This window comes from Thermobia domestica, chromosome 18 (assembly GCF_964235325.1).
Source record: "Thermobia domestica chromosome 18, izTheDome1.hap1.1, whole genome shotgun sequence".
Lineage (NCBI taxonomy): Eukaryota > Metazoa > Arthropoda > Insecta > Zygentoma > Lepismatidae > Thermobia > Thermobia domestica.
In genome coordinates, this window is record NC_137471.1 from 16,849,784 (window position 1) to 17,134,459 (window position 284,676).

A 284,676-nucleotide genomic window follows, 5' to 3' on the forward strand; every position below is an offset into this window, starting at 1 on the left:
GGTGCATGGGTTTATCGATTCAATTAGAGCTCATGCTAAATGGGTTTTGTAATGAATAAACAGCATGTACCTAATTTTATCGGGGTTCTCCACTTTCTCCATTCTACCATTTAGTTCATTCCCATCACCATGTTTCTTATCCTCTGAGCACAACTGTGAGACGTTAAAATAAAAAATTAAAAGAGTGAAAACAATCTTTTTAACATCCGTTTGGATCTTATTGTTGCAAAGTAGTAGTTCTGCATAATTCTTTATGTTGTAGTAGTGAATACACGCATTTGTAATTAATTAACTTCTACTGACATTTCTACGACACCACCTCTATGAAGGTATAAAGTTTTGTGGGTATGCGTTCTAGGTTTGATCATGATATGTCATTGGGGCCTTTTGAAGGAAATCAAATACCCAGGAAGATAGATCATATCCCAGTAGATACCAGAAATCAGTAACAAATCAATAGTTCGCGTCACGAAGCAGAATTAATGAGTGCTTGCAGTCATCCTGTTGGTAATAATTTATTCTGATAAATGATCCGAGCGTTTTTTCTGATCTGGACGTTGATGTTTAGAAACGGATAATTTGGGAGTTTATGTCATTTTTATTATGTACAAATGTTGTATAAACAGTCGACTCATTTGAACTAAACGTGAATACTTGGTTTTCATTCTTCATTCGAGTTTTCAGCATACTTTGTGTTATTTTAAAAATAATATATTTCTTCTTTCACATAGTTCGAATAAAATAAGTTTTTACCATCCTTAGACTTTTAAACATGTGATCTTTACGATTTCCACAAGTTTGATCATAGGCATCGACTTTTATTTATTTATTTTTTTCAATGGGTGCTCACGCTCGGGCACTTCTAAAATAAATCACATCTGGAGTTTCGTAAGTTTTTTAACAAATCCAACACTTCAGTGATTTTCAAATTAAAGACTACGGAGTACTAATAGTCATGAACAATCATCAGGGAAGCATAGGCTACTGTAATGAAATGAAAGGCTAAGGATTTTTAATTTTATTTTAATTTCTTTATTGACTTATGTGTGTATTTTTACATCGATCACCTAATCTTTGTATTGAACAAAATTCTAACAACACTGATATTTTGTTCTTGTATTTACAAATGTGCTTAACAATATTGGCCAAAGGAAGAGACACAGAAATCCAATGTGTGCTAAGCACCCATTAAAAATTTCCAATGGGTGCTTGAGTCCCGGAATTGATTCATAAATTTGATTTCGCGCACGAGAGCTGAAGGACAGATATTTTCAGCAAATCATTAAAATTCTGAATATTGTGTCCAATTTTGGTATTAGTAAATGGCATTCTGTAAATACAGTAAATGGTTATTCTATTTTTTAATTATTATTCATTGCTTTAAAATTAATATAAAACACTCATAGAAGAAATAATACTAACATCACAATGTTTTAAAGTAATTTTCCTTGTGACTCCATGAACTGATATGTTTAACCGTAGTTTTATTGGGTTCGACCCTCAAGTATTTAAAAAAAGAAGAAGAAAATAAAGTAAAGAATGAAAGAAGAAAGCGCAATAAACATAATCACATATTTGCCATTGACGTGAACGTATTAATAGTTCATTTCAATAGTGTAATGATAGACTTTTTAGTGTGTAAATGCTCGATCGTTTTCAAAAAGTATAGCGTATACGCAAGACTACGTGGTGTATACGCACTCCAATATACACACATTCTTTCGTAAATTTAAGTTGAGTATACGCTGGACTATGAAAATATTAGGTAAGTATACGCCGTATACACCCCATTGTGCCCCTGGTTCATTTTCAAAATTATTCGTAATATTTAAAACAACACGCTCAAGTGTTATGACAAAATCTGCCTTTTCTCATGAGATATTTGTACTGCTTGTCATGAAAGAAACCAAGCAATGTGTTCCATTCTTTCACTCGGTTGGCCTAACATATCTACTTTTTCTCCTGGGATGTTGTTTCTCATGCTTTGTATATTCTTTTTCGAGATTAATGAATCGGATGTCAAGAAACTCATTCCTTGACCGCCAAGAAGTCCCAACCTCACACCAGTGACGACGCTAGAGTGAGACAAGGTGAACAGGCACCTCCCTGGTGGCATTTTTCGCCCTCTCGCCGATTGCTCACCCCCAGACATGTTTATATAAAACTATTATTCGGTACACAAATAAAATAGCTGCCCCTCCAAGAAGTTTCTCCTCCTCCGCTTGTCTCCCTCTCGTATGAAATTAAAGCTAGCTCGTCACTGTCTCACACCATTAGGCACGGGCGTCATTTCAGACTTCGCTTGAGGATGGCAAGAACACCACCAACATAAGACTTTCACGTTTTGCACTAGTATATCAGTAGACAATCTATTAAAGTATATGTATTCCTCAAACTCTTGGAGGGTGCAATTGCTCCCTCCTGTCCCCCCCTAAATGATGCCCCTGTCATTAGGTCTTTTCTTTTTGATCTTTATGAAAGACATTGTGTATCTGATTTGAACTAAATATCTGAAAATTAGTAGAGCCTGCCTATTCTGCCTGTGGCCTCGGAAATTATGCGAACTATACTTCGGCCAAACCCCCGTCGCCCTCTGACGGAGGAAACCCTCCCTTTGCTTAGGGAAAAGAAGTGAATGACCTCAGCTGTGTTGCCAATTTGTCATTCAGTCGTTTGATCTTAACGAGTGAAGATCATAGGCTACTTAGAGTGGCTAATAAGACAGACCACAGCGAAGCCGCCCTCTAACGGAGGAAACCCTCCCTTTGCTTAGGGAAAAGAAGTGAATGACCTCAGCTGTGTTGCCAATTTGTCATTCAGTCGTTTGATCTTAACGAGTGAAGATCATAGGCTACTTAGAGTGGCTAATAAGACAGACCACAGCGAAGCCGCCCTCTAACGGAGGAAACCCTCCCTTTGCTTAGGGAAAAGAAGTGAATGACCTCAGCTGTGTTGCCAATTTGTCATTCAGTCGTTTGATCTTAACGAGTGAAGATCATAGGCTACTTAGAGTGGCTAATAAGACAGACCACAGCGAAGCCGCCCTCTAACGGAGGAAACCCTCCCTTTGCTTAGGGAAAAGAAGTGAATGACCTCAGCTGTGTTGCCAATTTGTCATTCAGTCGTTTGATCTTAACGAGTGAAGATCATAGGCTACTTAGAGTGGCTAATAAGACAGACCACAGCGAAGCCGCCCTCTAACGGAGGAAACCCTCCCTTTGCTTAGGGAAAAGAAGTGAATGACCTCAGCTGTGTTGCCAATTTGTCATTCAGTCGCTTGATCTTCATGAGTGAAGATCATAAGCTACTTAGAGTGGCTAGTAAGACAGACCACAGCGAAATTCGTGAAATAATTCATTGTGGAAACGCTTCCGCATCTAACAATTGAAAGATCTCGGCCGCAACAACTTTGGAAATATATTCATGCGCGGGTGCTTTTAAGATTGGCATAAGCGATTCTAAGAAGATCCCAACTTTGAAGTCTTTTTTTTTCTCGAGACCCATGTACGAATAATTTTCGAAATACCTTCATTGATTCTGCATTCTCAAATTAGTACTGGGTACGTTTAAAAATAGCTTCATTCAATTAGCATTACCAAATTAATATTGGGTACGTTTAAGAACAACTTTATTGCACTCAGCATCCTCAAATTGGTATTAATACGAGAGCAAGTCAAAAATTATATACACTTTTGTCATAACTTTTCTTACATTGCGCAACTTGTCTTCTGTGCTCGCATATTTTATTGTTATACTGTTATGGTAATGCTGTGAACTCCATTTTTCTTCCTTCTGTTGCAGATATATCATGGCTCCTCCATTAGAAGTTTGCACCAAAGAGGAACAACGGGCAGTGATCCGGAGGGTGTCAAAGGGTCAGACATTCATTGCAGACTATCTTTCCAACATGGGAGAAGTGCACTATCCCGAAAAACTGTGTTTTTGTGGCTCGAGAAGTTTAAAAGTGGTCGAACAAGTGTAACGCATGAAGAGGGAGCAGAACGGCCATCAACCTCTACTACAGAAAACAACATTCAGCAAGCTCGAGAGATGGTTCTGGTAAATAGGCGAATCACTATCGATGACGTAGCAGCTGCTTTGAACATCAGTCATGGCTCTGCCCATCAAATCATCCATGACGAGCTCGGTTTTCATAAAGTCTGTGCACGGTGAGTACCAACAAAGCTTACTGCAGAACGGAAGCTCACTCGTGTTAGGGTCTGTCAACGCTTACTCACTCACTTCAACAACAAAGGTGATGCATTTTTAAGCAGAATAATCACCGGCGATGAAACATGTGTTCATCACTATGAGCCAGAATCAACGCGCCAGAGTATGCAGTGGAAACATACTGGATCTCAGACGAAGAAAAAAAATTCAAAGACTGAAACATCCGCAGGAAAGGTAACGTTAACTGTGTTTTGGGACTCACAGAGGCTCATATTGGGACAGTTCATGGACAAGAGAAAGACAATCAACAGTGTGAGTTATAGTGAAATGATGGAAAAGAACAAAAGCCGGAAAATCACAACAAACGCCGAGGTTTTTTGTTGAAGAAAGTTTTGTTGTTGCGTAACAATGCATGACCACACACGGCTCATCACGCTATTGAAACCATCAACAAGTTGAAATTTGAGTTATTGGAATAACCTCCCTACGGCCCACACCTAGCTCCATCTGACTTTCCCTTGTTTGGGCCACCCAAAGATGCTTTGCGTGGTCGCCGATTTGCCTCAGATTTAGACGTGCAAAATGCGCTGCAAAAGTGGCTTCACGACCAACCGAAAACCTTTTATTTGGAAGGAATACGTAAACTCGTTGAACGTTGGGCCAAGTGCATTGATAAGGAGGGAGATTACGTAGAAAAATGATGTGCATAGTTTAACCCCAGCTTTATGTGAATAAACTGTAGAATGAAAAGTGTAGATACTTTTTGAATTGCGCTAGTACGTTTAAAAAGAGTTTCATTGGATTTAGGATCCTAAAAGTAGTGTAGAAGGGATCATTAAAAATTTACCTAACTATGGGATTTTTTAATTAGTGTTATGAATGCTAGCTTCTTTTACAAATTTTAACATTATTATGATACCACCTAGGTACGTAATGTAATCCTCTTAATATGGAATTGCTTTATTTTGCTTTACATTACTGTTCGTTATTTTACCCAGTCTAATGTTTCGTAAGAAATAAATATATTACTAGAACAAAATTACAGAAAACTCATTTGTACGCTGATATCAAAATCTGAAAGATAAAAGTACATTTGTAAAATGGTTCTATTTTTTCATAGAATGAACCAGGAGTAATTGGTGGCACGGAGTATTGTACTTTAATACACTGTACTTAGCGTAGAGTGCATTAATGGACTTTAATGTACACCAATGTATATGTACTTCGTTTTAATCGCTTTCTATTATAGGTTACTTATTGGCTAAAAGCAATTTTCCATTAACACCTTTTAGCAGAAGAAATGGATACGACTGTACTGAAGGGCTTATAACACGATGTATTAAGTACTACAATTTGTATTTCAATGTCATCTGACGTAATGCTCGATTGAATAAGATATGATGGGTACAGGCTTAAAATGATCAAAGCTAAAAATCTGACAAATTAGCGAAACTCAGCTGATAATACAGCATATGGGATAGTTTGGCCGCGTGCTAACAGCACATGTAAAACCCGAATACAGCTCTCTGTATAGAAACAACTAAAGATATTGTATAAGGGTGGAAAGTTATCAAAGTCTGGACAGGAAGAATCGTATTGGTGTATGTTGTGTCATTGAATTTAAGAATCACAGGTAACTAATATATCTGCATTATTTTTCAGGTTACTAGAAAGGCTTGAATTTCTGAAAGCAACTGCTCAGTTACTTGTCACTATACATTCTTGCTTACTTGTATTACTACTACATTGTGTTAACCCTTAACGCACCAAGCCTAAATCTTCAACATTGTTTACCAAGCTGAGGTCTTCTAGGGACCCCAAGTATTATTTTAATTTCTCAACTTCTTATTTTTTTTTTTTTTTTTGCACTTTTTTCATGAACGTATCATTGATCTAATTATGTAGCGGATATCCCAAAAGGATGCGAAGCACATATAAAAATCGAGAATACATTGGTTCTTATAGTTGCAGCAGTATCACCAAATATCATTCTCTCGGGTCCCTAGAGGACTTCGCTTGGTGTGTTAAGGATTAATATACCACCCTTAGTATTTCACTATTACTGTCAACAAATAATATGACAATACTTACTTAGCCAATGTATGCAGTGCAGTGAAGGAATGTACTATACATTTGCATTCAGCATTGCTTATTTACATTGTCATGTTACACTTTTCTCTTTATTGTCCTGTTTACTTTTCGTACATCATAGGAAAAAATGATTATAGTTTATGTACGCAGGTTTTGTGGTAATATAATAATCTCACTATTAATGTGGCTATAATATTCCCCGTATAGTTACAGTTTCATGACAAGGTTAAATAAATGCTCAGACGTTACAAGCAATTTACATCACGTCTAATAAATGCTACGAGTCTTCAACTTTAAAAACGTTATCCCACAAACTTTTGGCTTTGTGACTATGTTCTTTCTTCCCCCTGCACCCTTCATATTGTGGAAGAACTCGATTTTCGAGAATAATAATTTGTATATTTTAGATTTATTGTTATGTTTATGTCTCGAAATCGTTAAGTAAGGTTATGGGAATTTAATGTTGAATATGTAAAGTTAATGCAAGCTGCACAATCTCGCTAATAGTTGTGTCAGCAATTCATTGTAAACAGTTGTGTATAAGAATGTCATCGTAACGTGTCTGGCAATGTAGGAAGGAAATGTTGACAATGTGTCTTTCCTCACATTAGCCAGATTCTAGAAATTGTACAAAACGTGAATTTGTGGGATTTTATGAATTTCATGAGATTACGGATGTACGGAGAATTGCTTAGAATCGGGAAGTCAGAACGTGTCGAGGGTTGCAGTTTTGAGTTTTGACACATGGAAGGAATTTGTCTCTCCATGTGAAAACGGTGTCGCACGTGCCACAGCAGACGGAAAAGCAGACGATGGTAGTTGGACCCCGCCAAAAAAAACCACAGGACGAGAAGGTTTTGGGATGAGTTCTAGAGGAGAGTTCGAGAGGATCAGTTCCTGAGTTCTGGATGATTAGTTCTGAGAGTTCCGAGATTGTTCTTCGACTTTGAAGATACTTGGGTTCGAGTCTGGAGAACCAAGTTACATTTAATTATCCACCAGATGATAGGAGAAAACAGGACGTTGTACTTCAACATATTCTAACGACGCAGAACTTCGAGGGAGATTTACATTGAGAGGCCCATTCCTCAATGCCCACTTTCATCGTCCAACAACAAGGAGTGTCAGCTTAAGGAGCAGAGTTCAACACCAGAACGACGTGGGACAGCAACAGGTTTATCCAGGTATGTGTGACTCCGAGTCAGAATTCAAAGCTCAATACTTGATCGTACTATACCTTACTGGCAAATGACTCCGAATATCCGTTATAGCAAACATTCAGAAATCTCACAGTTCATTCATCAGATTTCAGAAATACAGTGTTTTATGTTAAATGAAGTGGACGTATATTTATTTGTTTAATCTCCATATGAAAACCTCTTGCAAGTTAAGTTATAATTTACCCACTCATTCTAGATGGTGAGTGGAAGGCGCCTAGTAGCACTCATCTTTGCATCCCCAAATAGGCACTGAGTGGCTAGGTTGTCATGGTGGTGAGATGCTGGTCTTAAGATCTTTTAGATCAAAGGTACGATTCCAGTAGTTATTTAGAGCATGTTGGAGACGCTGGTGGCTTACGCCTTAGTAGCGGTCCTAGTAGAGTTAAATAATAGTGAGGTTAAAGTAAAGTAAATTTAAATCCCTCCCTGCCCACCCATGGTGAATTATGTGCGTTTAGTGGATTTAAACAGTAGTAAAGTTAAAAAAAAATCCCTCCCGACCCGCCCATTTATGGTGAATAATGTTAAAATTAGTAACTAATATAATTGTTAATGAAACCCACCCATCCCACCCTCGCTTCGATTCAGCTTAACTGTAAAACAAGTGCGACGACTGAGTTCAATTCTCGATTGAACAACAGAAATGTGTATCAGTTATATTAAACAAAGGATTACGTTTACTAAACATAGTAATTAAATGATAGTTTGTGTTATAATATTAAGGATAATAAAAGTAACAAATACAGTAATAATATTACGAGTTTACAACAATAATATTAAGAGAAAAGAAAGTGAAATAATTTCGTTGTATTTATGTTCTGGACACACAGAACAGATGCATGTATCAGGCAGGTTGTGTTGAACGGAGGACGAGAGTTGCTCAAGCGATTAAGCACGAGTGTAGCCGAGTTGACACGAAGGTACAAGGTTACGTTGAGAGCCGCACGGAAAATTTGCTCCGTGTTGAAGCAGGCAGAATAACAGAGACGAAACAGTTGTTGTACAATACATTAAATATAACTCACATTAATCCTGGGATTAGACTATTGATTATTCAATTAGTAGTAAATAGTAAATAGTTATTACAATGTTGTCCCTAAAGAACAATCATAGGGTGCACTATCCTGTTCTTAAAGACAATGGAAAACCTGCGACGATGTTTAGTAAATCTAGGTACTATTCATTAGATTTAGGAGTTTTAAGATACTTTGCGGAATATTTTCCGACATATAACGTAACGAAAGAACAGACGTTTAGAGAGAACGTTCTGGGTCGCAGATACAAAAACTATTATATGATTGAATTCTCTGAGAAGAATTTCAGCGTTGATGATTTAGTAGAGTTGGGATTCAGGAGACATTTCTTGTCCGTAATTACTGGTATTTCAGAGACAAACACATTAATACGCAACGCTATATTTTTCGCAATTAAAGATGAGCAACTAAAATACAAAGTATGTGCGTTATTTACTAGCAGTGCTAGTCAAGAGCTAGTGAATACATGGCTTGATCGTTTTAGAAATAGATTTGACTGCACTCAGGCAGTAAAAATTTCAGAGTTTGTTAGTACTATAGCGTTATACGAGAAAAAAGCAAAGATCATAGTGGCAAGCGATAAATCGTTGCTCGATTTAGTAGCTTTTGCGTTGTTCTTTAAACAACGAACACCTTGGTTATTAGCCTAGAGATGGTCAAGAAAGTGGAAGAGTTTTGTATAGATATTAGTATTATTATTGGTTAGTACAGGTATTATTATTATTGGTTAGATATATGTATAGGATAAGGATATATTATTAGTAAATTATTATGATTTAGTATTTAGTAATGATAGTAATTTAATTAGAAGATATTTTGTGTTAGTAATATAGGACGTAAATATATGGGTAGTTATAGTATTATTATTATTGGAAGAAAATCTGACTATCAATTGGTGTTATTGTACTATGTCTTTATGGCATATAGTTTTAATATAATTTTAAATAGTGACGTAGAATAAAAATAGGAAAAGACTATGGAGAAGAAAAGCAAAACAAAAAGAAAATGAAACATGAATGATTTTGTGTGATTAGTTTTGCAGTAGGATTTTAGATGTAAGAGAAGGCAAGAATGAAAAAAAGAAAAAACAAAAATGAATGATGCAATTGAAATAGAGTTAGTCTAGACGTAAGTTAAAATTAAGAAACCCTGTTAATTAGGCCAAACCTTTCATTAGGGGAAACTCTAATCAGGAAGGAAATCCCATTCTCTTCGAGTTAAAGTGGGTGCTTACCACACTTCGATGAGAATATTTTATTTATAATGCAACATAAGTCTTCCGTGATTGTTGAAAAGAGACACAGGAGTTGACTCGTACATCACGTGAAAGCCGTGCAAATTTTTTTTGGTGGAGATATCCTTCATTTTTAGCTAATCCCTTAGCGTAAGATTAAAATTAAGATAGAAATAATTAGTTAATAAATCATTTGATATTCTAGGGAATTCTAGGATAGTCAGAAGAGAGAGAGATGTTAGTAGAGCATCTAATAGTAGAGATAGAATATAATTATATTCTTCTAGTATAAAAGTAAAAATAGTCTAGATTAATCGATTCAGTTGTATTAGTCAGGAAGAAAGAGGAAAAGAGAGTTGGATTTAGGAATGCGAGTATTGAGAAGAAGGAAATTTTAGTGGAAGATAAATTTAGAATGTAAGTAATTATAGACGTAAGACGTAAAAGAAATAACCATCAGTAGATCTATAACATAGACTATAATTAATAATAAAAGGTGGAGAGAGAGAAGAAGATAGAAATAATAATTAATAGTAAATAATGTTAATTAAATAAATAAGAGTAAGAAGAGAGAAGTAAATATTGAAGTTTATAGATTTAAGCATGCATCGACGAGTAGATATATAGATAATTATGTATGCATATATGAGCGCTAGGAGTACTCCATGAGAATATAAGAAATAGTTATATAAATATAGAATATATATGAATAAAGCGCAAGAAAAGAAGAAAATGGAGAAATGTTATCGGGGACATGCAGAGGATTTTTCCTGCAGACGAGAAGCCCTGAACTGATATAGAACTTTTGGAGTTGGAAATAAGAAGTAGTTTTAGACTTTCTTCGATAGTAGTCCTTCTCACACGCTATAGGCCCTGTCGGCAAGTGTTAAAATAATATAATAATTTAATAATTTAATATAGAGATAGGTATAGAATAATAAGTTAAGAAGATTAATAATAGAAATAATAATAATAATAATAAAATAAGATGATGTTTAACCTAGTGTAATTGTTGCGGAATGGCCATCCTAAACAATGAAAGTAGGTAAATAAATAAATAAATAATAATTAAATAAATAGTCTATGGTTATGTTCTAAAAGAATAATAGTCACGTCTTTGATATTGAAAAAAAAAGAGAGAGAATCACGTCACGTTAATTTTATTAAATTTAGGTATGGAGAAGAATTAAATTTTTAAATTTTTGAAAACCCGTCAGATTTTGTAAAACCATGTATATAGATAGTTATAAATATGCTAACTGTAGCCAATTGTTGATTGAGATGATACGGCAAGTCAGGCTGCCGTATTTAACGACCAAAGCCTTCAGGATTTTTTGGAAATGGAAAATCCATCATTTTTCTGAATCACAATCAATTTTTGTATGCAGTTAACGAGTCTTAGGGTTAATAATAATTATAGGTTAAGGACAAGGAAATAGTTGTAGTATTTAAATATATATATATTCGCGTGTAAATTTTGTACTTACCCATATAGTTAATCCAGTAAATAGTTCATTGTGTAATCCTGTGTAATGTCCACATAAAGTTATGATATCCATTAGAGTAAAGATCACATAGTAATCAATAACTTTTCACTTGTAAATATTTAATCACTTTATAATATTTTAATTTTTAATATATCACATTTTTGAATATTTTAATCATGAACGGATATGCCAGATTGGTAGAGTAATGGTCGAGTACTAGCATGAATTTTGAATGTCGGTAACACTACTGTAGTGCAAGAGATCCCGCACGCAATCCCACGAATAGAGGTCACGCATTGGAACATTTTAGTGAATTCCAATAAACATTCGACGTAGCTAAAACATTCACGTACATCGTGTGACATAGTGGTTTTGTAAAATAAAGTGTTTTAAAACTAATAGTGTAATAATTGCGACGCAATATTGGAACTTGATGTTATCCAGTCAACGGTGACGCGTGAATAGAAGGCAGGAAGTTGAATTAACCTTGACAAAGCTTGATTGAAAAACTGTTGAGCTTGCAGTTACTAGGTAGCATGAAGTGTCAGGATTTCCAATGCCCTGCTGCAGGATTTTCTTTCTGTTCAGATTAAATATCAGTGAATAAAATTTTTCATGAAAATAAAACATTAATATTTTCAAGTTTTATAGTGCAAATGTGAATATGTTAATTACATATGTTCTAAATAACTATGTTACAAGTTTTGATTTTACAGTTCCATCCATAGAGAGGTGGAAAGAGACGAAGTTAAAACATTACTGATACGGCCAATAACTTCATTGGTTGGCAAGTATGGACATTCAGAGTAATGGAAGTTTTGGTTATTTGATACTGTAAAAGCGTTGTCGCTAAGAGGAGATAACTCAAGAGTACTTGCAAATGTATGTATGCACAATCAATCTTGACAAAATGTGATGTGCAAGTAGTTCAGCAAAAACTCGCTAGATGTCGCGAGGATATACTTTGCGACATTACATTTTGAAATGTCGTATTTTATAATGTTAGAAAGTAATACAAAGATTAAAAATTCGAATATATATATTTTTAAATAAATGTTAGGTGAAGGAAGATTAATTAATATTTATATAATTATGTTGAATAATAATACATATCTTATTTCGTTTCAAGTTGATATTTATCTTTAATATGGTGTCAGTATATATTATGTACAGGGTGTTTATAGAAAATCGCCCTCTTACGATGTCGAATTTGGTTTGCGGAGCAACCAAGTTTTTAAGGGGGGACATGTGGAAGAACTCGATTTTCGAGAATAATAATTTGTATATTTTAGATTTATTGTTATGTTTATGTCTCGAAATCGTTAAGTAAGGTTATGGGAATTTAATGTTGAATATGTAAAGTTAATGCAAGCTGCACAATCTCGCTAATAGTTGTGTCAGCAATTCATTGTAAACAGTTGTGTATAAGAATGTCATCGTAACGTGTCTGGCAATGTAGGAAGGAAATGTTGACAATGTGTCTTTCCTCACATTAGCCAGATTCTAGAAATTGTACAAAACGTGAATTTGTGGGATTTTATGAATTTCATGAGATTACGGATGTACGGAGAATTGCTTAGAATCGGGAAGTCAGAACGTGTCGAGGGTTGCAGTTTTGAGTTTTGACACATGGAAGGAATTTGTCTCTCCATGTGAAAACGGTGTCGCACGTGCCACAGCAGACGGAAAAGCAGACGATGGTAGTTGGACCCCGCCAAAAAAAACCACAGGACGAGAAGGTTTTGGGATGAGTTCTAGAGGAGAGTTCGAGAGGATCAGTTCCTGAGTTCTGGATGATTAGTTCTGAGAGTTCCGAGATTGTTCTTCGACTTTGAAGATACTTGGGTTCGAGTCTGGAGAACCAAGTTACATTTAATTATCCACCAGATGATAGGAGAAAACAGGACGTTGTACTTCAACATATTCTAACGACGCAGAACTTCGAGGGAGATTTACATTGAGAGGCCCATTCCTCAATGCCCACTTTCATCGTCCAACAACAAGGAGTGTCAGCTTAAGGAGCAGAGTTCAACACCAGAACGACGTGGGACAGCAACAGGTTTATCCAGGTATGTGTGACTCCGAGTCAGAATTCAAAGCTCAATACTTGATCGTACTATACCTTACTGGCAAATGACTCCGAATATCCGTTATAGCAAACATTCAGAAATCTCACAGTTCATTCATCAGATTTCAGAAATACAGTGTTTTATGTTAAATGAAGTGGACGTATATTTATTTGTTTAATCTCCATATGAAAACCTCTTGCAAGTTAAGTTATAATTTACCCACTCATTCTAGATGGTGAGTGGAAGGCGCCTAGTAGCACTCATCTTTGCATCCCCAAATAGGCACTGAGTGGCTAGGTTGTCAATATATATCTCTGACAAAGTTCCAAATATAATTTTCATTTCCACAAGAACAATCATACCAGGATAAGGCATTTGTCAAGTAGTAGTATCTACCGTAAGTAGTAGTTCTTTGTTAATAGTTTCTACTAAAACTGTAACGGTAAGATTTCACAGATGTCCACTGAAGTAACAGCTATTTATTGAATATTTCGATAAAAGGAGTATAACAAAAAAAGAGCAGTAATCCACGTAACCAAAAGTCTTTTTAAAAGTTTTTCAAAAACAAACAGTCACAAGATACTATCTACCAAAAGTCACCAATCACCCCACGACTTTCGAAATGAAGCAAATCATGACATACTTAATATCGGGTAGGGCCTCCTTTGGCCTGGATCATAGCGTGCATCCTCTGACGAAGGCTTTCCATCAGCTGCTAATAGGTATCAAATGGGATGGAAGCCCACTCCTCCTGCAAGCCAGTTCCAAGTGCGGCAGCTGAATTTGGACAAGTTGGTCTGGACCTTAAACGCCGCTCCAATTCGTCCTAAAGATGTTCCATGGCTAAGAAATCAGGCGATTGAGCAGGCCACTGGAGTCGCTGCACATTGTTTTCGTCATACCACGACATAACATTGTCCTATTCATCATCCTGATAGTAACATTGGTCCATTCCAAAGAATTTCCACAATGTGGGAAGCACTGAATTGTCTAGATAATATATACTCGTCATGTTACCAGGCACAACAAGTTGCCTCGGATATTGTGTGCCAAACCAACAAAATGTACCCTACACTATTACACCACCGCCGCAACCAAATGTTGCTGTTGGCAGAATGCAGTCTCGTAAGAATTGTTCCCCGGGTTGTCGACACACCCACACCCGACCATCTGACATGAGATAACCACTATAGATTTCAATAGACTGTGTGTGTCGAAAGCCATACGTCACATGACCCCTTTCCCGTATATTCTTCTTGCGCTAATTCCAACATGGCGGATTTTCAGATGTTCCCCATGATTCACATTATGCCTATTCAGTGGAGCTCTACATGCATTTCTCATCCAGCACTTGACCTCAATGCCTCAACTCGTTTCAAAATAAACATGGCATTCCTAGACATTTTCTACGTTTTGTCCTAGCATTTTATCCTCAATTTATCTCCTACCCTGTATACGTGTGCCACTAAACACCCTCTTTTTCTCTGTTACTTTTGGTGCTGATTCCAGTGCTAGCAATTATTTTCAGCAATTCAATTCTCAAAATCTGAAGGATCCCTTCTGAGTTGAAATATATTGTTTTAGTACCGAATCCATATAAAAGTTGTTTGTCTCCTCTTATGATCGTTTTCACCGGAAGTAATAGTAAATACCGTATTTACTATTCCCGTTTGTAATAGAGGAGTAAATTAATCTATATTAGAAAACTATTTCTCACTATTATTCACGAATTTTCCTCATACTATCTGTAATTATTCCTATGTCATCAAACTTCCTTTCAGACAGTTACCTAATTAACGCATAATGAATATCAGCAAAAACAGCAAATGAATAAAGAATATTTACTGTTTATGTTTTCTACAGTCACTAATTCACAAAATAATATCAGGTTATGTACGATGATCTAAAGTTGTGTACTCGTTTGCCAGCGTTTTGGGTACTTATCGTATATTAATTGTTACATACAATACGCAGTGTTAAACATCTTTATCAGTGTTTTCGAAGATATATATTAACTGTCACATATATAATAGAAACCTTCAAGAGTAACATGAACAAGAAAGATTGCTCCCACTGCCCCATGATTTGTAAAAATAATCGAAAACGATCAACATTAGTTGAGAAACAAGAACTATAGTGCTTCGCATTTTATATCCACTGCTTTATATTATAATAATTTTATGAAGCTCTTGTTATTATTTGGAGCGTTCAGAGTATAAGGCAATCAAGCCGTAAAGTTGTTAGGAAAATGAACATAAATTTTGTACTGTAAGTTTAATTACGTGGGAAATTTAAATTTGTACGAGATGCTTAATTATATGCAAAAACCTATTTTTTTTTCCTTTTAGGTTGGTCTACTTTACCTCGATTTGAGACTTGCAAATTTCATCCCATTTTTCATTGAAAAGTATCTCTAATTCAACGAGGAAATAATTATATATAGTATGATGATTAAATTGAAATTCATCGTAATTAGGCTCATGAGAAACACTTTACCATTGTATGTCGTAAAGATGAGATCCAACGGTATTCTAACAGAGCGGTATTTGAGATATTGACTGTAGAAATTCAAACTCCGATTAATGATAATTTCACAACCTTGTTTCTTACAAGTGTAAACTCTGTAGTCAATGGAGAGGAGCGCGTGGGTCATGGGCCTGAGTTGATGACGATACGTTTTATGGGTCAGTGAGTCACGGTTGGTGATGGGTCATGGTGGGTAGTGTGTTAGAGTGGGTCACTGTGGGTCGTGCGTAAAGGTTTCATTGACCTTCGCCATCTCTGTAGTGTATTCTTAATGAATGTAATTTTTCTTAGTATGGATTGTTACATGGGCGTATCTTCATGCACCATGCATGACATTACTTGTCCTTTCATCTTTTTCCGTTTCCTGTATTGAAAGTATTTCTTGCGAAATATTCCAAATGCTATAAAAATCCAGACTGGATCTTTTCAAACAGAAATATTTATAGACTTCATAAATGCCTTTAAATTAGAAACCAGCAAATTGTTTAGTACGATTTTAAAAAAATCATAGATTCTCTGTCTGCTTGGGTGGAAAACCGCATTTTAAAGTTCGTCTGCAAAGAATTAAATCCCTCGCAAAAATCAAGTCAACTATAGTTATTTCATTTGCTTTTCTAAAATAACAAATTGTGGTACTAAACCATTTACACAAGTAGAATGATATAATCTCATAATTTAGTTGTGATATCTTACCTTTAAGTATTCAATTTACGTAGCGTCTGATAGCTTATAAGGTCACTATAATTTGGATCTGTCTGCTTTTCCTTTTCGATATAAGCCATTCAGGTGGAAATATACTTTTTCCTCGAAATATTGCACTAACGATTTCTCAGTGATGCATCTATTCATTATTCTATTTTTTTTAAGGTAATTGTCTAAAACGTAAGAAAAGTATGGGATTGTTTCAATCACTGATAATCTGCCTCTATTTTGGATCAGCTGTGACTTTAACCCCGCTACAATTGAAAGAGATTGGAAGATTCATTGTACAAACGACACAAGTTTATTCTGAATTATTATGCATTATCAATACTGAGTCACGAAATCTACTTCTGCAAGATATTGTCCAGATTGTGACTACTTTGACACCAAATCCATCATTTAAAATTAACATGGAAGGAATGTCCAACGAACAGCTTCAAATTGTGTGGCAAAAGAGCTACCAGTGCTCAAATGCTGTAATATTGATCAACGATATCCATATTTTAAAACGGTTTATGCAGAACAATTTATCAGAAGATTTGAGTTGTGAAAATCAGAATTATGTTTTATTCCAAACAGATTACTTCTTCGCGGAACAGTTTACGAATGCTAATTTCCACAAACACGGGCGACATTTATACATTATAAATATTGAAGATGTAACGAGAAATGACAATATTACTTTATCAAAATATTTATCAATTGAAAAGTGGTCAGAGTCAATAATAGGATCACCATCTCAAGAGGTTCATTGCAGACAAGTTTCTCCGGGTTATGAAAGTCCAAAGGAACTAAAAATTAGTCTGTTCAACTATCCTCCCTTTACATTAATATCAAATGACTCATCAGGAAAACTGGAATATAGTGGATTCGAATTCCATATCCTGAAAGAAGTTACAAAGTTGTTGAATAGCACTATCTTTGTAATTGGTATACGAAATAGTGGACGGTGGGTACGCGTACTTCATGATGTTATTGAAAACAAAGCAGATATAGGGATTTGTGGACTTTTTGTTAGCCCTAATTTCTACTCACTGGTTTCATATAGTACACCATACACGCGTATTGAAATAGCTTTTCTAGTCCCTAAACCAAAGCCTTTGCATTCCTTGATGGCCATTGCTTTTCCTCTTCACAACAATGTCTGGCTAATAACAATCATTTTATTTTCCTTCTGTGCGTTATGTTTATGTATTCTTACACGACTGCGTCAAATAATTCCACCTACTATTACGCAATTACCTTACAGAAGTCTGGGTAGATGTTTCTTATATCTCGTAGATAGTATTACACTACATGGCACTCCAGAACCAGTATACTCTTCGATTCGTTTTCATTTAATAGCAACTGTGTTATTTCTTTACCTGATAAATATGTTCTACTGTAACAAACTTATTTCTTATCTTACGTTGCCAATATTTTCGTCTCCTATTGAGACACTTAAGGATCTTGCTGAGAGTGGTCTTTCCTGGACATCTAGTAACAATTTCACTGTAAATGTCCTCGAAAAATCTCAAGATATACATCCAAAATTCAAAAAACTTGTAAGTAATTTTCACCCGTTCACTACAATCCAAGATACGAACCAACGACTACTTAGTAGTAAGTATGGCGTTATAACAGAAGATGTAGGTAGAAGTTACATGGCAGATGTGGAGTATTTGACAGAGGAATGTTGGGTATCATTGATTTTAGTTAAGGAACCAGTTTCTACACTTAATGTTGGGATGGCATTGAAGCTAAGATCGTCATTAAAAAGAAAAGTTGATAAGATATTGGGGAAGATGATCCAAGCAGGTCTCATCACGAAATGGCAGTGGGAGGTGGTGAAGAACATCAAAGAACGAAAACGATCAAATGTGTCCCAGTATAGACCAGAAATCAATAACAGTCCAGTAGTTCTTACTTTGCATTCATTGATATCAACTTTCCTCTTACTTATAACAGGATACATATTTTCAATAATATCTTTTAGCCTTGAATTATTTGTTACCTCCAATTTGAGGTGTTTCTCTTGTATTCAGTTGAAAAGAGTAAGTCCTTAATAAGATCAGCATATGTGTTGCCCTCCACAGTGGTAGGATTGGAAATACATTACAATCGTATGCTTGTATGCATAGATCGCTCTTAGGTATACTTCTATACAAAGTGTGATACGTAATTCCCCGAGCTGATTTTTTTTACCGCTTTCCTACCAATGCTATTTGTGCGGCGATGATTGAATTACGTAGTACTAAGCCTACTTAACAAGAGAGCAAATTGACGTTACTGTAGTTGCAGTAGTTTGAATTAGAAGATGTGTCATTCGTTAGTCTGTGTTAAAGTGTGAAATGAATAAGAAAGCCAAACAACGTGTAACGATTAGAGTCTGCTATAAAACCGATATGTCTGCAAGGCACACACTAGAAATGATTCACAAGTTTATGGTAATACACTCATAAGCCGAACAACCGTTTTGAGTAACAGAAATGGTTTCGACAGGATATTGAGTCCATGAAGAACAAAGAACGCGTTTTCCTAATGCAAACCAGAATTTAATCAAGTTGACCGAAGGACGTTTAACAATAAAACGCATATGTGAGGTCTGACAGACTCTACATAAAGTATTAAAGTACCTTATGATGTAATTAGCACGTATAACTTCCACAATGTTTGTGACATCCAATATCTAAATGTACTTTGGCATTGTATATTATTTTAACATTGTTTTAGTAGCAATTTCCATGACTTGTGTTTTAGTACTCCAATTGCTTATACCTGGGGTCGCTCAGATTCCAACTGGGAACTACACATCAACTACAAGTCAGACTAATCTTCTCTACTGTTAACAAATCTAGCCTTATACTTTTGTATAGATACTTAGTTTAATGGGGCTAGTTTCATATATAGTACTAACAAAATTCCCAGACCAAGATTCTTATCTATCGAATGATATAGAAAATACTTGTCCTTGGCTGTAAAATGTATTAGGTCTACATGATGTTTGTCATCTTTCTTTCTGTGACATTTCTGCTGTCCTGCTCTACTGTGCATCTCCGAAACTATGAACTTATTTATAAACCTTTTCGTTAAGATATTTATAAAATCCTTGACACAGAAAAGTTTATTATTATATTGTAAAGCGTGAGTATATATATTTTTTTCGAAGCTGGCGTTCTGGATGAGTTCTGTGATGATCCATCTTTCGGATGAGAAGGAAACTGTAACAAAGAAATTGGGGACCATCTAATGTGGACGTAATATAGTAATTGGAAAACTCATCCCTAAATATCACCTTCGATAAAATTTTCAGCAGCGACCCTTCAACTTATCATCTTGGATAATATTTTCAGCAGCGTTCCTTCAGTTTATCACCTTCGATAATATTTTCAGCAGCGTTCCTTCAGCTTATCATTTTCGGTAATATTTTCAACAGCGTTCCTTCAGCTTATCACCTTCGATAATATTTTCAGCAGAGTTCCTTCAGCTTATCACCTTCGATAATATTTTCAGCAGCGTTCCTTCAGCTTATCATTTTCGATAATATTTTTAATAGCGTTCCTTCAGCTTATCACCTTCGATAATTTTTCAACAGCATTCCTTCAGCTTATCACCTTCGATAATATTTTCAGCAGAGTTCCTTCAGCTTATCATTTTCGATCATATTTTCAACAGCGTTCCTTCAGCTTATCACCTTCGATAATATTTTCAACAGCGTTCCTTCAGCTGAACCTAATTTCAGTTAAAACGACACATCTCAACAAACCTCAAATATCAAGAAAAATAAAGTTTAATAAAGAACGATAAGTTTAGTCATCAGTATTTGGGTTCAAGGACGATCCCACTTTAGTAAGTTACATTCCAAAGAATAATCAGGCTAATATCCTACTCCCTATTATGCACCACAATGAAGCCATACAGCAACATTTTCTCAAAAGAAAAGGCCAGAAATAATATGTTAGTACAACCAAACTAGATTGGAGCTGATGGCTTGGATAAAATGGTAAGAAATTTTACATATAAGCTGGAAACTCGTCTTTGGCCATTCGCACTTTGTTTGAATGTAATGGGTGTGTCTTCACTGACGAGGAAACCGATTCAAATGTGACACGAAACTGTAGACAAGTTTATGTGCGAACGAAGTTTTTTTTTTTTGTACAATTAAACCCATTAAAGGGAAAAATCCTCTATCTCAACCGTTCCGGAGATATAGAGAAATAAGGGGAAGACTGGTGCTCCGATATTGTTCGAATTTCTAGATAGGTAACCATAGTGCAAGCAAAGGAGACTTCTAAAAATAAAGAATTCGTTCATCCACAAAACTTTAATAATACATGAGGGTTACAAAACCGAAGAGTTCATATAAATTCTAGGGGTAGAAGGTTGTGGAGGATTAAGGCCTAATTAACGGAGTTAAATTGTAGCCTGAAATAGGCGTGTAAGGTGTCTACGTATAAGTTTTTTGGTACGCTGAATCAAATAAGAGCATCGTCAGGTCAAATAAGATTAAAAATGTAAAAAATGGTGGCCGTCCGAACTTTCCATTGACTTAGTGTTTAAACATGATATCGTTTCACAAGGTATGTTCTTACGTACGACGGTACATGAGGAACTACTTTTGTTTGTGACGTCAATGTTGTTTACATGCAACAATTTTGTGATATACAGTGTATCAGGCGTACAGGTTTACATTATTTAAGTGAAAGATACTATTTTTGTTAATTGATTCACATTTTGCGTTTTAATATATGTCACACATCTACAAATTGTCGTACTAACGTTTGCAACAGTATGTGTTTATGTTTCATATCATTTGATTTGTTTTTCTATAGCGCTCTTGCAAAGAATACACAACCTTGTATTTTTGTGCACATAATATCATCTCAGATCCTTTAGCAATATAATTAATACATTTTCATATCACTTTTCTCATTTTCTACGAACTGAAGACATGATATGTTAGCAAGCAATATCATACAATTTTGTTCTTCGTGTTAATGGCGTTTGTTATTCCTCATAACCCTTCTTTTCCGGCCCCGGGTAAAAGCTACGACACTTACCTCAACATTTAACACCACTTTTATTCGTTCTGGTGCATCTTTCTTAGCGTTCAAATGCAATCTTCAAAACATATTCAGTCGCAACACAGCAGAAAATCCATAAAATATCAGAGCACTAGCTTTCCCCTTACCCCACTATATCTCCGGGACGATTGAGATCGAAGGTTTTTCCCTCTACTGGAATTCATTGTTCACAAAAACACTTCGATTGCCCATAAACTCGTCCACAATTTCGTGTCACACTTGAATCAGTTTCCTTGTGAGTGGATTCATTGTGTTTGTGAAGCTAAATCATCTCTACTGTACTACAGTAATGAGCAAACAAGTACATTTTTGAATATGTTAGCAACGCAGTTGAATAGGCCAAATATGAAGAATCGAGTACAAAACTTTTGTCTCCCGAAATCAACTGTAGAAGCTAACTTATGCTGTGATGTGATTCTTTCTCATTGTCCTGAAGACCTAACAACAATAAGAAATTAAAAGAGATGCTTTCTTTGTTTATGTGGTGAGCATTCTAAAGAAATTTATTTTGAACTGAATTTAAGTGAAAATTTAAAATTTGGAAGTTCGTATTCGCATATTCATAATGAGATCAACAAAGATATTGTTTTTTGCAATGTACTGCTACATTTACAAGATAATAACCATAGTGAGATCAATGGGCCGTCGTGAATCAGTGGAAGAACTCTCAATCCTGGTGCATGAGGTTCTCGATTCGATCAGAGCTCATGCTAAATGGGTTTTTTAATGGATAAACACCATGTACCTAATTTTCTCGGGGTTCTCCACTTTCTCCATTCTACCATTTCGTTCATTACCATCACCATCTTCCTTATCCTCAGAGCAGAATTGTGAGACGTTAAAATAAAAAATTAAAAGAGTGAAAACAATCTTTTTAACATCCGTTTGGATCTTATTGTTGCAAAGTAGTAGTTCTGCATAATTCTTTATGTTGTAGTAGTGAATACACGCATTTGTAATTAATTAACTTCTACTGACATTTCTACGACACCACCTCTATGAAGGTATAAAGTTTTCTGGGTATGTGTTGTAGATTTGATCATGAAATGTCATTGGGGCCTTTTGAAGGAAATCAAATACCCAGGAAGGTAAATTATATCCCAGTAGAAACCAGAAATCAGTAATAAATCAATAGTTCGCGTCAGAAAGCAGAAGCAATGAGTGCAGGCAGTCATCCTGTTGGTAATAATTTATTCTGATAAATGATCCGAGCATTTTTTCTTATCTGGACGTTGATGTTTAGAAACGGATAATGTGGGAGTTTGTCATTTTCATTATGTACAAATGTATAAACAGTCTACTGATTTCAACTAAATGTGAATGCTTGTGTTTCATTCTTTATTCGAGATTTCAGCATACTATGTGTTATTAAAAAGATATTTCTTCTTTCACATAGTTCGAATAAAATAAGTTTTTACCATACTTAGACTTTTAGAAATATGATGTTTACGATTTCCACAAGTTTGATCATAGCCACCGACTTTTATTTTATTTTTTTTTTTCAATGGGTGCTCACGCTCTGGCACTTCTAAAATAAATCACATCTGGAATTTTGTATTTTTTTTAACAGATCCAACACATCAGTGATTTTCAAATTAAGGGCTACGGAGTTCTGATAGTCATGAACAATCATCAAGGAAGCATAGGCTACTGTAATGAAATGAAAGGCTAAAGATATTTAAAATTTTATTTTAATTTCTTTATTTACTTATATGTGTATTTTTACATCGAACACCTAATCTTTGCATTGAACAAAATTCTAGCAACACTGATATTTTGTTTTTGTATCTGCAAATGTGCTTAACAATATTGGCCAAAGAAAGAGACACAGAAATCCAATGCGTACTAAGCACCCATTAAAAATTTTCAATAGGAGCTTGAGTCCTGGAATTGATTCATAAATTTGATTTCGCCCGCCAGAGCTGAAGGAAACATATTTTCAGCAAATCATTAAAATTCTGAGCATTGTGTCCAATTTTGGTATTAGCAAATGACATTTTGTAAATACAGTAAAAGGTTATTCTATTTTTTTACTATTATTCATCGCTTTAAAATTAATATAAAACACTCACAGAAGAAATAAGACTATCATCACAATGTGCTAAAGTAATTTTCCTCGTGACTCCATGAACTGATATGTTTAACAGTAGTTTTATTGGGTTCGGCCATCAAGTATTTAAAAGAAGAAGAAGAAGAAGAAAATAAAGTAAAGAAATGAAATTTGTAAGTTTAACGTCCCAAGGTTATGCCGGTTAGGCTAAAGGAGACGGTGATAATGAGAAATGAGTGAAATGGTGGAATGAAGAAAGTGGAAGGAAACGGGAGAACCCCGATAAAACCCACGAGCACGGTGTTTGTCCACCACAAAGTTCACACGGCGCTAGCTGGGATCGAACCAGGGACCCCAAGCACCGGAGGTAAACGCTCTACCACTGAGCCACCGCGCCCCCAAAATAAAGTAAAGAATGAAAGAAGAAAGCGCAATAAGCATACTCACATATTTTCCATTGACGTGAACGTATTAATAGTTCATTTCAATGGTGTAATGCTAGACTTTTTGGTGGGTATATGCTCGATCGTTTTCAAAATTATAGCGTATACGCAAGACTACGTGGCGTATACGCACTCCAATATACGCTCATTCTTTCGTAAATTTAAGATGAGTATACGCTGGACTATGAAAATATTAGGTAAGTATACGCCGTATACTGCCGTATACACCCCATTGTGCCCGTGGTTCATTTTCAAAATTATTCGTAATATTTAAAACAACACGCTCAAGTGTTATGACAAAATCTGCCTTTTCTCATGAGATATTTGTACTGCTTGTCATGAAAGAAACCAAGCAATGTGTTCCATTCTTTCACTCGGTTGCCTAACATATCTACTTTTTCTCCTGGGATGTTGTTTCTCATGCTTTGTATATTCTTTTTCGAGATTAATGAATCGGATGTCAAGAAACTCATTCCTTGACCGCCAAGAAGTCCCAACCTCACACCAGTGACGACGCTAGAGTGAGGCAAGGTGAACAGGCACCTCCCTGATGGCATTTTTCGCCCTCTCGCCGATTGCTCTCCCCCAGACATGTTTATATAAAACTATTATTCGGTACACAAATAAAATAGTTGCCCCTCCAAGAAGTTTCTTCTCCTCCGTTTGTCTCCCTCTCGTATGAAATTAAAGCTAGCTCGTCACTGTCTCACACCATTAGGCAGGGACGTTATTTCAGACTTCGCTTGAGGGGGACAAGAGCACCGCCGACATAAGACTTTCACGTTTTGCACTAGTATATTAGTAGACAATCTATTAAAGTATATGTATTCCTCAAACTCTTGGAGGGGGCAATTGCTCCCTCCTGTCCCCCCCTAAATGATGCCCCTGTCATTAGGTCTTTTCTTTTTGATCTTTATGAAAGACATTGTGTATCTGATTTGAACTAAATATCTGAAAATTAGTAGAGCCTGCCTATTCTGCCTGTGGCCTCGGAAATTATGCGAACTATACTTCGGCCAAACCCCCGCCGCCCTCTGACGGAGGAAACCCTCTCTTTGCTTAGCGGAAAGAAGTGAATGACCTCAGCTGTGTTGCCAATTTGCCAAAAAAAGTTCAAAGACTGAAACATCCGCAGGAAAGGTAACGTTAAATGTGTTTTGGGACTCACAGGGGCTCATATTGGCAAAGTTCATGGAGAAGAGAAAGACGATCAACAGTGTGAGTTATACTGAAATGTTGGAAAAGAAAAAAGCCGGCAATTCGCAACTAACGCCGAGGTTTTTTGTCGAAGAAAGTTTTGTTGTTGCATGACAATGCACGACCACACATGGCTCATCACATTATTGAAACCATCAACAAGCTGAAATTGGAGTTATTGGAATACCCTCCCTACGGTCCACACCTAGCTCCATCTGACTTTCACTTGCTTGGGCCACTCAAGGATGCTTTGCGTGGTCGCCGATTTCCCTCAGATTTAGACGTGCAAAATGCGGTGCAAAAGTGGCTTCACGACCAACCGAAAACCAGTTATTTGGAAGGAATACGTAAGTACGTTGACCGTTGGGCAAATCGCATTGATAAGGAGGGAGATTACGTAGAAAAATGATGTACATAGTATAACCCTAGCTTCATGTAAATAAACTGTAGAATGAAAAGTGTAGAAAATTTTTGAATTGCCCTCGTACGTTTGAAAATAGTTTCATTGGATTCAGGATCCTAAAAGTAGTGTACAAAGGATAATTAAAAATATGCCTAACTATGGGATTTTTTAATTAGTGTTATGAACGCTAGTTTCTTTTTCAAATTTTAACATTATAATGATACTACCTAGGTATGTAATGTAATCCTCTTAACATGGAATTACTTTATTTTACTTCACTTTATTTGTTTTTTTTTTTTTTTTACCCAGTCTAATGTTTTGTAAGAAATAAATATATTATTAGAACAAAATTACAGAAAACTCATTTGTACGCTGATAACAAAATCTGAAAGATAAAAGTACACTTGTAAAATGGTTCTATTTTTCCATAGAATCAAGCAGGAGTAATTGGTGGCACAGAGTAATGTACTTTAATACAGTGTACTTTGTGTAGAGTGCATTAATGGATTTTAATGTACTTTAATGTACATGTACTTTGTTTTAATAGCTTTGAAGGTCGTATATTATAGGTTACTTATTGGTTAAAAGCAATTTTCCATTAACACTTTTTAGCAGAAGAAATAGATACGACTGTACTGAAGGGCTTGTAACACGATGTATTGGGTATTACAAATTGTATTTCAATGTCAACTGACGTAATGCTCGATTGAATAAGTATTGAAGAGTACAGGGCTAAAATGATCTAAGTTAAAAATCATACAAATTAGCGAAACTTAGCTGACGAATACAGCATATGGGATAGTTTGCCCGCGTGCTAACAGCACACGTAAAAATCGAATACAGTGCTTTGTGTAGAAACGGCTAAAGATATTGTATAAGGGTAGAAAGCTATCAAAGTCCGGACAGGAAGTACCACATCGGTGTATGTTTTGTCATTGAATTTAAGAATCACAGGAAACTAATATATCTACATTATTTTTCAGGTTACTAGAAAGGCTAGAATTTCTTAAAACAACTCCTCACTTACTGTTCACTATATATTCTTGCTTACTTGTATTACTACTACATTGTGTTAACCCTTAACGCACCAAGCCTAAATCTTCAACATTGTTTACCAAGCTAGGATCTTCTAGGGACTCCAAGTATTATTTTGATTTCTCAACTTGTTATTATTATTATTATTATTATTATTATTATTATTATTATTATTATTATTATTATTATTATTATTATTATTATTTGCACTTTTTTCATGAACGTATCATTGATCTAATTATCTAGCAGATATCCCAAAAGGATGCGGAGCACATATAAAAATCGAGAATAAATTGGTTCTTATAGTTGCAGCAGTATCACCAAATATCATTCTCTCGGGTCCCTAGAGGACTTCACTTAGTGTGTTGAGGGTTAATATAGCACCCTTAGTATTTCACTATTACTGTCAACAAATAATATGACAATACTTACTTAGCCAATGTATGCAGTGTAATGAAGGAATGTACAATACATTTGCATTCAACATTGCTTATTTACGTTGTCATGTTACATTTTCCCCTCAATTGTTCTGCTTACTTTTCGTACATCATAGGAAAAAAATGATTATAGTTTATGTACGCAGGTTTTGTGGTAATATAATAATCCCACTATAAATGTGGCTATAATATTCCCCGTATAGTTACAGTTTTATGACAAGGCTAAATAAATGCACAGACGTTACAAGCAATTTACATTATCAGCAATTTGAATGCTGTGAGTCTTCAAACTTTGAAAACGTTCTCCCACAAACTTTTGGCTTTGTGACTATGTTCTTTCTTCCCCCTGTACCCTTCATATATATCTTTGACAAAGTTCCAAATATAATTTTCATTTCCACAAGAACAGTCATACCAGGATAAGGCATTTGTCAACTTAAGTAAAAACTGTTTATTGCAAGTTTCCACAAGAGAGATCACACAAAAGATTGAGTAGTATCTACCGTAAGTAGTAGTTCTTTGTTAATAGTTTCTACTAAAACTGTAACGGTAAAATTTCACAGATGTCCACTGAAGTAACAGCTATTTATTGAATATTTCGATAAAAGGAGTCATAACAAAAAAAGAGTAGTAATCCATGTAACCAAGAGTTTTTTGTGAAAGTTTTTCAAAAACAAACAGTCACAAGATACTATCTACCAAAAGTCACCAGTCACCCCACAACTTTCGAAATGTAGCAAAGCGTGACATACTTAATATCGGGTAGGGCCTCCTTTGGCCTGGATCATAGCATGTATCCTCTGAGGAAGGCTTTCCACCAGCTGCTAATAGGTATCAAATGGGATGGAAGCCCACTCCTCCTGCAAGGCAGTTCCAAGTGCGGCAGCTGAATTTGGACAAGTTGGTCTGCACCTTAAACGCCGCTCCAATTCGTCCTACAGATGTTCCATGGCTACAAATCAGGCGATTGAGCAGGCCACTGGAGTCGTTGCACATTGTTCTCGTCATACCACGACATAACATTGCCCCATTCATCATCCTGATAGTGACATTGGTCCATTCCAAAGAATTTCCACAATGTGGGAAGCACTGAATTGTCCAGATAATATATACTCGTCATGTTACCAGGCACAACAAGTAGGCCTCGGATATTGTGTGCCGAACCAACAAAATGTACCCTACACTATTACACCACCGCCGCAACAAAATGTTGCTGTTGGCAGAATGCAGTCTCGTAAGAATTGTTCCCTGGGTTTTCGACACACCCACACTCAACCATCTGACATGAAATAACCACTATAGATTTCAATAGACTGTGTGTGTCAAAAGCCATATGTCACATGACCCCTTTCCCATATATTCTTCTTGCGCTAATTCCAACATGGCGGATTTTCAGATGTTCCCCATGATTCACATTATGCCTATTCAGTGGAGCTCTACATGCATTTCTCATCCAGCACTTGACCTCAATGCCTCAACTCGTTCCAAAGTAACATGGCATTTCTAGACATTTTCTACGTTTTGTCCTAGCATTTTATCCTCAATTTATCTCCCACCCTGTATACGTGTGCCACTAAACACCGTCTTTTTCTCTGTTTCTTTTGGTGATGAATCCAGTGCTAGCAATTATTTTCAGCAATTCAATTCGCAAAATCGGAAGGAACCCTTCTGAGTTGAAATATATTGTTTTAGTACTGAATCCACATTAAAGGTATTTGTCTCCTCTTTTGACCGTTTTCACCGGAAGTAATAGTAGATACCGTATTTACTATTCCCGTTTGTAATAGAAGAGTAAATTAATCTATATTAGAAACCTATTTCTCACTATTATTCACGAATTTTCCTCATACTATCTGTAATTATTACTATGTCATCAAACTTCCTTTCAGACAGTTACCTAATTAACGCATAATGAATATCAACAAAAACAGAAAAAGAGTAAAGAACATTTACTGTTTATGTTTTCTACAGTCGCTAATTCACAAAATAATATTAGGTTATGTATGATGATCTATAGTTATGTACTCGTTTGCCAGCGTTTTGGGTACTTATCGTATATTAATTGTCACATACAATACGCAGTGTTAAACATCTTTATCAGTGTTTTTGAAGAAATCTTATATATTAATTGTCACATATATAATAGAAACCTTGAAGAGTAACATCAGCAAGAAAGATTGCTCCCACTGTTCCACGATTTATAAAAATAATCCAAAACGATCAATGTTAGTTGAGAAACAAAACTATAGTGCTTCGCATTTTATATCCACTGCTTTATATTATAATAATTTGCTGAAGCTTTTGTTATTATATAGAGCGTTCAGAGTATAAGGCAATCAAGCCGTAAAGTTGTTAGGAAAATGAACATAAATTTTGTACTGTAAGTTTAATTACGTGGGAAATATAAATTTGTACGGGAAGTTTAATTATATGGAAAAAACTTTTTTTATTTTTTTTTCTTTACGTTGGTCTACTTTACCTTGATTTGAAACTTGCAAATTTCACCCTATTTTTCATTTAAAAGAATCTCTAATTCAACAAGGAAATAATTATATACAGTATGATAATTAAATTGAAATTCATCTTAATTAGGCTCATGACAAACACTTTACCATTGTATGTTGTAAAGGTGAGATCCAACGGTATTGTGACAAAGCGGTACTTGAGAGATTGGTTGTATAAATTCTAACTCCGATTAGTGACAATTTCACAACCTTGTTTTTTACAAGTGTAAAGTCTGTAGTCAATGGAGAGGAGCGTGTGGATCATGGGCCAGAGTTAACGACGATGGGTTTTGGTGGGTCACTGGGTCACGGTTGGTGGTGGGTCATGGTGGGTAGTGTGTTAGAGTGGGTCACTGTGGGTCGTTGTAAAGTTTTCATTGACCTTCGCCATCTCTGTAGTGTCATGCACCATGCATGACATTACTTGTCCTTTCATCATTTTCGGTTTCCTGTATTGTAAATTTCTTGCGAAATATTCCAAATGCTATAAAAATCCAGAGTGGAACATATAACTTGAATGTTACAAATTATTTCAAGAATAATGTTATATATCTTTTCAAAGAGAAATATTTATAGACTTCATAAATGCCTTGAAAACAGAAACCAGCAAATTGTTTAGTACGATTTTTTTTAAACAAAACATCATAGAATCTCAGCCTGCTTGGGGGAAAATAGTATTTTAAAGTTCGTCTGCAAAGAATTAAATCCCTCGCAAAAATCAAGTCAATTATAGTTATTTCATTTGCTTTTTTAAAATATCAAATTGTGGTACTAAACCATTTACTCAAGTAGAATGATATAATATAATAATTTAGTTGTAATGTCTTATCTTTAAGTATTCAATTCATGTAGCGTCTGATAGCTTATAAGGTCACTAAAATTTGGACCTGTCTGAATTACCTATTCGATATAAGCCAGTCAGGTGGAAATATACGTTTTCTTTAAATATTGCATTAACGATTTCTCAGTAATGCATCTATTCATTTTTCTTTTTTTTTAGGTAATTGTCTAAAACGTAAGAAAAGTATGGGATTGTTTCAATCAGTGACAATCTGCCTCTATTTTGGATCAGCTGTGACTTTAACCCCGCTACAATTGAAAGAGATTGGAAGATTCATTGTACAAACGACACAAGTTTATTCTGAATTATTATGCATTATCAATACTGAGTCACGAAATCTACTTTTGCAAGATATTGTCCAGATTGTGACTACTTTGACACCAAATCCATCATTTAAAATTAACATGGAAGGAATGTCCAACGAACAGCTTCAAATTGTGTGGGAAAAGAGCTACCAGTGCTCAAATGCTGTAATATTGATCAACGATATCCATATTTTAAAACGGTTTATGCAGAACAATTTATCAGAAGATTTGAGTTGTGAAAATCAGAATTATGTTTTATTCCAAACAGATTACTTCTTCGCGGAACAGTTTACGAATGCTAATTTCCACAATCACGGGCGACATTTATACATTATAAATATTCAAGATGTAACGGGAAAAGATAACATTACTTTATCAAACTATTTATCAATTGGAAAGTGGTCAGAGTCAATAATAGGATCACCATCTCAAGAGGTTCATTGCAGACAAGTTTCTCCGGATCATGAAAGTCCCCAAGAACTAAAAATAAGTCTGTTCAACTATCCTCCCTTTACATTAATATGAAATGACTCATCAGGAAAACTGGAATACGGTGGATTCGAATTCCATGTCCTGAAAGAAGTTGCAAAGTTGTTGAATAGCACTATCTTTGTAACTGGTATACGAAATAGTGGACGGTGGGTACGCGTACTTCATGATGTAATTGAAAACAAAGCAGATATAGGGATTTGTGGACTTTTTGTTAGCTCTAATTTCTTCTCACGGGTTTCATATACTACACCATACACGCGTACTGAAATAGCTTTTCTAGTCCCTAAACCAAAGCCTTTGCATTCCTTGATGTCGATTGCTTTCCCTCTTGAGAACAATGTCTGGCTAATAACAATCATTTTATTTTCCTTCTGTGCGCTATGTGTATGTATTCTTACACGACTGCGTCAAACAATTCCACCTACTATTACGCAATTACCTTACAGAAGTCTGGGTAGAAGTTTCTTATACCTCGCAGATAGCATTACACTACATGGCATTCCAGATCCAGTATATTCTTCCATTCGTCTTCATTTAATAGCAACTGTGTTATTTCTTTACCTGATAAATATGTTCTACTGTAACAAACTTATTTCTTATCTTACGTTGCCAATATTTTCGTCTTCTATTGAGACACTTAATGATCTGGCTGAGAGTGATCTTGCGTGGACATCTAGTAGCAATTTCACTGTAAACGTCCTCGAAAAATCTCAAGATACACATCCAAAATTCAAAAAACTGATAAGTAATTTTCATCCGTTCACTACAATCCAGGATACGAACCAACGACTACTTAGTAGTAAGTATAGCGTTATAACAGAAGATGTAGGTAGAAGTTACATGGCAGATGTGGAGTATTTGACAGAGGAATGTTGGGTATCATTGATGTTAGTTAAGGAACCAGTTTCTACATTTAATGTTGGGATGGCATTGAAGCTAAGATCGCCATTAAAAAGAAAAGTTGATAAGATATTGGGACACATGATCCAAGCAGGTCTCATCACGAAATGGCAGTGGGAGGTGGTGAAGAAGATCAAAGAACGAAAACGTTCAACTGTGTCCCAGTATAGACCAGAAATCAATAGCAGTCCAGTAATTCTTACTTTGCATTCATTGATATCAACTTTCCTCTTACTTATAACAGGATACATATTTTCAATAATATCTTTTAGCCTTGAATTATTTGCTATCTCCACTTTTAGGTGTTCTTCTTGTACTCAGTTGAAAAGAGTAAGTTCTTAATAAGATCAGAACAACAGACTCCTGTTTGGCAATTTACGCCTCTGCCAGGTTATACAGTTACATCTGATTATAATGGCATGTTAATGCAACCATATACCAAAAATAAGATCCATGAGGTAATACTCAGTTTTCAGCGTTACAGAACTCCTGGTATTGATGGATTAGTAGCAGAATTTTATCAAAAGGTGTTTCCTATTATAGCATATGAGTTTACTACTATTGTCCATGAAATATTGCATCATGGTGTAATTAGTGAATCCTTTGCTACATGTGTCATTATATTAGTACCAAAGTTACCAAAACCTACTTGTCTTAAGCATTATAGAGCGTTAACTATGTTAAATGTTGACTATAAAATAGTAGCAAAATGCTTTTTCAATAGGTTAAAAACAGTGCTCTCAAGCATCCTACACCCGAGGCAAGCAGGATTTCTAGAAGGTAATAAACTTCTTGATGTATTGATGGATCTTCGCTATGCAGTGGCATATTTTGATTACAACAAATGTAAAGGTGGTTTTCTATCTATAGATTTAAGGACAGCATTTGATTTGGTTTGACAGCATGGGTATTTATATCAAGTAATGGAAAAATTTGGATTTCATCCTGTTGTAATTAATCAAGTGAAAATTTTGTATATGTTTGCGACATCTAAAATTCAGGTGAATGGTTATTTAACACCGTTTGTAACAATCAAGAGATCTATTAGACAAGGGTGTCCGCTTTCTATGTCTCTTTTGAATATTTACATTTCACCATTGATTTGTGAATTATACGCTATGCAAATAGGTATTTCCTTTCCTGATCTCCATCTTACAGTGCGTTCCTATGCTGATGATCTTTCTGTTTTAGTACGAGATGAAGCTCAACTTAATCAAGTTATTCATTTCATACAAAATATTGGGCAATCTAGTGGAGCATGCATAAATTTTCAGAAAACAAAATTGCTTGCATTTGGTACTTGGGATTTTCAGATGATTACTTTTCCTATTCTCCATGTTGATAAGATAAAGATATTAGGTGTCTATTTTTATTGCACGGTCCAACAAATGATTTTAGAAAATTGGGTGAAAGATCTAGCCCTCCACAAGGTGAAAGATTTATGTCAATCGTGGAAATTTCGTGGCTACTGTCTTGAACAAAGAATTTGGATTGTTAATACATATATTACATCTTACCTTTGGTATTTAAGTCCTGTTTTACCGTTGCAAAGTCGAATTGCCCGCTCTATGCAAGCTGCAGTTTATTGGTTTGTTTGGAGAGGTAACATTTTTAAAACACCCATGTATGTTCTTACTCAATCTAAATATGCTGGAGGTCTCAATATGGTGGATATATATTGCAAAAGCACTGTTTTATTTTTGATTAATTGGATGTACAAGTTACAATTAAATACATCCAGTTTTGCTAAAATCTGGGGTCTCTATTGGGTACTGACCACGGCGGTCACTCCTCCTCTTAATATGTCGATTCTTTCAAACATTGTAAAATATTTGTATGAAGTACTCTTGAATTCTAGTCACATAGTTCTAGACTTAGATATTCCCAAACGTTAGAATATTAAAATCTTGTACAGCTCGTATCAGTGTAAACATGTTACTATTAAACGGAAAGACAACTTTCCCAACTATAATTGGGATATGATCTGGAAAAATATCAATAACACAGTCCTAAATATCAATCATAGCTCTGTATGGTACCGAATTGTACATGATGTCATACCAACTAATATAAAGTGACAGAAAATTAAGCTGATGTCTATCGGAACATGTTCGCATTGTAATAGAGAAGATACTTTACAACATCGGCTTTCAACTTGTGATTTGGTGTACGACATATGGTTGACGTTCGCACGTATCATGTGTATTCTAGTTCGTTGCGGGATCCAGGATATTTCCCCGCTAATGATTTTATTTCTTGCTTTTTCATATTATCCTCATTACAAATAAAATAGTGTAATCTGATTGTGTGGTGTAACTGTGGAATATTTGATTCAAAGTCAAACGCCAACCCTTGTAGAGTACTATTTTCACCTCTTGAAAGAACGATGGAAGATAACTGAAAATATCAAACGGATACAGCTCTCGAATCATTTAGCTGTTGTTGATGAAAAATTAACAATGATGTATTCATAATTTTTGCATTACTAATGATTTCTTTAATGTTTCTGCTGTTTGTGATTTGATTCCTTGTTATTTGTTTATAATACAGTATATGTTATCCTTTTTGAAAAAAAAAGTTATGTATTTCAATGTATAATACTTTCCTGCATCTAAATAAAAAATGTGAAAAAAGTTAGTTAAAGCAAAAAAAGTGGGCTAGCTCTGTATGCTAGTAACGAATATCTCTTTTGGCGTGAGCTCAAACTCGGCCCTAGGATGTTTTTTTTTTTTTTACTTTTTTATAACACTTTCTAAATTTAAATAAGATGAAAATAATACTCAAAAAAGTGATTTACTTACTTTTGTGCAAATAAGTAGTAGTAGTAGTAGTAGGGACGATTTAGAAGCCCCGCAGGGCTCGGTTTGTTCCCCTTGTACTCCATGATATAAATTTTGTGACTAAATTAAAACAGCTGGCTAGATTAGCGCGCGAAAAAAACGTACTTGCGGGAGCATTACTCTCCCAAACGGGTCGTATGAAGGATTTGGCGCTGTTACACCAGACATGCTCGACAGGGTCTATGTGAAATTGATTATCGTTTCGACGTGTTAGGAGTGTGAATAGTTTTACCTGTCCAAATGAGGCGGAATATTCCGTAGTTTAAGAAACTTTTCAGCGTCCCAAATTACGTCTAAGACGGACGCATTATTTGGCCAAACACTTGCAAAATTTCGACCCAGGATGTGTACCTATGTAAGTCAACTATTTTATCTTGACTCGATTTACACTCATGTCCAAAATGAATGTCACATATATATAACTGTCTTCTTGTAAGAATACTGATTTTGCAGGGTACTTTTAACACTGAAATTAAGTGTATAATCGGGAAATGTATATTTGTGGTAAATTTCAGAGGAAAAGAATTATAAATAGGAAAATTAGAATGAGTAAAACAAAATGTTGCTAAATGAACAAGGAAGTTTTATTTTCATTTTATTGCTTTTATTTACCGCTATTTTGACATGAAATTTGCAACATACATGTCTTTGCCGATTATACACATGCTAACATTGTAATAAATACCTTGCAAATTCGTGATCAAGTTATATTCCTACAACAACATAATATTTATAGACATGCGACAATAATTTTGGACATGGGTGTACATCGGACGTTGGTGTGAAACGAAAGGCGAAGAAGAAACGGGAGGAGGTTTCTAACTTTCGTTCTATTCTCATGTCATAAAGACCCTTTTTTTTTCTTTTACAGTTTTTCTTTCCTTTTTCCTCTTTTTCTTAAAGTGAAAGCTAATAGAAGAGCCACATTGTTCAGCAACTTTTTCAGTTTTAAAATATAAATCCTGGTGTTATAAATAGCCTACTATGTTTATATAAATTATAAAGTATAAATACAATGAAATTAAATGAAAGCAATGAAATGAAATTTTTAAGTTTTACGCCCCGCGACTATGAGGGGCTAGACTAAAAGAGATGGTAATGAGAAATGAAGGAAGTGGAACCTACGCACACGGTGTTTGTTCACCAAAAAGTTCACTTGGCGCAAGCAGGGATTGAACCAAGAACACCATGCACTGGACGAACGCTCTACCAATGAGCCAGCGCAGTTCGTGTTAACATGTTTAAATTTAAATCTTAATATATAGCTGAATTTGTAAATAATTTATTTAACAATAAAGCTTGGATAACTGACAAGGTAATATTGGTGTTTTGGTATGTAAGTTTTTTTATAAGATACTATAATGGTATTTTTGTATTAATAATAGAAAGAGATACGACTTTACAGAAACTCTCAAACCCACAAACTTATGAGCCAGACAGACTCAGTGACAGATACAATGATCCAGAGTCTACGAAACATTGACACACATATGACAGTGTGTTTCAGGGTGATAAATAAAGGAAGCATAATTTACACTTCTTTTTTCTCTCATTTTCTGTGTTGTTGTTAAGTATCTCAAAACATTAATGTATGCCAATTTATAAGCGCTTGAGACCAACAAGAAAAGCAAGAGAATTTTCCTTTTTATGACGTCGAAGTTTAATCAAACGTCTGTAAAACTTGTGTAGAATATAAATATTCTGCACAGTCGAACTAGTTAAATTTATTGCTAACTTTTTTTTGTGCTGCCTACATTCAAACTATGTTATTATTTTATATATGGAATAAACTGGAAGTTTTATACCCCACCTACTTCTGACTTGAGACCCTGGACAAAAAATGTCAGTTAGGATCTTGAAGAGATGAACATTTCATGGTACAATATACAGGGTGGTCCAAAAGTAGGTATACACCACTGCAATGATGACTTATAACATTCTAGTTTATGGGTTGATTTGCTTCGGCTCTTCCGAGATTAAGAAGAACAAATAATAAAGAAACTAAGTCTACCTGATGGATAACAATAAGAAATTATATAAAATGCAATAAGCTGATCAGTACAGTACTTTATACCTACTTTTGGGCCACACTGTATATTAGGAACTTGCTAATCGTATTATTATTATTATTATTATTATTATTATTATTATTATTATTATTATTATTATTATTATTATTATTATTATTATTATTATTATTATTATTATTATGGCCTTTGAGCAGGCCCTGGGACTAATGAGGATTTTCTTTCAATTTTAGATTTGGACCTGGAAATGTTTCTTCCATGTTTCTCGATCTTCAGCTTATTCTTTTAACTCCCAATATTTTCTCCTATCTTTCAAATCGTCGATGAGCTGTGTTCTTCTTCCTATTCCTTGCTTCCTTTCAATCTTTTCTTGACGATGTGAAGTAGGCAATTTCTTCTCAAGATGTGTCCAATCAAATTATCCTTTCTATGAAGGATGGTGGCTAGAAGTGTTCTCTTTCCTTCTATTCGTTTTAACACATCTTCGTTTGTTGCTTTCTCTATCCATTTTATCTTTTCCATCTTCCTCCAACACCACATTTTGAAGTTCTCCAAATATTTCTTCTCTAACTTCCGTAATGTCCAAGTCTCTGACTATACGGCCCAATACTTCATATATAGCACTTGACCAACTTCTTCCTAAGTCTAATATTGAGCCTACTAGTTAGGAGTGATCTTTTCTTGTTGAATGCTTCTTTAGCTATAGTAATTCTTGACCTGATCTCTGTAGGTTTTATTTTCGAAATAATGCTGCTAATGTACGACAGATAAGGGGTGACCTGTTAGTCCCCCGCATGTAACCAAATTTGATTGAAATTGAAGCCTCATCGTCGTTTGATTGCATTTGATCGCCAGACGTACTGACGTAGCCTACTACAAGTAATTCTGTAGGGTGGACCTACAGGTTAACCTGCCAGCCTCCCCATAGAACCAAATTTGATTGCAATACGTCAGATCGTTTCATCGTCGTTTAATCGCGTTTGATCGACAAGAATTACCTACTGATCGCCACACGTATTCTGGAGGCTATAGCTCTTAATAATGCGCTACCTTCTTATTTTCATATATATAATCACAAATTACTATAATTATTGAATTCATGTAATACAATATGTTATGTTCGTTAAGTATTCTATTCAAAATGAACAATAGTTTCACTAAAACTAACGTGTTCGATACTGGTTTAATTCTTGGTTTAGTACTTTTTAATCTCAAGATTTGACAGTACTGGACTTTTGTTAAGTTCACGCTGTTGCATTATCACTGAATGTCTTGCTGTTGCAGTTAATACCTAGGCCTAATAGTTGAACGAACCTGTCTACACATGAACATTACATTTTTAAGTGTTAATATATTATTCATATTAATACAATGAGTGAGTGAAGTTACAATAAAATAAAACTTCCAAAATTAATGGCTCCCAGATAAATAATTTAGCAAATGAATAAAAAATATATATATTCATTCTGTATGCAAATAGCTACAAAATAATTCGCATTTATGTTTGGGCTCCAAATAGTTCAATTCCGCTACTTTTAAAGCACAGCCACGCTACTTTTCAATCTGCAAATCTGGCAACTCTGCTCCGCGACATTACATTTTCTATCCCAGTTTATCTAGAAGTGGAAGTGACGTTTGAGTATGACGTCACAGCACAATGCATCTATTAAGCTTAGTAGTGAATGTACTAAGTATATGCAGAATACAGATGCTAATGCATTTTTGTTCACGATATATAGTACGAAACCTTCCCATGGATGGGTCCGAACAGATTTACTTCACACTTAGACCTATATCATACGGACTTTTGAGGGGGTGTCGGTTTTTGTTATTTTCCAGACTTGACAACGCAATGCCATGACGTCATATTATTACGTCACTTCCGCTTGTTGACAAACTGGGATAGAAAATGTAATGTCATACGTATTCCAGGAGCGTGTTCGGTAGTGTTCGTAGTTTTCGTAGGTAAATTTAGCAGAAAGGGAAAAAGAGAATTTTTCGATAAAACGTGAAAAATCCAGGGAAATTCTTGTGCTGACTAAATGACCAACATAAATGCTTAAATTTTTCTTTACTCTTCAGAAATGAACCAACACAACAGCAGTAGTGTGTGTATGTGTGTTCAAAGTAGCATAATTTTCACCCATTATTGACAGAGTGTATTTGTGGCGGCTAGGCTAAATGAGACTGTCAAGATGAGAAATGAATGCAATGGAATGAATAAACCGGAAGAAGATGGGAAAAGCCCATGAAAACCCGCCAAAACTGAGTTTGTCCATCACAAAGTCCACTTGGCGCAAACTGGGATCGAACAGGGGCTCCACGCACCCAGAGGCGGATCCAGGATGAACTTCTCGGGGGGGGCGGTGGGTTGTAATACTGCTACTTAGAGCTACTTTTAAGAACTCCAAACTCTGGGATGGATTTCATTTACACAGTGGCGAAGTGTACTATGAGGCTCTGAGGCCGGGCCTACCTTGTTTTCAACCGTATATTTTCTTTATCTTTGCTTTCTTTTAAAATAAAGTCAATATTTCAACATTTCGGTTTTTCTGTAACAAAATAATAGGTTGGAAACACTTGGAGTCCCTTCCGTCTGACAAGGAATATCACCGAATTGTCCGGCTCCGATTTCAATGTTTTCTTTTTCTGATAGAGGATATGTATGTATTATTTGTTATGACAGAAATTTTGCCATGGTGCATGTTTTCTATTTTTCTATAGTTTTTAAGAGTTGTGATGTGGTTATTAGAGATTACTGCAGAAGTCCCTTACTACCCTTTGTAAACGGAATGTTAATGAAAAAACAACCATGTAGATACATATAATGCCTAGGGGGTAGTTGTACGGTGGGTATGACCTTGACTGAAGCCATCTTGAAATCCTCCATTTTTAATTAAAGTGGTTTCGAAAAATGAAAACCATAGCATGTGACACCTCATTTTAATAGTATATTTTCCCCAAAAGCCAATAGTATGCTTATTTTTGTTCTATAGTTAACTAGTATGAATTTAGGACTGTTTCTAATGTGCAGCAAATGTCCATTATTCGATCTTTCAAACTGTCAACATTCCTAATTTTCACCGCATGTTTTAAGATTCCAACTGGCACTTTGCAATTGTTGCCATGACTTATGTTTTCTAAAATTTATTACATCTTTTAAGAGTTGCGATTTGTCAGTTCGTGAATAGTGTTGGGATAAGCATCCAGCAATCTTTCTGAATGTTTAAGACTTGCAATGTAATTATTTATTTTAAACCAGAATACATGAGGAACCTATGGACCTATGGATGTAAAGAAATACAAATGAAATTAAAAGAAATTGCTGTTATACGAACACAAAATTATCAAGAAATGCAGCCTACAGGGTGCGCAAACGACAAACAATAAAATATTTTTAATAAATACAACTTTAAAGAAACAGCAGCAGTGATAGAAAATATCAAAGAGGCATAATATGACTGTTCCCAACACACTGTACGATGAACATAGTATGAAAATAGGTAACTTGTTTATAAAGAGGTGTAACTTAATCGCGTTCCCGATTAATACTGATTATAAATCTTACAAACATGAACCATCGACAACAATCACTAGAAAACGAATGACTTTTTTGTTTGACTAGCTAAAAATTGCCATAGAAAATAAACAAATATACAGTAAAGAAACAAATACAAAACAAAACAAAAATTATTGATTTACACAACAATCATATTTCGTTTTCCTTTTTGAAGTGAATTTTCATTTGATTTCTCGTCTCATCTACTATCCATTACAAGCTACGTCTTACCTGTAGCTTACCTACGTATTACCTGCAAAGTTAGAGTTCTTTCGTTGTGCGATGATTCACGTCAGTAAACGAGTTTTTGAACGGCAGGTATAGGAAATGAATAATTACATGGCATAGGAAATAAATAATTACATGGCAAGTCTTCAAAATTCAGAAAGATTGCTGGATGCTTATCCCAACACTATTCATGAACTGACAAATCGCAGCTCTTAAAAAATGTAATAAATTTAGAAAACAGGAGCCATGGTAACAATTGCAAACATGCGGTGAAAATTAGGAATGTTGCCAATTTGAAAGATAGAATAATGGACGTTTGGTGCACATTAGAAACAGTTCTAAATTCATACTGGTTAACTATAGAACAAACATAAGCATACTATTGGCTTTTGAGGAAAATTTACTATTAAAATGAGGTGTCACATGCTATGGTTTTCATTTTTCAAAAACACTTTAATTAAAAATGGCGTATTTTAAGATGGCTGCCGTCAAGGGTACCCTTACCGTATCACTTCCCTTTAGGCATAATATGTATTACCGAAGCATTTATTCACTTATTATCATTAATACGCGGGTTAGAAGCGGAGGTAAGGGACTTACGCACATGTAAGTATAACAATTAATATGCCTGTAACTTTTCCCCAAATAGACCTATCTTAAAACTTACTTCACCATTGTCTTCCTGATTAAATTCTAGCTCGAAATTATGTATATTACCGTATTCCTATTTCAAAAACTTGACAAAATGGCGGATTTCAAGATGGCTATCGTCAAGGTAATACCTACCATACGATTTCCCCCTAGGCCTTATATGCATCTACATGGTTGTTCTTTCATTAACACTCCGTTTACAAAGGGTAGTAAGGGACTGCTGCAGTAATCTCTAATAACCACATCACAACTCTTAAAAATTATTAAAAAATAGGAAACATGCACCATGGCAAAAATTTCTGTCATAACAAATAATACATACATGTCCTCTATCAGCCCAAAAAAAAAAAAGTTTCATTGAAATCGGAGCCGGACAATTGGGTGATGTCCCTTGTGAGGCTCACCAGCTCGCTAGACAGGTTTACGGTATATGCTGGTCAGTGAGCGAAGCTACAGGGTGGCGCGTATTGTATCTACCAACTTCAAATGAAAATACAAAGGTGTGTTATGCAAGTTTTAATGCAAAACTGTTATGGAATATAAGTATATGGACTGGCAATTTGTACACTGTACAACACTTGTCGAAGGAGCTCACTAAACTTTAAAAATAACGTCCTGTAAATGTCCGCCTTTTTCCTGGATGCACTGCTGCAGGCGACGTGGGAAGGCATTCATCACACGCATTAACGTATACTGTGGAATGGAACTTATCACATGACGAATGGCAGTCTTCAGTTCGTCAATTGTCTTCACGCGATTGGCAAAGACCCTTTCCTTAACATATCCCCAGAGGAAGTAATCAGGAGCTGTTAAATCTGGGGAACGGGATGGCCATGAGACATCGCCAAATCGGGATATCACGCGGTTTGGAAATGTTTCTCTGAGTATAGACATACTTTGGCGTGCCGTGTGTGCCGTAGCACCGTCTTGCTGGAAATAAACGTTATTGATCACACCCCTTTCCTGCAATTCCGGAATGAGAAACGTCTGTAACATATGGCAGTAGCGGTCGGAATTTACAGTTGTTGCATGTCCGGCGTCATCCTCAAAAAAATAGGGACCAATAATGCCACACATTCCAACTGCACACCATACCACAACTTTTGGGCTACCTTGAGGCTTTTCATGTAATGAACGAGGATTCTCCTGAGACCAATACCGGAAGTTTTGCTTATTAACATACCCAGTCAGGTGGAAGATTGCTTCATCGGACATCAAAAGTTGTTGGAGGAACAGTGGATCTCGGTTAATCAACTCAAGAATGTTCTGGCAGTTATTGAGTCTGTTTTCCTTATCAATGGCTCTCAACTCTTGTACCACCTGCAGTTTATACGGATGGAACTTCAAATCACCCAGCAAACGACCCAATGAACGTCGTGTCAAATGTAATGTTCGTGCATGTCGCCGTGCTGAACGTTTGGGACTGCGTTCCATCGCTACGCGCACTCGTTCCAAGTTTACATTTGTTCGAACACTTCGTCCACGACCTGGTGATTTCCGGTTCACAACACTACCTGTGGCCCGCCACTGTCTCACCCATCTCAGAATACTGTGTCTCTCGGGTATAGCAACATGGCGATCATCACTGTTTCGTCGCAGTGCCCGCTGAGCCTCACTGACAGAACCGGTTCGGATAAAGGCTTCCACCGCCGCAATTCGCGTCTGCACAGACCACCGCTCCATGGTAAACTAATTGCCAGAGGCCCTGCTATTCAGTGCCGTAAGCATGCGCAGCATTCGTACGCGCATTTGATCAGGGTTGCCAACTGCAACTGGTAGATACAATACGCGCCACCCTGTATTATCTCTGGGGATTGCACACATTGTTGGGAAGGTGCGAAGACTCGCCTCTGGGAGTTCAGTTTTAGGGTTGAAGGCATCTTTCAATGCTAATATGTTATAAAATGATTTCCTTATAGAGTAAAGAATACTTAATAACACAGAGTAAAGAGTTTCTGTGTAGAATTATGTATTTCTATTACTGATAACTTGTTTAATTTAGATATATACTCTCAGGAATTATTCAGAGTAGCCGTTTGTCCCCTCATGGGGCCTGGTCCATAATAGCTTGTAGATTGTAAGTCTGATTCATTAAACATATGTATAAGTTTATCAAACGCTACCGTACAGAATAAAATAATTATACTGTGTATGAGTGTAATTTTAGTTGAGTTTTCCATTTCATAGAATCAGTGGAGTATTTTCGATTTTGTTTCGCGGGACTTTGTTTGTTTCGGGAGGGACTTTGCTAACTTTACTCCTGGCAAAGTTAAAATTCTGCAATATATATAAAACAATAAAGAGCTGCGATAAAATTTCGGTGAGTGCTTAAGCCCGGAAGCCACCCCTTTAAATATACCACTGCATAGAATACAATATTAAATATCTCGCGTTGATTCATATGAAGTTCCTTCTAAGCATTAACATTTCTAGTAAAGTCATTATCACGTGATGCATTAATTAAATACAGTACTATACTTAATTTAAAGTGGACGATGGAAGTAACAAAAGCTTATCCATGAAATTTGACAGTAAATGTAAGACTGTACTTACTTTTCCCTCTCTCCATTTTCAAATAGGCTGGAAATGAAAACAGCAACTGAGTAGGAAATTCCTCACATCTCCCCTGCAAATCCCAGATAGAAGAAAATATGAACTGCACTTCAGAATATTTGTAGTGGCGCTAAATGGGAATATTCCATTAATATATATTGAGTGATTTCCTTATGTAAATGTTTGGAATAATAATAATAATAATAATAATAATAATAATAATAATAATAATAATAATAATAATAATAATAATAATACTTTACGTCTACTTTTCCTAATATGTCCATTCTTTCTTGTTAAAGTAAACAAAAACAACAGAAACTATTATTTATACATGCACATAAATTCAATTGTAAACAGTGTTGAAAATACAGCTAAGAAAGTTCTTTAAAATAAATAGATTTGGTATTTTTGTTTGTTTGTTTGTTTGTTCAACTCAATAAGGAAAATAGAATTCTCATTGTAATTTTAAACATTTTATGATACATTAAATGTTATTTGTGTTGAGTGCCAGGAGTGTGGATAGAGGTTCATTCGCGATAATAGAAGTCCACTCTACCATATGAAACTATTATTTCCCGCCAGTAAAATTATTGTGTAAAAGGGTGAAGTTTTTTTTCTACACGCTGCAGGTTAAGATGAATTTCGAGGACATGCGCCTTACGTAAGTATTTATTTTTATACTAATAGCATCAGTACACTGTTTGTAATTGGGAATAGCCTAGCATTAGTTTGTTTGTGGTTTGACTCTTGGCAACTGATCAGCAAATTGGTAGCCACGCTGAAAACTTCTCTGCAATATATACGTTACATTGGGCGGGTGTAATGTTTTGATATGTGAAAATTTCTTTCCATTCTAGTTTTGAAAACAATGTGTATGCTTTCACATGAGAAAGATGATATATACAGGATAGGGTTCAGGGTTGTGCAATTGGGGCGAACCGTCAGCCTCAGTTTGAGGCTCAGTGCCAAAGGTGACTAAGTGCCAATAAGATAGTGTTAAGTAAATTTTATTTATAACCAAATATAGAATGTGTACATCTAAACCCTAGTGATGTGAGGTGGAAAGTTTTCCATTTCGGAATTTTTTCCGTTCTAAAAGAATATCAGTAATCAAATAACAATTCCTCAGCAATCATAAAATTGGTTGAATTCATGTACAGAAATGTTAAAAAGTGAAAGATCGTTTAAAGAATCTGAAAATTTTCATGGCTCAAACAATTTTCAGTACTATGTAGGAACAAGTTAAACAATTTTTGAAATCGAAATATTTTCTGTTGTGTATGTAAAAATTGAAGAACGTTCTTTTAGTCGGAAATTTTTCATCATTTTGAAGCAAAAAGTAAAACAACCTTTTGTGAATCGGGAAGTTTTATTGCTCTGTAGAAACAAGTGAAAGGAATTTTCATAGATCGGAAAATTTTCATCACGATGTAGAAACAAATGGAAAAAAATTTTCATAAGCCGAACAATTTTGGATATTATGTATAGTTATGTTAGGTGGAAATTTTCCACTATATTTAACTGCACATTCAGCTACAAAATTGAATTTCTGTAGAGGAAAGTTAGTCAGCAACAAATTATAATTTTCCAATTAGCTTTCGGGAACCGGAAAATTTTCTAATATTTCAATTTGGGAAGTAAAAATATACAGTGTTTCTCTCTCTCTCTCTTCATCTGCGAGCTCCTTCGTTGCTAAGCGGTTAGCATACGCGCCTTTGGCATGGAAGACCTGGCTTCGATTCGCAACGGAAGCTCATGTACTTCGGATTCCACGTTAATCAGTTGGTCTCGTCTTATATAGTCTCACTGCTGGAAAGGAGGATAAACTCAAAATCAACTCAATTCAACTTTTCTCTCTTCTCTCTCTCTCTGTGTGTGTGTGTGTGTGTGTGTGTGTGAATGTGTGTGTGTTTAGCCGTAAAATTTTCCGGAAAATTTTCATCACTGCTAAACTTATTTCACTACATAGTTCAGAGATACCTAGTACAAACAGTGGCGAAGAGTGGTAAGAGGCCCTGAGGCCCGGCCTACCCATTTACTTTCAGAAATTATAATTTATAATTTATTCATTTTCCTTGCACAGACTGCGTGATATTTTTTTAAGTTGAAAAAAAATATTATTCGATAAAGAAATCGTGGTTAGCACCTCTGCTGGGATGCTCACCAAGCAGTGTCTCAGGCAGCAGTAGAGCTACCGCGAAGTTACTCAGAATATCCCGCGAGAAAACGTGTTGGTAATAACCTGCGAAAGAGACCGGCCTACGCTTATCGACTTTCGTTTCTACATAAAGCCTTTTTCTCGAGACCTTCGATTTCGATTCGATATGTCAAACAATTAAAGAGCGAGAGATCTTGGGCCCTATTCCGCAGTAACTTTGCTTAATTTTTCGGACTTTACCACAACGCAAAAGCTGGAACAAGCAATTCTAAAGGTGTTACGCTTATTATCACAAATTAATTCCCTTTTGTTTCTTTGCTTTACGCAAACCCGTACGAAATCAGATTCGCTGTGTTCAGTAGAATTGAGTGTGTGTTTTTGAGATATTGTGAGTGACTTTCTTTCTTTCTTTTTTCTTTACATTTGCAAAAGTGAATGAGAGAAAATGCCAGTAAGTGGAAAATATAAACATAATATAATTCCTATTAAAGAATTCTCTATATCAGTGGTCTTTTGAAAATTAATGTGTTATTAGGGAACGAAGATCAACGCCTGTGATGAAAATAGAACAGAGGGCAAGAGAGATCTGCATTCATTGGTACAAAACATTATTTGGAGTTGTTGACATATAAAGAGCAGAATATGAAAAAGAAATATTTAAGTCTGATTCTATTTTTAAAGGGGAATCAAGTGACATACTAAATGGCTTGATTAAATGCTTGCCATACTTCTCATACTTCACACCATAAAAGAAAAAAAACATACCAAAGAAGTCCTGGCTTGGAGAAGCCACTTTTGTTGTACTTCATTCTGTACAAATTTAAGATTTTATTCTCGTGTCCACTGACTATAGCATTTCACTATTTTTCCTAGAAACCAAATAATTAGACTCATCAATCCTACAGATTTTCTTACATTCCAAATAAATATGCTATAATTTATTACTATTCATGTTATGCGCAACGGTTATCCATTTTATAGAAAAATAAATTGTTTACCTGTACATCCAAGAACTTGTGGTAATGGCATTCCGATGAGCAGTCTAGTAAATCTGTTATAGTTTACTTTTACCGTAAACTATAACAATATAGTTTCATATGTTCGTATATACATAAAAGCGTAGATTTTATATTAAGATGTAACACTGAGAAACTTATGGGTTATTTTCGGGAGGAAGTATTGTGGTCCGCATATTCTTAATCTGCACCCACTGGTGAACACTAGTGCTGCTGACAATGTTTACGATTTAGTATTACACTACCGGTATTTAGGCTTGCTTCTCAGGCTACAAAATTTCCATTTATTGCAAGTAAATTGGGTTCAGATGACAGTTATGACGTTGATTAGACATGCAGAGCAGAAACACGTAATATACATGTTCATTCATTCATTCATTCATAAAGAACCAAGTGAATAATTGTATTGGTGAAGTAGGCCTATCTGCGTTGAACGTGTAGTCAATTTCTATAGTATGTTTCTTCGTAAAATTAATAAAATTTAATTTCACTTAGATTAGGGAAAAACTTACGAACTATTGCAGATGATTGTTGAGGTTGCGTGATGAATTTAATGATGACAGAGACTGTTAAGAATAAGCGAATATGCCTTGTTTACATACTTGCCGGATGTTAGAAATAGGGGCGGATCCAGGACCGACTTCTGGGCGGGGGCGGTGTTTTGTCATATTGCTACTTTTAAGGGCTTCAAACTTTGGGATGGGTTTTATTTATATATATAAAATAAGAAAGTTTCCTCTTCTGGGGGGGGCGATCGCCCCCCCTGGATCCGCCTCTGGTTAGAAACAGGAAGTTTGGTAGTTCAAATTAAGTATAGAATGTATAATGGATATACAGTATATAATAGTAATAAAAGTGGGCTTCTAAATTTAAATTAGAAATTTAGAAAATGAAATAGTACAAAATTTAATAATAAAGTGCATATATATTGAAGTATATTAGAATAGTAATAGTTATCCTAGAGGGCGCTATGACATCCGGTGCAGTGAAAATGAAGTAAAAAGTAAAGTAAGTTCGTTTATGTAAGGCAGTACCAGAAAATTAGAAATTATCGCCAGAAAAAGGCAATTGGACCACGAACCTTAAGAAAAAATAATTTAGAACAATCTTACTGTTAGGATCTTTTGGAAATCTGGCTACTTGCCAATTACGTTAGTGAGACATAAAAACTTGAACACTAATTTCCATGGGAATTCGTAAGTTAGTAGCCATCTTGTTATGAATTTGTGACTTTGAGTAAAAATAACTTTGTGACTAAAAACTTTTAGTAGTGATGGAGAATTTGCAGAAGAAAGCTAGATTCTTAATCATGAGCAACTAAATTCTTTCAGTTTGCACTAAATCCTAGGTAGCCCTATGGGGGAAAATTAACTTTATCGCTGACAGGTCTATAAATATTCATAAGTATCCTTTGAACATCGTCATCCATTTTATCAATCTTAGATATGGAATACGCTGTCGAATATTAATAGGAAAAATTATGAAGCAACCCATTACATTAGCTATATGCTATAATAGGGTAGGGCTCTGAATGCTGCTGATCCTAATAATAATTGTTAACAGGGATAGTAATTGTCTCATATGCTATTTCAGTCTAGGTAATGATTTTTATACTTCATTCACGGTAAATACCTAACACAAATGCAATAATTTGAATGGGCTAAGTACCAGAAGTACTTTAAGAATATGTTTAGGTTAAGTTAGAGTACGTTAGCTAGGTTAGGGTTTTTTATTAGTTAGTAAGATATAATTGATTTAAATGTGTTGAAATGTAATAAATGCATTTGGTAAGGTGTAATGATAATATTAAGTTGAATATTGAAATATGATGATATGTTTAAATATGAGAACCGTATGTCAACTGAGAGCTATTTACTGAAAACAATAATTTTAAATTTTGAATACTGAGAAATAATAATGGGCCTTATGCAGAGTCGTTTTGACGTCTGATTAACACCTTACTACGAGGTTGACTAACAGATGGTTATCAAAATTGTATTCAGAGTCTCTGATTAGGACGTAGTATTGGACGAAATTAATTGCACGTGACTAATTAATCCAGGTCAGATACTAATCTTTTACCCACGGTTTAGCGTGCGACACAACATTTCGTATTTCGTAATCCATGTGTTTTCTTTTTTACAGACTACGCATGCGCTCGTCTACTTTTCCGTAGTTGGCACATTTATTTTACTCACCGATGCATTTGGGTTCTACAAGTTAATTATACCCAAATCATCATTTTTCTTGTACTAAAAGTAGACTGAATACCAAAAAGTGCACCTTCCTTAGTAAAGAGTTTGTATTCTTACTAACTAGTCAGTGACTAAACTTCGATTAACGAATTCTTTCTGAATACCGCCCAATATGTTTTAAGTATTGTGAAAAGCATGACAAATGAATGCGTCATAATGAAGAAATCTGTAAATTGGTATTACTGTGAACATTTATTCTGAAACTTAATGTTGATATGATCTATATGGTCAAAATATACTAAATATCTCAAAGGAAGGATACCTAGACTGACCAAAGCGATAAATGCTGTAATTTTACAACTAACTACTTAAATGATTAGAAATATATTTAACAGCTACAATTTATTGTAAGATCTTATATACAGTGAGATACACCAATGAACTATCCATATAAGTTCAGCATCAGAGAATAAAAATAAAAAATGTAATTTAATCCAATGTTCTCGGGATTGCTGCCAAAGTGAGTGTTGCTGTGCTGAGCTTTCGTCACACTCACTCTGGCAGCAATCCCGAGAACATTGGATTAATAGTAGACGCCAGCAAAGCTTCAAGATCATATTTAAAAATGTAATTGTTTAATTGTTCAGATAATAATTGTTTGTTGTCCAAATTACGATCTCCCTCTTGAATTTAAGGACACTGTTATGAATATTCTTTTAAAAGTTCTTCCTTTGTTCCACTGTGGATGTCTGAGTTTTAGTTGTTTGTTAACAAAAGAAATAAATGTTTTACTAAAAATTCGAAATTCACTGTTTCATTGGTATAAAAAAGTAATATTTAAGTTAAATAGTACGGTAGTTCATGAGATGACTGGACACAGGCCTAAAGATTTATCAGACTGCTCATCGGAATGCCATTACCACAAGTTCTTGGATGCACAGGCAAACAACTTATGTTTTCTTTAAAATGGATAACCGTTGCGCATAACATTAATAGTAATAAATTATAGCATACTTATTTGGAATGTAAGAAAATCTGTAGAATTGATTAGTCTAATTATTTGGTTTCAAAAAAATAGTGAAATGCTATAGCCAGTGGACACGAGAATAAACCTTGAATTTGTACAAAATGAAGTACAACAAAAGTGGCTTCTTCAAGCCAGGATTTCTTTGGTGTTTCCTGTGATTAAATAGAACAGAGGGCAACAGAGTTCTGCATTAATTGGTACAAAACATTACTTGGAGTTGTTGAGATATAAAGAGCAGAATATGAAAAAAATATTCAAGTCTAATTCTGTTTTTAAAGGGTAATCAAGTTACATACTAAATGGCTTGATTAAATGCTTGTCATGTGTTTTGAACACTATAATTAAAGACGAAATTTTACAAGCAGAGTTTGTTTCAATACAAGTAGCATGTTTCTTGTGAAGCGCAGAAATTGTAATTATCCATCTTCCCCACCCGATCACACCGAATTGAAACAACTATATTGCATTACGGCGAATTAAGATCAGCTGTGAGTCACACACCTGAATTTCATTATGAAAATTGAGATCCGGATCGAATAAGAGCTGTCGATGGTCTACAATTATGTTAAATTAATGTGAATTTTTCTTCTTGTGTTTCTGTAGTAAAATGTTTATGTCTATAAATAATCTGTTTCATATTTTGCAAAAGAAAATATAGTTCCGATATGACACGCTTAGCTACAAAGGAGTCATGCAAACAGTGACTGCGTTCAGAAAAAGCTATGTGATTTCTTAATATATTAGTTCGTTGTTGTTTGGTGATAAGAAAAAGCAAACCTTAAAAGCCACTCTCCTACGAAATTTTGGATACACTTGAAGTTCAGATGGAAACGAGTTTTTATGATTAGTCCTCTTTGGAATCGTAGAATTACTTGACTAGACAGTTTCAGGATTACAATAGTGATTTCCTTGGGAAGAAACTAGAGAATGTTCTTAAACTGTATCCCACTTTCAACGATAATCAGCTGCGGAATGAACTGAGAAACATCTTTTACCACGAAAATCAGTATCTTAGACTTATTAATCTACTTCAATACATCTCATCAAACGTCCTGGAAGAAGTGTAACTAGAAGGTCTTCGTGTGTTATATGTGTGCTTAAGTTTTTCAGTTACTACAACACTATGTGAGACAAGCACATGGGTGCCCTGAAGAAAATAAACATTCCGGAGGAATATAATGTGTAATGACAGACTTAGTGCTAGAACGGTTCATTTAAGATTATTGAGCCATTCAAACGCAAACTCTGTTGAATAATTTTTCCATTTATTTATCTCTGTTGTCCTGATAACTAAGATCCCAAAATCCTATTATTTAAAACATATAAAACATATGAATATCTTTTTATATCGATATTATAATTAACATTTTTCTTCTTCGAATTACATAATCAGCCTAATACATATTTTAAAATATCTTACGCCCTAATAAAATAAGGATTTACAAGTAGTAAAAATATACAAATATACAACGTACTGTTGTATATTATGGCGCTCGACGGACTTTTCCTTTTTATTTATTTACTCAATAAAAAGAAAAAGAATTCTGGACCGTTTACCTTTACATGTTAATCATTCGAGTTTTCGAATGCACCTCGTACACTTGAAAATTACAATTCATATAAATATACATGTATATCATATTTAATTTTATAACATTATTATATTTATTATAAATTTTATCATAATCTTCATTTATTATACGTTTCAACGACGATATGGCACATTCGAAATTTGATTTCCAAGTTATTTGATTTTTTCGGGTCCATTAAATGCTTGTTACAATTTAATAATTATTTACTTAGGCATCATGAAGAAGGTTTTGAAAAAGATGTATGTGATATTCATATAGTTGTTCTTTGAACGTAAAATGATCGGATATAAGATATAGTTAAACAAAATATAGATTAAGATTGAAATATGATAATAATCAGAACATAACATAATAATTAACGTCTTAACATCATAAAAAAAAGAAAAACAAACGAAATCATAATGATATTTCAAGTGAAATAAAGCAAAAATCAATTGAGTATGGTTTCCTCAGAAGCCGTAACTTTAATTTAAGTTACATGACCAACGCATTCATTTAAGTTGCATTGAAAGTCGTAAACAGAAATACAGCATTGTACATTATTTACTTCTACAGTTCTTCGTTTCTTACTTGGAGAATTTTCGCAATCTATGAGATTTCTACGAAGTCCCCATCGAACGAAATTAGATCTAATGCTTACATGCTTCTTAGGTGTACGTAATCGTACTACACTAGGATTAGGTTGATTTACACAATCACTATTACTATTACTACTAAGGTTAGGTTCGATTATCTTACCGGTAAAATTAGGTTCGGTTCTCATTCGTTTTACTGGTGGCGAGATGTCGTGTCTGTACCTATTCTTTCTACAATATTCACGGTATTCTGTCATACCGTAGTTTCTATTCCTATTGTAATTAGGTTCGGTTACATTACCGTTACTCGTTAATTTAACATCATCTTGTACATTGAGATCTCACTTTAATCTCACATGAATGTATCGAATTTGGTTTCGATTAAGGTTCGTTTGTTCAGGTTATTACTGTATTGTACGATCGATGGATTTTCAAAATTTTGCAATATCACACTTGGATGATGGAAACCAACGCACTGCATCACGTTCTGTGAAAGCATCATCGGATTTCTACTAACATCATTTTGGTCTTTTCGTTGAATGTACAATTTGACAGATTCAACTCAATCGGCCAATCACTACGAACGTTGGTGGGAACACACGTCTTCTTTCTGAATTTCACAGATACAGGAATCAACTTTCTTCTTGCTACTAATGTCATGTACATACCAATAAATGATTCTATTATCATCACTTCATCTTCAGGGTTAACATCATGACATGATACTGTAAATTCAAGTAGTCAATAGCATTCACCAGACGAAAAGGATCGTAACTTTTCACACTTTGATGCATACCAAAATTATCATTACCCGCAGCATCCATAAGACAATCAAAAACATTCGACTGAAAAGAAAAGTTAGGATAGTCTGTTCCAACCAATACGGCAGTATGCTTTTGTGAAGACTCAGTAAATTTCACTAATGTAAATCCAAAACTTGCGTTCTCCGTTGTTTCTATAATGTCCACAGAGTCTTGAACTTCGTTGAATCTCTGTACTATCTTGCCCATTTCTTCATCATAACGCTCGAACCTAGCTGTAACTTGCTGATTCATTTGACTTAATTGTTGTTATATTTGGTCCCATTTCCCGTCGTCACATTGCTGCATTTGCTCTAACTTTTCATCAAAATGTTGAGCTTGATCCTTAAGCCTGTCTCAGACGGGACTGAAGTAAGGGTGCGATTCATGATCTAAAACTCACGACCTTACTTAACGATCGTGTGAGAGGTAACTTGCTCTTAGGTCAGGTTGAAATTTTCTGCTGTCTTTATTTGGATCCTTACTTGGAAAAAATAGAAGCAGTTTCTATTTTCTTCTAGACTTCCATACAACTACCAATCAGAAAAGAGGCGACATTCAAACTTTATTTCTCGCTGTAATTTCAAAACAATGTTGCCTGGACAAGAGAAACAATAATAATATTAATAGAATCATATGAAAAATATGAATTTTTAGATAATGTGAAGCACGATTTATATTATTTTTAAAAAAACTGCAAGAATAAAGACCTTAGAGAAGGTATGCAGTAAAGTAAATAATGTCCGCCCGAACACGACAGGTGTGAACATATATAATTACATCTTTTAAAAGAAAAAAAGATAGGTTATTTAAGTATGTTGTGCAACTCATATACCAAAAAAAGTAACATGTTTTAAAAAAGCGTGAAGGTTTACTTTTGGCGCACCACTCGAAATAACTGTTCAAAAATTAGGATTCCTTTACTAATTTCCTTCTTATTGTTTTCTAAATGATTTGTGCTGGCCGACATGAAAATATTCACATGGCATAGTTAAAATTCAAGGGGGTATCATAAGCAATTGTTGAAAAATTATACTTCTTTTACTATTTGCCTATAAATACAGCGTCCGGATGCATGCATAAAAACTACAGCCCAAAAAACACAAAACCTGCACTAGGTCGCCACTAAAAAGCACGAATGCTATATAACCGAAGCTGGAGGGCCCGTGTTAGCGAGGGAGTGCGTCAGTGAAGGCGGGTATCCGGATAAGCGAGGGTAGTGGTAACGAATGGGTTTTGGCAATGATACGAGTTTCAATAGCATTTGTCATGGTTTCATACTAGTAGCGTTTCACTTGTATACAAAATACAACTTCTGTACAGTTGTGCAGAAATTCACCGCCGGTAGAAAATATTTTCTATACAGACATCTTTCATATGAACTCACGTATTTTATCCGTCGTAAAGCATTTGTAATAATTTTACACTAGTAATTGTATAAACATAAAATTCAGGTGTGGTACGGGAGAAGTAAACCAGCACCAGAAACAGAAACAATGAAAGTTAATTGTCATCAATGTTGTGTGGCCTTCGTGCAATTTTAGGGAACAGTTCTACAGTGCTGGCACAATACAGAAAGTCCGGGTGTAGTGCATGAGAGGATCTCCCGGCGCGGGATAAGTTTATAGGTTATGTGTGCATTTTTTTTTTTTTTTTTTGTGGGTAGTGAGCTGAGCGTATACACTCAGTATCTATACTAGAAAATTGCTCTTTCTTTATTTTAGCTTTCCGCGCCTGATAACTGTCCTCATTTACATATCTGGACAAGTCATTTGATTGAGACAACAACGGAGCAAATATTACTGCTACAGCTATTTCATCTTCGGATGAACTCATATTCTGAAATAGGTAAATAATAATATTTACGACAGTTGATTGCCCTGTGCGTAACACATTCTTCAAATGTTTTAGTCTGTTTTACATCACCTAAGGATAAAAGAAATTGTATGGAAGTTTGAGTTAAAAGTTGTAGCCTGGATTGAGGCCTTAGTTCAGATCCGTGTGAGACGGGCTTTAATCTGTTGATTCATCTTTTGGTATAATTTCTCAAACTGTTCATCACTTCGTAAAGCTCGTTCCTTAATTTGCTCCGTTATTCTAATTAAAACATCCGTCATTTTTTCTGGAAGACTCATATCAGTATGTATATTTTGGTTATCCGTATCACTCATGATATTTATAATTTATATATTATCTTGCAACTTCTTAAAATAGTACAATTAATATCAAGCTCAATGTTGTTCGTTTTTACTTTACTTCTAAACGATACAACCACTCCCGTCGTTTTGGCACCAATTTAGAACGGTTTAATTAAGATTATTGAGCCATCAAAACGCAAACTCCGTTGAACAATTTTTCCATTTATTTATCTCTGTTGTCCTAACAACTAAGATCCCAAAATCCTATTATTTAAAACATAAAAAACATATGAATATCTTTTTATATCGATATATTGTAATTAACATTTTTCTTTTTCTTATTCGAATTACATAATCAGCCTAGCACATATTTTAAAATATCATACGCCCTAATAAAATAAGGATTTACAAGTAGTAAAAATATACAAATATACAACGTATTGCTGTAGTGCGTTAGCTTCAATCGCTACAGAAATGAACTCTGAAGCATATTAGCCAAGAATACGGCTTTCAAGATGAAAATAATAGAAATACAATGCTTAAAATATCGTCCATATTCTAAACGAGCTCAAAAAACATGTATCTTATTTTCTAGACAGTTGACATTTTTCCTTATTGCTTGAATATAACATGTAAAGTTTTGTTAAGATAAACAACTATTTGTGTTTTATTGTTTTGTACTATATTAAGTTCATTTTTTGTTTAAAAATTTCTAAGAATGAATGTTAATTTACATTTCAAAATTCTGTTGCGAGAATTTAAGAAAATAAAATCACATTATACCCTTCCAATGCAACATATATGTCACACCCCGCATCTTGAAACTTACTCACGAGAACTTCCTACAACTTCACAAAATCATCATACATTGGCTTCGCATTCAGTGTTTTTTTTTTTTTTTTTTTTTTTTTAGAAACAAATGTTCCGGGGAGGCACACTTCATATTCCAGGGGACACTGCTGGTTCTTTCTATTAATTATTATATACGTATTATTTTGGTCTCCTCCAGGGGGCACTCTCAGAGCTCCGTGGAGGGGCAGTGCCCCTAAAAACATGTCTGAGAGAAACATTGTTCACATTGCGCGCTGAAACAGGCAACACAATCCGAGATAAAAAAAAAATATTCATGAGCGTTTCCGTTTTTTTATAGCTAAAGAACCTTATCACATACCTTTTCTCATAGCAATTGGACATTCAACAAACTAGAAAAAATTTAAAAAAAGGGGGGGAATGTTCTCAGTCGAGTGCAATTTTATTAAGAAAACCTACGAACACTGGTGTGGTATTTCCATTTTCAACACTTGGTAAGGGGGGAGCTCGACAGTGGCCGTTAAGACGAGTGCCTCGTGTGTGGTGATGCTCTGTGAGGAAGAGAGTTGAGAGGGATCTCCTATACACCTACGCTACTTACACTTTCTCTTACATTTACACATACATACATCTCCTTCTTTTTTCTACTCTTTGTTCTTTTTTTATTTTACACTTCCATTTCCGCTAACTTTTGCCCTGTAAAATTTGGCTTTCAGCCATCTTTCACTGTCTGAACTTCTTTCCCGATTTTGACCTTTTCATCACTTTGACCTTTTCCTGATTTTGTCATTTCTCCCCAATTGTATCCTGTATTTTATTCAATTTTGTTTCTAAATCATAAATCCTCCATGTGCGGTACACATTTGAAAATTTTGCAATCCTAGCACACATGTCTAGTGAGCAGGTGCACCTCCCTATTTGACCGGTAATGGTCTACGACAAGACAAGGTGGCAAACTTAGAGGTGCAGATTATGAACACGGGGACATTTTAGTAGAATCTGTACTAAAAAGTGTTACTTAGGAGAAGATGAAGGGGTAGAATATGTAAGTCATTTATAATCGTAGATACAGCCTGAGAATAATATTCATTTTAGTGGAACTTCCTATGATATGGTTTTTAGGCTAAAGAAAAAAAAAAGAACGAACAGCATGAAAGAAAACTGCTTAATTATTATCAAGGTTAAAAGTGGATCTGAAAAGGTAGGGGGATGATATATAGAAGCATGACGTCACGCCGTCCACCGGCCCTATCTTTGCAAATTATAATTCCTTAGAAACTGGGGGTACGCCGTACGTGTTTTTGGGAGCTGGAGAGACGACGTCCCTCCGCACATTTACCCCTGATTTTTATACAATATCGTAGAAATTAAAAACGGGGACAACTTTATGACACGATTGTTGACATCTTTCCTTGGTAATAGTATCTTAATGCCTTCTAAGCTTTTCTGTTTGCGCACGGCGATGCTCCAATTGAGGCACGTAAAATTCAGGTGTGCAACCTAGAAAAATAAATGCTGTTCGAAAGTTAATAGTTCTACACTGGTTATCTCGTAATATCTTCTGTACTATTTTATTGACGCATGCCTAGCAAGTCCTACAGCTTAATAATACGCCTCTGGTACTGGTTTACTTTTGTCGCACCACTAGAAAGAGTTGGAACACTATAGTTCTTTCACTAATTTCCTTTTTATTGTCCCCAGTGAATTTTTAGTAGACGGGGGCCGGAAGTACGTAAAATATAGAAAAATTACGAGAGAAATTGAAGATGCAAATGCTTAGACCTAACATAACCTAAACTAATTTAAAGTAAACTAACTAACCTAATATTAATAGAAATAAGGAAAATTGTATATATGTATTTTTTTTTCGAAAATTATGCCGGACTACTACGCTAATATAATCTAACATGAAGTAACCTAACCTAATGTAATCCAATGTGACAGAAACTACCGAAATCCTAACATTTTTTAGAAAAAATAGCTGGAGCCTTTCTGCTAAACTTTGTCCCCTAAAAGGTTACCGCTTGGGCCACATAAAAATATCTCACATGACTTTGATAAAATTAAAGGGAGCCACCAAAAATAATCATTGAAAATGTATATTGTTTTACGATTTCCGTATAAATACGGCTTCCGGGTGTATAACATAAAAATTACAGGACAAAAAGTACAAACCGAACTGTGTTAAATGGCCACTAGAAATCACGAATGCTATTTAAGCGAGTTAGTGTAGGGCGAAGCAAGTGGGTGCGTCCGAAGGCAGTAAGAGCGCGTCAGTGACGGTGGGTATACACATGCAAAATTACTGAAAACAACTAATGTTGGTAATAAAGTTTCAGTGACACTTGTCGTGGTTTCATACTAGTAGCGTTAGACTTGTAAACATAAAATACAGCTTCCATGCACTGTGGAGTAATACACCGTTGCTGGAAAACAGTGTATAATGTGATCATCTTTCATAAGTACTCGTTTATTTTATCCGTTGTAAAGCGCTTGTAATGATTTTACACTAGTGACCACGGTTTAAAGTGAAGGGGAACGCCAGCGGACGGCTGGATGTCATGGTTCCCCTAAATTCTCAGATCCACTTTTACCCCTGCTAGTAACCGTAGATTAACCCGCTAGTAACCAGAATCAAATTTTAAATGCTGGTGTATTACTTTGTATTTAATTCTAACACGTCCAGAAATTTGTTCTCTATAGATTTGTCTTTCCATGCAAAATATTGAAATTTACCTCTGAATCCTCCGGAAGTGGCGCCAAAAGAAAATCAGCACCGTGCTTCTAAACGTTTCTTCCGTAAGCAATATACGTACAAACTTCTCTTAAATAACGTGTACCAACTGTGGAACTTAACCCCTTTTAAAAGTTATTTTCCTAATTACGTCAATTTCTCGTCCGCCTGGTTTTCGACAAAAAGCGTAATAACAGCTAGGAAAATTAAAAATCATCAATTGTTTAGGACTTCTTTAAAAGGGCATAATAGAGTAGGTAGGGTAGCGTAGACTAAGGTAGGGTTAGCTTGCAACGAGATAATACAAATCTATATTTCTATATTATTAAATAATATTATCGGCAAGACTTTTATAAGATACTAGAAGCGTACACTTCTTTTATTCTGAAAGATGATTACAAGTATCCACTACATCACAAACTATTTGTTGAATATATATATCTTCGTGTCATCAACTATCTATCTTCATAACAATCATACCTTCTTGACAACCTACTATATATCCATGACAACTTAATCAACAACCTTTTTCTTTTTCAATATATATTCCTGCTCACTTATTGCGCCTTTGATCATATTCACAAAACAAGTACAGATTGATAATATTATTACATCATTATGATATTGCGCCTCTGATCATTGATAACATCATTATGATCGTATCTTTATATAATGGGTGATATCAATAAAAATAAGTAACTACTCCTGAGAAGTCCTGCTCGAGAATCGGAGTAACTACACCTGGAGTAATCTCCTCCCTCAATTTCGTATCAATAAAACAAGCCACTACTCAGGTCTAATCTGCTCCAGATTTATGAACGTTTACTCGCGCTTCCTCTGCACGTAGCACTGAGTCGTATCAATAAAAGAAGTGATTACTCATTTCTCCCATTCATCGCGCAGTCATTTCGTTGTTTTTAACCTATGGCGTAGTATCTTAAAAGCCATGAAACGGGCAAGTAGCAACGATAGCTTCAATCAAAATGCATTTGTGGATATTGTAAAAGAGTTTCCAGTGGTACTTTCAAACTCACAGCTACCAGAAAGTAAACGAAGGAAAGCCGAAACTTTGAAGGTAATTACAGTGAAATGCAACGAAATATCAAATACATCTACGGTGAGACACAAATTCAAAAGAGAATCTTTAATATTCGAGCGAGAATAAAACAAAAATAAAAAAGAAGAAAAATAAAAAACGGGAAAGAAGAAAGTAATAATGAAACCATGGAAATGAACCTATTTGAGCTGATGGATGTTGATTGGAATCCAGCAATATCAAGATTAACACGACAAGCGCATATCACGTGTTGTCCAAGGTCTTTGTAGATTGCTTGGCTTCAAGAACGAAATCAGACACTTGGCTCCTTTGTTTTCTTTTTAAAAAAGTCCAGCCACCCACGTCATAAATCACGTCCATCTGATTGCGTTTTCCACACCATACGTGTCCCCTTTCGTCTTGACATAAACAAAATACATTCTCATGTATACACCCTTTCTATCAACGTTGAGTTGAGTTTATTATAAGTTTAACGTCCTTTTCAGTAGCGTGCCTATATGAGACAGAACCCACTGATTAACGTGGAATCCAAACCACATGAGCTACTGCCGGGAATCGAACGCGGGTCTCCTATGCCAAAGGCACGTACACTAACCGCTTAGCCACGAAATAGCTCTTCCTATTAACGTATTACTCTCCAAAATACTAGGTTTCTTTAATGCCACTTGTGTATAGTCAAGTGCTCCGAGCACCCGGAAATGTATATTGTTCTTGCCACTCTGTCTTTGCTGTTTGTATATTACGCACACTTCCGGAAACAATCCATTTTCATAGACAGTACTTTGAGCCACACCAGAATCCCCTGACATTCCGACCTGGAATCCCGGATCACTCACGTAACGCAAAAAGACCAAAGGCACCGATTTCTCTGTAAATTTGGGGAGGGGGGGCATTCAGATGCAGAAAGTATATATATCAGGATTTTAAGACAAATTGCACTCTAATTATGCCAAATATTGTATATTCATAAATACAATAGGGGGCCCACATAAGCTTTGGGGGGCTCGGGCCCGCACAGGACCGGCGCCCTTGAAGAAAACCCGCATCTTTTCATCATTACGTAGTCCACCACCCCGAATTTCGGCTGATTCTCCTTTAAAAATGTGCTAATCACTACATTTTCTTTCATAAACTTATAATGCTTTTTGTAATCTCCATTTCCAACATTTCTATGCAGTTTATAAGTTTTTCTACGTAGTAAAACAATCATATACTCTGCCATATTTCGCACGGAGTCACCTATTTAGCTTGCTCCACAAATTTGGAGAAGTTACTAGCATCTCAGAGGAGTCTTTGATTTTTATTGATATCAAACGCGGAGTAGTTACTCGGCTCGAGAATAGAGGTGTGGTTACTTCAAAAGGGCGGGACTTCTCCGAGGTCAGCCGAGACGACTAGTGCTCAGTTCTCTTTTTATTGATACCAACGCGAGTAACTACTTCAAAATTGGGCGTAATGAGTAACTTCGTTTTATTGATATCACCCAATATGTCGCTCGAACGGGAATTCCGTAACATTAATAATGTGAAGGAAAGAACCATGGATTAAGTATTTTCAAATATTGACCTTTTGAATAGCCCTCGTATGAAATTAAAATTACATTAATAAAAATATTTTTCTTCTCTTTTCCTTATATATATATATATTCATATTACAATATTATATTCTTTTATATATAGTATTAACACTTTCACTACGGGACTTCTAATCTAGAGAGTTCCCAAGAAAACGGGCGTCTTTTATGCTACTTCTGATATAAGTTAAAAATCAAGTATCAACGATAGAAGCATCAGACCCGGAGTCTTGGCACAGAAAGCATCGTATTTCATCTTCGTCGAGCACTTCCATTTTAACTGACTCGAGTTTGTATATAACGCACGCAGTTCTATACGTGATAAGAGTGAGGAGGAGAAACAAAAATACAAGACGATAATATAACACGTGCATACAACTCAATTCAGTTAGTTGTGTTCATTATGTTATTACGCAGCTACTGTCTAGTGTTTCCAAATACCAATTTTTTTCTATTGATCCTTGGACCTTCGTCGATCATCTGGTACATACGGTTGACAGATGACTCTTGCCAGGACATTTAAATTTTAAAGGACAACTTGTGTCAAGGCGTTCATGACAATCGTCACGCCAGTTATTACCCCCTGTCAATACATTATTGACAGCCGTATTGAAAGTGTTAATTATATCATCGTATATCCATATATTAATAACGTCGATTCAAAATAAAAAAAATATATCATCGATGGACACGAAGATATATATATTCGTGTCATCAACTATCTATCTTCATAACAATCATACTTTCTTGACAACCTAATCAACAAACTTTTTCTTTTTCAATATATATTCCTGCTCACTTATTGTGCCTCTGATCATATTCATAAAACAAGTACAGATTGATAATATTATTACATCATTATGATATTGCGCCTCTGATCATTGATAACATCATTATGATGGTATCGTTATAAGCTTAGAGTTATTAAAGTTTGTACCCATTTTGTTAAAATTAATAGAGCTTAATTTCTCGTGTCTGCGTAAGGATACCAACTGGAGCGTTTCAGTACACCTGCAGCCATGTTGAGAATATAAATACTTGTTACTTTCCTTCAACCCAACCATGCGATAATCTTGTGCAAAGTAGTACTCTCCGTTTGTCAAATAGTTCCATGTTTATAACCATTTGTAAAAAAAATAAACAAAACTTCCGCTCTCCTTACAAGGTCATAAATGAGCATATTATTCATTTGGTTCCGATATATTTTCAAAATTTTGCTAGAAACGGACAACCAACTTTGGAACTTAACTCTGTCTTACTCAGAATTATCCTTCTTTCATTTCCCTACTTCAGTTGTAATTGTATTTCTCAAATATTTAATACTTATTAATTTTATGCCTCCTTTATCCTTCACGTGCTAGGTGCTCATTGATGCCGTGTCACTGCACAAAAGCAGCACATACCAACTTTAGGGTTGCAAACGCTCCCATATTCTGGAATAATGATAACAATGTTTCAATATAGTTAAAAACATGTTTCCTTACCTTATCACTGTCAGGACATAAAGACTATAGTGAATAAAACACGGACAGACTTTAAAAGATAAATCAACTTATGCTAGGTGGCCATTAAAAAGCACGAATGTTGCCTAATCGAGTCGAAGCAGAATCGCGCAAGTAGACCTCCACGGCTGTACGTCCGTAAGCACCACGCGTGTCAGCGGTAGTCTGTATATGCATAATTAAGAATAGTGGAAAGACACTTAAGACATGATAACACTTGCCTTGTGTGTGGCACAGTTTCGCGGCACTTCCATTCATCATGTGATTAAATGTTTGATATATCACAATGGTAATTTTCTGTGTGTTTTGATTTATGTGCTCATTCACGAAATATTTCTTTACCTTCTCTGTTTTTCAATATGCCGTCCGTTAGTTGTGCAAAATGAATACAACCAATCCATGTGTATATGTTGCCGTTTATTAAAATCAGAAACTCATCATAATATTATGTTTATATATGTGCATGCATTTTGTTTTTCGTTGTACTCACATCTGGTATCTTACATACCATTTGTGTATTTTTATGTATGATTTAAAAATTCTGTAAACACAGTAAATCTAAAGCTTGTTTTCCTTATGGAGTATTTTGTATTGCGTTTTTCCATTTTGTTAAAAGTATGGGAGATAACTAACCAACTAACTCTATGGCCTATGAAACTCGGAGGTTCAATGCCGCGTTCACAAAAGCTTTCCACTGACTTCTATCATTAGCTAACTGAATCCAGTTTCTATTTTGTATTCCAATCTCTGCGAGATCCATCTTAATATTGTCCTCCTATCTGCGCCTAGGTCTTCTTAATGGTCGTTTTCCGATTGGTCTTCCAGTCAAGACTTTGAAAACGTTTCTACTTTCTTCCATTCTAGCCCACATGAGCCTCCTAGACTTGACGACCCTAACAATGTTGGGTAAACCATATAACTTACGTAGTTCCTCGTTATGAAGTTTTCGCCATTCCCCATTCCCGTTCCTCTTGTGTCCGAATATTCGTCTCAGGATCTTGTTCTCAAATACTTTCAGTCTATGTTCATCCCTCAGAGTAAGTGACCATGTTTCGCAGCCTTAGAGAACAACAGGCATGATTATCGTTTTGTATATGTCAAGCTTCGAATTCCTCGACAGAATTCGCAACGATAATAGATTTTGAATCAGATAATAACACGAATTCCCTGCTTTTAGTCGACATTTAATTTCTTCGTAAATATGATTTTTTTCTGTTAATATTGATCCTAGATACTTGAAAGTATCCACTTTATAAAAAGCATTATTTAATATTTTAACGCATCCATAATTTGCTGTATTACGGTCCCGACGCACTTCCATGTAATTAGTTTTCTCTGCATTTACTTCTAAACCCATGTCCCTGCAAGCGTTTAATAAGATTTCTGCATTTCTTTCTATTGTTCCCCCATCATCCCCTATTAGATTTACATCAGCATATGCCATAACCTGATGAATACCGTTCAACTCTAGGCCCTGGCTGCTATCTTTGATTTTACTTATAGCGTATTCCAGAACAAAGTTAAATAATAATGGCGACAACATCTTCTTGTTTCAAGCCATTTTCGACGTGAAAGCTCGTGGACAAAAATTTTCCTACCCGGGCATTACTTTGGAATTCATTTAAACATATCTTAATTAATCTAATTAGCTTTCTCGGTATTCCAAGTTCTGTAAGAACGTTGTATAATGTTTCTCTCCTAACCGAGTCGTACGCCTTTCTAAAATCAATAAATAATTGATGTACCGGGGTATTGTATTCCCACTTTTTTTCGAGTATTTGGCGAATGGTAAATATTTGGTCGATAGTTGATCTATTTCGTCTGAAAAATCCGCACTGATAATCTCCAATAATTTCGTCTGAGTATGGGGTCAATCTTGCTAATAGAATATTTAAAAGGATTTTATAGGATGTTAACAGACGAGAAATGCCTCGATAATTATTACGGTCAGTTTTGTCGCCTTTCTTGTGAATTGGAACAATGATTGATTTTTTCCACTCTTGTGGCAATTCTTCCTTGTTCCAGATAAGATTTTAAAATATTTTAATTACGTATCAGTCCTCTTGTGAAACAATTCAGATGTTTCCTCCTGTAAGTGTGCAACCCCGTCATACAAAGAATTTAAAATTTCAATGTTTAAATCTCATTCTTCTTTGGAATAAGGACATGTTCTGGTGAACTACAAGATATTCTGTTTTGTATACTCTGTGGTTGACATGTGTGAAGATCTGTACTAGCACTGATCATCTTCTCGTACTACATTATGGCTAAATTGGGAATGGAATTTACCAAGAAGTTGTGGGTGAACTTGCAGCAGATAAAAGACACTCCTTCCTAAAAAGTAGTGCAACTGAATCTGTAAAAATCGCGATGTAGGTGGAAAAATTTAATAATTAATAAACTAGTGCTATCTTATTCACTCGATGTATGAGTGAGCAGTTTTAGTACTGGCGGATGAATACATGCAGTGTCTTGTGCAAGCCATTCTGGTGTGTGTGTTCCTCTCGGCAAACGGAGGATGATAGTACTTGAGCTGCAATAATGATATAAAACAATAAAACAAAATTTAAGTGTGAGTGGTAAAACAACATTCAAAATTGTTTGCAACGTTGCGGTAACCAGTGAATTTTTTTTACCAACATGTGAAATACAAATTAACAGTCCGCACTTCCGCGTCTTCGACCGTAATCATGCGTATCTAATTGTCGTTCGCATTAAAAGTATTTTATTGGGCTAAAAGGACACAATATTAAAACAAAATTTATTTCTTACGTCGCAATGTGTATGAATCAAAAATTTTGTTGTAAAATGTTCATGAAAGTAAAAAGAACAACAAAAGTAATATCATTAAAAGCTCCAAAAATAAATGTTGAAAATAAAAATTATTGTTGTTTAATACAGTGTTTCTCTTCTCTCTATGCATGACTAGTTGTAAGTTGCATGTGTATTAATGTAAAATTTGTGCTTTAATGTGAGTGCCTGAACGAAAAATCAAACAGATATTTCGTATAGTTATTCACATGATGATTCATTATATATTAGCGCTATTCAGAAAACTAGTCATGAAATGATTTGTGGTCTCGGTTCGAATCTCAACACGGTGATATCAAACTTCCGAACATTTCATGAAACGTAATCTGGAATTGAATGCGGGTACTATGATATCTAATCACTAGAAACTGAAACCTGATAATTGATTTCGAACCAACAGTTCCATATGTAAAACTAAAATATTGATTATTATTACAAAAATATCTGTCTGAGCATTAGACAGAACCCAGAAAGTAACGAAAAAGTCAATTTTCCAGGTTACAAAAATGGGGTCCGAACAGGGATGATGATTCTTCCCAAAGAATCCTCAGAACCCTGGAAATTTATGATTTGCAATCTTCTTCAACGTTCTTGAATGGTAAGTCATGACAAACATAACTGATATCGTCGAAACGTGGAGCACGAATTCGGAAAAGGCGAAATTGGCTATTTACGTATACTAAATGGGCTATATAATTTTAAAGTTTATAAGTTTTTTTTCTTTTTCACTTATATTTTTCACTCAACATTATTATTATTTTTTAAACTGCTAAATATTGATCTCTTTATATATACAAACATTATGTGAAGACCGAACTTTGTAGTGGACAAACACTGTGTGCGTGGGTTTTCTCGGGGTTGTCCTTTTTCCTCCCACTTTATTCATTCCACCATTTCATTCATTTCTCATCATCACCGTCTCCTTTAGCCTAACCGGCATAATCGTGGGACGTAAAACTTCAGATTTCATTTCATTTATATGAAGACCTGAAGTAAATTTCGATCTAAGTGCCATTTTCTGAAGTTTCGGGTTATAACCGGACTGATGGTCTATGGGTCAAGCCAGTTTAAGTATATTCGGATCTCAGCAGCAAACCTGTGCGTAGTAGTCCAGATCATTACCAATAGAATGAGTGGCGTGTATGTGCGCAGCACAAATTCTCGAGCAAAAACATCATTAGCTCAAAACTGTTCAAATGACACTTGGATCTTAATTTACTTCATATCTTCATATTACATTATTATATATATAACAATAAACATTAAAAATATAATCAAACATAAACGAAATTACATGAAACAACTTTTTCTTTTTTAAAAAAAAACAAATTACCAATACAACTTGATGTAATAATTCAAAAAATACCATTTTAGTTTGTGCTCAACTGTCCTTAGTACTGCAAACTATACATTTCAATAGAAATACAAAATTAAAATAACTCAATATTATACTTAAAAAATAGACAAAATAATAATAAGTTTGATGACCACTATGCTACATGTGTGTGTATGGTAATGCTTTTCTAGTGCAATCTGATAGTGAAAGATAATGATTATTATAATTGTTATTTACTTTATAGTAATATGTTTCGCAACTTTTCAATTTCTCCTTGTTACATTGAAGCAAACGACTCATTAATCACGAAATAAAGTGATACTTGTGTTAATCTGTCTCAATAGTGTGAGTTCATCGTCTCTGTTAGCAACGAGGTTATACGAGCTCTCAGTAATAAAATATTCTATATATTCACAAATAATTTCAAATGAAGTAACAAAGTTTTGTTTGTGTTAATGTTAGCTACGTGCATTTTAATTTTTTTTATATAATAATGCATATTTTTTATTCTTTCAGAATTGTTCGTTACCCTCAAACAAGGCATTGAAAGTCTCAAGTCTTCAACATAAAGAGTTCTGGCATTACTAAATGGCTGCTAATTATTTGAGCACTGTTTCGTTTAAAGTTAAAATGAATACAGAAAATGTGTCTATTAAAGATTACAAATATAAACTATATAATAATAATCCCAATAAATTGGAATATAAGAATCATCTCTCTACTTCCTCTCTGCCTTATATTCAATGTAAGGAACGGGAACGAAAGGGAAAAGAGGAAACTGATGATATTAAACTGTCCATGTTAAGAGAACCTCTGATACCTAAGTTTAAAACCACTTTGAAGGGTATTGAAGATGATATAGTAACGGATTGGAAACTAAGTTCAAAACCAATATGTTTAGTCAAACGTTTAGCAGAGTCTGATTTATTTCTACATACCAAAGGCTTTTACAGTAACTCGAGACCAAAATTGAGTATTTTCAGGAGAACTACTGACGAGTCAAGGAATCACATATCCGGTATTATTAAGGACCAGACCGAAGACGATATAGTAGCGGATTGGAAACTAAGTTCAAAACCAACATGTTTAGTCAAACGTTTAGCAGAGTCTGATTTATTTCTACATACCAAAGACTTTTACAGTAACTCGAGACCAAAATTGAGTATTTTTAGAAGAACTACTGACGAGTCAAGAAATCACTCGTCTCTGGCATTATTAGCATTATCTGGCATTATTAAGGACCAGACCGAAGAGAACATTCCAGGAAGTAATTATCGAGAAATAAATACCAATTCTGACGAAATCAGGTACGTTTATTTACATGCGTTCATTTCTTCTCAGAGTTATGTTTTATTTTTTCACCATTTGAAGTACTTCGGTAAGTATAATTTCTTTCTTCTACTTCAGTGTGTTTAAGTTTTAAATAGGTGAATAAATTAAAAAAATGACACAACCAAGTGCTTACCTTATGAATTATTCCATAATTAATAACGATTTCTTACACCAAGGTTCACACGATATAAAACAGTTACGTAGATTGCTCAGTGAAATAAGCATGCGAAAAATAAATTTGCCTAATACCTTTATGGTTGGCTTATTAAGTGACTGGTAGAGGTGCCTGTTTCTTCCATGAGAAGAATAAGGTTTCTAGACAATATGATATGATGACAGTTAATGTAGAAAGTATTTCCGGTGATGGAAGTATAATAAAAATTTTGAGAATGAGAAAGATTTGACTTCGAATTGGCTTTGTAAAAGTTATTTAGAAGCTTCGAAGTTTACTTCGGGGCTTTTGTAACTCCGCAAATAAAGATCGAATCAACAACTTATCTGGAAAACAAAGTTACATATTTATAACCAGTGGTTTAAACCCGTCTGAGGTTCTCTAATTCTTCCCCAAATGTAATTGTGGAAAGGATATAAATAAATTGTTGATAGGAACACTCATATACATAAGTCAAAAACAATAATCGAAACAGTGTCGAAATCTACATCAGAGAAGACGTGCTTGATGCCAAGAGCATCGTCGGGTGCATCACCTGTCAAAATATGGACAACATGATCTAAAGTATCTGGAGTAATGTCCATTCCTTGTTCCTTCAAGAATTTGGATTCTTCACAAATTTGCGTACACAGTGGTTGAAAAATTCTGACTTTCAATTGTAATGTATTTTTATACAACGCTATTTAAAACAGTGCTTCCCTGAGAGGGTGTGAAGAGTGAGCATTTGAAATTTACGTTTATCAAGCTTCACAGAAACACGTTGCACTACTAAGTATTAGTCGTTACTGTTCCTTATTAAAGGTTTTTTTTTTTGGGGGGGGGGACAAATGCATCGAATTCTAACATTAATGTCGGTGTTTCTGAAATACAGAAAGTGTAAAAATGTAATATGTAAACAAACTAAAACTTATTTACAGGTAGCCAAGATTATATACATTATTTCACCGTTTCTTACGGTTATCTGATTTGCAAATATTACGAGTAGTGTAATAAAGCGGCGTTAAATTAAATACTGTATAAACTTAAAACCCAAGGAAAATCAGAATATTTGTGCCTGTTTTGACATTAAATTTTACTAAGCGCTCACAGAGAGGAAACGAATTGGCTAATTAGCCGGGAAAGCATTGGGAACCTACTATGACTGTTGATCTGCGCCAATACAGGTACATCCGGGCAATAAGTATTCTTCCAGTGTTGAAGAAAAATAAAAATATCGTGTCAGCATTGCGTCAAGTCTTCCCATACATCAGATATTTGAGTACGATCCTGTGAACGAACACACACCCATCCATTCGTTCCAGAATTTCAGGTCGGTATATTGATAAAACATCGCACTGGGAATCACAAGTTTTGGAGACCCTGAAGGCAGACATAGAGAACAACACTCAAATGTGTGGTGAACTTACGGAACGCTTCCAGATTTCTGAGGAAACAGTAAACTTCACCCACATCGCATTGGGAAGGTGTACAAATTGAACAACTGGGTATTCCATACCTGATCGGATACCAAAATAGGTAACTAATGACAGACTGTTTGTTGTTGCTGTTTCAGCATCAACAATTCGGTATTCCATACCTTATCGGATGCCAAGATAAGAAACTAATAACAAACTGTTTGTTGTTGCTGTTTCAGCACCGCATCACACCATATTTGATCGAATATGCCCACGAGTGATAAAAAATAGTTCCAGTATAACAGTTTTGGTTGTCACCACATGACCTTGTGCCTCACATTTCTTGAGCACGTCTACACGCAAGACCATATTCTGTGTCTGGTAGATCGCCAACTTTACAAGCTCCTACCTGTAGGCCACGTCATAACTGCGAGCCTATGTTTGGCAGCAATTGCAACGAATGCAAGATATGAAGACAGCTTTGATCAATCGCAAAGGAGTTATGAACAAACCGAGACCTCACATAGCAAGGACTACCAGGGACACATGTCAGTGTCTTAACTGGGAGACATTCAACATACTACCGAGTCTAGCGCCATCAAACAACCACCTGTTTCATTCCCTATGCAGCCACCTAGTGGAAAATACTGCGACAATGTGGCATAACTGCAGCACGCACTCAGGGACTTGTTTACGTCCAAGACTGCCGAATTCATCATACGGCTGTACGAACGTTTGCAGAGTGGTGCTGGATGCTGATGAAAATTACTTCAAGACCTAGCATCAAGTACCGTGCACTGTATATTTCTGTTCCAGACGATCTCGGTCGGCAAGAACAACCTTGGTTACGTTGTAACTATTGAAAAAGAGCTGGTTTCATTAGGAACAAAGCTGGTGAAGAAAAGCAATACTGACCTGCTATCATATCCAGAAGTTTTACTGAAAATTAATATAAATTATAACAATATGATTAATAGTAATATATTGAAGATTAGAGAATTCAAGGCAGCATATGAAATCATAGAAGTCACAAAAATCAAATATGACTAACGGACTGGATTAGAAAGTGCGTAAGCTATACGGAGTTCAGGAAAGAGGCATGAAAACAGAAAGCACTCATATAAAACATTAAATATATAAAATTGGGATAGGCAACGTATAGTTTTTGTGGCCATATATAAATATATAGCAATTATATGGAATTATCAATAAGACTTAAATCTCTCGAAATCTTCTCCACAGCTATACCAATGGCGTGCGTGACTTTCAACGGGAGAATCGAATGTAATTCCAGGTGAGGGCCAATATAGTTGGGATCCCACTTTAACTGTAGGTCATTGTCTAGTAGAACCTCGCTGTTCAAAGAGCATTAAACTCAAATTTAATTAAAGGCTTCCAAAGTTAATCGCCACAGAAACAATAGCTCTGATAATTCTATTTAACGACAACACGTCTTAGAGTATAAATATCTATTGTATCCATTACTTCATGTAATGCATCTTTACATTATTCTCTGCTCCTTTCCTATCAAGACTAAAAACTTCTCTTGATACGTTGTTTATGTAATGTATGGCTTTTGTCTATGTAATTGACAATAAAGCTATTAGTTCTTGTCAATAATGAAAAAATACGTTTTTTCGATGAACAAGATAATTTTAGCAAGCACCCAACGCAAAATTAAATACAGTGTAATATAGTTATACGTTTGTTAAATTTATTTCTCATTCAATCAACCTTGGGTTCCTCAGATATATATATATATATATATATATTAAAATTTCGATTGAATCATGTCAGGCTCTACACGGCTCATAGCAATATTCCAGTAGTATAAACCCTCGTACCTTCCTGTATGGTACCTTGCTTCAAATTGAATCAATTTGAGCGATCATTTAAAGCATTGCAGTCAACAAAAGAATCAGTTACTGCATTTTAAGCTTATTCAATTTAAAGAATTTTTGGGGAAATTGACAAAACTTCCTTATCTAAATGGTAAGTGATTTATAAGGATTAGCGAAGAGGAATGAAAGCTTTAGTAGTTACAACTTGGACATTTTTATGCATTATATATATTACCTATACTACTTTCTCACCTCTATGACGTATCCGATCTTGTTTGCCTGCCAAGAATCAAAGGATATTACGATAGTAGTATCTTAAGTTGTAGTTCATAATTACAGAACTTATTGTAATCCGCTGACACATTTCTGTATTTAAAGACTAAGATGCGAAATAACGGATCTTAGTTCAGACATATAATTAACATTCACAACCGTTGAACTAATAAAACATTTAATGAAATATTGATGCAGTCAAATTTATAGACCGCATACTGACACTGTTTTAAAAGAGCTCTCTATTTATTTCTTAAAAGTATAATTCATGTAAGCGATTGCATTGAAATTCGTCGTTTTTTTTAACATCTCATTATTTCTTTGAATCTGTTGTAGGATTCGGAAATATACTACTCTCAGAAATGGAAATACTGTAATTGCCCAAAAGAAAGCACGTTCTTATACAGTTGAGAAACTTCTCACTTGCAACGAGTGCGGTAAAAAGTTTGATCGTAAAACACGTTTGAGGGAACACACATTAATACATACAGGTGAGAAGCCTTATACGTGTAAACAGTGTGGAAAGAGATTCAGTTATAAGTCAGGTTTCAGAAAACACGCATTATCACATGAAGATGTAAAACTTTATAGCTGCCGTGAGTGTGGGAATGGATTTAATCAAAAGTACAGTTTCAAAATACACATGTTAAAACATACTGGTGATAAATCTCATGCGTGTCAAAAGTGTGATAAGAGATTTATTTATAAGTCACAATTGGCAAGCCACATGTTATCTCATACAGGTGAAAAACTTTATACTTGTCAGGAATGTGGTCGGGGATTTAATCGTAAAGGGCGCTTAAGAGACCACATGTTAACACATAGTGATGTGAAACCTTATATTTGTCAGGAATGTGGAAAGGGATATACATTACAATCAAGTTTACAAACACACATGGTGCTACATAAAAGTGACAACCCTAATGTTTGTCATAAATGTGGGAAAAGGTTTTGTCAGAAAGCAGGTTTGAGAGAGCATATGTTAACACATACAGGTGACAAGACATATAGCTGTGATGAATGTAGCAAAGGATTTACTAATAAAAAGGGTTTGAAACAGCATATGTTAATACATGAACATGAAAAATCTCATACGTGTCCAGAGTGCGGGAAGGGATTTAATCAGAAATCTCATTTCAAACTCCATTTGTTAAGGCATACAGGTGAGAAACCTTTTACGTGTCAGGAATGTGGGAAAAGTTATAGTCGAAAAGTAGCTTTAGAAATACATATGAAAACACATTCACGTGTGGAATCATGTTTCTGTCAGCAATGTGGTAAGCAATTTAATCAGAAATTCTATCTAGAATGCCATATGTTAATACATACAGCTGATAAATTTCATACATGTCATGTCTGTGGAAAAGGATTTCGTCGAAAATTTGAGTTAGCTTCACATATGTTAATTCATATTAATGAAAAGCCACATATTTGTTGGCAGTGTGGTAAAGGATTTAAGCATAAAACTTACCTATCATACCATATGATGACACATACAGGCAAAAGACGTTACATTTGTCAGGTGTGTGGCAGAGGATATATTCAAATATCGAATTTTAAAGATCACATAATAAGACATACAGATGTAAAACTCCATTCATGTCTGGACTGTGGTAAAGAGTTTACTGTTTTATCGAGTTTGAAAAGACATGTGCTGACACATGCTAATCAAAAATCTCACTACTTTAATGAGTAAGAAAACGAATTTACTGTTAATCACTTATGACAAATTACATGTTATCATACTGGAGAGTAAGAGCTCTACTTGAAAAAATTTTGAGAATCCTCAATCTTGAATGAAGTTTGACAAATCGAAGAAATATCATTAATGTGGAAAAAGATTTAATAAGAAAAAACAATTGTAAGTTTTTGTGTTTATATACAGATGTGGAAATATATTTTGTATCATTGATTTCAGCAGACACACAAATAAGACTACTTGTTAATCACAGAAGTGTAGTAACGAATTTAATCACAATCCACATTAAAGCACGTTAATATCAATTGACAAATCTTATAAATGTCACCACAGTGGTAAGCAATTTGATACAATAACAGCTTTGGCAAAACATGTCAACATAATAGATTCAGCTAAAAGAAGAATGACTAATTATGCTATCGGCAAAAAGAGTGTGCGTGAAGATCAAACCATGCATGACTGTATACCACGACTAGCTAGCTATTAAGTGAGTGACTGTTCAGATCCATTCGACTTAGTGTACTTCATATCTGCGGTCAGTTGGAAAAAATTATTAATGTTCAGGTTGAAGAGGTAATTAATGTGGAGCTTTTCAAACTGAATAAATCCGCCAGAGGAAATTACGTAAAAGGATAGTGAAAAGGGATGCTTATTCGTCACGCACACGAATTTTTAATGGTTCAAATCTTTAGAGAAAGTCGAAATTCACTGCAGGCGACCGCATCACGGAAGACATTCCACATCAAAAATGGAGTTAAATATTTTGAAAATAAGCGATGCGATTTTACTCGATCGTCGGTTTATAATTTGAGCTATATTTGAAATCATACAAATTGACAGAAAGTTGGTCAAATTTTTAACGCAAAAGTTTTTACATCAAGGAAATGTATTCAAAATTGATGCGAAGAAGTCTGTTTTTCTTGTCACACAAACAAAAGGAAACGGATAAACATTTGCGCTCATACCTCAACAAACGTTGAAAGAGGCTATACTTTAGAGAGAGGGATAATCTGTGACATGGTGGTTTCTCACGTAATATTCTGAAACAAGTGCCATTCAATCCATTGGAAGAGTCCAAGTTTGCTACGCCACAAGAATGCTCTAATAAGCAGATCAAAATTTAAAACAATGATGTTTTTTTTAACGTCCGTGTATTCTGTATTTAGAAGATGGTAATATTCCTATTGTGCACGATAATCTATGGACGATGTAGCATTGGTGCTTTTTCTTCTAGCTACACAGCATATAGCGGGAACACTTTATGCTTCGCAGAAGGCGAAAGGATTTAGCAGGAAATAATATTTATCAAACTATATTTTAAAATGGTCTGATGATAATAAAAGCCTTGAATGTGGCAATAAAATCGATACAAAATCAGAAATGTGAAAGCGTATTTTCACACACGCAAGTTACAACCATCTTAAATGTTAGGACTACGGGAAAGTATTCAAACGATAATCACATTTAGCAACACTCCTGAGACAAACCATATATGTCAACCGCACATGTGTCAGAAAAAGGGAGATAGATTTAAGGATATCTTTAAAGTACATGCTAACAGATAAGGTTAAACGTTTGCGAGGAAATTTATTTGTTAATAAAATTTGAAGGACAAAAGTTATCACATCCAGGTGAAACCTTGACATATGCCAAAAGACGAAGAGGAAAATATTGTGAGATCACGTAAAAAAAAGATGAGGTATTATACTTGCCAATGACAATCTGATAATTTTCGTGGATGAACAAAAGGATTTAGTTTTAAGTCACTATTATGAAACCATGTTTTATCACGTAAGATTAAGCAACCTCATGCAAAGGAAGCAAGTGATACTTGACTTAACGCAAAATCAAGTTTGAAAAGTCATATGGTACCACATTAATATGACAATTATCATGTGTGCTGTAAGTGCTAGAAGGAAACTAATTATAGAGTGACGTTATGAAATTAACATAATTACAAGAGCAGATTAGAACCCTTATGTTTCCGAACTAAGCAATAAGAGTTAGTCGAAAATCAGGTTCAACAATACAAAATATGAAAAACTCAGCTAATGTCACGAATGAGATAAGGGTTTAATGAGAGACTATCTGAGAGCCTAGATACAGAAAAAAGCTCGTATGTGTCATTAGCATGGGGAAACTTTTAGCCGAAAATTATTTTAAAAGTTTTATTGAAAATTTACACACTTTTTTCATTTCTGCAATAGTATTCATAGTAAAATCTTCATAACCCAAAGTTAATAGATGTTCATTGAGACTATAATTATCAAATGAAATTTGGTATATATAATTTGAAACACAAACTGTTCGTACTACATTCTAAATTTGAAATTATATCCAGTACGATGATCTACCAGTCTACTACACTTTTAAAATGTACCAGAATGAATTCTGAAAAAAAAACCTATGGTTAACATGTGGATAGAAGTAAGAAATATAGTCAAGGATTTCTCAAAATGATACGGAACAAGTTCCAGTTAAGGATAGAGCTGCTGCAGACAGCAGACCTATTAATGCGTGGCACTAGGCTGAATATTGAACCGAATCACAGGGAAGAAATTCATTCTTCTTCCTTTTCTCGAAATACTTATGTTTTATTTCAGTCCTTGTACGACCTATCATGTAACCTATGAAGCTCAATAAAAAGTTCCAACTGATCATTTGCTTTTCCTTTAAATGCTTTGATCAGTAAATTCTTAGCATGTTCCTCAGTATATTGGTTAATTCTAACCACGTCGTTGAAATCTGCAAACAATGTTTATAGAATCCTAAATCTTGGTAATTTATGTTGTTTTCTATACACCTGAATTATTATTCGTTTAGTGTTTGAGTTACTAAAGTTAGAATTAACACCAATTTGAGGTGCTTCATTTTTACTATTACTTGAATTCTCCAGACTTTGTAAATTTTCAACTTTATTTGATGATGCTTGGAATCTATGCTATATAGGGTCACTACGAAAGTTTTGAGATGTGAAATAACTTACATACTTAAAATCAATCTAACACTTACATTTTCTCAAAATATTCACCGTTACACTGTACACACTTTTGCATACCCGAAAACCACTTTTGGAAGCAGTGTTGCCAGTCTTTTTCTTCAAGTGTTGAAACTTCATTCTCGTAAGCCCCTACAGCTTCTTCAGGGCTGCAAAATCTCTTCCCACGCATGCGATCTTTGATCCTGGGGGAACAGAAAAAATCACACAAGGCCAGGTCAAAGCTATACGGGGACGAGACATAAGTTTGACCTCCGTAGATTCTAAAAACTGAATTGTGATGGTGGCAGTGTGTGCTGACGCGTTGTCATGATGAAGCAGGATCCCACGCAATCCAGTTCTTGGACGCCGTTCCCGAAGCTTCTGGAACACTTTTGTTAGGCAAACAGTGGTGTACCACTGATCAGTAACGGTCCTTTGTTCTTCAAGTGGAACAGTTGCAACATGGCCAGATTTGGAGAAGAAAGTTGCGACCATCTTCTTCCCCACACTTCGCGGTCGCTTCACTTTCGTGGGTGGATTTTCACCTGGAAAGATCCAACCTATAGACTGGCGTTTATTTTCAGGGTCAAATTGATAGATCCAAGTCTCATCACCAGTAACAATGTCAGAGACGCTTCGAGAATTGCCTCCACCAAATCTTGCAAGCATTCCTTCACACCATTCCATACGCATGCGCTTCTGCTGTTCAGTCAAAGTGTGAGGTACCCAATGAGATGAAACCTTCCTGAGCCGAAGATGATCATGAAGAATTTTTGTTACTGCTGGCGATCCAATGTTCACTGTAGATTCAATGTCCTTGAAAGTTGTTCGAGAATTTTCTCGAATCATTTGTTTCACAGCGACAATGTTTTCATCTGACACAGCTCTTGCCGGACGTCCAGCTCTCTCTTCATCTTTAAGCGATGTCCGGCCTCTTCTGAATTCACCAAACCACCGAAAAATTGTAGCACGGGAAGGAGCAAGGTCCCCAAATGCCCCCTGCAAACGGTCAAGGCTTTGTGTCTCGTTCAAACCACTTTTGAAATCGTAAATGATCATTGCCCGAAAATGTTCCCTTTCGAGCTCCATTCTAGACAGCCGAATACTGCTCACATCAACAAACAAGTGAAGGCGATACGGCCACGCCGATAAGCGATGCGAGTTGAAACTTGCTTCGCTTCTTCGCTCTGGATACCACTACCGAACGCAATTCTTGGAATTCAAATACTGTGCCACAACAATGCGTATCTCAAAACTTTCGTAGCGATCCTCGTAGATGATGCTATGGAACTTGATGATGCATAGTTTGAAAATTACCATTCGAATCTAAATGTAATTTATAGTTTCGTGTTTAGCTAACAAAGCAATCATGTCAAGCAACGTATTTAATTCATCACACATAAGAGTTACTTCAGCACATATTCAAGCTAACGCTGTTTTATTTCTTCTATGGTCAGAACTACAAGCTAAGGCCTTCCAAAGGCCTATTTTCCACTTTAAAAAAATCTAAGCTCATCAAATCAACTGTCATTTTCGAAAGACCTTTTGTTTCCCACATCGTTCATGAAAACACTTTTAAAACCCTGCTCTTATTTATTGAAGCTCTAAATGAATGACGATCCTGTAAAATTGGTAAATTTACTGTAATATGTTTTCCTTAATTTGTAACAAATGAAATCAATTTAAATCTGATTTTTATTTAAGAATTATTGTTTTCTCAAAAACTAACAGGTCATTTTCTTGTATACTAACATTCAGCATGTGAGGTTACGGTATCGCTCTGAAAGCTGGAAAAGAAAAAGAATACCTATCAGCAAAACCTTTACCACAAAGGAAAAGGATCACACTCTATCATAGTATATGGCACAATGAAATATACCATGTTTAGCTATTTTCTAATAAATTGAGTGCAAATTAAATTCTTACATCTAAGTATTCACTAATTTTAGTATGTAGACTCAACATTAAATGGAATATAATAATTATTCCTCCTCAATCAAAAAATTCAAATCACAGCTATAATTAGTTTTTGCAGAGCCATTTAATACCAGCCAGAGATATAACATGAATAAATCGAAACAACGTGATGTGAAAAGTACTTATGGGTCATTTCAGAGAAAACATAACTTCACGTGTCCGCCTTTAGTGTTCCATTTTTATTGAAAAAACAATGCTTTCGTGACATTCTATACAGTAATTGTATTTTTACTTCATAGCCCAATTAATATTATTTTTGAAATAATCATTTTAAGCGTTTTGTTGTTTTTGGAAGTGGCATTTGTATACCTCCGTTACCTGGCCCAATGTCATTTTTGACAACTTCAAGCTGTCTGCTTTCAAATATGAAATAATACATTAATCTAATTTCATGTTTGAAGTGGAAGCAGAATATTCTTGCTGTCTTTGGAGTACTTTTCGTCACAGAAATATGTACACCGTATGAAGTAATATTATATTTAGAGGCGTCCCGCGATTTATCTGTATCCTCCGTTACTAGGAATATCGTGATCAAATACATCAACAGTTGGTAGCCCTGCGCCACCAAATAAAGGCAAATTACGTGCAGTAAACACCTGGTCAGAATGGAGTAAGAGTTCGAGTGAGTTTGCACATATTCATGTATCTCCTCTTGTGCTGTGCATAGGAGAGTTGAGTTGATTTTAAGTTTAACGTCCGTTCAGCAGCGAGGCTATATGAGACGTGGACCTACTGATTAACGTGGAATCCGAACCACATGAGCTCCCGCCGTGAACCGAACCCGGGTCTTCCACGCCAAAGGCGCGTACGCTAACTGTTTAGCCACGAAGGAGCTCTGTGCAGAGGAGATAACCTGATATAGTGTGTTAAATTTTCGAGGACATCCTGATAAATGTGTATCTGCCGTTCCACATAAAAGAGGCGAGTTATATGAACAATGAAAATGAATACAATATGAACAATGTAAATTTAATATCAGTGTAACATTTTTAACATACTTTAAATTCCATCAGTCTTTTATTACGTTTTAATAATAATAAGCGCGGTTTATTTTGAAAAAGTTAACAATTTGTATCCTCTGTATACGTATCTTCCGATACCATTGCTGGGGTAACGGAACATACACTGACGTAACGGAGTATACAAAGATTGATGTGTGAGGTGTGTTCACACTAATTCTTAGTTTAATGTATTTTTCCTACTAAACCCCGATAAGCTTGTTTCATTTTTGAGAATGTTCAACCAAAACCCCTGATTATTTTACGTACAACAAAATATTAGTCAGTGGAAGGAAACAGAAGTATATAGGGTGGTCATGCATCAATGACGCAAAACTTGGGAGGTGAATCTACAGGTAAAAGCAAGCAAAAAATGTCATATGAACATTGGGTGAATACGGCTTCCTTTGGACGCTAGAGGCATCTGAAATGTCGCCTTCCGAGGCGGCAATTTGCAATATCGCAAGAACAGAGAGAAATAGGAATGTCGAACCAAAAGATATCAAAGGAAACCCATCCGAAGAATTTAAATATGCATAAGTGGTGGCGAAACAGTGGCGGCGCCACAGAGCACAAAGAAAGTGAATGAAACGCGGAGAAAAGTGAACAATTTACACTGACAAACTGTAGGAGGGGATATTATATGTAACATGCAGCAACAAATGTTAATGAACAAAGGCAACAATGGCTACGCTGTAGGGACACTATGAGAGGCGGAATGTAGGAATACAGTATCTGTGTAACGGAGAGAAATAGGTATGTCAGGTCAAAGGATATCAAAGGAAACCCCATCCGAAGAATCCAATTATGCACACGTACTGCGGAACAGTGACGGCGCATGGGAGCTACAAAGAAACTGTTAAATACTCTTAGTGATGAAACGTGCAGATCGTACAAAACACATGGAAGATGTGACCCAGTGTACTGTAGAAACAAGAGGTATTGTACTTACCGTGGTCAACATAATGCCGTCCTACAAAAGGTGTTCAATATGTCCTACTTGTTCTTCTGACATATTGCCAACACGTACGATAATTATCGAATCATACGATAATTTTTATTCCTGTACGATGCAGTCGTTCTTTCAGAAAAATGTTCCGGGGGCACTGCTGGTACTATTTTATTTATTATTATATTATAGACGAATTATTTTGGTCTCGTCCGGGGGGCATTTTGAGAGTTCCGCGGGGACTGCCAAAAAATGTGTCTGGAAGAAACACTGATACGATGTACACCTTGTCTCAAAAAGGTTGAGCGCATTCTTTATTGGTGTTTTGAGGCAAAAATTTTCTAAGTCCAGCTTCGGGTATCTTCGGGAAAAAGTAAGCCAGGTTCGAATCTCCAAGCCAGCCTTTGCAATCGGGAAAAAGTTTGCAGATGTGTTTTTCTTCTTTTAAATATAATAAGACTTGTTACCAAGTGTTTAAAAAAGAAACATTGATTGAAATACTTAATGATACAATATTTCGAAACCTTTTATTAATATGAGCACATGCTTGTTTGTCATTTAGCTTTCTATACGCAATGGAACATTTAAATACGTTAAAGAATCTTTCCATATGTAAAAGAATGCTCAAAGTTAAGAAATAGAACATAATTATCGCCTGAGTACTAAAATAAAAGTCAAAGTAGAACAGAAACAGCGTTTGTAATGGATATGAATGTCATAATTATCTTGAGATCCGTTATACATCGCTAGAAGCTTAGTTCTAGAAGTCTTTGTGTTAGCTCATTGGTAAGCTGTCGGATTTCAAATCATAAGGTTGTGAGTTCGAATCCAATCTGGGTCAATACTTTTTTTTAAATTATATTTTCCGCAATGCATGAAAAATTATATAAAATAATTACATTAAAATACATAAGTTGTTTATATATAACATAATAATTGCAGAACATAGTAATTATTATGTTTAAAATATAACATCTGAGATAATTTTCACAGTAGGTCGGTATTATATATGAGGATGTAAATACAAGTCAAGAAACTCGTTCAATAGCAATAAATAAATCATGTAGTGTATTTATTTGCAGCTATTTGTCATATAGAGAGTAATTCTCAACATTCATAATATAGAATGTCATTTATGTTCTTGAAAAGTTATTCGATGCATAAACAGAGGGTATAAACAGAGAATCCAAAGTCGGAACGCTCGCAAAAAAATTCATGAAGCCCAAAGGTCACGTGAGCAGACTGGAATTGTCCTTATGAAGCATGCCACAGAAGAAAGTCTTTACATAGATTTTCAATTCAATTCCTGATATATGCTTTTGCAATGTGGAAGTGGTGATGCCTTGAGTCGCCCTCTCTCGCTCGCTCGCTCGCTCGCTCACTCTCTCTCTATTTATACAGAATATAAAAGTGGATTTATGTGTGTGTTTCAACATAATTCTGATATATCTAGAGCAATTTTAACTATATTTCTTACAGTCTGGAAAAAGAGTACTGTCGGGATACATATCAAAAATGCTAGAAACGGGTCGATATTATTATTGAATCCATAGTTTCGTGGTCGCTTAGGTGAATAGCTCTACTTTCAATTCAAGTCCAATTAAGCTCCCATTAGCACCCAGGGTGGTTACGTAGCGACATAAAGATATCGAAATCAACCGATATTAGAATCGAATCATAAGTTTTCAGCGCCGCTAACAGTGCAGCATTTCCCATTAGTCCACATCAGTCCCATTGCCTAGAGGGCAACATATTTGCAGAGTGCAAATTTTAAAACTTGAATAATATTTTAATTTTTTCCGTATGAAAAAGTTAAAAATCATGAGCAAATATACTATTTCACGAACAATCCTCTTTTACTATTCTAATATGTTTAATAATAGCGTAAGAAATGTAATAGTAATTCAGAACATGTTTCACAGTTGTTATTTTTTCTTACATAGTTGTAGCTGTAGCATGTAGTGAGTGGAATTTAACTGTAATAAATTCACTAATTAACCATATTCGAATTAAGTTTTATTTTTAAGTTCGGAATGAAGGGGCGGAGAAATATGGAGTTATTGGGGGCACCGAGCTTTTCTACATTTTATTTTCAAGATCTCCATTTTTCTTTTGTCATTTGTTCCTAATAAAAAAAAGTTCAGTCACTTTTGGATTGTCATAGGATACTAGGAGTTGGATTTTGGGATGCAGCCTGTGAGATTCTAGAGGAGCTAACTGCTTGAAAAAATATTTTTGAATCATCTGTAACATATGAAATAAGGATATGTATCATAAAAAATTGAAAGTAACTATGTCTGCGTAATCATCACGGTCAAATTGCAAAGTCAAATGAATTGACGTTTGGTATATAATCAGGCTCCAATCCCAACTGGGAAGTTATCATACGCGTGTCACTTTCATTATAATACATATCCTTAGGGGGAGTAGAAGTCCGAATTTTTGCGAAAAATTTAGTATCTCACAAGCCGTTCAACTGAGAGCTGAAATTCAGCATATAACTCTTTATTAAAAATAAAGAGAATATGCTCTGGCATTTTTTAAAATTGTCTTTTATGAGCGGGGGGACGGGGGTGCATTTTCTATATATTGGAAATTGGTAGTGGGTTGATTTGTAAAAATAATCGAAAACGATTGATATTAGTTGAGAAAAAAATTGAGTAATGCAAACTAAAGTTCTTTTTGAATTTTATACCCACTGCTTTCTATTTATAATTGCTGAAGCTGGTGTTTAATATATGGAGCGTTCCGAGCATAAGGCAATCAAGCCATAAAGTTAGAGAAAAATGGCCATAAAATTTGTATTCTAAACTTAATTACATGGGCATTTCCAATTAGTACGGCATGCTTAATTATATAGAAAATTAGTTTCTCTCTCTCTCTTTTTTTTTTTTTACGTTGGTCTATTTTTCCTTGATTCGAAACTTTTAAATTTCACCCTATTTTCTACTGAAATGTGTCTGTAAGGCAACAAAGAAATAATTACATATGACAAATTTAAATTCATTTTAATTCGGAAGATGAGAAACACTTTGCCATTATATATCGTAAAGGTCAGACCCACCAGTATTGTAACAAAGAGGTGCTTGAGCCAATGACGGTAGAAATTCAAACTCCGATAAGTGATAATTTCACAGTCTTGTTTTATTACAAGTGTAATCTCTTTAGTCAATGGAGAGGAGGACGTGGGTCATCGGTCAGAGTTGATGTCGATGGGTTTTGGTGGGTCGGAGTTGGTCGCAATGGTTCAGAGTGGTTCATAGTTGGTGGTGGGTCAGAGTGGATCACGATGGTTGATGGGTCAGAGTGGGCCAATGGGTCATTTGGGTGGTGGGTCATAGTGGTCATGGTGGGTCGTGGATCAAATTTTCATTGACCCACACCATCTCTGGTTAAAATTGTACTAAAGATAAGAGGCACCGAAGATGCATGTTGGCTATTATGCTCAAATTTTGCGCATGGATAGTACTCCACCAGAAAGCAATAAATCTGAAACGGTTCACGGTATGACCTCCTAGAACTCGAGATGTAGAGGTTTGTCTGATTGGCTAAATTAAGACGTCAATGATTTATCCTTCAACAACCAAGCTTTTTATGATCGTTTCCGTGGGGAAGTCAGAAGAACACGTGCCTAGTAATCGTAATATTGATAGTTCGCGTCCACCCCGGGGTATTTGTTTTGTGTTTTCTTGTTTCACCTAAATATAAACAAATCACACATATAGTCATTTTAACATATTTTGGGAGAGTAATTTTGTGGTTCGTTGGCGTTTCATCGCGTCTCTGCCGCTGGTAGTAAAGTTTTCAATATGGAACTTGGGCCATCACGGATCGTCGCTGCGGGGCCACCAATTTCTGGCGAGAGGTTAATAGTTGACCATCTGTAGTCCACCGACGCTTACAGCTTAGGGTAATGAACGATGTCCTTGCCTTGTAGACTTCATGACTACCGACGTCGGCAGTCAACTAGCTTTTAGTATTCCTTTACTAACCATCTATCGTTCATGTTTGTACACGGTGTTGTAATAATAATAATAATAATAATAATAATAATAATTATTATTATTATTATTATTATTATTATTATTATTATTATTATTATTATTATTATTATTATTATTATTATTATTATTATTATTATTATTTGTAGTAACAGTAGTATAATTGATGATAGAATAATTATTGTCTATGTATTGTCTAGGTAGGACCACACAGGATTTGGCTCGTTTTGGTTCGACTTGACTCTAATCCGAGTCGAGTTGGAAGATATTTTTCGCGCCGAGTCCAAGAGTAGACCTCAAAGATGTCTGTTTCGAGTCGAGTCGAGTTTCAAAGAAAAGTCGTTCGTGCCCATCCCTACTAATGAGAGCTTAATCGGAGTTAAGCGAAATTGAAAGTCTCACTATTTATCTAAGCGACCCCGAAAACTATGAATCTAATATCGATCATTTTCTACCAATCTTTTATATGTATCCCCCTCCCATTCACCATAGGTAACCCGACAGCACTCTTTTTGAAACTATAAGAAATGTGGTTAAAATTACTCTAGGCCAGTGGTTCTCAATCTAATTCCTATCACGATCCACTTTTATCACACGCTCTTGCCAGCGACCCTTTTATAATTTGTTTTATAATAAGCTTGTGTGGGATTTTTAACATACCTATTTCTATAATAGAATCCATTTTTTTTGTTTATAGTGAACAGTGCCATGGAAAATCATTGCCCGGGGCGAGAGTATACTACGATGTCACCGTGTATATGAGTGACGTCGACAGACTAGCTACGAAGCGCCACCATTGGCACGAAGCTCAATAACATTTTCAAAATAAACCCTACCTTTCCTTAATTTTGAGCACATTTTATTACGTTTTTCCTTCTATTTTACACATGTGCACATGCACTTTCCTAACTTGAGTAACACACTTCCTCCGAAATATGTGGCCCCTCTTTTCGGCGCCCGGCACTGACAGTGGATATAGTAACTGTAATATCTATATTCCCAACGACGAAGGTGCTGGTTCAAGATGGATGTTAAACTCCTTCATTGAAGAGGCCATTAACGTATCCGATCTAAGCCCACAACTTCTTGACCAAATAATAGAATGATCATGCGACAAGTCTTTGCAACTGGTTTTCTGTAACGAAGACTTGGACAAGTTCTGCCTGATGAGGAGAGAAGAATATCCTGGTCTGGCGATTGCTGCTTTAAAAGTAATAATTCCATTTGCTATATCGTACTTGTGCGAAAGTGTTTTTTTTTTTTTTATGGTAAACATTAAAACAAAGATAAGAAATCGCTTATCAGTTGAAAACGGCTTGATAATATTCGTCATGAAGATTGAACCGGGCATTGCTGCACTAGTGAAATTACACCATGCTTAGGTATCTCATTAGGTTTTAATTTTAATTGTATTTCAATGTGCAGGTTTTGTTTCATGTGTATTTTTCTAGTATTTCTATATACAGTTCTCATTAGTTTTATATCATACCTCTTTGATTTAAATTCATTTTTAAACAACTCTACTAACTAACTAACTCTATGGCCTATGGAACCCGGAGGTTCAATGCCGCGTTCACAAAAGCTCTACACTGACTTCTATCCTTAGCCAATTGGATCCAGTTTCTACTTTGTATTCTTATCTCAGCGAGATCCATCTTAATATTGTCCTCCCATCTGCCCCTAGGTCTTCCTAATGGTCGTTTTCCGTTTGGTCTTCCAGTCAAGACTTTCAAAGCGTTTCTACTTTCTTCCATTCTAGCTACCTGACCTGCCCACCTAAGCCTCCTAGACTTGACGACCCTAACAATGTTGGGTAACCGTATAAATTATGTAGTTCCTCGTTATGAAGTTTCCTCCGCCATTCCCCATTCCCGTTCCTCTTGGGTCCGAATATTCGTCTAAGGATCTTGTTCTCAAATACTTTCAGTCTATGTTCTTCCCTCAGAGTAAGCGACCATGTTTCGCAACCATACAGAACAACAGGCATGATTATCGTTTTGTATATTTTAAGCTTCAAATTTCTCGACAGAATTCGCGACGACAAGAGACTTTGAACCGAATAGTAACACGAATTCTACACCCTTTGAAAATGTTCAGTAGACTTATTTTTTATTGTTCTTTACAGTGTGTATAAAAAATAAAAGTATGCCTATCAGAACAAAATTAAAAATAATATTTAAAAATAATTTCTGGTATTAGATTCTAACTATATTTGTCTCTTCCGCCTATCTTCGCGATCCCCTAGGGGCCGCGACTCCCAGGTTGAGAAACCCTGCTCTAGGCATACATGAGTTATGATGGAACATACATACATACATTTTTATATGTATAAATGCAGATAAGAGAGAGTTGAGAGAGAGCGATTAAGGAATTATCGCTCTCAATCTCTTCCCTTTACTTTTGCGATTCGTGAATTTCTTACGTGACAGTTTGGGGCTAGCTAGTTTTTTGTCTTGAACCACGATCCGATTTTCGATATGCTCTACCTAAATGCTGTAATGCGAATATTGAGAAGTTATCTGCGATGAAAGTAGCTGCAAATAAATATATTACATAACTTATTTATTGCCATTACACGATTTTTTAAATTTGTATTCAATATTCACACATAACACACCGACGTTCTGTGAATACCTCAGATGTTATATTTTAAAGATAAGAATTACTTATGTCGTGAAATGATATGAATATATTATATATATTCAACTAATATATACAACTGATGATATGAAAATATATATACAACTGATGAATTGTAATGTAACTATTTTACATAATTTTCATGCATTGAGGAAAGTAGAATATCATAAAAGAATCTCACCTGAACGGGTATCGAACTCACGATTTAAACGCTCGGTGGTGTACCACTGAGCTAATATGACCGCTTTTCGGAAGCTGCTTCTGAAATATAACTGAGCTCATACGTAAATGCTCTTTTCCGTATGGAAATCACAATGACGAAACGAGAGTGTGAATACATAGTCTCGAAATATTGTATCATTAAGTATTTCAATCAATGTTACTTTTTTCTACACTTAATACCATTTCAACATGTCTTATTATATTTAACAGAAGGAAAAACATATCTGTACATATTTTCCCGATTACTAAGGTTGGCTTTGGAGGTTCGAACCAGCAGCTTTAGTTTACTGTTTTCCGAAGACACCCGAAGTTGGACTTCGAAAGTGTTCGTCTCAAAACAGCTATAATCATATCGCTCAATCTGTTTGGTATATGGTATATGTTTTTATACGTGTAAAGTCAGTATAACAATTCATTCTTTAAACAGCTTTTCGTATGTATTAATATTCCTTTATAAAAACTGTTTTTATTATTATTATTACGGCGCACCATTTTCAGATTTCTTTCGCGAGTCGTTCGCCACCAGCGTTGCCAGACTCACAGCTCGGAATTATTCCAAAACCTGATCGAACTTATGCTAGATTCGGTCAAATTATGCTAGATCCTCATAATTACTAATTCAGGAGTTAAAAAAAAAACAAAGTTGAGATACGATAACGTAACTTAAAATACACAGAGAGCACGAATGCATGGATAGAACTCAATACTTCACGCACCAAAATTTTAACTCAACTAAATTACTGCAGTCGTTGCCAAACTCAATGGCGTATATATCGTATAAATGAATGCAAAGTTTTTGTTTACATATTTTGAAAGAAAATTACTTCGCAGCATAAGCGGAGTTGGGAATCGTCCGCTGGGGGAGGGGGCAGATTTTTGGTCGGTCTCGGAGCTGTCATTTCAGGAATAAATATGATCATGAAGTCAGAAGTAAAGATGGTGAAGTTGTCAAAAAGTTGGGGGGAGAATGGCCCCCATAGCTCCGCCCATGCCTCGGAGTTAAAGGATTAGAAAACCCTGGGTGGAGCCACAAAGAAAAAAGCCCAAAGCCGTTCCGAACTTACTTAGGAAAATAAGACTGCCTGTATGGTTTACCGAGTGTATGAATCAATGGAAGAGGATACATTTCTGCCGTTCTTTTTCTTCCCACGACCAACTTCTCCAGGTTTTACGGCTTTTTGATAACTTACTGAAATTGTGCTAGATTTGGGCAGGATGCTAAAAGCAAGATACTAGGTGCTAGAGACATGCAAATTATGCTAGATCTAGCATCATTATGCTAGATCTGGCAACGCTGTTCCCCACAATAGGCGTGTCGTGCAAGTAACCAATCACACGTCAGATACTAGCTTTTACCTATTGCTTTCTTCTCACAGCTCAGAACATTGGTAACTATGGATAGACGTACAGCAGTAATTACTTTATGGGAGTTGGAAGGTTATTCTGCAACTGCAGCTAGCAGGCGAGTAGGTGTCCCGGCCTCTACAGGAAGGCAATGGATTCGGAAATATGGTGCTACAGGTCAGACTGGTAATTTACGATCTCCTGGTCGTCCGCATGTGTCAACCGAAGCCCAAGATGCGAGATTAGTAAACGAAGCCCGGTTAGACCCACTAAGGACGTCTAGACAGATAAGGGAAGCTTCTCTCTTTCCTGGTAGTAAGCATACACCTCTGCGAAGGCTTCGTCATGCTGGGTTACGTGGCCGTGTTGCTGCCGTGAAGGAAAAACTCTCAGACGACCACAAAATTTACCGTCTCGCGTTTGCACAGGCGAATGTGGGTCTCAATTGGGAAAACGTAGTTTTCTCAGATGAATCCATATTCACAACATCAAAGGAAGGACGCCGTTTTGTGTATCGTCTGAGAGGCACCCGATATGACCATGGATATGTGGCTGCTTGCAATCGCAGTGGCCTATTTTATGTTGGGGTTGGATTTCCAGTCGCGGAGCAGGACAGCTTCATAGAATTGAAGGACATCTGGACAATGCTCAGTACTTAGACATTATCAGTAATATCATGGTGCCATCTGTTTCAGCCTGATGGTGTAATTCAGTTCCAGCAATACCAGTCGCCAATACATAATTCCCGTGTGGTTCAGGAATGGTTCGCAGGGCACCCTGAGATTGATTTAATCGACTGGCCGCCTCGTGGAGCAGACCTCAATCTCATGGAAAATATGTGAGCAGAAGTGAAGCGTACTCTAAGGGAAAGTTGGCCTGAGGCAGATCCACCAAGAACTCAGGATGACCTGTGGCATCTTGTTTCCGAAGCATGGCTGGAGGTAGAGGAAGGAGATAGATTTGTCACCCATGTAATAGATTCCATACCGAGAAGAATGGAGCGTGTAATAAATTCAGAAGGGTCTTGGACACAATATTAATGACCCCGCCTTAACTCCCGAAAACAGCCCTTTTCAGGGCTACCTAAACGCTTCTGAAAATATTTCTAGAAGTAAACCACTCCTTGTATCCGATTTCTGTGCAATCCTACTAACAAAAGAATGATAATTAGCTGTAGGCTTTGAACTCAAGACCTCTTCAGTGGCAAGTCCGTACTCTACCAGTGAGCTAACATGAACACGCAAACCTAACCTGAAGAAACACGACTTTCAATTTCTGGTATTCGATGACAATGATGCTCATATACTTTGCAAATGTTGTATTCAACTTGGGATATTCTGCAACACACACACACACATAAACAAAGCGAAAGAGAGAGAGAGAGAGAGAGAGAGAGAGATGAATACACAAAAGCATATTCAACGTATTCGAATGAGACTCTAAGTAACGACATTCCGTTCTAAAGAGAATTTGTGTTTCTTCCCGTGACGTTAAGGGGATCGGGAAAAGCTATGTGTCTTGAAGCAGGATACGACTTTGGATACTCTGTTTATACACTTTCTATATCCGTAGGAATATACTGTATTTCACGAATATAAATAACATACTGTAATGAGAATATTGAGAAGTTAAATCTGTATGACAAATAGCTGCAAATAAATACACTACACAACTTATTTATTGCTATTAAACGATTTTCCTAACTTGTATTTAACATTCTCATATAAAATAACGACCTACTGTGAAAATTATCTCAGATGTTATATTTTAAACATAATAATTACTATGTTCTGCAATTATTATGTTATATATAAACAACTTATGTATTTTAATGTAATTATTTTATATAATTTTTCATGCATTGCGGAAAATATAATTTTAAAAAAAAGTATTGACCCAGATTGGATTCGAACTCACAACCTTATGATTTGAAATCCAACAGCTTACCAATGAGCTAACACAAGGACTTCTGGAACTAAGCTTCTAGCGATGTATAACGGATCTCAAGATAATTATGACATTCATATCCATTACAAACGCTGTTTCTGTTCTACTTTGACTTTTATTTTAGTACTCAGGCGATAATTATGTTCTATTTCTTAACTTTGAGCATTCTTTTACATATGGAAAGATTCTTTAACGTATTTAAATGCTCCATTACGTATAGAGAGCTAAATGACAAACAAGCATGTGCAAGGTTTCGAAATATTGTATCATTAAGTGTTTCAATCAATGTTGCTTTTTTAAACACTTGGTAACAAGTCTTATTATATTAAAAAGAAGAAAAACACATCTGCAAACTTTTTCCCGATTGCAAAGGCTGGCTTGGAGGTTCGAACCTGGCTTACTTTTTCCCGAAGATACCCGAAGCTGGACTTAGAAAATTTTTGCCTCAAAACACCAATAAAGAATGCGCTCAACCTTTTTGAGACAAGGTGTACAATAAAAGGAAAATATACGATAATTTAACAAATCCTCGTAAGAATTAAAGATAATTCTGGAGTTATTTGAAATTCGAAAACAAAAAATCTTCAATTTGGGAATAATGAGAGGAAAGAAGAAGAGAAGAAAGGAAAGAAGAGGAGAGAGAGAAGAGAGGAAAGAAGAGCTCTTCCAATCAAATGTTGAAAATAGAAAAACAATAAATGACAGAAAATGATAGTAGTGTTAGTGTATTCTGTGTATGTTGCGATGACGCTAATGTCAAAAGCAGTTCAACAAAACAAAAGCGCAAAAATGTAAAACTAATACCTTGTGACGACTGTGAGTCGTGGAATCATTTCAGGTGTGTCAACATGAATGAGGATACATATTATTATTGAGTAAAGCACACGTCAAATGGATTTGTGAACCATGTAAATTAAAACAAAATCTGAATGAGGAGAATATGGTGGAAATGTCTGCGAGTTTAGTAACAGAACCAGAATTAAACTATCTTGCAAAGAAGAAAACAAGAAGCGAGAACGAAAAGAGAAAGGAAGAAAACAAGAAACGATACTGAAGAGAAATCGAAAAGAGAAAGGAAGAAAAGAAGCGATAGTGAAGAGAAGTCAAAAAGAGAAAGGAAGAAATGAAGCGATACTGAAGAAAAGTCGAAAAGAGAAAGGAACAAATGAAGCGATACTGAAAAAGAGAAGGCGAAACGATTAAAGAAGAAAAGAAGCCATACTGAAGAAGAGAAGTCGAAAGGAGAAAGGAAGAAAAAAGCACTACTGAAGAGAAGGTGAAAAAGAAAAGAAGTTATACTTAGAAAGAGAGGAAAGAAAGAATGAAAGAAGTCAAAATGTGATACTAAGGACGAGAAGAAGCATAAGAGACAGAAGAAAGAAAGTAACAATATAGAAACTAATAGTAAGAAAACAAAACCCGATCTGGAAGATAAAATTGAAAAGAAAAGAGAGAGAAAGAAGTCGAAAAGCTATATTAAGGGTGAAAAGAAGAAGTGGGAAGAAGGAAGGTAGTAACAGAAGCTAAAAAGAAGAAAAATGTTGATATTGAAGAAAAGAAGAAGAGAGAAAGAAAAGATAGCAGTTGTGGAAAAGTTGGAAGAGAGGAGAGATGTGAATCAGAAGATGGGATAAAGCGACATGATAAAAATTTAAATGGAAGCATTGTGAAAAAAAACGGAAGAAAAGACAAGAAAAGTTTAGATATTAATAAAGAGAACGATGATCAATTGGGAAAAAAGCTTAAAAGGAATGAGAAGGAAGTCTATAAAGGAGAAATTAATGAAAGTCCGCAATAGGACACATGATGAAGAAATCCCGTTTGTTGTTTTCCGGGAAGAGACCACAAAAGAATATGAGACGATAGAAAAAGATATCGATTTTAATGAGATGAGCCCGAATGAGATTTTGCGGCTTATATTCAAACACAATATTGTTTCATAAAGAATTCAAAAAAGATGTGAGTCTTTGTTTCTCAAAATGTTCATCCTACAGGCATAAGATTGACAAAGTGAAAGAGTCGGAGAACAGTAAAGTTAACATCAGAACAATAGATGAAAAAGATAAACCAAAAGATGAAAAAGATAAACCAGACAATGAAGACATTGATAAGCCAAATATTTTTACTGAGCAAATCGAAAATGAAACAATGATTGTAAATGAGGATATAGAAGTAACACTCTTTGTCAGGAAAATAGAGTAAACAAACGTATGAAAGAGGAGATGAATTATGAGAATGAAGTACCCTTACAGAAGAAATGTGAATTTCAGAAAATGAAGAACATTATACTGAAGAAAAAGGAAAATTTAAAATTGGACAGGGTGACGATATTAACTATAAGGAATCGGAGGAAGAAAGAAAAGTACAGTATCCATCTAAGAAAGAAAACGTCCTGAAGAAAAGTAATTATTGGCAGCGTGAAGGAAAGGAAAATAAAACCTCTGTAAAAGAAAATAAAGGAAGGGGAAATGAAATGTGTGCAAGAATAAAAACGCAAATTCAGAAGAGAGAAAAGAAGGAAACCGCAGTGTTCAGTGTTGAAAGCTGGAAAAAAGCTAAGAAAACTCTCCAACAGCAGAAGTGGAAAAGAAGAGCTAAATCACGAAGTGAAAGACAGAATGAAAGAAGAAAAAGATTAAAATAGAAAGAGAGCTTGAGGAAATGTCAAAGCGAAAGAAAGTTAAAGTTGATGGATAAAGATTGCCTGTACTTCCTATTGTCTTCCGTATTTTATATATTTTCATTAAATCTCGGAAACAACATTGTAACCATTAATGCTCTATTAGAATAATTTAATATATTTCTTGACAACCATTTTGTTTTAGGATTATTTCAAGTATTTATTGATGTAAATTGATTTATGTTACGTGAGGTTTTAATGAATACTCACCTTGCGTTGTGATCGATTGTTTCTTTTACAACAACTCCCATCATTACCGTTAACCTAAAATTTTCCCCATTATACGAAAATGGGCTGGCGTATCCACTGGGCCATAGATGCCCAATTCTCCGTAAATGAAGATCGAATCCCAAGAATAATAGGGTATCCTCAATTCAGACATCGTTGCGCAAACCCTGCAATATCGGTAGCTGAAGTTGTGCGAGTTGTGACTGGTCTGCAAAGATAATGGATCCTTAAAACACCATATGGATTGACGCTTGTCTACCCCTCACAAATAGGGCAACTGATGCTAGTCCGTGCAGGAGTGTTACAAGCGTATACATTGTTGTCTTTGTTCATTAACATTTGTTGCTGTATGTTCCATGTAACATCCCCTCCTACAATATTTCAGTGTAAATTGCCAACTTATCTCCACGTTTCATTCACTTTCTTTGTGCCCCCTGTGGCGCCGCCACTGTTTCGCCATCTCTTATGCATATTAGGTTTCTTCGGATGAAGTTTCCATTGATATCTTTTGACCTGACATTCGTATTTCTCTCCGTTCTTGCGATATTGCAAATTTCCGCCTCAGAAGGTGACATTTCAGATGCCTCTTGCGTCCAAACGAAGCTGCATTCACCCAATGTTCATATGAGATTTTTGCTTGTTTTTACCTGTAGTTTCACCTCCCAAATTTCCGTCATTGATGCATAACCACCCTGGATATATATATATATATATATATATATATATATATATATATATATAAAGAGGATTGAACTATTTGAGGTATAACCTGTTCAGAAAGGATCCATGTGATGCAACTTTCTTTTGGGCGAGAACGGCTTAATTACTGATTCCCAAACATGAATTGATAACAGGTATTCAGTTGTTTGCATCCTGTAAAATTTCATTTGTTGACACAATTCGTCCCGTTGAAGGCAAAAGGTCATGCATAAATTTTACAGAAGCAAATAAAAGTTGCTTCCAACGAGCCCATCTAATCCCTTAAAAAAACGCCCATCATTTGTGGTTCTCAAAGCTAGATGAACTCAATACAGCTATCACGATTTGCCACCAGGTGTAGGCCATCAACGCCGACAAGAAGATATAAAAAATATATTTGTGGAGAAACGGCAACATATTCCCTCATGCCTTGAATGCGACGATTCACCTTTCCGAATATTAGTTTACGACTATTTTCATTACGTACTTATTGGGACAACTCTTTGCATGTGTGTTTCTTTACAGAGAAATGGGTAAAGTTAAGAAGCAAAGTGGCTAAGGAAAAATGTGAAAATATCGAAGAAAGATAAAGAAAGATGAAGAGAGGTATGAAGAAGTGAAAAGGAGAGGAAAAGTTATAAAAAGAGAGTCGAACAAAAGAAAATCAAAACAGCAAATACGAAAATGAGTGATCATGAAAGAGGAGCTTTAAGAAAACAGTGGAGAGAAAGAACAAGAAGATACAAGCAAACCTTGAAAGAAAAGAAAATATTGCTGTGCAATTTTGCTTTAAGTAGTCCTAATCTTTCTCCAAGTCCAAATTTGCAGGATGAACCGGGTTGTTTTCAAGACAACCATGACAATATTGCAGTACGTAATAAAAGCAATGCGAGAAGAGAATTAGGTAGTTTAAAAAAAAAAAAAAAAAGACAGGAACACACAAAAAAGATCAAACATTTAGAACGAAAATTGAAACGGATGCCTAAAGATGTTGAAAAATATCGAAAGCGCTGTTATAGGCTTGAAAGGAAAGGCACAAATAATAGCGACAGGCCAAGGAAAAATATAAAATGTTTGCTGACGTCACAAAAAGTATTTATGACGATTAGGAAGAAATTGTTTGAAGGAATTGTCATGGAGAAGCAAATAAGAGAGAGTTTTGCAGAAGACCTGTCCCGAAAGAGAAGAAAAGATTTTCTATCAAAATTAGCATAGAAAATAATGAAAAAATATAATATCTCTATTACCTGAAATCACTTATGTCGAACAGAGCTATTCGAACGTCTACTCAAGAAATTAAACATATGGTAGAAAGTTTACCTCTGAAGAATAAAAAAAAGGTATCCAGGAATTATTAGAGAATGGTGAGAACACCAGAATGGCTCCTGGGGAAAAGGATACTTTACGCGACATAAAGTTGAAAGACAAAGAGGTTGTTGAATGATACGATGAAACATTTATATGCAAAGTTTAAGAAGCAATACTCCAACTTACATAGGCGGCGCCAGGATTTTGGTAATATGGGTGCAGGCTGGGAAGAGACAACACATCCTAACATTGTTGCCAGAACGCTCTGCACTATTGAGCCTTAAGATTTCAAAAATTATCCCTAAGTTTTACTAAAGAAAAAAATAAAAACTACAAAAACACTGTATAATAGCAAGTAACTTATGAGAGACTTAAGAAGACACTCAAACATAGGAAACAAGAAATATACAAAATAGAAAGGATTGTTGTAGGAAATCTGAAGATCAAAGTTAATATGGGTGTAGCTGCACCCACTATATCGCCGCCTATGCCAACTTAAACATTTTATATACATTATTTTGCATGTCAAGACAATTTTGGATCGTAGTTCTAGTGATGAGAGACACTTGTCTGAATGTGCAAGATGATTCATATTAAAGTCTGTCATTGCTTTATGCTAAATAGTTATTTAAGATCCGAAACATTTATAAATCTTAATCTTGAAACTTTTTGAGAGGAATGTGATGTTTATGCAGTGGCGTATTTACGATTTTGTTTCGGGGGGCTTTGCAACTTTATTCGTGGAAATGTGAAAATTCTGCAAGATATTTCATTTACTTTAATATAGTAAATAAAACATCCGAGAAGGCTTAAGCCCGGAAGCCTCCCTTAAATACGCTACCGTCTTTATGTAATAATTCTTGTTTGTCGTTCCTAACAACAGAATTAATACTCATTTTTCACGTTTAGAAGAAGGTAGTCTGAATTTACCTTGTTGTGAACTGGATTTCATTTAGAAAAGAAGTCCTCGATTAATTATATCAAACACTTTTTATTTTGCGAAAAATTTACAACTATATCGTTAAAAATGAAGTACCTTTACTCTCAGACTATTCCTAAAACTAAAGTTGCGAAATGTAAGTTTATATATTGAATAAACAAACCACAATATACAACTGCTAATCATTATGCACTGCAACAATATACAATTGCCAAACATGAAGTTAGAAGAGCAATTGTTAGCATTAAATCTAATGCCGTGGGCTTTGATGAAATAACCCCATATATGCTTAAAATAGCTTTAGCTGTTATCACATCTCCCTTAACTAACATTGTGAACTACTCTTTATCGAGTGGTAAATTCCCTAATCCCAGGAAACTAGCTAAAATTCTGCCATTACCAAAGAAGCCTTGTATTAAATCAACTAGTGACCTTAGGCCAATAAGTATATTGCCAGTTCTTTCAAAGGTAATTGAAAAGTTAGTGCTTCAGCAAATGATTTCATATATAGACAGCTCTGGCATACTTCCATGCGAACAATCTGGGTTCCGTAAATTTCACAGCACTTCTACTGCTTTGTTAGGTATTGAAGATAATGTGCTTCATGCACTAAATGACAAATATGTGGTCATACTAGTTTTATTAGACCTCTCAAAGGCATTTGACCTTGTCCAGCATGTTGTTCTCTTAGCAAAAATGAAATACTATAACTTTTCAGTAAATACCATAAAATGGTTCGAATCCTATATACATAAAAGAAAACAGCAAGTTACTTTACGTAGTTCCTCTCATTACAAAATCTCTGAAGCTGCTGTTCTTGATAGAGGTGTTCCACATGGCTCAATTTTAGGGCCAGTATTGTTTACCTTATACACTGCAGATCTGGTATCTGTTGTACAGCATTCAAAGATGTAATGTTACGCAGACGACACTCAATTGTTTATAAAAGCCTTGCCTCAGGACTTACCACAAGTTGTTCGACTCCTTAACCAAGATCTTAATGCTATCAGTAACTGGTGTATTGATAACGATTAATCCCTTAAAATGTACTTATACTGTTCCAGGTTCCGCTAATCAACTCAATAAAATTGCTCCTGACAAATTAGAATTACAAATAATGGACTTAAACATTAGCTATTCACCTTGTGTAAAAAGTCTTGGAGTACAAATTTATAAACTTTCTATGAATAATCACGTCTCTACTCAATGTTCAAAAGCTCTAGGAATACTAAGAAAGTTGTACAAAATACGAGACTGTCTGTCCAAAGATACCAAGCTACTCCTGACATGAACGCTGATACTGTCTTTGTTTGATTATTGTGATGTTGTGTATGGCCCACTTCTGACAAAAAGCAAAGCCATCCTGATCCAAAAGGTACAAAATTAATGCATCCGCTTCTGTTACAATGTACGAAAATTCAATCATATTTTGCCTATTCTGAACAGCAATAGCATGCTGACAATGTCCAGTAGATGACATCTGCATTATTGCTCTCTCATTTATAACATTCTTAAAACAACATGTCCCGGGTATTTATACAAGAAACTCACTGCTAGATCAACTATTCACACTCACTTAACACGCAAAACAAATACGTTTGATATTCCACACCATAGACTCAAGCAAACCACTGAGGCATTTTCAATATTAGCACCAAGGTCATAGAATGCTCTACCAAATGTAGTAAAACAAGCTAAAACATTTCATTCCTTCAAGAAAATGTTAGAAATTTATTTACTCAGCCCAAAAAATTTAAGTTCAGGTATCCATGATTTGTATTCTATCACTTGAACCACGTAAATGAAATCCGACTTGACTTGGTACATCTTCTTTATTAAATAATCATGCATTGTAAAAATATTTCATCTGCCTCCCCCCTGCATTGTGAATCACAAGCATTTTGTCTTTATGTTATTGATCGGTTTCATGTTTGTTTTTGTATTTTTTTTATTTTCTTCACTTGTAGACCCTAGTACTTGTGCGTGTGTGTGTGTTTTGTTAAAAGTACCACTTTTTCTTTTCTTTTTTTATCATCTTAATGTATACCTGTATTTTTTTGTTGTATATCACCGTACCTTTTGTACTCAATTGATTGTATCTTTTGTGTAACTCAATGTATTTCCTTGACAAAGGTTAGGTGGCAGAGCAGCAATATGCTGAACCTCGCCCGCTTGAATAAAGCCTTTTTCAATTTCAATTAAGTAATCAATTTGTATACCTCCGTTTCCATTTCGTATACTTCGTTCCTGTTGCAAATTTAAAACTTGTAAAATTAAGAAAAAACGAAGTACCTGAGTGACCACATAGTGTGTGGTAAATGTTAGGCTAAACGGAATATAAAAGTAACATTTTGGGGTCCCTCCGCAACAAAATATTTTCATAGTTTTTTCGGTCTCGAAAAGAACGTTATTTCTGAAATGACCCTTATATAGAAAACGAGGCGCTGGCTATTATAGCAAAATTTACAGCATGAAGATTTGAATCTTTTCCCCTCATGACTCTGCAAGAATCTCTTATATTTGTTATGGTTTTCTCTGAAGACATTCGCCTCTTACGTGTCTAATATGGACTAAGGTAGACCAATGTATACTTGAAAGTTGGAAAGACAATGATCTACCAACTGTAGAATTTTGTACTGGCCCTGACTGTTCATGTTTCACCACAGCTAATAATGAAGACCTTGTTTCGAAGTTTGTAATTTGGAATTAATTGATTTCTCTTTAAGTTAATGCCCTCCTGCAAGTGAGTTAATGTCCTCCGAACGTACGTAGTTTGATGTTAGAAACCCAAATTAATATTTTATTAAAAATGAGTATATTATAATATTTATACTGAAAGTATAGTAAAGCCAAATTTGATAAGTACAACCATATCATCTATGTTTTCCAGGCACTTCTTCTGTCATTTAACCCTTGATTTAAAAGAAAGCCAAAAAATGTGGAAATCAGGCAGATGCTATATTTAAAATCATATTTCACGTATTCGAGTTTTGTATGTGACAGAATCAATTTTCTACTATCGTATTCTAATGCAAGATTAATGCATTGATAATATGTTTCTTGTTTTGTTATTATGATAAACAAAATCCTGTGCGTATGTGATATTCTATTTTTTTCAAAAGAATATCTCCAACATCGAAGGTATTAGATGGATCGCCTAACCACTAGAAGTTCTCATTTCTAAGGAAAGTATACTTATTTGTTACATCCATTCGTTGCACACAAACTTGTCGAGAATTTTGTAGTCCAAGGTAAAAACTAAATTCTGCTTTTTATTAAATTTTCAAATAATCTTATTACTAAAGAAAGAGAGAAAATTTTTTAATAGGTAAGCTCTCAGTTATTCCTGTATTTTTCTTGCTCTAGTTTTCTAGTTATGTCGTTGAATACTACTTTCAAGAGGCTTCTATGGTTATTATATTTTAGAATATTTTGTAATGTTTCATATTTTCTCATTTACTATACATATCAATTTCTTCTAGAGATGTTAAACATAAATACATTGAGTCATAAACATGCTTTGCCTCTTAAATTTTAACACCTGTGTTAGTTGGGAATTGTTTTACTTCATTCGCTACATTCTTTAATGTCAATTAAGGTACTGAGACGTAGTTTAAGGTTTCTGAGAATTTTTATAGTGATGGTTACTCCTTTTTTATTTTTAACTTTTAAATCTTCCTCTGTATGTGATTTCTCACAGTTTTCCTCAAATATTTGGTTTTCTTCTCCGAAGTATTTTCTTTTGTATATTATTTTCATTTATTATTTCTTCTATATTGAATCTAATCAACTATTTTTTTGGCGCAATTTTTCATACTTCTCATTTCTTCTTGCCGTTTTCTAACAGTGGTTATAGTTTCAATGAATATCAAAAATAATCTCCTGTAATCCAGTAAGGACAAATTTACCTTTGATTATATAATGTTAATGTTTTGTTTTTCACAATAGTGTGAATTTTTTTTGTTTTTGTACTTTAGATTTGTAGTGTGATCACTTACACTATTATAATAATTTACTAACTGTACTTCCATAATTAGAACGCGTGAATTTAAAGCTCATATTTGGCGAGTAAAAATCGTGTGAAGTAAGTTTGCTAGTTGAATATTAATAGCTACTGGAATATGAAGTATTTAGCTGTTTGTTCCATTACATAATATAAAAAAAATTATCAACAACAACGCTTTCTTCTTTCCTCTCTACTGGAAAGCAATCTTAAGACACTAGCCGCCTTATGCACAGTCGTTTTGACGTATGATTAACGTCATACTAGAGGCCTGTCTTTTGCACGAAACATATGTTAGTCGAACTCTTTAGTATAGAACTAATCCCGTGTCAGAACGACTCTGCATAAGGCCTTAGAAATCAAAGTAGTTCGTAACAATAAAAAAATTAATCGTTATTTTTTTTTTAAATTAAAAATTTATATTCTATACAATTTCAACCACTTCACGGGCATTCCATGATCATGACAGTAATTTTTAGGTTTACCTCGCAAGTCAATGTTAGTGTCTCCTCTGTCGAAGGGAAAGTCAATTGCTTTAATAGTACTGATTTAATAGCGAATGCGAGCCCTATTGGATTGCGAGTCTAAGCAAGCCTCTGTTGCTAAATGATCACCTTTGCTTGTTTTTCATTTTTTCCTACTCAAGTAACCCAGGTTTCTAAACTGCAAGTGCAAGAAAGACCTTAATCATCACGTGTTCGCTACAAAATCTAATGGAACCTGCGTTTGCGTCTTAACAAATATAGGTTGTAATCAAAACCTGCAAATTGAGCAATTAATTCTTCGTAAATAAGACTATATGGCATCTGAAGCAGTTTGAATCTAATGGAATGAAAAGTTGAACATCCGAAGTGCGCAATGTGTCGTCTAATTATTATTATAAACTGGAAACATGATTTTACTTTTCTCCTTTTACCTACAGATAACAAAAGCGAATATATTTGTTGCATCAAATCAGGAATATTCAAAAGAGAGTGCTAGAGTTTGTACTTCCAACTTCCTCCCCAATCCTGGCATCGAGCAAGAAATCTAAGAACAAACTTTTCAATATTGTTCAGAAAAAAATTATTTTGATGTCTGACGTAAACAACATATATGTGCACTATCAGGAAACATGTATACACTAAATTAATCGAAAATGAGCAAAAAACTATTAATTTTATATTTAGCAATGTTTTGAAAAATGTAGAAAAATGAGTGCGCGACTGATGATAATCACAACACAAAATTCCACAAGGCATAGAATATTTGTTGACCCCACAGTCGAGCAACTCAAAAGCCAGAAAATGTTACCTCATCAACTATTGTCTTGTCCAAGTTTTAGCTGTTTCTTGTCATAACTTGTCAGATTTGCTGCTACTTAATCTAAATGTTGCACGAGTCCAGTATATTTTCAAGTCGGGACAGCAAAAGAGGGTTCCTTCTGAGAAATCAAAATTAAAATACTATTTGTGTAATCACATACAGAATAAACTTAAAAAGTTTACACTTATTACTGGAAATTATTGCTATGACCCATTTCAAACAATTTAATAACACTTTTTCTAATGTACTGAAATTTTCTTATCGATAGTATGAAACGTTGTAAATAGTTGTAATTTTCCATAACAATTCTCCAAGTGGATTTGTATACAACCAAAGGTAGTTTTGCCAAGTTTAACAATATCTCCAAAATAACTTTGAAAACAGCTCTTATTAGTGAAAGAATACATAACGATCGCTTTTTAATGTTACAATGGTCTGTCCAAGCATCTTGATAAAAATTCAGCGTAGCATAACAGAAGTTGCTTCTCTTATGTTTTGGTGAGGTAAGTGTACGGAGGTGCCGGAATCTCTAGCTACGGCTCTGCTTCTAATCAAGACATGCTTGTTTTAATAAACTCAGATTAAATTACACAAGTCCGCGTTTATATGTTCACAAAGTACTGAAAGATGTAGTTTCACTATTTGTCATTGTTTTCTATTGATACACCGGTTTTCAAAAGTTAAACTGTCACGGGGCACACTTGTTTTTTACTTTCTTAAATTATCCTTTTGTTGTTTCGAATGCATTTTCCGAATACACTGGAAACCGATAAATATAGCACCGGAAAATATTGTGTGTATTATTAAAAAAATTAAAAATACGATGCTTTTGCGGATAAAAATTTTTGCAATATTTCTAATCATCCCGCACGACGTGATATATTCATAAACTTTCAGTAGAGATATTAAAATTAACAAGTAACAAAAGTGAAGGTAGCGTTACAACGAATAGTGTAAAACATCCAGAAATTTTACAAAATACTGTATCATGTGAAACAATATGAAAGTTTGAACATTGATTTTTCCTTGGTATGTCTAACGTTAAATAAAATGACTAACTTTCTCATGGTATAAATAACTCTCTAGATACTAAACGTTTTCTTCTTCCCAATTTTTTATTCGTTGCAGACTGAATTTATTCTACGTTTTTGCAGTATGCTACACTGGTATCTTTTGAACAAACTAGATCAATTGTATAACGTCTTAGTTCTCAACCAACCAATCTCTAGTGCAGTGTAGGGTGTCTAACGTTAAAGGATGCGAAAAAATTGGAAATGTGAATGCACTTTTGTTCGTGTACGTACCTTGAAAATACAATGTTATAAGCTAAGTGAAGAAGGTGGCTATGCTCGAACAAGAAGTATGCCTTCATTTCAAGCTCAAGCTTTAAATGGTGTAACCACCATATATCTTCGAAAGCAAAGTATGGACAATGCATTTCGTTATTGCGTTATGCCCTCTAGACATACGACAAAGAGAACTCATTTTGAAGCAAGCATGTAGGTTTCAGGCAACGATAATTGACTACATAGGATGAGGGGGCATAGCACATATGCCAAAGGGTGTAAAAGGGTTAATTTTCTTCAAATACATTCACTATAGGAAAAAATTAATTATAAATAACTATTTATTTTCTATTTTAAGAAACACACATTATCTTGCGTTTATTATAGCATATCATTTAGATACATATGATACATGTATACTCCATGTATAACAGATGGAAGTATACTTTATGTAAGATAGGCATAGTTTCGACGATACTCTCATAACTCACAACGTCGTAAAAAGCACTACCATTCATCTGTTCTCATTCACTTCACAAATACACAATGGAATGAACTGTTCTCAGTGCATGAAAAACTAATAGGAACACAAATGAAAACAAAGAAAACTTAGTTTAAAAAATTAAAAGCATGATTTGGTCTCTTTTTTTTTAAGTTTTTCCACTTAACACTAAAATCTTGAATACATGGAAGGGCCTCTCCCCTTTGATCTCATGCGCCGTCCATGTTGAGCAGATCGGAAGACGCCCCTTGCCCCTTCCGCTGTTCCTCTAGGAACACTTCGACCTCTGCCTACCTGCCCTCTTCCTACAAAAGATAAGAAATAAGTATTAGCAAATCATTGAGATCTCTTCGTTTACAGCTCATAAATTCGCAAACACTGTTCGACGAGTTGTTCAGTTTATTCAGAAACTTCATGAAAATACAGAAATCATCTGACAAACAGGATTACGTAACATTTTGGACCTGTTCGAAATTAGTCCTTACGGTTTAAGGACACTTGCGGTCCTTCATTTAAGAGAGGAGGTGCGCAGGCACACCACCTCATCAATACGAGAAGCACAGTAACAAATATGAAATTATAGCTAATTATGAATACAATATCTAATATGGGTCTGTCAACAAAATAGCCATAAGTTAATAAATGCATACAGAAAGGCGTCTATAACTTGTCCCGGAGATATCACAATTACAGTAAGTAAATGAGAAAGAATGGGCAGATGCCATTACATGCATCTACAACAGAGGAAGATTTTATCTTGCAAAATAGTGGTTGAGTAACCTAGTTACTGCCATCCCCCACAAACAATACAGAACGAATACTTCTGTTGAAGCGTAAACAGATTCAATTCATTAGTGAAATAACACATTCATTATAATAAGGGGATTTAGGATTTAGATTTCTGGGCTTTCGGCATCTAAGGCTATTTAGCCCTTCACGATTTGAGGGATGACGTCCCTCGGCGAGCACACAATCCGGGGAAAGGGAAGGAAGAAAGGATTGGGGAAGGAAGGAAGCAGCCTGGGACCTGTTAGGTACCACCCGGCATTCGCTTGGTGTGAATGAGGAAAACCTCATTCAGGGTGGCTGGCCTGAAAAAGCATGTTACACTTTTTCGACCGTGTGACCCCACTGGGAATCGAACCCGGGACCGTTCGCACCTTCATTATAATAAGTTAAATTTAACGTGCACTGTTTGCTGAAGTCCGATTGTGTACAACGCTACCTATAATGAAAGAACAACTCTGATTTGAATATTGAAGAGAAACATCGGCGACAATAATACGTAAGACTGGACGATAGAGAGGACATCAAATAAATATGTAACTAAAAATTGTTAAGAAATTAGAAAAGTATAACGTTCAGAAAGTGGAACAATCCCTAAAACCATCTGCACTGTGCAAAATGAGCTTTAAATATAATATACTTTAAAATATTTTTCCTGTTCACTTTTTCCATTATTACAGTTCTTATGTAGTTAAGCAGAAAATCGCCAACGTGTTATATCTATCTATACAAACAAATAAATAATTTATTAAAATAAACAATAGATAACGAAGTTGTTGCCCTAAAACTAATAAAAATTATTCCTATTTTTGAACTGACATAATTTTCAATGATTTCTTAAGATCTTTTGCGGTTGTATATACATCTAATGCCCTCTACTCGTTTGTCCAGTCTTAGGTACTGACATCACCTACGTTTTCCTTCACGGTTCAAAATTCTTCTATCGCATAGATAGTGGTACACAGCCTCACATTTCACCAAAACGCACACACAATAATGAACTGAGTCTGTGGCTTTTCCCTTTATCAGCAGTATTTGTTCTAAGCTGTTGGTGTGAGCAGTTCCACGTAGGAATGGAAATAACCGGGTTGCCCAATCATTGTTTTACAAAACAGAATCTTCTTATGCTGACATTCAAATATCCTGCCTGTAATGTCATAGTCAGATAGCGTTACAAAGGCATAGCCTTTTGAAAATGAAGTTTTCCTATTTTTCATTTAATATGCACTGAAAATAATACACGCAGACCGCTGACTAGGTACTAACAAGAACAGTCCATGAATGAACTGAAATAATGTTTCCCAGCAACAGAAATGTTAAGTTGTATTGCTTCACCGCATAAAATTTTATAATACTTGGTGTGTTACTGTGAAGGTGTATCAAAAAGTAAGGTGAACTTTTGGTTCACTAAAGAACATGCAGAGATAAATATTTCAAACTGTATCATGTTGGACATATGGTATCACACCGAACATTCAATACAGAAACCATTGTAGTCCGAACATGTATTCCAATGTGACAACAGATCATCCATGCCCTTCGCAAAGAAATGTTGCTTCAGGTTCCCTAACCGCGTAGCCGTAGCCTGTTGTACAATAGAAGTGTTTCTTTAAGGATCCAAACAAATGGTAGTCGGTAAGGGACTAAATCAGGGTATACGGCGGAAGGTCAAGAATTTCCCAGTTAAAACTCACGATGTGTGTACGAGTCCGTTGGGCTGCATGTGGTCGTTCGTTATCATGCAGTAACAACACACACACTCGTAGTGTGTCTAACCGTTCATGGCTGCTTTCAGTCCTTCATAGTTTGGCAGTAGGTGTCCACAATAATGCTTGTATCCTTTGTCAGAAATTCAACATGAATAACACCGTGACGGTTCCAAAATACAAAGACCATTGTTTTCGTGCAAGATATTGTGATTCTGAATTTCTTGCCCGGCGGTAACGACGGTTATTGTCATGTCATGTTAGGTTTTCTTTCAGGTGTCCATAGGGGTATTGGTGTTTCATCGTCCATTATGATGCGATGAAGGAATGAATTTCCTTCGTTGGCATATCGTGTGAAGTGAGTTGGGGAAATGTCAATTCTAAAGTGTTTTTGGTCCTCATTCAGATGTTTTGGTACCAGCGCACGCGCACTTTTGGTCCTCATTCAGATATTTTGGTACTAGCGCGCGCGCACTTTCCCTGAAGCCAAGTTGGTCATGGACGATACTGCTCACTGAACCATATGAGATTTGTAATGCAGCTGCAATGCCATGTAACCTCACTCTTCTGTCTTCACGAATCATCGATGTCACACATATTCCTGTCGGTGATGGAAATTGCTGGTCTGCTATCATCTGTCACAGTCCTACCAGTTACGAATGCGTTGCATCACACATACACTTGTTTCTGCGACATATCAGATGTTTTCTGACCCTTGGCCCATAAAAAACGAACACAGTGCACCTCATCCTTGGAGTAATGTTCAAATCAATGAGCCAATCTTTAAATTACTCTAGGTAAAAGATGGTTTGACATAGAAGCCTATAATTGTCGTCAGACTTCCCTCCGTATCTGCAACATATCAAAGAAGTAATTAGCTATACCAAAAACTGAGGTTTAGAGACAATTCATTTATTTTTGATACACCTTTGTATATGTTACACTACTAACCTATGCTCATTTATTACTTCAACAATGTCTGAAATTGTGAACTTATTTCTGATATCCCAGAATGCCTTGCCGATTTGATTCGTTACGAAATGGAAGCACTCAACTTATGGTGGAAAGACTACAAGGTGGATGCAAATCGGTGCTAAATTCTTGTCGCTCTAGCGCATGATGTCATCTAGGTCGCAGATGGACTTGCTTGCTCCCTGGTTTCATACGCGAACTTCGCTTGTATTTGTAATGATCTTCAACGGAGCGAAAATTTTAGAACAAACAGTAATTATATAAACGTAATGTAATCAATGATTATGTTAAGTGATTTCAAAGGAAGATATTTACAAGAGCAAAAGAAACAGCAATATCAAACAATTTTGAAGCTTGAACAAACTAATATTGCTCACTTCATTTTTTCTCCTTTTTCTTTCTTTCCTTCTTATCTTTTCATTTTTTCAAAATAAATGAAGTAATACACTAGAATATATAGAGGTCTGAATAGCCTAAAATGCTGTGTGTCGCTAATGCACTTCATGAATATATATTTATGCATGCTCAAGTATATTCTCGTAATACATTTATAGGTTTCGATTTACTATTATTATTATTATTTTGCTTGAAAGAGAATTCTTTACAGATAAATTCTGAAAATATCTCAGGGGCGAATTCATGGTTTCCATAAGCTGAGGAGAACCCACGTATATTTTCGTTATGCTTTGACATTTTTTAAAAGAGGTTGCTCCATGTAAGTTTCATCGGAATCTCAGGGTCGGTAAAAAAATTTATTGAGCAAGGGCGTACGTTTGAGAATGAAGTGTGTATATATATATATACATACGCCACGACAAATTGTATTGTTAAATATTTGTACAAAATAGAACGTTACATATACAGCTTTTCATCGTGTTCTAAAAATATATAGAAATAAAATATGTATATACAAAGCACCTCAAACAAAGAAATTGCAAAAACATCAGCGCTTAACTCATTTTGTAGTTAATTTATCTTCGTAGGACCGAGTAAAGTAGTTGATAACGAGCAGGTAGAATGATTGCACAGCACTTGACAGAATGTTTACAATAAATTCGGGAAACAGTGATAAGCGCAATTAGTACTGTTAAAGGTACTACGATAGTAGACACTGTATTTATTGTATCGTTTTTAGATTGTACAAAAAACTGAAATTATTAGGTTAGTGTTCCATGATTATGTCCCGTGGACTAATGGAGACAAACTATAAATTCCAAGTGAATGATTATGTAAGAATTTTGTGGAATGAGAATGTGGGAGTGCCCCCAGAAACTCTCAGACACGATGTTGTCCACCATAAACTCACTTGATCAGGTAGCGAATCAGTACCTCTTGCACCAAAGGTGAGCGTTCTGCCACTGAGCCACCGTGATTGTTCGAGAATCTACCATATTTTTATATTTACTGCAGTCATTCTTAATTTTGTAATTCTGAAGGGGCACCTAAATATGTATAAATAATTATCCAAAGTTATGATTAAAATGAACAAAATTTTCAAAATCAGAGTGTAAAAATGCTCCGACAATGACGCCATGACATAGGAGATGGATACTTTATTCTCTTGGTCCAATACATTGTTACATATCTTTGTGACCGTTAATCATTATTACGAACCTTCCATTTGTTAGTTAACTCACGATATCATTTTACCGAACATATTCTCAATATCACTTAACCGAACACAAAAGAATTTCCACTTGTCACTTCCAGCCGAGCCTTTTTACGTTGTCTCTTGCAACCAACGTGACGTCACAGCCACGACAGCACTCACGGCCACATGCGCATGCAACCACCTTGTAGTTTTTCCATTCCACCATGACTCAACTGTTATACGCCGCACGCTGTACGAGACGGATGATCAGTGAATGATTACAGAAAAATTGAATGGAATGAGAAAATGGGAAAAAATGACCAAAAGCCGAGAAATCTAACGAACATGTTGTCCAACCACAAACTCTCACAAGCCTACGATCGAACCAGGAGAGCACTCTACAACGGAGTAGTGTCATTTGAAAACATGCAACACTAGATTGGCAACAATGTTCATCCTGTGCTATAGCAAATTATGTACATTTTCCTACACACTTTCATTGTGATCCCTTAATTCCCTGCAGGTGACACCCGAAATCGGCAGAATTTTCAATCCTTACTTCTTAAATGAAGTTTCCTTGTTTAGAAACAAAACGTGGTCGTCGCCATATAACCAAATGGAAGAGACTGCACTTCCTGTAATTAATTTAATCGGAAGGTAATGTTGACATTGCCAGCCTCCGTTCCGCTACTGCCTTTGCATCCACATTTTTCCTATTTATCAAGTTGTGATACCTGATGCAACAATAAAATAACGTGAAAGAATGGAGACTTTCATGAGGATTCAATATTGAAATCTTACTTACTTCAGGGGCTTCTTTCTCAAAACTATTAGTCTTGTGATACAATACAATCTCGTTTATCCGGCCTAACTGGGACCAAAGGCAATCCAGAAAATCCGGGTAATATGGGTAATACGCAAAACAAATCCTTAAATAAGCGAACTTACCGTTTATTACAAATTTTCACATCATTTCTCAAAGAACTGGCCCACCGTCTTCTGTTTCAAACACTGATGTGCTTTCTTAAACTCGACAAAAAGCTTTATGTAAAATATTACCATAATTTATTGTACAATCTATGCAGGAACTGTACATTTAATCAAAATAAAAAGAGTATGTTTTAGCGTACTTATAATTACGTTCTTGTTATCATAGTTAAAAATTATTAACTATGTGGACATTAAATTAAAAAAGAAATGTCTACAAATCTGATCCGGCCGGATAAACGAGGTTGTATTGTAATATCATTTTTTTTTAATCAAATATTTTTCAATTGTATACCGTAAAATCAGGGATTATTATTTACAAATTACTTCTATTATTCTAGTATTTATACTTCACGATATTTTATGACTTGTAAAATATGTTACAAGATTTATAGGTTTGAGAAATAAGCCCATGGTTGTAATGGAAGGATGGAACTACTTGATGGGATCTTGAATCCATATGGAAAACAATTTAACGACATCTCTTAAAGTTTTTGTTCTATAAGAATCACTGCTGAAACCACAAGCTGTACTAGTTTTACAAATTCCGGTTTATTTATTTATATATAGTTCTGGGCATCATGACCTTACGCACGTCGCGTATGAGAGATGACGTCTCGGCGAGCACACACTGTCCGGAGAAGTGGAAAAGGGAAAAAAAACCGTCTTGGAACATGTAGGCATGGTAGGTACCATCCCGATATTTGCCTGGTATGAACAAGAAAATCAGCGAAACCCTTACTCAGGATAGAGACCTAAAAAGAACTTTTAAACATTCTGAACAGTGTGCCTACTGAGGATGGAAACCCGAACCGCTACCACCAAAGGCGAGAGCGTTACTACTACGCTACGCGGCGTCAATATTTCTTGATTCAATAGCATCATAGAGCTGAGAAGACTTCGCATACTTATGCATACAATTTGCAAGCACACGGAAAACAGAAGGGAAAAGACGGCAATAAATACTGAAATTACCAGGATGAACCTATTAACTGGTTACCATACAGAAATTACCAGGATGAACCTATTAACTGGTTACCACAGTGAAATTACTAGGATGAACCTATTTAACTGGTACCAGAAGCATACAACGAAAATTGAAAAGATTTGTTAACTTCACATCTCAAGCATGAGCTGAAGATCATACGTATACTGACAGCTTCTGATTTAACATTTGGAACCCATTCTTCGCACCACCCTTTTCTAATATGCGGTCTCTGCAGAACAAAATTACCTTGACAGCAATTCATCTAAAGTCGTCCACGAAGCTTCTCTCAAAGATGAGACGGAGTAAAATATACGTAATATGACTAGAAAAATTTGAACACTTACTGCTTTTATAATCTTGAGGGAAGGAAATCTCAGCAACATTTAATCAGTGACACGTAGTCAAAAGACCAAAGTGGCAAGGCTTCAGCGAAGTTTGGAAAACAGTCGCCGTGGTTCTTAAAACCCTTGGGGAAAGCCAGGGCGATGGCAGTCACGAAATTCTCAGGGTACGGAAGTGGCGCTAATATAAACAACAGATACTTCACAAACCAGGGTTGGCAAAACATGTTTTTTATTTTTTTTTTTAAGGTTTTTTTGGTTTAAATCCGGTTTCTTTGGTTTAAACTTTTTTTTTTTTTTTTTTTTTAATAATTTGCTCTGTGTATTTATAATACATATGGACAGAAATAAGTTTCTTTCGCCTTGGTGTTATTATGCAACAACGGGGTTATGCTGGAAGGGGTCACATAAGCTTGAAGCGGAATCCAAACCGCTTTTCGGGCTTACATCCGAGAGAAAATGTCCCTCCTTTTGGACCTGCAACAGCAAAATAGAAGTTCCATTTACTTCACACCAACGCCAATAGTATATTCGCTTATTCGGAAATCAGGACTGTCCTGTTTCATCATAAAGTTGGTGGTCTGGTCAGTATATTTCTTAAATTGGGAAACTCCCGCCTTAGCCACTGGAAAATTCTCTTATTACGTTAAATGCAAAACAATAACGGGAATATCCCGTTACTGCTTTGCATGTAAAATTTTACGGTCAACGTATCAATCAGTACGCTAAAACTAAGGTATTAAATTACAAATGTAGTATGTACATATCATTCAATAAAATTAAAACTGCAAGTCCAATCCAAGCTAATGTTGGAAGCTATTTAAGCAACCTTGGCTTCTTTATAAAACGAGGATTCAGGAAGAAGAAATATACAAATTGGTTTCGTTTCGTATGTTTAGGCTTAACATCCTTATGCAATACCGAGGTTATCAAGAAGAAGACTTTTGCTTAAAGTGACATCCAAACCGCTACTTGTTTACACTTGAAAGTTGTGGTTCGACCCAGAACTGAACATGGGACGCCTTGATCAAAAGGTGAAAAGAAGATAAAACTAATGCAGATTGTTTGATATGTGGAAACGTCACCATGCAGTTTGCACGATTTAGAAGATTTTTAACCTGTTGGTATTTTGAAACAAGCAGCTGATTTAAACCATGGTTTAAACAGCCAACCCTGTCACAAACTAAATGTAGCTCCCTCGCAGCTATATGGTTAGTGTACCCGAGTTCAAGTTCCACTGGGAGTTTACGTGTTCGGAACCTACGTTCAGCGCTAGCTCGACTTCTCATATAGCCTCGCTGCTGAATCAGACATTACACTCAAAGCAAATAACCAATACACTAAATGTGATGATTCCAAATGGTTACGCAGCGTTCTAAGTAAAGTATCCCGCTCACTGATAAGGCAAGGCTGGTAATCTACCTCCCCCGCCGCGAGACTGGGAACCGATAGGGTAGTAGTGTAGAAGGTCATGATATTACTTGTTTTTCGATTAACTGATGATAGATACCAGCATACGCTAGTATGGATTGAGTTCATCATCATCAGTGGTTTTCTGTAATTATTGGTAGGTCACTTGATGCAACTTAAAATTTTCCAAGCACCATTGTATTCAACTAAACTCTTTCTCTTCAAGGAATTTTCTGATTTTACTGTCCATTAACTCGCCTCTTTCACCCCTTTTCCTTTCCTGCCATCGTACCTCCTCATTATACAATTACTGCTCAGACAATGTCATAATCAGTTTCTTCTTCTCTTTATAATTATCTTCCTCTACTATTTCTAACACCTGCTTATTCGTTTTCCGTACAACTCAGCTACAACTCTCCATTCTTCTCCACATCCACAATTCTAAAGCTTCGAGTCTTTTGGCATTGTTTCTGCATCCACGTTTCTGTCCCATACAGTATGATACTCCACACGAAGCATTTTATGAGTTTTTCTCAACTCTATTTAAGGACCCACAAATCAAATTTTTCTTCCTTATAAAATGCCTCTTTTGCCATTTCTATCCTTGCTTTTATTTCACGTTTGCACTTCGTGTTCTCACTGGTCCTATTTGGCCGAAAAAGAATGTTGAATGCTGATACCAGCTCGCCCTGGCATTAATAAAAGTAAAGACTACACAGTGGAAAGAAGCTTGTAGTCCGCACCACTGAGAGATACGGTTAGGGGCACAAGTTTTTCGCACTAAGAATTTGAAAATTTCGCGTTTCGTTTTTCGTATTTCGCGTTTTGTCGCATTTTCCAAATAAAGTTTCGCATTTTGTAGCTCTTGTGAAAAAGCATTCCCTGACATTTTAAAATTGTTTCTTTTATTCATAAATCACTATAAAAATAAACCATCAATTACCTAAAAACAAAATATACTGAATATTTCACTTGACATTGTCAATTTCACTTCTGGAAAACTATATATATATAAATCAAACTGAAGGAAAATCAGTAACTAACCTTTGCTGTGAGTAGAAAAGTTTTGCTGTCTTGTGAAAAAACATGCACAAGTTACATTTAAGCAATAAAATCTTCAATTATTTGTTTTTCTTTTCCATATTTCTTTTCAATGTATGAAAAACAAACAATTTATGACGTGTGTATTGGTCTGAAGTCCGAAAATCCTTTGAAATAAAGAAAAAAAAACTGAAATCTTTCAGTTCTACGACCCTCAATTACGACGTGTAGGCTACAGGAGACGATGATGATGAGAATGAAAGAAGTTGAAGGAAACAGAATAATCCCGAAAAAAACAAGCACATAGTGTTTGCCCACCACAAAGTCCACTTGGGGCGGGCTGATGTCGAAACAGGTGACCCACACACCAAAGGTGAATGCTCTATCACTGAGCCACCGCCCCCTCTTCCCTCTAAAATAAACAATAGTTAAATTAATGATAATGAATTCAGATGGATTGAAGTGATTTCCTCCAACTATCATAACATTCAGTCAATTCCTACAAAATAATTGTCAGACGGTATGTAATTAGTAAAAACCAGTCAAATGAGTAATAAGCCAACGAAAAAAAAAATACCATGTTCCTTACTTGTGTTGTAATGGAACTTTTTTTTCTATTACGCAAGAAGACGTATATAATATGACTGTTAACCGACCGTTGTTTCTATCTACCTAATTTTGATTTTATTTGAGTTTAGCGTCCCTTTTAGCAGCGAGGCTATATAAGATATGGACCTACAGTTTAACGTGGAATCCAAACCGCATGAGCTCCCGCTGGACTTTTTATCTACGATTTACAAAGTAGCTGAAGTAAAAATAATCTAAATAAGGTACATTATTTAGATATATGCCCGAGATCTAAATGCTGATACGAACTTAACCTATGATTTTCACATTATAGACAGTTAAAAAAAAAATCCATAATTTTTGCCACTTAGAAACATATCAAGTAATTACTTGATTGGTTTACAGTATGTTCCCAGTCTTCTATCTCTAATTAAACTATATGTTAATGGTTCCCTATAAGTTAATGGTTAATATATATATCTGGTTCTCTATGACGAATTGCTGCTTTACAGAAAATTGTAATTCAAAAAATTCCAACATTGTTTAAAATACTACAGTGTTTTCCTGTTTCATAGCATCATTTTTATTTATATGTAACATTCTTGCAGCTTTAAACACGTATTTGTGGCTGCATTTTCTATGTATATATAAATACGAGAAGCGTTCCGTATTAATTTATACTTTCCTCATTCCAGGAATCTAGTTTGTCATTTGTCTGAGCTTAACAGCTGCTGAGAGGGGTATACTGGTCCAACGTTAGGTATGAGCACACGACAAAATACGTATGAGCCACTGTGCATTTCTCCCACGGTTGCCATTACGTGATCGGCACGGGAGCGCTGTATAGCTTGCTTCTTCGAAAGGGGGATATAACACCTGCAAAGATCCATAGACGATTGATGGTAGTGTACAAAAAGTACGCAGTATCATTGAAAAACCGAATAGGTAAATGGCCGGAAACAAGGTAGCACTGAACGGGAAAAGGAACCAGTTCCAAAGGGAAAAGTGAAAGCAACAATGCCAGTTAACATTTCCCAATTGGAAACAGGTTCATTGTATTAGGCCAAGTCATCCACGAACACCCGTCCAGAGTTATTCCTATTAATCGTTGTCCATGTTGTCAGATCACGTATTCACAGCTATGCTCCTCGGCCCTATACTCACACTTGAGGCCAAACATATGTACTACCTTTCAGCGTCTATTTTGCCGAGCCAAATGAAATGGATGTATAAATGAATATGGAATGCTCCTCGTATGTGCATTTATGTAAACGTTCATCCACTTTGCAGGTAATCATTAATAGTTCTATCAACCTGTGTGCGTGGTGATGGCTCTGTTCAAACTTAGAAGCTTACAATCTATTTACTTTATTCACATTGGGTGAAACAATTAAGGGTCAAAGTGAAGTTGACATATTATATATATATATATATATATATATATATATATATATATATATATTTAAAAATATTTGGCACTCCAGAGAAACTTGAAAATCTTTCATTAATCCTTAGTTATGAAAACGGAATCAAAGTTCATTATTTTTTATTGCCATAAAAATGTTACTTTGCTCTTATGTGTTGAATAATTTGCCATTTCTTTTTCACAAAATGGCAGAAAACTTAATATTTATTTTGCCTTAACAGAATTCTCCTCTACTCTATTCCACTTACTTCGAAGTTTACACAGAAAACAAAAATTCTGGCCTCCTCTTTAAGCCTTTGGACATGATTAATAAAATAAGCATTTCTACAGCCAGAAATAGGAAAGGACTCCATACAGAACAGTACCTAATTTTACTTTGTCTAAGTTTAGCGGCCCTTTTCAGCATTCGAGCTACATGACACGTGGACTTACAGTTTAAGGTGGGATCCTAGCTACCTAATGTGTAATATTTTTCCATCGAAAATGGAACCCAGGACCCCGTGAGCCAAAGTGTGCTGACAAGTCACTAAATCAGTGGGAATGGCGAGTAGAAAATTTCCAATGCGTACTTGATCGCAAGCTGACTCTCCTACTACTACTAGGACAACAATGAGGCTGTTGGCTATCTTTTATTGTATAGTAATATTCTTCTTCTGTTAGTTACAGGATGTCTACTAAAACTCCAAAATGAAATTTCGTGACTTTTTCGTGACCTTTTCTTTACCAAATCATAAAATTTTCTAACATTTTGAAGAGCGAATTTGGGTGTGAATTAGGCCGAATTTTCATCCATGCGACAGAAACGTACTTTGCTTGCGATTTGGAAGCGTCTAAACCCGACCATAGACATTTTTGGTTGTGAATTTTGACGTTTTATAGAACAAAATTTTCCAATCTGTACTTACATTTCTACAGTTAAAAAAAATCGTGACCCAAAAGTTAAATTTCGTGACTTTTTCATGACTTTCATGACCGTTTTCTGATTTCGTGACTTTCGTGACCGATAGACACCCTGAGTTAGTTTTCAGCTGTTTTCAAACAAAACTTCTCAATCAGAAATGCTCTGTTGTTTCTTTATTTTCTTTTGGCTAAACTAAAAATGTTTTTATTTATATATTAAAAAAAAAGATGATGTAATAGGAAAATACTAAAAAATGGAAACACTGTCACTTACTAAAATTTGCCTTCGATCTTACATTTATTGCTGTTTACTAGTACTAAAAATTAAGTGGAATCTTCCATTTTTGGTCCTTTCATTATCTACAACAGGCTCAAGGAGAGATGATGACGTTACACGATTAACTTTATTGCTGAAGTAATACTGAGAGAGAAAACCCCCGGACAGGATGCTGACCAACCAAACTCACATAGCTTAGAATCAAACCAGACTCCCAACTGAGCAATCTATCACTCAGCCATCGAGGAGGAAATCCAGTGTCGATAACGTGACGAGTTTCACATATGGAATTTCTACCAAGATAGAAACCACCTCCTGCTGAGTCCTTTCCTGTGTTGACTGCATGGGTCACTGCATTGAAATTTAAAATTCCCTTCACTGCCGGAGCTATATAAGACTTGAATCTAGAGTTTAACGTGGAATTTAAACCAGATGAGCTCGCACCAGAAATCGAACCCGAGTCACCCAACCTGAAGATGCGCATGCTAACCATAAAGCTACGAGAGATCTATCTTCTATTCTTTTCTCTCTTTTATTACCCATAAAATTCCAAGGTTTCACGGGAGACCAGAATGCTTCGAGTAGAGCTCGTTCCTGAGCAGGTCCTAAATTGGTGGACACAGAATTTTAATGCTAAATAGCCAAGTAGGGACAATAAAGTCTAAGTTCCAGACCCTTAACATATCTGTCCGATTATTAGCGCTTTAATGAAGAAAACTTACGCCATAAATTTTCTTCTGTTAGGTTAAACAAAACTAAAGCTGGAGTGTCAACCTCGTTGCTACTGGTGCTGATGCGCTGCAAAAGGTCAGAATGAAACTATATGTAAAGTTCTCTCATTCTTAACATTTAAAAAAACAAAAATTAAAAACAATTATAAAAATACAACTCATTAAATGCCAATCCATTGATTATGTTTCTCCATATGGAAAGTATTTTCAGAATTTTGAGTTTTGTAATTCACATATTGAACCGAATTTAAATCTTCAGGCCATTCTGCTTACAACGTATAATGCGGTCAACGTGGCACAAGGACTATTCATATAATAATCATATGGATACGAACACCTAGCGTGTTGTAAATTCTTTCGAAGAATTTGAGCTGGATCTGATGTATTATAAGGAAAGAGTATAAACATTCGGCATGTTGCTCAAACTATCGTAGAATATCAAGAATTTTAATTTAAAGCTCAAATGAAAAACACAAGGGTCACCTTGACACGTAAAATAAATAAATAAATAAATAAATAAATATAAATAAATAAATAAATTAATTAAATAAATAAATAAATAAATAAAAATATTTCGCCCAAGCCAATGGCCTTTCTCACATAAGTATATTATATATATATAACTTGAAAGTGTTACGGAGAAAGTATTATGCGTCACGTGGAACAGTAAGACAGAGGCAAGATTTTTTTTATTCGCCTGATAAAGCACGATGGTATTATGCAAAAATGCTAAAGTCCGTCAAAAAGTAACGCACAATCCACTGAAATTCCTTACTGGTAAGCGCTACAGTAATGGAATTTTGGGGCTCAAGCATTGGTCCGTTACTTCGTTGTAAGTAAGCCACTATGGATAAGTAACGTCATACCCTACTACGCAAACATGTAGTGATCGAATTCCTCTACTAATCAGGGGATAACTCAGCATCACCGACTCTATGGATAAGTAACGTCATACTCTACTACGCCAACATGTAGTGATCGAATTCCTTTACTAATCAGGCGATAACTCACCATCACCGATTCTATGGAAAAGTAACGTCACACTCTACTACACAAACATGTAGTGATCGAATTCCTTTACTAATCAGGCGATAACTCAGCATCACCGATTCTATGGAAAAGTAACGTCACACCCTACTACGCCAACATGTAGTGATCGAATTCCTTTACTAATCAGGCGATAACTAAGCATCACCGATTCTATGGAAAAGTAACGTCACACCCTACTACGCCAACATGTAGTGATCGAATTCCTTTACTAATCAGGGGATAACTCAGCATCACTGATTCTATAAATAAGTAACGTCATACCCTACTACGCCAACATGTAGTGATCGAATTCCTTTACTAATCAGGGGATAACTCAGCATCACCGATTCTATGGAAAAGTAACGTCACACCCTACTACGCCAACATGTAGTGATCGAATTCCTTTACTAATCAGGCGATAACTCAGCATCACCGATTCTATGGAAAAGTAACGTCACACCCTACTACGCCAACATGTAGTGATCGAATTCCTTTACTAATCAGGGGATAACTCAGCATCACTGATTCTATGAATAAGTAACGTCATACCCTACTACGCTAACATGTAGTGATCCAATTCCTTTACTAGTCAAGACGATAACTCAGTATCACCGATTCTATGGAAAAGTAATGTCACACTCTACTACGCAAACATGTAGTGATCGAATTCCTTTACTAATCAGGGGATAACTCAGCATCACCGATTCTATGGATAAGTAACGCCATACTCTACTACGCCAACATGTAGTGATCCAATTCCTTTACTAGTCAGACGATAACTCAGTATCACCGATTCTATGGAAAAGTAACGTCACACTCTACTATGCAAACATGTAGTGATCGAATTCCTTTACTAATCAGGGGATAACTCAGCATCACCGATTCTATGGATAAGTAACGTCATACTCTACTACGCCAACATGTAGTGATCGAATTCCGCTACTAATTAGGGAATAACTTAGCATCACCGATTCTATAAGGACGACAATTTATTGAAGTAATGAGTGTGGATGGCTTCAGATGTGTTTCGGCGTGGTAATTGCAACGTTCAGGCCCAGCCACGGTCAGGTAAACCGCCAACCATCACAACTGACAAAATCGCATCAGTCATTCAGAAACTCATCCAAAAGGACAGATGCATTACCAAGGAACACATAGGTACAGGACAGGATCTGGGTTAACACTAAACCAAAGATTGGATATACAGGGCATTTCAAAACAACATTGACAACATTTGGGAGGTGATTCCTGACACTAAGATAAGACAAAAAGTCTAGGCCAATCTGGGTGCACAAATGCTTTCTTTTGGAGTTATAGGCTTCCGAAAACATGAAAAAATTAATTTTACACGTCCATGGTTCCAAAACTATGGTATCTATCATAGTCGGGTCAAGACTTCACTTAGAAACTAATGTGTGCGCTATCCAAAAATACATGTTTGAGAATCCTAAGGTACTCACGGAACAATTTTTATAGAGGGAGTTTGGCTACGGGCATATAATTTGAAGTACTCACCAACTATTTCTATAAAAATTGTTGCGGAAGTACTGCAGGATTGTGAGACTTGGATATTTGGACAAGGCACCTACTATTTCCCAAGTGAAGTCTTTACTAGACTATGGTAGGTCCCACAGTTTTGGAGCTATGGACCTTTATAAAGTTCATTTTTTCATGTTTTCGGCAGCCTCCGAAAAGAAGCATTTGTGCACCCAGGTTGGTCTATATTTTTTGTCTTATCTTGGTGCCAGGAACCACCTCCCAAACGTTGTCGGTGTTGTTTTGAAACTTCCTGTATAAAGTGATCGCTGGTTCCGCTGCTCTTGACAATGGAGATGATGCAAATCAAAAAGACCTGTGTGATAACCTGTTAAATTTCTCTGGGGATTTTCTCGAATTTTTCATGAAATCATGTGTGACGAAACCTCGCTGTTTCATTTCGATGCTGGCGACTGAAAGCTCATTTGTGTGAGAGAGTTTCTAGATGACAACAAATTAATTGCATGTATGAAGAAATGGTGTAATGACCAACCTCACGAGCTTTACGGACGTTCCTTCGTGTCATGGAAACAAAGATGGCTACAGTGAAGTGCCACAAATGGATCATGTCATTTTCAAAAGGACCCATGTATACGTCCACAAAATTTTGTTTCTCTATTGCTTATCATCTACAGTAGATTGTAAATTACTTTTTGGTCAACCTTTGTACATGTTTTTTATGTCTAGGTAAGCTATTTATATTATGACAGTAACATGGAATTATTTAGAAATTTTATCAGTGTAGAATCACCACTCTTCCCCTTAAATGCATATTTACTACAATCTAGATCAGTGGCATATTTAAAATTATCCAGCTATGAAAATGTTAACAATGCCAACGAAGCATTAACGCGTTAACTGATAATTGGATCCAGCGGCAAATATTTACCCAAAGCTTTGAACTAATGTAAGACAAAATAAAAAGACTCAAATGTAGTAAAATAATAAAATGGTATCGGTACAAATTTCTATCATAATCACATCTTTTGTATTTTTAATGGACAGAACTGTTTTAAGCGTGATGATTAAGGCCCACATTTAAAAAAAAATGCATATTTGAAGGTACGCATATCCTAAGGATGTTCGCATATTCTGAATATCTCTGAAGTATCGAATCATTTTACTATTCTTGTCTACTATTTACTATTTTACTATTCTTCATTTAAAACATAAGTCTCCAAAAAAAGAAAACCTTGTTTCTGAACTTTCAAACGATTGATGTTTCACTAATTCTTCTAGGATTGTTCCATACGGAGGAGGAAGCTGTGTTTCAAGAAGTTATTGAAATAAGTGTCAGAGCATTTACTTGAGATACAAGAACGTTATATTAAAATTGTATATTCTCTGAAATTTATCAGCAAATATGTGGATCTACAGCTTATAACGTAGCACCTAAACCGATGTATCTCCCCTGAGAATCGAACGTGGGTCCATAACACCAATATACAGATATATTTCTGTTCAAGGATCATCATGATAGGTATTCTGCTCTAATTGGCAGGTCACTTGCCGCAGCTGAGAAGCTTCCATGCTCCACGGTCTTCTGCTAACCTCTTCGTCTTCACGTACAATTTCTCTGTTTTAATATCATCCCATTAATTGTAGCCTCCTGCGCCCTCTCCCTCGCTTTCCTGGCGCCACACCCTCTAGCACGTCCCTCATGATACAATGTCCCGATCAGGTTCTCTTCCTCTCCTCAATATCTAAAAGTTTTCTTTTCTCCCTCACCATTTCTAACACCATTTTTAACTAATTCTTTTCATTCTTCTCCACACCCACGTTTCGAAGGCTTCCAGTCGCTTTTAATCACTTTTACGTGATGTCCATATTTCCGCTCCACACGAAGCATTTTATGAGTCTTTTTCTCAACTTTTTATTCCAGGTCTCTTAAGCAAGGTTTTTAAAGCGCTTACCAAGAATTATTCCTATGCCATTATGGCCACCCTTTTCATTACCTGAGTAAAACGTATATCCTTCACTATTCAACACTACATTACCTTCCCATCTAACTTCACAAACTCCTACCAAATCTAGATTATTTTGTTTCATTACTTCTTTAAGATTTTCTAATTTCCTCCCTGTAACACAGTACGTACGTTCCATGTCCCTATCCTAAACCTTTTGCTCTTGCTTGTCTTTCTTCACCCCATTATTCCTTTCTCGTTCAATAATTTCCCATCCCCTCCCAGAGATGATCTGAATGATGGAAAGGGGGGGGGGGGTTTACTTCCAGAATTATATTTTGACCTGCGAAAGACCACTTGTACAAGGATAAGGATGACAAATTACTTTAATGGCCGGAACGAAAGGTTTAAGCAGATTATATCGACCGTGATCTTGAATATCAAATGCAGCTCAACAGTAGGTTCGGATAGAAATTTAAGTCGAAATCAGAATGTACACTATAGAAAGCGGGAATGCCCAGTGAACAATCACGTTTGGGAACTCTACGATGCCAATCAAAGCAACTTAAACCACTCCACCTTCCTCTACATTTACCTGGAGCGGCACCACCAGCGCTGCCACCAGCTCCTGGCTCATTCCATACGATTGGAGTCGGTCTACCCCCGATACGCTTCCTGGCAAACGCACCTGGAAGAGATCTGCGAGCTGTTCCGCTTCCTCGAGCGACAGGCTTCTTAGGAGCTTCTTCTGGCTTTTCTTCGTCTTCCTCCACTTCATTGCTTCCTTCAGCCGGCTGAGATGAATCCGCTCCAACATCTAAAAATCAACGATTACAAAATTATTTAAGTATTTTATATACTGGGTGTCAAAAGTTCAGGGCCAGAGGCCAACTTCGCCAACTTTATCAATAAAACACACAATATGCAATAACAAATTTCTTGAAAATAGGTGGTTCTCGGTGCCCTATGTTAAACAAGAAAGTAACGTTGCCAGTTCAACAAGCTGTTCCCTTAAGCCCTCATCATAGCAATGTGCAAGACCCCCGTGTCAATTTGCGTTCCCTTACGTTCCGTGCGAACAACTTCCTGAACTGGAAACGTTGCCTTTTCCATGCAACATTGGTACGACTGGAAAAATATACTATTTTAGATTGAAAACCACCTCTTCCCATTTTCTCTTTTCTTCGCTCATTCCGGTCTATGGCACCGGACTTTTCATATCCTGTATATGGGTGTATGAGAAGATACATACACTCACCAAGTTTAGATGGTGCTACGTGACAGGCCTGTGATGGCAGCTTACAAGATAGTGGCAATACAGGTGGAAAAAAATAATGTATTAGAACATGCAAAGAGTTCAGCAATAATGACAGTACAGCGTGCATTGGTACACCAACACGGAAAAGATGTACCATACCTATGGAAGTATGTGAAGGACATGCCCCCAATACCAACACTGCAAGAATTGCTGCTGTGACAAACACTAAAGTGCTACAAGAACTACCACGTGCCACGCAAGCGACATTCAACATGTGATATGTCAATGGATATATCAGCCATTTTTGTAAGTCTTATACTTCTAAATACGCAGTGTTTTGTAACTCCATTAATCTTTTCCGTACACAGATTAACAATAACAGACAAACATCTACTTAATCTTACAAAATCACCTGGAGACTTCCAGTTCTTTCGACTAATTCGCTTTCCGAAAAGTTCGGGCTATTTACACACAAAGGACTCTAGGAAATTTCTACAGGTTTACTAACAATTTGTCATGTAAGCTATTGAGACATGTGGTGTCAGATCCGATTCCCGCTGGATACAGTCTCTAGTTGCCTCTCTAGCATAAAACTAAGCTTTTTAAAGTGGCTTCGTAAGGAAACATCCGCTTCTACATCACATCTCTCTATAACACCCTTTATCTCCAGACCAAGAGCTGTCAATACAGTCTTAAGACCTGGTACCACTGCCCTCGATTCAGTAAGTCGTTTTTAATGTCATTAATTATCTGTTGGGGGGAGGGAGGAAATCATCTCTTGCAGACAGAGAAAACTCTCAGTTCAATCCTGGGCATCACGTAAAGGGCCTGAAACGAAATATTTTCCTACAAAATTTATTTTCCATGGTCTCTGCAATGATGCAAAAATTTATATACCTTGCTACTTAAAACTTGCTAGTTAACCCGCCGGGGGCCCTGTGGGGCAAACGGAGCGCTCTATTCGATGCACTCTTTGACATCTTCCTACCTCACTTTTTGTTTCATCTTTCTATCTCTTAACTGTTTGTGACTGGTGAGCATCGGACGTTTTATCTGAAACACTTTGTGTGTATATATATATATAAAATTGTAAAATTGCTTATCATATGAAATTAATGTTGTGGTATTCTTCTTTAGTAGGATATATGAATATTTTATAAAGAAAGCATCTGTGCTCCACTAAGCCTCAGTCATCGGAGACACCCTGGTACCAGTCATGGAACGAAGGGCGAACATTAAGTTCTGCTATTAGCGAGTGGAGCACCATCATCCCAAAAGATTCGCCTCCAGAAATCAACGGATCTAGATGATGCTAATCATCTTTTCTGACAGTCAAGGCAAGGAATGGGGTCCTGAGATTGAAATAATTAACGTCTCTCCCATCACATTCTTGATTTCTTACAGAAACGAGCTTATAGTGTAATATTACAACTCTGAGAACGCGGCAAATGGTTCCTAATGGTTAACAATGCTAGTCCTTACTTAGCAGTAATTGAGACTGTTTTTAGCTAAGTGTGGAGTTCCCAGATCCTCCACATTTCCAGGATTTAGCTCCCGCAGGACTTCTCCCTGTTCTCCAAACTGAGGCTAGCACTGCAGGAATAGAACTCCAGAGCATGACTTCAAAATGAGTTTTGGAGACCTTGCGGAAGACAAGTTTGTGCACTGAGAGAATGAGAGACTATTTTGATTAATCCTTATCGCTGTTTACTCCAGTAACTTCAATTTTTCAGGTAACGGCATCAGTCCTGGAACTTTATTGTTAAACACTGTATATATCCAAGGTGTTTCTCTTGTAATCGAAGCTGAAACAAAGACCCACACACCAGGATTAACGTCCACTCTAATTATAGTAAACTACGAAATTCCTAACAGAATGTTATTTAAACATAATTATTACTCCTTTTTTTAAAGAATAGGTTCCGTTTCCCCATAATTGGGAGGACTGGTTAGTTGAATATGATTTAGCGTCTTTTTCAACAGCGAGGCGATATGAGACGTGTACCTACAATTCAACGTTGGACCCGAACATGAACTCCCGTCGAGAATCGAACTTGGGTCTCCCACGCCGAAGATACGTACGCTAAGAACACAGGCATGAGGGAGCTCTTATAATCGGGAAGATGGATCAGCGCACAAACTAACACTCCAGCAAGAACATGTTTCCTTACAACCCTCAATCAATATATTACAATTGAAAAATTCTTTTGTCTGACCAAATCGAAAGGCAGTTTGGTTGACTACCAGTTAAAAAGAGCAGACTATACACTACCTTCCGATTCAACAGGTTCTTCCAATATGTCTTCTTGTTCTGAGCCTTGGTCGCCTGACGATCTCTGTGCGCTTTCCAATTCTGTAGAAACAAAAACAAAATTAGTATTCAAACTTATATTGTTCTTCTTCATTTTTACACATTCAACGTTAACGTTACATTTCTCTACAAAAAAAAGCGCATTTTCTTCGCACGGGAAGAGAAAGGTTTCATACATACAAACTGGAAATTCGAATATTGAAGAAATTTCGCATGCTTTTCCCCTATAGAGGCGGAATTTTCGAAAACGCTTAAACATGTTGTTGGATCACTAAAGTAACTGAACTGATACATGATCATAAATAAGGCTCAGATTTCTATGGCATGTTTTCTTTTATTATTAATTTTATCATCATATTTTTTATTATTATTATAATTTTGACATCGCTTTATATGTCTAATTAAATATAAACATAGTTCTTACCTTCATGAACACAAAAATATACTGTTTTCATTCATCATATAAATGCGTAGTCAGTAACGTGTTGTGATCGGAGCTTCAGAGTTTAAGGTTATATATTCGGAACTAAAGTTGTAAAAATTTTAAATAAATAATTAATACTTTTAGGAATTTATGTTAAACATTTATTTATATTTTGTGGGCCATTCTGTCATATTGTTGTCACTTTTAGGGCATAAATGAACGACTACTTTCAGTTACTTAGATCATAGAAATCCGAGCCCTAATTATAACTATTAAATTGAACTAAGGAATGCATCTAAAAATTTATTAATTCCGAAATTTTCAAAGAGAACCCTCACTTTTGTTAGCGACTTATTTATTTCCATAAACACACACACTCCTTTTTCAACTGCATGTAATCGCTTCCATTAGCTCAATTATTTACTTACAATATTTCCCTTTGTATAAGCATTATAATTCCCGTTTGTTATAGGCACTGCACATGACCACCCTTTGCAAGTACGGTAAACAACTCACATCTGGATTATCTTCTTCCTCCTTTTAACCTACAGTCGACCATGCCCGTTCCGCCATGTAAAGCCCTACATTCCACGCGATTTTTGAATGAATTGCCATTTTCATACGGCTATTTCTAAGTACCAACAGCTAATTCCGTAACGGGAAGATGGATCACAGGGCTTACAGTGGTCTGGTCTCTTGTAAATAGTTGAAAAGTGACCAAAAGCACACGAAAAAGTGACCAAAATCTCACCATGTCCATTTTTTCCTTTGTCAATTTCTCTATCACCTCTCTCTCTTTGTTTGTTGTTTTGTTTCATCTTTTCTTCTTTACTTCTTCTTTTAGAGCTTCCTCCTTTCTTAGGTTTTGTAAGTATGCTTTGTAGTTACGGTAAGCACACTTAGCAGAGGTAAGAAGCTTCTGAGTAAGTGGAACCAGTTTTGGATTATTTCCGAATTTGTTCATCCCAGATATTATATTTAACTTAGCATTGAGAGTTCTCAAAGCCATGAAATATTTGAATTCATCACATACTCTTAAGAACATACAAGAAGCATAACACAGGACGAACATTATGAACCACACAAACACACACAACGTTGAGCGGAGCGTTAATTATTGCGAGAGAAAACTAAAAGACTATTATGATAGAAGAAAGAATAGACACCCCACCTTGAGAGCTTAAGCATCCACTGTGCTTTAGAAAGAATAAAAGCTGAAGTGAGAATAAAGCTTGTTTCACATGTGGTAGCAAGTACAGAAGCTTTCACAGGAGTAACGAGTAACAAGTTTCTGCTTTTTCTCATTTATTTTTATAATATTTTTCTTAGAAAACTGCCAATGCAAAACATAAATCACAAGAAAAAGTCACTTTACCACCCAAAAAAGTAACATTTAGTGACAAATTTGGGGGAAAAAAAGTAACTTTTAGTGACCAACTTGATAAAACTTTTTTTTTTTTTTTTTTTTTTTTTTTTTTTTTTTAAAGGACTTGCTATGAGCCCTTGGATCAGGAATTAGGAATTAAGATTTCTGAGCTTTCGGCATCTATAGCCATGTTAGCCCGTCACGTATGAGGAATGGTGTCCCTCGGAGGGGCGACTACCTGGAGAATTGAACAGGAAGAAAGGAATTGGGAAGGAAGGAAGAAGCCTGGGACCATTATGTAAGGTTTGCCTGATGTGAATAGGGAAAATATCACTCAGGATGGTCGACCTGAAAAAGCTTTTAGTCCTTCGGCCGAGTGTCTCCACCGAGAATCGAGTCCGGGATCACGAGAGCGTTAGCGACTACGTTACGCGGGACAACTCTCAATCCCCAATTGGTCTAAAGACATACTACAAGTATAATACGAAGAACAGATCGAAGATTTGTAAAGGGCATGATTTATGATCACGAACAATAAATGACTTATTCAGTGGATCAACAAAACAACTTTTAAAACTGCTTTTTGGGATACTGAAAGCAGGTATGTTATGAAATGAAATCTAAGTTTTACGTCCCACGGTTATGCCAGCTAGGCTAAAAGAACGGTGATGCTGAGAAATGAATGAAATGGTGGAATGAAGAAAGTGAGAGGAAACGGGAGAATCCCGAGAAACCTCACGCACAAAGCTCACTTGGTGCAAGCTGGGATCGAACCAAGAACCCCATGCACTACAGGTGAACGCTCTACCACTGAGCCACCGCTGCCCCAGCAGATATGTTGTTTTGGAAGAATATATTGAAGTTTTGTCAATAATTATGGAAAGTAAGAAATTCTTATCCACGTTTTTGCTTCTTTGGGAATAGTTTTTTTTATATATATATATATATAAGGAACTTGCACCAAGCTACACGTTTGATTAAACAAACTGCAACTTAAAACCGTTCTTTTTGTCTTATTTGATATAAGAACTGTATTTCATCACCAAGATCACATGGACGATCACAACTTAGTAACGCCCTACGAAAGATATTCTTCGTTGTAATAGAAAATGAGTTTCATAGGCAGATGCACCGCTTATTAATGAGCAAGATCGTGTGGTATTGACGGATACATATCAACAACGTCTATGGATGCAAGCAAAATAGCACCAGCATTTACACGTTATGACAATTATTGTTTAACGTCAAGTTTTTATATAGTCATTTGGATAGTAAGTAAACTGAATCCTGAAACGTGATATGATCGGACAAAGCGAAATGTAGTGCTTGTGCACTTATGTAAGGCCGTAAATAATGGAGAGGCACGGTGCATGTGTTTTTAGTTTAACTTTTTCGAAATCAGTAACAGTGGAAAAGAATGAATTATCGATTGTGCCTTTATGACCTGTGGCAATGGGTTGCGCGGATGTGAAACAAAATTCCATTTCTCAGTTGTTTTTAGAAATACCTGTGTATCTCTGTTTCGACATAATTAAATATTGATTTCCTTTGTCAGTCATTAAACACCAAATTGATTCTTCTCCACTCTTGACTGTCTTAGAAAAAGATAAGATAAAAATACATGCATGTTGCTTTCCCATAAAAGTTACAAGCCCGATATTTCTCTTCTTCCGATCATATCAGGTAAACTTTTAAATGCTAATGCTATTTTGCTTGCATCCATAGATATTGTTATGTACCCGTCGTTCTTTTAGTATCCATTTTTTACTTTACGCTTATTTAGTGTCCTGTTCCCATACCATTTTTCTCCTGTTTCTATCCTTGTTACTTACCATTGAAAACGGAACTGGCTTGTAGTTCCGATACGTGTGGAGGATATTTAGTTTTCCCACAGGAGGATATATTGGTAAGTAACGAATTTTTTTTTAAGTATATACGTGGCTTAGCGCTTTCTGATATCGGAACTAGTAGGAAAGAAAAAGAGCTGAGAAAAGGACTGGAAAGTGATTAACTAACCTACGTCAAATATCAAAAACTGTTGAAACTTACGTTTACTCATTTCAAATGAAAAGTTTAAACACTAAATATCATGCCCTTAAACCAAGGGTTTCGAGATATTATAGCTCCAGCTATGAGCATATTATATAGTATATTTCACTTGGAACGAGGTGAATCTGGATTAAGAATTATATAAATCAGATACTCATATTTCAGAATTCATTAGGTTTACAGAGAAGAGAGTTGCTATTCACACTTCTCATTTAAAGTAATTAAACGTTATTTTCCCCGTGCTTTGCGCTACGTGCATCAACTCTTTCCCCTTACACATAAAACAAACACTGTACGCACGAACCTGATTCTCTTTTCATAGCAGCGTCCTCTTCCTCTTGGTCTTCCACATCCGTTACCATTATAGAAGGAATGACGTCTTTATTGGTGGAAGTGGGAACGTTCGCTTCTGTCTGGTCACTCTCAGCGCTTCCGCTGGAGGCTTGTGCAGTCACCGATTGACCCACTTCGGACGATAACTCCGTTGGTGCAGTATCTCCTGCAAACAGAGAACATTTCCTTTTCAATTACAGTTTCACAACATACCATTAAAAATACAGTAAAACCTCGCTTCACGGACGTTTTTTTTTTCGCCAAAAATATTTCCATTACAAGTAGTAAGTGCATCACAGTTAGGAGTGTTTTATGTGTATCGCCGTCGCAGGAAACCAATACAATGAACCTGCTCCTCAAGACTTTTTTATATATTAATACATAAATGTTGACAACGAACGACAGACTCTTTAACGCCACAAAACTACGAACTGGAATTCATCTTTAAAACATGTAATTTTGTTCAGCTAGATATGATCTCTTCTTTGGAAAATATTATACTGAAACAAAAAATTAAAATTCAAGCGTTGATCATACTTTTGGGCTTCATCTCATTCACCATACTCTCTGCTGCCATCTAGCTAATGTCATATTGAGACGACTGATAACGCTATACTTCATAGATGGTGTGGCTGTCGTACAGTATCAATTTTTAGGTTCACAAAAAAAAAAGAACTTTTCGAAAAGTGCGCATCAGGATTTACAATCACCAATATCATAATGTTCAGCTCAATAAGATCTATTGATATTTTAACTAATAATATTGTAGAATTACGGGACAGAATCCTTCCTTTAACAAACACTCTGATACGGACATTCCCTCTTCATAAATTATCCTCACTTCATACGTATTTACCACACAAAATATTTCCTTCAATTTTAAAGTAAGTTTGGGATATAGTATAGTTGACGGGAACCCCTTTCGCAGCAATGAGGTGGTAAACAATGACAGAACAGCTGCAGGCTGAACTTGTTCTTTCCTCTGTCCACAAGTGCTTCTAGTGGGAATCCTAGAAACTATTCGAGGAGTAAAAATAATCCTGGATAGCCAGCCATACGATGTGTGATTGCAAAGTTTTAAGACTGGGCTTGTAATTTAAAAATGGCAGTACTTACAGGCTATTATAATGGATCTCCTTCAAAGTAGTCCCCTGTTGAATGAAGACACCGATTCCAACGATGTTTCCACTTCTGGAAGCATTCCTGAAAATTATTTTCCGTGATGGTGTGAAGCACTCTCTCCGTATTTGTTTCAATGTCCTCAATTGAGTCAAATTTCTTCCCTTTCAATGACAATTTTAATTTAGAAAAGAGGCAGAAATCGGCCGGGGCCAAATCTGGGGAATACGGGAGTTGCGGAAGCACAGGAATGTTGAATTTGGCCAAAAATTCCTGGATCGAAAACGCACAATGCGCTGGTGCATTGTCGTGGTGGAGAATCCAAATCTTTTCTTTCCAGAGGGCACGCCTTTTCCGCCGCATATTTTCGCATAGACGCTGAAGGACACTTTTGTAGTATTCCTGGTTGACCGTCTGCCCCCAAGGGGCAAATTTATGATGCACGATACCCTTAGAATAGAAAAAAAACACCAACATTGTATTCACATTCGACCGACTTTGAGGCGCTTTGTTTGGTCTTGGTGAATCTGGGCTCTTCCACTAAGATTGGGCCTTTGTTTCTGGGTTATACCCATAAACTCATGACTCATCGCCTGTTATTACCCTATTCAAGAAATCTGAGTCCAGTTCTTGGGACACTTCAAGTCTGTGTTGTTTTTACTCATGTGACAACATTTTTGGAATGAATTTCGCGGACACTCGCCGCATGTTCAAATCATCAGTTAAAATTGACTGAACCGCACAGAAAAATAAATTCAGGTCTTCAGCCATCTCCCTAATTGTAAGTCTACCGTTCGGACGCACTAAATCGCCAACTTTCGCAATGTTTTCGTTAGTTTTTGATGTTGAAGGCCGGCCAGACCGGGGGTCATCCACTACTGACTCGAGACCATCTTTGAAACCAGATAAACACGTTTGACCGGCTCAGACATTTGTCTCCAAAAGCTGTTTTTAAGAGTTCGTAAGTCTCCGAAGCAGATTTCCCAGTTTTAAAACAAAATTTCACACAAACACGTTGTTCCAATTTTTCATCAATTTTGCGCACTTAAAAGTTCCCAAGACACACACACATGCCCGCACTCAACTGGCTCCTACGCCGTACTGAATAAAGATATCTCGGTGCATGTTTCAACATATCTCAAGGACACACAAAGCCACCGCTTCCATGCTAACGGGCGATTATATCTACTCCTCCTGAACAGTGTTGCCAACTGTCTTAAAACTTGCCAATCACACCAAGTGTGACCAAAAATTCTGTGGAACGCCTTTCCTTCGATGATAAATTTCTCTTCGGGCCTGCATCTTCCCCCGCAACTTCAAACCAATCGTTAATTTTACGATTTAAAAAAAAAAAAAAAAAAAAAAAAACTAACAATCATGAGAAAAATTACCTCAAATCTGATATTTGTGTATTTTTATATCCCACATCTGAGATCAGTTTTCTAGGAACTCCATGGACGCGTATGTTTTAAAATATAATTAAATTGCATTCAACATCCTCAAATAATTATAAAAACAGCAATTAGATATTTATCCATACGTGGATATTTTTTTACCAGTAGCATACTCATCAGTTCTTTGTAAGAGAAATATTTTCCCCTCTCATTCTGTTTCGAAAATTTCCCAGTAATTCGAATACTAAGTACAGGACTTAGTTAGTAGCATAAATTACATTTGTAATTAACGTATTTACTGTATATTACATACAATCCGCTGTGAATAATCTAAATGTGTGTAACCTTTCTCAATTATGGACAAATACTCATGTCCCACCTCATGTAGTAATAAAATCACATATTTGCTTTGGGAAATAGAAAGACATTATTTCGAATCTTCTATTTAAAAATAAATAAATAAATAAAGCTGGTACAATAATTTCATACCATTTGCTTCATACAAAAAACTAGAGATCTCTTAGTGGTAGATTCAGAAAGAACTAACCAACAGGTCTGCCCTTGATCTCTCTTCTCAAATCAATATGTACGAGGCATATACGAAAACTTTCCTAACTTATCAAAATATTCAACGATATTAACTTTCTAAACCGAAGTTTCTTCTTACAAACTATTTCCATACCTTGCGGCGAAACTTGTAATGGTGTTGATGGAACACTCCTGCCAGTTCCTGACTCTTCCAATTGAGAAAGGTCCATTTTCGTGTCATCCATTCCTTGTGATGCTACCTGGGCAACTTCTGTCCAAAACAAATGAAAAAATAAAACTCAATTTAATGATAATAAAAAAATTAACAACATGGAAACAGCTTCAACTTATGAACATATTGAAGCAACCTCTAATGACAAAGAGCTACAAACTTCTTAAAAAAAAAACCTTTCTACATATGTTACGTACCATTTTTTTTTTTTTTTTAATAAATAAATATTACGTGGTTTTGTAATTTGCATACTGATTTTACTGTTATGTTTGCCCGGAGGTTATCACTTCTACCTCTTTTTCTTTCTGGAGGCATATAAGGAGCTCCACACGCTGCTTCCTCATTTGAGGATTCATTATCATACTTTGGCCTTTCTGGATTTGGTTACATTGTCATATCTTCTACTCATCCCAGTGAAATGACGGCTGTAGAAGACTGTCGACACCGACCATAAATGATAGCACGATGCGTCTAAAATAGATACGTCAAAAATTATGCGGAATATTAGTTTTTCTAAATATATATATATATATATACATATAACAGTGTGTATTGGACAAACCCCGTTCCGGACGACCAAACTTCAAACGAAACGAAAGAGACTATCTTGGCTAAGGTTTATACTAGCACAAAGAAATCGCTTCGTCGGACATCCACGGAGTTGGGTGTTTCAAGGTCAACCATCCACAAAATCCTGGCAGAGGAGAAGTTTCATCTGTACAAATTACATATATTGCATCACTTAAATGAAGATGACCCCGATAGACGTATGCAGATGTGTGAATGGTTTGTAGATAAATTGTATGAATATATCAATTTTACTAAAGACTGTGTGTTGTTCAGTGATGAAGCTATGTTTTATGTCAATGGTAAAATAAACAAATAAAATCTTCGACACCGGTCTCAAGGCAATCCACTTGGATGAGTCCATCCAAACAACAGGGTTGTCAAAAAGGATGATGTGGTGTGGTTTGTGGAAAGCTCATGTGCTAGGACCTTTCTTCTTTGATGAACATGTAACGGGTGAGACTATCTGAACATGCTGAGAGACAAATTTGATGCCTCAAATTGAGCGTTTAGGTGAGGGACTTCCAGACTGGTTTCAACAGGATGGGCTTCCTGCTCATTTTGCTGCAGCTGTTAGATTGGTTGAATGACAATTTTCCTCACTGGATTGGGAGATGTTATGTGCAGTGGTCTCCCTCGTTCGCCAGACTCCCCCTTGATATCTTTTTCTGGGGTATGCTGAAAGAGAAACTTTACTCGATGAAGTTTAAAAATTTAAACCACCTAACAGAACGCATTAGTGTGCTGAAGTCGATGGCAATTCAGACCTATTCTATCGAGTTCACTTTTTAATCTTGCGAAGTGCATCAAATTATGCATTGAACTGAAAATATTATTCATTAACATTAAATTGACTAAAAGGTGCTTGTTTTCCATGTACTCAGAATTTATGAACACTCTGTATATATTAACTTTATCCATTCGAGAGACAAAACACTTCTGCTAGCTTTCTCCGATCTTCGAAGCACTTCTGGAATGCAATTTTCAGTATACGGTCCAGTGATTTTGCCTTTATCCCATAAGTATTGGGAAAATGTCTTTTCACGCTTTCCTTTATCTTCGGTAGTACGAAGAATTCGTAGGGACCATGCTAGGAGAATACAAAGGCTCTGGCATAATAATGGTTTTCTCTTCCAAAAAAAAAAAAAAAAAAAAAAAAAAAAAAAATCGAAGTGGTGAAGTGTGAGCGATAAAAATTCAACATTTTCGGAACAAATTTTGTTGCCACGCGTCTCATGCCCAGAACATCCGAAAAAATAAAAATTGGTATAAACCAAATGGTATGCCAACATCGTGAGCAACATCTCTGATTGTGATTCAACGATTGTCGATGATAATTTTTTATACCTTTCCAACGTTATTTTTTATTCATGTGCTGGTCTTTTTAACGTTTCCACGGCCCTCCTGGAAACACTTGTACAACTTGTAAATGTTAATTTTATCCACAGAAGCCTCACCAAAAGCTAAACTGAACATTTTCAACAGTGCTGCACTTAATTCCATTCCTAAAACAAAATTTAATGCCAATTTGTTCTTCCGTTTTTACCATTAGTAAAAAATCGCCGAATACACAAAGTGCAATTTTATCGACAGTTAACAATAAAGCAAATGTTTGACATTACTACAAATAGCAAAATACGTACGGAACAAGTGTGCTAAAAAAACAAACAAATGTCTACACAGCGCGTCAAATTCTAAAATTCTGCGTATTTTTATACGCTTCGTATATCTAGTTTTACAGTATTTTCACAAAGACACCAATTTTACTTTTTTGTGTGCTAAGAAAACGATAAGAAAGGATTAAAGTATATGTTTGAAAATTAAGGTAGTATTACAATATGTTCACATGAATTTAACTGGAATTTCTAAAGCTTCAGCTAAGACTTACCTGCTTGTGTTGTAGAAGGAGTTGGAACATCAGATGTCGCCGAGAACACAAATCGACCTGATGGTACATGAGGAGAGCTCACCGTTTCACCAAATCCGTCCGTTCTACGTGGCACAAATAATGTTGGAGTGCTTGGAACAATACTGTCGTCTCCAGCATCCTCGAACTGCTGCGGCTACAAAAAATTATCCACATAGCAATTGTCTTTATCTTCACATTATTAGATCCTTATCTTCAAATTTCACATATTATATTAAACAGAGCGTTGAAATTCCCAGTTTTAATAAGCATAGTGTGTGTGGATACATTAAAACGATTTTTTTCTATTTTTCAATACTAGCAACCATACACGTTAATGTATATTACTAATCAATTGTGTGTGTTCTGCATGAAATCCATCCAAATGGGATCAACATACGGTCTTCCAATCTATCCGTGATGTCAACCCACTGATATGTTTAAATGAATGAAGCCTGTGTACGATGAAGTATGCGTTTGCAACGCAGCCCCCCCCCCCCCCCCCCGTAAAGAACTAGATGAAACAACAGACAAGCCAGTTTTAGGGCCAAACCCGAATGGTTGCTACAGAATACAGTCGTACAACGGTGAATGAACAATTCGTTCCGTCTTGGAGCAACGCAATATAAAAGTTAGTACTGCACATGTGATAGCAACATGGTTATTACAAGGTTTGACCTATTCCTCGAATTCCATACAGAAGGAATTAGGCGATTAGTCTCACAATGTAACAAGTGTCTGAATTTTCTGATAAGGACCTCTTGAGAAATAGATATTATTCAAACGGTTGTCACGCACATGTCTGTCTCTACTGTATAAAGCTCATATATATATATATATATATATATATATATATATATATATATATTATTAGTCCAGATAATGCCATTAATGCCTTTCAACGTATATGAAAGTTTTGCTTGAAGAATTCCACACTCAAAGAACATTAACAGTAATAGAAATTTAGCAATATCGGATCATAAAATGGTAAAGTGGTCGGATCTTTTCCCTACACAAACACACATTTCATTAATTTATGTACGCACTCCCCCCACACATTAAGTTTTATTATAAGACGTACGTACATCTTTTCGTGTCGCGAATTGCAGTTTGCCACTAGGTTTGGATGTTTAAGGTACCACCAATAGCGTCCGTTCAGTGTGATTAAGCGGACAGGAAAAGAACAATTACAGTACGGATAGCTCAAACTCTACCTTTTGTTGTAATCTCAACCACTTGGAAAGCAATCTTATCAATAAACTCATTTGCTCCTCCAAATTATTATAGTGTTTACAAATATATACTAAACGTCCAAATTTTGCTTACAGCTGTCAGCCGTTTCAAAACTGAAGTAAAAATGATATTTAAAAGCAGTAAGGTATATGGAAATTAAAGGTTTACACTTTATTTATTTAAGAATGTGAACATTTAATTTCTACATATCTACCCCTTACTAATACATTTCCTTACCGTAGCGTTGACAATGCTGATAGCCATTTGCGACAATATAACGTTTAATATAATTTTCTAAACAATTTGGAGAAGTAAAAGTAGCACATTTTAAGTAAAAATCCCAGTCACTCCATGCAAGTAGGTTCTTTAGCACTAAGCTGTCATCAACACCTCTCAACTAATTAGATAGCTTCTGCCAGTATAAATGCAAAGTTTATATATAAAGGGCTATTCAAAAAGCGCGCCGGTTTTGGATCGTCTGGCAAATTTTTTTTTTCTCGGTTGCCGACATTCTTTTGTGTTGTTGCTCTACCCACAAACAATACGATTGTCGCCTTAGTCTGAATTTCTCGCATTTCTTCAGTATGTATCTAGCCATGGAGCAGTTTACTATAGCCCAACGTGTGCTAATTGTGAAAACTTTTTATCAGGATGGAGAAAGTTATGCAGCATCTATCAGGCGACTTCGCGCGGTTCTTGGGCGAAATGAGACATCGAATGAATCAGCAGTTACAAACTTATGAAAAAGTTTATTGAAACGGGTTTAACACTGAACATTCAAAGTCCTGGGCGTCATCGTAGCGGTAGTTCTGAGCAAAACATTGCGGTTGTTCGTGACAGTGTGGCTGTTAGTTCAATGGAATAGACTCCTCGCCGTTCCCAAAAACTGGGTATAAAATGTCCTTCGTACAGAGAATTCTCCAGTTATTCACCATACCTGAAATCAGAATTGTGATGAACACGTTTATGAATTTTGTTAGTGTGTTTTGAAAAAATAAAGTTCATAATTTGATGTAACAAAACCGGCGCGCTTTTTGAATAACCCTATATATATATATCCATTTTCCGCTAGATGAGAATATTTTTGAGGGCATCTAAATTATCTGTTTTTTAAAAATTATTACTTCGTCTGAAAAACTTAAAATATTGTTAGTTGCAAAATACGGCACAACAATGAAAACAATGGAATGCAAGGAACTCTGTTTCACAATCCTTGCTAGCAATATTTCGTAAGTGCAAAGACCTACACATCAGTTACGAACATCTGCAAAATGGTGGAGTTTGTTATGAGTGCACAGGGATTGCATCGTTAAGTACAATAAACATGTATTGGACTGAAGTATAAAAAAGTAGTCTTAATATGGAGAATTAAAAGCAGTGCTCATTCATTGTTCTTGCCAAAAATAATATAATTATCTCAAGTATGATTCCTTTATGTTTGATAGTTTCTTTGGTGCTGTACAGCTCCATTATGGAGTCAGCAAAGAAAAGAGGTTGCGTACAATGCTAACATAATATGTTGTCAATTACCAGTGAACATTAAAATTTCATTTGCCTTTCATTTCGTGTTTAATCTTTTGTTTCTAAAAGACTGTACAGGTAGCCATTTTATATTAAACAGATATATACACCATAAACAACAATTCAAAATCTGGCAGTTTATCTGATTGCAATAATGTGAAGAGACTTTGGGGGAAGATGGCTGAAATGTAGAAGACACTACGTAGATTCTATATTGCAAAAGCAAATTGTCCTAAAATGGATTAAACATAGTCACAAAAGCACGAAACCTTAATGTCAATGTAAAATCAATGAAAAAATTGAAGTCGCCCACATATCTCAAAAACTATAATAACGAATTAGTTAAATGAAAGCTTATTGCAAAGAGCATAAAAACGATGTATAGCACGTAAAGTAAATATGGATAAAACATTCTCCAAGTCAGTCAAGTTGTTTGAGTAGAATCAATGATAATGACAAAATATATGCATCTTCTTCCAATTATCCAGGGCGACCCACGCAGAGGTTACGTGCTTGAAATATCTCACATCTGGATTTGCAAACTCCAGACTCGATTTTCATATGAAGCCTTCCTGATTACAAATAATAATTGCACGGAAACTATTACTACTAGAGAATAACGGTTTGCGGCATCTTGAAGTGCAACTCAAACAGTTTTTCGTTGTTGATTGTTAATTGTTGTTATTTGTTGCAGGTGTTTATGAACAAAAATGACAACAGCACAAGAGAGAGCGCAGTGCGTGGTGTGGTTGGCTGAGACTAAATCACCAATTACAAATCACCAATTACCGTGCAAAGGAACTTCAGACGAAAATTCCAATGGGACCCAACCAGACGTTAAGACCATTAAAACATGGTTTGAGAAGTTTTTAGTCACGGGAAGTGTCAACCGACAGCGTGGCTGGGGCAAAGCACGAACGTCTGAGCAAACTCTGGATGAGGTCAAGGAGGCCTTCACTAGAAGCCCAACAAAGTCAGTTCGCAGAGAGTCACGCAAGCTGAACACATCCCACGTTCAACGGTCCATAAGGTGCTTCATAAAAGACTGTGTTTGTATGCATACAAGGTGCAAATCTTCAGACGCTACAGTCCGATGACCTATGAAAGCGGACCAGGTTTGCAATGGAGATTCTGGAACAAATCGAGGATGATCCCGATTACTTGGGGAGGGTGATCTTCAGTGATGCGTCAACATTTCACACATGAGGCAACGTGAATAGTCGCAATGTGCGCATTTGGAGTTCCAAACCCCCATACGTTGTTCGTGAATATGTCAGAGATAGCCAGAAAGTGAATGTGTAGTGAGCTTCGGGACGCGACACAATTATCGGACCATTTTTCTTCATGGAGCACACAATAAGTGGTCACGTTTATCTGGACATGCTTGAACATTTTGCTTTTCCACAGCTACTCCCTTTGCAACCAAACATGATATTCCAACAGGATGGTGCCCCACCGCACTGGAGTTTAGATGATCGTAGGGCTTTAGACCGAAAGTTTCCACAGCGATGGATTAGATGCAATGAACCCACTCCTTGGCCACCACTATCTCCCGACATAACCACTATGGATTTCTTCCTATGGGGCTACGAAAAAGATAGAGGCTACGCCACACCTGTACGTGATATTCCTGCTCTTCACTCGAGTTTAGATGATCGTAGGGCTTTAGACCGAAAGTTTCCACAGCGCTGGATTAGATGCAATGAACCCACTCCTTGGCCACCACTATCTCCCGACATAACCCCTATGGATTTCTTCCTATGGGGCTACGAAAAAGATAGAGGCTACGCCAAATCTGTACGTGATATTCCTGCTCTTCGTCACAAATTGAAGCAGCCACCAACTGCATCACACCGGACATGCTACACAACACATGGCGGGAGACTGAATATCAAACTAGACATTTTGAGAGCTACTAACTGGGCCCATATAGAAGTGTGTATATATATATATAGACCCCTCCCCTCCCCCCAAAAAAAAACTAACTGAGTTTCTCTTCAAGGTGCCGGAAACTGTTATTTTCTGGCACTAATAGTTTCCATGCAATTAATATCTGTAATCAGGGAGGTTTCATGTGGACACCCTGTATCTCAGTGCATACAAACACACAATACCAATACGATAAAACCGCTGAATACAAACTCCTCAGTCAAATCTCTTAACGAGTTCGGTTTATAACTTAATGATGATGATACAAAATATTCAAATAAGTATAAAAGTAGATTCCTGCTATGCTCCACCTAAAAACGATTCCTGCTATGCTTTACCTAAAAACAATATTATGTTTCAATTCCGCCTTTATGCCCCAAGTTTTGGATATGCACATTTTGTTTTTTAATTAATTAAAAGTAGATACTGCCGAAAACTTACTAAGTTGACAATAGGCATCAGCTGCTGCTGGTTTAACGGAGTAAACCTTTCCTGGCGACTTCCGCTGCTTACTTCTTCTGCACCACTCGCAGAGCTCTCCGCTGGCTGCGCTTCGACCACCGGTTGCACCTCCTGAGAACTCGTCTCGACAGACTGACTCACTTCCTCAGTTGTATCTACAACAACACACAATGCTTTCAGTTCAAACACAAAATCTAGATGCAAGCAGAAAATTGTTCAGTCTTCAACTGATGCGATGTTTTCATCAAATATAATTACATTCGTAGATATAAGAAGAAAGGGAATCTTGTGAGAAACTACAGCAAACAATAGGTTATGACTTGCAGTGTTTAAAGAATACCAAGTTTTTACGGACACCAAACGCCCAAGATCGAAATCTAAAGGAAACAGAAAGCGGTTCATGAAAATACACAAGAACTAGTATGCATTCTATCTGAATACTGATGTCTCAGAATCCTCTGTTATAAGCGTAACGAATTGTGTAAGGTAATTATGGTACGGAGATACAATTTTAAGAACAGAATACTGGTTGTATGAGTACCAGAGGACTGTCGAATATGTATGTAGTATATTCCCCTAAGAGGTATACGACACTATGTCACATTTGTCTAAGTTTACAGGAGGGCAATTTTATAATGCCGATTGTTTTTTATTTATTTATTTATTTATTTATTTATTTTCTGCTACTTTTTGTTGAACATAAAGAACGTAGTGGTATCGTTTTGTTACAATAATTCAACAAACGTTAGCGGAAAGTAAATAAAAGCAACAATCGGCATAATAAAATTGCTCTCCTGTAAACTTAGATAAATGTGACAGTGTCCTATACCTCCGAGGAGAAGATATCGATAGAGTGCTTTTATGTAATTCCATGAGCCGCTTGCGACAGATCCTACAATTGTTCAAGCTGAGACGTTTTAAAATTGATTTTTCGCATTTTCGGTGATTAATAAATCTTCAAGGAGTATTTTTCTGACCCATGATTATTACAACTTTTTTCTTGCATTTAATTTAAGAAATTCCATCCAGAAGTTTGGTGGTATTATTTTCCCGCATACCTTGCATGCAACATGTCCTGTGTGTCTAATATCTAATTAATACATACAAGTTTAAGCCGTCTTAAGTTGAGTTGATACAACAGTTTTACAACTTAAGTTGATAAAAAATACAGGGAAATGGCGGATGATATAATTCGTAAAGAGTTAGAACAACTACAAGAAGCTATTGAACGAATGAAGAGCAAGGGTAGGAAAAAGAAAAAAAGAAAAGATGATAAAAAGAAGAAACGAGGAAAAGGAATGAAAGGTACTGAAGTTCAAGAACGAACAACAGAGGAAATCATTGAAGAACTGGTTACAACTGGAATTATCACTGAATATCCAAAACAGAGTTTATCCTCGTATATTGGAGAATACTATTCCGTCCAACACATGCTTCTCAAGAAGAAGAAACCAATACCACAGCCGTTCTTAGGTGAAATACGTAGGCTTGTCAGGGAAATATGTGTACTTCCAATGGGTCACAGTGAAATACACCGTCGAGCTCCTCTCGTCAAATCAGTACTACTTGCAGGAGCTGATGGATCCGGCAAGAATCTTCTAGTCAATGGCACCTGCACAGAAATAGGAGCTGTTATGTTCCAGCTGAACGTTCAGAACTTAGCAGAAAATTATCCACAAGCACAAGATATGGTCAAACTCCGTCAAACTGTTTTGAAAATGGCTCGTCTACTTCAGCCCTCCGTAATATATGTGCCACACGGTGATATTGTATTTCCCAAGAAAAAGGGCAGTTCACGGTAATCGACTAACAAGTTTAGTGCAAAAAATTGTCAGAGGGATCGGAGGGGAGGACAGAATTATGGTAATAGTAACAGTTGATCAACCTTGGCAGTGTAAAGAAGGAATCATGAAAAAGTTATTCGATCGCTATATTTACATTCCTCCACCTGACAACGCTACATTAGCATTTCTATGGAGATCAATCCTGTCCCATTATCATGGAATCAGCCTTGATATAAATTTAATACCTTTAGTGACAATATCACAAGGTTTCACTGTGGGAAACATACAGAATGCAGTAAATGACATATTTACAAGCGAAAGAATCGTAGAGTTAGCAGCAAGGCCATTGAACTATGCAGAAGTAGCAGCGGCTTTATCTGTATACGAGCCAGTAACAGAGAAAGATATAGAGGCTTTTGAACAGTGGTACAGACAAATGCCACTGAAGAGATTGAAAAACGTCGATCCATACGCCTCGAAAAAGAAGACTGAAACGGAAGATAAAAATAAAAAGAAGGCTTAATCGACAACTTATATTAGTAGTAGTAGTAGTAGTAGTAGTAGTAGTAGTAGTAGTAGTAGTAGTAGTAGTAGTAGTAGTAGTAGTAGTAGTAGTAGTAGTAGTAGTAGTAGTAGTAGTAGTAGTAGTAGTAGTAGTAGTAGTAGTAGTAGTAGTAGTAGTAGTAGTAGTAGTAGTAGTAGTAGTAGTAGTAGTAGTAGTAGTAGTAGTAGTAGTAGTAGTAGTAGTAGTAGTAGTAGTAGTAGTAGTAGTAGTAGTAGTAGTAGTAGTAGTAGTAGTAGTAGTAGTAGTAGTAGTGGTGGTGGTGGTGGTGGTGGTGGTGGTGGTGGTGGTGGTGGTGGTGTGAGAACATTTTTATACTGCTAATTTTAAGGAGGCATATAAAAATATTTAAATTTACCTACCTAACATTTTAACCTCATCATTTTCAGTGCCATCCGGTTCTCCGTCATCGGGTAATTCCTCCTGAAAGAACATAGCCAAGTAACTATTTAAAACACAAACACAAAAAACGTAGAATTACCTGTTGTTTCTCAATTATTCACATGAAACAATTTTTCAATATTTCAAGGACCTGTTGTTTACTTTGAGAGAACCTGAGCAAAATACAACCTACAACAGAAGAAAAATGGCAGGAGACTTCCAAACTATGCAAATGCACTACTGAAACCGGAAGCAGTAATATGTAACTTCCGGCTGCAATAGACGGATAACGTGAGATAGGAATGAGTTCAACGGACGCTGAATCCATATCAAAAATGTTTCTTCGTATCTCTTACAATTATTACTACGTAGGAATCAAAACTGAAAGCGAAAATTGCACTAATTCTTACTACCTCTAGCTTTACCAGAAGAATCAAGCTAGAATATGATCCTAATCTTTTGGATTAGGAATGCATACTAAAAACATTCTGTAGCCTTCTATTACCGTTTTCGCTTTACGGGAATCCACATTAGAACCGGAAGTGGCTGTTGATTTTCTAACTCTTCTTATATCAAAACACGAATAAAGTCCGAGAGTAACCTATTCAAAAAGTACTGAACTCGTTTAAATAAATAAATAAATAAATAAAGCAAGCAAGCAAGAAAGAACGAAAGAAAGAAAGAAAGCCACTTCAAGCTCTCTATGGCGATCGTATTAAAACCGGAAATCGCAGCTTCTACCGCTTTCGATTTAAATAAGAAAGAAAAGTGGAAATGGAAGTTATTCTTGTGACGCTCAATCTTCATCAAAACGCCAGTTCTTGCTTTCTCTTACCGGTTTTTCTCTATAGAGATCAATATTAAAACCGGAAGTAATAGTAAATTTATACATTTCCGGTTTTAGTAAAGAGAAAAAACCTGTTGGTATCTGTTACCAGTTTTGTTCTATGGAGACCAACAGTGACACAGGAAACAGTTAATTTCTAACACTTCCGGGTTGAACAGATGGTTACCGGACGAAATGAACTTGTTGAAGGGATATCTTGGTTTCTGTTATGATACCTGTCCACAGACGGACGGACGGACAGTCGTTCTATATGACTTCTGATACTTATGCATAGCATAGTTTGGAAATATAAAATATTTATCGATAGGATCTAGATGTTGTGAAGCGGGAAATTGGTAACATCAAGATAAACTAAAATAAAAGTTTTCGCCATTAAATGGACATCGATGAGGACAGCTCTTAACACTTTCTGCAACCTTTCTACCCTCTCTAAGCATTTTGTACATTAATTGACTGGTTTACTTAATAGCAGTAAAATCTGAACAAACCAAAACTCTTCTCATACCTAATAGTGTTACGGTTTTGGCAATGTATCATTGAATTCATCAGACATAATAAATAAAATCTAAAGACTATAGCTCCTATATCTCAGAAAATAAGTAAAGTCATTTCTAAGAACCAATGAGATCTTTCCTTTCATTCTGACTAAATTTTAATCAGCTTTTAGATTTTATTTACTGTGAGTCTGATCAAAGCACCGTAAACATGCACTATAAACATGGAAGAGAGAGCATACGAGAGAAAAAACCTAAGTCCTGAAGGACTTATTGAAAAGAGAAGGAGTAACAACATACAGAATAAGGAATAGAAGAATGTTAGACTATTGAAAAGGAAAAGAGTAATAGGAACAGAGATTCCACTAAGTGATGAAGGGGTTCTATATAGAATTTAATGCAAAGAATGTCGTATGTGTTATATAGGAGAAACAGGAAAGAAGTGGAAGGAAGAGTTAAATAACACAGGAATGACGTTAGATTAAAAAGGTATATATACCGTATTTGCGCGAATATAGGCCACGTGCGAATATAGGTCGCACCTAAACTTTTGACACAAGATTATAGAAAAAAGTAAATCTTGAATATAGACCGCGGTACTGAATTTACGAGAACGTTCAATTAGACAGTACTTTGAAATGTATCTCTCTTTGAAATGTGACTCATGACGGTGACCATTGTGATAGGGACTCTGAGCAGCATTCTCGATCGTGTAGCTAGGATGAGGAATCAAACGCTGGTGATGCTGAAATGGTGGGAGGTAATTGTGCATGATTTAGCTGGGTACAAACAAGCTAACACAATTTTGCGAAACCAAGTTGCTTTTCTTTTTCAAGAACAGGTACTTACATAAATATTCCGTATATATTATATACATTGTATAAGAAAGATACGTATTCTTGTTAATAAAACTATATATTAAATGTACATGTGATTTTTGTGCCAGTGTATAGTATTACTGGTACCCATTAAAAGTGGCAATTTTTGCGAATAAGGTGTTTTTCTACTATTTTCTTCTTAAATCTTTGATGGTTTACAAACGTAACTGCCGAAACTTGAAATAGTATTAATTTCAACCCACAAGATACGTGTACATGTTATTTTGAAATTGACGATTTATAATCTGAGGGAAAATCTCGATTATAGGTCACACCATGAATTTTTCAGCCAAAATTTAGGAAAAAAAGTGCGACCTATATTCGCGCAAATACGGTAAACACGTGAAGAAGATAGGACAAGAAATAGACTGGAAAAGTGTAATGGGATTTAAGAGAGAGAGAGGAGCAGCATTAGAATAAAATGGAAGGAAGCGAAATGGATACAAAGGAAGAGAGAAAGGAACTTACGAATTGGAATAGTGGACTAAACATACATAATGTATGGAGAAAAGATATTGGATAAAGCAGAGAAAAAAGAAGAGGTAACACAAATATATTTAATAGTAGAAAGCCAATTAAAAATTGAAGGTTCTCAAAAGTGAAAGTTTCATTACAAAATACAAGTATATCAATTAAAAGTTTATGTTTTCGAGTGAAAGTGTTATCATTAAAAGTTGCAAATATGTAATGAATTAACAATTGTTAAAAATTTAAAAAGACGGATCTTATTGGTTCCTAGAAGATATATGAGCTATAGTCTTAGAAATTGTTTCAAAATGGGTCTGATGAAGGCAAAAATAATTTGCCGAAACTGTAATGCTATTATTTATTAGTTAATATATGCTTTGGTCAGAATTTGTCCTTTATTTTATACAAGAAATTCCAAAGCTACAACGAGTGTTATTCAAATGACGAAACTGTAACACTATTATGTATTAAAAATGATTTGCTTTTGTCAGATTTTACTGTTATTTAAGACAACGCAGTTCGATACCTAAAATGAACAGCATTCAGACTTGTTTACCACTGCTTTTCTTTTCATCAGTTCCTACTTGTAAATAATATAATCACACATTGAGATCTTGTGTTCTTACCTGGTCCTCATCATATTCATACTCTTCCGCTTCTTCGTAGTCTTGGCCATCTCCTTCCTCCAATTCCTGCAACACAAGTTCAGCAATAATGTCAACGGAGTCGAGACAAAAATGCAAATATCTTACAAATTGAAATATACTTAAATTTCATGCAACCTCTACATTTAAACTGTCATATTTGACAAACAGTGACAACTACTCAAGTAGAAGATTTTCCCAAAGTTGATCACTGAAGACAATTGGATGATCAATGGTCTGGTGAAAACAAATTAATCGAATTTTTCAACTAAAAGAAGCGAGAAAAGGAAAGAACTAAGAAATGAAACAGGAATAACTGCTTTGATATGAGAGAGAGAGAGTGTGTGTGTGTGTGTATATATATATATATATAAAGCAGAAATTTTCTCTTCCCATTATTGTTAAGGGATTAATATAAAACATTCATACGAAGAAACTTCACCATTCCTTTTAAAAATCTTTTCCCAAATACCCTTTTAAAATAAAATGCAAAGTAGACGCAGAAGAGTAAGAAAGAAGCTTAGGACATTTCCAGTTCAACTTTCGTATACACTTTCGAAACTTGGTTGGTTCGTTAGTTTGGAGTTTAATGTTCCTTTCACCACCAAGGTCATATAAAGCATCTACCTACTACAGCTTAACGTGGGATCCGAACTATATAAGCTTCAATCGGAAGTCGAATCTTAGTCCCCTGCACATAGCCACCAAGGAGCTCTAATTACAAAGCTATCATTATAATTAAATAACAACGTATAATCATCAAGTAAATGTCTGAAATGACCTTAATTTCCAAGTGGAGAACTTCTGCACATTTTCCTTTCCTTTAATAGTATTACAAATCTCTTCCTTAAAGTTAGTTGTGTAGATTGCATTCAAACCCTACTAAGAAATCGGAGCAACTAAAAAGTTTCTTGCAGGGGATAACGATGAACCGAAAGAGTTTATTAAGCTACCGTTACGAGCGTAATGGAGACAGGAGACTTTAAATATAGAAAGAGATCGAGTGATAGGGCGTTCAAGAAGCCATGATGGGAGATACTTTTGCTGAGACTCTGGTATTAATGCCTCGCTTCTCCTTTTAGCACCCCACGATTATGCATCGAAGCTAACGGAGATCGTGATGTGAAGAAGATATTGATGGAATGAAGCAAATGGGAGAAAAAAAAGGAACGCCGAAACGTCTTGTCCACCATAAAATCCACTTGGAAGGAGCTGGAATCGAATCAGGGACTCTCCGCACCAGAAATGAGCCCTCTATCATTAAGCCACTGCGGTCCCCTGCTTTGTTGTCATTCAGAACAGCGAACAGTACCAAGATTTCAACACAACAATCCCTCATTACTTATTTAAAAGAACTTGGAAGGTTACTGCTAGTTCGAAGTAAGGTATATTACATTTGTTAATTACAACCATAATAGAACGACTAGTAAAATAATTTCAGGAAAACGTTTTGTCAAGGCTTACATATGAAACGTCCTCTTACAACACGCATTTTTGCTGAATGCCTTCACACCGCGCACGGCACCCGTCTTTGTACTAAAATATACAAATTTTAAACCTTGCTACTGGAGTATGGGAATTCTAAACCCCAATAGCCGATTTTAAAACCGAAGTACCCAAGTTTTTTATTTGACTGGTGTCTACTTGTAATAAAATGAAAAAAAAAGTACGAAACCAGTTCACCGAAGATTGAACATAATATTTTCCAAATTATAGATTAGAATATTGTCACCTGTTCCACTAGAGATACAGAAAATCGTAGTCTTCAAATTGAAGTTCTAATATATATATATACACACAAAGTAACAACAGAATAAGGTAAAGCATTGGCACCAGTTTTCAGAAGACAGTTTGACAGTGAGACACACAAAAGGATCATCGGTGATACTTTAAAACTGATAATTCGGATATGACCCTGATAAAAGCTTAAATTCTCTCATCTAGACCTGAGTAGCGCAGATGGATTCGATTTTACCTTATACACAACTTGTAAACTATATCATTATCATATTGGGTACCACAAAACGCGTGGGGAGTTTTAATACTACGCCGCCTTTCGGGCTGAGCTAGTAGTTACATTAATATGTATACAACTTTCGAATAGTATTTTTTTTATAGTTCACGAATAATAAACTATAAATATATTACAGTTCTTTTCTTTACATCTCTGCGCGAGTTCTTTCCCCTTTACTAATCCATTTCTCAGGAAATATTTCCCTAAATTAACCCATAGAAAAATTGACGTTAATAGATGTAGAAAAAAATCTTTACTAATTAAAAAATACCTCTACACGTACATCCTTTTGTATATGCTAACTCTAAACATGAAAATGTGTGTAACTCAGTGCAACATTCAAACTAATCTTTAAATATAACTTACTGCTTCATCCTCAGACTCAACAACGATCACATCATCATCTTGATGTTGCGAAGATGTGGGCTCCTGCATATCCGCGTCCTTTCTGCCTTCCACAGCAGGTGCCACTTCCTCTGATTTGTCGTCTAAAGTGCGAGTCCGCTTCATCTATTTAAAATAAATGAATATATAAATAAATTTCCAAGATATTTTGCAAACACAAATTGCTGCAATTCATTATCCAGTTTTTGACGAACTAACCCCCTTCCAAGAGACACTCTTCAGCACCCAGTGAGGCTCTGTGGTAAATTTTGAATGATTCGAGCATCATTTCTGCTGATCTTAATTGCCGATTGAGATTCTTAATTGCTACCACCTCAAACCAGTTTTAGAATTACGTATGATACAATGAAAGCTCACTAAACTGATACGTCCGTAATACAGTTTTCTTTTTCGACAAAAATATATGTATTAAGAGACAAAACCGTATCTTTTTAAGAGCACGGATAGTTCGCCTCCCCCCCCCCTTCCCCGTTCGTTCCTCTCTAACGCTTTAATAGCACACAGGCATCTCAGTTCATTTGCATTTGGTATAGAAAATATTTTCTTCAATTTACAAATAAATCTGCGATGCAATACAGTGGACAGAAAATCACTTCCTTATAAAATGTCACTGCCTTCAGTCAATGGGTTGGTGAATAACTCTACAAAATAGTTGAACTTTTCTCTGTTCACAATTAAAGGATTTCTCGTGGGAATACTAAGAAACCTTCAAATGAATTGAAAGATGGTAGAAATCAAATATTCCAAGAATTTGATGCTGAGGTTCCAACAGATTCACTACTTTTCTTGGTTTGCATCTTCTGCAACTTTTAACATAAAACAAACCTCGTTTGTCTCCCTCTCACCTTGTTTCGGAAACATCCATTGTGATTCGTACACTAGCTACAGTATTTCAATACGTACATTTATTACTAATGTATTTACTGTATAAATAAAACTCCTGGCAAAATAGCCTTTGGACGTCGAGAGCCTCCAGCTGGTTTGGCCTTTAGGGTGATACGTGGTTACCACATTGACCCCGTCGCCATTAATGTTGGCTTTCTAGAGTAGTTTTTTTTAATTATTATTATTATTATTATTATTATTATTATTATTATTATTATTATTATTATTATTATTATTATTAGCTTTCCAATTGTTCTCACGATACTGAGTGGAAGCTACAATGCCAACATTGAGACGAACGGACACCCACCTTTTTTCTAACGTAAGTAGAGAAAGACCGACTTCAGCACTGCTGATCTCACGACAAGCTGTATTTCAATTTAGCTAGAGCATTGGCTGTATTTACTGTATACTGCAACTAATTACTAACTACTGCAACCAAATATGTATAACTAGTGCTTACCTTAGGAGCGGTATTATCTCCTTCTTCTGTCAGAGTACCTGTAGCATCCGGCTCCTCTCTCGGCCTCTTCTGAGCAACTGGGGCAGATGTCGTTGGCATCGGAGCTACCTCCATTTGGCACTGCTGAGAGCCAACGCGAGGGCTTACCATTGCCACTGCCTGCACTTGCTCCTGGCTTTCTGGTAATGCAGTGTGGGTATCCAATCCCTACATTAAAATATACATCAAATGTCAATCGAAAACGCTTACATTAGTTTGTACGATTTATTCAAAACCTACACAAGAGAATCCACCCACAAACATATACATTTATCCAGCTCGATATTATCTATTGATTGATAAAGGTCTTCTCTTTGAACAATATTATACCTAGGTAATTAAACCAAAATTAAAGTTTTCGTAATTCTTTTGGGCTATAAATCATTAACATCGTTCTACTGTCACAGGGCTCATAGTGGTCTGGCCTCTTGTAAATAATTGAAAAGTGACCAAAAGCATACGAAAAAGTGACCAAAAAGTGACCAAAATCTCATCATGTCCCTTTTTTCCTTTGTCAATTTCTCCATCACCTCTCTCTTCGTTTGTTGTTTTGTTTTATATTTTCTTCTTTACTTATTTTTGAGCTTCCTCCTTTCTTAGGATTTTCTACGTATGCTTTGTAGTTACGGTAAGCAGACTTAGCAGATGTAAGAAGCTTCTGAGTAAGTGGAATCAGTTCTGGCCTATTTCCGAATTTCTTCATCCCAGACATTATATTTAACTTAGCATTGAGAGTTCTCAAAGCCATGAAATATTCAAATTCATCACCTGCTCTTAAGAACATACAAGAAGCATAACACAAGATGAACCACACAAACACACACAACGTTGAGCGGAGCGTTAACTGTTACGAGAGAAAACTAAAAGACTATTATAATAGAAGAAAGAATAGACACAGAAGGGTTCTCAACCTAATCTTGAGAGCTTAAGCATCCACCAACCATCTACTGTGCTTTAGACAGAATAAAAGCTGAAGTGAGAATAAAGCTGACTGTTTCACATCTGGCAGCAAGTACTGAAGCTTTCAGAAGAGTAACGAGTAACAAGTTTCTGCTTTTTCTCCATTTATTTTTATATTTTTCTTAGAAAACTGTCAATGCAAAACATAAATCACACGAAAAAGTCACTTTACCTCCCAAAAAAGTAACTTTTAGTGACAAATTTGAAAAAAAGTAACTTTTAGTGACCAACTTGAAAAATAGAAGTAACTTTGTTATTTAAAAAAAAAAAAAAAAAGTGACTCGCTATGAGCCCTGCTGTCAAAAAGGAACAGTGCCGTGGTTATTATACAGGAGCAATTTTTAGGTTCACAAAAAATTTGTTTTTCTAGATTTTCTCAAAACTACACACGAGTATCATTTTGTTTACCTTAATTAGATCTATTGACTGTTTTTTTTCCTTTGTTTCCTTACACGTTAAAAAATATTGTTGCTTGTAGACTTAAACAACTGTTACCACCTTTAATAATTTAAAACCAAACCTAAAATTTTGCACTGAACCATTAAAAAATAGCATATGCATGATAACAGTCGATAATCCTTTCGGTACACTTTCGTCTCCTCTTCTGCAACACAATTGGCAGTAAGAAGTTACTTTAGAATAAAAATAAAAGATGTAATGACATGTAATTTAGAAAAGAAATTTTAAGGAATACAAACTTCTTTGTATACCATACAGTGTCCGTAAAGTTACTGTGCACTATGAACACATGCTTCTATATAATACGTGAATACAAAAAGTACGTGCCGATTACATGTAACTCCGGTCATGTTCAATATGTGGATGAGATCTTTCTGTCATTTTTTAACGTATTCTCTGTCCACTTCTTCACACCACAACAATCTTTGTATATCACTATCAAAGGCGTACGAGATGTAATTTGTCTGGTATGTTTAACATACTGGAAATTGTCACTTTCGATGGCAGTTCATGGCGGAAAACGTCCACCTTGCAATGAATCTTCTAGTTCTGAAAATGGACAAATGTCACTGGGAACACAATGGATGAAGGGAACCACTTCGAAGTTCTTATCCTTTAAAAAACATTCTTATCCAGACGACCATCTTCTCTTTGTATAGCTATAGGAACTCCTATCTTTCGAGACGTTTTCTTAAATCGTCTACAGCAAGCTCTTCACATTATATGGCATCCATTGTTGTGGTATAGAAGTATCTTAACAAAAATGTTTCTTCTGGTAATAAAAATATACTCAAATATCTCGATATCATCAGTAATAGAAGTTGCAGCTGCTTATGATTCATTCTTTTACTGAGTATTCTTTACATTTCCCTTTATTTTCCATATTCATATGCAGCAATATGAAGAAATTGTCTCTAGGAATTATAACTAGTGAAAGCGTGCACACAAACTATATTGTGAGAGAAATGAAAGAATGGAAAAATGAAATGAAATCTTTCAGTTTTACATCCCATGGTTATACCGTGTAGAGACGGTGATGATTAGAAATGAATGAAATGATGGAATGAAGAAAGTGGAAGGAAACGGGATAACCACGAGGAAACCCACGCATATGATGTTTGTCCACCACAAAGTTCACTTGGCGTGAGCTGGAATCAAACCAGGGTGAACCAGAGGTGAACGCTATACCACTGAGCCACCGCGGCCCCAATAAAAGAATGGAATAATAACGACAAGCCAAATGCAGTAAACCAAAACCTTTTGAAGAAGAGTATTGTTTGTAGTCTCTAGGTGATAACCGTATAGTACATCTAAGCCGTTCAGGAAAATTTTTAAGTAATATCAAGAAAAGTTTCGGAGTGGTTCTGTAAAAGTTCAAATTTTTAAGACCAGTTGGGTAAATAAAGGACTTTTTCATGACTTTCATGACCACTAAGCAAAATATATGACTTTTTCATGACTTTCATGACCAGTAGACACCCTGTAAAATCAAATTAACAAGACTATGCCGAATTTCACGTGAGCGAATGTGAGAAAAATTCGAATTTCCCAGTTATATGCTAAGTATTTCGAGTAAATCCCTCAGTTTTGTTAGTTCGAAAGTGAGAAAAAGCAAATTCTAAACAAATTAGTTTTAAAAAAATAATAAACTAAATATAATTTTATAAGAGTGCAACCAGAAGTCAACCAGAAAACAGTGACTCATTACCTGTGTTTGATCGCGACTTGAAGAGTCCAAAGTGATTGGTGTAATAGTAATAGAAGGCGGTTCTTCCTCCCTTCGCTGTTCTTCTCGTGGGGCACTGACGGTTGGAGAAATGGCAAGAGTCGGAGGCACAAGGACTTGTCTAGGTCCACTTGTACTGGACGCCGGAACACAATCTCCATGCGACGATTGCTGCTCTGGTGGATGTGCTTGATGCAACGGAGGCAGTTGGCTGCCGAAAAAAAAATACGTTTATATTATAATACAAGGTTTATATTTATTAAAAATAAAGTACTTAAAAACCAACAGACGCGACATTATTTAGATGTTTGGTATGCGATTATCATAATAATGGAAATATCTCAAGGAAGTGCAACTCAGTTTATTAAGACCCAACATTGTTAGGGTCGTCAAGTCTAGGAGGCTTAGGTGGGCGGGTCATGTAGCTAGAATGGAAGAAAGTAGAAACACTTTCAAAGTCTTGACTGGAAGACCAATCGGAAAACGACCATTAGGAAGACCTAGGCGCAGATGGGAGGACAATATTAAGATTGATCTCGCAGAGATTGGAATACAAAGTAGAAACTGGATGCAGTTAGCTAAGGATAGAAGTCAGTGAAGAACTTTTGTGAACGTGGCATTGAACCACCGAGTTCCATAGGCCATAGAGTTAGTTAGTTTTAGTTAATGTTGAACACTGTTAGCCTGTTAAATCAGTTCTGATTCATCGTGGACTGGTGTCATGAAGATCATCCACAGAAATACTGTACTATTCCTTACACTTGCAGCACTCTGTTCGCTTAAGGACGGAATACAATCTCGGCTCCGAATTCCGACGTATTCAATAATGCTGAAGTAGGCCCAGGGAAGTGATGTGGTCGAACGTAATGTTCATGAAACCATGCCTCAATCGCTCAAACAGTATCATCCTGCAAGAGTGCGTTATGTCCACATAATCACTAATAGTAATGTGTTCTGCAAGTGTAATTACAGGACTTACGTAACACCAGGAAACTATAGTCCACAGTATCACAGAGTCTAAAAGTATTCAGGCTACTCAGAATACATAATGTTCTTCAACACCGTAGTGTAAATATAGATGGCAATTTTCATTTACTCTTAATAACGAATACTGAGCACAACTATAGAAGTTGCATAATTTTCTGCATTACTATGACTTCCGCTTTAGAAATGACATTTAAAATAGAATAAATTTACAATAACAGTCATGAAAAATTACTTTCACTTCTTAAACCACACATTTCACAACCCTACCCTCTTCTGTGCCGTATAATAATAATATTAATATATAATAATAGTAATACCAGATGGTCTAAAAAGTATTGAGCCTTTGTAAGTCAAAACTGAGAATATGTTGATTGTTATTTGAATCTTTTTTTCTGAATATTTATTTTTTTCTGAATATTTCAATATCCCTTCATATTAGCCGTGAACACCACGTACTTCAACACCATTACTAGCACGCAGAGGATGTATATTGTCGTCACCGACGGGACACCAAAACGAAGCCCTTTCACAGATTGGATATATAAGCGAATGTTCCAAGGCAGTAGTCATTCCTCACCTAATACCTCTAGTTGCAATGGGCTCCCTGCTCTCTAAATTGCAACGGGAGGGAGAGACTCTTCTAACCCTATCTCCAAGCTCCTACAGGCAGGAGACTCTTAACCCTACCTCTGTGCTGCAACGAGCAAGAGAGATCCTCTCCTTTCCTTTGTGCCGCAACAGGCTGGAGATTTCCTAGACCCAGCTGATACGGGAAGAAAGTTTTCACACAATACTTTTATTGTTTTCATAATAAAAGGTGAGAGAGAAAAAAACACCCGTGTACCGTTTGTTCTACCAAATGTTACAATATTTTGAGCCTATATAAGCTTCGCACGCTGCTTTCTATAAATTACCAGACTCGTCTTACGTGACTGATTGTAATTTACACTCATAGTAGTCGTCCATACTGTAAAACAACATTCAATATGGCCTTTTTTTTATGTATTTTTTTCTTTTTCCTATATCTGAAACAGTATCTATATTGTCTTCCGGTTTGAAAGCTAAAATCTATAGATATGGTAATGTAAAAGAAGGAATGTGTCAAATAATATAGACTCTGGGGCTATCCAGTTTGATTTTGCATCGTTCCTTATCAATGCTCAGATGCACGTAAATCATATCAATGTTCAATCTACAGATAAAACTTGCGAAATACGTTTAGAAAAATGGAAACCACACGAATTTCTTTAATAATGATTAGAAACTAAACACTGTGATTCATTGTTTTTCTACAACCTACATTTAAGACGTACGTCTAATATGAATGTTTTCTCAAGTCGGTTATTAAGACACATTTCCTCCTTCGCACATTCTTCAGATTATGTTGCTTTTCCGGTACAAATGCATAAAGAGGAAAATACCTCTGTGAACTCTGACTGGAAGAAGTGGATTGACTGGTCGTTGGAAGAACAGCAGCCATTCTTGTCTGCGCCATCGGCCGGATACTAGCACAAGGAGGAGGACGCGCTGGAGCAACACTAGCTGACGGCTGTACCTGGAAAACAGTTTGCTTAGATTCTACTCAACATATTACTATGACATATTCTAAATAAATTAATTTTGTTATATTTTAGGGAAAGTAGTTTTCGCCATCATTTTTACTTGTCAATGGTTAATTAGATTTTTTTCTAATCGTTCTAGATTTAAAATATGAATCTTGTGTTAAATTTGCGATTTACAATTATCGTATATTTAGTATAAAGCATTTTGATCGTACGTCATACAGGTAATCAAATTATAGCATATATACAATATTAGTATCGTTCAATTTCCAACCGTGCCTGTAACAAAAATATAGGGAAAATTAGTCAGAACTGAAAAAGTTCGTAAGGATCTCGAGTCTTTCGTTTCCACTTAGTCTCTAAAAAACAGTCTAGGTTTTTGTGTATCATCCTTTTATTTTGAAGCGTTTGTGAGTTACAAGCATTGGATGTTTTAGCTGAAATACTCTGTACACACCTCTCAATTCTGCTGGAGCTTAGAGTTACTTTAGCAAGTGGCCAAATTTATTCCCATTTCCATCAAGCCTTCTGTATAGAAAATCTTCCGTTCGAGAAAAAACAACTGAAGAAGTACCCATCAAGCCTACTGCAACAAGACGCAAACTGATAATCTTACTCTGCACAGACTTCAATAAATATAAATCTTTCGATTTCTATGCCACTCATGAAACAACTGCAAAATATTGAACTTTAATTTGTTTCTTATAAACTGAAATAAAAGATTTGATTTCTATTAAATGAAGTCTATATGGAAGTACAGAAGCAAGTAAATATACCAGTTAAAAAAAAAAAAAAAAAAAAAAGTTACTGACCTGCTGCTGTTTCGCTGTTGAAGATGGTCCAGGAATAGGTTTAATATTTGCTGTTGGTGGTTCGGTACCAGATTTCTCTACAGGTCCAGAACTTGATGGTTTCAGTCCCTAGACATATGAAATTAGACTTTGTAGAGTTCTTTTAACACTTTACACGAGACGTAAAATATGTTTACGCTGCATTCTATTTATTCAACTGGAAAACTACTACTTTCAAGGGTGAGGAAACAATTTTCTGTAGTACACCACTGAACGCACCATCCCTTTGATTTTTAGTGTGTTAACGTAGGAAAATGCTTAAGCATATTCTCACTAATTCATAATTAATAACTGGCTCAAATTAACGATTAATTGTCTTGGAATCTACTACAGAGAATTACAACTGAATAAGAATCGTATAGAATGTAGTGTGCTAAACCAGATTTCGTATATTACGGTATAGATGTATAGAGAACACGTTATGAAATAAATTTAACTACTTATTCTGCGAACACAAAATTTAATATGACAACTGTATCCAACATACATGTACAATTTGTTAGTGGAAAAAAAAAGTTTAGGAATTGTTTTCGTACGACAAGAATATTTGACCTAAAATGTTACAAGAAAAATATTTAACAGGCTTAATATTTTTTGTGTTGGAATCTGCCCATATAAAATCAACTTGGCTGGCTGTTTCGTATAAAAATAGCTACCCATGCCTGACTGACAATGATGTAAATATACACCCACTACATTCATCATATTGCAATTTGCTCTACTCAGTGATGAGTATGTAGCTTCGGTGTTTTACTCTTGATTGATTTGATGCAGGTGCCTACCATCTCCTATCCCCAGTCATTTTTTTTCATTTCCTTCTAGCGTTCTCTTCCCTTTATTATTTATTATTTGGTCGGTATATTTCAATTCCGGCCTTCCTCTACATACTTTTCTTTCTACCATTTCCGCCATAAATAACAGTGTGATACTTCTACGTCTCATGATTTATCCAATCATCGTATCTCTTCTTTCTGAAACTGTCCATACCTCACATCCATACAACGCCATACTTCATACTAAACTCTCTTTTAATTCAGTTCTGTATCAAAATATTTTCGATCAAAAGCTTTTGTTTTTATTCAAGCGCCTTCTTCGCCTTAGCTATTCCGGATTTCTTCTCTTGTCTGCACCTGTTATCGCTTGTTATTTTATTTCTTATGTACACAAACCTGCATCTTCTCCACCACATGATCTATTCTGATCTTCATTTTCCTTATTGTTTCTTCTCTAGCACATATCATAACGTCTGTTTTCCTCTTCTTGATCTTCGCGTTGAATTTAGACATGCTTCTAATTTTCTCTCCCTGTCTGCCAGGGTTAGCTGATTTAAACCAGCTTTTTTTTTTTCTTTTTTCTTTTTTTTTTTTTTTTTTTTTTTTTTTTTTTTTTTTTTTTAACTGGTTTAAACCAAAAAGCGAAAAACGTTCGTAGAAGTGTGTATTCATAAAATCTTGATGGACACACTTTGTGGGTTACCACGTTTCACTCCCGTATATTATTCGTATTATATTCAGACCTAAATTCCCCATTCAGTACTCAAAGGGACTATACTACAAAAGCAACTTTTGTTTTTTTATAAGTTTATGAATGTTTCGTATGTGATTTTTATAGTTTATTATTATTATTATTATTATTATGCAGTTGCAATCAAAGAAAAATTATAAATATTGTTTCGTTCTAATAGTGTTTACTATTGATAAAATACATCGAAATGCCGTACTTTGGGGGTGGGGGGTCATACAAACCGCACAAGAGGCGTTTATTGAAATCAGAAGTATCTCTGATATCTATTTATGTAGAAATGGGTCAAAGTGGAGTTAATAATTCGTATCTTTATTCACTTTTCTTACTGATATGCAAATTAAGTCGTCCTATTTCTTTAACTTGAACTAATAAAAGTCGTAGTGAATTAACTTGGACTAAATTAGTTCTTCTGTACTCTGCAGTATTTTGAAATTGTCCATATGTAAATCTGTATAATGGTTTCACTTGTTCAACCATTTATCTTTTTGTTCTTCTGAAATGACTCTTGACAATTATATTAACAAGTATGTAAAGATCAGTACAACGTATTTTTATCAGGAGTCCTTCGTGAGTGAGTCGGCAGACGTATCGCAGTTATGGCCAATTGGTTCCGGTTTCGAGTCCACATGAAGGACAATTTCCTTCGGATGTAAGCCGAGAAGCGGTTGGATTCCGCTTAAAAGCGTTATGTGACCCCTTCCAACATAACTCGGTTGTTGCATAATAACACAAAGGCGAAACAAACTTATTTTTGTCCATATGTGATATAAATACATAGAGCAAATTATTTAAACCAAAAAAAACCTGATTGTTAGTTTTTTTCAATAAAAAAACACGGTTTTTGCCAACCCTGCTGCTGCTAATACAATGACGTCACCTGCAAATCTAAGCATGTGTACTCTCTCTCCATTAACAGTTATTCCAACGATATGGGTGTTCTGGATTCTTTTTTATTGCTTCTTCAATGTAGAGATTGAACAATTGAGCCTCCCTGCCTGACTTTTTCTGAATAACTGTTGCTTCTTATTCCTCTTCTATTTCAATTGTTGCCTTCTGTTCTATCTACAAGTTAGGTATTATTCTTCGCTTCTTATAATCTATTCCTAATTTCTTCAGAATCTTGAACATTTTGTTTCATTCTACACTATCAAATACTTTCTCCAAGTTCACAAATGCAATGTTTTTTTCCACAAGAATTCTTTTTTCCTTCTCAAGTCCTCTTGACGTAAGTATGCGGTTCCATCATTCTTTCTAAAACCGAACACATCCTCTCTTCTAGATTCCTTTTTTTGAAGTAGGTGAGCAAGTTTATCGCTCTGTCATTCTTGCACTTCTTACCACCTGCTATTTTTAGCATTGTGATTATTTTGCTCTTCTGGAAGTCTGAAAGCACCTTCTCTTCTTCATAAATGTTAATTAATTAATTTATACAGCCTGTCCTGAACTTCCGATCCCGCACTTCGCATTTCCTTTGATGTCCGTCTATACCCAAGGGTTTTGCATATTTCAGGTCTTACAATGTTCTGTCCAACTCGGGTTTGACAGCAAAGTCTTCACTTTGCTCTTCTACATTTTTTAGTTCCTCTAATAATTGCTTCTTCTTTCCACAAAAACTTTCCAAATTAACTCCTCCTATGTAGTTGGCGAAATTCAAGATGGTTGCCATCACGGTACTATACAGTAACTGATGTGGTTCTATCTCCATTACTCCTATCCAAGATATGAGATCACGCCTTCTAGTGGCACACAAGGACACTTGCCTCATATTACATACTATAAATGCGTTTAATATTATGCAATTCAGCAAGTTTTTCTCATGGGTTAGTTTCGTTTTTTTTTTTTTTTTTTTTTTTTTTTAGGGGATTAAAAAACCCTTAGAAGTCGAAAAATAATACCACCCCAATATACAGGATGTTTCAAAACAACACTTGACAACGTTTAGGTGGTGATTGCTGATACCAAGATAATACAAGAAACATAGACCAACTTGGGTGCACAAATGCTTCCTTTCGGAGTTATAGGCTGCAGAAAACATGAAAAAATGAACTTTAACGGTCCATGGTTCCAAAACTACGGGACCTACCGTAGTCGGGTCAAGACTTCACTTAAGAACTAATACGTACGATATCCATAAATACATGTTTCAGAATCCTAAGGGACTCGTGCAACAATTTTTACAGAGGGAGTTTGGCTACGGGAATATAATTTAAAGTACTCAACAACTATCTCTATAAAAAATTGTTGCTGAAGTACCACAGGATTGTAAAACTTAGATATTTGGATAGGGCACATATTAGTTCCTAAGTGAAGTCTTCACCCAACTACGGTAGGCCCCAAAAGTTTGGAGCTATTGTCCTTTAAAGTTCATTTTTTCATATTTTCGGCAGCCTATAACTCCGAAAGGAAGCATTTGTGCACCCAGGTTGATCTATACCTTTTGTCTTATCTTGGTGTCACGAATCACCTCCTAAACGTTGTCAGTGTTGTTTTGAAACACCCTATATATACACCTTAAGCATTTTCCCAAACAACCAACCAACATTAACCTTAGCTAATCTAAATTCCCGGTGTTATCAACAGTTATGGCTAGCCACGCATATTTAACTGTAATATAAATATTTAATCCAAGTTTTGATTAACATACTGGACACAATATTTGATTAAAAGGTATAAAACTGATTTAAAAATATTAAACTTTGATCATACAATTATCTGTTCTGTTGAAGCAAGAAAACAAACAAAAAAAAGTCTGAAAATCTTTTTAAGGAAAGCAGATGGATTTAAATAACTATACAAAACCTGTTGTTTATCCAGCTGTCTTTGCAGCAAATTCAATCGCATGTTGAGAGATTCAACTTCTCTGGATAGACGGTCTCTTTCCTGCTTTATCTCGGTAAGTTCTGCGTTCTCCTTCTCCAACCTGGATAGCTTTCCTTCGTACTGAGACTTCAGCGCAGTAATCCGTACGCTTTCCTCTTCTGAAATTGATAGAAATCACTTATTAGAAATTAACATCGCCACGACTAGGCTCAGGCAAAATTTTGATTTAGTTAAGCATAGTATTTCGTTATCACATCAAAATCTGGATCACTGACGTCGAAAAATTAGTAAAGGAAATTCTTAAAGATAAGTTTAAAATGTTTGTATTTTTTTAAAAAGAAAAAGTATATATATATATATATATATATATATATATATATATATATATATATCGTTGATTTTATTTGTTTATTCTAATATTTAAATCGGTTTAGTTCATTTCGCCAATGGATGAATATAAGATTTCTCATTTCTTTCACTGCATCTATGTAGTATATTTGAGTAGTCAGGGTTATCAGAATGCACAACATTATAGTCAAATAGACTATAACTCTTTCCATACGTTGAAAACGAAGCACGATATTACATCAGTCTAGGTATTTTGATGTGTGTGTTTCGTACAACAACTTCACACTATATGAATATGACACAGCCTTACGCAGATAAGTTGCCATCAAACCAGTTTAAACGGGAACTAATAGGAAACTTAAACAAAGGTCTTTCCAGTGATTTTATACTATGGTAACATTATGAAGAAAGTTAGCTCTTTTTGTGTGTAAGTTCGGTTGCTTTATGGGCGTATCTTCTATTTTAGATGTGTAGGCAGGTCAAGGTCTAGCACTATTGCTAAATTTGACGAAGATCGGAGTTGGGCTGAGAAGGTATAGCTTAAATTCAACTAAGTTCAAACCCGCACTACTCGGGAACCACAGGTCTGCGCACAGCAGGTAAAGGCCTACCACTGTAAGTTCACCTGAGGACATACGTCACATGCTCTTATTATGATACTAATTAAATGGAGGAGGAACATGATTATTCATCCCCCCCCCCCAAAAAAAAGCAAGAAGCAACTTGAACCATTTATATAGGAAGACTCGAAAATATACTTAATGCGCTGGCTACATTATAAAAACAAATGAATGATTTCAATAAAACAATGATTGGATTAACTAACGCACAGTGTACGATCCAATGGTAAATTTTGTTTCTACTTTCATCAATCTTAAAATATCTTACGATATAAAAGTGAATAAGTTAGAGAATAAAAAATGGGAAACATGTTAAACATTATATTCCATTGAACTTCCTAGTAGCTGGTGGTTAGCGTACATGCCTTAGGTGAAGAGTCATGTGGTTCGGATCCCACGTGAAGTTACCTCATATAACCTCGATGCTGAAGGGAACGCTAACTTCATATCAACCAACCAAATAGATTTTATTTTCATGTTACTCACCTCCATGTTAATGTAACTACGATACGAATGGTAAGTGGTTAATATTTTAAATATTTACTCCAATATTCATCATAACTAATACCGTATTTGCACGAATATGGGTTGCATTTTTTTCCCTAGATTTTGGCTTGAAAAATCATGGTGTGGCCTATAATCGAGATTTTCCCCCTCAGATCATAAATTATCAATTTCAAAATGACATGTACACGTATCTTGCGGGTTGAAATTAATATCATTACAAGTTACTGCAGTTATTTTTGTAAAGCACCAAAAGATTTAAGAAAATAGCGCAAAAACTTATCTTGTTCGCAAAAATTTTCACATTCATTAGATACGGGTAGCACCCTACACTGACAAGAAAGACGAATACTTTTATTAACAAGAATATGTATCTTTGTTATATATACCATATATAGGTATACTTATATACAGTAACTGTTCTTGAAAATGAAAAGCAATTTTGTTTCGCAAAACTGTGTCAGGTTGTTTGTACCCACCCAAATCAAGCATAATCACTTTCCACCATCTCAGCATCACGAGAGTGATTCTTCACGTTCTGTAAACGATCCAGAATGCTGTTCAGAGTCACTACCACAAAGAAGGTCATCTTCATGGGTAACCCTTAGTTATACAGGAGTTGAAGAAGCGGATGGAGAGAGATGCATCTTAAAGTACTGTCTAATTGAACTTTCTCGTAAATTTAGTACTTCAGTCTGCATTTGAGATTTACTTTTTTCTATAATCTCATGACAGAAGTTTAGGTGTGGCCTATATTCGTGCAAATACGGTATTAGGCTTTATTTGGACGGGTGAAAGTCACTTAGTCCAAAAAAAAATCTCAAGACACAAACCACATCTATGTAAGTCAATTTCTCACCAGAAAATGTAAAGTACGTCAGAGCTTCATTGTGAAAGATGGCTGATTTCAACAGATGACTGAAAAGTTCCAGTGATAAAGGAAACAGCTGTTTTGTTCATCAGAAGAGTGGTGTTAGGTCAGACAATTAAATATGACTTACACCACTTGAACTTTCCAATGTCCATTCCATCTTGTGAGGGAAATAGGTCATATTTTTAAATGGTTTCAACTTTTAGTGGAGGTCCTTAAATTACACAATACTGCTGCGTAACCTATTTAAGTTCGGTAACGAAATCACGTTTAACGAAGAGCGAAAAGTAATTTACCAACATGCAGTAAAGTATTAAAAAGGTGTACATCGTTTTATAAATTTAACTCAATACAGTAATAGCTTATATATTCTGTTTCAGGATCTCCACCATGTTATTTTCTTCAACATATCACTCCAATATAATATTTACATTTTTTAGCAATGCTTAGCATTTTTTCAGAGATAAACAGTATTATAACAATCTATACAAACACCTGCAAACACCTTCTCGATAATTAACAACAATATTTCCGACGCTTTTATCGACCGATGTTAATCCCAACGGAATTTCCAAACCTTTTCCTATGATAAAAATTATATCTGATTTTCAAAAAGCTGGGACCTGTTATAATGTTGCTATCACTCATAATAATAATAATAATAATAATAATAATAATAATAATAATAATGTTATCAAACTTTTAAACGCTACATAAGATGAAATTTTCTTGCATGTTCTGCTTACCTTTGGTTTCCTCCACACTTTCCACTCTGCTCTTCAATTCGCTCAGTTCTTGAACTAATACAGAATTCGACTGTTGCAGCTGCATGATCTTCTGTTTGGCGTTGCGAAGGATTTTCTTCGAGCGCTCTTCTTTCTCTGCCGAACTCGACTTCAGAGAGTCGTTCTCGCGCTTTAGACTCTCGTTCTCTTTCTGGAGATTCTCGGCTTCTTCTCGGGAAGTTGTTACCTGGTGAATAATATACAACTTATATTCATTCCCGGATTTGTGACAATTGTTAAATATTCATTTACTGCTACAGAGTAAATAAAGTCATTGATGTTTGTTAATAGATCTAATAGCATACATCATTCGTAAGAACTATCTCGCCTTGTAACTCGAATTTTTGTGGTTTATTCATATGATTTCAGTATTTTCTGATACTTTTTGCTGACATAAAAATCAATAAACCTGACGCATTATTAACATTCCTCTCTTCCTATAAAATTTTATTAAAGCACTAACCACCCAACCTCGCGTCCAGCGATTTCATCTCTTTCCAACACTGAACAAGGCTCTAGCGGAAATTATTTTGCAAACAATGAGCTATAAGTCTAAATTTATCCGCAATAGTCTTCGAAGCAAGGAATATGGAAAGAGGGTAACATATAAAAGTAATCAAAGACGTGTCCAATCCATATTTCTCGGAGTCGGGAGTATGAACAGTGACATTACTGGTGTAAGATTAATAGTGACCATCCCGATGCCGTTTTAAGTCAAAATTCATCTTCAATTGGCATCAAGACGAGGAGGTGACATGCAAAAATAATCAAAGAGGACCTCCAATCCATATAGTTTCCGACGTCGCTGCGGTAAATAGCCGTAAGAAAATTTATGCACATGCAAAACAGTCATTTTTTCCGAGAAGTTTCTACATTTTGCACAGTAGTATGGACAAATGCATCAATGTTATTGGTTCTTTTGTGGAAAAATAAAGCAAGCTTCCTTCTTTACTTTCTTATTATATGTCTTGCATAAACACCTCTGCCCATAGCCACCAGGGGATATTTTCCGACATACCCTCGTATACGGTGTGATCAACTGAAACTTATTCGTTGACTGACTACAACATGGTGCAATGACAGGAAATGTGTAGTTGTATTAGTATATCACAACATATGTCCTTGTTCACGTCCAGTAGAAATAACGGTGTCATAAACTCATTTGGACATTATTTTGGCTGTATGCAGCTCAAGCAGTTTAATTCTCTTTTATTTTAAAAGGATTGTCACTTGCAAGCAGATTATGTTTCTCTGTGTGTGTTTTCTTGCTCAGAGGATGCAGGCGACTGGCGTAACCTTGGCCAGTGTTTCTTTAGCCAATCACAGTTCTGTCCGCACTTACGTCATCCAGCACGAGAAACTCACGCGAACAGCGAGAACTAAAGAGAATTGGCGGTAGGCAGCACTACTTGGCGCCGAAACAAGGAAGATGTAACAATTCAAGTACCTTGCTGCAGAACACGATCACATACTAATGTAATTTAACATTCGTCTATCAGTTTATATTTTACTAGATAAAAAGCATCGATACGCAATTTTATTGTAATATCCAATACCTAATATCAGGTGATGTAAGTATGGTTATTTATTAAAATTTTAAGTCCATTTGTGCGTATTGATTGTGATTTGCATGTTATCTCCTCATGCCTCGTGGTAATCAGTTTATGTGCGTGGTACCGAAAATAATTCTTATTTATTGTTTGTGGTGTTTATTATCTTTCGAAAAATATAATGCTGAATCTTTAGCGTGTAAGCATATTTAAATGTTGTATTTGGAATCTTTGCTTATGTGTAGTTGGCGTTGAAAGGAGCTATTGCTTGTAATAACTTGTTTCATCGTCAACGCTCGGGCAAAAATTTTATTTACGACTATCTAATGTAATGTTTGCTCTCTTTGGCTTACCATCCTATGGAGTAAACGTTATAACGGTTTCCTGTTTTTGTGGTTGCAAGAAACACCGTTGAAAAAAGCGTTCCCTATCCACATGTCCACACAAGATCATATAGTTGCTCACTGTTGAATAATGTCAGCCAATTGAAGTGTTTCGTCAGATGAAGGACGTCTATGGGACGTCACATGCGTATCGAAAACAATATAGTCGAGTGGTTAAGTGTGTTTCGCGAAGGACGTCCCGGAACAATTGATTATTTCCGTCCTGGTCAAGCTCACATTGTTAACACTGAAGTTATTCGTGAGAATAGACGCCTGCGCACTCGATCCATAGCGAAACAGTTCGACGTAAGTTACGATACTGCCCAGAAAACTCTGGAACTCCGGGGTATGTTGACAGAGAAACAAAAGTTAGAGCGTATGGCGTGTTTCCTTGAACATCTGTCGCGCTACCAGTTGGAAAGGGATGACTTCTTGTTTCGTATTGCGTTGAAAGATCAGATATTTAACTCAGTTGACAGGTGAAGGCCACCGTCGTGAATGGTTCGAACGTCAACCTTCCAAATTTTGCATGAACAGCATTTGTAGATTAATCACACAATGTGACAAACATTCAAATATTTATGGTGCCTTCTTCTAAAGCACAAATATTGTGACACGCTCACCATGGATGTGCTTACACAGTCCATAAAGATTAGTTAAATATCATAAACTTTTGCAGATACTGTCTGTAATCGGGTTTCAGTTGATCACAACATATACAACAAATTTATTCACATTAAACTGTAATTTCAACATGTGAACTATATACTGTAGCAAACATACAGCCGGAATGGCCTGAATTATATGTTTGTGCAAAGTAATTTTATTATTAAGAAAGTAGTACTTCTTCAGAGAAAAGAGGAAGAACATCCGGACAATATTGTTATTTCAGAATAGAAGAGTTATTCAAGAAACACAAGTCTAAATTCAACAACAGATACGCGGATGTCCTACAAAACCATACTTTCCGTTTCCCTTCGTTATAATTGAACATTCAGCCTAGTACACAGGGAAACTACCCCGTGTAAAAATTACCGGTTAGAAAGTTCAGTTGTTCATTCTTTATACATTCTTGAGTGTACAGGGTTTGTCCGGGAAGTAATAGCACTGATTTTATTCCGCCATGACTGTACTTCGGAGCGTGCGCGCACCGACTGGATCCGGTAGAGGGCGTTCCTAGCTAACGAACGAGCGGCTGGTCAGTCGTCTCCGAGCACACGGAGAGTCAGGACAGGCTTTTTCGCACGACGTGTTTCTGTGAGTGGTGCAAGCCGAAAATGCAGCGTTCGTTAGAGCAGAGGTACGAGATTAACTTCTGTGCTAAACTAGGTAAGTCTGCGACAGAGACGTTTTATATGATCAAGCAGGCTTACCCAGATGATGCTTTAACAAGAAGTGGTGTGTTTCGGTGGCACAAGGCCTTCTCGGAGGCCCGGGAAGAGGTCGCCGATGAAGACTGTGCTGGAAGACCTTCGACTTCGACAAACACCGACAATGTGACCCGTGTGCGCGAAGTTTTGAACTCAGACCATCGACTAAGTATTCGTTTAATTGCCCAGATGTTAAATTTACCAAAAACTGTGGTTCATGAAATTATGACGGAGCATTTGAACATGCGCAAGGTGTGCGCGAAGATTGTCCCAAAAGTGCTCACTGACGACCAGAAATTGCGGCAAGTGGAATTCTGCCAAGAAAATTTGAACATGTGTGAAAGTAACCCCCAATTTTTGAATAACGTAATCACAGGTGACGAATCATGGATCTTTGAGTATGATCCCGAGACAAAGAGGCAATCTTCCGAGTAGCACACGCCGGCGTCTCCTCGCCCAAAAAAGGGAAGAATGAGCAAATCCAAAGTGAAAACGATGCTCATTGTCTTTTTTGACATCAAAGGCTTCGTCCACCATGAATTTGTTCCTCCTGGACAAACCGTCAACGCCAAGTTTTACGTGGAAGTGCTCAAGAGACTCAAACGAAGGGTCAATCGGGTCCAACCAGACATCGAAGCCGACTGGAAGCTGCACCACGACAACGCCCCGGCTCACACCGCCTTTCTTGTGAACAGCTACCTGACCAAGGCCGGCATCCCAACGCTTCCGCAGCCGCCCTACAGCCCAGATGTGGCCCCCCGGACTTCTTTTTGTTTTCTCTCCTGAAACGCCCGATGAAAGGCAAGATTTTGAGACGACAGAGGGGATCCAAGCAGCTTGCACCGCGCCTCTTAAGGCTATTCCGGAGAATGACTCCCGTGACGCCTTCAATGCTTGGAAATCGCGCTGGCAGCGCTGCATCGACGCAGAAGGAACCTATTTTGAAAGTTTTTAAAGAATTGTAACGATTGGCTTAATAATTTTTTTTTAAATCGACTCAGTCCTATTACTTTCCGGACAAACCCTGTATACACCTCACTCTGTGCAGCGTAACCTCGATGGACCACGACGCCCAGCATCATTGATGTTGAGTTCGACGCCCAGAAGTCAGCGAAGCTAAGTTGGTCAGAGTCCTAGTCTCAGATGACGTCCAATTCAAGGCGACCTCCAGGTAAGACGTCGGGCTTCCGAGTCCAGATCCTAAGAGGAGACATTTCAGAGACAGCCACAAGCAGGAACGAACACAGGACTTCAGCGTCCAGAGCCGAGCAGCGACCGGAACGTCAAGTCTGCAAGCCAGCGCCCAAAGAAAAGGGACATCTCCGGCGGGTTCTATCTAAGGACTTCGGCAGTCGACACCATGCTTCTTCTAGTGTAACAGTGCATCGTTAAAATAGTAATCTAGTTACAGTGCTTAACCTGTTCCTGTGTCTATGGACATCAGCAAGCTAAATGCACGTGTGTAAGCAAAAACGTCTTTTAACGTTCTTAAAGATTCTTTTGAGGAAAAAGGAAGCTAAATTTCTATTAACTACACATAGCCTTGCATTGGCATATTTATTTCTTTAAGTCTCAGCTATTAGCCTTCAGCTAATGAGACTACCGATCTATACCGAGACCCCTCAGGTCAAAGAGTTGATCGGCTATTAAATTCAGTCAATTATTCTGACAAACATCCCGAATCTCCAAAACAACATATCATTAACTCATCATCACCCTTTTTGTAATAAAATACAAAATCCAATGTTTCGTCTTCTGATGCGCACTTCATGAGTTATGAGTATGTTTCTAATTTAAGCAATTTAAATTAATCTCCTGTATGACAGAGTATTTTAATATAATTCCCCTTAGGGTACTGTTATAGGATTGTTATAATACGAAGGAACAACAAAATCAAACAGACTGCTTAACAAAAGCGAAAATAAAACCACAATAATAAATGCTTTAGTCTTTGCCGATAACATGCACTTGCTTTTTTAAAAATAAATAAATAAATGCATTAACCACCTTCCATAAAATAGTAAAATGCGACTATTAAACGTTACCTGATCACTCAATTCCTTCAGTTTATCGGAATGTCGGGCTTCTGCCTCTTGCAGCTTCTGCTCGAGCTCCTTTCGACCCTCAGCGTCCGCAGCTCCCTCTTGCTGAGCCTCCGCTGACTTCTTCTCATCCTCTGCGGCCTTTACTAGCTCCTCATACTGTAGTTTATACTTTCTTGCGATCTTCCTTATCTGAAACGGGGAAAAAAAAATACATTCCCTGTTTGTTTCAAATAATTACACATTTTTATACCCCTTAATACATTTGTTTCTTTGTATTTTTGTGATAGATTTGTCAACATTGTTCGGCTACTACTTTAACTGTGCCCGTCATCTTATCTTGAAAGATTAGTCTTAGAATCATTTTATACTAAGAGTAAACAACCTGGTTTAAATTCAGATAAAAGAGGTCTTTGACAAACAATGGGACATCATAATTTTATAGCAGCAGCATACCGTTGGAGTTGCAAATATGATTCGTGTCTAAAAGGCGTAAGTTCTTTCACAAAATTCGGATCATATTTATAGTGTCATATGAAAGCAAAGTAAACTGGATTCATTAGCTCTCTTGAGCTTAGTACATACAGAATTATTTCAACAAACTGCGAAATTATCATCTACAGGACTTGCACTTACCTATAAGTAGAAGATTCAACCCTGAAAATGAGGACAGCGCAATATACAACATGGCCAAAGTATAGCTGATATGTCAATAATCACGCAAATACTCATTTTATCTACCGCATTTACGCGAATCTAAGACCCTCTCAAATATAAGACACACCCCTAATGTTTGAAGGAATTTTTTTTAAAAAAATCCTCGAATGCATGATGAAAATGATTGACGAAAATAAAAAACCTACACTGTATTGATTTTAAATAAATAAAATAAAATAAGATAAAATAAATAAATAAATAAATAAATAAATAAATAAATAAATAAATAAATAAATAGATTACTAGACATGGGAAAACAAATAATGTTATGGGAAAACAAAGAAACATTGAACTTACTGCTGGAATTTAAGGTATACTCATGTGTATCCGCTGGTACTTTTTTTTCCTAATGCAATTACGGTACACTTGCTTGCGTCAGTTTTATGGCAATCCATTACCGGTATCATATTATTATATTATACCAGTATGTTTTGTGCCTCCAACTTCCTGATTTGCAGAGTTTTTAAACTCATTTTTTTATCAATTGTCGTGCTTCAAAACGTGTGACTCAATTGGGTCTGTGCTCTTTAAACGGAGGAAGACACTAGTCATGGTATGTGGGAGGGGAATGAACAATCTCCGCTATCTTAAATTCACAAGAATGATTCATCTCTTTCATTTACCACTCGTTTGCAGGCTAATTTTAAAGTTTTATTTATTTATTTCGCGTAAAATGCATGATTTTAGTTCTGCATTCTGTCCGTACACACAAAATACACATTCTTTACGGGATTAGCAATTTTTGGCAAAACTCCATCTAATCTGGCCTAAATTTGCATAACTCAATCGAAGACGCACCTTGATTTTGGAAGCAAAAAATTCAACAAGAAAGTACGTCTTAGAATCGCTTAAGTACGGTATTTTGTACAATATACGTTAAATGAAATCTGTTATTTATTTTTATTACTTCTCTAACAAAACTATAGTCGGGACGTTCTATTGGTCCCCAAACCGGCTTCCTTTGTACTCAAGCAGAAAATTTACCCTAAACGCCCTCAAAAATAACACTCCAAATAAGCCATAAACGGCACGTGTTCGGTCTCGAAGTAATACGTTGTTGCCATCGCTGAACTTTTATTATCGATGGATACATTATATAATAATAATAATAATAATAATAATAATAATAATAATAATAATAATAATAATAATAATAATAATAATAATAATTAGGTGAATTCTTTAAAGGAATTCAATATAATAGTATGGACAGGGGCGGTCAAGGACGGATTTCTGGGAGTGGCAAAGAAAGACTGTATTTTTTTCTCATCGGGCTTTTGCGGCACTGCCTTGCAAAGGGGGGGTTAAGGACAGGGGCGAACCACTGAACATGTTTGGTTCGTACAAGCGTTATCGTTATGGAAGTTACATAATATTAACAATATGCTATATTTAAGAGTAATATAAGCACATACAATGAAACTAATTATTGATTTCTTTTTTCTCTTCATTACAACGAATTCAAATTAAATGAAATATTTCAGTTTAACGCCCCAGAATTATGCCCTTCAAGCTAAAGGAGACGGAAGGAGGAGGATGCAATGAAAACAAAAGTAACGAAAAAACTAGATAAATCTGTCTTTCTGCGAAGATTACTGAAGAATCAGTAAGCAAGAGGGTGAAAATAGCAACATAGCTTTCTTTTTCAGCAGGTCAACTGGCAGGCCACCCTGAACTGGAAGGACATGTTGAATTATCCCTCCCATGTAACAAAGAAACACGCGGTTTCCTTCAATTGTGTTCCGCTTCCTTTGTAGCCGCCTGGGGACGGTTCGACCGATTTTACTATACCAATGTAGCCGCGTTCTCTGTTACTCCCACAAGACACTTTACATTTACATTTAATGAAATTCTGAGACCATTCCAAATGCTTTATCATAGTTAACAAGATTTCATTAGTTTCATGGCTCAAGAAGCCCAATGGTACTGCCTAAATAAAGTGCTTCCCAATCTGAGGGGTGGAGGAAGGAGGCGCAAGCTACTGACGAAATGAAGTAAAATACTTTCGGTTTATCGTCCCACAATTAGGACCTTTAGGCTAAGAGAAACTAATGATTAAGGCAAGTGAATGATGACAGAAGAATTGATGGAATGATACTGTGGAAGGAACACGGGAGTATCCCAAGAAAACCTACGGACATAATGTTCTTTCCTACGAACTTGACCGGGGATCGAACCAGAGGTAAGCGCTCTACCAGTGAGCCACCGTGCCCCTGCAAGCTACTGACAGAACTAAACTACGTTGGTAATTACAAACATTACGAAAGTCGTGACAGGGAGGCGCTAAATTAAATACTGTACAAACACAAAATAACTCTTGAGTAAGAACTGTGATTCCAGTTAGAACAAAAACAGACCACAGTACTATGCAGATTTGCTGGAAATAAATATTAATTGCTGAGATGATTATTGTAATTTAAGATTTAAGAATATAATGCTACACCTCAAATCGCAAAAGAGGTCAGATCAACGAGCGATAAAGGGGAAGGCACGAGGTATGTGGTGTTCATGAAAGGGGCCTGGAGTTTGCGGTACTCGCCCAAGGGCCGCGAGGTAAACAAGATTGGAAACCACTGACCTAATGTTTCTCGATTACAGTATTTTTTTAAGTGATTTTTGCACCTCCTTACCTAATGAAACATTAGCGAAACAACTACATGGTTTTATGCTTGTAGTTGGAAAAATGAAAAACTTTATAATCGTCCTCACATATCAGGTGAAGAAGGCATTCGAGAAAAACAAAAGCTGGTAATCGGAAATATCAAAAACTCAAGAGAAAGCTGATGAAAATATGTGTATAGATAAAAGGCATGTGCTCTAGAAGAAGAACTGAAAATGGAAACTATGGAAATGTGGTTGTCTTGAAGAATGTTGAAAATTAGACGAGTAAACAAGGTATCAAACGAAAGAGTATTAGAAATAATAGAAAAAAATATTAAAGAATATTTCGTAAAGAAGAAATGGGATAATTAAACGCATTATGAGACACAGAGAAATACGCTATAGGTGCTCTACAGGAAATGGCTAAAAGAAAAATACCCAAGAGGCAACGATTGAAATATACGGACCGAACAATACAACATGTAGAGAAGAAAAACTACATAAAAATGAATGGCTCAGGACATGAAAGAGTGGGAAGCTGTTCAAATCAATCGAAAGATGGCTGACCTGAGAGGAAGCATACTAAGCAAATCAAGGTTTACGGTTAAAGGTCGCGTACGATATATGGTGCCTTTTATTTTATTTTATTTTATTTTTTATTTTTTTTAATTCTTTCCTTAAACTAACAGAAATACAAAATGGTGAACGAAATGAAAAGTAGCTTTAATTGCAAAATGATACCAAATACGATTACTTTGAAATATGAACTGAACGGCACTCATATTTGTTTGTACAGGTATCAAAATAAAAGACTAAAACAATAGTTACATATGCAATCACCATGAAATTGATCACCTCAGTGGTTGTGTGCTTACTTGTAGTGTGAAGGGTCCCAGTTATCCTAGACCATGAGTTAGTTGTTGCTGCTTATTATAGTAGCCTCGGTCCAAAGACTTGCTCACAAAGGGAAGCCACCCCCTGTGTGCGCTTTCTTTTCATACTGCGCTGTTTGATTTATCTTTCCCTTGAAAACTAACTGATACAATAAACTGAACCCAAACTGTTACCAAATCTTTGTCAATGATCCTTTTTCTTTCCTTCTTTCCCTGAAACAGTGGCTTCCCGTTGTGAGCAAGTGGCTGTCTTTAGACTGAGGCTACTAGAAGTTTAGTGTCCCTTTTCAACACAAAAGCTATATCAACTGTGAACTTACAGTTTAGATGAAATCTGAATCGCTGAAATGCGATCAAATTTCGATGGTCTTCAACCTGGGGTCCCCGTGTACCGAAGTTGCGTGGGCTAGCTACTACATCAGCAGGACTTATACGAGTGTGATGTACAGTACAGTAACCGTACGTTTTCTTGTGGTTGCCCATTTTCTCCCACACACCCATTCCACCACTCTAATTAAACATCCGTCTCCGTTAGCCTAAAAGACATAATCGCGGGACATTATATTAGGAGTTAACAGCTGAATTATCTTACCTGAATTTCTTTACTTCTAACGTCAGTAAGTTGGGTCTCTTTCGCTGCTATCTCTTCTGCTAACTTAGACAATTCTTCGTTCTTCTTGGCTACCAAGTTCTTCATGGCATTCGATTCCTGCTGTACTTTGGTTGTTTGTTGCTGCTGTTTCAGAATTTCGTCCTGATATTTCTTCACCAACTCCACCTGGCCACTGAGCTGCTGCTCCAACTGCTCCTTCATCTGCTGAGTGCGGTTCTTCTCCTCCTGCAACCTATGGCTGTTCTCCTTCTCAGCAGTCAACTGTTTCTGCAGGTTGTCCCTTTCTTGTTGGAGCTTCTTGTAATCTTCGGGGCTTAAGCGGTTCGACCTCTCAATAAGAACATTAGCCCTATTTCGCCATCGAGTGGCTTCGCCTCGAAGCAGCTGGTTATCATAAGTCAAAGTGTCCACTTTCAAAGCCAGCTCACGGCTCTTTTCTTGAAGAGGACCAAGCTCCTCTTCCAACTTCTCCACGCGAATACGAAGTTCATTGGCTTCTGTAAAGAACTGATCACGCTCTTCTCGCAAAACACGATTACTATCAGTCAGAGCATTCAGTGTCTCCACCTGAAATTAGAAACAAGACCTTACTGAATTTTGCGACAAATAAATTAACGTAGGGCTGATTCTAGTGAAATATGCTCAGTCGTCCTTCATTTGATTCCCTTTTCGATCAACTGCGTTTATTACATTATTTGTGCCTAATGAAAACGATTAATAGTTTTGATTGTGCATAACTTAGGAATAGGACGCCTCACGTCATAATATTTCGCATGTTTTTATATAAGGTCAAGGTAAATCTGATCACAATCGACTAAGTTCCGTTTAAGTTTTGTTCTCGAAACTCTGATTCGAAACCTGATTACCTGTAACTGGGAAAACAAAATGTTTCACAAGCTTATAAACAGCACGTCAATGTCGACCACGATCCCAAATTTGATCCCGACCGGGTGACATCGGAGTGTGTTTTAATTATTTCTTTTATTATTTATTTGTTGCTTGTTTTCGAAAACGGTGCTCAAAATATGACAGCCTAATTCGGAAACAAAAATCCCGTAGAAAATATTTCGTACTCATACAGCAGATCAACGTTAGGCCACGTTTGATTCCAATCAGACGCGTTCAGTTGAAGTCGTACAGTATATAGCATCCTTCCTATTTCACGGAAAAATCAAATGCAGAACGAAAATAAATAAATAACAATGAATAGTTATTTAAGGATATGAATTTATGCGTATTATTACTTTGTAAACATACTTTCTTATTTATATCGTCTAATATTTAATGTTACATTAATTATATTGTTTCAATACCTCCAGACACCTTTGTAAGTAGATCATGGCAACTCACGTGCAATTCATCTCGCTTCCTAGAATTTTACTCAAGCTGTCAGGGAACAGTACAGTTAATAAAACATTAAATATCAGATACAATAAATTTTAAAAAAAAAAGGTACGTTTACAAATTATAATGACCGAACTTATATAAAGAGAACCCCTACAATAATTTCTGTAATTTCTAGAATTCACACTGTTCACTCTAATAAGAGATTATCATTAATATTTTAGTATTTATTAAGTCTTAAAATTGGAGGGAAAAAGGGAGGAAAAAAACTAGGTCTGTGTTTGTGTCTGCAATGATATCTGCTTAGCTTTAAAACTGTTCCTATAGTAAACTTTTAATCCTCGCACTACCTAAGTATTTTTTTGTAACGCAGACTTACCAAGAAGTGGGGTTATTTTGTACCCACCTGTTAAAATTAAATATATCTCGCAAAAGAAACAAATTCCAAACTCTCTCAAAAATCGACAGAGAGGACTGTACACGAAAGTGAACAATACACGAAATAAGATTAATAGGTATTTATTATACAGCCATTAGGAGTGACACTTTAAATATCAGTCACATCTCCTAGAAACGGAGAAGGGGGGAGTACTTTGTGCCTAGCAACTTAAAACAGCAAATTTAGGAGACACATTAATCCAGTAACTGAACAATATACGGCATAAGGTTAACTGCCAAATTCAGAAAAGGCGACATACAACTACTTATTATACTGCCATGTCAGTCACATCTACCAACGGAAGGATACTTTGTGACTAGCAACTTAAAATAGCAAACTTAGGAGATACACTAACTTTAATCTGCACCACCATAAGGTACACTCATGTCCAAAATTATTGTCGCATGTCAATAATTATGTTTTTGTAGGAATGTAATTTGATAACGAATTCTCCCGGTATTTGTTATAATGTTAGTATGTGTATAATCGACAAAGACACGTATGTTGAAAATTTCATGTCAAAAGAGCAGTAAATAAGAACAATAAAACGAAAATAAAACTTTCTTGTCGATTTAGCAACTTTTTGTTTTAGTCATTCTAATTTTCATGTTTATTATTCTTTTCCTTTATACATTTTCTCGATTATACACATAGTATCAGTATTAAAAGTATCCTGCAAAATCATTATCAAATTATATTCTGACAAGAAGACAATTATAGATATGCGACAATCATTTTGGACATGAGTGTACATGCTTCAGCTAAACATATTGAGCAATAACTTTATTTCTACAATTTTAAAGAAACAATTAGTAGAGTAATCATAAAAAAAAAACACACTATGATGGGCACAAAGTACCCCCTCCCAAACGTTGGTAGTGCGAGGGTTAATCTTAGATCAACTACGGAGTTCATCATTTATAACACTTCCCCCTCTCCTTCATTTTCCCTTAAGATAGGTATTACGAATTAGACTGAAACCTTGCAGATGATTACTCATAATATTTGTCTTCAAGAACATGGAAGTGTCCCTTACATTAATAAAAGCAAAATAATTTACGTACTGTCTGTATGTTTTCCTTTCTTTCCGACACTTGTAAGAATTCCTAGTATTTTTCAACTCCACTTTTTCTTGAAGAAAAAAAAAGCCCCAAATTTGTTACCTACATCTTGAATTTTTCAGTCCCATGTCCTGAATTCGTCAATGCTCACACACTGCAAAATCATTTACACTAAATTGTTAACGAATTATTTACTATATTCATGCACTTACTCTTTCAAAACTTTGGATTTTAAAAATGAAAAGTCTTACTATGTACGGTACAGCGTGTTAATTAAATTCAAATCGAATGTGTGTGATTCGAGTTTAATTACACGCTCTTCGTTACAAAATAAGACTTTCACATTAAAATTTGGTAGTTTGGAGTGAATCAGTATATAATTCATTAACAACTCGGTGATTTTGCAGTGTGTGAGTATTGAAGAATTCAGAACATGTAGAATAAAAATTTAAGATAATAGGCAATGAATTTGATCCTTCGTTCTTCACGGAAAACTGAACTTAACACGTATCAGGAATTCTTATAGGGATCGAAGTTATTATCCTTTGAAATAAGAAAAACACATGTACGATACTTTCATTTCTTTCTTACATTCTTTAAGTAGTTATCATTGCTAATATCAAGAATAAGGGAAATCCTATTTCAGGACAGACACACACTAAATATCATAACATTTCAAATTTTGCTTGACCCTTTCAAAATAATTAGTATATAATAGAAATAGGGGCTCTTGAAGGAAGTCACACGGATAAAAATTACCATTTTAACATTACAAGCTAAGGAAAGAAAAGTTAATAATTAGTGCATTATGTTTTCTTGCTTTACTTTGCACCTATAAGGTTTACTGATGTAACTTCTGTCACGAGTCGCCACTGAATAAAGATTGGAAAACTTATCGCTATATTTATCATAAACCTATTCCTCTCTTTCAAGACAATATTTGTTATGAATCCTGACTCAACTTTACCTTTCTTAGAAGTTCAGCATGTTTAGTAGCTGTTAATACTGAGACATCAGATTTCTCTCTCTCATCTTCAAGGCACTTCTTAGCATCTTCGACTTGTTTCTTCATGAATTCTTGGTTGGCCTTCAGCCGTGCATTCTCTGCTTGTAAAATGTCGAATTTACTCAAAGCAATGTTCTTCTCCTGTCGTAGATACTTAATGATCTGCATCAGCTGTTCAGATGTCTTCCCTTCCTCTTCATGAGCTGTAGTCTGTGAAGAGTCGGCCGATGGGGTCGCTTCCATCGAAGCCATTCGATTACTCATAGATTCCAATTGGTCATGTAAGACGGAATTCTGCTCCGTCAGGTCCTTCACTTGCTGCTTCATGTCCTCAACCTCTCTCGTCAGGTGCTGCTCTTGCGTCTCCCAGTGAGCTTTTGCTACTTCGAATGCTGATTCGATGTTCTCCTTAGCCATCTTCAGCTCTGCTATCTCGTCGCTTCTCTTGATCATCTCCTCCTTGATGGCAGACAAAGCCTGGATGTCCCCTGAATGCAAGACCACTTCGTGCGCGTACTTGTCCTCTGCTGCACGCATTCTATCGCTGGCTTCAGCTAAATCAGTCTGTGCCACCGCTAAATCTCTTTTTGCTTCTGACAACTGCTCCTGAAGGCTCTGCAATTCAGATTTCGCGTCTGACAATTGCCTTTCCAATTCGGCCATCAGTTTCTCAGTTTCCGACCGGAAAGATTGATGCTCCTGTTCACGAGACTTCAACTGACTCTCCAGTCTAGTTCGTGCTTCTTCCGCGGCCTTCAACCTATGAGTAAGCACAAGCATTTACCATTATTATTTAATGATTGTACAATTCTATATTCTCTATTTTCTAAGGATATAGTTTAGAACTATATACATTTAACAATTACAAATTATTATATAGTAAGGTATAAGTCGGTTTACAAGTAGCAGTCATTCAGTTCTCAATTGAGTAGGGCAAAACAAATCTATCAACAGATGCATATTTATAACAATTTGTACACGCATTCTTTTTATTTAATGCATTGATTAGGATTAGGAATTAGATTTCTGACCTGTCGGCATCTAAGGCTATTTAGCCCGTCACGTATATGAGGGATGACCTCCATCGGCGAGCACACTGTCCGATGAAACCGGACAAGGATTAACCAAGGATTAAGGAAGGAAGCGGCCTGGGACCATTATATAAGGTACCATCCCGGCATTCCGCCTGGTGTGAATGAGGTAAACCCAGGAAAAACCTCACAAGATAGCTGGCCTGAAAAAGCAGTTGTACTTTTTTCGACTGGGTCCCCACCGGGAATCGAACCCAGGACCGCTATTTATTGCATCGAATAATATATTAGCTGTATTACTTCGCTGTTCTCTGACACTATTCTCAGGAAATTGGGCAAGTCACTGGAGATTTCTATCATGTACGGTATACTATATCATCATTTTACTCTATCATCTGCCAATGATATAAGCTGCGATTATACTGGTTTATAATTTTGTAACTAACTCAACAGTCTTCTTGGCTGTTGTATCTGTAGATGATGTGCTCTTCCTCTTGCTAGACCGTTTATGGGATAAAAATTCCACAGAGTAACGTTAACCCTATGTGGAAGCTGTGTAACAGATCTAAGCGTGACCGATGGCAGTAAACATCTGAGGGAACAGCCTTGTCTTTAAATGACGTCACAAAATAAATAGTTTGTTGTTTGTTTCTTTAAATTATATTTCATCTATTTCTAAAATCACAATGGAAACAAGACGTTTTCAAACACGAAACTGTTTATACTTCTATAAACTCAGATTTCTACATTAGTGATATGTCTATTATTATTATTATTTCCAGCCCTTAACCCTGTGACTACTCCTGTTTTCTAAAGGTTTTCGTTCCTTTCTGGCCAGTTTTCAACTGGTATAGTCGTACTTTTCTCGAAGTACGCCGAAGTGTTTTAACTTGATTGTTAACACTTATATATCTTTGGCTGGTAGGGCTAGTTAACACTGAAGGCAGTTAATCATCCGATTATGTGACTAAATGTTGAATGAAATGTATTGCAATAGAGCTTTCATGGACTGAAGAGAGACATTTCATTGCTGTCCATCTTCTGAAACCTATCACCAAGGCTTATTGTTTATGAAGCTAATGAAATTATAGAACAAAAGAATTTAACTTTTGTTGTACGAAGAAGTAAACAGTGACAAGTAATTTCTAAAGGTTACTCTATTGGCCACAACGAAGCTACGTGTAACTAATGGACGCTGATTTGCTGTTTCACTCATTCAGCATAGCTACAGCAAAGCTACTATAGATATGCCACATTGACTTGATCCCTAGTCTTCCGTTGCAAGCGCTGCTATCGGCTGAAGGAATTCCACTCGCTTTCTCTCGCTTAGCAACAGCTGAACCATTATTGCCTCAGCTCGTGGGTGTGTGAGGGTGTGAGCGTTAGTTCGCATTTTTGCCACGGCTCAAGACATTTTGGCAGCACAATAACTGATACACGCTGATTAGCTGCTGAGTTCCCACGTACTCAGCACGGCCACAATAAAGCTACATGTAACTAACGCACGCTGATTAGCTGCTGAATTCTCATGTTCTCAGCATGGCCATATCAACTAACTAATGCATGCTGATTTGCTGCTAAGTTCCGAAGTACTACGTTAACTAATTCACGCTCATTGGCTTATGAGTTTCCACGTACTCTCACGCATGTACTCTTATACAAAATAGTTCATTACCAATACAACTCTACTGTAAATCTACTGTAAAATAATCATATAAAACTAACACACTATAGAAAAAGACAATGTCATGGTAGAAATTACGTAATACCAAACTAATATTGCAACCAAGTATATACTTAATGAAAAGTGAAATCCCCTTAACGGACTGGTAGATCTTTTTGTTCCGGCATACATATATGTATTATTACGGAACAGAACTCTCAGTTTTACGGACATGAACAGTCTTCTTGCCGGAGGAATAGTAAATCTCATCGACAACAAAGCAGAAATATATAATTTTTTATGTTACAAAAGATATGGATTCGTGTTGGAATAAAACTGGCCGTTTTGACTGCATTGGATATATGGATACAAACACAGGCATTGAAGGAGTGGGAGACTTCGACTCCGTAGCATTTAGTAACTATAATGGAAATAGGGCTTCTAGGAAAAAAAAAAAAAAACTAACTGCACTGGAAAAAACACAGGAAGTACTACACTTAACCAGAAGAGGAAAAACATTATACTGTATAGGGTGAGCACAAAAACAGTCTATGATTTCAAAATGTCATACAGTACAATTAATAGTTATAGGAAAATTTTAAAGAAATTTTGTTGGAAGATAAGTTAATTCAAAATATTTTCATATTCTTCTTTTTAAAATCGCTAGTTCAGTCTTAGGCTGCTAGAGAGCAGTGGTATCGAAAATTGAGTTTACCGATATGAAAACATATGAAATAACGTTTTGCAGTGCGTTAACTTCTAAATTATTTAACGTATTTGGGTCGAGTTGTTTCATCTTAAAGATCTGAAACTTTTTGGGAGTGTACAAATTTAAGTTAAGGGTACAAAATTTAAATATTCTTCTGTCCGTACGATCAAGCGACGATTTAAGCCCCCGAATCACTGACAGTTTAAGCAAAAAATGGGGGACAGTAATTAGACAATATACGCAGTATTGACACAACAAAAACATTAACGTGAGTTAGTATCCTTCGCTCTTTCTGCCATTTCAGAGCGTGCTGCGCTACCACTTGACGCTTGACCGCCAAAATAGATTTTTTTTTTCTATACCACGGTAAATCCGTTACTTTATATTTCTTTTTCGCTTTTTCTCCATGAACAAGGTTTTAAACGAGCCGAAAGTTTGGAAGTGTCAGATATTTTCAGCAATCAGAATTACATGTATAATAATAATAATAATAATAGTAAGTTCAAAGGCACTTACTTTTTCTCCATGTCTTCCTGATATGTTTTGGTCGTTTCATTGACATCTTTCAACTGGCGTTCAATGTCTTCCGCCATCACAGAATACTGTTTCGCGTGCTCCTTCGCAGCCGTCAGCTGAGACTGTAAAGCTTTCACTTCGGCTTTCTTTTCCTCCAATTTTAGCTGTAGATCTTTCACTTGGTTCATTTCATCACGTCTTCCTGTTAAGAAAATAACAACGCATGAAAATATTTTATAGCAGGAAATTTTTAACAAAAACTAAATCAAATACCAGGATTTGTCGTAAGTTTTGCAATAGTGTCATGCGTGTACCGTTTGGGTCGTGTTGTCACACACCAAAAGTAGTTTGTGCTCTGAAAAGTGCAATTTAGCAGCAGTAATGACGATGGTGTAACGAACTCGGAAATTTAATAAATTTCGGCCGGGTTGCTCGGAACTTGCTTCAGGTTGGCTACAAAAATTACGAGAAAGAATTTCCTAACTTCTTGGTTTTGCAGAACATTTTTAAAAAAATTTCCCTGATATCTAGTCATACAGACTTTTCCATTGATGGAAAAACAAGACCCAGAAAACTGACAACGATTATAATGTAATATAGCAATCTGGGAGATAGCCCCTAGAAAATTTTCTTCGGCCGCCTATGACTACAACACCTCGTCACTTTCGATCCTGCATCTACTGTTTGAACAACCACGCTAAACCAACAGTAAAAAAAAAAAAAAAAAAAAAAAAAAGCAATAATTTTCTCAGAAAGCTGTTACTATGTGTGCGCTGAAAATAAATTGATTACTGCATCGTTGATCCAAGTGCATTTTGTGGATGATTCACCAATATATTCCACTGCACAAACGAAAAGCAAAAGTTACTACGCACAGCTGCAGAACTTGCGTTTATTGCACCTCGTTAGTAGAAAACGAATTTACGTTCTAAATTCGAAGTTACCAAATAAAGCCAAGCACTCAACCACATATGAAGCAAGTCTTAAAATTTTCATCTTTGAATGTAATTAAATTTTTTATTTAACAAATCGAAATTCCCTAATTTCTCAAAATTCCTTGACAATTCCCAGTTTTCAAGATTTATCGCCACTCTGCTCCTTGATCAGCAGAGGTCGAATAGGCCGAAAATAGTGGATTCCGATGTGGCGCACCACCAGGCCATAGAGAATTCCGACAACAAACTCTCGGAGCTTATCAGGTGAGTTTGATGTCTCACAAGCTAGTGTGTATCATCATCGTGACGTTCCGCAGCACAGAGGCGAGTACAATAACGTGGAACGAAACATTAATATTTTTCTGAAATCGTAACATAAGTAATTAGTGGTTTAAAGGAGTAGATGCACAAACCTACCGCCAAACACTAGTCATCCGACGAGACGATAATCCTCTGCGTCTCGTAGAACTATAGGAGGAAATTCACTACAAGTTCGTTCGAATCGTAAAATCATTAATGCTCAATTATACTGCAAAGACTTGGAGCGGACGTATGTCATTGTGTGCCAAAAACACCCTGCAATGAACAGAAAGCGAACCTTTCTGCAGCACAAGACAACGCAAAACCTCGTATCTCTTGTACGAACTGGAATAAACTTCTGAAACTTCCGAAACTTCTGATGCCACATTCAACATATTGTGCATACGTCGCATTCTCGGATTATTGCTTATCCTGATTAATGGTTCACTTCCTGCACTCATGATACTTCGTTAGCCAAGAGAAGGAGCACGCTGTAATGTAAGAACTGGTATCGCGTGTGATCGAACCATGGCTTCAGAAGGTGCTTCAAGATGGCCTCTTGAGTGCTAAGAACGTTTTGCTGTATCTGACACATAAAGCGATTTACGTGATAAAAATATTGCAATAAATTTTTCGCTTACCTTGTATTTTTTTTTTTTTTTCTCAATATAAAAATACGTTCTTTTATTGCTTCTTCCACTAATGTAAATTGTGTAGCACTTTTAGTGAAAAAGAAACGTAAACAAGTGTAAACATGCTATATTATTAGGTTTTTTAAGTTTTAAAATCAATGAAAAAGAAACAGACTAGGCAATGCAAAGATAAAGAAGATATTAAATCTGCTAGCGACAGCGTTTCATTCAAGAAGCCTGATTATAATTACGTAGAAGATTCCATTTTATTTATTAGACCATTCTAGTACTAAGCTCTGTCGAAGGCTAGCAGCACATGTAGCGAAAATCATAAGATGAAATTGCAGAGTTGAATATAACATTGCCTGTGGGTTGCTCGTGGAGCACTATTTGATGTTAAATTTCAGAAAGCACACTGTTTGCTTATACATGTAATCCTCTTGAACCACGACTAATTCATGCGGGAAAAAAGAATATCTTCAGTACTTAAAGTCGAAGTAAGATTAGTACGTCTATTATCCTCTTCTAAGAATTTCTGTGAAGAATAAAATGTTCTGTGTACAGTTTATCAATTTTCGGAAGAGGTTAATAGGCTAACTAATCTACTTAATTTCGATTTAAGTAGCGATTCAAGGAGTAATCTACAAGAATAAGCAAAGGTTCTGAAATATAGCACCCATAATGCTCCAACACCAAAGTAAACAATATATATTTCCATTTATTATGAATATTTGTTCTTTCCATACGGTTACTAGAAATACCTGTTAGTTTTTCCAATAGCAGTTCTCCAGTTGACTTCTTTTGAAGTTGTACTTTAGTCTCTTCCAGCTGCTCTTGACATATCTTGAGTTCTTGCTTCGTTTGCTGTAGAACTTCCTGCAGATTCTCACGGCATACTTTCTCTTCCATGTACTGTTTATTCGCTGCGGTCAATTCCTTCTTCATTTGCTCCGATGAACTATGGAACCTGTCTTGTTCTTCTTGAAGGCGACGACGCATAGCAGCACACTCGCGCTGTAGATCATCCACACGGTTTTCTAACCTCATTCGGACTTCACAATCAGACTTCTCCATGTTATTCCGAATGGCCTTGAGATTCTCAAGCACCAACGCCTGACTATGCCTCTCCTTCTGTAGAAGTTCTCTCTCAGCTAAAAGTCGCGCCTGCGATTCCCGAAGTGACTGACGCTCTTGAGTCAGGCTCTCCACCATTGTTTCAGCCTTGGCCAGCTTGCTCTGGGCTGATAACGCTTCCTACAACAACAAAAAATTAATATGCAAGCTATCAAATATACAGTAATTAATTAATTAATTTAAAAAAGTAAAATGCACAAATGTTTGATATTACACTCATATGCAAAGCTTAAGAATAACGCAAAAATGCATACAAACTTTAGTTGGAAACAGTCGTAAATGTATTGTGTTTATCCCAGGACGATTTCTTCACTGTTTATCACACGTAATATCTAATGTTACTGCTTGGCAGCGCCGTACACTTTAATTTTGAGTCGGGTAAGTGATGAACGTGGTTTTAACATGCCAGCAGTTATCATACACAAGAAATCATACTCACAATGCCATGCCTGGGAGAATCGTCGGAGGTGTGTGTGTGAACTGTGTCAAACAGTGTCATCTCAAGGAATTGAGAACGATTCCAATTGAATGAAAACGTCTCTCGGAGGTTTGCCGAACAAATAGTATCACTACCCAAGGGGACTATTTTCTGCCCCTAACAGCAACGTGCAATAGACAGCACTGTCTCAGATCTCGGTCGGGATCATACAGCTGCTACAGGGACCACAGTTTCAAAAAGTATACAAACGGATAAATGTATGAAAAAATGAAATGAAATCTTTAAGTTTTACGTCCCACGGTTATGCCGGTTAGGTTAAAGGAGACGGTGATGATGAGAGATGAGTGAAATGGTGGAATGAAGAAAGTGGGAGGAAACAGGAGAACCTCGAGAAAACCCACGAGCACGGTGTTTGTCCACACGGCGCGAGCTGGGATCGAACCAGGGACCCCAAGCACCGGAGGTGAACGCTCTAGTACTGAGCCACCGCGCCCCCCAGGATAAGTGCATGACAAATGACCAGCAAAGCGTGTTGTAAACAGGGTCAAGCATGGAACCAGGAACAATGGAGTCATGTCCTGTTTTGTCTCCCAGTGATTCTCAATGTGTATTGATCTGGAAAATGTCTGGAACTTTTTTTTTTTTTTTTTGAAAGGTGTTGGTTTTCCTCTCTTTTCGATTGTGCAAAACGTTCTAATGAGTATCAGGAACCAATCGTCGCATTTACATGGATTTTCAAAGTTTGGTGCTTAGTTCATTTTTGCATAACACGGTACATATGTCTTCTTACGGGATACCATCGCAGATATACCTCATCGAGATGACATTATAGTTCGGTATGTACGTCTGTTCAGGAATTGAGAACGACGGGCTCTGATGCAATGGGCTCTGATTTCATTCTAATGGATGATAATACAAGTCTTTATTGGGCTAGAATAGTGCAACAGTATCTTAAGACTCAGGATATCAGACGATATGATTGACTCTTTTAATCACCAGATTTGACCCCATTAGAACATGCGCGAGACATGGGTGCTAGGCGAATTGCACACCGTCATATGGCTCCAAAATCCATTCGCGAAATGCTGGGAATTTACACCCACTACTGATGTCCCTGTACGTATCGTGGAACATCACGCCGGTGCATTTCCTCATTATCATTGTCCTGTTCATTTTTGTTCCTGTTGCCCATTAAGTACCTTTTCTCATACTGTTTTCAATCTGTTACCATCAGGAATTCAGCTCCCACCAATATATGGCTTATTCTCCGTTTTCTCCAGTTGAAGCATCCTGCAAATACATTATTTTTAACTTTTGCACTTGAGTTTATAGACGGTATCTTTGTATATAAGAGGAAAGTCCGATTCATAGTCAACTCCTTTAATGGGGATCACGTCTTTAAATGTGCTCTGCTCCCCACCATGAACTGACGACTCGGGACAAGTTCAGCTTAACCGGAGTGGCAGATCAGCCGAGAGCGGACGAGAAGGGTTTTACTGTATTTCAATATCAAATATCTGAAACCTCTATATTTTCTTCCTGTTTTGAAAATTTACCATTGTTGCAATATTCTCAAAGATGCAACTATTATTTCCAGCTTTTGAAAGTGCACAAAAAGAATTTATTAAGATTCTTCGCGACTTACAATTTATACAAGAAAAGAAAGAGCCATTTTCATCTCCAGCAATATCAAAATTTTTATAGAACTGAAAACTTACTTTAAAGGATTGAGCCATATACACATTACCAGTGAAAAGTAGAATCCGTCTATTCCAAATTCTATTGAATTAAATCTTCTCGTCCTTTCTTTTTACTATATATTTTTATTATACTTAAACTATCTGTTCCTTCTTAGACAAATTCTTTTATTAAAATGCTTTCAAGTCAGTTATTTAAGTAGAGGAAAAGAAGACAGGAATAGTTTAAAACCAAATCATATTAACAGATTTAACAACAGACAAGATCAAAACAGAAGAAAACCAAGAATACTTACATCTTTGAGCTTCATAATGCTTTGTTCGTGTTTGGCAATTGTAATGGACGAGTGGTTATTCTTCTCCTCCAGAGCAGTTATCTGTTTCTTAAAAGAATTTGCATTAGCCTGGATGATCTTAAAACGCTCTTCACTGTATTCCAGAGCGGAAGCCAGCTTCGCGTTCTGGGTGCTAGAAAACAAAATAAAACGAAAAATTACACTTACCAGCATATGTATCTCAAGACATTTCTAGATCTTATCCACATGTAACATTTCACACAAGACCCTGCTATTAATTTTCTTTGTAATAAAAAACGGTTACTTTAAACACATGTTTGCATTAAAGAAAAAAAATTAGTTTCAACTGCAGAAGGATTAAAACAAAACTCTTTATAATAATAAAAAGAAAATGGAAGTGACACTTGTAATTTAGAACTAAGACGTAAGTACTATGCTAAGTATTAGTAGATTATGATGGTGAAAAAACAAAAGGTAGACGGCCAAGGATTGAATGCACTGGCTCCATTGAAAGATTACGAGATAACAGCTTTTTATTTGTAGAATGAAATTAGTATTTGAGCGGATTTAACCATAAATCTTACTACCTTGCTATCTTCTGAAGTACATAAAGTGTTGACAATTCCATCTTTCACCTCTCATTTTGCAATGTCATTCAATCATATTTACAAACCACGACAAATGGTACCTTTTACTGCAGTGTTACATCAACATGTTTGACGCCCTATGATTCTGTTCTGCAAGATATAACGTCACTCACAAGTTTGATTTGTTAAAATCTTATAGTATACTCTACATAAAAAGGATTACAAACACGTTTTAATCACTTAAAAATTCAATATATTCCACTTTAATTATCAATTACTTTACAGTAATTGGATACCCATCTTTATTATACGGCATCTTGCCGAGTTATATATTGATAATTACTTATAAACAAGTGCTTGGTAACGAAACTGTTACCTTAGCAATCGGAGCACTGTCATAACGATGAATCAAGGAACATTTCTTCCTAGCGACAGAAAAGTAAATATTTACATTTACAAATCAAGATTATTCATGACATTCCTTACAACATTTCCTCTTTTTCTATTATGTAACTAGTGCCAGGTAAAATAGCATCTTTTGCCCTCAATACTAACTAAAATAAACAGATATCTTAGCTGTTGTATGTATATACCAGTGTACAGTTATACTGTATCATAGTATCTGATGAAGCCAAAGAGTTAGTTGGAGAAACTGTAACACGTGTTGAATTTTAATGAAAATATATAGTTTTGCTCAGCAAATAATTAGTTTATATTTAATTATAACAAAGCAAAGCTTCTACTTAGGGAAAATATAGTTCATATGGCTCACCGTTTTAAAAATGCCTGGCAAGACATTCTGTGTGTATCAGATAAAACGTCCAGTACCACTAATATGAAAACGGTTGAAGACAAATGAAGAGAATAGAAAGGACATGGCATGCAAGAAGATCTAGAAGGAAAAGAATCGAACCAGTATCGTACAGACGATGGTAAGCATAGTAGACGAAATTTCTATCTTACTCTTATTCTTATTTTGGAACCCAGTCGTAAGGTTTGGTTTGATGTTAAGACTGTATTCCCCATTACACTTTGTTTGTTACACGTAAGATATAATGAACATGCTTGCTCGATTATCTAATTCTGATTGATAATCCTTATCGATGATATTCCGTAGAATCCTTTAAACAAGTTAGTTGAATATCTTCTGTTGATATACATAAAAAGAAAATTATTGAAGTATAATTGCTTTGAATATATATATATATATATATATATATATATATATATATATATATAATAGGTACATCATATTTGTATTTACGGATTTCAATTTGGACAAGTGTTAATATATTTGGAATTTCAACTATGTGTCACAATAATAAAATAAAACAAAAAACGAAATATAAAATAAAATAGAACAAATAAATAGAATTAACAAATTAATAAAATAAAGTAAAATAATATATATAATAAAAGAATTAATTAATTTAACTATTGAATACTGTACGTTTGAAGAAATAAGTAATAACCTTAATCTGGTAATTTCTTCCCTCATCTTCTCCATTTGATCCTCTAACATTTTGGTATTGATGCGTTTTTCCTGCTTGAAACTATCGTAGTCTTCTTTCATATACTTCAACTGCCTCTGATGATCCTTCAACTCATTTTGAAGCTGAAAACGAAGAAAGAAATACAAAGGAGTTATCCAAATCCTTTATTTTCAATGCTTCCCAAACTATAAAACGTTAATTCGTTTCAGGAAACCAGTCCTATCACAAAATTCTCATAAATTTAATGGAAATTATCACAATATTGCAAGCGGTGATGATATTCAATCAGAAAAGCAAAAAGCTAATACTCACCGCAAAAGATATATATATAGCAGAATTTCTTATACATGTAACATGTAGCGCTTTCGGAAGAAGGTTCTTCCATCTTCGGCCTGTTAAAGACTCAAAAAGGATTTAAAAACATGAAGGAAGGGTAAAAAATGGTTAAAATATGTAGAAAACAAATCTTCTGTCAAACACTAAACACACAGGAATGGACACTCACTGTCATTGTACACTTCATGTTTTTAAATCCTTTTTGAGTCTTTAACAGGCCGAAGATGGAAGAACCTTCTTTCGAAAGCGCTACCTGTTACATGTAGATGAAATTCTGCTATATATCTTTTACGGTGAGTATTAGCTTTTTGCTTTTCTCATTGAATGGAAATTTTGCACAGAAAATAATAGGTATACCATTAATTCGTTCCATATGGCAAAAATATTAGTAACAGGTAGTCTAAATAGTACTGAGCATTTGGAAGTCAAAACTGAGAATACGTTTGAGGTTTGAAACGACATATGCACTATTTTCTTCGATGACCTTTATAGTGATTTTTGTTTCCAACAAAATCTGGAAGCATTCATTTTTATTTTCTGTAGCTCTGTTATAACAGTGAAGCTTATAAGTGCATTTTAGTTATCAATTTTCATTTATCTTTTTTTTTTTGTTACAATGGCTCATTGTTCTTTCTCAAGCTTTACCGTGAGAACCACCTTTGTAACACGTTCTCATCTAAACTGCTGCTACGTCATGAGAACGTCACAGCCAATGAGACGTGCTATAGCAGACGAATTTTTGCTTGCGTAAGAAATCTATGGGCGGAGCTGAGTGATGTGAGCAGCAAGAGCGGGAGAACTGACATCCATTGTGCTAGCGATGGCCTGCTCATTAACTGTGCTTGTAATCCGGTGAAACAAAATTGAACAATTATAAGCTGTTACTGTAATTTCTATCCTTATTTGTACCTAATTGATCGTAAGTATGAAGTTGTAAGAAAAAGAAAAACATTTAAGAGGAAATACAGAAAACCAGATCAATATGCATTTTCTTCATACGTATCCTTAAATTTCATAATTTGTGGGTAGTTCGTCAGTCTAAGTTCCATCAATGTCCATCTTAATATAATCTTTGATATAGTAGTAGTTGTAGTTGTTTCGGTGTGATTGAAGCAAAACTTTGTATTGTTTGAATAACATCGTAACTCGCAGGGAAACAACATTTATGTATTCATAGTTTTTGCTTGTTGTAAGGTTGAATTTTGGCGGAGCTATCTGTTCATGAGTGTTGAGTGGATACCAGGTTCGATCCTCGGGATTACTTATCGCGATAATTTCTCTTGCCACTACAAAAACTATTATACCTTTAGCCACTTTTCTGGTATTTAAAAAAAAAAATAATCACGGTTTACGCAAGCGTCTTTTGAAACTAACTAAACACCAATCAGGAAGTTCTGCATAGACCAAAATAAGTGAATCTGACGGTGCTCGGTCCAGGCTATACGATGGGTGCATTAAAACCTCCCACTCAAGTCGCGATCTGGCGCTGTCAGCGTGGTATACGACACCCTCTCTGTTGACCATTTCCGGGCGTTTATTTTTTAAAAATTTAATTGCTAGATGCACTCAGGCTAATTGTTGACGGCATAGATTTAATTCTATAGTTCTGCATGACGGCAGCACTCGTCATGCACGTTTCAAACGCACAACATAACTTTCCTAGGCGTAAGTATGGGCTTTGCCACAAACAGTGGAGCTTTTCACTTCGACTACGTTCTTTTTGTTGTGGTAGGTTATCCACGTTTCATCACTCGTGATCAACCTCTCAAAAAAGGGCTTGAGTTTGTTACGTTTCAATAGATTCGCAGATAGAACTTCAATTAAGCAAATGTTTTTGAGTCAGATCACGTGGTACCCAACCGTCGATTTTCTTTTTGTAGTCCAAATGATTTAACAGTGATTGATGATGGATGCTTAGGTCATTGGCGATCTCATAATTGCTTACTCGCCGGTCTTGCTCGACCTGATGTGTTGGGTCGACCATTACAAGAAACATTTTGGACAATGAAATTTCCAGAACGAAATGACTGAACAATCTTTTGGCTGTTACTTATGACGACGTATCTTTCCAATAAACAGCACAAATTTCTTCACGGGCCTGCGTAGCATTTGCACCTTTATCGAAATAAAAATGTAAAATGTAGAACAGTTTAGCGGAAAGCTCATTCATCTTCACGGTGCAATAACTTACGTCTAATTTATAAGAATTCCAATACTTTTTCCTTAGGCACTAACACCATGTCGTATGCAAAAGGCTCACTACTTTTGGAAAACCTGATATAAGAATCATTCAACAACATATTTTATTCAGAATTTCCAAGTTCTACGAGTATTTCTTGTACGATTATGAACATCACTGTTAGGAGTATACGTGTGGACAATATAAAGATTCCACAAAAGACCAGTCACTTTAGTGTTGTTATAAAACGAAATATTATATTGAATCATGTAATAAATTTATTACGTAACCACCACCGTGCTGAAACCACTGACGAACAAGCGCTGCCATCTGTTTTGTACTATGCAACACGAAGGTTGTGCTTTGCAATTGCGTATGTCTGTAAAGTTTTAACGTTTGTGTTGAGTTTCTGCCAATGAGGTGTGTATGAAAAGGAGACTGTGTTCAGTGTATCTGAACGTCCCGTCAGTGTAAGAATAACCTTGATTCTATTTTATCTATTCTAAGTTCCAATGTTATCTTACTAAACCTTTTCTATAGGACATGTGTGCACGGAAACGTTTATTCCAATTTGAAATTACAAATATAATAGGCCAAAACATTACCTTTTCTACTACTTTATCTTGTTCTGCTGGAGCTGGTACTGCTACTGGTGACGATGATGGAACTGCATCCTGGAAATAGAAAGTATTAGCAATTATTATCATCATTTTACTATATATTATTGCGAAAATAAAACGACGTAATAATACATGGTAAAATCCATAGTCAAGTAACAAAAAAAAAAAAAAAAAAAACCTAGAACACTTTCCAATTATAAGGGTTCAATACTCTAACCAGGAGTAAGGGTTAAGAAATGGAACATACACTTGGGATCCTGAATCTATTCTTTTAAAGAAATAATAACAATCTCGCTCTATAAAAACCGAAAGCAAAAATTTCTGTAACTTCTAGTTTGAATACAGCGATTAAAACTGAGATTGAACATATTCTTGGGGCATTCACATTCATACCAAGGAAACCGTTTCTTGCTATTACAAGTTTTGTTCCTTAAGAGATCAACATAAACCTGAAGTGCTAGATTTTACTATTTCCAGTTTCATTAGCACAATTATAGCTGAGACTTAACTAATTCTTGGGACTGTAAATTCATAGCAGAAAATCATTCAGAATATCTATTACTGTTTTCGCTCTCTGATGCTCAACATTGATTGTATATTTCTACCACTTCCGGTGACAACGGAGGGATTAGAGCCAAGATATAACTAATGAAGGAACAGTTCGTCGCTATTTTCTACTACTTTTGTTTCATGAGGAACAAAGTTAAACCCAAAATTTGCACTGGATTTCAACTTAGACTTAGTACACATCAAGCATTTATGCAGACATGTAGGCATTTTCAGCATCTTCATACATTTTCCCTAATTCTCTGATGATTCGTCCGTATTTTCTAAGCTCACGTATACTGTCATCCTAATACGATCTGTTTGCGGGGAGATGGACTCCCATCCGCGTGGTCCTGAGTTCGTTCCCGGTCGATGTCCCCTAATTTTCGGAGTTGACCCAGCGTCGTGATGCAAATTGGGAAGTCACGTGAATAGAGATGTGACAGCTACGAGGTCTAAGCTCTTGATATCTGTAGCGACGTGAACCGTTGGCCAAATTTTCGTCACTACGCTAGACGCAGTTCCGCCGTATAACATGCGTTGAAGCAGGCTCATGCCCACGAAGGGATGGCACACCAGTGATTAATTTTATTATTTGTAATGTCATTATCTCATTGGTAACAGCGTTCCGTTCCTTCTGTATCTACACTTCCAGCTGTTTCTACAAGACTTCGGTATATTAGCATTTTGTGAAGATATTATTATATTTTAATTTATTATATCTATTGTATTTTTATTGTATGGTTCGTTTATCTACCGAGTTAGCTAGATGAAAGGGTGTCCACATTTTGGCACTTCAAAATATGGCAACCCTAGTTTAACCACTTCAGGTTTTAGTGGAATGATAAGGTTAGACAAGGGTCTCTTCCTGAAACACCGAATCCAAATCAAAATTCTCTTTCTCGCTATCCTCTATTGCTCTATTGTGATAATCGCTGAATCCGAAAATGGTAATAACTGTCACATGTAGTGGCAACAGGAATTGAATAGGATGTGAAACCTATTCTTAGGACGAGGGACCGCTGTGGCTCAGTGGAAGAGTGTTCACCTCTGGTGCATGGGGTCCCTGGTTCGATCCTAGCTCGTACCAAGTGAATTTCGTGGTGGGCAAACACCGTGTGCGTGGATTTCCTCGGGGTTCTCCCGTTTCCTCCCACTTTCTTCATTCCACCATTTCATTCATTTCTCATCATCATCGTCTCCTTAAGCCTAGGAGACATTGACGTAAAACTCAAAGATTTCATTTATTTTTATGACGCTGAATCCAAATCAGAAAGTAGTTTCTCGTTCTCTTTTACCGTTTTTCCCCGATATCTGTCGACAAACAGATGAACGGATATAGCCGTTTTTCCATTACTTATGCACAACAGTCAGCAAGTCTAAAAAGGATGAAATAAGATCAGTGAGCATTCAACTTCCTAACGCCTCCTACATTTAATCATAGACGACACAGTATTATGTTGACTTGTAATAAAGTTTACGAAATAAATATACACATCGTTTCTCTACTCAGTAGAGTTGCACATATGGATATACATAATACGCAAAGGAAGGCGACTTTACCGTATCAATACAACAATATATTTGCATAAATGACAAATGACGTATACACTGAAATCACTTTCCCTGTACTTAACAAACAAAAAAAAAAAAAAGTTAAAGTCTCTGTATTTCAAAATCGACATTTACAGCAATATAAGCCAGTTTCTTGATAACTCATATTACACACGTACTCGGAACATTTGTGGAAAACCGGAATAATCGCTGACAGAATCAACTGAATCTACATCAAAAACGCCTACCGGAACGGTTGAGTTACAAAGTGCAACAACTGCTTCATTAGGTTCTATTCATACACTTTGGTTTAAGGAGCTACTTACACTCTTAGGATTATCTTGTGCAAATCGATTATACAAAGTGCGATACATATCTCGCTGCCGTTCAAACCCTGTAGCCATTTCCTTCAATTTATCAAATTCTCTTCTAGTGATCTCCAAGTCTTCCAATGCTGCAGCCATTTTCTCCTGTAAAGAAAAGGAAGATAAGTTATGTCGACTCTATATCTGTTGACTCTAAACAACTATAAAATTTATATTCAGAAAATATAAACACGTGGATAGCGGAATAGAGCATATTCTTAAGTCTTAGCTCCGAAGAAGAGTACCCGCGGGACGTACTGGAAATATCAGCAAGAATTCTTTTAGAAATGAACATTATCCAGGTTAGTTTTTGATATATATTATGATGTGTTCCATACGCTCAATTATTAACTATATAATTACTTTCCTAGTAATATATACTCTTTTAAAGAAATAATTCAAATTTTATATTATTGATTATTTGCAGCTTAAACAGATGTAGTTTAATTATAAAAATACTTTTTTATTATTATTATTTCTCTCTTCTTTACGTAATATTGCGAAGTTACACGGGTTATTATCAAGTTTTTGAATGAATAAAAAGAGAGAAACGAAAAGGAAGACTGCACAGTTCCAACCCACGAATAGATACTTCTTAGAAAAGTCAATTCACACGAAGACTTCGCCTTCCTGCTTTTCTAATACACTAGTGTGACAATGCTCGATGACTAGTATATTAACAGCTGAGATATTCCCTCACTAATTTTATAAAAAATGAGAAATTAAAATATTTTAGAAACTGCCCCTTTAAAAAAGGATTTTTTTAAACTCCGGATCACCCATGACCACTTATTTTTAATAAGTAATTTATACAAGAGTTTCATCTCCGTAACTTGAAAGGCTGGCGAGATATTCTAGTTTGGGCAGAATTCGCAATTTATACAAAATAAAATGAATTTTAAAAAAACAGTTCAAGATATATACTTTTAAAATAATACTTAATACAAATGCAATTTGATACATAAACCTAAGCCTTTGGGCCTTAAAATAATATTTACTGGTTTATATACAGGGTGTTTCAAAATAACCGACAACATTTGGGAGGTGATTCCTGATACCAAGATAAGACGAAAAGTACAGACCAACCTGGGTGCAAAAATGCTTCCTTTCAGAGTTATACGCTGCCTAAAACATAAAAAAAAATGAAATTTAAAGGTTCATAGCTCCAAAACTATGGGACCTACCGCAGTCGGGTCAAGACTTTACTTAGGAACTATTATGTGCCCCATCCAAAAATCCATGTTTCAGAATCCTGCAGTACCTCTGGAACAATTTTTATAGGGGTTGTTGGTGAGTACTTCAAATTATATGACCGCAGCGAAACACCCTCTATAAATGTTGTTGCGTGAGTATCTTAGCATTCTGAAACATGTATTTTTGGATAGCGCACATATTAGTTAAGTGAAGTCTTGACCCGACTACGTACGGTAGGTGCCACAGTTTTAGAATTATGGACCTTTAAACTTCATTTCTTCATGTTTTCGGCAGCCCATAACTCCGAAAGGAAGAATTTTTGCACCCAAGTTGGTCTATAGTTTTGGTCTTATCTTGGTGTCAGGAATCACCTCCCAAACGTTGTAGGTGTTGTTTTGAAACACCCTGTATAGATATTAAAAGTTTACTTCAGTCTACAGGCTATCTCTGAATAGTAACACCAATGGACGGACAAATAATTGAAGCTTTACAAAACAGCAGTGTGTGTTTTACGTCGATGTATATATCTTGTAGTTTGAGCACTGAAATAACAATTGTGGAGCTTGATATAATAAGGGCGTAAGCGAGTTTACGCCCTTTTTGTATCAAACGCATTTGTGGCTTTTGTCATACTTGTTTAGCCTCCTGGTAACATTTCAATTCAATATCGGAATAAAATGCTGCATATTACATTGTTTTATGTAAGAAAATAAACACTACTTAAATTTTCAACATCGTTTTTCTCCAACTGCATGTTTCAGACTTATTGCATCAAACTCCTCAATTGTCATTTTTCTGGATGAATCAAAGTTTCCTAATGATAGGCCATTCATGTTAAAGTTCACGGCAAACTGAAAATTTTGAACTTAATAACAAATTTATTATAGTTTGTTTTTAATTCGATCAAGGACACCAAAATCAAAACACTAGCAGGTACTAACGCCAGAAAAAAGCCAGAGGCTCGACTCTATTTCCAGTCGCCCAGTATTTTCGGCCCTCCCTTAAATCTACTGTCTCTTGTTTTACCATCAAAAAGACAAGAACAGTTACCCGTAATTCCTGCTCTGAAGCCGAGGGTTCCGTGCGCTCAGCTGCCTCCTTTTTCTCGCTTAAGTCTCGCACCACCGCGAGCAACTGCTGATTCTGTTGCTGGAGCTCCTGGATGTCTTTGAACGTCACCAGCTTCTTCGAAATCAACTGGAAAATTCAACAACTTATAGTCTTTCTCACGTTATATACATAGTTAATTTACAATGAAACTTATAATAGTATTATTATGATAAACTATAGCAAAAAATATATACCTATTTTACGTTTCCATATTTAACGAAAAATTAATATGAACCTGAAAAGTAACGCTACATTTTATAAACCCCCATTTAAAGAAAACCATATTACTAAATTTGCCGTGTTTAACGGTTTAACGAAATTATATATATATATATACAATGAAAGACATCATTAGTAAATAGGCAGTATTGATACACATCGCTCATGACACGTCTTATTTACTAGAGTAAGTCCGCTTGTACGTATATGGGAGATTCAGCAACTATCGACAAAAACTTAGACTCAAATCTAGTAATATCTAGTAAATCTAGTAATCTAGTAATCTGATAATCAATATTTCAATATTTAGAGTTTATTCGTATTTGTATTATTCTCCTGAGCTAAAAAAACAAACAAAATGTCAATGTTGGCAATTCTTTATCTGCATATTTTTAACAAGCTTTCATTTTGATACCACTGATTATTTTTGCTACGAATTTCAGTGTTAGGAACGTGAAAATACTGACAGTGTACGAGTTTTTAAAAATAGTACGCACAATTTAGTAGTTTGTCATTTAACACCCTGTTAGAAGTAACATATTTTCTATCTTTATTTAAATACCTTAATTTTGTAACCCTTTGAAATGAAGCATACTTTCAAAAGAAGTGTAAATCAAAATCATTCAGATCTACTGTTTGAAAAAAATACAAGATATTTTACAGTATTAAAATCTCATATTAAACATATTCGTAAAGTTCTTTTTTAAGACACGCATGCTTTTAGATCAAATCCTAATTTAGTGAAAAACCATTAGTGTTCTTAAAAAATGGCGCCCACGGACAAGATAGCTCTATTCTTCAAATCAAAATGAAGCGAAAAATGCTATATAATGGTATACCCTCTAAGGCCTCCTGCAGTTGCTTTGGGAAATCAAAAATTTCACTCTGTGGCAACGTCGTAAATTAGTATTGTTTTACGAATCTATCAAGCAACTACACTGATTATTACGTTATAAGTGGTAATAGTGTCAATGTCTATTGACTTTGACTGCCACCTGAAGAGAATATCGATGTAACTAGTATCTGATGGATTGGTAGACAACTCTAGGGTTGATCTAGAGCAGTTCGATCTCCAGACGAAGACCCGAAAGATATACAATTATATATATATATATTTAGTTTTACTTTGACTTGTAAAATAGTGCTCTGTAGTCCGTAGTCGCAGTTTTAAGAAAACCCAATATATATACGAGGAGTACACGAAAAGTATGTGTCGTTCTACAGGGTGTCTACTAAAATTCCAAAATGAAATTTTGTGACCTTTTCTTTACCAAACCATACAATTTCGTAACATTCTCAAGAGCAAATTTGGGTGCGAATTGAGCCGAATTTTCGTACATGCGATAGAAGCATGCTTTGTTTGCGATTTTGTAGCGTCTAAAGCCGACCACAGACAGTTTTGATGATGAATCTTGAGCTTGACGTTTTATAGAACAAAATTTCCCAGTCTGTACTTATATTTATACCAATAAAAAAAATCGTGACCCAAAAGCTACATTTCTTGACTTTCATGACCGTTTTCTGACTTCGTGACTTTCGTGACCAATAGACACCCTGTTCTAAAGTCCACATTTTTTATTACTTCAGGGAAGAAAGTATGGTATCGACGATCTCCATCCTTCATCTCTAAGCAGTGCAGGTTTTACTTACTAGGTGGCAACAGTTGAGTCACAGTGCCTGAACGAGGAAGACGTGTTTCTGATACTGCCCAGGGACATGGAATTTTCGGTTGAACAGCACCGGGTAATTGTGAAATCCCTCATCGCAATGTTACCTTATGCTCAGCATAACGTAACATGGCCCGATGCTTTTGAGCACCTTGTATATTGGCAGGGAAAAGTTTAAAATTTATTTAGAATGTAAGAGAAATTTTATTTATAGTAGAGAAAACCGTAGGTCGAGAATTTTGCGTAATTTTAGTAAAACAGATCGTTTCAATGGATGTTATATGAAGATTACATGATTATTAATTATATTATATATATTTTACGCATTTATCCATGAATATGCCATTATTTTAGACAAATAAGTGTATATTTCAGCTTTTTCAATGGTTTTCAGTTCATTTCTATTCATATTTCGGCATAGGGAATCTTCACAAGAAAGCTAAAAATTTTATTTCGTAAAATCTTCTTCAAAATTCCAAATTAAGAAAGTCAGCCATAATTTCTTCTTGGTGCATCTCTTTGTTTCGAAGTAAAGTTATTTGATTGGATAATCCACAATCACAGCTGCGGCTGAGATTTCGGTTTTCTTTGATCTTCACTCAGAAGCCTATCATCCGATCATTACGTCATGATTATCTCCCAATTAGGGATCATCTTCATGTAACTCTTTGTCTTACGGCGTCAGCCATTTCAGGAGTCAGACGTGCAATGTTTAGCGTCTGCAGAAATAGTGGAATAATTTGTGATTACGTTAAATTGTGATAAATTCTTCGTTCTGGCGAATATTGGAAATTGTCATCAGAGACAAACGTGCTGTGTTTGGTGTTTTCGATAAAATTATTAATCCAGTAATATTCCAATTGTGAAGTGATTTCGTATAACATAATGTATACTAGCATGGTAGATGTCTAGTGTTACGGAATGAGCTCCTTAGCAAATTTTGCGTTCTCGGTCAGCCAGAGAACCTAAGAGAAGCCAGAGGAGACGGTGAAGGAGAGGGAACATTGAGTAGTTGTGCAGACATCGAGGAAGAAGAAGTCAAGCAACGCTCGATGGCTTTTTCTGGATAGGTGTTGTAGGAGTTGATTTCCTAAACTGTTTTGAGACCACGATTTGAGAGTTTCCCAGGAATCTCTAGTGGAGAAGTCGTCAGGAACTTTTTTTTGTTGTTAATATATCCGTTCAGTCTCTGTGTAAGAAGAGGATTCAAGTAAGTAAGAAATAGTGAAAGTGAAACTCACTCCAGGTATTTGGGCTTCAAAATTTTCCTCATTCTGACAAACAAACATGTGTGAATATATTTTCTGGTGTACGTGTAATATCCGTAATATGAAGCATTAAGTGCGTAAAGTTTCCCTCAACGCCGCACACATGTAGATTCAGGCAATGTGACACCGTGTTTTCATTCGATGGGGGGGAAAAGAAAGCTAGAATCTCAGCACAGAGCGATTGTTGTAATCTCAAGAAAAATGTGTGTACCACACACACATTTTTCCCCAGTGAAGAAAGATGTTTTAGATTCCCCAAAATCTTAGAAATTATTCATTTTCGGTAACTCAAAATTAAGTTTTATTTATTTCGGCATGTTTTCTTTGGTTTTTGAAATAGAATGATTATGAATGTTGATTTCGTAGACAAGTGTCAGATTCACGGCTGCTGTCAAGTGCAAGGGTACATGCATTTTGCGTACCGGTAACTGAAAACTTCCAGCAATAGGCTAAACCTACGTAATATTTTAAAATCTGATACCCATCAAGTTAGAAATTGCAGTTTTTTTAATAATTACTAGTAAATGCCTTTTTCTTTTTTTTTTTTTAATAAACTCAATATACATTCAGAGCGACACTGATGCAAAATTGACCACTGCGTCTTCGGTATGAATGTGGTAGCGAAACAAAACAAAATATAAATGCAGAATAAGTATGGTGCTTTATGAAATATATGTGTGATATTTTTTTATATATATATGCTTGTTTAGATTAAGTTAGTATAGTTAGAGTAGGGCTTTAGGTTTAAGTATGTCAATATGTACATGAATGTTTTGCCTGTGCTAGATTGTCAAGTGGGTCCGAGCTGAAAAGAGGTTGCGAAGAGCGTAAATCCTCTACGCCGGCCGCAATCTCGATGCACAGAGGAGTGTAAGCACCAAAGAATATATATATAAGAGTGAAATTAGCTAACCACAACATGTAGGCAGTGAAGTTTTTATTTTCAGTAGTGTATTGTATTTCTATTGTGTCCTTTTGTTTGTTTTTGCGTGTCGATACAATGTCAATGTTCTAGAAGGCAAGAATATTAAAAGAATATCAAAGAATATGAATATTTCGAGAATATGAGCTAAAGTAAAGAATGTTTCGGCTCTGAAAAGTATAGAAATCGATCTTATTAAATGTTATTTAGATGGGTATGTCAGTTTAATGTAAATATTTTCCTGTTATCGAATATTTTGTCCAATAATACATTCATGAATATTTTGAAGAATAAAACTTACTAGCCGTGAACGCATCTTTCTTTTCGAATACGAAATCTAACTATCTTGTAATTTTAAGAAGTGATAGAAATACATAGTCGATGTTTTTGGTATGCATGCGAAGCATGATCAAAACAAAGAGCAGTATGTACAGAATAAGTTTACTGGGGAAATGAAATAGCTGTGAAATTCAGGGAAGAGACTTTCCTTAGTGTGACCGAGTTGAAAACAACCGAATCTGTAGAAAATTTCTCATTTTATCGGTTTCTATCAAAATCTTAGTTTGGATTTTTTTTTTTTAAATTACAAAATTCTGTTTTCAAGATTTTTTTTTTTTTAATTCAGATAGGGCTTTCACAGACAACACTAAGATCTTCATTGTGCTCATTGCCAGCTCCGCTCGTAGGTCGGTGTCCTGTGTCTGTAGTCGTGGTTCACAACCTATTTCCGGATGGGATGTGAATGATGAACTGCAGGCCCGGATATCGGACTGTGAGTCGAGATGGAAGAGAGTTTGGAAGCTTTATATTTCGGGCCAAATTTGAGTTCTATTTTCCGTAGATGATCGGCTTGGTGAGTGTATCAGTGACTGTTGATGACGAGCCCATACGGGCCCAGTAGGTTCGGTGTCACTAGTCAGTGATACATTCAACATAGCATGTAATCTCAAGGAAAGGGAACATCATACAAAAACACAAACAATTAAATCAATTCAATTCATTATTATTTAATTCATTTACACTTTTTTTTTTTTTAAAGTTAAAGCAAGATTCCACAAATGCTTATTGACGATCAAAAAGAGGCAAGGGTTCGATCAAATGTTGCAAATTTGAACGCTGCAGAAACGAGGGACGCGACTTTTTGGAAACTGTTGTGACAATGGATGAATCACAGATTTCATTATTCAACTCAGAAAAAAAAAAAAAAAGCAGCCCGTGGAGTTGAAACACACCGGTCAAAAATTTCGACAGGTGGCATACAATGTGAAAATACTGTACGCTTCCTTCTGGGATTCCCAGGGATCGATTTTGTCCCATCCTGTTCCAAAAGCTCATACAATTACAGGCGAGTATTTTCGAACACTTTTCGATACAGAATTTTTGCAAAAATTGATTGAGAAACGATCACAAATTGCAAATGGCAATTTCATCCTTCATATGGACAATGTAACCACACCCACCCTACTCTCCAGATTTAGCACCGAGTGACGTCTGGTTCTCAAACCTCAAGGATTCTCTTCGTATACGCCATTTTACCAGTAGAACATCCGTGGAAAACAGTATTTTGCAGTATCTAAAACACACATAAAGATGCCTATGTCACATGCTACAGAAAATGGACGGAGCGAAGACAACTGTGTATCAATAAAGAGGAAAGATTTTGTTGAGAAATAGATACACAGTAGTTCTCTGTATATTCTTGTTTTTAGAAATTAGAACGAAATTGTATGTACTTTCTGTGTGCACCTCATATATACCGGGTATATCAAAAGTTCGGGTTCATAGACCTACTCCCTTACGAGTGAAGATATGAAAAGAAGGTTGTTGGAAATTGGAGTCTTCAATCTACAATCGTAAAATATTTCCAATCGCTGCTGTCGTTTGGGCTCCATAGTGTTAAGGTGTCCTAGGTTAGAAATTCAAAATGCAACGCTCCTCGTTCAGCAACCTGTTCGAAAGGGATATAAGGTTATGTAAAAAAGAAAGAGAAAAAAGTACTTTGTTACGTCGGGGAACCTACAACAACACTCGAATCCATTTTCCAACGATACTGTATTATTGATGTGGCAAGATTTGGAGGAAACTGCCTGCTAAACTGGCACGTTGCTTTTCTTAATTTTTATTTCACATAGGGCGCCTTATCAGTGTGAAACCCGCATGACTGGTGAGATTGGAGATATTCTACCATTTTAGATCGAAAACCACCTACTTCCAAAAAACTTTCCTTCCATTTTTCATATCTTTACCCGTAAGGGAGTTGGCCTATGTACCGACATTTTTGATACATATATACATCTAGAGAGCGAGCGTACGAGCGAGAGAGAGAATCACTTATCTTGAATCGCCCTTGTAAGTTTTACACTAATAGATAACAAAATGCTGACATTTCGTACCATGCGTTTTCTATCTATTAGTTTAAAAATTACATCAAGAATGTATCAAAATTAATGTTCCACTCTGTACATTATATATCTATCTACCTATCAATATAATTCCATATCAAATCACCCTAACGTAATTTGTTAAACTCAGATTATTATTAACAGGTTAGAACTGGGTATTGAGCGTGTACCTCAGATGAAGTAGATGTGTCCATGGGTTCTTCCTCAGGTGCGGACTCAACAACGGATCCACCTCTCGCTACTTCCACTTCCTTCAGAAGAACTCTCACCTGTAAACATAAGAAATCAAGATCACTCAATCAAACAAACAAAAATAGACAGACAATCGAAAGAAAAAAGTAAACAAACAAACAAACAAATAAATAAATAATAAATAATAAATAAATAAATAAATAAATAAATAAAATAAATAAAATACAATAAAATAAAATAAAATAAAATAAAATAAATGCAATGCACTAACCTGCCTTCCAAGGTCGTCGTTTTCTTCTTTCAACCGATTATTTTCTCTGCTCAGGTGACCGGCATTTCTCTCGGCTTCTGCTGCTTTTCGACGGCATTCCTCACATTCAATCATCAACTCATCCAGCTTCTTGCCCAGACTCATATTCTGTTTTACTGCCTTCTCATAGTCCTCACGCTGTTTCCTCAAAGACGGCGCTCGGTCCTCAATCTCCTACAAACAACAATATTCACTTCAATAATTAGGTGCAAGGACCTAATCGCCAAATAAAGCATATTCCTTGTGCAACAACTTTTTATTAAATATAAACTGAGCATAGTATTCCATCGACGCTCAAATAAATGAATCATCGACGCATCCTCAAGCCTTAAAGTATAAGAAAGACTATATTCCCGCCTTTTTAGTTTACTAGTAACAAATAGCACTGTACACCAGTAATACTGATAATAAGCTACACAGACTGTAAAAACTAGCGAGGAAACAAAATTCAAATGCTCATATAAGCTCATCATTTGTGCAACACGCTCGGAGATACTAAAACACAAGTTTATTCGATATATAGTATATTTTCAATTCAATATTCTTGCATGAACAAAAACCACTCGTCACGAGTAAATCCCACAACACTACTGAAATAAATATATTTGAAATTACACTAGAGGAATGTCAAAGTCGATTCAACCATGAATATTTGTAAATTGACCTTCATTAGTGTGACGATAGAATATTACTATGAGTTTTCAATTACTAAAATACATCCCTTCATTACAATAATAACGTTTCTTCTCGAATTTTTAAATTTAGTGGCATGCAGGGTTGGCAAAAACCATGGTTTTTATTAAAAAAACCAAAAAAAACGGGTTTTTTGGTTTAAACCAGGTTTTTTTGGTTTAAACCAGGTTTTTATGGTTTAAATGATTTGCTCTATATATTCATATCATATATGGACAGAAATAAGTTTGTTTCGCCTTGATGTTATTATGCAACAACCGGGTTATGCTGGAAGGGGTCACATAAGCTTAAAGCGGAATAAAGACCGCTTCTCGAGTTACATCTGAGAGAAATTGTCCTCCATTTGAACTCAGAACCAGGACTAATTGGCCACAAATGCGATACGTCTGCCGACTCACTCACGAAGGAATCCTGATAATAAATACGATGTACTGATCTTTACCTGCTTCTTAATATAACCTGTCAAGAGTCATTTCAGAAGAACAAAAAGATAAACAGTTGCACAAGTGAAACCATTACACAGAATTACATATGAACAATTTCAAAGTACTACGGAGTACAGAAGAACTAATTTAGTTCAAGTTAGTTAACAACGACTTTTATTGGTCCAAATTAAAGAAATACACCGACTTAATCTGCATATCAATAAGAAAAGTGAATAAAGATACGAATTATTTGAGTCCACTTTGGCTCAAACTCATTTATACATAAATAGATACCAAAGATACTTATTTCACTAAATGCCTCTCGTGGGGTCTGTATGACCCCCCCCCACACACACACACACACAAAAAGTACGGCATTTTCGATGTATTTTATCAATAGTAAACATTGAAACGAAACAATATTTAGAATTTTTCTTCGATTGCAATTACATAATAATAACAACTACAAAAAAATCACAAAATAAACATTTATAAACTTGTAAAAAAAAGTTGCTTTTGTAGTGTAATCTTTTTGAGTAATGAATGGGGAATTTAGGTCTGAATATAATACGAATAATATACGGGAGTGAAACGTGATAACCCACAAATGTGTGTTCATCAAGATTTTACAAACACTTACACTTTTACGAACATTTTTTGTTTTTTGGTTTAAACCAGTTGTTTTTTTTTTAAAAAACCAGCTGGTTCAAACCATGGTTTAAACCACCGCCAACCCTGGTGGCATGCTATTTATTTTATAGTTTTCCGTCGAGTAATTTAGCATGTTGAAGGAATGGAAACCAATCTGTCTGGGACGAAAGGAACAGTCAACTACAAACGTTCACGAAACTCGCAAGTTGGCATTATGATTACTCTGAATGTCCTAGCCTAGCACCTAGACTATATGAGAAGTGTACCTACAGCTTAACGTGAGATCGAAATCAGGAACCGAACCCGGTCTAGTCAAAATACGAAGCATGAACGAGAATTTTCTTATGACGAAGAAAAAATGAGTTCTGAGTTTGTTATATTCTTTTTTTTCTTTCCGTCATTGTTCTTATGCAACACCTGAGTTATGAAGAAACAGTTAGCCTATTATTAACGAATGCTCAGAACCTTCAATCTCGACCGTTTCATCAAAGTACAAAAAAGCGTATTAGGGTTATGCCTGAGGAGAAAGTTAGGAAACTAACTTAAAAGTTTTCTATGAAGAATTACAATGTATGAATCAAATATTATATGAGGAAAAACTGAACTACTCCAAAAGTATAGAGAAAAATAATTAAATGAAAGAGAAACCTGAAGGAAACTTGGTGTCTGTGTGTGTATGTGTTATTTATTCTATTTATACAAATTTCTGGATATTACTGGCATCTATGAACTTAAGCCAGTCAGGTATGAAGGATGACGTCAATCGGCGAGTACTATCTGGACAAGGGACGCCGCAGCCTGGGACATATATGTTAGGTACCATCCCAGCATTTATCTGGTATGAAACTGCAAAAACCTTACTCAGGGCGGCTGGCCTGAAAAACTTATTATTGGTTTTCGACTGAGTGGCCCCACCGGGAACAGAACCCGGGACCACTCGCACCAAATGCGAGACCGTTAGGGACTACACTACGCGGGGCCAATTGGTGTGTGGATGGACAGGGGGCAAGAGAGAACAGAGGAAAGCAATACAGGAGACGACTCAAGATAAACTGATTTGCAAGTATTATCAGGTTATATTATCAGGTTACTGTATATTAAAAATGGCCTTATCCAGCAGCATTAATTGTGCCTCTCCGCACTGCCTTGGTGCATGTGACCCTTGGTTCAATTCCCGGTGGGAACACAAAAATGTAATTTCACAATAATTGACTTTCATTAATCATCTGTTTACATATATGAACCAATTGCACTGTAAGGGATAACCTGGAAAGAAAATGAGGGGAAAGAAACTCTGATGAACCGCAGATAGTTTCCGAATCAAGTCCAAGAGATCAATGACCTGCAAGGTGCTTACTAGCCTCGTACGAGTCCTACCATATTCGTGATGATGTTTAGTAACAAAATAATAAAACGTAACAAAAATATGTCTTAAAAAATCAATTTGAAGATCTATTATCTTCCTCCTGGAAACAAATGGTCTGAACGGAGTAGCATACCATAAACTTACAAAATATAAGGACATAGTGAACAGTGTCTATCCACCAAATTCATACGAATATAATTGCAACGGAAATCTGGGCATACCTTCCTACCTCAATCTTCACGGAATTTGTGTAGTAGTATAATGTCATACTAAACTATGAGTATATAATAGAGAGTGTGGAACACATTGCAATACTGATCATATCTAAATATTTCTCCCAATTGTATTGGTTTCTTCCCCGATATTTCAAAGGCACTTTCGGGGCATTCTTTGTCAAGGTCACAAAGATTAAATCTTTTTATATTTAGTGTATTCATGTTGTTCTTGTATTTTTAGTAGTAAAACAAAAAACAGTATGTAGTTTTATCTACGTGTCCCAGTAAGTGTATTAACTTAAGACACATAATTAACAATTTATTTCTGTAGACTTTTAAAACTAGTAGACTAGTTATTATTGAAAAATCAGAAAATAACAACAGAATTTGAAGGAACATTATTGACTTTAGTAGATAATTAATATGAATACATATTATACCTGCATTATTGTATTCAAATACAAGCTGATGCGTTCGTTTTCCTGTTTCTCCAAGAGAAGCTCCTCTTGAATCTGAACGTATTGGCTGTACATCTGTGTTAATGTCATTCCCGATTTCAACAGTTTGCTTGCAGCCGCAGCAGAAGGAGACAGATTCTCTAAAGCTCCTTGAGAAATATCTATTATTCAAAAGAAAGAAAATACGTTAACAATCGAACAGTCAAAATTGTTCAGAAATATTCAGATCGGAGAAAATAATACACTAATAGCACAAATTTGTTTTCCCTGATTCGTGTTAAGGAAATACTAGTTTGTTGTTCTGTAATAAGTAATCAATTAATGACTGTTATATATCAAGTATTCTAAGTATTCTAGAAAGTAATGAGCCTTCTTTGCACGAGATGGCGTTAGTGTGTCAAATCGCAGTGCATGAGTCGCAGCGAGTAGACCCAGTGGTGCTATTCTATTTTTTAACAACCGGTTCTCTCTCTCTCTCTCTCTCTCTCTCTCTACATATATATATATATATATATATATATATATATATATATGTAGATATAATTTTCTTGTGACATGTAGCAACCTACACAGCATACACATGGTGTAACGAAATTATGTTGCACTTCAAATATCTTGGAGACAAATTATCCAAGATAGATGGTGGTCAAAAAGTACCTTCATCCAGCAATGGATTGACAATTGTTAATAATGGTATGTATGAGTTTCAAAATAACCCTCACTGCTTCTCTCATATGATCCCAGTTCTCATTCTTGATATTTGAACATTTGAGATTAAGGAATAAACGGCTATACCTACTTCTCAGAGATAGTACTTAGCCCTGTAGCTGTAAGAATTTCTAAGAACAAAGACACTTAAAATAAAATTTACAGTTTTCCCCGCCTCCATTAATCTTCTCGTATGTACAGAGCAAAGTAATGTTCTTCAAATAAACCAACTGTTTTTGGCTGTAAAAAATTTGTATTCTACAAGCTCTCCCTTCCAGCTGAAATTTGCAATGCACTCACTTGCCATGCTAATAGAAGACAAAGGATAAAGAAATCTTATCTGCATGGTTTATTTTCGATTGCCGAAAATGGGTTCTGCTACGTGAAGTTGCCACCGCTCACCTTGTCTTTTATATAAATTGTTTATAAATCCTGAACAAACGAAAATTTTATGAGAACAATCGTGAACAAAAGATCTGCATGGCTTAATTTTCAGATTCTGAAAATGGATTCTGCCAGGTTTAAACATATACTTTGTTTGGCTTCTTTCTTTCACGCTTGGCTTGATGATGTATGTATGTATGTGTGTATATAGGTTTATCTCGGTATAACAAACGATTCTGCGAACTCGAAATATTTTAACAACTGGTTCGCCCGAATCGGTACGAACCGGCTGAATAGCACCACTGAGTAGACCTAACGCCATTTGACATCTAACAGTTCAAGCTAGTAGATGTGCAAAAAGTGGTGGAATGATGATAATCAGACGTAAAGTCGCGAAGATCAGTGAACTTTCATCACAATTGCACTACATTTTACAATTTTACTTCGAAATAGGCACAAATGCTTTGCAGAACTGTGAAGAAATTTGTGCTGTTTATGAGCAGGGCATGTTATCAAATGCAACAGCTAAAAAAATGGTTCAATAGCTTTCGTTATGGAAATTTCAACATCAAAGATGCTCCTCGTGGTGGACGACAAATCACAGCAAAAATTAGATAATAATCTAGCAAAAGTCAAGCAAGATCGGCAGTCACGGCATTGCCGATACCTCCTTGTATAGATAATGGAATACAGATTCCAACCAGCCAACTCTTGTGGCCCCAATTGCAAACGCGTAGAAGAAATTTTTGTAAAAAAAAAACTTTTTTTTTTTTTTTTTTTTTTTTTGGAAATTTGAGAGAGGCTGACAACACTGTTACTTGTCGTACGCAGGAAAAAATATTTTAACGTGTACGCCAGGCACTGGATATAATCATGTAAAAAAAGTGAAGGGCGAAAGTTCAATACTAAGTGAGAAAAAATTTCAAAAGTGTTTCCTGCGAGAATCCCCCTATACATACTTCTCGAAATATTTTGGTCTACCCTGACGCCCCTAATTGGCACAGAGATACAAGCCATACCCAGCTGGAAAGTTTATGGGACACAGATTCCAACGAGGTAACTTTTGCGGCCCCCGTGCCCAACCCGTAAAAAAAAGAAAAAAATTGTAAGTTCGTAACACTTATTTGTCATGTGCAAGAATGTCCATACACAGGTTATCATTAGTTGTTTACTTATCTTTACTGATACCACTTTTTATGCTTGTAGCTCCTTAGGGGGGAGGTTCCCCTCCCCAAATGCTGAGAGGGAGAGGGAACTAAAAACATCCAACTTTTCCCCCCTTCCCTTTCGCTGCTGGACCCCCGATGTGGACAAAATGCATATCGTTGGGAAGTTTTATCCTTGCTGAAGAGATACACCTAAATCATCTCTCTAGGTTAGTCACGAGGGGAGCAATGGAGGTTTAAACTGCTGGCTTAGCCTCTGAGCCGTTCGTCCTGTAAAGGTTAAATAACTAAGTTTTACACTAAATAAAAACCCCATTAATAGGAAACTACAGCCCATGAATAAAAAAGAATCCAAAATCATACTCATCAAATAGTCCTTCACTCTTGAGACACTGGAAACAAATACCCAGAAAAAAAAGTAACGCACCTCTTTTAGTAACTTCTAGAAGATGATTCACATTCTCTAGTTCCTTCTTTAGTTGAGTTATGGAATTATCTTTCTCTTCAACCATCTTTTCATAATTTGTTTCGGAGTCTTTCAATTTCTTCTCGAGCATCTGACACTTCTGTGAAACTTCCCGGTGCAAGTTCTGTAATCTCTCCACGGCCTCCGACAATTCCTGCGCTTTTTCATTCGCGTCATCGCTAGCATCTAAAAATTAAGAAAAATACAAGAAGTATAAATAATTCCTGAGAGCTTCATTCATAACGACTATGACTAAAAATCAATGTCTTTTGGAAATTAATTACATCTTCAAATTAAGTAACCGTTATTTGTGGGTTGGAAATTTAATAGTGGCAGCTGTTCACAATTGTTCAATGAAGTTGTCATCGTTCCAACAAACCGTGGAAATCCTAGTATTTTGGCAGTAGCGTTTGTTCTGTTAATGGTTCTGACGAAGTGATCAATTGCATGCAGAATCCCGAGAATAGTCTGAAAGTGAAATCCTGTGGTTTACGATTTAATCCCAAAAGTGAAGGAACCGTAGTAGTAGGGACCCCGTTATGCGCGAATGACTCATCCTCACTCTCTTTTATGACCGGGGTGAAAGGTCAATGACCTGGCCCGGGGTCAATGACCTAGGGGTACCTAGGACCACCCCCTCTAAATTTTGGCAGGGGTACCTTGGCCCACCCCCTAAATTTTGGCAGGGGTACATAGGACCACCCCCCTTAAATTTTGGAAATTGCCAAATCTAAAAATTTGGTATGGTAGCCTACGACCATAGTATGTACCTCTATCAGTATTGGGTGTCTATGTCGTTCCCTTTCATGGGTAAAAAATTGCCAAAAATTCAAATTTCGGGGGTTTTTGACCTAATTTATCCCCTTGGATGAGGTGTTATTACCCTATATAGTTATATGGGCGTATACAGGGGTCCATTCCCTTTCATAAGACATGGGTATATTAATGCACCCCTTGAAAAATTTGGGAGGGGTACCTTGGCCCACCACTTAAATTTTGGAAATTGACCAATTTAAACATTGGGTATTATAGTATAGGACCCTAATATGTACTATGATAAATTTGGGTGGTCCACCTCATTTCCTTCTAGGGGTACAAAATTGCCAAAAATATAAACGTAAGCAATACGTTATACCACGTGTTTGGTTTTTTGGCTCAATTTATCCCCTTTGATGAGTTGTTATTACCTTATATGGTTATATGGTCATGTATAGGGTCCATTCCCTTTCATAAGATATGGGTATATTTGTGCACCCCTTTAAAAATTTGGGAGGGGCACCTTGACCCACCCCTTAAATTTTGGAAATTGACCAATTTAAACATTTGGTATTATAGTACTGCACCCTAACATGTATTATGATAAATTTGGGTGGTCCACCTTGTTCCCTTCTAGGGGTACAAATTTGCCAAAATATAAACGTAAGCAATACGTTGTACCACGTGTTTGGTATTTTGGCCCAATTTATTTCCTTGGATGAAGTCCTATTACCTTATATGGTTATGTATAGGGGTCTATTCCCTATCATAAGACATAGGTACATTTGTGCACCCCGGGAGGGGTACCTTGGCCCACCCCTTAAATTTTGGAAATTGATCATTTTATATATTTGGTATTATAGTACTGGACCCTAACATGTATTATGATAAATTTGGGTGGTCCACCTCGTTTCCTTCTAGGGGTACAAAATTGCCAAAATATAAACGTAAGCAATACGTTATACCATGTGTTTGGTTTTTGGTCGATTTTATCCCCTTTGATGAGGTGTTATTATCCTATTTAGTTATATGGTCATGTATAGGGGTCTATTCCCTATCATAAGACATAGGTACATTTGTGCACTCCTTTAAAAATTTGGGAAGGGTACTTTGGCCCACCCCTTAAATTTTGGAAATTGCCCAATTTAAACATTTGGTATTATAGTACTGGACCCTAATATGTATTATGATAAATTTGGGTGGTCCACCTCGTTCCCTTTTAGGGTACAAAATTGCCAAAAATATAAACGTAAGCAATACGTAGTACCACGTGTTTGGTTTTTTTGTCGATTTAATTTCCTTTGATGAGGTGTTATTATCCTATACAGTTATATGGTCATATATAGGAGTCCATTACCTTTCATAAGATATGGGTATGTTTGTACACTCCTTTAAAAATTTGGGAGGGGTACTTTGGCCCACCCCTTAAATTTTGGAAATTGCCCAATTTAAACATTTGGTATTATAGTACTGGACCCTAACATGTATTATGATAAATTTGGGTGGTCCACCTCGTTCCCTTTTAGGGGTACAAAATTGCCAAAAATATAAACGTAAGCATTACGTTGTACCACGTGTTTGGTTTTTGACCTAATTTATTCCTTTGGATGAGGTCCTATTACCTTATATGGTAATGTATAGGTGTTCATTCCCTATCATAAGACATAGGTACATTGATGCACCCCGGGAGGGGATTCGGTATCATAGTACATGACTCAACATGTATCATGATAAATTTGGGTGGTCCACATCGTTCTCTTTTAGGGGTACAAAATTGCTAAAATATAAACATAAGCAATATGTTGTACCATGTGTTTGGTTTTTGGCCCAATTTCTTCCCTTTGATGAGGTTTTATTACCTTATATGGTTATATGGTCATGTATATAGGTTCATTTCCTATCATAAGATATGGGTACATTGATGCATCCTTTAAAAATTTGGGAGGGGTATCTTGGCTCATCCACTCGGTTTTAGAAATTGTTTAATATAAGAATTTGGTATCATAGTACAAGTCTCCAATATGCACCACTATAAATTTGGATGGTCCACATCGTTCCCTTTTCATAGGTAAAGAACTACCAAAAATCAAATTTCGGAGGTTATTGACCCCTATTTAGCATGTTATATGGTTTATTACCTTTATATGTTTATGTTCCCTTTTAAATTTGGGAATTATCAAATAACAAAATTCGGTAAACGTTTTCTAAGACCCATTGTAGATGTTGATGTTCCTCTTATGGCCAAATATTCAAAATTTAAATGTTATTGACCGGCTTTATTATTGAATAAGTACAGGATTTATTACTTTTTTCATAAGACACAGGTGTATTTGTGTACCAATCTTAAATTTTGGAAGGGGTACATTTCTTATTGTCGTATCAATAATTGGTAATTGGATAGTATCTCATTCATTGGTTAAATCATTATGATCACGTGATAGGTTATTGACCTATGATGGGATTAGGAGTCCAGGACATTGGTACATTGAAACTTTGTAGGATAATTTGATAATGCGTCATTGGTTTTGATTATTCCCGCCAAATATAAACGTAAGCAAGACGTTGTACCACGTGATTGTCCTTGATGAGGTAGTGTACAGGGATTCATTTCTTTTGTTGTGGTACTTCTTAAGTTTGAGTACACACACACTTCTAGAAAACAGTTGGTTCTACTCAGGTAAACAATTGACGGACATTATTGACCTTATTGAGCATATTAACTCTAAGACTTACGTATATCAAGAGAAGTATTCTTTAGATTTGGGAATGGTGATAAACAGAATTTTAACATAAGGTGCGAAATTTGAAACAATACATTGAACTTTAGTCATAGCTCATAGTCTAAGATCATTGGTGGTGATTGATTTGAAATCTGATAGCTAACCTTATTGAATCTTATGACTCATAGACGAAAGGCAATACATGCTACAACAGTTTAAAATTTAATCATAAGGTGATGTAATCTGACACTAGCAAAGTTATTGTTAATGCAATTTGATTGGATGATCACTATCTTTCCTGCAATCTGATTGGTTGATCACTATCTTTCGTGTAATCTGATTGGTTGATGATTTTCAAATCTTTGCTGTATTCAGTTTTAAGTTTTGTTTAACATTTAAAAATCTTGGTTTCGTTCAACATTTTGCACTCACTGATAAATATGATCAAAACCGTTTATTTGTTAATCGAATAGTTAAAAACAGGATAAAGTTTGACGGTTAACCGTGAAATGTAAAATTTTTACTTTGAAATTTTTTTGTTTGAAACTTTTTGTTTGAAAATTCTTGCTTTCAAATTTTTGTTTGAATTTTTTTGTTTCAAAATTTTGTTTGACATTTTTTTGACAACTTTTGTTTCAAAATTTTTTTGTTTAAAAATTTTTCGTTTGAAATTTTTTGTTTGAAAATTTTTGTTCGAAAATTTTGTTTAAAATTTTTTGTTTGAAATTTTTCGTTTCCAAATTTTTTGTTTGAAATTTTTTGTTTCAAAATTTTGTTTGAAATTTTTTTTCGCTTCAAAATTTTGTTTGAATTTTTTTCGTTTGAAATGTTTTGTTTGAATTTTTTTTCGTTTCAAAATTTTGTTTCAAAGATTTTTGTTTTGAAATCTTTTGTTTCAAAGTTTGGTTTGACATTTTTAAAAGTTTGTGCACTCATTAGTAAAGAACTGGAACTGTTTAGAACAAAAACCTTTGACAACATTGTGGTGCAATAGTACACGTCAGAACCTGGGGTTGTACTTGAAATGAAAAAACACAATTCATTGAAATGGATCATTTTATTACACTCCACATACATCCATACCAGATAGTGGTTCTGGATATTGTCGATACAATGTATTTTGAACTTCTTGCACTAGTTTGTCTTTAGCATATAATTTTAATTCCAATTGAAGTCTTTTAAGGTCTAATGCAATATCAATTGGTGGAAACTCAATGTCCATTTGATCACAAATAAACTGTTTATCAATACAGTTATGCACCCACGAACGATGTTGACAACCATCACAATATCTAGATACATGTTGTACAATATGCATAACACATTTTTCAAAATAGTACTTTTTCAGGAATATACTTGTTTTGTTACACACTTCCACTGCATGTTTCGCACACTGAAATACGCTGATGAATTTGTTCCATTCAGTTTGTGTTAGATACACCATGTTGCGAGGGATATGGAATGTACTCTTTTTACGTAACAGCACCATCTTCTCTTCGAGGACTGTACGCAGCACCACTTCATGATTTGAGCCTAATGATTTGACTATGGTCACATTTAGCTCATCATGAAAATAATCGTTCATTTGGTCGATTCGTGAACATAATATTTGCCATTCTTCACAGGTCAGTTGTACACCAAATTGTTCTGCTTTGCCCAATCGAATCACAGGTTCAAATGTTCTAGCACTGATACCAATCATCACATGTTTTGTTTGAAATATATTTATTGGATAATAGCTTGCGAAGATGAATTCTTTATCGTTAGAAGTACACATCTTTCCTCCTGAAAAGCACTTGCTCAAATGATTTCGTGGGATGACACTGTATTTGCTGGTTTATAGTTATTGCTGACGTCATTGGTAAGGAATGTGCTGACGTTTGAATTCATGATTTCATCACAGTTGCTGACGTCATGCCGACCAACCAAATTCATACAACTACGGCTGACGTCATTGGAAAGAAATGTGCTGACGTTTGAATTCATGATTTTGCTGACGAATCTGGCTGTGTACTAAATTCAAGTTGATGACTTCGACCCAAGAATCCTTTGTAACATAAAGATACAGATCCAGTATTTAAGAAACGCAGCAGTTCTTCTTGTTTTGATGCTTCCATGGGTAAATATCTTGCTGGTAAAATTATATTCTTATCATTTTCAAGCTTCACTACGATTCTTAATCCAAACTTTGTAGGGATCATTTGGCTAGCTAAGATTCTATAAGGTACATTCTGTTGTAAATCAGTAATCTTGGTAAATGATTTCATCACATCACGCGTGTTTAGAAACTGCAGACAAGTAGCCATGATGACGTTATCATGAATACTAACTCGAACGATACTTATATATGATGCAAAACTGATGACGTTGCATTATCATGTTCTGACGTGCACCACAATGTTGCCAGAGGTTTTAGTTCTAAACAGTTCCAGTTCTTTACTAATGAGTGCACAAACTTTTAAAATGTCAAACAAAAATTTCAAAAAAAATTTCAAACAAAAATTTTCAAAAAAAAAATTTGAAACAAAATTTTCCAAACAAAACTGTTCAAACAAAATTTTTTTAAACAGAAAAAAATTTTAGAAACGAAAAATTTCAAACGAAAAATTTTAAACAAAAAAATTGAAAAAAATTTACAAACAAAAAAATTTCAAACAAAAATTTTTTCAAACAAAAATTTCAAACGAAAAGTTTCAAACAAAAAATTTCAAACAAAAAATTTTACGTTTCACGGTTAACCGTCAAACTTTATCCGGTTTTTAACTATTCGATTAACAAATAAACGGTTTTGATCATATTTATCAGTGAGTGCAAAATGTTGAACGAAACCAAGATTTTTAAATGTTAAACAAAACTTAAAACTGAATACAGCAAAGATTTGAAAATCATCAACCAATCAGATTGCACGAAAGATAGTGATCAACCAATCAGATTGCAGGAAAGATAGTGATCATCCAATCAAATTGCATTAACAATAACTTTGCCAGTGTTGTAGCATGTATTGCCTTTCGTCTATGAGTCATAAGATTCAATAAGGTTAGCTATCAGATTTCAAATCAATCACCACCAATGATCTTAGACTATGAGCTGTGACTAAAGTTCAATGTATTGTTTCAAATTTTACACCTTATGTTAAAATTCTGTTTATCACCATTCCCAAATTTAAAGAATACTTCTCTTGATATACCTAAGTCTTAGAGTTAATATGCTCAATAAGGTCAATAATGTCCGTCAATTGTTTACCTGAGTAGAACCAACTGTTTTCTAGAAGTGTGTGTGTACTCAAACTTAAGAAGTACCACAACAAAGGAAATGAATCCCTGTACACTACCTCATCAAGGACAATCACGTGGTACAACGTCTTGCTTACGTTTATATTTGGCGGGAATAATCAAAACCAATGACGCATTATCAAATTATCCTACAAAGTTTCAATGTACCAATGTCCTGGACTCCTAATCCCATCATAGGTCAATAACCGATCACGTGATCATAATGATTTAACCAATGAATGAGATACTATCCAATTACCAATTATTGATACGACAATAAGAAATGTACCCCTTCCAAAATTTAAGATTGGTACACAAATACACCTGTGTCTTATGAAAAAGTAATAAATCCTGTACTTATTCAATAATAAAGCCGGTCAATAACATTAAAATTTTGAATATTTGGCCATAAGAGGAACATCAACATCTACAATGGGGCTTAGAAAACGTTTACCGAATTTTGTTATTTGATAATTCCCAAATTTAAAAGGGAACATAAACATATAAAGGTAATAAACCATATAACATGATAAATAGAGGTCAATAACCTCCGAAATTTGATTTTTGGTAGTTCTTTACCTATGAAAAGGGAACGATGTGGACCATCCAAATTTATAGTGGTACATATTGGAGACTTGTACTATGATACCAAATTCTTATATTAAACAATTTCTAAAACCGAGTGGATGAGCCAAGATACCCCTCCCAAATTTTTAAAGGATGCATCAATGTACCCATATCTTATGATAGGAAATGAACCTATATACATGACCATATAACCATATAAGGTAATAAAACCTCATCAAAGGGAAGAAATTGGGCCAAAAACCAAACACATGGTACAACATATTGCTTATGTTTATATTTTAGCAATTTTGTACCCCTAAAAGAGAACGATGTGGACCACCCAAATTTATCATAATACATGTTGAGTCATGTACTATGATACCGAATCCCCTCCCGGGGTGCATCAATGTACCTATGTCTTATGATAGGGAATGAACACCTATACATTACCATATAAGGTAATAGGACCTCATCCAAAGGAATAAATTAGGTCAAAAACCAAACACGTGGTACAACGTAATGCTTACGTTTATATTTTTGGCAATTTTGTACCCCTAAAAGGGAACGAGGTGGACCACCCAAATTTATCATAATACATGTTAGGGTCCAGTACTATAATACCAAATGTTTAAATTGGGCAATTTCCAAAATTTAAGGGGTGGGCCAAAGTACCCCTCCCAAATTTTTAAAGGAGTGTACAAACATACCCATATCTTATGAAAGGTAATGGACTCCTATATATGACCATATAACTGTATAGGATAATAACACCTCATCAAAGGAAATTAAATCGACAAAAAAACCAAACACGTGGTACTACGTATTGCTTACGTTTATATTTTTGGCAATTTTGTACCCTAAAAGGGAACGAGTTGGACCACCCAAATTTATCATAATACATATTAGGGTCCAGTACTATAATACCAAATGTTTAAATTGGGCAATTTCCAAAATTTAAGGGGTGGGCCAAAGTACCCTTCCCAAATTTTTAAAGGAGTGCACAAATGTACCTATGTCTTATGATAGGGAATAGACCCCTATACATGACCATATAACTAAATAGGATAATAACACCTCATCAAAGGGGATAAAATCGACCAAAAACCAAACACATGGTATAACGTATTGCTTACGTTTATATTTTGGCAATTTTGTACCCCTAGAAGGAAACGAGGTGGACCACCCAAATTTATCATAATACATGTTAGGGTCCAGTACTATAATACCAAATATATAAAATGATCAATTTCCAAAATTTAAGGGGTGGGCCAAGGTACCCCTCCCGGGGTGCACAAATGTACCTATGTCTTATGATAGGGAATAGACCCCTATACATAACCATATAAGGTAATAGGACTTCATCCAAGGAAATAAATTGGGCCAAAATACCAAACACGTGGTACAACGTATTGCTTACGTTTATATTTTGGCAAATTTGTACCCCTAGAAGGGAACAAGGTGGACCACCCAAATTTATCATAATACATGTTAGGGTGCAGTACTATAATACCAAATGTTTAAATTGGTCAATTTCCAAAATTTAAGGGGTGGGTCAAGGTGCCCCTCCCAAATTTTTAAAGGGGTGCACAAATATACCCATATCTTATGAAAGGTAATGGACCCCTATACATGACCATATAACCATATAAGGTAATAACACCTCATCAAAGGGGATAAATTGAGCCAAAAACCAAACACGTGGTATAACGTATTGCTTACGTTTATATTTTTGGCAATTTTGTACCCCTAAAAGGGAACGAGGTGGACCACCCTAATTTATTATAATACATATTAGGGTCCTATACTATAATACTCAATGTTGAAATTGGTCAATTTCCAAAATTTAAGGGGTGGGCCAAGGTACCCCTCCCAAATTTTTAAAGGGGTGCACAAATATACCCATATCTTATGAAAGGGAATGGACCCTATACATGACCATATAACCATATAAGGTAATAACAACTCATCAAAGGGGATAAATTGAGCCAAAAAACCAAACACGTGGTATAACGTATTGCTTACGTTTATATTTTTGGCAATTTTGTACCCCTAGAAGGAAATGAGGTGGACCACCCAAATTTATCATAGTACATATTAGGGTCCTATACTATAATACCCAATGTTTAAATTGGTCAATTTCCAAAATTTAAGTGGTGGGCCAAGGTACCCCTCCCAAATTTTTCAAGGGGTGCATTAATATACCCATGTCTTATGAAAGGGAATGGACCCCTGTATACGCCCATATAACTATATAGGGTAATAACACCTCATCCAAGGGGATAAATTAGGTCAAAAACCCCCGAAATTTGAATTTTTGGCAATTTTTTACCCATGAAAGGGAACGACATAGACACCCAATACTGATAGAGGTACATACTATGGTCGTAGGCTACCATACCAAATTTTTAGATTTGGCAATTTCCAAAATTTAAGGGGGGTGGTCCTATGTACCCCTGCCAAAATTTAGGGGGTGGGCCAAGGTACCCCTGCCAAAATTTAGAGGGGGTGGTCCTAGGTACCCCTAGGTCATTGACCCCGGGCCAGGTCATTGACCTTTCACCCCGGTCATAAAAGAGAGTGAGGATGAGTCATTCGCGCATAACGGGGTCCCTACTACTACCGTTCCGTGGCATTCACTTCCGGACAACTCCCCAGATTCTGTATGTAACAGATCGCTCTGTCACAACCATCAATAGAATAGGCACAACTTACAGGAACACTGGTACTCCCACATCCATAATAACGGGTTGCTGGAATGCTGGTGACTTCATTGAAGGAGAAACGCGTGTATAACACTATACAATTCTCGCTATCATTGTTAGTTTTCTATACCTGATATAGTTACCATATTTCCACGATTTACTTTGCTGTTCAAAAAGATTCTGGCACAAAATGGTGATAAAACTAACTTTCAAACTGCACTCATTCACGGCAAAACAGCGTACCAAATTGTAAGAATTACACCATGGACTCAAAGCAAAAATCAATAGTTTCAGTAACACTGCCAACAAATATATATATCGGAATGACAAGATTTCAGGGCAGGAACCCGAAATGAAATTGAAAGAAGTACAATAAATAAATACTTTCGATGCAAATTTCAGAAATTAGAATTACAAGCCGCTCTACTTTGTAAAGCTGAAAAACAGGAAAAGACTTCATATAAATAGCACAACATATTACACGGTTTGTCATTAAAGTACACGGATTGATAATGGAAAACTCTATTTATTGAAGATATGAGCAATACATAGGCGCACGAATTTTTCACACTAAGAATTTGAAAATTTCGCGTTTCGTTTTTTTATATTTCGCGTTTTGTCGCATTTTCCAAATAAAGTTTCGCATTTTGTAGTTCTTGTGGAAAAGAATTCTCTGACATTTTTACAATTGTTAATTTTATTCATAGATCACTATAAAAATAAACCATTAATTAGCTAAAAACAAAATACACTGAATATTTCACTTGACAATATCAATTTCATTTATAGAAAATTATACTTTTTTCAAATCAAACTGAGGAAAGATCAGTAACTAAACTTACTATGAGTAGGAAAGTTTTGCTGTCTTCTGAAAACACATAGGCACAAGTTGCATTTAAGCATTAACATAAGCATGTTACATGTTTCCACATTTTCCTCCTTCATTGTTGTACGATTGTCACTTATCATCAGTCCATACTTCGAAAAAATCTCTCTCAATTGGCATTGCTTGTTGAAAGCCACACATATGTAAGTGCATTTACAACAAACTTTAAACAATCATCACTTCGGAACTCCCCATCCAGCTGCGATGGTGATAGCTAACGGGCAACATGTCCCCTATAGTCGTGTCTTAATCACCCAACATGCACAGTTTATGCCACGTTCTACCGTTCCATCAGCGGGAAAACTAGCGTTTTTAAAATAATGAAAATGTATTTTTAAAATTTTGTTATATCGCGTAGTTAGAAATTTCGCGAAAAATTGTCAAATTCGCGTTTTGTCGCGCAACGAAAACCAATGAAAATACACAGAATATCATAAAACGTCAAGAAACTGAAAATTACTTAATTCTTACGCATTTCGTTTTATCGCGCATTGCGAAAAACTCGTGCTTCTAGCAATACATCTTCGAATTAAGTCCCTTTTCCACCCACACAACGCTCCTAGCAGTTTTCTGTGTTCACGAACTCCTGTTGTTGGATGTTACGTAAGTTCCACGTCACGGTCTCTTGAACAGCTTCAACAGTTGCGAATTACCGTAATATCCTTTCATGTCTCCTTGCAGTCGGAGGAACAAAAAGAAGCAGGGAGGCAGGTCAGGACTATAGGATGCCTGTCGCAGCATTGGCATTTTGTTCGACATTTATGTCGGAGATCTCAGGACGAAATCGAACTACGTGTTTTGGAAGTCTTGCCAGCACTTGGACTTGCACAGTACACGATTCATACTTTCATCCGTTTCACGACTTCCCGTTTCTCGTTCTCAACGGTCTCCAAAGGCCTTATACGAAGTATAATTATGTGTTGTTTGTAGGCAGTCATTCCCGAAGATTATCTGCATCACCTCGAAAGTCTCAGGTTCGGGTTTTCCGACTGGCAGCAAAATTTGATGGAATACCGCTGCTCGATCGAACGTTGCATCTTTATCCTCGTAACATGTCACTTGCTTCTGCTCTCGAAGCCAACTGTGGTTAGCTGCGAGGCGTTGCTTAAGAGACATCAATAAATTCCCCCATTCCACGTTTTCCACCCACTACGCCTGCGCAACGCGCTAGAACAAACTTTGTATCAATGCCGAAGAAACAAACATAGGTACCTTTGTATAAATCTGCAAGTCGAGTCTGAGCTTGCAGTTCTTGGCGATACATCTCGTCCAACCGTGCTTCATTGCTTCTGGATTCCTTAAGACGCTGGAGGAGATCTTCAATCTGAGCACTCTGGTTTCTAGTAGTTTCCTGAAGTTGCATTACAGTGTCCTCGGCACATTCCAACTGAAAAATTAAAATACAGGAATTACCATTATATTTCATTGTTTACGTTCTTGTGCAAAACGAAATAACACATTTACCTAATCTGATGAACTGCTTAAATTAGAGGAGGGTGGGGATAACAGGCTCATGAAATAGCGTAACTTTTACACAATATGTCCATCTCATTATAAGGAAATTGTTTTAATCAGCCATGTCTTCCTCATATGCACTGAAGATTCAAAAATAATAGAGCAATTTTATCTTGCTATATTCTCTGAATGGCACTAAATGTAACTTCTCCAAAATAATAATAATACAAAGGTACTAGGAAAAAGTTTTACCACAACTATTGTACTATCTGTAAGTTCAATGGAAACGTCAGAGTAAGAACATCCATCGTAACTGGGAGCCGAACACAATTCAATCTCACTCACCACAAAAAAGTATCTACACCCTCTCAACGAACCGTCTGGGGTTAGCGGTTAGGGCTCCCAGACGTTCCAGCTTTACATTATCTCCCCCTCCACCCGCACAAAAAAAAAAAAAAAAAAATAGTTCAAAACTCCAAATGTACCATTTTTTCCCGAAACACAATATCAGTCACACGATATTTAAAAAAAAATCGCTTTTTTTAGTCATCGATACTTAACAGAACACTTAAAAGCTTGCACTCAGCAATACAAGACTAGGCTTGTCCACCAAATTGCCAAGAAATATCATAAAATAACCATCGAACAACAGAATATGAATGAGCTTTTGCTCACACTCGATCACAAGACACAAGTAACTGCAAGTTTTTAAGAGCTGCAGCAAGTTTGGTTCACACTAGGTTGTAAACTATGAAGAAAGAAAAGCACATTGTGGAATTCCTTTCCCAATAAATTATTAAATATTTTACGTAACAAATGTCATATCTTAGCCGAACAAGCTTCAATCCACTATTTAAAAGCAGTTAAAAAAAAAACTGAACTTAGTCTACCACCCTAGTAGTGCTCCTTGATTTGTTTGTTTTTCTATATGAAACAGATTCTTAACTTACATTGCTTCAGAATTCCCCGATCAGTAATATACAGATGTATCTATTTACTACAGGGTGTCTACTAAAATTCCAAAATGAAATTTCGTGATTTTTCTTTACCAAATCATAAAATTTCCTAACATTTTGAAGAACGAATATTTTGGGTGCGAATTAGGCCGAATTTTCATCCATGCGTTGGAAACGTGCGATTTGGTAGCGTCTAAAGCCGGCCATAGACATTTTTGGTGGTGAATTTTAACGTTTCACAGAACAAAATTTTCCAATCTGTACTTACATTTGTACAAAAATAGTGACCCAAAAGCTAAATTTCGTAACTTTCATGACCCTTTTCTGATTTCGTGACATTAGTGACCGACAGACACCCTGTACTACCTACCTTCTCAGTCTTTGTAACAAGTTCATTCTCGAGCTGCATCACTTGAACCGAGTTCTCACGGCGTAAATTCATGAGTTCTGTTGTGTGGTTCTCAACCTCCTCCATCAAACTCTGAATCCGTTTGTTCAATAGCTCTCTTTCCTGGTCCATTCTCACTTCCCTACAAAGGCAGTACATCACAACAGTAAGTTTCAGTAAATGACTGAGTAAAAGTACGAAACCAAAGAATACAAAGTGACTTAACCATGTACTGTATTATTATATTTACTTGAAGCTAGTTAAATAATAAATTCAAAAAGTTGTATTATGCCAACACATAGCAAAGAAAGCCTTAGCTGCACTTTCCTATGATTACGATCAAAAATATTGAAAAAGCTCTAAAATCTTTCTGAAGAAAGATCAAGACAAAAAGACCATTTCTTTCAAATATGGTTCAATTTTCAGAAAACTAAAGATAAACACAACTATAGCAGTAAAACTGGAAGGAACTTCTTACATTTGTATACAATTAAGTATAATTCGAAGTAGCTCACGCGGTAGAGCGCTGGCTTCGCATTCGGGAGGTCGTGGGTTCGATTCCCTCTGCCAAGCATCCTGACTGGGGTTTTCCAGTTTCCCTCAGTCCTACCAGACAAATGCCGGAATGGTACCTACTAAATAGGCCCTGGCCGATACCTACCCAAATCCTTTCCATTGTTGTTGTGGTGGTTGTTGTTCGATATCCAGTATAACATGGCCTCTGAGCTGTATCTGGTGATTGTTAAATAAATATATATATATTTCAATATAGCTGGTGTCTTTCTTAATATCCACATCTCGTTACATACTGGATCCTAACAAGGATTCTCCATGTTCTGAGCGGATTAAAGAAAATGAAATATTTCAGCTTAACGTCCCACGATTATGCCCGTTAGGCTAAGGGAGACGATGATTAAAGTAAGTGGATGATGATGGAAGAATTGCTGGAATGAGAAATTAGGTGGAAACGGGAGTAGCCAGAGAAAACCCACTGACACGATCTTGTCCACAAATTTACTTGGCGGTGATCGAATCAGGGACCTCACGCACCGAAAGTAAGCGCTCTACCACTGAGCCACCGTGGCCCCTGAGCGAATTAGAGAGACATGAATCATAGGAAAAACCCACCTATAAAGTATACAGAAAAACTATGATCGGTTTCTGAACTTAACTACTCATTGAAAATCGTCATCAAATTTTATCACACACCCAACGGGTGTGGGAAGTTTTCAATAACCACAAAACACTTCTGTAGTTAGCTACTTTTCATAGAAAATTATGCTCATAAGTGCACTTAACCACCGTTTGTGGAAAACTCATTCACAAGAACATCACCCTTTGGCTGTGATAAAACTTGATGACAATTTTTAATATGTAGCTAAGTTCAAAATCAATCACGCACTCTCCACTTGTTTTCCCGATGATCAACGTCTAGCTCCTCCAGGACACAAAAACTCACTGCAAGAGTTCCGTACGTAACGGAGTATAGATATTGAGAGACATCAGCGTGCGTTTCAAGAACTTCACCCAATCACTCAGGAGACGGACTACAAACTATGCACCTTGGACATGCATATGTACACTCATGTCCAAAATGATTGTCGCATATCTATAACTGTCTTCTTTCACGAATATAATTTGATAATGCTTCTGCAGGATACTTTTAATTTTGATACTATGTGTATAATCAGGAAATGTATATTTGTGGTAAATTTCACAGGAAAATAATTATAAATACGAAAATTAGAATGAGCAAAAGAAAATATTGCTAAATGGTCAAGAAAGTTTTATTTTCGTTTTATTGTTCTTATTTACTGTTCTTTTGACATGAAATTTGGCACACACATGTCTTCGCCGATTACACACATACTGACGTTATCAGAAATACCGGGCGAATTAGTTATCAAATTATATTCCTACAACAACACATTTGTAGACATGCGAGAATAATTTTGGACATGAGTGTACCTCGCTTCTGCTACGTATCTAAGATAAAAACCAGATTTTTTTCTGGTAAATCATTCTCAAGGCGCAATATAACTATATAACAAACTTGAAGCACGACACGTTATTAACTCCCATGATTTCCACGACCGAAGAACGCGAGGCAAGTTCTCAGCTCGACTAAGTGCATGCTCATCGTCTTTTTGGACATTCGCGGCATTGTGTATAAAGAATTCGTCTCCAGAGGCCAGAACGTCAATACCGAGCTCTATTGCCAGGTTTAAGCCGTCTGAGAGGACATTCAGCGAAAGAGACCGAATATGTGGCGCGCGAACAACTGGCTGCTCCACGAAGACAATGCACCCGGTTACCGTGCTTTCCTTATACGAGTTTCTCACCAGAAACAAGGTAATCGCATTTCTGCAATCTTCGCGAAGCTGAAGATGATCCAGCTCAAAGGTCGCCGTTTGAACACCACTGCATATCCAGCGCGAATCGCAGAAGGTGCTTGACACGCTTTGAGAAGACTACTTCCAGCACACATTCCAGCAGTGGTAGAAACGCCAGGAGCGCTGTATTGCTCTGTAAGGTGACTATTGTGAAGATGATAGTGTGTAAACGTAGACAAGTTACAAGTACTTTCTTGTAAAATGAACTACTCTCGAAAGTTTTTGATACCACCTCGTATATCTTTTAAATTATCCATCAAGATGTGGTTTGTGTCTTTTGTTTACGCAATGTTATCTTTATTTTATTCATATTATTGACCCCATTAGATGTGATTAATACTAATGACTTTTTATGTTTAAAAAAAAAATCCGCTACAGAAGATGAGAATTCCCATTAAAATCTCGGCATTTAATATATATTTAGACGCACTAGAGTTTACGTTATAATTACTAATCACTGAACGGTTTAGTTCTTTCTGTAGTTTTCAAAACATTGAACTACAAATCTATTAGGTCATAGTGCAACTATTAAATAATTAGCATAGCATCTGGCGAGGGTAACTCAGAGGCGTCAGATTGATACAATTTCCTGAACTAACTTGTATAAACATTTTAATTAATGATATAGCAATATAGTAATGTAAAAGTGAACCTCTATTCGTACTCACTTGTGCTGTAGAGCAACCTCCTGATCCCGTATCTCCTCCAACTTTGTTAAAGCCTCGCATCTTGCATTGGTAGCTGCGACCAACTGCTCAGATAACGATTTAATATCGAGCTGCAGTCGCTCAATGTCTTGGTCTCTCTTCTCAATGATTTTCTGGAGCTCATCGTTCTTTTCTGAAAGAGCGTCTCTCTCGGAGCGTGCTTCATTTGCTTCCTTCTCCAATCTGGAAACAAACAAACAAACAAATCACTTAACTATATTTAAATGTTACACTCATGACAGGTATCGCAAAAATCTTATTACCAACAGTGGATTTTAATCTAGATTGAATTCTGAGTCCATCCATTCATCTGATTGCACCTTACAACTTTAGGACGGGCTGTGAAGAATATGGGATGAAAATAAATATTAGAAATACAAAAGCCATGATGATTGGAACAAAGCGGTTCGGTGTCAAATATAGAAGAGAGAAGAAAATAAAACAGGTGACTAGTTTTCCATACCTGGGTTGTATTATTAGTAATAATATGAAATGTGAACGTGGAATAAAGGCAAGGATAGGAATGGCGAAATAAGTCTTTAGGGGGAAAATAAATATGTTTTGTGGGACCTTGAATAGAGTTGAGAAAACAGTTCATAAAATGCTCTGTGTGGAGTATTGTACTGTATGGGTCAGAAACATGGACATTACGCAAAAATGATGAAAAACGACGGGAAGCTTTCAAAATGTAGGTGTGAAGAAGAATAGAGTGAATTAGCTGATCAAGTAGGCGGGGGGAAAAAGAATCGTTTTAGATATTAAGAAGAGGAAGAGAAACTGGCTGCGACATTGGCTAAGAAGGAACTATATCATGAGCCCCATGCTAACAGTCTCCCCTGACTACTTTCTCCTTTTAATCTTTTTTCAATCATCCATCTCTCATTCCTATTTTACTCACCTCAATGTTTCACTAACGATACAAAGAAATACCATATTGAATGTTTTCCCTAGGCTATTTATTCTCTTTTATCTTCCGCTGGAATTTTTTTAAAAAGATATTACTACCAACCTGTGCGTTGCTTAAGTATGGTAGCGAATTCAATTATTGTAGCGCAAAACGAATCTCACACAAAAGCTACAAGTACTTCTTTTCCACCTTTCTTCACGAATTTAGCTTCTTGACTAAAACAATCACTCATGAAATTTTAACTCCACCAACAAACACTACACCTTCACTCCCTGTCAACCATATTCATAAATTCCATCAAATTCGATGATGCCAACACCAATCACAAGAAGTTCGCTAATCCTACCTCAATTTCACTTTCTTCACATAAGTGATAGGTTTCCTCAACACATCCTTTCCATTCGCCTAAAACATTTTCCCCTGACTGTGTTCGCATTACCACGAGATTTCTACTTTCCTTGGCACCTATTCTATCACCTATAAATATTACCCTTATGGACCGGGCAATAATGAACACAAATATTTAACCCGTAATATTGTTTGTACTAAAATAAAATATACTAAATTCACCCAGGCTGCTTGGATGAATTGGAGTTTGGTGTCCATTTCAGCACCCAGTGTGCGTGTGAAACGTGAACCTACAGTTTAAGGTAGAATCTGAACCATGTAATGCGTTCAAACGTCAAGATTCTCCCACCGAAAATCGAACTCGAAACCCAGTGTACCAAAGGTCTTATTTCTTTTCGACACTATAGAATACATATTAAACAAATGAAATTTAAAAGTAGATTACCTAAAAGAAGACAAAAGTAGGGAATGGGGCAAACTCCGAGATATGACTATGAACAGCTATAATTTGAAACAGCATAAAAAATTAACAGATAAAAAAAACGGTGGTGGTAGTGATCGTCGTCACGGTTAGTTGTATGCAGAAATGCAGAGGAGCTGCTGACACTGGGAGATAGATGCGTCAGGAAAGAAAGCAACTGCTTGACTGATAAAATTAATATATTTGCAGATATATTTAGAGTTTCAAACTAGTATCGAAAGAGACTACAATTTGCATCTCATTTTAAGAACACTGAGCAAGAATTGAAGGATTCAAGCGTTTAGTTCTCGTGAGCAGGGAATGCAGATTGATCTCCGGTATTAACGAGTTGAGGAAACAACCTATTTTCAACACACCAATTGCCCTATAGATGTGAATTCAATCTTACATAGTTATAATAATAATAATAATAATAATAATAATAATAATAAAGTGCACGCTCGTCCCACTCCAGTCGTGCACTTTTTAAACTGTTGCTTGTTCTTATAACCCCAAAGATTGGTATTTACTAAAGATCTTCGAATATATGATCCAACATTCTTCACTACTTCTACTGATGAATATTCAAAATATTTAGTACATGTATCTTTTGGTGGTACGAGGAACATAGCTACCGCAGGTTAATAAATTAGAATGCAATGTAAACAAATGCTCTTTACGTTCTGTTAGCAATTAAAATCTCCGATATTAACTTACAAACAGAAACTGACACACTTTCAGTCAAAATTATTAAAAAGATATCGTATGAAACCACTAATGCCACCGATGCACAGTGGGCCAGAATCAGAATCTGACTGGAAAAAAGTAGTTTTGGTAACCATGTCTAATCTACATTCAAACAGCACAGTTGTGTTAAGTAATAAATAAGGTTTCTTGCTGCGTATCAGTAAACACGGATAACAGCATATAGTGGCGGCAGCAGCACTTCAAAATTGATAGTTCATTATCTGTTTTATAGCGCGCTGAATTGGGGTAGTATGAACGTAAGGTTTGCGGTTTAATTGCGCTTGTGAAAAGGCAACGAACGATCGCAAAATAAGCTATGAGTAAAGGTATGTATATGTACTTGCTGTTTGACTAAAGTTTTGATTGATTGGTTTACGTTGCTGTTCTGTAGAAGCATTTCTAGAGAGTCGAAGTATTCACGTATTGAAGAACTGCTATTGGAAATTGAAATTGAAATTTAAAAATGTACGTTCATGTCTGTATTGAGATCTTTCGTCATGGTGTAGTTTGGCATATGTATTTCGAAATACAGTTGTGATCTACTGCCCGTTCTTGCCCGATTTTTATATTTATTGTCTTTTCAAAGTTAGGTGTAGCGAGCCGGATATGCTCTTCGTGACGTGAAGAACCTGTACGAGGTATTGCATTCTAAACCATAAAACGAAGCACTTTATAATTATGATACGAACAGTTATGGAATGTAAAATCTTTCTGTGGATGTTCTTCGCACCGTGAGAGTGACTTTAATTGCCTTCAACTGATTTCGAGAAGCGTTGGAAACTGTGTAATAGAATGACTGATAAATTTTTATCCAAATATAATGATTGGTTGGAAGGACATATTAAGTTCTCTGAAAAAGTATTTACTGATTTCCAAATGATCTCTTGAAGCCAAGAGCATAGTCCTTTGACGAGCAGATCAGGCAGACCTAGTAAACTCTTCGAAGCAGGAGCGTCATTTCAGATTTTGCTTGGGGGGGGGGGCAAGACCCCTTGATATAAGTAAAATTTCGCGTTTTTCACTGATTTTCTACTATTCTATTGATAAAATCTATATAAACCTCAAACTCAGGGGGGGCAATTGCCCCTCCCTGCCCCCCCGCCCCCCCTAAATGACGCTCCTGCTTCGAAGATCCGGAAACAAAGTCGAAGAAAAAACTTGTACGACCATTCGTTACAAAGCATTCTGAGTAAGAGCTGGTGTTTGGCTGCAAAATGTTCATTGAGAGCTGCTGGAAAAATAGATGCTGCGGTTGTATTAGGAGAAATCACTCAAACGACACCTAAGGGAGCAACGAAAATCAAAAAGGCTTATCATTCGCCAAAATTCTCTGAAACACTTATTCTCCGGATGACTTCGTGGCACTTACTATAGATAACAACTTAACAAAAAGACAGTATGCACATTTGAGACTAGGTGCAAAGGCAAAACATTGTGACATATATCTGTCGTATAAAGTGGTGTGAGAAGCAAAATTAAAGTGTTATTCCAGAGAAAAGAATATTATAGTAACTGACACGTTAGCCGAAGATAATTTACAAGCAATAGTAAATCAGACAATTGAGCGCATCGTGACTTTACATGAAGATTATATTAAACAGTGCATCAAAGATGGAGACATAATGAAATTAGTGTGTGAGTGGGGTTGCGATGGAAGCAGTTGTCATAATGTATATAAGCAGAAAGTTCAAACAGAAGATAAATTAAACTAGTGGCTCAGATATTTTTGCTATCTCCTTCGTTCCCTTACAGTTGTATTCAACATCAGATGGGGAGGTTGACAAAGCAATTTTGTAGCAAAATCCCAAACCATCGTCGCCTAGATTTTGTCGACCCATTAAATTATTGTGCCAGAAAAGGGAACTGAACTGTCGAGAAAAGAGGTATGTTCAATGGAAACGCAAATACGTAATTTAAAGCCTACTAATGTACCAATTCAGAATAAGGAAGTAAATAATATCCCTAAACTTGTATTCACAATGATGAATGGGAAGATGTGAAACTCTGCTACAGAAACTTCCTCCTCAAACGTACTCCTTGAAGGCGCTTAAAGTCACTCTCACACTGCGAAGAACATCCACAGAAAGAATTTATATTCCATAACTGTTCGTATCATATTATAAAGTGCTTCGTTTTATGGTTTAGAACGCAATACCTCGTACAGGTTCTTCACGTCACGAAGAGCATATCCGGCTCGCTACACCTAACTTTGAAAAGACGATAAATATAAAAATCGGGCAAGAACGGGCAGTAGATCACAACTGTATTTCGAAATACATATACCAAACTACACCATGACGAAAGATCTCAATACAGACATGAACGTACATTTTTAAATTTCAATTTCAATTTCCAATAGCAGTTCTTCAATACGTGAATACTTCGACTCTCTAGAAATGCTTCTACAGAACAGCAACGTAAACCAATCAATCAAAACTTTAGTCAAACAGCAAGTACATATACATACCTTTACTCATAGCTTATTTTGCGATCGTTCGTTGCCTTTTCACAAGCGCAATTAAACCGCAAACCTTACGTTCATACTACCCCAATTCAGCGCGCTATAAAACAGATAATGAACTATCAATTTTGAAGTGCTGCTGCCGCCACTATATGCTGTTATCCGTGTTTACTGATACGCAGCATGAAACCTCACTTATTACTTAACACAACTGTGCTGTTCGAATATAGATTAGACGTAGCTGCCAAAACTACTTTTTTCCAGTCAGATTCTGATTCTGGCCCACTGTGCGATGGTGTCTGAATGAATTTTCAGTACTGCAGTAGCAGCCACATACAACGTGTTAATGTTCAATGTCAAACAATTTGAGTTTTAGCGCACTCCAACGCTTACACAGTCAATAATTTATCACTAATTATTTCATTTTTGCACAGAAGTTTAAATGAAGTGTTTAAGTTACATGAAGAAGAAAAAAAAAAAAAAAAAAAGGAGGCATAAGAGAGTCCCTGACATTGTTAAGTGTTCACAGAAGAATTTTAAAACGACATATCTTTCATAAAAAGTCGTACTATATTTTTCCCCCAAATAAAACAACAACTTTAACAGGGGTAGGGGTTTTCATTCTAATTTTGAATCCTTGCACTAAAATGTATTTTATAAATTGATTCCATCTTCATGTGTGATAATAACAACGCTATAACGTAAGTGGCCGAAACAGTTTAGAAAAAAAATACAGAAGCAGTCAAAGGAGTTACTCTCTCTCTCTCTCTCTAATAATTTAATCTCTGGTCACATTTTCATAAGTCAGGGTGTCTTCTAAAATTCCAAAATAAAATTTCGTGACTTTTTCTTTACCAAATCACACAATTTCCTAACATCCTTAAGAGCGAATTTGGGTGCAAATTAGCCCGAATTTTCATTCATTAGATAGAAACGTTCCTTACTAGCGATTTGGTAGCGTCTAAAGCCGACCACAGACATTTTTGGTGGTGAATTTGGACGTTTTATAAAACAAAATTTTCCAATATGTACTTACATTTGTACAGTTAAAAAAAAAAATAATAAAATAAAAAAAAAAAAACAAATGCTAAATTTCGTGACTTTCGTGACCAGTTGACACCCTGTAAGTATTGGACAATCCAAGCTCATAAGTTCCTATAAAGATATTATTGTGCCTGAAGATTCGGAATTGCCGATTTCTGGATGTTTCATCATGTTATGTGTATATTTGGAAACCAGTTATTTGGCAGTAAAGTTTACGGATCTATCCATGGCTGAAGAATGCTTATAATTTTTTAATGTCTTCGCGTGTACAATGATCAACATAAATGACGAGAGCGTAAGGTAAAGAGTGACAACTCTTGAAATTCAGATACATCACGTTCGTGGTGAGTTTGATTAGATGGTTTAGATACCTTTCCTGAATCGAAGTTATATAAGACATGGCCCTACAGTTCACAGTGGAATCCGAACTACTGTAATGCATCCAAATTTCAGCCAGTCCGTGCACGTCAGTCTGGAGTTTTAAGCTCATGGTGTTCGCGGGTTTACTGTGTAGAGGTATAAAAACTTTTACTATCTGGATTATAAAACACAACTTAACAAATATAGCTGAACATCAAATACCTTTGAATAGTTGTCTGTAAACCACTTATCACTTCTTGACTGGAATCCAGCTTACTGCGAAGATTTTCAACTTCTTTCTTTGCAGTCGAAAGATCTTCTGTCACCTGGGTTCCATGGCCGCTGCTTTCTGCAATCTTCTTCTGCAGATCTGCAATCAACTGATCTGAAAGAGCAAGATTAGTCAGCTTTCTCTGTTCCATGGCTGCCCTTTTGCATAAACCAAACGAGTGTATTAATCTCCCTGGGAATGGGTGAGCTTTCAATTTGCTAATAGACACTACAGGATACATTATACTAAATTAAGTACTACCCTTGTATCCAAAAAGAATATTGTATTATATTACATACAGTAATTGTAATTTCAGTTATATTGGGGTCTTCATCATTAATCCTTCTCCCGCTGCTTGGAAGAACATACGTGTTTTAACATTCACGCGAGTTTAATACCGTTATTAGTCGGTTTCCTTTGTAAATATTTTTAATCCATTTAAATGCTTATTTGTTTCATGATTGAAAGACCAGAAGTGAAGATGTATGAGGTCCTACAACTACACAAAACTTTAGGTTATTTTTCATTCATGTTCTTAATTTTACTAGTTCGATAATGTTGCCACACATGGATTAATAATTAAGAATAAGGTAGCAATGACACTGATGAAGACCCCAGACAGGGTTGAAATCATTTATAATACAACATTCTCTTGGGATACAAAACTGGTACTTAACTTTAATTTAACGTAACAAACTTCTCACTCAACTACATAATCGAATTCATGGCTTTTTCACGGTGCAATATTTGTTAACTTCGCGGTCGGAACATTGCTCACCGCACAACTACAATAAAAACATCCGGTGCGGGAACGAAGTCGATACGTTACAATGGAGTAATACAACGAAAGACGAGGGTTCAGGAACGAATTCCAATGCCCTTGCATATCCTGCGATCGAATTACAGCAGCCCCCCCCCCCCCCAAAAGAGAATAACAATGATACGTAAGATCCAGTGCAGGATATGTAACATGATACACATGGGAGAAACGAAGAAAAAGAATGAACGGGAGAATAAAACAACAAATATTGAATAAAGAGAACAACGCAATACCCAACCCCAACACGGAGACAGAATAGGAAAAAACAGATAACAGAACAAATAGTACGTTGCCGATAAGAAAGAATACAGTGAAAATTTGCATGTCAATTCTAGAAATTTACAAATCCTCAGATCTCTTTCAAGCTATTAGACATACCGTTATTGTTAATAACTCACGCAAATTTCTTCCCCTACCACTGAAATATATATATACTCAAATCATCTTAATTTATTATATCAATTAACAACGAGTTTAGTTTGGAGCACAGGGGCCGCGATGACTCAGTGGTAGAGCGTTCGCCTCTGGTGCTTGGGGTCCCGGGTTCGATCCCAGCCCCCGCCAAGTGAACTTTGTGGTGGACAAACACCGTGTGCGTGGGTTTTCTCGGGGTTCTCCTGTTTCCTCCCACTTTCTTCATTCCACCATTTCATTCATTACTCATCATCACCGTCTCCTTTTGCCTAATCGGCATAACCGTGGGACGTAAAACTCAAAGATTTCATTTCATTTTTTTTAGTTTGGAGCACGGCTCGGAAGGAATGATACACCTGAAATAATAATTGAAATTAAATGAAATCGCTGGGTTAATCTGACGATTAAATAACGAAGCTGAGAGAGAGAGATCATGAGAATGAATGAAATAGTGAATTAAAAAAAAATGACGATATCAGAGAATCTCGAAAAAACCAACGCACAAAGTGTCTGTCCACCACACAGTTTTCCTCGCTGTCAGCTAGCATCGAACCAAGGATCCCACGCAAGAAAGAAGAGTGCACTCACTACCATTTAGCCACCGCAGTAGATATTAATTATATGGAAATTTGTAATGAAGCGTGTTGCTGAATTATATATTTTAAGTTGCTTGAATGAGAGTAAGTTAAAGTTTAGCGTTCCTTTCAGCAGTAAGGCTATTACGGCACGTGGACCTATAGCTTCATGCAGAATTCGATCCACATGAGGTTCAGCCGAGAATCGAACCCGGGTCCCCCACGTCAAAGGCGCGTCCACATAGCCACGACGGAGCTCTCTTCAAGGGTGTATATTTGTCGTTTTTATCTGTCTCCTAATTCTGATACGTAGTAACTGTTTGGGGTTATGGAAGCTTACCCCTTTCCCCTCAAGTATACAATTTCGTATGCTGTAGTTTACATTAAGTGTTTTCTTGCATATGTTAATAGTGATATTCATGCAATGCTTTAACATACGATGGTGATTCGGAAAGTATTGCCTTCAAGCCCACTACTTGGCCAAGAGTACTGCAAACATTCTGAATTGTTTATCATTAATGTACTGACGTTCAACCTATAGAATGTCACTTCCTATCTCTTCTCGTTCCAGAGCAATGGAGCAATCCATGATATCCAGTGGTGACGTCCGGTTGAAACAATGGGCTGTTATTCAATTTCTGACTGCGGAACGTTGTGCGTCCAGGAACATTCATCACCAACGACGAGTCGTGGATACAACATTACGACTAGCAAACAAAGTCAGTCGATGGAGTACCACCAAACGTCTTCTCCTCCGCCAAAAAAATCAAACTTGTCTCATCTGTTAGCAAAATGTTGTTGACGTTCCGCCTCATCCTGCCCATAGTCTGGATCTTGCGTCCTGCAACTTTTTGACTTCCCCGAACTTCCTTAAGGGCCAATGCTACAGTTGTGATGCGGAGGTAGAAGTAGCAGCTCGGCTATGGTGTCGCCACAATTCTTCGACGATGACATGAGAAACCTTGTTCCCCGTTGAAAAAAATGATGCCACCATTTGTAGCAGATATTGCAAGCTTTCCACTGATAACTGTATCGGTGCTGTAAAACACAAAAAAAGGTATTGTCCTGGAGGCATTACTTTCTGAATCACACTCGTAATTCTTTCAAGAAATTTAATATAATAATTAGTTTTACATTTTTACAACTTTTATCGTTGAAGTAGTCGTTATGAATTTCAGAAATCGGAAAATAGGGCTGTTCTTAGTGTAGTTATTAATGAAAACTAAAATAGATAAATGTTAAATAAAAATAATTGTAGAATTACAGTAAGAACCACCCACCTAAAATTTTAACTGTTTCAATTCGCGGAAACTGTTCTTCGGAATACTTAAGGAACTGGGCGAAAGATCACTTACTTAGAAACTGATTCATTAATTGAATTGCCCAAAGTGAAGAAATGACCAATGGTAATCTTACAACGCAGTGCAACGTACATGGCGTTCATTTTATGTGTGATTTGTTCACTATTACAATACATGAAGAAATTATCAGATATAACCTCCCTATTACAGAAATGTCTTCACGGTTTAAACAGTTTTTAGAATTTGTCTTTAAATAGTTAGTCCCGTTGACCTTTAGATGCCACCTTCACTCAATTACCAAAACACTGGCACCACCTGAACTATATGAAGAAAAATGCTGGAAATTATTTAAACCGGCGAAGAAATTTACGTAAGTTTTTACTTTGATCAGTCTATTCATGTTATGCGACTCTTCAATTCAATGACTTGTTCACTTGGTTCCGGTTCTGGGAACGTATCTCTTCTAGGTTCACTACTGCTATCCACTAACGTGGGACGTGATACAGTGATGCCTTTTTTTTTTTTTTTTTTTTTTTGGACCGGTGAAGTATGAACATGATTTGACGTTGTCTTTGTAAGTATTGTCCAGTTCTTCATGTGGGTTGTTTACGGATGCATTGCTCGCGTGTTGGTTTCTAATGTGTTACGGAAGCAAACGTCTAATGGGATAGATGTTTCTTTGGATGAAGAACAAATTTATACCGCTTATCAACATTGGTATGTGATAGTAATGCTAATACTTATAGGTTTTAGAGTCTGTTTATTACACTACAGTATGTGAAATAGAAATTACAGTAAGTGAAGAAATGTATAAATTATTACGTACAGTACGAGCTGATCGGCTGAAAGTGAACTATATATGCTATAATCGTAAATGTTCATTATACTTACAGCAATTATAAGTCAGAAGTAGGGATTTCTTTACTAAATCTAAATTGCAAATACGTGAAATTCTTGTTATATGTTCGTCTCTGGCGTCACAAAATATGAAGAGTGTTAATTCGAGTACTGCATTAAGCACGAGAACTGAATGTGATTGGATACATTTTGTTCTGGATATAGTATAGGATACAGGGAAAACATTTTTCATTCACGAGGCATGCTACAGAACTATATTCACCAAATTCACCAAAATTACAAGTATTTATTTCTAATTACTTTCTTCCATACATTTAAGATAAATAGCTGGTTTGAGTTGGGGGATTGTCTCCTTTCAAATATATAGTTTTGTGCAATTTACGCTACATTAGCTTTGTTATTTCTTTAAATTGTTGTTGGGGAAGGGGGATTAGAGGCGCGGCAAGGTTCTAGAACAACGGTTCCCCTTCTCATTTAGCTGTAATAAAGACCGAAAACAACGTGCCCTGCGGGGTTCTAACCCGCCTTCACTCGCTGACGCCAGCTCGGCAATACTTTGTGAATTAAATATTCAATTTTGCTACAGAAAGAAACCAACCTAGGTACTAACCTATATGGGAGGAACTGTGTTCTAGAACCTTTCCCTAGAGGCGCTTGTCCCTTAACACGCATATAGTTTGTTTGGTTCCCTTTTTAGTAATCGGAAAATGTGGTGGTTCTTGCTGTAGTTTTATCTGTTACTTCAAACATAATATATTTCAAGTCTTGACAAATTTAGAATTGTTACCATAGAAGTTGCAAAGATTTAAACCTATCAACATTTGAAACACGCAATGTCGTAAATAACCGTAGAATCATTACACTCAAAACTACCATGATTTCTAACTGATCAGATTCGTGTCGAACTGACTCCTGGTGATATTTAACGAATTGTTCCGAGAAACCAGTTCGTTACAAATCAATTCATTGTTTGAAATGAATAAAGTAAACACCTGAGATTTATATACGGCAATTACACCTGGTAATTCATCTACGCTATTACTCATTTTACAGGTGTGGCGATTGAACAAACTAGTAATTTATGAAATGGTCTCTCGTGAAGTAACCTGTAAATTTACAAATACCTGGCGCCTTGCTCTTTAACGCTATACATTTAAGAAAGAAGAAAAAAAAGCAAAATAGTAAAACGGATTCGGAAATTATACAATTCTCTTCTTTACCTTCTTTACCTTTAGGGGATCGTTTAAATTCTGCATTACCCTTTTTAACATCCTCGTTTATGTGAATATCCACTGTCGCTAACGCGCCTGCTCGGTACGGAGAATTCCCGCGCGGGCCTACATACTATGCCCCAGCGCAGACAGACTATAAGTAGTGCTTATTGGCAAACTACAACAGGTTTGTTGGTATCTTTCGCACTGTAGCTTTTACAGCGGCAAGGTTGCACTTTATGCAGAACAAGTGATTCTGATACTGGATGTGGCATTGAAGGAACAGAATCACTGTTATTTGTAACAGGTACGGAATCAGTGTTATTGCTCCTCCTGTTGATAACACTGTTTCGGATTGGTTGTGTTTCTGCAGAGAGGTATCTTGAAACAATCGTAAAAATTCAAGTGACCTTATCGGAGATCCTTGACTAGCAGTTAAGGTGGACGAGAGTTTGTTTGGCAGATGCAAATTCAATGTTAGTCGAACGCGCCGAAGTCATTTCCCTTATCATTTACGGAAGAGAAGGTGCTGCTTTTTTCTATTGGTGAGATATAGTTCATGCTTCTTCGTCCTGCTGCAGTGATTTATAATTAGTGATGAGTATTTATTATTAATTTGCAGTTATTTTCTTGCTTCTTACGTTAGATTTACAGCAGTGGTTTTATTATTTACTGTTGGTTTCGAGTTTTACTTATTGTTCTTGAGGGGGGAAGGGTTTGGGGCTGGAACCCCCCGCCCCATAGAGATCTCAAAATTGATAGTTCACTGTTTCACTTGAACTGATTTCTCGGAATGGTTAAATATCAGTTCCCAATATTTCCATTATTCGTAGCAATTGAAGAGTAAATTATAGGTGGATGTGTAAAACAGCTGTCGCTGTTGTGATGCAGGCCCGTATCTAGGGGGGTCAACGGGGGGGGGGCTAAAATTTTCAAGGTAGGCTTGCAAATAAACTATAATATGGTTGGATCTCCCCCCCCCCCCTACATTTTTGAGAAATGATCTTTTAACTGTTTCGAGGAATCGGTTCCCACCTTCAAGCGCACCTTTACCTTTACAGCAGGGATGCAAACAAGCAACAAAATTTTATATCCCAAAAAAACAAGCTACTAGCTCATACCCCACAATGGAAATCACTTACTTACCTTCGGTATGATATTAAATAGTCGCACACATTGATGAACCACCAGCCCCGAGCGAGTAGTCATTTGCATCGCAGCTTTACAGCATACCTTCATACGCATTATTTAACGATTAAGCTCCCCCTAAAGGGTTCACTCAAGCAGGAGGTTATGCCAAACAGAATATTTATAGGTAAAATAAGACGTGAAGCACTTTTCATGAAGGAATGTGTGTGTGAATATAAGTAATTACTGACAGTGCACAGAATATTGAAACGAATTTTGAGTGATAGGTGTAAGTATGCTCTTCCACTATCCTCGTTTATGCGTATACCCCCATCGCTGATGCGCCTACTTCCTACGGACGACCCGCTCACTGCCGCTCGGGCTCCGATGCTGCTCTGACTGCTATATAGCATTCGTGCTTTTTAGTTGCCACCTAGCACAAACTGGTTCGCGTTTTGAGCATTGTAGTTTTTATGCCATACGTCCACACTGTATTTATACTGAGCCCTCCTGATAGCATTCGTGCTTTTTAGTGGCCACCTAGCACAAGTTGGTTCGTGTTTTATGCATTGTACTTTTTATGCCATACGTCCACACTGTATTTATACTGAGCCCTCCTGATATCATTCTGCAAGTAGTTAACACCGCTCATTTAGTGCATTCTGTTCTAAAATAAATACAATGCTCTAACAACCTGAAAATGTAAGAAATATATAAAAATTTGGTAGAACCGTCTGCTCTAGAAACGCCCTCCTAAAGACAATCTGAACGGAAGGCACCCACGACAATTTAACTAATAATATGAAAGGACCATAGTACGAAAATCACATTTTCAAGCAATTTTTCAAGTAAAACATTCTGGCTCACATGTACAGAATATATCTCAATGAAAATAATGATAACACAATTTATTTCCAAAAATTAGAATTCACTTTCAACCTCGTTCTGCATATCTCTATTACAATGGAATGTTCAATTTACAAAGTCCTTTGTATACGTGTCTAAGAACATTATAGAATGGTGGTCCGGACTTGCATGTTTAGATTAGTAGTTAGTTTGGTTCTTTTCACTATGAAGCTAAGCACCGTATTCAATTCACACAGTAATGTCGAACGAACGATAGCTAATTACTAGCCAGGTTGATTTCTTGTTTTACTTCTCTTAATTCTAGAATAGCAGCACCCTGCGTCAGTGCAAATTTATTACAAATGCTTACCTTTCCTATTGAAAGGGGGAATGTTTCCACTCCATGACAGTAATGTCACTTATGTATTCTCGCAAAGCGGTTCGCGCCAATAGACTCTAAGTTTACGAAACAAAACTATACGCTTAAGTATCAACGACTCTTTTACTTTTACATATCGAAATTACATACTACAAATTACGAACTATTATATGACTTATTACATGCAGAAAGAAAACTAAAATCGAGCATACCGGTACTGGCTTTCAGGCGATCAAAATTTGATCTTGATTCTTCATTTTCTTTGCTCAAAGTTTGTAAATGTTCTTCTATTGTAGTTTTAATCACTTCTGGTATTTTCTCAGCATCATTCGGAGATACAATCCGTAACAGTAATTCGAATTTCCCCTCCATTTTCAGAAAATTGTAACTTGCTTTAATATCGTAGCATGTTCCCGTACGTTTCAGCAAGCTATTATGCCCGTTCCAGTGTAGCCAGATGAAAGCATTAGATGAATTCACTGAATAATATAATTTCCCTTTCCAAAAATAATTTTCCCTATACATAAATCTCACAGATCCTTAAATAAGGACAGGGAATTCACCAGTAGCAAAATACCAATAACCAAACGACGATCCTAAAAACAAAACAAACTGAAACTGAAACGTGCCCGAAGGTCGAGTAGGTTTACACCCGGCAATTACATACATTCATAAAGTGCTACTGTACACAAAGTTTACGCCCACAATTACATTAGTGCTGCTTTAAAAATAATAGTTACTAAGTTTATACACAGATTACGTAGTCACACATAGGATTATATACTTCCTTGCATTTGTATAGTTACTTTATGAAAAGTCTCTCTTCAGACCAATCGGTGCGATTGGACCCGGATACAAATCCAGGTGGGAACACTCGGTGGGAAAACTTTTTCAAGTCATTCATCCTCAGAAAAGTTTTCATTAGGTGATTATCATTCACATTAGGTAAATCCTGTAATGAAACTAAACATAAAGGTCCCAGGTAGTTTCCTTCCCCACTATTCCGAATAAGTGAGCGCCGAAGGACATCATCCCTCGAGCGTCAAAGGCTAAAAATGGCCATAGATGCCAAAAGCTCAGAAAAATAATTTCCAATTGCTTTAAACTTTTAAAGATCAAAGATTTCGAGACTCATTCCGTAACGTTATACAATAAATTTGAGAATCGCAGGAAATATGAATATTGAAACAAGAAATTATTAAGGCTATGCCGACTAAAGTAAACTAAAAAGCAAATTTTGCGTAGTGTTGCATTGTGTTGATAGCAACCGTTATAAACAAAGCGGTTCGATTCCACTATAATCAGTAAGTCCGCGTCTCCATTAGCCTAGCAAACATAAGCAAAGGGAAGTTAAACTAAATCAAACCAAACTGACAAACCGGTATATAATGAGGCCAATAATAGAAATTAATAGAATAGTAGTCTAAACTCAAGTGATATAAGTATAAATCTATCATATTTTTCGTTTACAAGACCCGATAATGTCTGTACATTCTGTGGTATAGCCACGAAATGAGTTTGGAAACTATGAATGGGTTTCCCTAATATCAATAATGAATTCTAAAAGTTCGTGAAAGGCAAGTATGCAGATGGTGAATTTCTTATGCATACTGTTCAAAGACTTTTTATTCTTCCAAACAAAATCAATAACTGTAGACGTTTCTTGTTCACCAAAAGAAATAGACCTATGGATCATATATCACACATAGAAAATACATTATGCAGCAGATAAATTAAGCTTTTAGTGAAAAACTAATATGTAAGCATGTACAATTTCAGGAACTGTAAAATTTTCGAACTAATAATTAATTAGTTCCGAAATTTTAAAGCTGAAAAACCGAATTCTTTAAACTAAAAGTTCAGTGGGTGCAAGGAATCCTCAAACAAAATTGTTTTTAAGCATTTCAGTGATTAGCAATCAGATTACATCACAGTTTGAAACTTTAAAAATTTAAATAACATTTGAAAACTGTATATTTTAAAAAAATCTAGAAAATTTCAAATAAAAGCTTTTAAAGGAAAAATTTTCACCGATCGAAAACAATTTTTCTATCTATAAATTATAAGCAAAATTTTCAAACTAAAAATTTTGAAGATTTTATAAACAAATCAATTTCAAATTAATTGTTTTAAACAAATGTTTTCAGATACCAAAAGATTTTAACCTCAAAATTTTAAAACACAAACTTTCCAAAGTCTAAAAGAAATTTTTTCAAACTAAAAGATTTAGAATTTAAACAAAATTTTCAATTAAACAATCTTAACGAACTGTTATTAAACAGAATAGTTTCGAATAAAAATTTAGAAGAATGTTTTCAAACAATGACGAAAAATCTTCTCAAACCAAATTATTTTAACTTATCAGAAAACATAATAACACTAATACGAATTGCATATTTAGAAATTCAGCATCTCTGTTTTTAAAGCTTGTCATCTGTCCCAGTTATCACAATACACGAAGAAGAGAAAGAGGAATGAAATGGGGAAAAATAGAAGGGACCTGAAACTTCTACGTTAGCTACCACCACTATTTCTCTTCTGTGGATTAAGTAAATACTTAAGATGGCTTGTCTCAAAAGTCTGTTACTTTTTCGACCGAGCGTCTCCAGAGGATGGCTCGTACCAAAGGCGAAAGTGTTAGCGAATATGATACGCGGGGCCATTATAAATAATAACTAGCTGAACCTGTGCTCTCTACACAGCGCATCATTCGCATATGAGCATAAATCTCCTTCTCATTCCTCACAACATATGTACATGTCCCTTTACAGACACGAGTGAAAGACATCTTGACTTTAAAAAAGTCGGCAAGGGGAGATTTTTTCGATAATTTTTTCTCAATATCTCGCACCGTTTGCAAGATTTGAGCCTACTTCCGGTTCGAGTTTCTAATTCATGTATGACCAGTGTTTTCTTTCTTCTTGCATGCAGTATGTAATAAGCAAATACATTGCATATACAATTAATTATGATGTCAGTTATATATGGTGTTCATTTGGCAAAACACTCAAAAAATAAAGATTTATCTTAGACTCGAGAAATGGTTATCCTTCCTTTTTCACTATTATTTGGGCATGTAACAAACGCCTGAGACATATACAACCCCAATATACAACATTGTGGTGTTGGAATGTATAACGCATAGGATATGGTGCTTTAGTTTTTTTTATTTCAACGCTTCCAGTGTACCCTAGAAAAATGTAATAAAGAAATAATGGGCATGTTTTTTTTAAATATTCAATTAGAACTGGACAATCTACGCAAAATTTCCAATCGATCAGTGAAAACGTCATCTTTCTAGAGCCTGTAGTTTCCGAAATCTCATTGTCAAAAGGATTGACCAAAAACATATGAACATAGTTTAAAAGAACGCGGAAGATGGAAGCACAATTCACATGCATTCATTTTAGAGAAGACTTATTAAAATACAAAGGCTTAGAACAATAATTTTATATCATAAACTTTATGAAAAAGATATAGTTAACTAATTTAGACTATTTAAAGTACAAATACTCAAAATGTTTGTCTCTGGTAAACGTGAAATCACGCATAACCGTAAATGAAAGATTTGAAAGTCAAAGTTATAGATTGGAGCTCAGGCGCTTTTAATTGCTATTGTAGCATTTTAATAGATAGATTGTAGCATTTTAGTAGATAGATTGTAGCATTTTAGTAGATAAATAGTAAATCCAAGACCTTCATTCCGTATTCAATTTCGTAAAATTTTCAGACTGAAACACAACACAGAAGCTAGAACCAAAAATTTTAATTCCTATGCAGATTATCGCTAAATAAAACACAAATTTTGTGTTTACGCAAACGATAGGCGAAAAGAGATCTCGAGTCATTATAATTATAGAGATATTTTTGCAATTACCGTACTCCGGCGAAGTTACAAAATAGGACGTAAAAAATAGGTTTCTCAACCTGCAAGTGGGAACCCTTAGGGGATCGCGCGAGAAATATATAGACTTGCGAAAGAATGTAAAAAAAGATAAATGTAATTAGGATCTAGAAACGGAAAATTATGTATTAAAAGATTACTTTATTTTTTGTCGTGATATACATATTTTTATTTTCATACTTATTGTCAACTGATGCAACTAATATTAAATACAGAATCGATTAAAAATTCCTGAATGAACAGGAATAAACATTCCGATCTTTATGAATGGAACATATTGACATCATTTTGGAAAAGCATTGAAGTTCCTACAGTTATGATAAGCTAAACAATTGATTATTTTCTCAGCGATTCCAGGAGGATCACAAAGTCTAAGCACCAATACGCAACTGTGGTAGTATGTTTGCAGATCAATCAATAATTGAGAAATGATTTCGTAGAAAATTGGAAAATGATTGGTTTCGTTTGGGTTCTTTGATTATTCTTTGCAGACTGGTATGTATGTGTAAGGCTTACACACATATATACAACAGTAAAAGATAATCAAAAGCCTTTTTACAAATTGGAAACTACTTATGTTTGTCGCCAGCAAGATGTTGTGATAAAACGGTGCAAAAGGTTGAGAAATTTCGTTCAAAAAAATAGAGAGAGCGGCGTCTCAAAATATATATTCCAGCAAAAGTAAGTCTTCGACTTATCTTTGTGATTATTTAAGATAACAACAACCTAATATTTTCTTTCACTCATATACATCGCTGGGGGTTCAAACTAACTTGATGGAATAGACGTATATCTTTATGAAAACTAGAACAATAAGCATAGAAGGCGAAACGTGCGCAATGACCGTTCTAACACGCCCTTGAAAACATAAGATAAAATTCAGGCAGATTGTATGCAGAGAATACAATGTGTAAAGAGCTCGTTGGATGTATAATTTTCGAAGCATTTTCAAGCAGTACAAACAATAACAATTCAATATACCCAAGATGTTTTCCTTCGTTCCAAGGATTTGGATGGAAGGAACATCTCTCATAGAGTTATCAGATGTCCTCTTTTAGCCGGACATGTTTTTCTCTTTCTGGGTACAGATAACTGCTTCTACGTTTCGTATATATTATTACATAAACAATTGTGAATACTTGTTAACGTTAATATTGCTGCAATGTTCGATTTCCGAAGAATATAAGCCCACCTGAAAGCAAAAATATTTTCGTAATCAATATTGTAAATGTTTAGTTATATAAATTATATTAACTCTGTCGTTAAAAGATTTATCGAGTAAGGAGCTTATACAATTTCAAGGAAAAGGAGTGTTTGATCAGCCAAACTAACATCCTTCCAGAACAAGCATCACTTTTGAATTTATACCTTAGTATAGTAAATGTTTGGTAACATGTCAAATTGTTAGCTGCAATCTTTTAGAAATGCACAGTGAATTGTTGAGATGTTTTATTGTAGATGACTCAAAATAAAATTTTTCCTTCCTTATTCGCCCTTATAAATATTTTTAAAAATTCACATTTAATAAGGGTGCCAAGGAGATTTCTTAGTATAGCTACAATATCGATCAAAATCCTTAGTCGTTACACGTTGAATTATAGAACAAAATTTAATGGGCCTTATGCAGAGTCGTTTTGAGGAATGATTAGCGTCATACTAAAAGCCTGACTACTGCAGGAAGTATATGTTAGTCGAACTATTTAATATGGCACTAACCACACGTCAGAACGATTCTCCATAAGCTCCAATATATTTTGAATGCCGGTTCATCAGTATGTATCGGGCAATGGCGGCGTAAGGTAAACTGGGGACCCAGGGCCAGTCAAGTAGGTTGGGGCCCCTTTTCAAACAATCGTGATTAGTACACTTCTATTTTTGACATTCATTTACATAATCATTTTTTTCTGTTTGCTCCTCCCCCTTCCCGTTGGTGTGTGTGTTTACATCATTATAATCTAGTATATATTAAACAAATAGGGCTGACACTCAGCATCCCTGTCTATTTTTAAATGCTTAGAACCGCCTTCAGGCTAGTATCTATAAATAAAACTGGACCACGATTATCATTGCATATATTTTTCTTTTTTATTCATTTTTAAACAAAGGACACGATAGAAAAAGGATTAGGGATACAAATGTAACGGAAACTACAAGAAATGACAATCTTAAGAACAAACAAAACGTGACAATCAAGAATCCAGAATTTATCCTACACCTATACTATCGCAGTATCAACGCGTACTGTAATTAGATGGAATAGTGGAAGTAATGCTCCTAATAATACAGTTAGAAACAAATTTACGTACAAAACGTAGAAATGAGCTGATCACTGGCGCAAATCCCGGGGGGACGAGGGGGAGATGTCCCCTCCAATCTTGGACCTGGGGGGACTGTCCCCCCCCAATAATCTGACTTAAAAAGTGCTCTTTGGGATAAATGTGATGATTTGTGTCCGACTGCCACAAAGGAATGTGAGATGAAATTGATTTCTCTTGGCTTTTCCATTTCTTTTAAACAGAATTGTATTCTGTAGTATTTCAAACTGAACTTCGTGCTGTAGTGCGTTTAGTAGTCTCTTCAATATATATTAATTCCACTTCCGTTACTTGGGCACAAATTGCAATAAATGCCAGAGGAGGATATGCCCCTCTCCTCGTTCTGAAAAGTTGTCTCAGCTGTAGGTACGGACACAAATTCCGGGGAAATTGGGATACATGTCCCCCCCCCCCAACATTGAAACTGGAGGCTCTCCCAATAATCCGATTTGAAAAGTGCTTTTTGCAGATAAGTGTGATGATTTGTGTCCGACTGCCACAAAGGAAAGTGAGATGAAAATGGTTTCTCTTGGTTTTTCGATTTTTAATGAAAATGAAGGCATGCGACTGTGCGTGACGTAACCTAATGTGAAATCTTATCTCCTCCTCTCCCCTAGGCCCTAGAACACGAAGAGTATATAGACTACCCAATGTCAGTAGAACTCATCTTTTCAGTAAATGCGCTTTTCATCTATTTGTAGAATCAGTCTAGGCATCTACTCATGCTTCGTAAGCCAACTCTATGGCCTATGGAACCCGAAGGTTCATTGCAGCATTCACAAAAGCTCTCCATTGACTTCTATCCCTAGCCAACTGGATCCAGTTTCTACTATGCATTCTTATTTTTGCGAGATCCATCTTAATATTTTCTTCCCATCTGCGCCTACGTCTTCCTAATGGTCGTTTTCCGATTGGTCTTACCGCTATCACTTTGAAAGCGTTCATACTTTCTTCCATCCTGACTATATGTCCTGTCCACCTAAGCCTCCTAGACTTGATGACCCTAACAATGTTTGGTAAGCCGTATAATTTATAGATTTCCTCGTTAGGAAGTTTTCGCCATTTCCCATTCCCGTTCCTCTTGGATGCGAATATTCGCCTGAGGATTTTGTTCTCAAATACTTTCAGTCTATGTTCTTCCCTCAGAGTAAGCGACCATGTTTCGAAATCATACAGAACAACAGGCATGATTATCGTTTTATATATTTTAAGCTTCAAATTCCTCGACAGAATTCGCGACAACAAGAGATTTTGAAGTGAATAATAACACGAATTCCCTGTTTTTAGTCGATATTTAATTTCTTCGTGAATATAATTTTCGTCCGTTAATATTGATCCTAGATTTCTGAAAGTATCCGCTTTATCAAAAGAATTATTTAATATTTTAACGCATCCATAATTTATCGTATTACGGTCCCGACGCACTTCCATGTATTTAGTTTTCTTTGCATTTCTTTCTATTGTTCTCCTGTCATCCCCTATTAAATTTACATCATCAGCGTACGCCATAACCTGGTGAACACGGTTCAACTCTAAGCCCTGGTTGCTATCTTTGATTTTCCTTATAGCGTATTCCAGGGCAAAGTTGAATAATAATGGCGACAACGCATCTCCTTGTTTGAGACCATTCTCGATGTGAAAGCTCATGGTCAAAAATTTTCCTACCCGGACTTTACTTTGGGATTCATTTAAACATGCCTTAATTAATCTAATTAGCTTTTTCGGTATTCCAAATTCTGTAAGAACGTTGTACAATATTTCGCTCCTAACCAAGTCGTAACCCTTTCTAAAAGCAATAAATAGTTGGTGTACCGGGCTACTGTATTCCCACTTTTTTCAAGTATTTGGCGAATGGTAAATACAATATTTGGTCGATAGTTGATCGATTTTGTCTAAATCCGCACTGATAATCTCCAATAATTTCATCTGCGTATGGAGTCAATCTTGCTAATAGAATGTTTGAAAGGATTTTATAGGATGTTGACAGAAGAGAGATGCCTCGATAATTATTACAGTCAGTTTTGTCGCCTTTCTTCTGGATTGGAACAATGATTAATTCTTTCCACTCTTGTGGCAATTCTTCCTTGTTGTAGATAAGGAGGATGAGTTTGTGTATCTTGTTCCACAATTTTTCGCCTCCAGCTAAAATTAACTCAGTCGGAATTTCATATACACCCGGAGATTTGTGTTTCTTTAATTTCTTTATAGCGACTTCTACTTCTATTCGGTCGGGTTCTGGAATATACGGTTCTGCTGTGTGTATCTCCCTTTCTCCCCGGACAATAGTTCTTGGCTACGTGTTAAGCAAATCGTCAAAGAGATCTTTCCATCTATTTAAAGTGCTATCAGTGAGAACTGTTCCATCAGCTTTCTTTAATATAAGCACGAGGTTGATAGCCGTCCTTAAATTCGTTGACCCCTTTATACATGTCCGGAATGTTTATATTTTTACTATTATCTTCAAGTTCCTTAATTTTAGCTTTCAAAAAATCGTGTTTCTTTGTTCCAAAAGTTTTGGAAGTTTCCCGCCTGATGTATGAAATTTTGTGTAGTTATTTCATTGGATTTTGTTGCAAACGTAATTTTGCCTGTTTTCTCTTCTCTGCTAGTTCGAACCATGGTTTGTTCCTACGTATTTCCGCGTGTCCCAATTTTTCTTTTGAGAGAGGATGCTTCGTAAGCAAAGAAAAAAATTCAATTGCTGGAATATTTTTCTCCATAATCTTAAGGTTACATCTGTTAACTAAAAACTATATGACATGCGTCAATTTTCTGTAACGATTCCTGTGATGTTATTGAGATCATCATGATTTTGCTGAAATACGAGTATTGTTGCGTCATACATAATTGATATTCTTTCTTCATAGTTTTGGGGAAGTCATTATTTATATTATTATAAAACAATTTTAACGTTGTTCTTTGTGGATTCCTGATTAGAAACATACGAATTATAAATATGCATGTATTCAGATTTCAGAATGTGTTCACGGGAGTGATTTGTAATATTGATATGTACTACTACTTCATCTACATCGCCTAATATATAATATACTCTACCCCAGGTTCACCTCAGAAATCAGATTCATCTACCGTAATATGAGTTTCATCTCCCTTCTCTAGAATAAGCTTCAAATCTGCCCACCACCCAATGTTGAAAACAACGAATGGCGTATTTAGGATTTTGTTTCGAGGGGCTATGTCCAACACAAGGAAGGAAGTGGGTAACTGCCCACCTGAGTTTGAGAATTAAATATATTTTAATTTCTGCATAAATTGAAGTTATAATGGCAAGTATTGTAGACCGATAAATCTTATATGATATGATACAAAAATTTAGTAGTGAATCTAACCCTTTATTCTATTCATACAAGAAAAAGGAAGCATCCTCTTGGCCTTCCTAATTTCCCAGGCTAATTTTTCTCCCGTTTTGATTTTCTTTAATTCAAACATTTCCTTCTTTTAAAAATAACCGATATAATTTTTCCTTTGTTATAATAACCAAAGTACTGTCATGTTGATATCCGCGCAAGTTGGTGTGGAACAGCAGTTTCGCTTATCAACTCCTCTTAGTTTTGGTGTTACTGATGACGGCCGACTAACTGACAACGGTCGATAAAGTATGATAAGCGAAATGAAAGAAAGTAACATCAAGAAAAAGAAACAGAAAAGTAGAAAGGACGAAAGAAAGAACAAAAGGACGCAGTTCTTACATGGAATGAAATTTAACAAATACAGTATTATTTCTGAACAAAGAGCATAAGAAAATGGAAAGTCAATGACATTCTTAGAAATGGTAAGAAGGATTATTGTTGTGTGTGGAATGCGAAAAACTAACAAATTTATTAAGGGGGGAGCTTGAGCCCAGCCCGATAGCCCCCCTAAATACGCCACTGAAGACAATTCTGCTCCCCTGATCCTTCACAGCATTGTTTTTCAACTTCATAAATATATTGAATATCGATTATATATATATATATATATATATATATATATATATATATATATATATATATATATATATATATATATATATATATGGGAACGGTCTTACCCGTCCCCCCCAATGTTGAAGACAGATTTGCGCCGATGGAGCTGATATTGCAAAATTTGCAAATAACCGATGCGATTTTTAAATGTAAGCTCTAAGTTTTCTAGAATTTTCTTGTTCGGTTCTCGCCTTTGGTGTTCCTCCTGTACAATTTCTCATATGGTTAAGCTTATTTATAGTTTCTCACCTGTCTGAATTTACGTTAGATAGGTTTTATTTGATTAGATTTTTCTTCCTACAATTAGCCCCATTCACTTTAACATTCGGTTTCTCTCCAGTGATAATATATGATCTATTTAGTCCCGTTGCTTTTGCCGAAAAATCAATGAATATTAAGCACTAGAATATTTCTCTCCCGCTTGTCTTTTTTACTATCGTTCCCAGATTTCGCACTTGTTTTATGATTATATTATTTTGTATTTAATAATAGAGTCATGTTTATATTCTGTCATTTATGACTATTTCCATTACCATTTACTAACATACTTAGTATTAGAATATACTATAACAAAAAATCCTGAATATATTGAATAATTGGGAATATTATAGATTAAATATGTGAGCACAGAATTCTACTACGGGCTATACCATCCTACTTTTCATTACCACCCATCACCAGTCAATTGACAAATCTTGACAGTTTTTGGTACTTTTGGGGTCGCGGTGGCTCAGTGGTAGATCGTTCACCTCCGGTGCTTGGGGTTCCGGACTTTGTGGTGGACAAACATCGTGATCGTGTGTTTTCTCGGTGTTCTTCCGTTTCCTCCCACTTTCTTCATTCCACTTTTTCATTCATTTCTCAATTATTGGTGCTGATTGCCACGACTGTCGCTGATTGCAAATATGAAGGTGCTGACTGCCACCGTCCCCTTTAGCCTAACCGGCATACTCGTGAGACGTAAAACAAAGATTTCATTTTCTTTTGGTATTTTTGTATTTTTATTGCCTTTACTGAAACATGAAACTACTTTCGACAGTAGTTAAAGTACCATATTAGCCTGTGTTCCACCAACATTCAGAATAATACCTTCCTTGCTTTGGTAGCAGCGATATATTATCAGAATCCAGTGGATGTTATTTCATTTTCGATAGAAAGAATGGGTAGATTTGTGAATCTTTCCTGACTCATTGTGGAACGTAAGTATGATTTTATCAATTTCATTTTGGTGAAAAACCTTTCACATGATGCGGCAGATACGGGTAGTATTAACAAAATCTGAAGAGCGGTTGCCAAACTTTAGTAAATTTCAAGCCCCATTGAAGATACATATTTCAGGATACCTTGTGGTGAAAAGTCAAGTTGTTCTTTAGCTTTCTGAGCACACCTTAGTGAACGGATTAAATCCTTACAATCCTTAAATAATAATAAGCCATCCAGGTCATTCGGGTAGAACAAAGCCAAATCAGAGCAACACGCTTTTAGCCTTTCCTCGCTCTCACACTTCGGCCTGTGCAGTCAGGTTTCATTCTTTGCTTCTCCAGGCATTGCATCTTCTTCTACTGTGTGTACCCATAGTTATGTTCCATGCCCTGCAACTTCTTTCAGCTGTGGATATGATTTCCTCACCCAGCTCATGTCTCCAGATATTAATGGTGTTAACCAGGCTCTGTAACTGAATGAGAGTTTGATTGAAACTCATATCTTGGGATTGAAGGCATTTCTGGATCCGATCAATATATGAGAGATTTGCAGACCAGGAATATAGTAAAGCGATGAAGTTAAATGACTGGATGCTTGCAAGAATAAGACCAGCATCTCTTCCAATATCAAGCGTTTCAATCGAAGTGTCACGCAGATCTTCCAACAGATCAATTACTTCATCCAATTGACTAGAAAGGATAGGTGCTGATTGCCACGGGTGCTGACTGCCACAGCCAATTATTGGTGCTGATTGCCACGACTGTCGCTGATTGCAAATATGAAGGTGCTGACTGCCACGAGCCTGGGAGAAACTGTATTTGAAAAGAGAGGAATTAATCCTTCATACTAAATTTATGATTATTAATTAATTTAGTAGGAATTAATTAAGGATTAATTTAGTAATCATCACAGCAAATCTATGTGGCATCCTATAAGTTACAAAGTTGCTCACTAAGTGGAACGACATACACTTTGATGGTTATAAAGGGATTGTATTTTCTGTTATATGTACAATTTGCACATTTCATTGTTTATATAAATTGTTTTATTGTATTATTTAATGGATATGATGGTCTGAAGCCAGCTGACAAGCGAAGTTTGGGAGAAAGCACTCGCCTACAAAGAAATAAGCATGTCATTTGAAGGACCAATTCATGCTAATTACAACAGGTAATAAATCTCCTGTACATTGAGAACTGTTCGAGATATTCAGCTTGGAAGTTTATATGAGAAAATGAGTGGATGCACATTTCAACGCGTTAATTATTCTCTCCCATGGCGAAGCCTGATGGTTTGAACTTGCTATTGCTTGATCACTGGAGTCCATTCACAGACAAATTGGCCATTACAAGTTCCATGACGGATGGCAAAGACGTAATGGTTGAGAAGATACCAAACAATGGCACACGATTTGTGCAACCATTTGATGTGTTTTGATTCCGATCAAAGATCATGGCAGGAGATTTGTACATAGTATGAAACTTCTTCATCCGGACGTTATAATGTACCAACGAAACAATCGAATAAAGTTCGTGTCCATAGGAATCACTTCAGATCATCGCGATACATTGGATTGTTTCAGTTTGCGTTCTACAAGGCAGGTTACGAACAAATTATAGGCCTATAACTTTTGAATCACTTGTCGAATTTGCTTTTTGCTTTGGTTCCGCGAACTGTTCCCTTGATGGATGCAACGCAATTGCATATATAAAATGTTCATGGTGCAAGGGAGTCTTTTGCCTGCGTCATTTCTTCATAATACAGAAGAACAACAGTGATCAATTTTCATCTCTAACCTATGATTATTGTGAACAATGTAATGACTAATTGTATCTAACAAACCAATTAGTTATTGAGAAACACTTTTTTCTGGTACTTCAGATAGCTTTCAATTCGTATGTCAATATTCGTTACTAATTATGTTGTACTTAACGCGTATAAATGCGCATATCCTCATTTTCTCATATAAACTTCCAAGTAGAATCTCGAACCGTTCTCAATCGTACAGCAATTTTATTAGCTTGTTGTAATCAGTATGAATTGGGGCTTCAAATGGCATGCTTAGTTTTTTCTCAGGCGAGTGCTTTCTCCTGAACTTCCCTTTCTCCTGACAGCCAGCAGTGCTTTTTTGATGGAACTTTCAAAAGCTGCTCGAAACAATTTGCGCAGCTGTACACGGTTCATGCTGATATAGGGAGTTCAAGTGAGAACACAAAAATCGTACCAATTTTGTACGCACCGCTCCCTGACAAAACTGAAAGTACACTCATGTACAAAATTATTGTCACATTTCTATAACTGTTTTCTTGTAAGAATATAATTTGATAATGATTTTGCAGAGTACTTTTAATACCGATACTATGTGTATACTCAGGAAATGTATATTTGTGATAAATTTCATTGCAAAGAATTATAAAAACGAATATCATAATGAGTAAAATAAAATGTACTTAAATGGACAAGAAAATTTTATTTTTCTTTCATTGTTCTTATTTACTGCTCTTTTGACATGAAATTTACCACATACTTGTCTTTGCCGATTATACACATACTAACATTATAAGAGATACCGGGCGAATTCGTTATCAAATTATATTACTAGAACAACATATTTATAGTCATGCGACAATAATTTTGGACATGAGTGTACATACAGAGAGCTGTTTACCTTTGTTAGGAGTTGGTCTGAACAACACGATCCTTAGGTTCATCACTTTTCTTTAATCCTTAGGTTCATGCTTCTTGGCGTCCGGTAATGTTACGTCTAGCAACTTTCTCTCAGGCTCGTGGCAGTCACCACGCCATCGTGGCAATCATCACCTTGATATTGGCAATCAGCGACAGTCGTAGCAATCAACACCAATAATTGGCTGTGGCAGTCAGCACCCCACCACTAGAAAGTGTCTTTAAAGCTTCTGCTTTTGAACTCTATCTAGTGTCATTTTCACGTTTCAGACCAATCTTTACGTGATTTTGCAGCACATTCCATCGGTTAGTAGATCTAGAGAAGAATACCAACAAACGTTTCATTGCTCCCAACAAAGTCATCGCCAGAACCTTAACGCCAGAAGCTTACCTTACAGTTTATATAGTGTGTTTACCTTATACGGAAATCCAGCACTGATTAGCTTTATTAGACAGATATTTCTGTTGTTTCATCCGTTATTTTGTGTAATATTGATTGACAATTAATTGCGTTTACATTTAGGGAAGGTGTAGATTATAAACCTTAACTCTTGTACGGTTCATGCTAACAAGGTTTCTTAGTAATTATTTTTTACCTACCGTCGCCCCCCCCCCCCCCACACACACACAAAGTGGAGCACCGCTCGTCCGCCCTTACGCCGCCACTGGTATCGGGTATAGGAAAAAATATTTTCCTTAGTTGTTTTCGTAGTAGTGAAGAAGGGAAACATAATCCTCTTCTCAGAAAACTAAAAATTCCCTGTTAATTTGGAACTCTTGTACCTGGCAACAATGAGATCAAGGGTAACATATTAAATTTGACAATAGCCTGTGTATGACTTTTCCCCGTGAATGTTCGTTTTACTCTTACTTTATGTTTGGTTACTTCCTCCATGTCTTGTTTCTATCACGATTAACAGCCTTATTCCCGTATCAGTTTACGTAAACACAACTTTTTTTAATACACATTATCTCAAATCACATACCATAGGTATGTCATACTTATGTCACATAGGTGTCATATCATCTTTGCGATATGACGTACCTAATGAAAATAATCTATCCTCAGCAACACTGGCGTCTCTGGCATGTAAAATTTGGAGGGCATCAAAGAAAGTTATTTAAATGGTACTACATAATCAAGCACGTAGCCAGAATTTTGTAAAGTCGGGGTCCGTGACAAATACTGTGGTCACCACACCAGGAGCTCGATGATTCTAAACTATTATTGGAACATATAGGGTGAATGTGCCAGTACTCAGCCTCCTAACTCAAATTTTAAGTTTGAATGTCATTTTCGATTTTAATTTTGAACAGAATGAGACTTCTTCATGATATATGTATTCTTTATTTAGTCTAGTTTACAATGAAAGGAATGTTTTTAATGTTATTTTTAGGATTTTAACAATATTTATAAATTTCCTAAAAATGCCGAAAAATACCAGTACTCAGCCACTACATTCTAGAGCTCAGCCATTAACGAACCTAAAGTCAGCCAACAAAATTCGAAACTAATAATAAAAACAGATGTAATATCATGGAGCGTTTTTTATTTTGCTACATGACACTACAAATATAACAGATTACGTTATAATTGTTTAACAAAGAGACACATTATTTATTTCTCGGAAAAACAGGAACAAAATTGCATTGAGCGGACCCTTCGTAAAAATATAAACAACCATGAAGCTAAAACATTTCAAATAGAACTAAAGTTGTTAGATCATAGCCGAATTTCATGACCAGTATACCACAATATCATTTGATCACTCCAGTTAAAAATTAGAACACGCAAAAAGAAAAAATACTCTCAGAAATATGAAATAAAATTGAATTATGTCTTCATAAAAGTTCTACGAAGTTAGGAATATTTCTCATAGAACTAGAGTAGAAATATGTCACAGCCATCAGTTTATCACCATTATTGCTTGGACACCCTTATTAAGTTAGAAAACGCAAATAAAACATTTACTTCTCACAATTAATAATAATAATAATAATAATAATAATAATAATAATAATAATAATAATAATAATAATAATAATAATAATAATAATAATAATAATAAAATTGTAGTAGTTGTCTTTTCACAAAATTTCCACGAAGTTGGAATTTTCTTCTTTGCTCTATTTCTTTCTTTTTTCTTTCTTTTCTTTTTTGTTTGGCTTCAATTGCTATCTTCCGTTCTAAGATCTTGGCTATCATTATATTTCTCCATTCATCTGACGATATGGCACTTGGTAATTTATTTTGCGCCGTTTCCTCTTTGAAATCTTCGCAATTGGTCCTGACCAAAATAAATTATTTTCAAAATTTGGTGAGACTTGTCTACTGTTATTTGAACTCTTTTCGGGAGCTTTATCTATGACTGTGTTCTCAATATTAACGTTGGCGCTTTTAACTTGAAGTAATGTACCATCTTTCAAAACATCGTACCATCTTCCATTACATTATGGACCAATATTTCAGTACGATCTGCTTGACAAGGAAATAGAGAAGGAATCTGCGAGGAAATCAACTCGCAGATGAGCAGAGTTGAAATTCGGCGCTGCTTTCCTTTGATGTTACTAACAGTTGATAAATTCCCCATTCTTTCAATAGAATTATTATGAATCAAAGCTTCCTCCTCGATCACTTAACACTTTCAACATCTATACCTTTCTCTTCCAGTTTTTCTCTTACATATGAAATTACTGACTGAGCTGATTGAAAGTGTTCTGAATTAATGTCAGCCGATACACTGCAATCTTTTTCGAAACGTCTTTTCACTAAGCTATTTTGAATGCATTTAGAGTGGTCTACAGCATTTGCATTGAAAGGGCACAAGCCACATTTCCTGAAACCATTTCTAATTGAATCAGAGAGAAAAGAACGGTGTACTACCGTTGACAAGAGTGAAGAGAAGTGAGATTTTGTTACACAGTTATTTATGTTTTTGGGTTGGCTTTGCCAGTCATGAACTGTCTTCTTCCATTCTATCTTGAGGGGTTTGAAGACACTAACATCTGCTGACTGAAGAATGTGTATTGTATTAGGTGGTAAGGCATATAGAATTATTCAGTTTTCGATGCAAAACACATTAAGTTCCATAGTTGGATGTGTGCTATGCCCTTCAGCAAATAAAATTATTGGTCATTTAACGTTATTTCTTCCAGCCATTTGTTTATACCATTTACAATATACTCATAAAAAGTATCAATCCTCATCCAGGTCTGTTTCTGATCTTCCCCAAAACCAGACCTTCGGCATACTTTCTATGATGTCACGCGGTGGTCTAACATACGGGAAAATAACCATTGGAAATACAGTTTTGCCGTTTGCAGAGAAAACTAGAAGAACAGTGATTGTTTCTTTGTCAATTGCACGTTGGACTTCATAAACATTTTTCAAACCTTTCGATGCGATAACTTTACCAGTTTCGAGGCAAAGGCTAAAACTAGCTTCATCACGATTAAAGATTCGGGTGGGACCTTGAAGAATATCGGATGCGTTAATGCTTTGGAGATACTCCTCGAGTTCTTTCAACCACTTTCGAATAAATTCTTCGGTGAATGTTGCTCTTGCCTTCGGGAACTCTGCAAACTAATTCTGAGTTTCCTCGTAAGAACAATTTATACCATTTCTCTCCTAGATAGCTCTCTTTGAAAGGTTTCTTTCTATTGTCACTTTTTACAATATTCTATACTGTATTCAATATATCCATTTTATTTTGCCCAAATCCAACTTTGGCTATTTCAGTAATTCACTGAACCAGCTTATTTTCTTCTGGTAGTGTTAACACTGGATCTGGTCCCATTTTCCTTTTATTTTCATGTACTCGACCATGAATCCTATCTTGCAGTATGTTGCGAGAAACATTGAATGTTCTGCTAACTTCACATATAGTCATTCTATTTTCTACAGCCCTCAGTGCATTATAGAGTGACTCTTCTAAGTACTGATGAATTGACCACCATTTTCATTTCCGAACTTCCATTTTTCTTCCTTTTTAATTCATTTATATTTACTTACATGAAATGAGTAAGTGGGAACCTGGTTTTAGCAAATTTGGATGTTGATATTTAAAATTGCAGTAAAATTACCAACAGGGCTGACTTTTGGCTTTCGAGGCACCAGTACTCGGCCTTTGCATTTCTACCGGGGCTGACTACTGGAAAAACAAAGATATGTGAGTCATGCTGTATATTATTAACAGAAGGGAAGTGAATACTTGGTCTGGGCATGTGATGGACGAAATTGCACACACATGCGATAATTCCAGTACTCAGCCGCGGGGGCTGACCTTTAGAAAATCACTCATTTTTCAATTCCAGTACTCGGCCCCCCCTATACAAACGAAATGCTCAAAATCTACAAAAATATTTTTTCTGTTTTCATTTCCTTAATATATACAAATTAAAAAATAAAAAGAATATTTATTATTTTTACATTAGATAACAAACACACACTTGTAACAAAAAGTCTAATCTGTTATTCTTTACGTAGCAAATTCACGTATTACAACATAGCGTCTTCTTTGTCCACCTATTGCTGCGACACTAGGTGACATTTCGGTGTGACATGTGATCGGCTGTGTAGAGGATGAATGTCTAAAAGCTAAGCTTCATATTGATAAGGGTCAAAACGTAACGTTTTCTTATTTTTGTTTCGAAAATGCGTAAGTGGCTGACTACCGGTGAGGGGCTGACTAGTGGCACATTCACCCTATTTAGTGAATAATGTACATATGAAATACAATAGTAGTACAACAACAGTACATAGCATTAATATGACTTTTTTTTGCAGTTCCACATAATATTTTTATTTTGTGAGTGACTTTTTGACCTTGTTTTAAGATGTAGGTGACGGCACTTTGAATTCCGCAGTCGAGAGACTATCAATAAAATTCTTGATTGTATTAATTTTTAAAAATACATTAATTTTAAAATTTTAACAATAACTGATAATCGATTTCGATATCATTGATAAGTGAATCTTCATTTTTGACAAAATCACTATATTAGTTTGTTAGGACAATAATATTAGGATATGTTAGTAAGTATTTGAATAACAAACTTTGAAGAAATCTCGAGTAAAAAAATAAATAAAAGCATTGAAAAAGATTTTACAATATTTATGTTCCTTCTCTATTTATTCAAACATAATAATTTTACTTTCATTATGACCTCAACTATTATAACAAGTATATATTCAATGACTTGTAAAATATTTTACAATATCTGCGTTTCTTTCTCTGTTCAATCAAATGTTAACAGATCTTTCTTTCCATACTTTTTTTGTTTTCATTATTCCGTCAGCTGATGTCTGTTGCAAATAACATGTTAAAGGAGCAGTAGAAAACTGTTTCTAAGATAACATGTTTAAAACTGCAGAGAATTATGATTTTTTTTTTTTTTTTTTTTTTTTTTAATGTCCACGCTGTTACAGAACGGCACTATGCCTTCGAAAGCTTAAAATTTCCCTGACTAGTAGGAGAAATTCTGAGAATCCGTAACTTTTCTAAAAATTTCAAATTTACTGATTTTTCCAGAATATCCCGCTCATTTGCCACCATATATTGCAATAATACAAATCTCCTAATAAGAAAGAGTAACCAAAAGCTTGTTGTAACATTTCATTTTTAACGCTAATTCTTCTTTTTCTCGTTTTTTTTTTTTTTTTTTTTGTTTCATCCTTTCTATTTTTTCATTTCTGGTATCGATGGGGGCGTCCGGACCCGCCTTGGCTACGTGCCTGACCTAGTTCAACCTATTATCTGCGATTCCACTTGTTAGCTTTCTGCTTACCTTCACGGACCTCCTGAGGTATATCAAAGTCTCTGTTATAATCGTTTCACAGACTGAATATTATATTCCAAATAAATATTATTATTATTATTTATGTTATTCTGTCGTTAGTAAATAAATTAGAATAAAATACTGAATATTTTGTACTAATATTGGAGGGAAGCATCCCCTTCATTCTCTTCGCCAGAGACGCCCGTGCCCCCCACTCATTTTCAGGACTTACAGCTAAATGTTCTTAGCTCACATCTCGTGTCGCGGTTTGTCTGGAAATTGAGGAAAGACTGATATCCACGAGGATCTCATTCCATAAGTCTTCGCAAAATTGCTGGATCACAACGCAAATGGAACAAGTAAATATAATTGCTATGCTACTATCGTAAAATACGAGTCATGGCGAAAGTTTCTAGATACTCTTTGAAAGTTCAATTTATTTACATAAACCTTTTACAATTTCTCAAAAGTCAATTTTTTTTTAAATTGTTTTTTGGAGTATGATAAATTTCATTATTATTCGCATCAATAGTCTCTTCACTTGTTTGAAAGCGCCGACCTTGAAGCTTTTTCTTCAGTTGGTAAAAGTAAAGTCACAAGCGCTAAATCTGGGGAATAAACCGAGTGTAGTAGGATACGGACTCAATTTTTTTTTAAGGAACTCTATAGTTTTCGTTTCTGTGTGGTCGTGCATTGTCGTGATGAAGAAGAGAAGCAGTGCAAACATTCGGCAGGCAGATATCCGACATTCGGAAGACAATAAGTAAGGTATAAGGTACCACACTGCTGTAACGTTGCTCGAGCTTCACTATTGCTGGCTGACAAGGTCAAATTAACTTACATTTCCAGCTCTCTAATTTTCAAACAAACCAACCTGCAGCCTTGCAATTAGACCTTTCATCACTAGAGGACATACGCTGTTAAACGCGATACGTTTCAGTACAACGTTATTTCGATTATAGTTATCTAATCACTTTCAGGATGCTCCTCATAAAATTCAGTTTCCGTTGCGGTGAGAAGCCGTACGGGCACCGTACGTAATTCGCTCTTTCTTCATTGTACAGTACTAACATTTATCTTTATTTATAAACATATACATTTAAAAAAAAAAAAAACTCCAAGTAATGAAGTATTTTGAATTTATTTTTAAGACCATAACCCCAGGGTAAACTTAAATGATAATACGATTATATTTTGTTTTTAGTATTTTAATTTTAACACGAGTAAGCACAAGATATCATACATAGACTTGATTCAGCTCAAGAGAGATTGTCTTTTTTCATCTTTCATTGCTCAACTGGTTTTATCCTGCGTCGTCATTGAGGAGAACAGTTATCTCCTTAGTTTTAATTTATAAATTAATCAATAGTTTTGTTTATTAATATTGGAATAAAAAATAGTGACACTCTTAAATTGGTGGTGGTTTTAGTGACGAGTTACCGGGTTCTTAGTCTAATCGAGAGTGGGGTCAAAATGATTCAGTCCATAGAGGCATTACAATCAGAGGTCATTTCTTATGATTTCATTTACATTAAGTAGCATCCCAATATGAATCGAAGGCTAATTCAAGCTGAAATAAAACATTTTGCCCTTCATGGTAGATTTGAATTAAAGGTTGGTGCAAAGGGACAAGCTTTGCCAGTAGATGTCACTGCAGTCTTCGTATATCTTTTTTTGTTTTTTTACCTTTCACGAAACTTCACGATTTCTCTTACAAATTTCGACCTAGAGACTTAAAATTTTTACAGAAGAAACTTCATAACCTATCGAAGGCAACAATCCGTGCCGATTTTTTATTTAGAATTTTGTTCATTGTTGAAATAGTTATATTATTAAAGGTTTGGATATCCATTTCAACAATGAAGAAAATTCTAAATAAAAAAAATCGGCACAGATTGTTGCCTTCGATAGGTTATAAAGTTCCTTCTCTAAAAATTTGAAGTCTCTTGTTTGAAATTTGTAAGAAAAATCCTGAATTTTTGTGAAAGGTAAAAAAAAAAAAAAAAAAAAAAAAGATACGAGGAATGTAGTGACATCTATCGGCAAAACTTGTCCCTTTAAACCAACCTTAATATCACTTCTTAGCAACTAGACTATGATTTGTGGACTTAAAGCTTAGGGTGAGATTCATACAACAAGAGGTCTCGTGAGGAATCGAATCCGGGCCCCCTGGTAAGGATGTGCGTATGCCAACCATTTATCAATTAAGGCAGAGACTCTCAAAATTTTCCACCGGCATACCACCAGAGCATATTAATAAGTAATACCATCATAAGTTATACATACCTTGAACAGCGGCTCGCGTACCACATGTTGAGAAACCTGTAATAGAGTTCAGCTGCAACTGAGCTTTTGGAAACAGTGACAAACATCTACAGCTGCCTTCAAAATTTGGTGAGAATAGATGGGATTGTCTCAAAATGGCGAAGTTACCAAACATTAAAAAAACAGGGCGAACCAGTCAGTTATCAAGAGACGACACAAGCTTGTATAACGAAGTGGTTATCATTTTGCTTCCCAATAGGGAAGATCCATTATAATCCAGTGGCAAATCATCCTGACCTACGGTGCTTTTTCGGATTCATCAGGTCATCGCGGGCATAGTCACTTTAAATAGACATAGATCCTGCTCGACTTCCTTTTCCGCTGTTATTGGTTAATGGTTCCTGTGTGCGCTAGCTTAGCACATAGCCATGCTAGGGGATTATAGAACCAAGGACTCTCAGCTCTTGAAATGTTAAAGTTTGGCTAAATAAGTTATCATTTAAAGAAATTTCACACTGCACTTTTTTTTTTTTTTTTGTACGTATCCCCCTCCCGCATTTCTCTCCAGAGTCAAGGAATGTTTGGAAACGTCTTTAAATAAATGCAACATATTTACGAAGATATGAGAAATAACGATACAACAAAACTAGTTATATGGATCTGCAGTAGAAAAGCGAAGGTATAATTAGAATGAAATCTCGTCCTTGAGTCATTCCGTACTGATATTTACAAAGTTTTGCATACAGTAACGAAATAAATAAAAAAAAAAATGAAAACGTCATTATAACTGCTATGTCGATTATTACAATTTTTGCGTTGACGCAAACCATTACGGACTCGACGTAGCCACTTCGATTTGCAATACACATGTTGTTACAATAATTAAATTAGTATCAACTGCATCAGTCGAGTAAGAGCATACAGGGTTTTAGGTACCGACAAACGAAAAGGTAGTTCGTTGTCACTGTCAGTTGTATTGTATTTTCCAAACTTTAGTATATAATTTCACTGCTGTCATTGTACAGTCTACGGATTAATTGCCAATAGAATGGGAAAAAATGGAGATGTGCTTAATTCATTCAATTTAATTAAAGTTAAGAAAACGAGGTTGCTCGCTCGGCAACTCCTACTGAACTTGTTGATAGTACTCCGCGCTTTCCGACTCGGGCAAAAGGAAATGTACAATACATACAGTATACACGAACGCTACCCAGAAAATAAAGACCGTTTATTTGTATAGAGACACAAGATATATCAGAAAAAATCTGTTATACCTGAAGCTTCCCTCACTTTACATACTCACCACTTCCATTTAAACATTTGTCGTATACAAACTTCAGAATTCTCATGTTATATACTCTAACCAGGTGGTCACTGCATTTAAACGAAAGACATTTTGTTCCTTTCCCGCCTCGCAGCTTATTCTTTCTCTTTTTAGGATCAACTGGCTTTCGTCATAGCTATACTAATAACGGCGTTGAGTGAAGGTTACACGAAGTCATCGTTGCGCAGTTGGGGTAGTCAAAATCAACTGCGTGATTCAAAATCACGCCGACTCAGGTAATGATTGTTACTCGATTTCTATCCAGGGTGTCGACTAAAATTCCAAACTGAAATTTTGTTACTTTTTCTTTCCCAAACCATAAAATTTTGTAACATTCTCAAGGGCGAATTTGGGCCCCAATTTTCATACATGCGGTAGAATCGTGATTTGTTTGCGATTTGGTAGCGTCTAAAGCCTACCATAGACATAGACATGTTTGGTGGTGAATTTTGACGTTTTATAGAACAAAATTTTCCGGTCTATACTTATGTGTGTACAGATAAAAAAAAAAAAAAAATCGTGACCCAAAAGCTAAATTTCGCGACATTTTTTCCTGACCTTCATGACCGTTTTCGGATTTCGTGACTTTTTCATTACTTTCGTGTCCGATAGACACCCTCTATACGCTAAAAGGTGAAACCGGCAGAAATTTACCGACAACTTAAAGCAGTGTATAGAGATAATGTAATGAACGAAAGATCTGTTAGAAATAGTGCGAAATGTTCAACAATGGACGAATAAATGTGCACAATGCAAACCAACGCGCCCATCACTCATTACAGAAGACCTGAAGACTGCAATGAACAACAGAATCTTGCAAAGACAACCGTGCAACTCTAGATGAATTGTACATTTTATTTCCAAACATTTCTCGTTCTTTGCTTGGTGAAACTTTCATCTCGGCTACAACAAAATTTGTGCACGATGGGTTTCGCGACAACTGAGTGACAACTCAAAACTCACAGAATGGTCTCAGCATTAACATTCTTGACACGATATCACACAAATGGAGACGCCTTCTCGATCGGATCGGATCGGGACTGGTGATGAGACCTGAGTGTTTGACATCCTGTCAGCGCCAGAGCAAGTGAGAGCAAGCGCCAATCACTTAAATGGCATCATCCCTCATCACCCCCCCCCCCCAAAAAAAAATAATCAAACTCTCTCAAAGTGAAAGGTCATGGCAACAATCTTTTAGGATCGTACACGAGTTGTTCTTTTGGTGGATTTCATGCCAAAAGGCAAATCGCTATTGTGAGACTCTTAAGAAAACTACGGCGAAGCATCCAAAATAGGAGGCGAGTAATGCTTTCTGGAAGAATTGTGCTTCTTGACGACATGTTCGCCCTCACACTGTTGATACAACTCAAAAGACTTGCTTGATCAATTCGGATGGGAAATTGCTAATCATGCACTCTATAGTTCAGACCTTGGTCCTAGCGATTTTCACCTTTTCCTTAAGCTGAAATAGTTTCTGGGCGGTTAACGTCTGGCTCAATGAACTGGCGGGAGAAGAGTTCATTCTGAAGCTCGTGAACAGATACAAAAAATGTTTAATTGTAGGAGGTAATTATGTAGAGAAGTAAAGGAAGCTTCAGGTACGTAACATAATTTCTTTTCAATATATATATATATATAAGGGTTATATGAAAAATAAACTTCCCTGGAAGCTGTTTTTTTTTTCTGAGTTTAACGTCTCACGATATTGCACCGAGGTTCAGACGCACGGTGATGATAAAGTGGCGAAAGTGTAAGCAAACGGGAGAACCCAACAAAACGCACACACACACACACACAATGTTTGTCTACCGCAAAGCCAATTTGGAGGAAGATGGGATAGAACAAGGGATCCCATGCACAAACGATGTGCCTTCTATCATTGAGCTACTCCGTAGCCGACAGAGGTGTTAAAGAGGTCCCATCACTGCGAAATTAAAATACCGCTAATTTTACAGTAATTATGTGATATCTTCAAATAGATGAAAGATGATCAAAATGTGGAACAAGATCGCCCTAGACAATATTATTTTACATGAGATACCGATATCATGACTCGCTTATCTGCTTTTGATTTCCAATCATTTAGAAAATCGGCATTTATTTTCGCGTTTCTAAATGGCTGCAAACGGAAAGCTACTAGGGGACTCGTGATAACTGTACCTCATGCAAAATAATATTGCCTAGGGCGATCTTGTTCCACATTTTGATTAAGATATCAGATAATTACTGTAAAATTAGTGGTATTTTAATTTCGCAGTGATAAGGCCTCTTAATACAAGACAAATAAGACACTGCAAAAATAAAGAGCAAGGCACACTTTTATTTTCCTTATGAGAACCAAAGAGTTGATGCATTTGTTATATCGCCTGGAAAAACAATGCATATCCTGCATATTGAAAAACTCCTCCACAACTGCCTTTACTTGTTTCCGCTGATAGCCTTCTTCAGTGCCAAAAAGAGTCAGAGGTTAAGTTTGAGTATGATCTAACATTGCCGTAGAAAAGAAGAATGCTGATGTCATTAAGACCAGGCTGCTTTCTCGACAAGAAATTGCACATTAACAGCTTAATTAGAAGATGCAAATTTCTGTTGCTTTAAATCGAACAGGTAGCACCATCTTCCAGGTTATGCCCAGATGTCACAAGTACTGTACATTAACTTGTGGCAATATCATGAGACGTTCAACTCATGATATTATTATAGATTACTGTACTGTTTGTGAGATATTTCAAACTGTAATAAGCTGTGTCTAAGGGTGTTTTATTTATGTACAACTCTTATCCCCTAATTTTGTGTAGATCAGCACCAGAAGCTTGAAGGACTGTTGGGATTAGTGTTTCATTTGGAAAAGACTGTGGACTACGACTATAAAAATATACACCGTTAAGTGATAGTTTGTTTCTATTCATTTCTTCCAGCTGTAACACTTTCTCCTAATAGCGACGCAATACTACCTGCAATCTTTGTGGAGCCTGCGTTCTTTAATTATCTAGTAGTTGATGGCAACAGGCTTATTCATGTATTTCTTTATATATGTTTCTGGACATTGCTGCCATTTATGCCTTAAGCCCTAGGTAGGTAGGATGACGTCCGGCAGCGAATACATTATCTCGGGAAGGAGGAAGAAAGCGGTCTGGAAATGTTATGCTAGATACCATCCCAACATTTGTCTATCGAGAAAAAGCCAGAAAAACTCACTTAGGAAGGCTGGCCTGTAAACGCTGTTACACCTTATCGACCTGGTATCCTCAGGGGGAATCGGCAACAGGATTGGCTGCCGAAATCATTCCAGGAAAGTGTCCATCCGATAAGGATTCCTAAGACTCATCATAAAATAATAATCATAATAATATAGTGCTTATTAATGTAATTCTACAAGACAAACACAACTTGTAGGAGCAAAACAAACAATTTCATATTTAAATACAATGTATTAACTAGTATCTTACATTTTATACACCATCTCGTGTTGCGTTTTTATATATATATATGTTTGCGCAACTCCATGAAGGAAAAATGACTAAAAATTCAACAAAACACCACACATCACAAATAGACAAATATCAGAGATCACAATTACTTTTCGCCTTGTACTTTAACATTTGACTCCTGCACTAATGATGAATACACGATCGCACTGGATGTCTCCGTAACGTCATCATCATCAGTCTCAAACACCACCTCACTTAAACTCTCTTCGTCAAGTTCTCGACTGCTCCACGACTCGTGTTGCAAGCTCAGCCTTCGGATCTCTTCCATCGCCCTCTGCAACGAATCCCCGTCTGGCTCCATCACAGGATCCGGGGACGACTCGCCACTGACACTAGGAGTGTGGGGAGTTTGTGGAGTGTTGGTTGGTGGCGCGGGGGTAGGGGTGGGCGAGGGGCTCGCTGGCAGAGTTCGAGAGGTGCTCGCACAAGGATCACTCTTTTCCTGTCCGTCGATCCGAATACCTGCGATTCCCTTCTTCGGAATGGTCGACAGATCGCGTTTAATGCGGCGCTTTCGAGACGGGCTATTTCGACGAATTTGCACCATCCCATCAAAATCAATAACATATAAGAAACCAGCTATAAGTAATTCACAGCTACGTTCACCACGCTTATACGCTGTTTCCAGTTCACGACTTGTCCGTTCGTCGTATTGCCACCAACCTGCAACAGAAATACAAAAACCATTTTACCGACTTAATTAATATGGTATTAAGCGGTGTCTATACACTAGGGTCAGCTGATGACTTTAAACCTGCAACACCTAACTTCGGTGCTGAAGCGACATCTCGCTTAATTCTTCTCTTCTTTCTGGGTTCATGTTTCCTATATTGACAAAAGTTTTGAAAATCTATGACATAATACGCACCACATATCATGATTTCACAGCTTTTTTCTCCAAGCGAGAATATCATTTCAAGATCTTGACTCGTACGCTCATCATACTGCCACCAACCTACAAGAAAAGCACCTCCTTACAAGTTACTCTTAACCCTGCATTCTACTCTACATGAAAATATAACTGTTTCTCATTCCTTTACACGTTTAACCTGTTAGCTGCTTGCTTATACAGAATGTTCCGCGAGGAAACGACATACTTCACTTACATGTTCCTCACATCAAAACAAAAGTTTATTTTGCACTTTGATGAGAAGTGCTTAGTTACGGAGATATAGGTAACTGTAATAATGACGCCATATTGACTACACTGTGGCCATCAACGAACTGGCCAATCCAGCGTCATCTCCGAAACTAGGCACTCTCTGCAGTGCAAAATAAACACTTCTCTTGTTCTGATGTGTGTGAAATTTGCCAGTTTCCTCCTGAAACATCCTGTATTTACCAACACTTTGAATTCCTGAAAGGCAATGATTTAAATTAATTAGTAGTTCCTACATTAAGGACTGGACTCGAAAGTTGTGCACACTAATCTCTGATTACAAGAGAATCTAAAAGAATAGCAGAATTGTGACGAAATGTCTGCAATATCCACTGCTTTAGAGTAGCTGTGTAGAATGGTTATTCTTAAATAGGGATAAGCAGAAACTGTAAGTTAGAATCCTGAACGAATATATTTCTTGTGAAAGAAGCAGACGTAGCTTAAAGGCACAAGCGGTACATAACTTTAAAAAAACTCACCCTATAGCCTGAGGTTCAATGCCGTGTTCGCAAAGGCACTCCACTGACTTCTGTCCTTAGCCAAGTAGATCAACTTTCTACTTCTGCGAGATCCATCTTAATATTATCGTTCCATTCGCGCCTAGGTTTTCCTAATGGTCGTTTTCCGATTGGATTTTCAGTTAAAACTTTGAAAGCGTTCCTACTTTCTTCCATTTTGACTACATGACCTGCCCACCTGAGCCTCCTAGACTTGATGATCCTAATAGTGTTTGGTAAACGGTATAAATTATGCACTTTCTCGTTATAAAGGTTCCGCCATTCCCCATTCCCGTTCCTCTTGGGTCCGAATATTCGTCTTAGGCTTTATTCTCATATCCTTTTAGTCTGCGTTCTTCCTTCAGAATAAGTGACTATTCTCGCAACCATACAGGATAACAGACATGATTATCATTTTATATATTTTAAGCTTTAAATTTCTCGACAGAATTCGCGACGACAAGAGATTTTGAACTGAATAACAACACGAATTCCCTGCTTTTAGTCGACATTTAAAACAAACAGCAAGATTTATACTCAACTACTGAAGAATGGATCAAATGCAATTGACGGTATTGACAAGTAGATAGAATTAAAACACACGTACAGAAAAAAAGCTGAAAGAACACAATGACGACAGACCGAGAAACAAAAAGTTAATGACGATATGGAGACTGTTAGACAAAACATTCTTTTCCAAAGTACGTGAACTATTACAGCCCAGTGGTGATGAATTTCTTATGCACTACAAAAAACTTGGGGGTCAATCTATTTTCCTGCCCCCTCCCATCACCCTAAAGCTACAGTTCAGTAGTTCATATATTTTCTGAATTTCTATTTTATTTTGTGTCTCCTGCTTTTTATTTCATGTGTTTAAGCCAATTACACCCTGAGCTAACAACAGTTGAAAGTATCTCTACGAAATCTGCATTTTTCTTAAAAGCAGTCAGTACTAACGGCCTTAGTGAACAAAAGTTGAGAAAAGATTTTCCCAGTTAAAAGTCAAGTCTCGATTCATGTATATTATGATGGCTAGCTACATTTTTTTATATGAAGTGTTGAGTTATATATATTCGCGGACCGCTTTTTGTTAATCAATGTTAAACGCAATGAATCATGTTTCAAGTGGGAGTAACTGGATTGCGCCCACTCTAGATCCCACATTGACCACAAATCTCTAGTGGCTTTTTTGAACACATTGTGCAACGTTGCCACAATGGTAGATTTAAAATCTGTGCGCAAACAATGTTTTCCTTCAGACTCGAATAGAAACAGAAATTACACATAAAATACAAATTATATTGAGGATTAACTCTGTGAAAAGAACTGTTCATTGTAATGTTTATGAAATGCTTCTGCCCCATCCGTCGTTCGAGAAGCAACTGAGGGTTCTGAACCTCATATTCTAGGTGGAAACCTAAATAAAATGAAGTAAACGATTATGATGACATTCTCTTTTCTCCATCATGATTCATCTCTTTCAACCATTTCCTCAACAGCCTCTGTAATATTTTTCGGACGAACTGGTAAGACTTTATTTCCGAATACAGTACATAGCTTATCTACACCTTTTCAAATCCTTATATGTTAATTCCTCTGCACTCTGCGGACTGCATTAGATAGCTCAGTCCTAATAATTTTATTCGGTCTTTCGTTCAGGTATTTCGCTGCTCTTTTCTTACAAATTTCTTGTAGCTCGTGCCTTTGAACCTTTGAAAAATCACACTAGTGACTGTGCTGTCCACCTGATAACATTCTTTAATTATTTTGTGCGCAACCCTGAATATTATGACAGCTTGTCAACGGCTTATCAGATAAAACTGATAAAATCGGAAAAGTCTGCGCAATTTCACTGCAGCCACTTCATTTATGGTGACTAACACTTTAGTACAAAAATTTGAAAAAACAAAGATCAAAAAGACATTAATGAATGTTATTTTAATGCACCCATCCCCTTAGCAGACATGCCGCAATCTGCGATGTGATCGCAGAAAATTTGCCGCGCCTGTGCAGAAAAATTGCCAGAGGAGGAAAAAACAGCCAACAGAAAAGTATAAAAAATAAGCCTGCTATGTGTAGATGTCTTAAATGGGCGGACTACTCGCATAAATATGGTTTGAAGTGTTTTCTATGTCGCGTAAAGCGTATTTTTTAAGAATCACAAGTGTTTCTTCTGCAGATTTTTATTTATTTATTATTAGAATTCTTGCAGAAAACATTTGACTCGAACATCGCAGATGAACTCCTTGAACAACGTTACCACAGTATGACAACACTGGAATACTTTTGCCTTAGCTTCCTATCAACGTCTGTTTAAGCCGGATTTTATGCAGTTTGTATTTGGATAAGCGTACAACAAATACATGTGGTGTGAAGTCGCTGCACGAAATAACGGCATGTTTCATCGCCCATTACGATGCACTTTTAAGAAGTTGTCCCGTACTGCAGCACCAAATCCTCACAGTATTCTCCTATTCGCTTTTTGCTTCCAAAATAAGCACACACTTTCCTCATTTCCAGGTCCTTGGTTGAAACTAAACAAGTATATGTAAAAAGCTTAATACTCATTCATACCAAACGTTCATCTAAGAAATACTTTGAGAGATTCCTATTCCCATCTTCAGCTTAGCAGTTCAAAAAAGAAAATTTAAAAATGGGTAAGAAACATTGATGGGTAAAATACCAGGTTAAAAGGAATAAAAAAAATATGATATAAGCCACTTCTCATCAAAGGAAAGCTGACACGTTGTCACAGAAAAGTTTTATAGTGATATAAGCCTTTTTTGTTTATCTGAAGCATGGCTAATAGTTGCTGCGTAGTTACATACTAATCAGCTTTCACCAAAGCACGAAATCTCTCATTGGTTTCGTCATTTCTTGACGTCCAAGGGAGTTCTAACCTTAGGTCTTCCTTAATTTTTACGCGTCCATATTTCAAAGGTTTTACCACTGGTATACCTCGATTACTGATAATGCTGCATCATATACAGTGTCCTCACTATCTGCAGCGCTTTGGTAAAAGATTTATGAAATTTGTACCAAAACTATATGTTAGAATGTTATTCTATTTCGATGCGTGTGTTTCGTAATTCACACTATATGAATTTGTCGCAGCCTTACCCAGATACAAATTGTATCAAACCGGTTTAAATACTAATAGGAAGCTTAAAAAAAGATCTTTTCATTGTTCTTATACTATTATTATTAGTAGGTATTCTGCCTTTTGGCAGCTCTTCGTACTTTTTTTTTATTTTTTATTTTTTTTTATTTTCAATTTGGGGCTGGAAATGTTTCTTCCATGTTTCTCGATTTTCAGCTTCCTCTTTTAACTTCCAATATTTTCTTCTATTTTTCAAATCGTGTTCTTCTTCCTATTCCTCGCCTTCCTTCCATCTTTCCTTCTATAGCGGTATGAAGAAGACAATTTCTTCGCAAGATGTGTCCAATCCAATTGGCCTTTCTATCAAGGATAGTGGCTTGAAGCGTCCTCTTCTCTCCTATACGTTTTAAAACGTATTCGTTTGTTATTCTTTCTGCCCATTTTGTCTTCTCCATCTTCCTCCAACACCACATTTTGAAGCTCACTAAATATTTTTTCTCTAACTTCCGTAATTTCCAAGTCTCTCAACTATAAAGTCCAATGCTCCATTAATAGCATTTGACCAATTTCTTCCTTAGTCAAATATTAAGGCTGCTATTTAAGAGTGGCCTTTCCTTGTTGAATGCTTCTTTGGCTATGGCAATTCTCGACCTGATCTCTCTGATGAAGTAGGCGTCTTTCGTCAAAATACTTCCAAAATATTTGAAGTGGTCGACCTTTTCAAGTATTCTTTGTTTTGCTCTGATCCGTATGCGCGCATTTTCACGGGATATTCTCACGATTTTCGACTTTTCGATGTTGATTTCCATTCCACATAGTTTCCCAGTGTCAACTATTTTGTCAATCGCCGTTGTTATACTACGGTAACATTATTAAGGGAGTTCGCTCTTTTTTGTAGAAGTTCAGTTATTTTATGGCCGTACCTTCTATTTTCTTAAGATAATTCACATATCTCCCTGTCTGCTTTTACCAGCAGGTCTTTTCTCTGTTTATGTTTATGAAAAAAAAAAAAAAATAGTCTAAATTTAGTGGATTTGTACCTCTTTCCTCTTCTGAGGGTTGATAAGCTACGCAAAGAACATGAATATATGGTAGCCGCCATTATTTAAAAAAAAAAAAAATCCAAATCTATTATCATTGAACTCCATGAGTTGTACTAACTCAAGTCCTGCAAAACTTTTGGTACAGTAACAGGAGGTATGAAATTTTCATATTTTTTATAATTTATGATATAGTCCCATTGCTTGTCTAGGCTATGTTTATCCAGCTTTAACTTCGAGTTTTTGGTCCTAATGAGATGGATTCATATACTAGTCATTCAATAAGCGAAGAAGTTTTGTGTTAAATGCTGATTTGTTTTATTTATGCTACACATACAATTACTTACGTGTTTTCATAGTCGTGAAACCGCTTGATTCTAGTTGTTCGTGTGTCTAACACGTTTTTTACTCTACAAACAAGTAAAACTCAAGAAATGTGTGTGTAGCAAGTGGCCGTTTCGCACTAAGTTTAAAACCAACCCAACGCTTTCTTCTGATCTAAGAGCATCCATTACATTTTTCAAAATGAAGGCTAGAGACAGTCCTGGAGTTACACAGCCAGTCAACAAACAAAAAATATATCCTAATCTAATTTCTTTTGTACTCTTGGTGCATATCAAAATACAATTGTAATTTCACATCAAAAGTGTGCACAACTTTCTTGTCTAGTCCTTATTATATAATGGAAATACCAGGGCTTCGTTTCTCGTCGTACAATGTTCAAACACGTCCTGAAATAGATGGTTCACAGTTTTCAATTTACTTCTCTGTTACTCCTCGAAAGCAACGTCACTTCCTAATAATGAATTTTACTTTTACTAAGAATAAACAAGTACATCAATATGAAATATTCAATATAGTGTAAATTTACAGAACTAAAAGCTGCAACAACTATATCTAGAAGGTGTGACTCAGAGTTATTGAGAGTCGAAAGTTAAACAGCTTTTTAAAACACCATCACACTATTAATACTGGTCATGCAAATTTTGATTTTGGTAACTTTTAGTATACTGTTCAATATTTCACCAAATGCACCAGGGCTATCCAAAAAGTCACGTTTCCGCGGGATGCCACTAGGGGCGGGACCAGCCCCACCATTTTGTGCAGGGTCTTCCGCGTGTTCAGTGCAGATCCAGTTGTGAACAGTGCAGTTTATGTTGTTTCTGCTCCTATTCATAATAGACTGGTAACGTGTGTGTTCCGATTGAAAATTCCGCCTGTTATGAAGTCAGGTCGGTCATACAATTTTTGTTGGTTAAAAGCACTAAACTAATTGACATTCATCGACAACTGTGAGGTTTACGGTAAAGATGTGTAGTACTAGAAAATATCCTAAAGGTATATCTGACCTTCCTTTACCGTCTCAATCTAAATCGTCTGGACAATTATCTCTGGGGACTTCTGAAAAGTGTGGTATATGCTAAGCCAGTCTTTTGCGCACAAGTTTCTGAGAAACGCTTGCATGAAACCTTACCGTTGTTCCAATAAATCGAGTATCTTCGTTCATTATTATCATTACCATCAGAGAAGGTTCGCCAGTCATGCTTCAACTTGTAATGGCTATCATTTGCAGCATCTAAATGTTATGTACACCATACTAAACATCACGATGGTACGTTTACTGTGCACTCGTAGAAACAAATTCATTGAACGTTTTCCGTTCCTTGTTTTGACAGCAGGCCGAAGTCCTATAAATACCCTGTATATAATTGTAATACAGAATTAATAAAAAATATATTACCGATTTCTTCTTGTTCAGAAATACTGTTCAAAGAGGCCGAAGGTCGTATACTTTACACATATTATGTAATTCGAAATCATCCCGAAGAGCTATGGAATTAAACTTTTCATTCTGCAAGGACATAAATACACACAACATTGCCAAATCGTCTTCCCTCAAACTTTAAGTTTCTGTTTGTCTGTATTGACGTTTAGCGTCCCTTCTGAGCTCAAAGGCAGTATGACACGTGGACTTATCCAGTTTAAGGCTGAACCCGAACCACCATAATATGTGCAAACTTCAATATTCTTCCAACGGAAATCGAACCGGGACCACGTGCATCAAAGGCAAGCGTGCAAGCCACTAGACAACAGGGAGGGCACTTGTGCGTACATCTGTTGAAAGAGTTTTAAGTGTAAACCCAGAGAGAAATGCAAGAACAAAAGTATTATGCAGCGTAACCTAAACCTAATAAGACCAGTTCTTTCCCATTCCACCGATCGACCTGAGCGTGACATTTGCTGCTTATTTATAGTTTGTGGTATATAGATGAAAAAAAATTAAACATTCTTCATCTACTTTCAAATGAGAATATGAAATGAAACGAAGTTTTACGTCCCACGTTTATGCCGGGTAGACTAAAGGAGAGAAGATGGGGAATGAATCAAATGGAGGAATGAAGGAAGTGGGAGAAAACGAGAAAACCCACGAACATGGTGTTCGTCCACCATAAAATCCCACTTGGAGTGAGCTGGGAATGAACCAGGGACCGCACGCTCCAGAGGTAAACGCTCTACCACTGAATCACCGTGCCCCCTATTTTCAAATGAACTGTGCAATTGAAAACTGATCGTAGTTCAATCTACAGAGGGCCATTAAACTGGAAATGAAATCATATTTAGAGCAAAATGTGCTGTGAAAATTTTGTGACCGCCTGAAGAAATCTGCTCCTGAGACTTATGCACAACTTCAGCATTTCGGAGGCATGAAGGCTAAGGGAAAAATGAAATGAAATCTTTGAGTTTTACGTCCCACGGTTATGCCGGTTAGGCTAAAGGAGACGGTGATAATGAGAGATGAGTGAAATGGTGGAATGAAGAAAGTGGGAGGAAACGGGAGAACCCCGAGAAAACCCACGAGCACGGTGTTTGTCCACCACAAAGTTCACTTGGCGGGGGCTGGGATCGAACCCGGGACCCCAAGCACCAGAGGTGAACGCTCTACCACTGAGCCACCGCGCCCCCAAGGCTAAGGGATGAGACGAAGTCGGGAAGCCCATGATAAACATTGTATTCGCTATCTGAGGATATGGAACACGGAGGTTAGTGCATATAACGACACTATTTTATTTATATTTAAAAAAACAAAAGAACGCACCATTTCTTCCTTCATAGAACCACTGATATCCGTCTTCAAACGCAGAGGTTTTCTCCACGCCGTGCTGCAGCAGCTGAGGCTTCTCAATATAATCGGCAGGGATTTCCTGTCGACACATTGCACAGCGCTTGCTCTGATTTGCGACGCCTTTGACACAAAGGAAGCAGAAGATGTGGCCGCAGGGTAGCTGCGCTGGATGAACACATGTCTGCAGACAGATCGCACACTCAGGAACACCTGCAACAGAAATACAGCTAAGTCTAATTCTAATACTTAATGAATTCCATTATTACTTATGCGGGAAAGAACATTTATACATAACAGAAAAATGCAGTAGCTGAAGGTTTACTCGTATTTGGGTAGGTATTTAGTAACCTACTACCATTTTCATTGAAAATATGGAATTCCTTAAATTCCTCGGTCTTCCAATTTACAGATTTCGACTTCCATTATATTAAACTTAGGAAGGTTGTTTCATCCTTATGGTGGTGAATTGCACAGAGCGCATTCAATATGATGACCCCGGCAGTGAACAATTGCACGACATTAGAGCGTCCATTGAAAGAGACTTGTATTCAGCACAGCCTGATCCAGTTTAGATCACTTGCATTCTTTCCAGAGTACCTCAAGTGTTATGGGTCGACGTTGTGTTTGAATAGTCCAAAAAGTATAAAGTCCATGCAAATGTCTGTATAAGCGTTACCTAGCGGGTGATAAATGACGTTATGTCATCCTCATCACCTTAGATGAGATGTGAGTCTATTTGATTCCGTTAAAGCACGTGCGTCCGACTTACTACTGCCATATCGCTGGAAATGAGTCCGCACAGTGGATTCGCACGTGCAAGGAAAGTTTCCCAAAAAACGTTTCTGGTAGTGGCGGGTTTCTTTATCCAGGGATGTTTCCTGTATACAGAGTGACGCCTAATGTAAAGACATATAATGCTTACTATATACAGCAAGTCTTAGATCCTACAGGCTGTCAACATGCCCCTGCCTTGTGTGGCAATGAGACTGCCGAATTCCACATCCACCAAGATAAGGATAGGATTTTAGATTTCTGGGCTTTCGGCATCTAAGGCCATTTAGCCCTTCACGATTTGAGGGATGACATCCCTCGGCGAGCACACTATCCGGGAAAAGGGAAGGAAGGAAGCGGCCTGGACACCTATAAGTTAGGTACCACCCCGCCATTTGCCTGGTGTGAATGAGGACAACCCAGGAAAACCTCCTTCAGGGTGGCTGGCCTGAAAAAGCGTGTTACACTTTTTCCACCGAGTGACCCCACCGGGAATAGAACTCGGGACCGCACGCACCGAAGGCGAGAGCGTTACCTCCACCAAGATAAGGTCAGCAGTTACAGCGCCAAAACAACGATGACCCATACGGCCCTATGGAACAGGAGCCAGATATCAAGGTTATTCTATTTAGATACATCCCTGTTAAATCATCACACGCATTATCCATGAACTTTTGTGGCTTTGACCTACTGAAACCGAGCATCAAAAAACGTTAAACCACAGCACCTTGGGGTCTCTGAAAAGTATGGGAAAGCGAGGAACTAAAACTCCTCAAGCTATGCTAAATAAAGCCTCCATAAATAACAGTTCTTGTGCAATTGTTCCTTTTTCCTTCAACGGTACACATGTATATTAGCTACTCAAGACGAGATTCGCAGAAATCAGTTTATGGCTGGCGTACTTTTATAACAACGTGGTTCTTCCCGAACTCCACGCTTATGCTTAGTGTACGCGCCTTCGACACGGGAGAACCGGATTCGAATCCCATGTTAAACTGCAGCTCCACGTCTCATATTGTCGCGGTGCTAGAAAATGCTAAGTGCTCCAAATCAACTAACGTGGATCTTCCTTTCTGATGCGAACTGCTGAGATTCAAGCTACTTTTAATAAAAATAAAAAAAAAAATAAATTGGAAAAGTCGGAATTTTTGGAGAAAAAGTAAAAGTAAGTATGTGTACATCCTTTCTTCATATGCTTACATACCTGGACTCTTTTTTAATAAATACGTGGCGGCTCTGCAATTGCATAATATTTAGTTTTGTTTGCCCAGAGACCATAAATTCTGACTACTGCTTTTTTTTCTGTAAGCACATAAGAAAATACCTTATTTGAGGAATTTTCATTCTTTGGTTCTTCTATCCATAAATTTAAAAAAAAAAAAAAAAAAAATCACTTTTGTAGTATCTTCAACTCATCTGAATGAAATAATGGTTATGGTAACTTACTCTGCTTTTCAGAACAGATGTGATCAATGCTAGTTTGGAAAAGGTATGTTCTGTGACCTTCTGATACACTTTCCTAATTCCATGCAAGAAAACAGATTTATTTCAGTTTTAATTTTTTCTCGGACTTCTTGTTTTTTTTCATCCTACTCCCGTTTCAGACTGTGATATGAACTTGGAAACTTTGAATAAATTGTTCAAGAGTCTTCAATTAAAGTCACGAAGCAACCTTCCAAACTCTTAACAAGGCTGCGAACTTCGTCGGGTACATACATTAGTGACTCCACGTTCTGAAACAGCTTCTGAAATCTTCGAAATGGTAATTATGCATACACATATAGTAGAAAAGGCAACTAGGCAAGAGTTCTCAAGGCAAATCCTTCTACACACTGCATTACATTTTTTTTTTTTTTTTTTTTTGTTTGTTTGTTTTTTGGTTTTTGTCTTAACTTTTGGTCTCATTTGAGTCCGTAATCCTTAGTAGTGCCTTTAGCTCGCTTGGTAGTGATTATGGTTGACTCAGAGCAAGAGCGTAGCAGAGGTCCAGAGCGGCTCCGAGAGGATGTGTCTGTACGGAGCAGGCGCTTCAGCGACGGTGGGCATCCAGGTAAATCAGTCTTAAGTCACTGTACCAGCTCCGGAGCCGTCGATGGATTTGGGGGAGATACTAAATGTAGTCGGACTTTTTTAAAATACTGGTGATCCAATTAGTTATAACTCTTGAAGTAATTGGGATCAAGACCACTTCCGTGTTAAGAAAATTGAGCGTAAATTCCACGAAAATAATATTTGTATAATTTATTTCTGATTGAAAAGTGGAATTATCTTTTAAACTATGATCTTTGCTACTAAACAGTACAAAAACATGAATGTCTGAAATTATACAAGAGAACAGTGATAAACGTAATGATTATGAATAAGATTTCAGTACTATATCAATCACAACACCATGTTAAATAATTAAAAAAAAAAAAAATCATTCATGCGAAATGGGTCAATAACACTCGTCGTTTGTTCGCGTTGGAAAGGAAGTATTGCGTATAAAATTTTTTTTAAAGTTCAGTGTCCAACAATTATGCACCGAGGGTAAGGGAGACGACGACGATGTTGGGATGGTTGATAATAGTGGAATGACGGAAGTGTGGGGGGAGGAAGAACCCCGAGAAATCCCAAGTACAGTTGGTTATCCACTAAAATGCCCAACTGCGGAAGCTGGGATCGACCCAGGGATCCCACTTGGCAAAGGTGAGAGCTCTACCACTGAATCGCCGCGGCCCACAAGAAGTTTCTGTTCAATAGTGTAGCCCCCTCCCCTATATACTGTAATTAATTTCCATCCACTCTACTCCCACTAAAACCTTATATTAGATAAGGTTTGACAAGGTTGACAAGTATCATCAAAACTTAGATTTTAAACATGATAAAGAAGAGCATGACGAGAACAAGTTCAGTTTATAAGTTTATCCAATCTATACTTCAAGATTCTTCAAGACGATTTTGACATGGATACGCCTTGCTACATAGTATTAGCTACACATAGCATCAAAATATTCTTAGATCTATACGATGCGAATTTATGTTTACTATTCCGCACAACATGCAAAAAATGCTCTGCGCGCTCATCTAAATAGGGCAACGCACAACTAGTTTGGTAACATGGTGATGAATCCATAAAATTCATGCCGATGACATAGAATGACACAAAGTAGCCACGACTACACAGAAAGTGTTGATATATGATTTAGGTATAAGTGTAAAATTAAGAGTACTCATCCCTTCATTCTCTCATATTTTCATGTATTTGATTACTTAAGGCTCTTCATTAAGGTGACCGCCACAATTTTTTGAAATTTCTTTTACAGTGACTAACCTAAAGACAACGAACACTATTATTATTATTATTAAATTAAAAAAAAAAAAAAACGTAGAATCTGAGCCAGACAGTGCCTATAAAATGTTATTAAACAAAGTAGTCACCGTTTCCAAACGTCTTCTTACAGACTCGGAATTTCGGTGCGCAGTTTATGATGTCATTATACGCTATACGAAAAGTTATTAGTTCATGTAATATTGTCTTGTAGTTACTTTGAATATTTTTAATACTCTTCACTGTATTTTAGGGAAAAACCTTCACAGAGAACTTCTTTTACGCATAAGACATTAACAATGCATTATGGGATGAAGTCAACTGAGAAATGTCTTCAATCATAAGTCAGGATTCGAACCCGTGACATGTCCATTGCGAAATGGTAAACACAGTCAGATAATTTACACTATTATATAAAAAAAAGTGCAGAGGCTGTTCCGCGTACATATGACGTAATTTTGCTTACCACTTAGTTATCAAAATCCATAGCGACAGATGTGGCAATGCTCGATGTGTCTCCACTGGGTCCAAAGATACCTCTGCGACATAGTTTCCGTTGTTGAAGGTTCCGCTAGAAAGTTACGACGGGGGGAAGGGGGGGGACTTGTTCTTTTCTCTTTCACAGCTTCCCAAAGTTCACTCACAGTTGTAATATCCCTCTTGCAGAAAAGCCCTTTAAAGCATTCCAAATGCACCAAAAGTCCATTCAAGACTTTCCATGTATCTCGTTGATAGATATGGCCTGTATTCCAGTAGTCTCCCTTACATCCTGGAACAATGCGAGTGGAAACTCTGAGGACCAATTCGATTTCGTTTACGTACATTTCTTTATGCTTGTAGATCTGGCTCAGGATCTCCTGGCACTACAGTCAGTTGACTTGCAATTGTTCACATACAGAATATTCAGTCTGTTTTGGTGACAATAACTGTGGACTACAATGAACCATTTCGGGGAAGCTTCTTTGCTCGCTCGGTTCCACTTTGTGAAACGCTTCACGTCTTTCTCTCCGTACTTTATGACTTTTGGATTACTGCAGTCGAAAACGTACATCTACGCCGCATATGCATACATATAAAACGTACATCTGTGCCATATGCGGGTCGTATAGCTCTCCACGGACGGGTGATTCTCTTGGATGGCCATTCTGCGAACCTTCTGCATGTTATAATGAAATGAAATCTTAAGTTTTACGTCCCACGTTTATGCCGGTTAGGCAAAAAGAGACGGTGAGGATGAGAGATGTGTGAAATGGTGGAATGAAGAAAGTGAGAGGAAACAGGAGAACCCCGAGGAAACCCACAAGCACGGTGTTTGTCCACCACAAACTCCACACGGCGCGAGCTGAGATCGAACCAGTGACCCCAAGCACCGGAGGTGAACGCTCTATCACTGAGCCACCGCGCCCCCCTTCGCCAGTATGTTGGTGGTAGCTTGTATACACAGCCGTACTCTCATTCCCTTTGTTGGAGAACCGTTCGCTGGAGTTACGGAATCCTTAGTATACTTGCCGATTATTTTTTTTTTTCTTTTTTATTAAAGTAAAGTTAATATCACAACCCCTGCTTTTACACTGCTTCCTGATCATTGAAACACTAAACTTTACGCCGTAGAAGGCTGCAACATAACTGTCTTTAAAAGATTCATTTTAAGTGCACTGAGATAAAATACAACTTTCTTACACATTTTACTGACAGGCGCGCCTGACGAAGATTGGATGAGCATTGTATGCGGGAAAGGAGGGGAGGAATTGACTTGGCCAAATACATGCCGAACAGCGTTCTGTGTAAGTGACTTCAGCCATCAGACCCGCTCTAAGAGAAATATGAAACATCGATGGAAAAAAAAAAGAAAAAAGAAAAGAAAAGAAAAGCAAGTGATAAGAAACGATTTTTAAAAGTATACCCTTAAAAACAGAATAAAGTAACTTAAGAAACCCAGGAGCCACGAAGATGAAACTCTCGGCATATAAACTTCCCATCAAAAATAACTGAATATGTTTTTAGCAATTTCAAAAATTCTGTACATGAAGGGGGCAATTTCTATAATTATCAAATTTTCCATTATTTACATAGAAAATGCGCTGAAATAATTACATATAATAGAATAGTTGA

At 36.1% G+C, this 284,676-nt stretch overlaps 4 protein-coding genes across 11 annotated transcripts in view; 2 read left to right on the forward strand and 2 right to left on the reverse strand.

Annotated features, from left to right (window-relative positions):
- Positions 1–16,943: 16,943 nt before the first annotated feature.
- On the forward strand, positions 16,944–18,578 carry LOC145675030 (putative glutamate receptor). Its single transcript, XM_081745396.1, has one exon. The coding sequence runs from the start codon at positions 16,944–16,946 to the stop codon at positions 18,576–18,578; it is 1,635 nt and encodes a 544-aa protein (XP_081601522.1).
- A 38,730-nt stretch (positions 18,579–57,308) lies between these two features.
- On the forward strand, positions 57,309–76,820 carry LOC145676183 (uncharacterized). 2 transcript variants are annotated; one of them, XM_081747088.1, is made up of 3 exons: positions 57,309–57,420; positions 67,905–68,695; positions 72,737–76,819. In XM_081747088.1, the coding sequence occupies exons 2-3, from the start codon at positions 67,977–67,979 to the stop codon at positions 74,094–74,096; spliced, it is 2,079 nt and encodes a 692-aa protein (XP_081603214.1). In that variant the 5' UTR covers positions 57,309–57,420; positions 67,905–67,976; the 3' UTR covers positions 74,097–76,819. The 2 variants fall into 2 exon arrangements, with proteins under 2 accessions (XP_081603214.1, XP_081603215.1); XM_081747089.1 differs by lacking the exon at positions 57,309–57,420 and adding an exon at positions 57,689–57,866 and having other exon boundaries at positions 72,737–76,820.
- Positions 76,821–103,929: 27,109 nt separating this feature from the next.
- Positions 103,930–243,058, reverse strand: Mgtor (nuclear basket protein megator). 6 transcript variants are annotated; one of them, XR_014129185.1, is made up of 36 exons: positions 242,825–243,058; positions 235,032–235,194; positions 228,444–228,665; positions 225,365–225,524; positions 223,796–223,970; positions 211,642–211,866; positions 208,939–209,117; positions 205,110–205,322; positions 204,817–204,915; positions 198,109–198,255; positions 195,826–195,969; positions 193,385–193,453; positions 190,244–190,386; positions 188,185–188,356; positions 185,380–185,872; positions 182,752–182,953; positions 178,794–179,592; positions 174,962–175,549; positions 170,162–170,350; positions 164,775–165,000; positions 161,665–161,843; positions 157,303–157,410; positions 156,350–156,483; positions 153,924–154,152; positions 150,758–150,964; positions 149,371–149,514; positions 146,973–147,038; positions 143,641–143,701; positions 140,912–141,087; positions 135,770–135,944; positions 133,237–133,353; positions 130,013–130,207; positions 125,831–125,911; positions 122,989–123,117; positions 117,823–117,898; positions 104,327–104,413 (listed from the first exon to the last, which is right to left on the reverse strand). XR_014129185.1 is itself a non-coding variant. In XM_081746301.1 (35 exons), exons 1-35 carry the CDS (start codon positions 242,982–242,984, stop codon positions 104,277–104,279), a joined length of 6,990 nt encoding a protein of 2,329 aa, XP_081602427.1. In that variant the 5' UTR covers positions 242,985–243,058; the 3' UTR covers positions 103,930–104,276. The 6 variants fall into 6 exon arrangements, 4 of the variants coding, with proteins under 4 accessions (XP_081602427.1, XP_081602428.1, XP_081602426.1 ...); XR_014129184.1 differs by having other exon boundaries at positions 122,896–123,117; positions 242,825–243,057; XM_081746301.1 differs by lacking the exon at positions 117,823–117,898 and having other exon boundaries at positions 103,930–104,413; positions 122,896–123,117; positions 140,921–141,087.
- Positions 243,059–269,556: 26,498 nt separating this feature from the next.
- Positions 269,557–284,676, reverse strand: part of Rnf146 (Ring finger protein 146) — a 19,697-nt gene continuing 4,577 nt past the window's right edge. Inside the window, exons 2-4 of one of the 2 annotated variants that reach the window (XM_081746179.1) lie at positions 278,457–278,693; positions 270,432–270,518; positions 269,557–270,226 (exon numbers count right to left, since the gene is read on the reverse strand). In XM_081746179.1, coding sequence (XP_081602305.1) covers positions 269,649–270,226; positions 270,432–270,518; positions 278,457–278,693 — 902 coding nt within the window. In that variant the 3' untranslated portion in view covers positions 269,557–269,648. The remainder of the gene's footprint in view (positions 270,227–270,431; positions 270,519–278,456; positions 278,694–284,676) is intronic. The other variant, XM_081746178.1, reaches the window with a different exon arrangement.

Coding starts and splice junctions, on each gene's coding strand:
- LOC145675030 (XM_081745396.1), top strand. CDS start 16,944: ATGGAAGGAATGTCCAACGAACAGCTTCAAATTGTGTGGCAAAAGAGC.
- LOC145676183 (XM_081747088.1), top strand. CDS start 67,977: ATGGCTGCTAATTATTTGAGCACTGTTTCGTTTAAAGTTAAAATGAAT. Junction 68,696..72,736: donor ACCAATTCTGACGAAATCAG/GTACGTTTATTT, acceptor AATCTGTTGTAG/GATTCGGAAATATACTACTC.
- Mgtor (XM_081746299.1), bottom strand. CDS start 242,984: ATGGAGGGGAAATTCGAATTACTGTTACGGATTGTATCTCCGAATGAT. Junction 204,916..205,109: donor ACGACGACCTTGGAAGGCAG/GTTAGTGCATTG, acceptor TTATGTTTACAG/GTGAGAGTTCTTCTGAAGGA. Junction 190,387..193,384: donor AAGATAAAGTAGTAGAAAAG/GTAATGTTTTGG, acceptor CTTCGTTTTCAG/CTTCAAAATGAGTTGAAGGA.